The sequence below is a fragment of the Anser anser genome, assembly GCF_964211835.1.
Source record: "Anser anser genome assembly, chromosome: 9".
Classification (NCBI taxonomy): domain Eukaryota; kingdom Metazoa; phylum Chordata; class Aves; order Anseriformes; family Anatidae; genus Anser; species Anser anser.
In genome coordinates this window covers 26,411,206-26,654,998 of record NC_139729.1, presented here as the reverse complement: position 1 = coordinate 26,654,998, position 243,793 = coordinate 26,411,206, and the positions used below count along the sequence as shown (strand labels likewise).

The window sequence follows — 243,793 nt, the reverse complement described above, 5'->3', positions numbered from 1 at the left end:
GAAACACAAGGTAAAGCACGATTTGTTAAAATTGTATGCATTCAAAATAAGGTGTGTTTGTAATCGTTACTGGTTCATGAATTTATAATTGCAAATTTTACCTGCAGCTTGGTATGTGCTTTTTAAGTAGGGTCTCCACCCACAAGAATTTGCATCCCGAATTACAGAGGCTTAAATAATCTATTGTGTGATCTGATGAGATATGTGTCCAGAATCCTTATGCCTGGAATACTTGAGCTAATTATAAGTGCAAGAAGTCTAATTGTAGCAGCACAGAACTCTGCATGGGACATTTACTTTGGCAAGAAAGCCTACTTCAAGCAGTTTAATATGCATACGGGGCTTTTAAATATTGTTTTTCTACACATTAGGCTTAGAACTAATATTTGATATTTGAAAGCCTTTCCCTCAGTTGTTTCAGTTAACTTCTTAGAAATGAGGAGGAGATAGCAACAGAGGTGTTTGGAGTAACTTGACCAGCTCTAGAAGCTTGCATTACCTGACACTGAAAAAGCCTTGTCCTGCGTTCCTTCTACATGACACTTCCCTTTGATTCCGCAGAGTATTCGGTTACTGGGAGAGTGGTCTCTCGGACAAAGGAGGAGGGAGTGTTACTATCCAAATTTGTCGTGGTTTCTTATGCTGTTCCCTGCCTTCCCTTAAAACAGCATTTGATCCTATTGGAATTACGTTCAATCAGCTCCATGACAGCTGGTCCAAAACTCAGAAAGCTCATGGTGGTTTTATACCAGGGTCATCTTATCAGTGAATGGTCAGAAGGGCGATTCCCCATATTCTGGATTTGTTAACTTCGAAATTGTCACACCCAAACGTGGCCCCGTGGATAAACTTCTCGAGAGGGGCAGGATACAACATGCCTCAGGATTCACAGATCCTGCCCGTTGTGTTTTGCAATCCATTTATTTATCCAGGGATGGTTGTTCTGTCAACAGAAACAAACAGTTACAGCCAACTTTGTGTAAGAAATAACAGCTTCAGACATGATATCCCCTTTCCAGTCCTGTTCCATTACAGGGAACGTTATATTTTTCAGCTACACAGTCAAAGGCTCTAAAGCTCTCCTTAGCAGGATGAAGCAGCGAAATGCCTTGATAACTTCCTTGCTATTGATTGCACCACGTAATGTGGGATGGGATCAGATATCAAACAATTTCCAGGCTTCCAGCAGGGACAAAACAGTGCCCTGGCGTGAGTATATGCACAAGGGCAGAAGGCACAGATGCTGTGTTCAGTGGCACGGAGGGGGGTCCTGCTCCCTGCCTCTGACAACCGACCTTCATTCAGCACGAGCCCGTCTGGTTGTGGGCCAGGGCAACGTGCCACGCTGGCTGCCAAGCGCGCACAGCTGTGCTCTGCTCTGTATTCCTGCAGAGCTCAGACAGAAGTTGCACTTCCTCTGCACCTCCCTATCCATGTCATAAAACTTTCCAAGGACCTTTACACAAAAACGTGCTGGATATTCACGGAAATGCTTTGCTCCAGGTGCAGGAAGGAAATTTTAAGCAGTGGAGTTTCTATCCACTAACTCCTCATCCTAAAGAAGCCCCCAGGTACGCTCTTTATTCATACAATATAGGAAAAGACCAGCTAGCTCCAGGAGCAGACGAACTAATTAAGTCTGGGCTCTGTGGATTTATGTGCTCTTGTTGGCTCTCTTGCGGCTAAAATGGAACATTTATCCCACAGAGATTAGTCTCTTGTACCTTATCAGCCCTGCCTTCACCGAGGGCACCGGTGTGGTCACTTTTCTCTATCTCACTGATTTTTTTAATTAAACTTTCAGTCATGTAATCCTTTGAGAATCCTTCTCTCTGTCCTAGCTCATTGATATTTAAGGCTTAAAAACTATTCAAAAAGGTAGGGGGCTCCATGGGCAGATAAAATGGCTATGGTTTCTCATCTTTAGGAAAGCTCACAGAAAAACAATTTTTAAATTCTTGATATTCTGTAAAGTGAATGGAATAGAGTCCATTTCCTTTGGAGTGTAATGTATAAGATTTTCTTCAAATCAATGTGAGCGTTGTTTCACCTATTTCGATAACCTGAAGAAGCAACTGTTTGCCTGAAAGCTTATTCTCTATTCTTGCTATATCAGCTGGTCTATATGTTGTTTCTCCCTTCAGAACTTGCTTCTTGTCTAATTAGAGACCCCGGTGCACTCATTAAATCTCTCAAGGGGTATTTCTCCTTGAGGAAGTCCTGAGGCCAGTGAACTAGACTCAGATTTATAATAGACACATGATTAGATTAAACTAGTGGGAGAACTAAATGTACCACACACATGCAAATGTTCATAAATTTCTTGTTCTGAAACAACACATTTTTTATCGCTGAACTGATGGGTTTAGAAAAAATAACATTACCATCATTGCGGACTTTTTCAAAACCTTTTTTGGGCAAGATGATATTTTATATTGACCATAAATCTTCAGACCAAGCAATGGCGAGTCTAAATACTTGCTCCCCTTTTAGAAACGTAGGCTCAACATGACTCAGGATTTAGCCCACAGTAATTACTGTCAGTATTAATAACAGCTTCTGTTGGGAAAGCTTCCTTTGTTCACTGTTACAGCAAATTCACCCGATGACTTCTTGGCTTTGAATAATGTATGCATGAGACAATAGGGTATGTCTGGTGCTTTTCTTGCTGCTTCACCCTTCCGTAGCTTGAAATTCCTGCCTGTTTGTTAGTAAGGACTAAATGTAAACTTCTCACGTGAATTGCTCGACATGGTCATTTGGTCGCAGGAGAGAGGCACACGAGCTGACCTTTGCCACAACTTTTTCGAAGAGCATAATTGGGAAGTTCATTTTGCCAAGGCACAGGGTGACTGAATGACTTGCTCATGGTCAAGGATGATGACAGATGTAGGGGAAAAGAAATCCAACTATCTAAGCAGACATCCTAACCAGTGGAGCATGCTACCTCTGCAGACGTTGCTCAAGAAGGCGAAAATAAATGGGTTGGATTTTCTGGGACCGTATAACCAATAATTAGATGGCCTTTTTTTCTCTTGCTTTTAGAAGAACAAAGTCTATTAACTTCTCTGCCTTAGCATTTAAACTTCTCATGGTTGATACCATTCAATTAGTCTTCTAGTTAACAATCCATTGTTGCTTTAATGGCATTCAGAATGCTAATTCACTCCGCCATGAATCAGTAAATCTCAATGGAAATTTCATTTGAAATTTTTCTCTCCAAACTGTAGGAGTAGAAATTGTAGTTTTGTGCCACTCCTTGTGTCAGATTTAAACAAAACTAAATTTATCAGTAACAAAATTTAAAGCGGCTTCAGTACAGGCAGGACAGGATGCATCAAGATCTATAAAAACTGACCAAGCAGCCTGTCCCTCCATTCCTCGCCCACCACCAGGATTCCTGCGAGCAGTGGGACATAAATAACCAGCGCCTTGCAGCACTGATGCCGTGCTGTCTTCCATAGCTCCGCTGCTGGCTATGGACAGCAAAGCAGCAGTGCAGGAACAAATCCAACCATGGAAACCGGTAGCGGTGACATCAGACCTACACCTTACGCACAGCAGGGATCTCAGTCTAGTCTGTGGCCTGATGAGGAGCAGATCCTGTTTGTTAAAATCCATTCATAATAATTGGTTCTGGAATGCAATAATATCCAAACAAATACTTAAGATTCTCAGGTTCTTTTATACATAATTAAGAGTTTAAACTCTAAACCGACTATATTTTTACATGAGAAATATGTCCACAGGGCACTTTTTACAAAATGACAATTTACATCATGCTTTTCTTGCTGAATGAACCGCTTGGCTATTTTACTTTTTGACAAAATATTTGAAGTAGACATTTTAAGCGCGGTTCACCTTTTTTGTTTCCAATTGCAAAAATTCAGATGGTCAACTCTGCCTTTTTTATCATTCAACACACACTAAGCTGAATAACCCCGAGTATACTATCACTAACAAAATAATGCAGTCGTCTCTCACAAACATCTGCAGGTAAAACAGTATAATTTAAAATAGTCAAAGAGCTTTATAAATACATAGTTACTTATAAGAGTTCTCCAGAAGCAAATATTTTAGTCTGTCCCACAAAATACTTTGAGTAATGTTCATCAAAATCTGACGCTAGAAATTCTTACAGTTTTTCATTTTCCTTAAAACTTGTAGAAAACTCCTTTGATCTGATGTAGTTTTTTGCGAACGCGGTTAGTCTTTGGAGAGCTTCTGACAAACCTTCTCCTGTGATTGCACAACAGGGTTGTACGTACCAATTTCTGTCACAGCAGTGCTTCTTCACGTTGAACCTCCTGGTTATTTCCTCAGCATTTAAAGCTCCAGGCAAATCCTGCTTGTTTGCTAGCACGACAACTGGTACATTTTTTATAGATTCGTTCTTTAAAATGAGTTCAAATTCTTTCTTTGATTCTTCTAGACGTTGCTTATCAGAGCTGTCCACAACATACATGATTCCTTCTGCGTTTTCCAGGAAGTTGCACCAAAGCTGTCTCATTTTTTGTTGTCCTCCGACATCCCAAATTGTCAACGTAAAATCTTTGCCGGTTTCAATCATATCAACATTAAAGCCAATTGTTGGAATTGTTAGAAAATCTTCATTATACTTGAACTTGTACAACAACGTAGATTTTCCAGCAGAATCAAGTCCTAACATCAGTATATTAGCTTGTTTGACTTTGGAGTGTTTGGTGCTCTGGAGGCCCATCTGTGCCGTGGTGTCCTGTATGAAACCTTTACAGGTGGTATTCGCTGTCTTCTGTGCAGCCAAGTTTTTCAGTAAGACTTTTTTCCTCCTCCACGAGATGAAGCGCAAAGAGTAAGGAAGAAGAAGTGGAAGCAGCAGCTTTGCGCTATGAAAAATATTAAAAGCTCTGAACAAATACACTCTGGCTTTTACCAACTTGATAACATGCAAACAGTGTTTATGATGGTGTAATATTCAGTGCCAAGCCTGTGGGTGGAACACCGAGTAACGCACCGATTGGTCACGGAGCCCAAAGGTCTTTGAACATGTTTGAACACTGACCCACACTTAGATGACCATCCTTCTCTAGAATTCAAGAATGCTTTTTACGTTGTAAAATTGTCTGTGATCTGGTTATACACCCCAGCCCCACGGTCCGGGGAACCACCCCCTGTCTGCCACTGTTTCAGTGTGTGCTCAGAGAAAACTGCATTTTTACTGCATCCATTTTGGAGAAGAAACCTAATATCGACATGGGCAGTGAGGAGGGGAAATCTTATAGGTTTGTCTGGACTTATCGATCTGTGAAATGACGAGGTACCTGATTCATCAGTGTATCTCGTCTCCCAGCAATGTATTAATCTCAAGAGGCTTCTAATGTAAGTCTACGTAGGTACATGGACTCAACCAAATCACAATAGCATAGGAGCTTTAAATGCTAAGCACTTAAAAACATGCTCTGCTCTAAAACTGTCTCCCTTTGACTCAGTAAGTTCCCTTCCTGCTCATTCCTGCGTGAATTTGTCTGCCTTGATTACGCTGTTGTAAACTCGGTGAGTTATGTTTTTATGAACACGTCTAACTGCGCCCTGCATGATGGAGACAGATAAACACGGGTCTTATGATCTGATCATTGGTGAGATTCAGCTACCTGAAATCTTCAGCTTCAGAAAGCTTCATTGTGATCTATTCTGTGGTTTCTCGCTGATCCTACGATGAAGATTTCCTTTGAGAAAGGAATAAGAAAGGTGGAAGTAACTGAGCCTCAATCAAAAGATGTTGTTTTTATTATTATTTTTATACTAACATTCTAAATAGTAGATTAAAAAAGAGAAGAAATAGAAAATTTAGTCTAATATTATTTAATTTATGTTAGGTCTCCACTTTTTGACAGCTCCTAGATCTATATTGAGCTAGTCCAATGCATACCAAGTCCTTCAATACTTATTTGCCCTTATAGCCAGATAACTAGTATTTATTAGTATCATTTGTCTTTGCTTCAGAAAGTACATAATCAGCAAATAGATGTAAAGGTCTTCTGGCCAAATGAGCTGCTGACTGATAGGGTAATCATTTTGGTAATTACGACATCGGTTGCCCCGGATATTACACATTATGTAAAAAAAAAGTCAGTCTTGACAGACAAGTTATAAGCTGGTTTCTCTTGAAGCTAAAAGGGTTATACCAGAACTAATTGGGGGCAACAAAAGATGACAGTGACAGACTCACTCTTGTACATTTTTCATGTTTAATAACATACATAGATTATGTATAGGATTTCTTTCAGGAAAAAAAAAGTATTAAACCATGGAAGAAAGTATTGTTGTTTCTTTATAAATAATGTATATGAATTGAAAGATGGAGAGAGAGGCAACTATGCAAAACGCATTGTTAGCACAGTCAAATGAATCATAATTCCCTGCAAAATAGCATGTCATTTCCATGAAATATGGTTATCTTGATAAAGGGCAAAACCTCCCTCCTGCGTGAGCTGTGACAGCGTGGATGGATGTATCCCTGGGTAGTGCTGTGATTTAAAGATTACTTACAGTTCTCTGCCCTGCACGTTTCCTCCAACTCTATTCGATATTTATGGTCTCAACTGTTATTTTACTAAATCTGACTACCACTTTAAAGTAGCGATTAAATGACGTCTGACTTTTTACAAGCAAACTAAACTTATTTCCAGGACAGAACAGCTACTTTCTGAGTACCGTGTGTTTCCACTGTTGTAAACCGTACCTCAGTCAAGCACTGGTTTGGTTCAGAGAAAGGTTTTGTAACTCAGAGCCACTTCTGATGACTTCTTGTGCTCCTTAGCAGCTCGTGCAGCGGTACGCGATGCCGGCAGAGCCGCGGTCACCTGCATGTGGCGTACCATGGCGAGGCCTCTCCACCCGCTAGCAGGAGGCCTGCCGAGTGGCACTGCAGGTTGCATCCAGCATCCAGCATCCAGCATCCAGCATCCAGCAGTCTGCGGCTGGAAGGTTCTGCGGGCAGGGCCGCAGGCTTGAGCCTAATTCACTTACAGAAAGAGCAGGGCTGCAGAGTGCTGACACGCATCCGAGTGCTGCATCCTGGGAGGGTACAACGCTACCCCATCCACCACACATCTTTCAGAGGGCCACGGGCAGCCTCCAGCTGTGGATGCAGAGTGAAACCCGATGCGCTAATCCGGAGCGAACCGGCATCGTACACACGCCCGGTAAGCAGCGGGCTGCATTTGCCCAGGAAAGCAAGCATTCGGGACACTGCGAAAAGCACCTTTGATTTGTCCAAAGGTGTGTTTGCTTTGCCGGGGCGAGGCTGTCTCGCTTGTGGGGCACCCTCAGTTTAAAACCAAAAACAAAAAGAGGGGGGCGGCCGGCCCGCCGGGGATCCCAGCGGGGGCACCCGGCCGCGGACCCGCTGAGGCCCTGGGGCTGAGGGAGCGGCCGCCGGGCTGAGGGGAGAGCGGCCGTTGGGCTGAGGCGGGAGCGGCCGTTGGGCTGAGGCGGGAACGGCCGTTGGGCTGAGGCGGGAGCGGCCGTTGGGCTGAGGCGGGAACGGCCGTTGGGCTGAGGCGGCCGCCCGGCACCCGTCACGGGCGGCGGGGCGGCTCGGTAACGGCGGTGGGGGCTCGCTGCCGGGCGGCTCGGCTCGGCTCGGCTCCTTTCCCTTCCTTTCCCTTCCCTTCTCCTCCGTTCCGCTCCCCTCCCGCTCCCCGCCCCGCCCCGGGCCGGGGCTCGCCGCGGCGGCCTTGCTGTGAGGCGGCGGCCGCTCGCCCGCGGGGAGCGGGCCGCGATGGTGCCGGTCCTCTTCCCCGCCTCGGCTCCCGCAGCTCCTCTGCCCCGCAGCTGGGCGCTGACCTCAGCAGGTAACGTCTGCGAGCCTCGGGTCTGAATGCAAAATCCTGCATCATTATCTTTATTAGTATGAAAATGAAAGTAACCTAACTCTTCCTGCACAGGACGGTAGATTTAAAGGCTTCTGCCTTTGGGCTGCTACCTCTGCAAGCTCTTCATTTACTGAAAGCTCTCCTAGAACCGAAAATTAAGATTGCTCGGACAACTTGAAGCAATAGCAAGTCATTAAAAAGTTATTTAAAGTATTTTTTACAGTATTGTTGTTTTGGATAGCCTGGTATCTTGCAAAAATACCTCTGGTTGCTATCAGTAGTAAGCCACAGGAAGAACTTGAGAAGCCAAAAACTTAAAATACATTTGCAAATGATTTCTGCAAGTTGATTTAAAAAAATCTTTTGTTATACTTCTGGCATTATAACTATAGCAGGTATTTTTAACCTTTAAATTGGTCTACCCATTGATCACTGTTATTATTAGAATTCAATTATTACAATAATTTGCCACCTTTTTCCTGTCAAAAACGCCCACACTAAATAATAACCCAGCTATGACAGAGTACGAGTATCTAAAATTCCTATAGAGCTTGCTCTATAGCATGCTCTAAAACGTTATTGAGTCTTGCCAGGAAGCTGTGAATTCACAAAGAAATGAAACCATTTCCTTGGAAGGACCAGTCCTGACCGTACTGTCATTTAAGCATCTGAGCTAGGAATAGAAGTGGATTTTTCTGTCCAGTTAGGGATTCCTCTTTAATTTGCCCTTTTTGCTGCATGAGTTTGAAGCAGAGTTCTGTGCCAAACACGCTTGGAGGATGACTGGCCTGCATTATGGATTCTCAGCACCACAGAAATAGCTGCCTGATGCTATCGGGTGCGTGGTTTCTGCCCCTGACCACCACGAGAGCCGTGTGTGGTGCACCTGTGCTAGCTTGCAAAGAGGTCAGCGTGTCACTGCAGGAACGCGACCTTGGATGTCCAGAAGTGCTCTCTGCCATCGGTGGTGCTCCTGGCACCTGCTGGCTGCTGCCCTCTCCTTGCCATGGATCGCTGCCTGCCCGCGGGAGCCAGCAGCTCGCCTCTGGCTGCCCGTCCCCGTTTCTCCCTTGTGCAGCTGCGTGTTCCGCCTGGGTGGTAGGCTGGTGTATAAAGAGAAAAGAAGTCAGCACCTTTCTTTTTTGCTTCCCATAAAGCTGGGCAGGTAATACCAGCTTGGAGCGCATACAGGAAAGGGAAATGGGAGTGCTTTGGGGTTCTGATCAACTTCCCTAAGCTACTGGTAGGTTGAACAGTCCTGATGATACTTTCCTCTGCGCTTGCCAGGCTTCAATTTTGTTTTATTTGCGTGTGTTTAATCCATGTGGAGAAACAGAAGTGAATCAACACAAAACTTCGGAGGTTCTGTGTTTGTGTAAGCTAGGGAAAGACCACCATCATGTTAGGAAGTCCTTAATAAAAGTCATCTCTTCACCTGCAGCTCTGTGAGGTACCCTCCGTGAAGGATCGGCTCCTGTAGCACGTAGCGGTTTGGAGGTAATACGTCCTTGAGAGGCATCAGTCTGAAATTCTCCCATTTAAACAGCTTTTTGTGTAAAATTGCTTTAGTACAGTTTAGGTGGTGCATTATGCATCGTTGATGAAATGGAGTCCGAACGCTTCCTTTAGGGAAGGTTTATTTCAAGTCAAGTCACACAGAAATAGAAGGCAGATGGGCTCTGGCAAATCAAATCGATCCAGATTCTAGCATGTTATGTTGGTTTTTTGGTAAACGTTTTGTATCAAGAAAACTCCAAGCTCTGCAGTGATCTTCACAAAGCTAAGTTAACGTATTTCATTGTGCTGTGAGGTTGAACCTTCCACCATCCGTACGGTGTCCTTGCGGGTACTTCACAGTACAGTGTAGAAATGATTTGGAAGTCCCACAGTATGACATAGTAATTATTTTCACTTAAAGATATCGAATACATGTTCACAGTGTATGTAATCTTAAAGAAATATGGCAAAGGTAAGCACTGCTGGATGGAGGGCACAAGACTGGGATTTTATTTTTAAATGTAGCTGTAGAAAGCTGTAGTGGTCTGAGTACCTAGTCCTGGTACTGTACTTATGCCTTCAGCATGGACTCCACTTCAGGCTCAGCCTGAGGTGATGGATGAATTATTTGCCTGTACTTCTTTCCTCACCTGCTGTCTTGGCTGATTTGCTCCATCTCACGAAAACTAGCAGAGCCTCCCTTCCTTAAAATAAACTACACATTTCTGAAGCCTCTGAACATCCATTTGACAAACGCTTCGTAGCCATTAGATTTTGTGGTCTGTATTCCTTCCTCCAGATTGAAATGAGTCGAAGACATTGTGCTGAGAGCTTTCGGCTTTCTTTGGGATCAAAATGTTTGATGAGTGATCTCTTGCCGAGATGTGGTTTATGTAAGGGAAATTTCCAGGGTGAAAACTTAAGAGGTTTCAGTCCATAGCGTACTCAGCAGCAGCTCAGTATTCTGCTCATGCTCGTTTCTGGGGTGCAGCGTTGATTCATGGTGTATGGGATGCTGCACGTGACAGCTGGACCAATGAATCTTGGATGTGTCTTCATTATATTATAGCACACTTCTAGCTGACAAGCTAAGAAAAAGATACTGTTTGAGCAATAGCCTTCTGAATACAACCTCTTCGTTTCTTTTTCAGTAAGAAATGTGCCTCAGAACTTGTGGTGCAGATTTGGAAGGCCACTGATGTACTTCTACAAATCAGTTACTGCCTAGTTCCAGTAAGTGTCATGCATGTGAGACTGTTACAATGCATTTTCTTGCTTCTTCTCATATTTTCAGTCATAACAATGTGGTACATCATGTTTTCTTCAAACACTGTGATTGAACATACAAACACCATGTATTTCTATGAATATGAACCGGTTTACAAGCAACCGTACCTCTTCACGTCACGGGAACACTTGAAATGCAAAAACATAAATCCATTTCTAGTCATCTTGGTGTCTTCAAGGCCTAATGATGTGGAGTCAAGGCAGGCCATAAGGATAACATGGGGATCTCAGAGCTTCTGGTGGGGACATCGGATTCTAACCCTGTTCTTACTGGGTCAGGCAACTGAAAGAGAAGACAAGTCTGCAGCACTGTCAGTAGAAGATGAAAGCATCCTGTACGGTGACATAATTAGCCAAGATTTTATGGACACTTACAACAATCTTACCTTGAAAACAATTATGGCATTCAGATGGGTGACTGAGTTCTGTCCAAATGCTAGATTTGTCATGAAGACTGATTCTGACGTCTTCATCAACACGGGTAACTTAGTAAAATTTCTTCTGAAGCTCAACTCCTCAGAAACTATTTTCACTGGTTATCCTTTTATAGGTAGCTTCGCCTACAGAGGCTTCTACAAGAAAACATACATCTCTTATGATGAATATCCTTTCAGTTTTTATCCTCCGTACTGCAGTGGCATGGGTTATATATTGGACGGAAACCTGGCTCTGAGGGTTTATGAAATGATGAGTCATATCAAACCTATTAAATTTGAGGATGTTTATGTTGGAATTTGCTTAAATATACTCAAGGTGAATGTCTTCATTCCAGAAGAACAACGGTTCTTTCTTTATAAAATTAATTTTGATATCTGTAAGTATAGGCATTTGATTGCAGTACATGGCATTAAGCCAAGGGAAATGATCCAGTTTTGGCAGGATTTGTCATCCAACACTTCAGTTACTTGCCTTTGATTCTGTATAAATGTACATGAGCTTAAACCTGTACCGTCTTAAACTTTGAATTGTACTGCAGAAGTGTTCAACTAACGCACAGGGCCACACGAAACAAGAGCACGGTTGTTGAGCTGACTTTGGCTGAAGGACAACTGTGCTGCTGGGGGAAAGCTGCGATGGCAGCATTTCCCTGGGACATTCTAATATTCTTAAGTGAAAATATCAGGAATTCGCAAAGCACTTTTCCATGTGTATATCCTATGCATGCAGGATGCTTCGGAATACGCTGTCCTGTCTTGCTCTGATGCTTCTGCATGCTGTCTGCTGTAACCATGGGATTGCTGCCTGAATCTCCTTGAATGTATAAAATGTCACAGGGGTTATGTTTATGCCAAGAAACTAGCTTGGAAGATGCTTCTCAGGGTACTGCCTAACTTGATTTCTTTTGTTGTTTTTGTGAACTGCATCATCCTTGGCTGCCTTCAGGTATTTGTTCTCTGCCCAGCACGAAACTCGGAGCTGCCTTCTTATTGACACATACTGCCTCTGTAATCGTTCTGAGTGTTACAGGGCTCTGGATTTGTGGGGTGTGCAGAAGCCAAGGGGAAGGTCTGAAAATGGGATGCACTCTGTGTGCATGTGTACGTATATTTATATACATGTAAAACAGAATTGATTTGGTGCCTTACAAGTAGCATTAGTAACGTTCACAGACCATTAGAGGGCTGGCCCCAGAATACTCCATGTGCAGTTTGGGCCCGAGACATCCCTAACGCAGTGGTATCATCAGGTACCGCAGACATCCATACACGTGTGTATGTGTGTGTGTGCTGATGCATCCCGAGGGGTACTGGAACGACACTTCACATCCATTCAAAACTTTATATCCATTTCAGAAATAGTCTTCTTGCTTCGAGTTTTAAAATGAGAGCAGTATGAAGTTCTGGGCTTCTAACGTAAAGAAGACAAAGTGTACTGTATCTGTAAAGATGGGTATTCTAATCACTTTATTCATATCGGCAAGACCAAGGTTTCAGTAGTTTACACTTCTAATAGACAACAATACAGAATTTGCAATTACATTAACATAATTATTCTAGACACATCTACTACACAGCGGAGACTATAGTTACATCCTGTACATCTAGAATGACAGAGCACTGCCACTTTATTTGTACTACAGCTAACGGGTTATGACATATTTACATTTGGCTGTCTTTCAGATAGTCTCTTAGAGACAAATTAGAAGAGGTACAGAAGCCTCTGGTACCAAGACTGAGGTTTCACCAATGTTTTTGTTACGCTGTGGTTATGGTCAGTATTGAATTCTGCTGCCTTTTCAATAACTGTACATAGTTTTATGATGGAAGTATAGGACTTTTTTTTTTTTATATATATAAAAATGATGTATTGGGGAAAATACTGCCTAGACAAGTATTTCAGATTTCAGTGTTCTAAGAATGTGTGCTAAGAGGGTCAAAGCTTTTCAAAAATGCATATATATTTTTGTTAAACCAAATAGCTAAAGATACTGCATTGCATAACTGAGGAAAGAATGCTATTGTAGCTCCCGAAACAGAGGTAAAACTACAGCTATTCCTATTGTTTTAGGATCCGTTATTTGATTGTTGTAGAACTGTGGTCAGATCCTGAGAGCTCTGTGAAAAATGGTTAACTTGCTCTTTGATTGTTTATACCCCTAAATAAAAAAAAAAAGCGTTTTTTTTTTAAGCCTGCCAGGTAAAATGTTTAGAAATAAATTGTTTGTCACAAGAACACTGATACTACAGCATAGTTTGTATTGCTTTTTCAAAAAAATGTGGTTATGAAAGACTATGCAATCTTCAGCAGCTGGGTAGATAAAGCAGACAGCGCTCCTGGTGAGAGAATAAAAACCAGTACCCGGGATAAATGGCTGTGCAGTGCTGCAGTAAAACTGTGACCGCCACCGAGCAAGGTAGTTTTATATTTGCACCCCAGGATGATAATGCTGATCATAGATTACAAGGCTTTTGCTTTCACAAACGCAGCTTTATCACACAGTGATCTGTTTATGCCACCTGAAGTTGTCATTTAAAGGGAACGTCAGTTCTGCAAGAAAGTTGCACTGCAAAGTTATTCCCAATTCTGCTTTTTTTTTTTTTCCTGAAACGTATTTCCAAATCTAGTTTGTATTTGAGTCTGACCTTATTATTGCTTAAAAGGCTGGAAAAACACACAACTAAGCTAATGTTTCTGCTTAAAGCAAGCATCAGGAGAGTTTCTAGAGTGAGCAGCCATGCAACAGGTAAAAGAGCTTAACACAGGGAACTAATACAAGCATTTAAATCAGTGGTGGGCCCAAATTTTATAGCATCTGCTTACTGAAAATGATGCATAAACCACAGGCTAAGATTTTTCCAAATCCTAATATTCTTTTTACCGTGCACGCAGGTGGCTCAGAAAGCCATATTAACATAAAATGCCAAGCAGTTACGATGTTGATATGAAGAGTGTCAGACTTTCTGTTTTGAAAAGCCTGATAATCCATTGGTCAGAGATGTTTGGGAACGACTTCAGGGTGAACAGCAAAAGGTTTACAGTCTGACATTTCAAGCCTGTCTTGCCTGTACGTTGTTTCAGAGAGTTCCTAAGTCAGAATGCTTCTGTGTGTTGTGTACGTTTTAGAATAAACAAGTTCAGTACAAGCCACGAAGTGTGTGCTGCAAATTCGGAGGCGTTATTCCCTACAACCAGCTCAGTGTGAGAGCACACAGACAGGGGGGCACATCTTCCTAGGTTTTATGGTACGCTCTCTAGTTAGTACTAAAAGATGTCAGTGCAAGCGGTAAGTAACTCACAAATGGATGTACAGTAAATGATGTAATTTCATCATATTTAAAACAAAAAACAAAAAACTAGAAGCTGCTTGGACGTTAACCGACCAAAGTGACACCGAATTGCTGATGCGCCTACCAGGTATGGGTATGTTAGCGATGGTGAAGGCGGTGGGGAGGCAGAGCTCTCTACTCCCTGTTTTTCATCTATTTTTGTCTGACCAATGTGTACCACTCTGGTCATTCATTAAGTTTGCTGTGATTTGCTTACAGTAGGGGGGTTGGGGAAAGAGATGGAAAGCTTTCTGCAGTCTGACTGTTAAGCTGGTCGAGTTGTAATGCAGTTACTGGGTGTTGCACATTAAGCTGCAAGCCAGAGCCAAATGAAAGGGCTCCATGTAGGAAGGAAAGCAAACAGAGTTAAAATGGAGCACGGCAGATGGTTTATTTGCCTGTTACGTGCAATTGAGTCCTCATTTTAAAGAAACCTCAACCTGGGAAAAACAAACAGAAAAAACATATTGGGTTTCTGAAAATCATAAAGACGCTTTCTTTCACAGGACTTAAAGCACAGTCTGAGACACTGCTGTGCCGTGAGTCTTAGCTAAAGGCCCTGTCCACCTGCAACTCGTATGAGGAAACATTCTATCTTTTGTAGGACAGTTTGTCTCAGCTGCACTTATGGGCCTGAACTTAATTTTCTTGTTATAAAATAAGCGTTTAAGAACACAGCGCTCACCCCAGGAGACCTCTCCTGAGCAGGTCTGTGTCTCAGCACTGTTTACCTCCGGCCTTCCCACAGTTGCTACGCAGCACGTTCATTTTCCAGGCCACATTAATCCAAATGACCCGAATGAGGTTTTTTTATAGTGTGAGTGACGATGCTGCGTAGATGTCATAAGCATCCCAATCTGCTCTCTGACCTGGGGTGACACAGCCCGTGTCCTCGCTGCTCCTCTCGGCAGTGCTGTGTGGTGGTCCTTCAAGTAAGAGGGAAGTGTAGCCTCTCCTGAGCTTGCAGTAAAGATGCAATCTCAAAAACACGTGTCTTTGTGAGAAAAAATGTTAAAACAGAAGCCTGAAGAGGCTTTTATCTAAGAGAATACAGTGACGTTGTGCTAAATGGAAGCTGTCTTTCACCAGGACAAATTGCTTAAGCGTGGTGGTTTTATCTTGTGTGTTGTGTAGGCTGTTCTCCAATAAACATCTGCGCTACCCATACAGAACTCCCACTGTGCAGTTCATTTTCATAATGAGATAATGATTTTTTCTTGGTCATTTTTTTTGAGAGCACTTCCAAATGCCTTGGGTAGAAGTGGTTTTGCAGGCACTCAGTGTAATACTTGTGCGATGCGGCTTTAAAGTTGTTCTTGTGGCCCCTGCCCCTGTTAGCTTTGTCCTTAAGGCTAGCATGATTGTTACAGTTTGACATGTTGAAGGCAGGCAGATTTGAAATGTACAGAAACGGACGTCATTTGTAAATCCAGTACGTGCTAACCACTGCAAGAAACAGTTTCTCAAGGAGCAGTGTAATGGCTCCGTACAGAGTGGCACTAACTCCAAAGAACTTTTTCCAAAAGCAACTCTTTAACATAACTCATTTTTTTCTTACCCGAAGGACAAAGTTTAAAAATCACACGGGGACTTTGGCAGTTCTGGTGTGAAAGTCTGATTTCATCGGCAGATGAAGCCAAGTGAGCGCATGGGCAGAGGCACAGGAGCAAACTCGTGCTGCTTTTGGCCAACTGACTGTCAGGGGGTCCTGGAAGCATGGGGGCACAGGCACAGCCTTGCTTGCTGGGGGCGCTGAGCAGGTATTTGACACACAGCTTGACTTCGTGACTGTTCTCGTAATTACCAAGCTTAAAGCACACGCAGTTAAAGTACAGTTTTGTCTGCATTACCCTCATGCCCCTGAACACAGTGTAGGAATGGGCAGAAAGCAAGGTTTTTCAGTCCCGTATTTTCATTTCTAAGGCGTTATCATTGATTACTTACTTAGCTTTGCTGTATACAGGCTGAAAAAGATTTCTGAGCACCTGTGTCCCAAGAGGTACTAATGGGTCTGCACAGGCTTAAACGAATGCACGGCCGGTCCTTTAAATGCAGGACGAAAGAGCTTTATTTCCCTATTGCTCAACCACCTCAGTTTGTCCTTAATGCCAGATATAGGAACTGACACACTCATAAAAGTGGATTTCAAAACTTCAGTCCAGAATTGCTCTTGATGTCAGCCTCTCTATTTATGGTTTTAGACAAGCTCCAGCTGCTCTGACTGCACACACTTTGCTTAACAGAGCAAAGTACGTCTGCAATGTTACGTGTAACTGGGCACAAACTGAAACCTGGGACCCCTGGCTACCTGGGGGAAACCAAAAACAGCTGCTTACCTGAGCCTGTCAGTACTACATAAATACAAGTAACTCAAAATTCAAATCAATATTAGCTTAACTGTATGTATCTTACTAGATATGAGTCCTCAGAAAGATTACGTTATAAGCACATTGATAACGCTGAGGGGCAGCAGCTCTGGTCCGTACAGCTGTCACACTTGAGCAGCACGTTCTCGTTTTCTTCATCGTGCAGTTCTGTACAGCCAGATCTCAGGATGGAGGCCGAACAAACTACTTTAGAAAATGAAAGGCTGATGAGTTGTGGCTTTTTCCTTTGATATAATCATTTACTAAATGTTTCTCTGCATACTTTTGCAATATATTAATACTATATAAAGCCAGAATGTCATCTATTCTGAGAAGCAGCTGAACAAAACCTTTTTTTCAAGATTCAGCATTAGTGGTGACGTAGCAAACACTGTTAGTTCAAGCTGATGCAGTGTTCTTGTACTAATTTCTGTATCCTAAAATCTTCACAACTTTTTAAATTTTACCACGTGTAAATGGTATAACACCGTAATAACACTAGCAGTAGTTTTTGATGCTGACCTTATGTTTACAAGTCAGTAGACAATTCTTCATTATGTTAGATGGCATTCACTTTATTTGTATTTATCTAAACACTGATCAGTAAAATGGATTCGTTCGTTTCAGATTTAGTACTTGTAGAAATGCTAGGCCTCCAGTGCTGCTGCAGCCCCCAGAACGTTATCTGTGACCATCCGTCCCCCGAGACAGGATGGCCCTGCCCTGCCGCCAGCACCGGGTGCCCACCAAAAGCAGCGGCACAAGTTTCATGCAGGACTAGCGATGAGCTCTGGAGCCCTCTAAGCTTGGGCGCTGTCTGAGCGAGCTGCACTCGGGCAGACGTTTGGAGCCCGCAGACAAACACCGGCAACGCGGCCACCGCTGTCGTGAGGGCACCCACACGGGGTAAGCTGGCCAGGGCTGCAGGGCGCGATGCTGCTCTGCCAAACTGTTTCAGGCACCGTTGTAGCACCGGCCTGTCTGTGCTGCTGAGCCCTGCTCGTGCTGCCCTGGCGGTGCTGGGAGACAGCCTGAGAGAACGGGCCTGCGTTAGCCGCCCGGGGAGCGTGCACAAGGGACAAGGGAGCCTTAAATCACATCGTCCCGTACGTGTGTGTGCCCGTCACTGCCTGGGCCGTGTGCCTGGGCCGACCACGAGGCGGAGCTGTGAGACCACCCCGCACCGCTGCCCCCGGCCCTGGCCCTCCCGCGGTGCACAAGGAGCGGCAAACGGCGAGGGTGCAGCCGGTCTAAAACCGTGCCCGTGTGTAACGGCCCCCCGAACGGCGGCGTCTTTAGGATATACCACAGGATCAAACTGCTAGTTTATAGCAGCACTGGGAAGAGCCTGAATTACTGAAGTACTGGATAGGATGACTGATTACAGGCACCCTTTTCAGATTGGACCGTACAAAAGATGCTCTTTGGCAGCAACTTAATACAGCAGCTGTCTGCCAGTAGATGCTCTTGCCTGGCGAACGGATGTCGCTGATGGAGCTTAACTGACAAAAAACGTCCATGAACACCTAAGGCAAGGAGGGAGCTCTGCGATGTCTGCGGGCAGCTCTAACCAAAGCGCGCCCCAGCCCCTTCTTTGGGCAGCAGCCGGGGTGGCGGGCGGGGGTCCTGCCGCCCCGATGCTGTGCCACGTCCTGCTGCCATGCCACGTCCTGCTGCACAGCTCTGGCACACGCGGGGATGGTTCTGGCTACGTGGCTGGGAGCTCCTTCCAGATACAGGATGTACGATTAAGGCAGGAGAATCAGGCCCTAGATCTTTTAGGCTGTGTAAGCAATACGTACGTTACTTAATCTGGTCACCCAGCAGCTAGCTGCATGTGTCACAGCAGAACTTGGCACAAATTGGCACGACCGGAAAGCTGCAGAGAGCTACAGCTGGGTTAGCAAACTGAGGAGACGTCTGGCAGGGAACGTGGGCAGGCACCGCGCCTGGACGAGGAAGACTGCACGAAGCCTCCATCTCCACTAGTCCTTCATCTAAACCTAAAGCAGCTGTTACCAGTTTTTTAAAAGTAAACCAAACCAAGACAAAACAACAAACGCCAACAGCCTTACCGGAGATCCCTGCCGTAACACCTGTGGACCGGAAGGGAGCTGCTACAAGGGCGGGAGTGTTACGGAGACAGCTGAAGGGGCTGGAGCAACCACTGCTGTAACTGCAAACGCTGAAAGGGTGAGATAGAGCCAATTCAGCAGCTGTCGGGGCAGCCACGTGTGTGAGTGAATCCTGGCATAAATATCCAAGCAAGCCTGCAGGACACTTCTGTTTTGTGCTGCGAGTTTTCTTAAATCCTTCAAGCAAGCCATGTGAGAGCTTGCTTTACTCCCTCCCTCAGCTTCCTATGGCAGCTACGGGACTCTGTGAAGGCACGCGTTTCCTGCCACCTCATTTCCCAGCTATCTCAAGTGCTAGAGCACCCAGAAAGCCAGCCGTGCTCAAGAGGTCTGGAATTCCTCAGCAACGCTTGCTAGCCTCAGGAACGTGCGCTGCAGAGAGGTACGTGCGCTGCAGAGAGGTTTCCTGGCAGCCATAAGCTTCTCACTGAAGTGGTGGTAGTCTACAAATTTCTTTTTGGAGCTGCCCATTGTTCCGCTTCCAACTTCTCAAATGCCCGTGAAGGATTGGTAGCTCTGTCACTGCTGCACAAGCCTCTCTGCTTTAGACTTCCGCGGGCTGCTAGGTCCAATTCTTCTTTTCTCTGGACAGCTGTTCTGACAAACATCCAGTCTCTGTTCTACACAGAAAAGCCAGCACAACAGAACCATCACCTGTGAAGGAGAAAGGAAAGGCAAATGCTCCATGCACCATGAGCTCTGCCTAGAGCCCGGTTTCGATCCTGCTGCTGTAGCATTATGATGTGATTAAGCAGTCCCTTGAAAATATCACCCGAGGTTTTCACTGCGCAGCATTTGACCTCGAGTACTTCTTCAAAATAAAACAACTGAGGTATCCTGCGATTACGAGCATTTCCTGTTACCCATTCAATTTAAATGCAAACTTGCATTTAAAATTCCCTGAAAGCTGTTCTTCCTGTTCGAGTGTTTAAGAACGCCCGAAACCTTCCATCCTCTGGGGCAGGGCTGCTCAGGCTGGTTTCAGAGCACGCTGGACACTTCCGTACTTCTGTGTCTCACTAGCATGCTTTGTCCTCTACTCGGAGCCAAGAGGCTCTACTCGCAGCTTTGACCGAGAAGAGGCTGGTAAGGGCCATGTGTACAATTTGGAGAGCACTGGCAATAGCAACATCTCCAGCTAAAAACTGTGATTATCTCCAAACAAACTCAAGAATGGAAGTTTGGTAGGAAAGAGCTAACCTAGGAATAAAAATGAAAAGACCAAGATGGGAATTCCTTCTTGCACAGAAAGCAGAATTTGTGCTCTCATCTTTGTCTTGAGAGACATCCTACCTGCCAACACAGCCACAACAGATCACAGCGTTTTGGAGACCTGCAAGCCACTTTCCCAGAACATGCTTTAGGGCGATAGCTTTTTGTCTAATTACTTTGTATCCTCACCCAAGAAGCAGACAGTGTTAGTCACTCTGTAACTACAGCCGATGGCCCTGGTTCAGCCCAGGACGCAATTAGGGAGAACTTCCACTACCTCCAAGACAAGAGACGCCGGCGGATCATCCAGGAGCACGTTCCGAAGGGAGGGAGGAGTCCCAGGGGACATGATACAGGTACACAAGCCACCCAAAACGCTAACATCTGACTCGGGCCCCGACTCTGTTCCCCTGACACGCGCTGTCCTGTCATGCTGCCACTGCTGCCACTTGTTCATGAAGCAGCCAACTAAGTTACCAGATGGCACACTTAGAATGCCATTGCTTAAACTTACAACAGTCACAGATTCCAAAATACAGTTAAATATTGAAAGTTAGATCTAAAAATATTTTATCTAGATTTATCACAAGCTTTCATCTCAACAGTGCGACGACACTGTTTGGCATTAATACATTATACCAGAAAAACATTCTAAAGAGGCCTTCCCCCAGATTAAAACCACAAATTAATCTGCGGTGCTACAAAGAAGTCTTTAAGAGGCGCGACTTCCACCTAGGTAGCTCTAAGGAACTTCTGCTTTGATTAGTTCTCCGAACAGTCACTAATGAAATGAATTTTATCTTGCATTGTTTTCTTACATGCTTATGAAAAGTCCATGCGAAAAAAATAACAAAAAGGTGAGTCTCAGCGAATGACAGTCATGCTGCTAGCACAACAGAGCTTTTTTTTTTTTCTTTCTTTTTGATAGAGAAGGTGACAGACCTCAGACCGCCAGTATCCTGCTGGACTTTAACAATGTGGCATAGAAGAAATGCTGGTAAAGCAATGCACGGCCTGAACAAGCACGTGTCTTCGGGTAGCTCAGTACCTACACCTCACCGCGTGCTCGACAGGGGTTTATTTAACGGGGGGTGGGAGGGGGAGCAAAGCGCGAGCCAGCTGTGTGACAGCAGGGTGACAGCTGGCTCCTCGTCCTCCTCCAGTAACAGCCCGACAATCACAGACCTCCTCCAACACAACCTTATCGCTGCAGATTAAAAAGAAAAGAGATGAGAGACATTAGAGCATCGTTCTGAAAAGTCACACCTACAAGTGAAAAGCACCATCACTGCTACCACCTGCTGTTAGCAGCAGCGCTGCCCTGCCCCGCTGTGCATCTCAACAAACCTCTATTAGAAATGAGAGGTAAAAAATCAAGTGAAAAGCATACGCAGGATTTTTAAAGGAAATTCTGAAATGGAAGATTACAGTTAGCTTCTAAGGAGCAGCAAGGTCACAGGAGACGGATACGTGTGAACGAACTTAATTCTTATAATCACTCAAAATGTGTTTGTTGTATTGCTCCTTCTGTTAAGCAAAGAACAAAGACCAGAGGGATCTGTTCTTTTTGTGGAGAATCTTAATGGTATTTACTAGAGCCTTCCACTATGTTTAAAATGTAAGAGTTTGTTTTAAGTTCAGCGTGAGGCAGAGAACCACTGGTAATTATTGTTCTTCTGTTTTGCTGCTATTCCTGAACTTCACCACCATCACTGTTATATTATCAGGGCACCCTCTGTAAAAGGACTGTAGAACTATACTCTTTGCACCAAAGTGCGGTTCATCCAAGCGTTCCTTGATGAATCGGACAGCCTCCTCGTTGCTGAAAGCATCCCACAGACCGTCGGATGCCAGGATCATGAACTCTGGCTGCAGTTTGTCCAGGTCAAAGGTGAGGATGTCGGGGTCAGGAATGACAACATTCAGGTTCTTCAGAGGGTAATCCCCCAACGAGCGGGACATGGCCAGGATCCCCTGAACACGCCACGAGCCATTAAAGCTGATGAATCCACCTGGAGAGAAACACAAACAGTGTTAGAACCTTCCCTGACTCGCTGTCAGATCCACCCAAAAATTCGAGATGTGGTGTCCTGAGGTACATCAGTGTTACATATCTCAAAAAACAGGAGATGTCCTCAGTAAATGCCCCAGTGCTGCAACAAAGAGCGGGACTGTGCCCGCCTGCTCGTGCTGCTGGAACAGCTGGAGCACACGAGTGGCTGCGCTTTTCAGCGAAGCAGCTTTGTAGTCCCCAGTGAGACTGCACCGTACTGAACGCAGACGGGTGTTCCTGTGCTGCACAAGTTTTTGTTTGGCAAGCCTCGTGGTGATGTTAGAATGAAAATACTGAAAGCGAGTCTTTATATTCTTGTGTCAGTAAAGCCCTCCTTTTTCAGTGAAGCTCATGTTTCCCCACCTCAGAAGATCTCTGAAGGAAACATAACAGTGACAACACCTGCAGCAGGACCCAAATCTCACTTAAGGCATTAGGAAAGAAGCAAGTGCAAAAACATTTGTAGGCTCTTCTAGCAAACTGCCCCGAATGAGGTGTGTCAAACCCAGAAAAATGTTGTGAACAAAGCAATCACAAAATTTTAGGCTAGAAGAATGCAGGGTGGGATCTGACTGACTGAGACCATCACCACGATTAAGGCTACTGCCAGTTGAAAATGTGTCACAGTATTTGGAGGTTGCTCATAGTAAGATGGGTTTTGCACTGATACCAAAGACTGATCCAGCCAGCGCCTGGCCGGTACACAGCCCGACCGCCTTAGGAGGGGAACGACACAGCGCCTCGAGGTCACAGCAGAATGGCAGCACCTTCAATTTCACGTGTGTGCGTTTGGGTGTCACTGTCTGCAGCGATGCACAGCAGGATTGCCTCCAGCTTAACACGAATCAAAAGTCAAGAGTCACCTGAGGCCAACTGATTTGCGAAATGCCCAACATGGAGCATTAAAACACAACCAGGTTACATGAACTGGTGTCTGTATCTGTATTTGGTGCTCTCAGAAACGCGGCTGTTCGTCGTAGTTACCAGAGTGTTTTCAGCTCCCATTTTACCCTACTGCGACTCCACTTCAGCCAGGCAGCCCAACGAGCCCTGTCCAGCTGCTGCTGCGTGTTTGGAGGGCACCTGAGCTGTCCGTTGCACAGCCACCTACTCACCGGCACAGGGCTTTTCTTCAGAAGTGGTTAGAGCTGTAGTAACCCGGAGCGTAATCGTGTGTTCGTATTGGAATGACAGGGGAAGCAGAACACACTTAGGCAGAGGCAGTTTAAGCACACATTACACACACAATTAGAGGAGAGCACTGCTGCCACCCGTTACTGGGCTTACAGAGGAGGGAGCTGATGCTGCTGACTCGCTGCAGCACGCTTATGCCAGCCTTTGCAGGCAGCGCTGCTGCGTACGAAGTGACTTTTCAGTAGGTAACAGGTGAGTAAATTCGTTATGTTATTACGCTCACTAGAATATTTCTTGTTCAGCTGCAGGTAATTACAATGTTTACCTGTCTATTAAATTAGCTTATTCCAAAGTTGGAAATTCCTGCAAAAATCCAGGTTCATTTTTCATGTTGCTGTGTTATAAAGACTCATTTCAACATAAACAACGAAAATAAAAAACAAACAAATATTGAATAAGTGAAGGCCTTCTCTAAGTGAACAATTGTACTGAGCACCTGGATGATGTTGTTAAAGGAGGCCTCAGGAACTTGAACTGCTAAATGGAAAACTCTCCAGTTTTTATGAATACATCTCCCAGGTACGCAGCTGAAGCAAAGCGAGACCAAGATTTTCCTATTCCTTTTTCTTAGGATCTGTAAACTTTTTATTTCCCCTTGGGGAGCTTACACGACCTTGAGTCTCTGCGTAGCAGCAGGAAGAGTCGCACTGCTCTGTCAGCGATAAAAGCAAACTGAGCAGGCAGGCATGTGACACGTACAGGCATTTATACTGGGGTGGGCATACTGATAACCTGCAGGTTTTAAAAATGCTTTACGCTCGGGGAAAAATGTGTTATTTCCACTTTATAGATGAAGAATTTGAGGCAGAGAAACAATGCATCTCCAGAGGCAACGCTCATCAGTAGCTTTAACACTTTTTTCTTTATCAAATAATTCCCTGCTGCAGGCTGCTTTGGGAGCCAAAACAGAAATGGGTTCAAAAGAGGCTCTGACAAACTCGTGGAGAATTGGCTATTAAACTCGATGCTCCAAATGTAACTTCCAGCCCAGGGGGTCGCTGAAGTGACAGGGTAAGCAAGCTAGGAAGATTTATTGTGGAAAGGTTACTGACTCTGTACTCCTGCTCCAACATACGTTTGTGCTCATTAACAGTCATTATATGGGAACGAAAAACAGTTGTAATGAATTAGATTCATGGTCTGCTTATTTTAGAAACTAAACCTCGCTGAGCTTCAGACCCAGCCTCTTAGACGAGGGCTGCTGCCAGGATGCGGCCGTGAGGTGCCTGTAAGGGTGCTGCTGCTGGTTGTTCGTGCGCTCCCCGCAGAGATCGCAGGGGAACTGGCCAGGACGGCGCACTGCCTGTTGGAGATGGAGGCTGCTCTTCTTACTTGGACACCGCCTCATTAAGGGAGAGGCCAGTCTGCTTCCATTTGTCTGCACCACGAACCCCTCTGAACAGGGCTGTATTAATAATGGAAGGCTTTATCTGCTGATTCCTCGCTCTGGTGCTCTCAGTGTCTCACAGGGGAAAAGTCTGCGTTATTGACAGAGGAGAGAAAATAAAGATGAACCTTCAATCCGAAGCACAAATGCTGTAACTCACCAGCTCTTTTAATCCTCTTCCTCTCTTTCAGCTGGTAGGGCTTGTGGTCGTGGGACAAGGGGATGGCGTTCCCGTCCTTGTCACACAGCACTCCCCGCGAGTCGCCGACGTTGGCCACCGTGAGTTCTTTATCTGACAGCAGTGCGATCAAACAAGTCGTACCTGGGGAAAAACAGGAGGGAATGGGAAGCAGAAACAATTACAGAGGATACAAATATCTGCAGTTATGCAGCAAATTTTCTGCGGTTGCTGTTGGTGGCTGTAAGGAGCAGCAGCCGTACGCGTACCTGACTGACTATCAGTGCCGTGGAGCAGGCTGTCATCACACCTGACAGCTTTCTTCTAATGATACTTAAGTCCATTAGATTTTCTCTCTTATCAGCTGGTTTTACCGAGTCATTCCCTACTCACGCTATCTCACACTGTTGCTGTTTGGACAGACGTCACCCTGAGTCCTGCTGGGGCGGGCACTTATCTCGGCGTTCACTGCCTTGCTTCCGCAGGTGGGCGACCGGTGGCGAGGCTGAAAATAAACTCAGCGGTCTCATGCTCAGGTAGGAAAAATGATTAGCAGGGAAGCGTTCTTCAGATCTGTGATTCTGGGGAGGGGCTCAGGGGGAAGAGTCGTTTCCAGTCTCTGAGTGCTGCCTTTCCCTAACGGACAAGAAGAGCAGCAGGAGACAGAAGCGTGTCTCGCAGCAGAGCCCCCGCGCAGCTTCCACGAATGGAAGCTGCTGCACGTGGCTGTGTGCTCAACGCGCTGCGTGCACGGCTAGGAGACAGCAAACCTGCTACAACTGCCGCTGGTAGGAAGGCTACGCACCTGAAGGATGTTCTACTGGAAAAAAGAAAATGATTTGGCATTTTTAATTACTTTAACCTTTAAATACACAGAGCGGTTAGTCAGTCGTTGACCACAGGCACAGTACTGTCAGCTGAAGTGGCAGGAAAATATGGAAAAAATGGGCTGTTTTCAAGGTACTGACACCACGGTTTTTATTTTCCTCATTCGGCTGATGCAGAGCAGAGCGGACGCTGGACAGAACAGACCCCGTTAAGAACACGCCTTTTGTACATTTTGCCCTTGTAGCCAGTGTGCTATGAGCAGCATTAATGAAAACTCCAGCTATTAAAAATATTCCTGCGCCAGCTTTGGACCAGGTGTCGCAATTTCATTTGTATTTTAGAACAGAAAGATGGCAAGTGACTAAGATTTTATACATACACTCGCAAACATTAAAAGGGAACATTCCTGACACTTGGTTTTCATCACAAGGCACTCCTACAATCCTTACAAAAGGCACTCCAGCATCCTTCACCAGTAAATAAAATTCATTTTGTGGCTGCTTTCTTTTCCTTTTACATGATCTAGGGAAGCACATGGCTGAGTTTTCACCTCTGTTGTTAATTTACATTTAATTATTCATTAACATGAGGCATCTACCCTTGTTGCGCAACGGAGATTGACAGGGAAAATGGCACCAGCTGGGCAGGAGATGGAGACGGGCGGGATGTGAAAAACGGCTCCGACACGGACTTGTTCGTCATCTGCGTGGCTCTGCCAGGAGGGAGGCCGAAAGGAATTCCTGCGGAGGCACAGAGGGCCCGAGCAGAGCCCTCAGGCAGCAGCGTGCTGTACAGCAGCGCGTCTCTGCGTGTGGTTTAATCCGACCAAGAAGCAGTTTTAACGAGAACGCCAACACCAGGCCGTGCCGGCACAGCCCTCGGCGGCTGCCTGACCTCTGGTTTTGCTCCCAGGGAGCTGCACTGGGGCCCAAGTCCACGCTCTGTTTTCTTCAGTCTGAACTCTCACGGCTGCAGCTTGTTGCGTTGCTGCCCAAAACGAGAATTAAGAACTGTGTTTTGCTGTTCCCATGCCAGTAGTTGAATATCCCACGGCTGGTATAAATATAATAGCCAGTAATAAACAATTTGTTTTTAGATGCGTGGCATTCTGGGGATTTATTTTTAACTTACTGGTCTGTCTCGCACAGCTTTAAACCAAAAACACTGTTTCGCAACACAGGCACATATATAGGTTATTTTGTGCAATCGACTGACGCTTCGCAGACCTCGACGGGTACAGCTTCCCATTTTTTTTTCTCAAAACCCCACCAGCTGCACAACCTAATGGCTCCTGGAACAGCAGGACACAGAGGACCCCGTCCCCCAGGCTCACCCAAGGAGCCCTGCAGGGTTCGGTGCCTGCTCGAGGACCGCCCCAGCTGAGGGCTCCAGGGGAGGGTCCCCAGGCAGCCCGGACAGGGCTCCTGCCGGAGCCTCAGCACAGGGGAGAACAAAACAACAAAATAATACCCTGCAGGTGCAGCCTAATGCCTCGACAGGACAGCAGCCCCCACCACGTGTGCAGAGCAGCAGGAGCCTTGCCTGTGGTCACTGTTACTCCTGCTGCTGCTTCGCAGGGCGAGACTCTGCCCAGCGAAGTGGCTTTTGAGAAGTTTCAAAACAAAATTGTTGTTGAAGCGTTGCCCTCCTCTTTGCTTTTGCAAATTCATCGGCTCTTGCAGGTGCAAGGTCCCCCTGCCGCCCTGCAGAGCGCCTCCCCATGAGGGCAGCATGAGGCGCACCGCTCGTACAGGCAGCAGAGAAACTCCAGAGCCCCCATGTCTGGGCAGCACAACGCTCCGCAAACAGTCGTTATTAAAAACGGTGACTTTGAATTAAAAACGGTGAATTTGATTGGAGAGCCCATGGAGCCACGTCCCCCTGCACTCCCTGTCCGGTCCCACACACCTTGCCCCTTTGGCACTGTGCGGCTCCGCTTCAGCGCAGGAGGGCAGCGGGGTGGACTCACGGCCGTGAGATGAGGCAGGGAGGAGGGCGGGGGGGTCGCTTCCTTCCCACTAGGCAGGAGCGGGTTACAAGGAGGCAGGAGAAGCACGGTTATAGCGCTAGGATCACGTAATGCCGCCTTCGTGTGCCCTCCGGATGAGCCACCAACTGCAACCCAAAGCCATAAAAATGAACCTAATTCTCCGCTGCTTATCTATCAGATAAGGAAAGATAAAGCAGGCGGCAGACACTCGCGTGCCATCCGCGCTGGGGCAGCGAGGAGACCTGCGCAACGCCCGCGGCTGCAGCCTGCCCGTGCTCCACGTGGGAAGCGGGCATGAGGCGGGTGCTGCGATCGGTTCTCCGACGAGGAAAAAGGATCCCAGCCCGCTGCTGTCCGGCAGAGCCTCGTGCCGGGGTGGGCCGCTCCCCACAGCAAGCCGCGCGCCTCCCCAGCTGCCATCTGACCCCCTTGCGCGGTTCTGGCCTCTCCGACAGCACCCAGCCTTCCTCAAGGATTTTGCGGCAGGCCAAGCTAATTGCGCTCATTAGCGCTCCTTCGCCCGCTGCTCCTTTAGAGGTCGTCCAAGTGTTTAAATCGTTTACAATCGCTTTTAGCAAAAGCCACACGGATTAGAGGAAACGTTACTGTAATCTCCAAAACACCGCACAGCTCTGCCCAATTACCGGGAGCGACACAGACTGCCACCACTCACAACGCCTTTCAGAAGCGGATAGATGTGGGTTTTTAAGGTGCCTGACTCCTTTTCTTCAAAGTTCTTGCCAGGTAGACGGGGCCGAGCTGACCGTACATCATGCAGATGTTTGTCCTTGAGTCCCCTTGGCGCTGGTGTTTCCTCCGAGCGAGCGGTGCCTGCCTCTTCGCGCGGGTAAATAAATCGTTCTGCAAAAATCTGCGCTGTAAAGCACAGACCTAAAAATAGCCTTTCTGAAAAATGCGAGGTCTCATAGTTTCTTAATCATCTCAGCATAACATTTTTTTCCTAAGATTAAAAGACCGATGTATTTTAAAACAGATTAAAGGAAACGCCATTCTTACAAATACCCAGAAATCACTTCACCTTCAACCTCTACGATCGCAGCTTAATTCCCACCACGAGACAATCCCTGCCTGCCCGCGCAATTACCACGTCAAGATTTTGTGTTTGAAACAACAGAGAACTGCTCTGCATTCCCGTTCAGCTCCGTCCTGTTCTCTCGGCTAAGCCGTAAGCTGGTGCCCAGCACTCGGCGCTGCTCACCCCGGCCACACCAGGCTCACCTACAGCGCTTTGGGATGTGCACCCAGGTCGAGAGACTCGCGTGGATGTTCAGCTCGGTGTTGTTAAAATCCCTCAAAGCGTTTTGCAGGCAGGAGAACAGCAGTTGGAAGGAAGTTGTGTGCGCCAGGTCGCAGGAGTTAATTGCTGCAAACTGGAACCCCCCGGGGCAGCCTCCGACGCTGCCCCATCGACGCACAGAGGCGGCGGGGAGCACCCCTCCTTCGCAGCACGATGAATCCCCTGTCCTTGTGAAAAATCATCCGAATGCAGGAGGGATTCATTTCTCTATTTCAGTTCTAAAGAAGATTTCCTGGCATTGCTGCGATATTTAGTTTCACCTCTGCACCACGCTCAGCGGTTGAATACATCAGGAGAAAGACGTAAAAAGGAGGATGCAGGGACCCTTCCAACCCCCCAAAACCTGGCGTCATCAGCAGCAAAAATCATTAACGCGAACGGGGAGTGCTCAGGACGAAGCTGTGAGGTTTTCACTGTGAAAGACGAAGGCGTTCCCTGAAGAGAACAGCACCGAACTGTTCCGAGGAAGAGCAGGATCAAACACGTAAAACAAACTAAAGCGAACACGACACTGCTGTAGGATACGGGCACAGCCTGCTCTGCTAAGATTTGTCTCCAGTTCCGTGACATCGTCTGGAGTCACTGCAAGTCTCCCAGGGCGTTACAGAGGTTCGCACGATTCCTGCTGCCACGCAGGAAGGTGACCGAGTTTCGGGTATGACTTTTGTCAATAAAACCAACTTAAAGAAAGGTGTCGGGCTGCCCTGTGGAATTCACGCCACCCATGTCCTTCAGGTACCAGGCTGCCCGCTAAATGTCAGCTCCCAAGTAATTCAGAAGCCGTCCCTCCTGTAGCTGCCACCAAGTATTTAAGGAAGACCCCGTTTAATCTCCCACACGTCGCTGCTTGTCAGGCCACGCTCGTGCAGTGCTGCGGGCGCCGGGTGAAGGTGGTCCCTGGGAGCAGCTCAGAGCTCAGTGGCACCAGCAGAGCCGTGGCACCGGGAGGGGCTGGCAAGCCAAAGAAACCAACCCCTGTCGTGGGTTTGGCTGGGGTCGAGTGCCAAAATGTATCCAAGATCCTCCTTCCTCTGTCTACAAAGCCGTGAGACCGGCCAGGTGGCAGGGGGCACCCATCGACAGGCTGCCCCGGGGCTGGGGGAGGGAACCACTGACCTTACTGGGGCAGAAAATCTCGTGCTGGGTACTCAGCGGGCTTTCACTAGCAACGTTAACGGGTAGCTGGAGCCGTGAGCAAGAGGAAAAAGTAGGAGCAAAATGAAAATCCCGTCTGAAAACAAATTCAAAGTAATTAAAAGCATCCGACAAAACCCTGTGATAGCGCTGGGTTTATGGCTAAAGGATCAAGGCTGCCAAATTTCATTTGAACCAAGGGCACCGACCTGCACTTTTCTGAGGTGCCCGAGCCATAAATACCGGCTTTAAAGCAGCAGCTGTAAATAAAGCACCAGCGGGAAGGCACCGACCTTAATGCCAGACCCGTAATTAGCGAGTTCTGCACAAACGCCGTAAATAGCAGCCCGCTTACAGATGCTCTGTGCATCCCCGCATCGCTCAGCCAGCCCCAGGTGCTCTGAGCTCACCCCCCCAGCACGCAGCCGAGCGCGAGCAGCAGTTTGGGGAAACTTCTGCACGAGGTCGGCAAACGGAGGCGGCAGCGGGCCCCAGAGGGGCAGCCCTGCAGGCGCCCACCGGCAGCGGGCCCCCCGTAATCCCCGTTGGGACACAGACAACAAAAGAACTCAACCCTGCCACGTGCCCTCCTTGCAGGAAAGCCCAGCCCCTGCAATTCCACCGTTGTCAAACTTAACATTTCACCCCGTGACATGTAAGGGAGTTGGGTCCCTGACATATTGCCGTGTAAGTGGTTTCAAAGCCATCGCTGACTCTCCCCCTTCCCCGTTACCCTCCTGAATGCCCACACCATACAGGACCATGCCGGCTTCCTCTCCTTTGCTGGGACGTTTGTGGCAGGAGGAGGTTTGGTGAAGCCCCCAGACGCGAGCACTGCTAGCTTCGTGTTGGAAAGCCCAGCTGCCAGCTGCCTGCCTTAAATAGCTAAATACCTCACAGCCTACTTACAAATCGATCAGGAGGGCAGAACATTTCACACGCAAGTAGGCACTTCGCTGTCAGTGCTGTTTTTGTTCTGAGCTTCTGCTGAAAGCTGATAATCATATGAATAATAAAAAATTATTTTAATTGAGGAAAAGCCTACAACACGCTTGGGCAGACTTCGGTGTAAGCCCGCTGTGTGCAAACACCGCCGCGAGCCTCGAAACCGGGACGACCACAGGCGCTGCGGGAGCCCCCGTGTGGGAAATGAGAGCCACGTGGCTCCTGCTGGAGCCACACCGCAACCGTAACGTAAATGATTTTGTGTGTACACCTACGGAGCCGCCTGGGCTGCTCTCAGCTCCCTGCCCCACCTGGGAGTGGAAGCCAGTCCCTGGTAAGCAGAGGGAAGGGGCACATTTAGGATGGGACTTCACGCACCAAAGTGCACGCTTAAAGTCAGGATCATGCTGGAAATTCCCCGTTTCCCTCTGCTCACTGCTGAAGAGCTCTAGAGACGTGGCCCAGGACGCAAACACAGCTGGTTAGCAGGGAAATCCTGCCCTGGGCCATGCCCCGAGATCTTTTCCTAGAGCTATTGGCCCTTTGCTGAAACACAGAGCGCAGGTTTGTGGTGACCAAGGTGAAAGTGCAGTTTTAATGTGCAAGAGAAACAAATGTGCCAAAGGAGGTGCTGAGCATAAGGCAGAGGCTGGATACATTCAGAGGTAATCATCCGGCTGTGAGGGGTAACAATTCTTACCGTGTTCCTCGGGGAAGGCACAGGGCTGAGTTCTCACGGCAACGACTGGCTGCTGAGAGAAGCGAGTTGTTTCGGATCGTGTTCTCGAGATTAAATACCTGAAAATCATTGAAACTCCAACCCGAGCTGCAGAGAAAGCAAACAACTGTGGTGGCCTGCAGGCCGCGGTGTTTTTCTCCTTGTCAGAAGAACGCCTCCGGCGCAGCAATAAATGTTGTCCCCGACACGTTTGAGCCGTGTTAGGTACGCAGCTGCTGTGTCAGTGGGTTTGCAACAGGTCAGAAAATAAATGTACCAGATTGCTGCAGTGCTGGGAAACGGTGCTCGCGCAGCACGCGGCAATCCCACCGACATCCCTCGAGATAATACAAGTGCCACTTGGACAACCATCCTTTGCCTGGACGTGCCTTTTGTTCCCCAAAAAGCCTTGCTTTTGGCTTTTCCCTTCCTGGCAGCTTCTTTACGGCTCCCCCATTTTTGTTCTTGCACATTCGGTGCAACCCGCTGCCTTCGCAAGTGCTGGGCTCCTGGTCAGGCAGGGATTTAAGCTCCGGGGAGTCACCGCTGCTGAAACTGGGCTCAGGTACGTCCCCGCAGGCCAGCCCCACGTGGCAAGGAGCAGCCAAACACGTATCAAAAGCACGATCCCAGAGTTTTAAGACTTTTTTTTTTTAAAAAAAAGAACGTGGCTGTAGCAAACCCAACAGATTTCTTCCTGCATTTGTGATGTGCACGAGCTATCGTGCGATAAACATCACGGCGAAGATAACCTACTGCAGTTTGGCTGCGATGTGGGACGATGAGGGCTGTACCTGATAAAACCTCTTGCAGTGGAAAAAAATGATGTTTCCCCAGCAAGGTGGTTATTATCCCAAGTTATAGCACATTCCCAGAGCGCCCACACTAGCCTGGACATTTGTGTGAGAGAAATGGATTTGCCAACCCATTGGGCTGAAATTTAACCCTGGATATTTTTGCTTCTCTGTCCACCTGCCAGAAGCAGCCAAAGCTCCCGGGATGGGACCTGGGCAGACCTGCGCCAGGCTGCGTCTTCTTGCAGGGCCTGAAGCCAGAACGAATCCCGAGTCCTGGAGTTACGCTCAGAGCCGCTTGTCCCAGAAACCAGGAGCTGCAGAAACCCAGCCTGGTCTTCTGCAAGGCACAGGAACAGAGGCTGAGCAGGAGAGTCAATTGGCTTCGTTATCCACTCATTTGGTGCTAAGCCCTGCAGGGATGCAGAGCGGCGAACAATACTTTGCGTGCCTGGGAGGGCCGCGCGGCTCCTGGCGAGAGCACCATACACGGGCACGCTGGGTGCAGGCAGAGCCCAGAGCCCACCTCACTCGCAGACAGGCTGCGGCACGTCGTCGCGCTAATGGACGCGTTTTTACCTCAGCAGAAAATAAATTCTGTTGCTAAGATCGGAGCATTCGGGCAATTTGGGACGTGATCTGCTAGCGTAAAACCAATCTTCACGGAAACAAACTGCTGATACGAGCAATTTCACTTCCTCAGTGGCACTGAAAGATGGCTCAGAGGAGGAAAAGGTGAGCAAAGGCCTGAAAATGGAGCTACCCACGACAAGGACTGCGGGGACAGCTCTTTGTGCTCCTGTCTGCTGAGACGGATTCCCTGGCTCCCTTTGGACAGACCGCTCCTGCCCTTTGCTGCGGGCTCCTGTGCGAGCCCCAGGGCAGCACCAGCCCTACGAAGCACCCGTGCCCCCTCGCTGGGGGTTTGGCCGAGCCCCTCGGCTCCACGGGCAGGGGGAGCAGCGCCCGCAGGCTGCTGGAGCTGGCTGGGGGTGCCGTGCCCGGCTCCGGCGTTGGGCTGCAGGAGGGTCTGGCTCCCCCCAGCAGGTGCGGGGCAGCCGCACCCTTCCCTACCTCCGTCCTCTGCTCAACGCCCCCCCAGGCAGCTTCGTTAGGGCCAGGCACAGCCCTGGTGGTAGCCACGAACGAGCTCCTGGTGCCCTCTGGCAGGACGCGTGCAGCAGCAGCCCCCTTGGTGCAGGTGGCCCCAGGGAAGGTGGGACGTGCTGGTAAACACCAGCTAAGGAAACGGTTTGGGGCTGACAACTGGCCCCGGGTACTGTGCCTAAATATCAACATCTCTCACGAGCGCTTCATGGCGAGGAAAAATGAAATTCATCTTTTTTTGTCACGCGGGGAGAGCGGCCGTCCATCACAGCACGCCCTACAACCACGGCATGAGCTATCGGCGGATCTCCTAGCAGGCTGTGGCCAACTGGCATGCCGAAGTGCCTTCAAATATCCCAAAATTTCATTTGTGCAGGAGTCGCTGGCCACCCCAGACAGGAGAGATGCCGTAGATAGGCGGAACAGGATTTACATCCAACAACGCTTCAGCAGGAGAAAACATCCTTGCACAAAATTAACCCAGCCTTAGCGAGCCAAGAACGCCACTTTTTAAACTAAGGGATTTAGAGATTAGGAGAGGATTTGTACCCATCCGTCACGCTGGGCCTGCTTTCATCTTACAAAGCTCTCTTAGTCAAACTTCACTAAAAATCTTGTCAACATTTGACTATTTTTAGATGAACTCACGGTGTTTGGTAGCTCTGGGACGCCGAGCTCCTGACAGGGAAGATTTACAGGACGGCAGTACGACGTGGAGCCCACCGAAGCTGCACATCGTTATTAATATCGCCCGCTGTGCTCTAACGGCCCAATTAACAGGCACAATTGTGCCAAAAGCCCAGGCCGTTTTGGTGCAGCTCGGTTTTCACCTGGCGAACGGATGTAGAGGAATCCTACGCAGAGAAAAGACATTTGTGACCTACGAAATGACGGAGTGAGGACAAGTAACAGGAGAAATTAGTTCAGACCCATTTGAGAAGTGCTTTTCCCTCGAGTGCACCAGTCACTACAGCACCTAAGCCCAACACCCAGCAGCATGCCTTGGAACAATTAGCCAGCTCAAATTCGGGCTTTTTATTTACAGCAAGGTGCACTCACTCTGTTTGGGACGTGTGTGTACATCGAGACCTTTCTAAACTCGGTATTTATGTAGCTCCTAATTTCTACATCATTGTTTTATTGTAAGATATAAATTCCCAATGTGTGTTTGGAGCAGCTTAATCTTTATTTTCTCTGCACAAACATGCAGTTTTCAAGAAAGAAAAATGCCTTCTCCTGACAGGAATTGGTAATTTTCTCCACTGAGAAAATTTCTTCCCTTCCTAACAAACGTCTATCAATCAAAATGACGAGAGAAATAAAGTGACCGAATGTGCGTGACTGAGAAAGATCTATGCCAGCCATTGGACTGATAAATTCTCTGTTTAAAGTATAAAGTATAAACAGAAGCAACGGAAAGCCACAACTTCCAAAGCTTATTTTTTATGCATCATTAAGAACAGGAGGTACCTGATGAAAAAGATAACCCGTGCCCATCTTTTAACCACGTCGTCCTTCAAGAACTCTCACGACTCCGAGCTCCTTAAGCACAGGAGCACACGAGTAGGCTGCAAATGGCACCGCGAGCTGCTCGAGAGCTCCTGAGATCAAAGTAGTTTAAGAGAATCAGGCTTATTTACCGGGGGAGAGCGCGAATGTGGTTGATAAAGGACGAGAGCACTGTAATTACTTCCAGTTCCTAAAGCTCACAGTCCTTTAAGTACCCAGAGCACACACTCTGCAAATGGCATTTTAAGTTGCTTGAGCATTTGAGATCAAAGTAGCTTAGGAGAATGATACTGATGGTGCGCAGGAGTCTGAGTAGGAGTCTGAACAAAGTTGGTAAGTGGTTCAAGCTTTCTACGCAGTTCAGGCCACTACAGCGTAAGTACCAAGTAATAGGAGAAAATAATACAGGCCTGCTGGTGCTTGGCTTTCCAGAGCTGGGCTAGGGAAGATGAGGAGTAGGAAAGATGAACTCAGAGGATGGTGATTTTGGCAGCGCCATCTAGCAAGGGCCAAACAAAACAGTCATCCACCTCGAGGGGTATCTGGCAAACATGAACTAAATAGGATGAAAAACCTGGTTATGAGATTTAGGCTTCTAGCCAAAACAGCTGGAAGAAAAACCTCGAATTATGCTCAGAATGGTTCCCAAAGGGCACCGCGGTGCCAGTTACAGTCAAGTGAAAACAAAAAAGAAAGTACCAGCGACTAAGAAAATCCACTCGCTACCATGAATGTTAATCGAGCAGTAAAACTTTTAACTGTTCTTTTTATAGTAAGAAAAAACATTTTTTTCCTAGTAGAAAGTGTTAGCTGTACCTAAGAAAGCCACCAAATATCTAGACTACCAAGACACAAATATCAAAACCGAAGAACCCCATAACCGCACTACTAAAATGCCTCCGACACTTACCAGTTGTCTATTTTTGGCTGCCCACACCCATCACGTCCCAGTTAAAAATCTGATTCTGTGACTACCCAGTACACTCTTGGCTAGGCAAGTCCAAAAATAAGTTGTGAAGAAGAACCCAGGAACGTGCAGGACGTGCATTTGACAAAAACATTTTAACAGGCTTCAAAATCCTTCCGAACTGTATTTAGTGACTTGGTCACACAACTCGCAGAGACAATACAAAACACATGGCCAGACCATCAACATCTGTACGTTACAAAGAACCAAGTGCTGGTACAAAGACTGTCCTTTCAGCTATTACGTATGCAAATCACCAAAGAGGAAATTTTTTCTCTTAAATCAACCTGATTTTAGGAGAAAAATGTTTCACTGAAACACCTCAAACCTCTAGAACAAAGTTCAGTTTGCGAACACAAGCCCTACTGGTCTGAAGAAAGGCTGGAACCGAGCAACTTGTTCTCAGTAAAACGTAACTTAGGAAGAAATAAAACCATACCTGCTTCGTCATAGGATACAGTCAGTTTTTCCAGCATTTCTCGATCGATTGATAAAATCTGCTGTTCCAGGATGGTTTGGTAAGACAGCACGCTGTTCTCCTTGTCCTTCTCATAGTCTTGAAGATGTTGCTTTAGGACTTCAGGCAGCCGGGACTTCACGTATTCTGCTGCTGACTGTGTAGAAGAAAAGCAAAGGTTTCATCAGGACCTTTTCTTTTTGAAATGCTTCGTGCATATCCATAGCATTTATTTTATTTTAAAGCATTTTCAAATCAATAAAATGCTCTCATTACTACCAGCTCCACAGTGTGAGGTCAACAGGTCGTTTCTCTGCCAAAATCACCCGTGTGCCCAGAACTCCCACGGAATCAGGGATACAACAGCCCCAAACCCTCCAGCGGGGGCACAATCCTGCTCTCCAGCAGCAAGGTTACGGCAGCCCAAAACCAGTTCACCACGCTTGACTGGACACATACTGTGATACTGAACTTTCTTCACCACAAGCATATTTTGAAAACGTAACTACAACACATAATGCCTTTATTTTTAATTTTAAATATCAGATGATCAATAGGAGTCTCTTCTCCTGCTACGGATACATAACCAGGTTAGGACAGAGAGCCCAAAATAAATCTTTAATAGCACTAAAAAACTACCTACAGATATACAGCCAAACACAGAAAATTACTCCTATTTTTTTTTTTTTCTGTGACTGCTCAAAGCCATAAGCAAACAGGAATTAACACAAGGTGGCATGGTTGTACCAATGTTAGGGAGCCTTATGCCGAAATGCACAGGGCAGTGAACACCAAGAGCTCCTGCCCCTGGGCAGTGTCCGCCTTTCTGGCTTTCCACCAGCGATACAAACCCACCTGGACAGGAGGGATGCAGCGAAGGCTGCTGCCCCGTGCTCCGGCTTTCCTGCCAACTCCCAGGCAGGAGAGAAAAAGAAATGGTAAAAAGGTGAGATTATTCCAGGGACTGGCCACAAGTTGCCCCCCCACTCAGCAGCACGCTCTCCTGGGTTTATATTTAGTTTTCCAAAGTCAATTGCTGATTAATTTACAACCTTAAAATATCACCGAAGTTGTGTTCAATTTATCTGCAGGCTAAACCATGTGAGACGAATGAAATTATTGTAGGGAAACCAGAGGAGCTCTCCCCACGGGTACCACACAGTCGACGTTACAGTCTAATCGGTGTTTCCTTCCCAGGGAAGGCCAAAAGAGGCGCCGTAGGCAGGCCTTTATATTTCACGTTCCTTCGAGAAGAGGTTTTACTCTGCATGGGGGCATTTTGGGCTCTCCCACTGCAGCAGTTTGAAAGAGCAGGGAGCAAAGGAAGGTTTGGGGCTTTGCACACACTCACTTTGCGGCACCCATCCCGTGCCCTCGAGTGCAGACGCGCGCACCGCTGGCCGTGCACAGGGCAGACAAAGCTCCGCTCCCGTCCCAGAGGCCCCGCAGCCCAGGCAGAGCCAAGGGGCAGCCGGAGAGGAGCCGATGGGAAACCACTGGGATGGCGAGGGCGGCACGGCAGCGGGACGGACCGACACCACGGGACGGACGGACACCACGGGACACCTGCAGCCCGAGTTCACCGGCGCCGCAGCGGGGACAGAGGCCGCCACACAGCAGCCCCTGCAGAGGGCCTTTCCACAAAGCCACTGTCAGGATTAAATCACAATTTTGAGAAAATGTAACGAAAACGTGGTCCTGCTCTCGTAGGGGGCTCTGCGCTCTGAGCCCACAGCAGCTGGGGCAGCTCATGCTTAATAAAAACCACGAGAAACAAGAGAGCAAAATTTCCCTGGCTCTTTTATAAAGCTGAAAAGCCAGCATCCTCTGTGGGTCTGTTTTCCCTCCGCAGCTCCCTTCTCCAGCTGAACAAAAGGCTGACTTTAATAGCTCCATTGATTTTAAGGTATTTCATTTGGCCACAGAAAGCTACTATTATACGTTATGTACCTGCAAGGTAATATACTTGCAGAGCTTATTCACCAAAAAATCACATTTTTCTCTAGTTACTAAAAAAAAAAAAAAAAAAGCCTGCACAAAACAAAAATCACATCAGGAGACGCTGAAATCCCTCCCTGTGCAGGAACCCCAACCTCACAAGCACCCCCACCCTTCTGTAACTGCCCCAATTGCCCATGTTTCTTACCTGACGAGGACTACGCATTCAAAGGACTTAATTTTTATAACTTATGCTGTCTGCTAATATCTGCTCTGCTTTTCCGAAGTGTATCCTTCTGGGAGCTCCCTCGGATGGGGGAAGGAAAGGTCTAAAACGGTTAATTACAAGCTTCTTCACAAAGCCACCCAGAAGGCAGGTGGCGCTCCCCGAAGACGTCTCCTTACACAGCTACCCCGGGTGGTTTCGAGGTGGCTTTCCACGCTCAGGAATTGAAGAAAACGGCAGCAGAGCCCCTGCATCAACTTCTCCTGGGCTGCAGGTTTCAAAAACCGTACACAGCCATCACCTGCCTTTGCTGGCTTCCATTCCTGTTGCTGCCTACTGTAACTGAGTGGCCTCCCTAAGCGTAGGTATGCCCCTGGCTGCAGACGACCCCGAATTAATCCCGATACCCCCACGTTAATGCCGATACCCCCACATTCAGCAGAACCCTCGTAAAGTAACACCGAGAGGCAGCCAGGACAGGCCTCGCGTAGGAAAGTCGGACGTCCGGTGCGTGAAAGCAGCGCCTCCGTAAAGGCGTTACGTCCTCGGCGGGTGCCGCCCCTCCTGCAGGCTGCAGCTCAGCACGTCTCCCGGCTGGAGTCACCGACCTGCTCGCCCCTTCCCCATCCAGGTGTCAGCACAGCAACGCAGCGACCTCGAGACGAGAGCTCGGAGGGGCAGCAGGAGCAGCACCCAGGGGAGATCCGCTCCCACGGGCACGTCTGCGGGCAGCGACCCAAGCGCTCCGTGGCCAAGCACATGAATTAGGACAGCAAGCGTTCAGCAGGTCCAGGACCCCGTGAAAAACCTGTCTCTTTTTTGGGCTACAGTACTCACTATCTTTACCTTGCTGCATTCAAGTGGCAATTTATACCAAAGGCAAATAACTAAAATCTCAAGACAGAGCAGGGGAAGAACACGTGAGGAAGTGTTTATCAAGACCAGGTATTTTCCAGCTGGCTGGGCCAGACGGAATTAATTCAGCTACAGGTGGCTGGCTGGGACAAGTTCCTTACCAACCTCTATCTTCAAAAATTCAGAGGATGGCAAGACACTATTTGGAAAGGGTAAATGTAGGGGCTCCTTTTAAAATAGAATAAAGAGGGAGAAACAGAATCACAGACCAGTCCCTTCAACTTCAGCGCCTAAATAATGGAACAAAAGATCAATTGATTTCTAAGGATGACGAAGTGGTAAGATTTGGAAGCCACAGAGAGCGAGGTGGTTCTCTTGGGGTGTCTGGAGACGTCAATTTGGTTCGTAGCAACCTTCCTTCGAGCAAACCTTCCTTTGCTCACTGCAGGCAGCATGCCTCTGCTCTAAACTCTCAGCGCCACTGACACATCATCAGCCCAGACACAGCTTTGGGAACCCAGAGAAATAGCTTTCCATGTAAACTGGGATGCCGAATCCCATACAGACTGAACATGTCAGAGAGATTTCCATGGCCAAGATGCATCCCCAGCATCCCTTCTGACCCGCCAGGTGAGCTGGGCGCTCCTGGGGAAGCCCCCGTGGGTGTGCTGCTGCCACCAGCACCGCGTGCCTCCCATTTGCTCCTCTCCAAGCTCAATCGTTTTATGGTCATGGAAAGAATTTCCACCAGAGGAATGTGAAATATGTACTGATCCCTCTTGGGATTTCACATTCCGCATACTCTTATATACATGTTTCTGGGCTTACATCTTCAAACCCGACCCAACCACAGCTCACTTCTCAAAGAAGAGTGCCCTTAACTTACGTCTCACCCCGCTTCCAGGCCGGCTTCACGGGCAGATTCCTGCTGCTTTAAACGCAGCCCAGCACCTTCACTCCCACTTCACCTCCTTTCCACATCGAGCTACCCAGCCATAAGGCTTTAAGAGGTGTTTCGTGACACCTCGGTCCCCTTCTGGGCGCTCACGGCAGGAAGGAAGTGGTCAGCGAATATTTTTTGCACTCCTGTGGACGGGAGCTGCGCTCACCGCAGGCAAACCGCCTCCTCAGCCTGTTCACGTGGCCACGCAGGAGGGGTTGGTGGTGGCTGAAGGAGATCCAAAAATTCTGCCCCCGGACCCACGCGTGCCCCTTACCGGAGCGTAAGGGAACGTAGGGGCACAAGGCCCGAATCCGGCGTCTCGCAGGGCTGATGCTCTCCTTCATCAGCACAAACCACAAATAACTCCTCTGAAGTCAGGGGAATTTTGCTAAGGCAAACCCCTTGGAAAAAGGACGCGAAGCTATTAATAGCGATTCAAAAGGAAAACACGATAGCAAAACATAATCTACTCTCGAGAGGATAATGCAAGATCTACCAATGGTGCTAGGACGAACGTTTTGCCCTCCAAAGCCAGGAGCTATTTAAAGAACAAACAGGTCGAAAGAGGCTCAGGAGTAACGTTTTCCCATAATCTAACTGTTGCTACAATTAGCCTACCAGTTCTATTTCCAAGTGTCTTTTTCTCCAAAGGAACTATTCAAGCAAATAATTTGCTATTGATCAGTCCGGATCCCAGGAAAGCCGAGCTCACAGTTTTAAGCAAGGTTAGTAGCAAAAGCACGCCTCCAGAAATGCCGCAGGACTCAGGAATCTCTCCCGGGAATTTCGACGAGACCGAACCCTACACCCACCGCTATTACTTCGCAATCCACGCACCGTACATTTCCGCAGCAGGAAAAATATTAGCCTCACAAACATCTTTAGTTAATCAGCAGCTCTGTCATCACGAGAAAATTAACCTGATTCCAAGGAGATGCATAAAGTTCAAATTAGCATTCACCCCGGATTGTCAGAGAGAGATGAAATCCATAATTACAGTAATCCACAGCTGCTTGCACTGTAGAAAATAATGAATTGCCCAGTGAGAACCGGTGTCCATGAAACGGAAAGAAAAGGCCATCTGTTGTGGAGCTTCGCTCTGACTTCATGCTTCGAGCACGGAGAGCTCCATCTCCTCTGACACAGGCGGCGTGTGGATTTACGGCTACGAGCAATCCAAACAACCACAGCACCAAACAGAAAGGTTAAAAATAAAAATGAGAAATGACGATGATTTACAGCTTTAAATTATGCATTTGAGCTTCTTCCCTAAGACAGCGCTTGTCACTCACTTCTTAAATAGACTTATTTAGACGTCCTCGAACGAGCAGCAGGTGAGGCAACAAGACGTATAAGGCAGGGACGACACGTTCTGCTCTGCCGCCCACTCCCCCTCCGTTAGGCAAGGAGAGGCATCGGGCTGCGGGGGGCACACTTGGTGTTGGCATGGGGCTCCTCGATCCAGGGCGTGGATCAGAAGAGGCGAGGATAAATGCAAAATGATTATTTTCCATCTTCTGATGGGAGAAGGGACAGCGAAATGGAGAAGGGACAGCGAAATACTTGCTCAGTTCTTGAAGAAAGAATTTTAATTAATTAAAATTACCAAGAAGCACTCCGCGTGCTACAGCCAAGCAGTCACTCACGCTACCGCTAAGGAACACAACTCGGGGCAGGGAGGGATTTGTCAGAGGTTACACCGTCGTTGGCAGAGCCACAAGGAGGGCTTCCGACACAGGACGTCTAATTAAAAGATTAATTTTATCAAAGCAGGGGGAGTGTTACGATTATCTCGTCTGACATCTCAAATCGGGAGGACCACAGGACTGCTCTGTCTGGTTGCTTGAATAAGTCATTTAGAGAAATATTCAACTCTATTTCGGAGCCAGAGGATCTTCCATTGCCCTTGGAAGTTAATTACCCTTCCTGTTAGCGGGCAATTTCACATAGCACAGAAAACGTTCACATCATTTCCAGTCTGAATCTGCTATTATCTATGACTTTCAGCCACTGAATCGAGTGAAACGTCTGCTCACCTGCATTGCTCTTTCTCATGTAAATACATGCAAATTGATCCCATCACCCCATTATCCTCCCATTGATAAACCAAATAGATGGAGCTCCTCGAAGGGCACGTTATTTTATGTCAAGTCAGCGTGCGCGTTTTCTGATCTCGTGGTCCATCCTACGGTGGATGTGCTGCCCCTTAGAGAGGGTGAAAATGTTCCCAGGTAACTCAGCGGGATGATACGCCGCCAGCAGGAATCCAAGCACGGGTGGACCCATTTTATTTGGTTGTCATAAAAACCAGAAGATTTATTCTGGTTCTTTAAACAACTGCATGCATGCACCAAAAAGCAATGTTTAGTAAATATATTAACAGTAATAAGAGGAGCTATTACCCTAATAAAAGGAAATGCATTAGGACCGAAATTGCATATGAGCAGACACAAATTCTGAATCCTAACTGTGCTAGGAAGGCAATTATTATTCATGTCCTTTTTAGGAGAAAAATTAAAATGAGTAGGGAAATTAAACTGAAAATTAGCCCCAGACAAAGCTGTGATTTTCTAACGCTCCTGCTAGTCTTAACAAGAAGCTGAAGCTGACTGTGAAGGGGTTGTGTTTCGCAAACCCTGGAAGATGCACAGGTAGAGACACAAGAGACAAACAATGACAACTTCCACGTCCACTTGGCCATATCTAAAGGACATCGCCATTTGGCGTATGAATAATACCTGCACTTGCCAAAAGGCATGATTGAGCTTGTGGAACACTGCAAAGATGTTTGAATGAATTATTAAAAATGAAGGAGGAATGTCAAGGCTTTGCCTGAATTTTCTGATAATTGGTTGCCACTATGAACATGGAAGCAACCAAATATTAAAGCAAGAAACAATTAAAAAAAAGAGGTTTTAAAATGCATGAAAATGCTCATCTCCTACCAGTTAACGCTGCAGGAAAATCTGGGTCCCAAATTGCAATTTATGGTCAGAAGAGATTACTAAATATAAACGCCCATACAGCTACACCAGCAGGGACTGCGTTTGCTGAAGACCTGCCAGGAAGAATTTCATCCAACCCAGAAGAACTGAAAATTTTCTTGTATTACTATGATCAAATCTAAGCGACGGTGGATCAATTTTTTTTTTTATGTTGGCATAAAACCCAGAAGCAACAGAAGCAGAGATAACGCTGAAAATAGTGGCTGAAATATCATTAAAACAACTAACTTTACGAGGGTATCGAACTGCTCATTTTGCAAGCTAGGCATCAAATGTTTCTTTGATACCAAAAACTACGGCATTTTGTATTTTACTGAGCTCATCAAGTTCGACACAGAAGGCGAAAAAAGAAAAAAGTCGTGCAAAATGAAGGCTGTTTTGTGCAACCCCTGAGAAAATCGTGTTTAAAACTTGGTGACTGTAACCCTGCATCAGTACAGACACTGAAACGAATGCCTTCATCAGCTATTAAAGTGCCTTAAAACTGCTCCAGAGGATTTCTCCAGGTATTTCTGTGCAGATGCTTTTGCAAATAGCAGTAGGATGTAAGATGCTTTATGGAGAATCAGTTTTACCCAAAGCCTTTCATTCTGCTGCTTTAGTTTAGTGAAAAATGTATTTATAGCCTATTAGACAGAACTAAATAGCAAGAGGCTTTCTTCTTTCTATGACATTGTTCTCTTTCTCCCAGCAAAGAGAGAGTGAGCACAGAGGAATATTTCAGTCTAAATGGTCTCTCCTGATTTAAAACTATCACTTTCTGCCAAGCAGGAGTCATCGCAAGAATTAGAAAGATTCAGGCCGGGCTGAAACACTCTACAAATTAGCTCCTTATGCAGGAGACCAAGAAGATTCTTGCTTGTAATTTTACCAAAATTCAACCATCTGGTCAGAAATTTATAATCTATTTTAGATTCTTACTCTGTAAAAAAAAAAAGAAAAAAAAGTAGTCAAAGCAATCCAGTTCACCTAGAGAACATTAAGGAACAAGATGCTGCTTCCCCCGCTGTAGCAGCCACCGTTCTGGCACCCCCTTCTTAAACAGCTGCAGCTGACCCCGAGCAGGGCCCGTGCAGGAGGCAGCACCCACAGGGTGCTCCAGGGTGCCAGGAGCGAGACCACTGGGCCACCGCGGGGTGCTGAGGCCCAGCGGTGCACAACGAGAGCAGCGCCCAGGACGCCTCGCCCCGTGCAGCCCGTACCCAGAGCGTGCCGCTGCTGCTCGGCGCCGCCCGGCTCCCCCACCTGCCTGACCGCGGCTGATGTAACCCCCACAGGGGGCTCACGTGGAGCTGCTCTGCCTTACGGGCTCCCACGCAGCAGGCCAGGTGCACGGACGCCAACCTCCAGGCACTCCTCAGGGCTCGGGCTGCAGCACGGGGTGGATGGAAGTCCGGCCCTTCCGCGTTACGCCGTCCTAACTGCGGGGGAGGACACACGTTGGGCATGCTGAGAAGCAGATTTACAAGGATTGTTTTTTTAGAATGCATTAAAAGCATCGGGGAAACGTTTGGGAAGCGTAGGATGGCACACACTGGTTACCACGCCGCTGCCCTGGCCGCGTTTTCCCCCAGGAAGCAGAGCACCTGCAGGGCTCCCACTACTCCTGCCCACAACACCCAGTCCCGTGCTCCTGAAATATTTCTGCAAACAATTCCGGTACCGTTTCAAAACTGCAAAAAGCTTATCGAGTAGAGAACGGACAGGAATTTTCCAGTAACATCAAGTACCACTATTTTAATTCACGTGGTCACAAAGCACCTTGGAGATCCCATGACCACAAAGAGCTGCAGCAGCAGGCAGCAAGTCAGGGACTCGAGCACTGCAGAAGAGCTCTGGCCAGGCGCTGCCCACGACACCCGACAGCCAAGCCCTGAACCACCAAGGCTCGTACCAACCTGGATTTGCCTAACGGTGGAAGCAATCCTTAAGCTTTCACTCTGTATTAAGAAATCACATTAATAATTAGCCCCAGGATACATCCGATACCGCGATGAGAAAGAGATGCGAATTAAGATAAAGGACTTTGCTGTGAAAAAAAAAAAAAGTATCTGAAGCCGCAGAGCCTAAGGGTTAATCCAAGACCCGTGGATGTGTTCTGCTGTGCCGCTCGCCCAGGGGCTCGGGAGATTAATGAATAGATGACAGCACTGCAATTTGTTCCAGCCGTATTTACGGAGTCCCCACTGCCTCTTCAAAAGCTGTAACAAACGGTGCTCACAAACAGCTAACGAGGAAAACGTGGCCGTGTAGTCCTGTAAACGATTTACCACGGGCCCGCTGACATTTTCCTTTAGCCACGTGTATGGAAATGAAAGTTTGTGAAGATAATGACTTGGAGATTCAATGAGCTCTGTTTAAATGCAATTACGGATCTTTCGCTTCTGTTCTCTCCTCGCCTCAGACCTGAAAAGGCCGCTGTACGGACCCAGGCTGCACAGAATGAGCAAGGAGCGAGCAAGGAAAGTGCCGCATTCACCCTTCATGTAAAACTAATCCGACGCTGTTCGAGAAGAGTGAACTTCTGTCTCCTCCCCGTGTGTCCCAGCGTAACGCCAGTCTGCCAGGAAAAAAAGATTTCTCCTGCCCGTCAGACCTTGCGGTCATGTGGGTGAAGAGGGGCTGAAGCACAAGATCATGGCACAACGCTGTTTAAAGAGGCCACTGTGATCCTACAAGGTATAAGTAGCAGAATGCGGCTGTAATGAGGTGGTTATGGACCCATTAATGGCACACGGCGTCTACTTCTTATCCCTGCTATTCGAGAACCAAGAGATCGTCTAAAGGATTAAGGACAAAACGAACAAGCAAACAAGAAACACCGAAGGCTGCAGAAGCAAGGAGCTGTCTCAGTTTACCGAAGCTAAGGTGAACTCATCTTAACGAGGCAGATCAGTGAGGGGACCCGGCAGGCCAGGCTGGGGGATGGATGGACTTGATGTTCTTGAAGGTCTTCTCCAACCTAGATGATTCTATGACTGCAACGTGCTACAGAGAGAACAGAAATTTGGCAACCTTTTGGTAGATCAGGAACCGAGGAGGAAAAGAATGGCTTCAGCCACTCAGCTCAATCCCCACTGCTACGGAAAGTGTCCTTCACTCGGGATTCCTCGCCTTCGTTTGCTCTTTCATCTCTCAAGTTCGGTACTTACCAGGCACCGTTACATACGCAGAATTCATGAAAACTAAAACATCCTCTTCAGTGAGGACACACGAACCTTCCCGAGTGGAAAGAACTGACAGCGAGCAGTCGTACAGAAGACTTAATTAAATGGCACAGACTCAGAGACGGGACTTCATTAAGCAGAAACGCAGCCAATTGCCATTCGTAAGTAAGGGTCCCAGTGCACGTTCATCCTCTAGTGCCGCTTCTCTACGTGCATGCTGAAAGCAGTGCCCCTGAGAGAAGGGAAGGCAGAAATCAGGCCTCCAGTGAGGGAAAACACAAGTGCCTGGGTGCTGTCATTTCTTCCCTCTAAAAACGTACGTGATTGAAGAATTAGAAAAAGTTCTCCTGATCGTGTGATCAGCTCTTGGCTTACCGAGTCCAGAGAACAGTAATTACCGGGGCATGAGGTTAGGAAAAGGACAGATAAAACCCATGCCAGGGAGCTGTAAGTTAGAGTTTAAATGACAGTTTCTTGAAACGCAATTTAATTAAATATGATACTACAAAGTAATTTTGTTTCTCTAGCTCGTTAGGACAAGGGGCTGTTAATAGCACTTATTACCAAGGCAGAAGGTCAAGTGGATTTCAGGCTATTTTCATCCCTGGATAAAGGGAGGGACGAGGGCCCAGCAAGTGAAATTATTCAGCCAAACGATTTGGTGCTGAAGCGTCGGTGTTTCAAACACCCCTTCCTGTGTGTTAGCCACCTGAATTTAGTGACATTGCTGAGTGAAAACACCCAAAAAACCACAAGCCACAACCGACCAAAAATCAGATACATGCAGGTAAGATCCGAGGGTCTGCTGGAGACGTGCCGAGTCTTCATCAGCTCCGACCACAAACGCGCACTCTCAGCCACGGAACAACACAAAAGCACACGTTGGAGTCATCGCTTCAGTGGTTTTTGTACCCTTACACGTTACCACACCGTGCTACACCCAAACCGAGGCATTTCAGCAGCAGCAGACGCAGAGGTACAGCCGTGACCAGGTTTCCTTCCACACCGCACCACACCAGCTTACGCTGTGAATCGGGACTGATTAAATGTTCAAACAGCCGCTTTTTGTTACTGCTTCACTTTGCAATTTCTCCCTATTTTTAAGAGCAGCCGCAGCACGGATTAAATGCCCATGATATCACACTAAAAAACTTCAAAGACGCAACTGGAAGTTATTCTGCTCTTGCATTAGAGCCTCCTTGAAAAAGCTCCTGGTCTGAAGAGATAACAGAGCGCAACTTTGATTTTAAGCCTTTTGTATTGCTCAGCATGTTTGTGTATTAAAGGGGCCCAGCCTGAAGTTTCCAGATTTCACGGTGAGCCTCGAGACGGCAGAAAGCACGTACCTTGTAGCAGGAGCACGCGTAGCAAAGCGACTTACGCAACGGCGGCTTGTGTTTTGGAAAGTTCCCAGAAATATTCAACCTTTAACTTCCACGAGGTTAACCAGAAATTTAACTAAGCCTAAGCCAACGTTTCTAAAGAAAAACAGTTTTCAGATTTTTTGCAGCTTGGCGAAGCCCAGTAATGGTAAGGGCTGGCTGTGGTTTGGCTTTGCCAGCAGTGAGGCCGTGCTGGCAGCAACCCGGCAGCCCCCCGGCGTCCCCAGCGAAGGCATTCCTTGCTGCCTGGGTGCCGCGGGAGGGCTGGAAGCACTCCCCGGGACTTTCTGCACGCTTCTCACGTCCTGAGCTGAAACCCGTGGTGCGTGCACCCTGACTGAAGACCTGTGAGTTGTCCTGACCTCGATACGAGGCATGGAGCAAGCGAGAGTTTTGGGTGCCGAGCGAAGTGGCAGACCCCCAGCGATCTCCCCTGGCCTCCTCGACGTGTGCAAGGCCAGAGCTGATTGAAAAGCCCCTTCCAGGCCGACTGCAGTGAAGTTTTTTTCTTCTGCCGTCACCTGCTCGGCAGCAGCTGCGCACCCTTTACTCGAGGAAACGTTCCTCATCTTCTGGATCCCCTCCTTTCAGCCCTCCAGCACACGATGCATCTCGTCAGAAGAAGGACATGGCGCAGATTTTTCTCGAAAGCAACAGCAAAGGCCGGTGCGGCGGTTCCCTCTGAAGCACGTTAACAAGGCTAACAGGGAACTTATCTCACAGCTGCTCTTTCAGAACCCCACGCAGAACCTGCCTCTGGTGAACAAACGGCTCGTGTTTCTCTGATTCAGTTAGCTGCCGGCCTCTGAGGCACAGAGCTGGAAGCTGGCAGATCAAGATTATTTTCTCAGCAAAAAGGGCTGGTAGGAAACCTTTCTTCTGCTGTCACTCAGCTTTTGATTTCTATTTTTCTGTATTTTTTTTCTCCCAAACTCTCAGGCACTTGACGGCCGCTCCAGGCCTTCCGGCCAGATGCTGTTTTGAAATCAGATGCTGATTTTAAAACCGGTGCCGTGCCCCAGCTCCAGTATTTCTTTCCTGACAAGGAATTCCCTGAGAGGCCCGTACCGCAGACGGGCTCTGCTAACAGAGCCTGGCGGGGAGCAGGGCACGAGCAGCACCCCGCTGAGCACCACCAGCACTGCCTGCCCTCCCAAGGCTTCCCGAGACTCACCGTTCCCGCGGCGTTCTTCCTTGCAGCTCCTGGAGACACCAACACCTTCCCCGCACAACGCTGGCACCGAACCGACCCGCTCGCCGTCCTCACACCCCACGCCCCCGCCTGCGCGCCCTGTCTGGGACAGCCGGAGGCAGGAGAAACCAGGTGCAGCTTGCAGAGCAGCAGCAGGTTTGCCGAGAGGCGGGAAGGAGCAGATGCATTTCAAGGTACAATTTCCAAACACGCAGGTGCTGGGGGAGAAAACAGAGCCCGAGGAGGCTGAGAAGCAGAGAGACAGGGGGGTGAGCCCCGATAAGGCGGCGGGGCTTGAGCTGTCCACCACCAGTGTGTGCCCAGACACCTCCTGGCTTCTCTGCCAGGAACTTGCCGCCGCTGCCAGCGTTGCTTCCTTGAAACCGTGCCCGCTTCAATGGCGCTCTCTTTTCCTCCTGCTGCTAAGTATTCCACCTGGACCCTTTTCACAGAATTACTCCCATCCCACCTGTTACTGTCGGAGAGTTTCACAGTGGTTGTCCAAGGGAAGGATCGGGGCTGAAGCTCACTTCAGCCAGCTGTAATCTTTATGCCGACGACTTGCCAATCTCCCTCGACTCTGTAGAGCTTTCTGAACTGAAATCCAAGTCTGACAGCTTTAGCGTTTACTTGTGGATGTTCACACAGGATTGCAGGATAAAGTGGTGTCAGCACAGCTCTTAATCCCCTCCCGTAAGTCCCCCTCTCATCCTCTTACCCCAGAGACCAGCAGAACCCCAGTGCTCTTCCCTGCCAAAGACCCATTCGAGGCGCTAACTCGGGCTTGGCCCCGTGTGCTGTACTCGATACCTGAACCATGCCTAAGCCTTCTCGATCCTCCCAGCTCACCTACAAACGCCGTGCTGTGCTCTACAGCTACCCCTACAGTGTTGTACATCTACAGCGCTGCTGGTTGCAGCTCCCACAGCCGTGCCAACCGAAAATCCACAGCGTACCTGATGCTCTGGCCTCCAGGTCTCTCCTTCAGTGACGTCTGCCAAAAAAACCCTCTGCAGCTGTTCAGCAGCAGACACGACAGACAGGACTTGTCAAGTCACGTAGTGCAGGCTTGTTTATTTTTCTTCTGAACACCTCGTTCATCTTAGACTCATTTTTTACTCTGAGATAAGACACAAGGACTGCAAAACGCTGGGCCAGAACTCTCCTGCGCGGTGCTGAAATACTAAGGCAGGGAAGGGTCACCTCCGCGGAGCAGGATGGCAAAATTTTAGGTGAATGGCAGCCCAGCCTCTGCTTTGAGAAGAAATACATAGCAATGGGACGGACTGGGGGAAACCAAAAGAGAAGAACAAAGCGAAAAAATACGCTACTTGAAGTGTCTCAACAGATTAGGACGAAAAATGCGAGCAAATAATTTGGAGCAGGAAGCTGCCGGAGCCGAGGCTCTGTGCACCAGCAAGTGGGCTGCTTCTTGGCGGCTGGCGTTGAGACAGACACAAACAGAGAAGGGGAAAACAAAATCGCAAAGAATCCCAGCACACTGAGGACGGTTGAAGGAGACAGTGCCAACACCGAGCAAAGAAGGATAAAACTGGATTTGGGAATGCTGGGGGTGTGACAGAAACTAACCTAAATAGAGAAAAATAAAATACCAACAGGAAACGGGGGGGAAAAAGCCTGGCAGACGCGCAGTGTGTAGAAGACTGCGAAACCGATTTGGGAGCCAACATGCTGGTATGGTGCTGCAGCCAAAGGAAAATGAGATCGCTTTGGGAAGAAGTACGTACAGGGAGAGAAGGGGAGACAAAAGGGAGCCCAACCTCCAGAAAGCTCGGTACAGAAAGCTCTAAGAGACAACTTCAGGGGCAGTTTGGATGAAGCTGAAAGAAGTTACAGGGGCTCTGTGCTCTCGGTACCCAGAGCCCAGCACCCGCTGCCCAAGCTGCTGCTCAGAGCACCGCTGACCTCGGGGGGGCTTCCTGCAGGCAGACGCCAGCCTGGGCGTTGTTCAGTGCCCCGGCAGGCAGCAGGGCACCGCGTGAACCCAGAGCCTGTGGAGTGCCTGCTTTCTGAGAACGGTTACTTGGTCGGGATGAGCCCGATGAGAGCGCCGAGCTGGACTCTGCTCAGCGAGCGACTTGCGTTACAGGCGGCTCCGGCAGCTGCACAGCAAAACAAGAACCCGGAGCCGATCCAGCCCTCGGTGCGTGTGCCAGCTCGGTAGTTCGAAGTAGTTCAGCCTGCCTTGCTTGGCCTTTTGACTGAATCTTGGCTATTTTTAATCTGGCCCATTGCAGAAAGCAGAAAATCTCCTGCAAAATAAATACTGAGAATGACCCTTACCTTAAAGAGCTACGGAAACTTGGATGTAAAAACAAAGTTAGTCCAGAATGAGCATGCACGAACCTGAGAGCAAATTAGGGTCATGAACTAAACCGAATGCACGTGTTGCTTTTCTAGACAAAAAGGCTGCTTCTCTGGACAAAAGTGCTGCTTTAAGGAAGCGTTTCATTTCATTTCCATCTAAGAGGCTCCCCAAAATGTCAGAACAAGAAACGTAAGCAAAAACCCCACGAGAACTTAATCAGGGCTGCATCTGAACTCAGCCCGTTCCTGATGCCCACAAACTGCCTTCCCCTTGCACGGGGACGCAGTACTTTCAGAAAGAGCGGCTTAGCGAACTGGTAAATCAAAGTTACGGGAGCAAAGACAAGGTAATCATGACAAAACTCTTGATGTTTCCTGACGCTCAAATTGCATTTTAAAGGAATTGTCGTTTTCAAAGTTCTGCAATAAACTCCGTTGCTCGGAAATAAAACAGACTAAAACCTGCTGGGGGTGGCACTGCAGCCCCGTAAGGTCACCTCAGATGGCGCTTCACGGCCGTCCGCGAGATGCGCTCGACAGAGAAGTCGTTGCTGGTAGACGCGTAACAGGGGACAGCCCTTGTGCCAAGCAAGAAAGCCGTTAAAAGACTTCCATAATCAGGCGGTCAATAAATACCCCTGCTGTCACCTAAAAACCAGGTTAGAAGCCCATCCGCTCAAATAACGTCTCTCACTGCTTTAGCATCACATATTTTTTGTAATTAAATCAATTCCAAGAAGAACCTGTGCTCTGTTCTGGTTATTTCGGCAGTACTTAGGCAGCAATTGTTGCGTGCAGATTGTTTCTTTTACCAGGAGTAACACTCACCTCGCCTTTGAAAGGGACCTAACGAAATAATTTCCATGCAGCTCTACCTGAGTGATGAAATATTCATCCAGAAAATGACTCGAGGTAGAAATGTGACAGGGAACTCAGGGCAAATTACTTCTTTAACATTTGGCTCTCCAGCAGTTCTGCGGCTGTTCCTCTTTTCGTTACAGGTGGTTAGCATCAGAACTCGTGTCAGGTTTGGCATTTCCAGTTTTTAATAAAATTCCGAATGTTAAAAAGTCATAAAAAAGGGAACCAAAAGCTTTGCTTGATGATTTCCACAACTTCACTGAACCTACTGACATTTTTGGTGGCTCCTGCAGCCCTTTCAGTGATACCACCGGTGACAAAGGGCCCCCCGCGCCCCGGCGCTGGGCTACGCGGCCATTTCTGGAGGGAGCCGGGGAGGTCTCTGCCGCAGCAGCGCGAGCACCGCTCTCCCCACGGAGCCTGCCAGTGGAAACAAAACAAACGCGACGACAGCCAGAAATCTGGGAAATGGCAGTCTGTATTTACACACAGGAACAACTGTATAGCCTCAGCCAGCCGAAGCTTCGCAGCGTTTACCTATCCCCTTGCAACAGCCAGCCAAGCCAACGAAGGGACTAGAAGGGATTTGCTGAGGAGCAGGTCACTGCAGCTACTCAGAGTCCCACTTTCAGGCCTAAATCCCCACGGAAGTCACGGCAGCTGCGTATCTCAAAGAAAGCCCCAGCTTCCTACACCCGGTATACATAAAATATACCTTGTGCTGATCCCACCGCCTCTTCTGCCTCGCAGGAAGCCTTCAGAGGTTTAGAAGCGGACTGCTGCAGCCCGCCGCAGGCTGTGCGGTTTGGGTTCCTGTCGCGGCGAGTTGCTCTGAGGATCGCTGGCTGCCTCGTCCCGAGGAGCTGCAGAGCCCCGTCGGGCCACGGGATGGTGAACCTGGGCAACCAAGGCAGCGCGGCTGAGCCACAGCCACCGTTTGCACAAAAGTTTCCCGGTAAAAAAACCACGGTGGGTGGGCATAAGGAGAGGCACCGTGCGGCTAAAGGAACACGGAGTGCGCCCGTCTACGGAGAAATGAGCGGAACAGCAAAATATTTGACATATTGCTAACCCTCGGCAAAGAAACCTCCTCATTGTGCTGCAGATAACGCAACAAACCACTGAAAACACATTTTGGGGAGTAATTTACATGCATTTTCTAAAGAAAGCATTTGAAGAATCGCATTCCCGGTGGGACGACGTTCAAGGGAACAGCACAATAATTACGGGTAGCAAAATTTCATTAATTCTTTCTTAACTGCACGCGTGCAGGCGGCAGCAGCTAGGCGGAGAACCGAAGGAAGAGAAAGCAGCAAGGCGCTCTGCCTTAGGGATCCTTCATAAATCAACACAAAACCCTCTGCATTTACATCGGTGAGCATAAACTGCTTTATAAATAGATTTGTAAAAAACAAACCCTAAGGTACCAGGTTCTCTGTCAACAAGGAAGCAACACAAAACCCTCCTCACACCAACACCCTACCCAGGGCTTTGTTCGCAGGTTTATTTTAGATGGGGGGAAAATTTTTTACAAGGTTCCCCTTTGATGTATCCCTTTCAGAGTTATCTTAAGAGGCTTGCCTCGGAAATGGTGCTCATCCCAGAAGCGAACAGGATGTTTGCGTGTTCTGTATTTGGAAATGGAATTGTTGTGTCCTGGAACAGCCAGCAGCGCCTGATCTTCAAAACACGCTTTTCAGGGGAGCTGCCAGAAGAGAAACTGGATGAGCACTCAGCTGACGACCAGGGGAAAAAACCATTCCTGGCCCCAAACCCACCCTCTGGTGGATTTTCAGTCTCGCCGACAGCCGCGCTCCACAGGCACGCAGAGGCACGGCCGGGGCCCTGGGAAGTGTTCATGGAATAGGCACAACGTACGCTAAAAAAAAGTTCTGTTGATATAAGAGTGGAAAAGAACGAACCCCAAGTGACCGCGCAGCCAGGGATGTCTCAAACCGCAGGTAGTTCGGGAGAAGGGAGGTGGGACGGAAGACAGGGGCCGATCACCCCACGCGCTGCTAACGGCCGCCAACCGACCGAAGCCCAGCACCAAGGACGCTGAGCTGTTTCCCCCGAAGTCTGAAATGCTGAATCCTAAAGCTGCACGACTATCAGCAAGTCGCCTCACGTGCTACACGTTAAGCAGTTTCATAAACCTCATCCCCCTTCCCGTCCTCCCCCTTGCCCTTCTCCCACTCTGCTCGGCCCTTCCTGCTGCTTTCAGACGCCTCCCGAAGAGCGCCTCGGGCTGCCGGTCAGGGTGGGGAGCAAGCTGGTCAGTTTTGTTTGTTCTTCAAAACTCTCCCGTCTCATTTATTTCTCTCTGGAAGAATTTTAAGTGTTCCACATTTTCTTTCTTTCAGACAGCCGTCACAAACATCGGTTCTGTGCTAATTCTGTTCTGCATTAATAAGTTCTTCATCATCTTTCCTTCTGACGGAGGTGCTGAGAGCTGCGTTAATAAAGCCCCCGTTATCACTACTGCTCCCCGTAGCACAACGGCTCTGCGAGCACCAAGCATTCTTTTCAGCTTCATTTCCCTCGACACCGAACCCGAATAACCCTTAATGAAGGCTTCTCTCTAATAACACCACCACGCACCAGGAAGGGCCCTGCCGGCTCTCAAGGAGTCTTCATGCTTCTGTATTTAGCCGCCAGCACATTTACAGCACTTCAGACTTTCCATCACTGCTGCTTGTGCTCGTCTTGACCAAGGAGGCCTCCAGACGAGCGCTAGCTGGGCTGAAACACCGCACTGCTGCTTGGTGCTTCTTCAAGGTGCTAGTCTGTTGAATACGTGCAGAATTCAGGGTTTTGTTTTATTTTAATAAACTGTGTTATTTCTTAATTGCATTATACGGCACACCCTGACAGCGTCCAACACGTGGCATGAGATGAAAGTAACTCAAAGGGAAGGCAGGCCAGCAGCTGAGGAGAACAGAACAGCAGCACACACAAGTCACCTCGATTTCCTTTCAGTGCAGCCTCCGGGATTTGGGAGGTAAGGCGAAGAAACACAGAAGAGCAAAATTGCCCAACAGCCCTGAAAGTGAGGAATGCGGCTCAGTCACGTGAGTCACGGGAAACTGGAAAAATAGTCCTTACCCAGCGGGCAGGAGGAGAAGTCACGGGCTTCTTCTGCACGATCTCAGTGGGAAGGGACTGGGAGAGCGGAGGGAGAGCAGCCAGCCCTGCCCAGAGCTCACAGCCCTGCCCGGAGCGTTCGTACCCACACGGTGCCTTCACAGAGCTGGCATCCACCAAGCGCTGCCTCTCTTCTTGCAAGCAGGACAGGAACAGCAAAGGATATTATAAAGCAGGTGCTCAGCAGGCCTGTGCTAACGCAAGAGTTGTTGCGTTTCTCCTAAATACAGGACCAGAGACTTGAGGTCTGAAATAGGGTCTACATACATACATATGTATACGAAGAGATCAAGAGGTGTTGAGAAACAGTTACCTGACTAGCAGGAAGGATTTAAGGGGAAGTGACATCGGTATACTTCAAACAGCTGCTGACACCTGAAAAATAAGGTTCTGCACCAAGAAAAAAAGAGCAAAGAAAAAAAACCTGATAAAAGAATAGGAAATGATTCACGAGTGAGTGAAGAAGTCATCTGATAGAGTTCCGAAGGTCGCTAAGTAGAAGAGCAGACAACGGCCCAGCCGGTCACCTCGCTGGGTTTCAGGAACCAGCAAAGACAAGCGGAAGGAGAGGCGAGAACACGCGCCTCAGCAGCAGCCAGGCTCCGCAGAGCTGGACCGCAGTCCTCCCGGCAGCCCTCTGCACGGCAGGGGCTGAAAACCAGCAAAAATTTGAAATTGGAGAAGAGAGAACTCGCTGGCGAGCACAAAGCCTCGTGCTTCTGCAGCTGCCTTTACTGCTGGGTACAAGCCATCCAGTCTGCAACCAGCAGGACAGACCAGCCAGTGAGCTAAAGACAATTATAAGAATGGCTTCTATATAGGCTGCGTCCTAAGTTTTATAGCAAAAAGCTTCAGGGAATTCAGAAATACAGAAATGTAACCTGTCTAGAAATGGCACACTGAGATTATCAAACAGGGGACGCATCAGAAACCCCCCCCGGGTGGGTCCATACCTAAGACTAAAGTCTTACTGGTGTTTGCTACCAAGCAGGCTCTTAATTTAGGTACAGTTCCGTGCGCTGGGAAGGCGGCTGTTCTTCTTTCAGCTGCAATGCATACGATGAGGAGGAATCTGGCTTGGAGCTCAGGTTAGCAGCTTCAATTACTTCCTTGTTACTTTAACGCATTTTAGCTAATTCAGGCTAATTGGAAGCAATTGCTCTCCAAGTGCTGCTGTCTGCAGAGCTCACACACGCGAAGGGGATGTTTGGGGAAGAGCTGCGACGTTACCGATAATAAAGGACCAAAATAAAAAGGATAAGGAAAGTCCTATTTAAAAATAAATGAATGCGAGTAACTATCTCCGCATGTCTGAATTGTCATTCCCCTCATGAGCAGCTCTCCCAGCTTATTGAAATGCATGTATTGTCTCCGGGGTAGATGGGGCCTTGGAAAAATAATTACAGAAGATGACAAATGAAGTAAATTATACCCAAACTGTAGCTATAAAGCAACAGCAAAAAAACCACAACTGTCTGCTTCGTGTCTGATGCTTTGAGGTATTTTTAAGACTAGAAAGTTTAGAGGTTAATCCAATAAATATAAAACTGCTTGCCAGTTTTAGAACCCATGCAACATTGCTCTTAAACGCACCACAACCCACAGCGGTTGCAGAGAAACGTGACTTCTCCTGCTAAAGGGAAAATCCCGCTTAGAGCCTTTCTAGAAAAAGGCCGCAGAAGTTAAAATTTAATGATCTGACTGCATAGAAAGGATTTTGAATTTATTAGAAGTCCGGACTTGCTTACGTGAAATAGCCGTTTAATTCTGAACTCTCGGACGGCGTGCTCCGGGGCAGGAGGTGACGGGCTGGAGAGGGACGTGCGGCCTGGTCGGGACCAGCAGTGCCCATTCCGGGCACGTCGCGCGCGGCTCAGAGCAGGCTCCTGGCTAACGCCAGCGACGAGAGCACTGATGGACTGAAAAGCAATTATACCTTCTTCTGCTTCCAGGAGACAGACCTACGAACAGTTGGTATTTATTACTTGCTCCGCACTTCATTAAATATGGGTCGTTATAGAAGGGAAACAACGGCGGCGTAACTGTTGTTTACATCCAACCAAGGACTGCTTTCATGTCCCAGAGGGTACAGCAGTTGCGTTTTAATTTCCACAGTTTGAGTGATTCAAACAGCTTGGCACAAGACGTTCCTTACTCCAGGCAAAGGTTAGGATTACTGAGTGCTTACTCTATGTACAAACTTAAGGGCTGACCCACAATCAACACAGGGAAATAAATTTTGACTCGTGCAGTGGCAGCATCTCCACTTTGTGATTTGCTGACCGCTGGCTCTCGTCCTCCGCGCTGTGAAACAGCAGCCGGGCGAGGGACCTGCCTGGTCCCTGAGCTGCCCTCGGGCACCCTCCCAGGAGCTCAGGGAGTAGCAGGACAGCAGCCCCGGGACGCTGCACCGAAAGATGCAGCTCCCAGACCCGCAAAACGCCTGGGGGGGACGCGGTGCAGAACGGAATAAGCACAGCAGGTCGGGGAGCTCAGCCCCACGCCCCGCAGCTGGACCAAAGGGGCTGCCGGGATCCCTTCCGCTGGGTACAGAGCTCCAACACACACTGCTCCAGTGCCACGAGGCAACTATCGTATTTTATGAGTGTTTAAATACAAGGGGCGCAGTAAATTGAATTGAATGTAACGTTTAGAATGACGTTGGCATGAACAGCGTGCATTCAGGCTGCAGTTTTTAACCGTGGAGGGACCACAGCCGGGGAGAGGCTGGCGTCAGGGCAAAGCAGCAGCTCAGAGGAGCTCGCTGGAAGCAGCCGAGGGACTGGTTTTTCCCTCAACAGCTCAGAAACTTTTAGTGCTGCCTTCAGGAGCGCAGGGCTGAAGATGAAATCACAGCTATGCATTTTAATTTAATCAGATGAAATGATTTTTTTTTTCTGCTGTTAACTCCAAATTAGCATCACCTTGTCCATTAAAGCACCACTAGAAAAAAAAAAAAAAGATGCAAATTAAACCTAAAGCTGCAGCTGATGCAGGGAACAGCACAGAAACTAAACACACAGAAACTGAACATGGGGGGGAACGTGGTACAAACGACAGGGATTAGGAACTTAACTCCAGGGTGTTGAACTTTTAAGGTTAAAACCTGAAGAACGTTCTTTTAGTGCTGCTGGAGCGTGCGCTTCATGAACGTTAGGACACAACGATCCCCGTGGGGCCCTGCCTGCCCGGCACTCTGTGCAAACCCCACAGCAGAGGAACGGGTGCTCCTCCGTGCCCACTACCTCTGTGGGTGCACGTACTTCTTCCCTGCTGTATGGCTCACAGAACATGTGCTGCACAGTACCTGAAGTCACTGATCACCAGGTTCTTTCTTTCCAGGAGTTGAAGTGGCCAAATTGCTGCTGGCGCACGGCTCACGTGTCAGGTTTTGCTGCCTAAATTCACCACGGCGTAAACATTTAACGAATACAGTTCAGAAACCAAAGAAAAACCTCAGCTCGGAATGAAAGGATGCCATAATAGAGTTAAGATTTGAATTTCAGATGTAATTTTTGCTTCTCATGTTAATGGAAATCGCTCGTGAATACAGAATCAAGCATTTTGTTGTCAGGTACCCTGCGAGATGGTTGAAGGCGAAGCTCAGAAGTACAGCGCCACCTCCTTCCACTGCTTCGAAGAAAAGGTTTAAAAACCCCAGTTCATAAGGTAATTTAGAAAAAACCTGTTTTTATCAAAAGCCCACTGGATTCGGAATCCACTCCTTGCCTGCATCTCGGCCACGCTCTGGCAGCAGAGATGCTTCCCGGCTGCCCCGGGGTTCGGCAGCACGGAGCTGGGGAGCAGGGGCTGCGCAGGGCCGCCCCCGCTGCAGAAGAGCCCCCAGGTTTCGGCAGATGTGCCGTGCGCGAGCGACGATTTGCGGCTTCTGTGGGTGAAAGTCAGAGCTCGGTTTATGCTGCTGAATTTGAACGCTAATGACTGAGTGTCTAGGCAGTATTTTTAAATGTTAATAAGCAGAGAGCACGCAAAGCGAAGAATCAGCAGCACGACTGTTGTTTCAGCTGCTGCCAGCCTACAGAAGTATTTAAGGAAACCTAACAGATTCCTTTCCGCTTTAGAAATCCTTCGTGCTACCGAAATTCCAGTTGCCTCCCAGTCACACCGCCACCCGTGGTTACTCACGGGGAAACCCATCTCCACATCAGAGTATGGGTGAGAGGCGGCGTGGCCATCTCGAGGCTGGTTCAGAAACGTTTCAGCAGCCGTGGTGGGGCTGCTCCAACAGTTCAAAAGCAACGGTGGGGAGGGAGAAGCCGGGATGGCTTGCGAGGGGTGACAGCAGAGCAAGAGGGCAGCTGTTACCACGCTCACTCCTGCCCACGGGCACAGAAGAGGCGTTTGCTCGGCAGGTAGGACACGCTGCTCCATGGCCGGGCGAGTTAACAGATGTAGGCACTAGTGAGGCCCCCCCCCCGTGGGCTGAAACCCCCAGGGCAAGACAGAGGAACGAGGGATGAGAAGGGCAGGAAAGCTGAGGGAGCTCCGGCCAGCTGGAAGAGCCACCCCGCAGAAAGCTACGCACCCAGGAGCAGGCGCGACAAGCGAACAAAAGGAGCACGAGGTAAAATTTCAGTTCCAGAATCAAAGACAAGACGTCTGGAAGTGCACTACCAGGAACAGTGACGTTTTGAAAGGGGAAGGGAAAACCCAAGAGATTCACACTCGGTGGTTTATACCAAGCCATCAAGATCTCCCCAAAGCAAGGAGACCTGTGCCAAGGACCCTAAACCAGAATATAAAGCACAATGGGCTGAAATGAAGCAATAATTCTACCCGGCAAGTCCCAAAATGAAAGCTGAAAATTACACCGCAGCAGGACTGAGGCAGACTGTGCAATCAGCCCGCTGGTTAGGCTGCGTCTCAAGCCTAACCCCTCATCTTCCTGTAGATGCTAACTTAATAAATTGTTATCTCCATTCAGTATGTGGATGTACCGCACAGCGACACAAGCTCCCCAGAGGACATCAACAACAAGCAAGTTAAGTAGAAAATGGGTTTTGGTACTTCTGGTAGAGAGATCGTTCAACATAACCACAGGTCGTGCTGTTTGGCAATCCGCAGTGACCAGGAATTCATTCAGGGCTGCCAATCTAAGGCAATACGGGAGTATTTTAGACAGCAACACATCCGTAGATATAATACACACACACTTTTTATATATTATACATGTCGCTGCAAGCATAAAAACTGCTAGCTAAGTACTACACAAGTTCTTGCTTTATACACAATGCAACAAAATCATCTTTTCAAAGGCTGTCTCTTAAAAAAAAATCAAATCAGAGAAAAAATTGTTTAAAGATAAATAATGCAGAGCTGTTCCCAGAAAAGCTGGAGAAGGAAGTCCAAGAACGCGCTCCTCCTGCTTTTTTCTTACAAGAAACCTGAAGGGTTTTCTTTGTTGCTCCTGACACCACAGGAGCACTGAGAAGGAGAAGATTTGTTTGGGGAAGCGAGGGGTGGGAGCTGCTGTGCTTTTAGGAGACTTGATGTTCCGCCGTCATCGCGGGCTGATGCAAATCTGAGGCCGGGGAATAGCACAGAGCTGGTTTGTTATCCCAGGAACAACACTCACCCTTAAACGCTGCCAGGATCGCTTGGAGAAGGACAGTTTTCTTTGCTGCATTTGCCCAGCTTTTTGTGACGACGTACGTACTACCAAGGTTTCTCTGCTCCGTGCACGTCTCTGAAGTGGCCAAGAGAAACGTTACGCACTGGTAGGCTTCAATCTGCACCAGTGTCCTGCGCAGGTACACGTGCAGCCTTGTTAGTGCAAAAACAAATAAGGGGCCTGAGTAGTTTCTGAAGTCAGTACACCAAATATAAAAGTGACAAACCTCGTGTACAACGAGTCCACATTAACATGATGTGTTTTAATAAGTTCTTTATCAGTGCACGTCTGGCATTGGGCTTGATTACCTCGGCATTAAAGATACGCACGTAAATGAAATCAGTTCCATCATCTTAGTCCTTACCTTTCCACTAAGCATTGAGACGAGTCCACCACCTCAAGCTTCAGGATGGGAAACCTTACCGATTACTTAGGCAAAACGCAGTCTTCTCCCCAGATGGACACAGGTACTCTGCGCAGAGACATGCTTTCTTTCACCCCCATCAGCTTTTACAAGCAAATTCCTAACAAGAGCTGAAGGATATTGCACAACTGACTCTGTCCCAAGGTGTGCTACTTGGATTTACACCCTCTTATTCCGATGTTAGAGAAAGCAACATATTTTTTTTTAAGTGTCCATCTAACAATGAAAGCCTACCAAAGTAAGCAGCACGCTGCACAAACAAGTTCCCACCTGGAAAGACGATACAAAGAAAAATGAGCTATGTTATGTACCTTAACACAATGCAGCTGCAGTTCAGCTAGGACAAGTAGTTCAGGAACTTGTACGGCATGAAATGTGTGCACACAAGCTGAGCAACTTCAAAAGCACACTTTGAGAAGTCTGAGCACCAACAGAGTGCCAAGAAAATGACAAGTTTCTGAGCCGTGGTTCTGGGATGAAAGTTGCTCCAAAGCAGAAGGCGCGTGCTCCTGCACAACTCCAGGCTTCAGCCAGCCTCCGAGCACCCTGCCGAACCTCGCAGCCCGGACACTTGCAGCTGCTTCTGGGTCCCAAAAAGCGTCCCAGCAGCAGAGACCTCTTTCAAACGGGTATCGCCTAGTCACTACCGTGCCGACAAGCAGCAGGCATTTTTGGGGACAACTACCGCTGTAATTGCTGACAGCGCCCAGCTGACAATTTGCCAACAGCGAAAAAAAAAAAAGTCCCTTCTTTAAGCCACTTTTTATAAACTTTAAATCTTGATAATTTACTCCTATCACTGTATATGAAGCGTGATGATCTGCAGCAGCTCCCATTCCAGGGGGAAGCTGTCCTTCTAAGAGGAAGCTGTCAGGCTGATTAATACCAACATAAAATTACATTATTAACATTACTGAAGGGCAGATTTTTGCTGAGCGTGAGCTGTCATAGCTGCTCCAATGAATTTTAGACTGCAAACTGCCACAGACCTTACCAATAAAGGAAGGTTGCCCCTTTCATTCCCAGGAGCAATGCTGAGGCAGGCAGGGGATGAGAGGACAACGAGAAAAGGAAAGGAGGGCACCAGGAGAGAGAACGGCTCGGAGCAGCTTCCCTTGCTGGGGAAACGGGCAGAATAAGCTCTGGCCTCTCTTGCTGTGCCAGTAGGACTGAAGAGGGGTGTAGGAAGTAGAGATGCCTTGAGCTGGGGAGCATAAGAAACAGCCAAAAAGCCTCTTCCTTGCAAAGAGAACAGACAGAGATGAGAGCAAGTGGTAAAAGGAGATGCGAGACTGGGAGAACACGCAGGCGTCGGGAAGAACTCACAGTTCCTGCTGGATAGGGGACAGGACGGATCAAGGCAAAGGCAGTAGGTCCCACGCTAACATCACGTTCGTGCACTGTGTCGGTTCCACCTGCCCAGACAGCACGCGATACAAACCCGCGTGGTTCTACCGCAGGACGTCCCAACTCAGCTCCGCTGACCTGTAAGACTTGCAAACCATGGCGGTCCCTCGCCAGCCACTCATAAAGGAGGAATGAGGAAACCAAAATCATAATTAAAAGGCCAAAATTAAAGGATGTAATAGTTTCAGTGAAACCTGGGGATTTTTAAGCCACTCTTGTGGATTTTAAGTTTGGGCAATGCTCTGCTGCCTGTGGTTCTCCAGCTGCCCCCCTTAGAAACTTGCTTATAGAGATCCTCATATATTAGTGCATTCAGCACAATAAAAGCCCATCCATCAGAGTCAACTTGACAAGACACCTTTTCCTGCAAAACATGCAGGAAAGATAAAGGGTGGTTATTCATAAACTTGTTTTATGGGTACACCTCTGGAAAGCACCTTAATAACGTACTATATTTGGATCGCCACCAAAGCCTCACGCCTCAGTTGTGAACACGAGACATTTTGTATTTATGACAGGCAAGAAACTTCGTGACAGACCTCCACTGGAAACAGCAACTGGAAATAATTCTCCTGCAAAACAGAAAGGAGGGCACCCACTTATTTACAGATAACCACGGGATGCTGCTCAATGTTGTTACCAGGATGGGGGAGCTGAAAAAGAGAAGAATTTCTGCTCTAATCCGGCAGTCAGCTCTGGTCAGCACACACCAGAGAAGTTTACTCTCTGTATATCCACACCAGCAGCCTTCAAGGAAACAGCTCTGGCTGCAGAATGAACCGTGACATTCATCACTGGCAGCCACCACCACCAGCAGCCAACCACAGGCTATTTCAGGAGCCAACTTCTTCTCCACACTGAGCGCAGGGTGAGCCTTCCGACAGAAATCTGGCCTTGCACGCGGTGCTTCAATGCAAGTTGCCAGACATTTTCTTTCTCCCAGATCCCAAACGTGAATGGACCCAACAGAAGCCACGCCATGGCTTTTACTGCAGTGAAGGCCATTAACACAAATGCTTCCCTGAAGAGCACAAGGAGAGTTATATTTCTATTATTGAAAATGGCATTTTGTGTTGTCAGCAAATGCTCTGCCTCTGCTTCTTCTGCCTCACCCCCGTGCTAATGGCCCAACACCAAAAGGCCTTGCTGCCTTGTCAGCTGCTCCAAGATAAATATTAACGAAAAGGTATGGGGTGAACACTCAAGCAATTCCTCTGAAGCTACTTTAAATAAGTACTTGAAAATATTTTTTACAGCAAACCCTTTCTTCTATTTGCTGGTTTTTGCTTGGGTTTCTCCTCAGTCACGTTTAAAGCTCACATAAAAATAGGTCTGATGCGTGTGAAAAGCTGGCAGGCAGAGGACAGGAGCTCTGCATCTCACGGCAAGGGCACTCTGAGGAAGCGAAGAGCAATTTGTCACAAACCTCTCGGGGCAAAACCTTGCCCTCCGAGGGGCGGCCTTGCAGGGTGGGCTGCACCTCCCAGTGCTCGACCTCTGGGCACCGGTGGCCACTGCCCCGCATCTCCTACAGGCCACACTGTTCTGTCCTCAGGCACATTCCTGCTTCCAGGACGGATCGCGGCCGGATCCTCTGTCCGATTCTGAATGAAAGTTTAATGAACCTCCACTCATAAAATAAACATGACTGAAATGAACGTTACGCTCTGAGTAAAGGATCCTCCTCGTGCCTCTGAAAAGCATTTACAGCGTTCGTGTGTCCTGAGTGCTCGTGCAGGGGAAATCACCGGTAATTTGTTCAAGGCACGGTTCTGCTACGTACCTGCTTGCAAGGATGATGTTTATGCTCGTAACAGGCAACGTGTGGTCTGAAAACAGCAGCCAGGCACAGCACTTTCTGCTTTCCTCCTCCTCCGAGCAGACATTTTCAGAGAAGGCACGCCACACGTTATAAAACAGCCTAAATCCCCAAGTAAATGTAAAATGAATAGTCTCTCGTTCGCACTTTCTAAAAATAGCCCAGATGTACATTGTGCTATGAATAATTCCTCAGTTTAGGAATACTGAAGTGCCTTTTAAATTTTAGACTGCGCAGTCTGCAATTTGGACAAATGACATTGCTCAGGGCTCTTCTGTTCAGGAGGGTAAGCCGCTGCCGTTTGCTCTTAATAGCGCTGTTGCCAGCGCTCCATTCTTCAGTTCTGCAGGCTGATTTGCTTTCCCGATGCCGTACTTCACACATCCATATTCATAAAGGCTACCAAGGGGGTGTTTTCCATTCATAACTCACAGATATCTTTACACCTGCCAATTACTACACCCAAAGTCAACAGAGACAGGGATAATCCCAGCTCGTCAGGCTTGTCCTTAAGGGACAGGCGATGGAGCTGCCAAGGCCAGCTGAGACCGGCATAATAGAGGAGGAGCAGCTGCGAGAGAAGGAGACAGCAGCAGCAGCTGCTTCCACCAGCCAGGGTCACCCTTCACTGTCCCTGCTGTCCCCTCAGCCATCTCCCCCAGCTCAGAAATCCCGCTGGGACCCCTGGAGCTGCCCCCTGCCCTGCCAGCCCAAGGCTCTCTCTGCCCAGCAGCACCCCTCTGCCTCCCGGCCATGCCCAAGGCTCGTGGTACAGCCAGGAGGCACGACCCCGTCTCGCTTCCAGGCCTCACCAGCCCCCGTGGCTTGTCTAGCGTGACCTGAGCCTCAAGGTTTTGAGCTGAGCCGCGATAGTTTCTTGGTATCTGCATTTTGCAGATTATCAGCTTGAGACAGTGCAGCTTGGTCCGTGAAGACAGAAAGCATTCACAACTGCGCTGAAATCGTAACGAAAAGTGGCTGGGAAATCTGTGGCCACTAAGCTCCTGGACTCCAGATGCCTCATCCAAAACTTTTTTGTATTTCAGTCTGCTCATGAAGTAGCATGGGCAAAATAAAAATAGAGGCTTCTCAACAAAGAGGAGCTAGGTAAACACATACGCCAAATCCAGAGTGGGTCGTTTTGCAGAAGCATAAACACAACATAACTGTTTCAGTACATCATAGAAAAGAAGTCTTGGAAAAACCTCATCCGACTTAAAAGGGACAGAAATAAGCCTGGACACGCATTTCATTCACCAAGTTAATTAGGAACTCGATTTACTTGCATTAACCACATATTGATCATAGCAATTACTGCTGATGAAGCTGGAGAGCTGCTTTAAGCATGTGCCAGGCACAGCTAATGACACGGCTCTCCTCTCGCTGACCACTGCGGGAACAAGAGCCCTCTGAAGATGTACCTCTGGTGTCACTTGCTGATTTTCTCATCTCGATGAACTTAACTCACAGTTACTTAGAGGCAATTTAGGAAGAGCCATGCTTTAATTGACAGTTAATTGCCCAAGGGCTTAATTGCTTCCTTACATGTGAAGTTGGACAGGAAAAAACTATCATTAGAGCCTGTAATTTAGAACAGAACTTTCTGGCTCCGAGCATCCCGGCCTCAGAAGGGCCTATAAATAGCAGGGATGGGAGCCGTGCGGCGCCGCGTCGCACGCAGGAGCTCGGGGCCAAGGCCCCGGACCCAGTGGCAGCAGCAGGACGGCCGCTGGTGTCATACCTGGAGCTTGGTACTCACCGTGGCTCTGCCAGCAGGAGCATCGCGTCGGGTGCCGCTCACCAAACCCCGCCTGGGTGCCCGCTTTCGGTTAGGACAGGAACATCGGGGTCGCAAGCGGTGACCTCTCTCCTGGCCCACACACCACGACGTGTTCGAGCTCGCGGTGAGCGTCAGCGTGTCGGGTTATTCCGCTCACAGCAAACTGAAGAATACCGAGCGGTTACGTAACGGAGGCACCAAGGACTATCACAGCAATGTTGCTTCCCCCAGTCTTTGCATAACAGCCGTCTTAAAGAGCTATTCTCTTCTTGTTTATTCCCTTCTCCTGAAAGCCCCAGTTATTCCAACAGCTCACCACGCTGTGCCCCAGCAACTTGTAAAGCAGAAGCTGAAATCCCGCTCATCGGGACAGGCAAATTAATGCAGCCTGTATTCACCGCGCTGTTTGTACAACGTGAAGGCAAACTACATCCTTACCTCAACAAACAAAGCGAAAGCCGGCACCGCGCTGTAACGCCAGCTGCCTCTAGAAGTGTTCCACAGCAGTTTCTGTCAAACAACTTCTTAAAGCTTTTACCCCTTTTTTAAAATTTTAATCTCAATAGAAGAAAAAACAGACTTTAAATTGCCAATCTTCCTACAAAACATTATGTTTACATCACTAAACTTTCTCTAAGCGTGACCATAACTAACTCACTCCCCCCCTCGCCATTTCGGGCCACAGAGGAGCTAACGCGGCCAGCTCCGTGCCGCTAACTGGGCTGCGGCACAGCCCAACCAAAGAGGTGAGAGAGACCGCGCGGTGCTGGGGAGGAGAACAGCGGGGATCTGGGGCTCTTCAGGGAAACAGCTCTAAAAACGGAACCTGCAATCCTTTGACTACGCAGCTCTGCTAATTAATTCCTGGTGGCGATGGTCGAGGAGAAGTAACTTTATTCCATTCTGCTGCTGATTTTCCTTTCTCTTGCCCTATAATCGTACACTTTGATATCACTTTGGAGTGCCTAATAAAAATATGCATAAATTCAAAGGGACAGATTACAGACGGATCAAATACTATTAAATCACAGTCTCTTCTCTTGCTCCATAACCAGGAGCAGAAGAACTCACCTTGCACGCCTGTGGTTTTGCTGTAACAGAAAAGCGTGTAAAGGTTTAAATCTGAAACAGCAAGAGAAGCAAGCAAGACTTACGGGGTGTTCAGTTACTCGTGGAAATCAATTCTGTAGTGAACAATTAGCTATCCAAAAGATAGACTCCAGAAACTTGAAGCGCCTGGGTGCCTCCATCTCATTTAACTTGAGATGTTACGTAATTATTTAAAGTTACGTATACAGTCACTTGGTAAAAATCTTAGAAAAAAATAACTAGAAGCACCTGTGGCTGTGTAAATGCCGAAAATATTTTGTCATTAAGTTCCCTGTTCGACTGTCTAGCATTGTGTCTACCACACCTCCTACAGAACGGATTTCCATTGCGTTACTCCATAAATTTAAGGGTATTTTAGCACAGACCCCCATGCAGCACGCAGTACGAGCCACCTGGCCACACGGCTATCGACGTGTGAAGACACCAAGCCCAGGAGCCAGATCCACAGCTACAGCTCCCTCCAGCACCAAGCACTTGACAGGCGTTAAGAGGAGTATCTCCAACAGCTCTCATGGAAAAATTAATCCAGTTTCAGTTCAGCAGCCCCAAACCAAGCATCCCCAAAGGGAACCAATTTCAAGTTGATACCAAAATGTACTTCACTAGGCCTAAAGAGATCAGTTTATAAATTAGCCACAGAAAAACAATCCTTATTTTGGAGCATACATTGCAAGCCCCCGCTGCCCTCAGTTGAAGGCTTTATCCCAACCGGGCAACCGGACCAGCTGGAAAGGGATTTTCAATTTGAAGGGAAAGATTTTTCCCTAAACAGTTAATTCCTTTACTTAGAAAGCTTGGAGGGAAATGAGTTGATAAGTAAACATAAAAACAACAAAACATTTCAGCAGGAACGAGCATTTCAGGAGGGAATGTAGGTTTTTATTAATCAATACGAACGGCAAAGGCAGAGGCTACCCTGCTAATCCATGCTGATGTCTCTCTGAAGCCATCCAACTATGGCTACATCTGTTTTTTTTTGCCTCAAGAGCCAAGAAATTAAAAACGAAGTGCGTTGTGCTCACAGCACAGTACTTGTTAAGAAGGGAAAGCCTAAATTGATACAACTGGGGAATCATGTGAAAGAGAAAGACATGGTCCTGTGATCATTTATTTCAGATTCCTAGCAGCTCCTGGGGAACCATTCGCATGCCTGCATCACAGGCAGATGATTTTATCTTTTGTGAGTAAAAAGGACCCGCACCCTAGTGGAGAGCTATGAAAGGATTCATTCCCACACTGGAAATAAAGCCCTGCACTCGTTATGGAGCTTTATTACACCACATAAACCCCACAGTGTTTGCTCTTCGCATCCCAAAGCCACTCATGCTACAATTAAACGTCACTAGGTAGCTTTCTGATCCTCGTTTTTTACTGCCTATGGGAAAGCTAGTTTTTAATATTTGGTATCATTAAACGTTTAGCTGGATGCTTACACGATCCTCAGCCCTGCGATATCTAATTTGGGCCCATCTGTTATGAAATGACTAGGGCCCAATTCACCGGGCTCACATCAGACTTTCTGAATTATAGAGACCAAACCCCCACAGCAGTAGGGGAAGGTTCCAGAAGTAGTTGCGAGGGGTGCTGATCCCCGTGACACGGATCCGACCAGAGGAGCAGCAGGGCTGGCCCAGGCGCGAGACGCTCACTGAAGTTACCTGGCACTGCCGGAATATTTAAAGGTTGTTTTTCTGAGACGCTGCAAATCCATCGCTGCACGGTCACCTCTCCTCAGAGCTCACCAGATGGCATCGGGCTATTTGGGGACGCAACTGAAAGACACCACCGGGCTGAGCTTTTAAACAAGGTTTTATCTAACACCCGAAGCCCCTTTCTGAACACCGACGACTGAACAGAAAGCTCTTTTGTCACAGCAGCCAAGCCTGCTTCAGAGTGGGCTGACATTCCTGCGAAAGAATGAGGCGCCTGAGAGAGCAAAAGCCTTGCAAGGAACAATTGCCTTCTATCGAGGCACGATGCGAAGCAGGCGGATTGGGGTTTTCACCAGTTTTTGTTTCCCACACACGACGCACTGTTCTTCTTTGCTTTCTCGCCCTTTCCTTACGGCGCCCAAGCACAAGCGCTGCCTGCTGGGGAAGCACCTGTGGTTTCTGCAGAGAGATGTATTTGCTGGGCCACGTGTGGGCCCAGAACTTCAGCAAATTAGCAGAACTCTACCTGGAGTGGATGACTTCTACAGGAGATTAATTAGGACTCCACAAAGTGCCAGAGCACTGTCAGGCAACTCCTCGCTCTTCCCACATGAGCTGTTGGCCATCAAACAGCTGGATGTGCGGCACTGGCAGATCCCTGATTATCCAGCGGACTTCAGAAATAGCTTCAAAACAAGGAATTGATTCATTTGGCATTACAAACAGCAAATTTAACTATGGTTCCCCCAACCCCTGCTGCGTTCCACGTCTGTATCGCTTAAGTGATAAACTGGTAGGGGAAATCTAGGCAGGCGATGAGTAACAGCTTTTCTGGCAAGGGGATAAATCAGAACTCAATAAGAAGTCGGATGCTGCCACACAGTTAATGGTGAACAGTTAACATGCAAAGCTAACCAAGAAGTAAAATACTTGAACCTGTTTTGCAGTGGCTTTTTATTTCACTATTGTTAGTACCTATTGCTGTGCCTGGCCTTGTTCTGTGAATTGCATTCGACACCTCCGAAAGGCTACGTGCTCCTGCTGTATAATCACAGACTGCTATTCACTTGAAAAAAAAAAAATAGAAGATTTCCTCCCAAACCCACATGATTTGTGTAAAAACACTGCTGCTCCTTCAGCAGGGGAGACAGGGCAGGGGGAATCTGTGACTCGTTCCCAGCAGGGAAAGCAGGACAGGGCATGAGCTAGGAGCTGAGCGTAGGCCCAAGGCTGGCAGCCCCACAAGCAGTCTGACCAGAGCGTGGAGTAACTCCGTATTAACAACAATCTGGAGAACAGTGGAAAGGGGTATTGGTGACTGGGAACGGGATGGAGAAGGTGCCTCTCTGTTTTGTTTGGGGCAGTGCTACTTATTAACTGGCTTGGAAACAGCATCCCAGAAAGACGAGAGACGCCTGGCACGAGGAGATTGATGAGCGTGTCGTGGTGCTGCAAAATTCAGCCCTCGGGTGTACAGACCGTCAGTCAAGGAAATTATAATAGCAAGGGTGATAGATGATGGGGAGCTGGCCACTGACAGCTTAGCTCGGAGAGAACAAAGGGCAAAAACTGTACGTTTAAACCTTAGGCTTAGAGGGAGAAACAGAAGGGCGGAGAGGACAGCTTTCAAGGACTCCCCCAGAACGTGGAGAGAGAGAAAGATGGGACAAAAAGGTGCTGACAAAGGAGTATGAAGGAGAGGAAGAAGATAAACTAGTGCCCAGGAAAGGCTGAGATAAAAAACACTGGAAGTCTGAGTCGATCGCGATCATAGGATGAGAGAGAGCTACAAAGAACACCAGAGAGCCCCAAGTTTTAGGAAGAAAGATGCTGTCAAGGATGTGATAAACTGCAAATCTCGCATAAAAACACAAATGAGAACAGTGAAATTGAATATAAAATTTTGCCATAAAAACGACTGTATCAAGACCAGGCTACAGAAAGGATCATAACGGCAAAGAAAAGCTAAAGGCAAAGAAGTCTGATTTGTTTTTCCTCTCATGTTGGGGACTGCAGCTATGTCAGTATCAACCCATTTAACGGGCAAAGAGTTTGTGGGTACAGCTCAAACGAATACGAGAGCCTGGGGGGACTGCTAGGCAGGAGGTGCAGAGTGTCCTCTGAAACCTTAGGAACAGCACCCCTCGGTCTGCTGAAGCACAGAGGAATACGGAGCATCAGTGACTCAAGTGTGACAGACTGGTGCCAAAATACAGGCGGAGAAAGGCACTCAGCAAGAAGGAACCAAGCAGCGCCGGTGGCACTGGACAGCTCTTGGGGTGCACCAAAGACATTGGCATTTACCTACCTGGCATCGCATCCTGCTTAAGTGAGAGACAGGTCCCAGAATTGTTCTAGGCAATGCTGGGATGGGACAAGATAACTTGCAAGGGGTGCAACCGGGTTTGGCTGGCTGAGCTACGCCAGAACCAGCTCCTATTTATCGGGCCGGGGGCTGTTTTATGCCATTTCCCAGCACAGCAATGCTACAGCTCCAAGGAGACCTGAAAAAAGCAAACGGGCTTCTGAAAGGAAATCAGCGTTTCAGTTCTACACATTAGGATTTCCACTCCTTCCAAAGGACAGCACGCTCCACCCAAACTAACAAGTAACTGGATGACAAATACGTGAATCTAAATGCAGCGCTGGGAACAGTTTCTTCTCTGCTGAAATTTTCAGATCCATTTATAGCATTCATGATTTTTTCAGAACTAATTTAAAACAGTTCTCGCAAGGTTAATTCAGTTCCTCTGTCCACTGTCTCTATTTCATTTCTGGTTCTCCAGCAACGCAGCTTAATCCCTCGCTCTCCAAATTCTTTATAAAATTATATGCTTACCACATGGGTAATCCTTATTGACAAGCAACCCATTAAAAGCAGGACTAGATTCCTAGAAGGCTTATATGAAAAACATAAAATAAAATAGCTTCTTTAGGCTCTGGAAACAAAACTTATAAAGCAACAATAACAAAACCATGCTATTATTTCTAGAATAGCGTACTTTGAAGTATAATTCATTTTGCATGGAATCAATTTTAAAATTACAGGCTCACTGTTTCTTGTCTTAACCCCTTGAAAACGTTGCCTTCAGAGCAGGTTGAATGAATCCTAAGAAAATTGCTACTCTAAAATCTCTCGGAGCCTTTATAACTGCAACATCTTCAGAGTTTTCAGCCCTCAAGTTTGTCACGTGAGGCTGTTTTCAGTGCGTGCAAGAAATTCTCATCAATTTGTTTATCTATTTCTCTCTAACAGCTTGAATGCCTTCTGCCATACAACGCGGATTTAACACCAGACACCTCTTTTGTGGCTAACTCAACAGATGGAAGCACAAAGTCACTTCTACCGCGTTACCTGCTACTTCCACAAGCTCTCCTACAAATCAACCGGCGACGAAGTGCTACTCCCAGGTACGTTCATCACAGAAGGTCTGTCTTCACGTTTTTTAAAACAAAGCCAGAGGAGACACTCACCTTTATTTTTATGAACGTGACAAGCAACCTTTTTTCCTTTCAAAGTTGCATTAATACTTATTTGTGGACCGACAGGTGGTCCGAACCAGACTACCAGGCTCCCTCAGCTAAATATTTATCATGTAGGCAGACAATGTAATCTGTATGGAAAAAAATCCACCACCAGCCTCCAAAATTTGCTCGATCATCGTCACCACGGGTTTAAAACAAAGTGCCAGCAGTGGTCTAAAGAAACTTTCTGGAGTTACTCCTGGACCTGCGTTACGCTCAGACCGATTCCAGCGAAGAGCCAGATGGCGCTAACCACACCTGGACAGGCAAGGCCGCCCTGTACCAGACCCAGCCCAGACAATTATTTGCTTTAAAACTCACCAACCCCCAAACCAATCCTTCGAAAGGCCCGGTCCCCTGAGCCAGGCGGGCAGCAGAGCAGAGCTGGCTGCCACCCACCGCCCCGCTCCCTTGGCGCGGAGGAGCAGACCAATTAACCCACCTCCCGTGGTGCAAGGCAATGCGGTGTTTGTGGCCTTATTCCTAAAACTCGCAGCTATTATTAGATAATCCCTGACTTCTCTCGCTAAGTTCTGCTAAGCCGAAGAGGCGACACAAAGCAAACATCAAACGGCACGTCTACTTCTACGTTAAAGGAATTAGAAATTCATAACTGCAGCTGAGAGGATGCCAGGCGGGTCAAGCTGCACGAAAGCCAATTTGGAATCGCACACATTTCCAACTGCAAAGTGAAAATAAATCACAACACCGAGAATCTGTGAAATGCGGTCAGCGAGGCCAAGACAACAGGAGCCACCTTACCAAGCAAACCTAACAACACGTAATCTCGCTAAGATTGAAGTTTGCTGCAGTGGGAAGTGCTGGCTCACAGGAAGGCAGCACCTGGTCTCTAGCTTCAGCTCCTAACTCAGTTTATCTGTGTCACATCCAGGAAAGCAAACCAAACAACGACATCAAACCAACACCACCAAGTTCTGCCAAGTAACTCCTATTCCGGTCCCAGGTGGGCAGTCAGTCCCTTCCCTATTCTAACCTCACAGTTTTTCTAGGAGCACGTAGCTCCATTTTTGCCGCCTCCTGTCTGTAGAACGCGCCTGCTTTCTCTGCAAGAGCACTGCTAAGAATAAGCTGCTTGTTAACATGAAGAATGCTGCACGAACTCCACGTCGCACAAACAGAGGACACAGCCTTCTCCTTAGCAGAGCGACGGCTGCGCTACACGAGGTTTAGCTCGCTACAGGAGAGGCGCACGCACCAAGGGAGGCGTTTCACCGAGAAGCCGTTCTGCACGCCAGCTCGGGGACACCCCAGAGGTGCCAGGCTGCGGCACGTCACCGGAGTTTCTGTAGCTTCCCTGACAGAGCCTAGAGCTGGTGCCAAGAGAGCCGCGTATCTCTTCCAATTGGATTTAGGGAGCTCCAAATATAAAGGCTTTGCAAAGCTATATTTTACTTGCCTTTTAATGGCTGGAAGGAGAGGAGCGGTGCTGTTGCTCCTGCTGCCAACGCGCGTTAGCTCCAGAAGTGCAGCAGCTACTTTTAGCTCCGAGCCCTCAGATCCAGCCCCCACAAAGTTTCTCCTCTCTGTTATTCTGTCTGTTTTGGAGCGCTGCGATGCTGTTAACTCCGCAATGAATATTAATAGCGCCTCGGAGGAGATTTGTTCTGTCTCTACTACCCCCAGCATATTCTGAAGCACTTGTAAACCTGCAGTAAGAGCTTACCATATCAGTGACAAGGAATTCATTGTACCCCTGTACAATGGGTGCACACAAACCGTGCATGCCAGCACCACGTTAATTACCGATCCTACCTTCTTCCCAAGAAACACGTTCTTTCACGAGGCACAGACTACGGCTGGCTTACGCTGCTGCAGCTGGAAATCGTGCAGGAAAGCACCACTGCTTGTCTCCTCTACCTCTGCAACGTTTCTAAAGGAACAATTACTTCTCCCATAGTTTCACAGACCGACTCAAAACCACAAGCAGGTTAACACCCAAAACCAGGCACAGGAAGGAGAACAGGGGGCAGCAGCAAAGAGTTAGGACACCAAGGCCAGAGGAGCTAAGCTCACCCTTGGAGTCAGTGAAGGGGTAGGAAAGGAAGCTTTTGAATAAGAAAAACACTACCAACAAGTCACAGGTGTAAAAAATACAATGGAAGACTGGGTGGGGTAGAAAGCAGGTGCTGAAACGCAGAGAATGAGTCACAGAAATACTTTTAAGTTTATCACAAGGATCTTAACTTAATGTACTGCCTTCAGAAGGCAAAGCAGGTTCTTTCTGCCAGGGTTGCACAGAAAAACAAGTGTCTGAAAGTACAATCTTTGTACAGAGAAACCCAGAGGTCCCTGCCCCACGTTCCCTCTCCTCCCTTCACGCTGGCTCTAGCGTTAGTTCAAGCCTGCAGCCACCGGCTGGGGGGAAAAAAAAGAAAGCTTCTGCCAATTCAGCTTCCTGAAGCCCCTCTTGCCAGTCAGTCAAGCATCAGGGCAGGAGGAAAGCAAGGTCTGGGCCAGCAGCAAAGGGAAAGGGCCTCCTTCAGATCAGCCTGACACCCCGCCACCACATCCTGGTTCCTACCGCTGAGCACCTTGGCGTTCAGCGGGTGAGCTGCGAGACACGTGCCTGGGTGAGAACTAAACGCCGCCTTCCCAGGCTCCATCTTCCTCCGGAATAACTGAACGTCTCTGCACCTTACGGCACGGCAGCTGAGAGCACAGGCACAGCTGGGCACGACGGCAGAGAAGAGAAGCTGCAGCCGGTTGGGCCCAGCACCACGCTGCCTTGGTCTGCCTGGCTCTTCCCCCGGGGCCGGATCCTGACGAACACAGGCGGGTGGCTTTGAACTCGCCGGCTGGCGTTGGCTACTTCGCTGGAAAGAACAGAGCTGGTTAGAAGAGGCACGCTTATCTCGGTGGAGAAGCTCCGCAGGGTATTTGTTTACCGTGACGGAGCAGGCTATTAGCGATTAAAGCAGACCCCACAAAACCCCACGTCGCTTTGCCTGAGGAGGTACCACCGGCCCAGCTGCAGGGAGCAGCCTCGTTCCAGTCTGCGTGGCTGAGAAGCTGCTACGTCCTTACTAAGCCAGCACCTCCGGGGAGCTGCGCAATTAGGAATGTCCTTTTTTTTTTTCGGTTATTTTAGCAGTGAAGCTGTGGAGGAAACAAAGTCCACGGAGAGCTCATCTAACAGCGAGGCAGAAAACTTCTACCTGCGGTGTTTTGAGTGTCCAGAAAAAGAAAACAAGCGGGGTAGGCAGAAGGTAGTGATGCTTGTTAGGTAGGTATGTGCAATAACTGAGGATCTGCTAAAACCACAGCAGCTGGGACAGAACAAAAGGGGTTGATCCTTTGGGAGCTGGGCATCTCTGGCGTCAGGCAGAAGAGCAGGGCCACGGGACGTTTAGGAGCCCGTGGCTGTGTGGCCCCAGGACCACGGAGAACACCTGGGGAAGAGGGAGGAGAAGCACAGGTAACGGGAGCTCCCCTCCTGCTGGCAGCTTGCCCTTGCACGGGGTTGGGTGAAACAGGAAACCCGACAGGATTTTAGGACCTGTATGTTGGCGTAAAGTCATTTAGTGCAAACAAAGTAAATGTCAATCTGCCGGCACCTCTGGATACAGCTGAACACTAAGAAAATACAGACTACAGCCTGGGGAAGTCTGGTTCGAGCTGGTTTTGATGAATTTGAAAAGAAAGAGCAGGAAAGAGATGGCAAATCTCCTGATAACACCCGCTCTGACTTCACACTGCATCACTCACCGGAGATCAGTGCTTTTTAACCGCGTCCAGAAACTGAAATGTTCTGCCAGAATTGTTTTCTGCCTTTTTTTTTTTTTTTTAGAAAAAAAAAAGACACACAATAGTCAAAAAAAAAAACAACGTATTGATCACATTGAAGGTTTTCTAAGAGGTTTTCAACAAATGTTTAGACAACATTTCAGACCCATTAGGGCATTTTTCTTTTTCCTAGTATAAAAGTATTCCTGCTGCAGGTGTTTCTCCTTCTCGGAGGCAGAGAATACCAGGACGAGCACCTGAAAAGCAAAGGACTCCCGAGCTCTCTCTGCTCTTTGATGCCGGCGGGTACCACATCTGCCTTTCTTCCACAGACGCATCTCTGACAGGCTAACGGTCTAGCGCAGAGTTTTTGATCAGCTGGAAATACGTAACTCAGGAACCACTTGCTCAATTATTTTTTTAAATCCCCCAGTCCCTAGGACTAATCAGAACCTATTAAAATTTTAACACCTGTTTCACAAAGTTTTAATCCGCAGAGTTTGATTCTGCTTCCCAGTCGCTTAATGGGGCCAAGAACTGCTACATGAGAAGAATTCCCACTGTGCCTCTAGGACATTTCTGGTGTGTTCCAGGCCTCCGTGCAGTCACAGCTTGCTCTATTTCCTTCTTGCCAAAATGGCCTCGGAATTCAGCATGAAATCTCCACGAACTGTTGCCACTTTCTGATGCGTTAAGATGAAGTCTCATGCAAACATTTAGCGTCCAATATCACACCGAGGGTTTTTATTTCTGCATTTAAACACCAGGGCTTGACAATACTGAGACCGTGTGTACGTGCGCAAATACAAACACCTAACATACACTGCTCCTGTTACAGCTGGCAGACTAAATCAAAAGGCGCGTGTCCCAGGAAAGCTGCCTGGTAAATGAATTTCTTCCAGTGCCATAGACGTTTAACCAGGGCCTCAATTTTGGATGCTCCTTCTCTCCCGACACACCTCTAACTTAGCGGCAGGAAAGGCTGGTTGCAGGCGTACAGGGCTTGTCACAGAGGAAGAATTAGCTGGCATTTGCTTGTACCATTTGTGTATAATAGCTGGGGCCTTTCCGATAAGGCAAAGGAGGACCATTTCTTGGAAAACATGTACAAACACTTATAAAATCCTGCCTCGGAAGAAATGTATATTTAATTTCATGTATAATTAAGAATACCAACTGGAGCTCCATGCGTCGCAAAGAAAGAAAATCCATCCTCCTCGCAGGGTAGTCCACAGGCACGGTTGCTCAGGCCAATCACTCGAGCGCGTAGTCCCCCGGTCCTGCCCCTCTGTGCAGTCGTGTTCCCAGAAAACAGTAAGACGTTTTTGCCTGATTATAAGCAGAAGTCGAGTGCAAAGTAGGTTTTTGTTTGTTTGTTTGATGTAGGAGAAAAAGCAGACAGAGTGACACCACGTTACATCAGGCAGCAAGAGAGGCTAGCAGCTCACCGCCCTGCGAGCTGTCCTGCCGCGGTCATCTCACGCGACTAGAGGCAGGCTTGGAGGGGAAGACGTTCAAACAAAAAAGCATGCATGAAAAAAATCTGCACAGTTTCTGGCTATGTGGAATTCAGTGTTGTACGATTATTATGCTGTGCTTATTGGTTCTTCACTGTTGTAGCTATGGAAAATATTTTGAGATCTCCTGGAACACGACTACTATTTTTTCTTCTTTATTTAACCGTAGAGCACTGAAGAAAACTGCCTGTGACCAGTCAAAACATCATCAAATTACAGATGAGTTCCGTTTCAACTGCTTTTTTCGCTTCTAGAGCAACAAGATGAATTCAAACTACTTTAATTTCTTCTCCCAGACACGCTTGCTCTGCCAGCAAGTATCCTGCAGCTTGCAGCGCAGCTGTAGCGGGCATTCCCCAGATGTGCTTTTCTTGCCTCTCACAACCTTAGGAGACAGCCATGCTTTCTTGCAATAAAGCTGCTCAGGTGGTAAAATAAAGAAATGGTCTCACCTTCAGCATCCAAAGGCTCCCAACCAGAATGACCCTGGTGCCTGATTTCTGCCAAGTGGTTCCGAAATTAAAAACGTACGCATTTTGGTGCACTGAACAATAAGCAGACTCAGACTGAAAAGTTGTAATTGTTCGGGGTAAACAGCCCTTAGCCTGGGGCAAAATTTTCTCTTCTACCTTCTGTAAGACGTAAGCCAGATTTTCAAACTGAACTGTTGAAAACAAAACCGTTCGCTGAACTCGGGAGGCCACTAATGCAATCAGTGGTTGCCACGGGATGGTCGTTACCTCAGAACCAGACTGAAGCATCACGGTGGAAAACAATCATCTGTTGGGACTGGGAAAAATGAAATAACCACAGAGCACAAATATAACTGGATCCAGATTTTAAAACAGCATTATTTTCTCTAAAGAGAAGTAATTTTCTTAAGACGGGATTAACTTTAAATGGGACTAATAAATCCAGTAATAACACAAACATCCTTTTAAAAGGCACATTTACAATAGACACTCAAAATGTTTTGTAAGCAAAATGCAGTTTCCACAATGCAAGAATTATCAAAACAAGTTTTCGTATATCACCGCTCCATTTATGTGGCTCAATTTACACAACAGATGCTCAGGCTCTGACATACTTTCTAACACAGGACAGAGATATGTTAAAAGTTTCCTATTTTTTCACACAGAATAATCTAAACTAACAAATCTTCAGGAGCCTCTTGTCTAATAAAGACCCAAAGGCCAGTAATGCTTTCAGATTCATCTTCATCCTCTAGACATCTTTTCTTGACCACTCCATTCTTGACACTTAGCTCGGACAAATCCTGTAGAGGAGCAGCTGTAGCCCTCAAGCTGCAGATTTCCAGTGAGATGTTGTTCTTTTTCAGATTGTGAAATGTCACGATGTTTCCTTCAAGTATTCTCACCTTTCTGCTAAAGAAATCTCCATCTTTTCTTTGAGTCGGGATAAAACTTTTAAAATCGGGTTATATCTCCTACTTTACGTGGGTTTCACGGGCTGTTTTCCTGTGGTAGTGCACATTAGTTCAACAGTCTTTGAACCAGCTCCCGCGGAGCGAGACTGCTGTCCACCGAGGCGTTCCCTGCCCCAACAAATAGCTGTCATTCCAGTCGTCTTCTGGCAGCCGAGCAAGGGCTGAAAACACCAGCTGGGAGAGTCAGGAAAGGACAGCCCACTAGTTCTGGACAACCTAATGAAAAGCCAAAAGGAGTTTGATACAGCTGCACAACGCCACAATTCCTACCCTCTTTTTGTTCTTCCTCATCTCGGTCTTTACAGGCTCGTACACCGCAAGTCTTCTCTCTCTTTGGTCTCAAAGTTCAGTTTCCATTTCAGCTAGATGAAGGCAACTGAAGAACTGTTGAGAACTTTAATCTGCAGCTGGAAAGGCAGCAGTCATACCAGGATTACAACCAGGGAGCGACGAATTATTCAGCCAACATAAATCTGCAATTTTTACTGGATGGGCAATTTAAAAAATTGATGAACTTCTCTTTAAGGGCAGTTTGAAGCACCCTTTCTAAAGCAGGAGTAAATAGTTACTCCAACAAACTCTCCAACCTCCTCCTTCGTTAAATCCCGTTTGCACTGACGCTGAGGCTTACAGCTCACCAGCTGCCAGAGTCAAATCACCAAGCTGCAAGTTGCATACCCATAAGCAATGACAGCAGAACGTCACTGGTCTTAAACATACACACACGTAACGAGAGCTGTTGTTTTAAAGACGACCTCTTTTAGCTATTAATAAAACCTCCACTAAATATACTTTCGGTGTATAAAACATTTATGGTTATTATCTGCTTTCAACTTAAAAAGAGCAGCAGCATTTTGGAGTCTGACCTCACGCTGTTTACGTGTGCACTATGGCCAACCACGCCGTGCATTCCTGCCCACGCCTGATTTATTGAACGAGTACATATGCAGATTTCTTGTCCAGAAAAACGGGAGGAATTACTAGCACTGATGAAATCCAGATATAGGGCTAGCTACTGCTTTGCAAGCCTCTCTGGCTTCCAAAAGCGCCTAAATCCAGATCTTCAAATTCAGACTGAAACCGAGTTTCAAGGCAGGACGTCAGGATTTAAAGTCTGTACTTTAAAAGCTGTATGTAAAATAACAAACCTAATGCCCACAGAATAAATAATTAGCACTAAATTCTCTCATACAGCAGAACATAAAACAGCACTTTTATCGTCTCTTATTAGCTAGAAATCTCCATTTCACCCTAATGAGCTGGGATCTGGTTTCATGCGTAAACATCAAGTATTAAGCCCTGTAATAGCTCTCAAATATTTTATTTAAGCAGTTAAACATTTCAACTTTGGGGCTGAGTAAAATGACAAGGAAATTAAGTAGGTCTGGAGGAGACAGAAGAAGTATTTATACCGCAGATAACCTATACTCCCGCACCGAAGTGCCGATTTTAAATGGCTTCTTTGCACATTGCTAGCGTGTGGCTGTTGTAGCACAGAGAGCCGCCGAGGCTAACTGGGCACAGCGTTATCAGGCTCAGAGCACCGCGGCAGCTGCACAAGTCACGGTGCCCAGGCTCCGTCACAGCCACAGCAGTGCCTGTGGTCTCCAAACCACCGTAACCTGATACGACCGCGTATTCCATCGCAGTATTCCTCCTCTTCTCAAGAACGATTTAAGATGAGTGGTGTATCTGCTACTGCCTCAGGCTTCCGTGCAAGATGCTCTTTTTCCCGATTAAGAACTCGCACAGCAAAGCAGGAGCCGGCTCTGTGCAGCCCCTTCAGTACATTACGGCAGCACACTGCGATTAGATGAGCGATTCCGAAACCTCTGCAACTGCATTTTTACATCTCATTCCTGTATCACCTCTCTCAGCGCAACCCGCAAATACCCAGTAACGCACAGGACGATATTAAAAGTCAACGCATCTCGCTCACAGAGCAGTCGTCCTTCCTTCTTCACTTCTGTCCCAAACAGCAAACGGCTCAACACCGAGAGCTTTGGAAACAACGCAAGGGAAACAAGCAGGACTGACGAACGCCTACGAAAACTCAGAAACTTCCCTTTGTGGTGCCTGGCCTCGGGAGGTGCGGGGGCAGGAGCAGCAGTCGGTGTCCACGATGATTCCGCACACAAACGAGCGCACAGCAAAGCCAGCCTCCGTAACTTGGCTCGGCACCAGGGTCCTCTCCTGACCCTTGTTCCAACCTTTGTTTGCAAGCTGGAACAGATGTTCTCAGCCTCCCTGGAATGAACCAAGAAAGCAGCTAATGGACTGTTTTTCTCTGTGACGGAAGGGAAAAAAAAACTTGCCTCGTTTCACTTACTTTTTAAACCTTCCCTCAACTCTCACTTTGGACTGCTGAGATCTTCAGTTCCCGTTCTTCAATATATTGAGATTTTAAGCTATGAATAGTGTCCCACAACGCTGTAAATTCTCCTAATGAAAGAGGAAGACGGCCATAAGAAAGGCTGCACTTATGTCTCCCCTTTCAGGTCCATCAGCTGTGACTCCCCACGTACCTGACAGCTGCGTGAGCCACGCACCACGCAGTTAAGCCCATCATCACTTTGGTCCCTTTGTAACTCAGCTGCCATTTAATTAGTTCCCCTTTTTTTTTTTTTTTCCAAGTTCATGCAAATAAGAGATCATTAACATGTTTACTAATTGCGACTGGTTCAAATTGTCTCAAACATTGGAAATTATTGCAGGTGCAATAAGAACGTCCCAGAACAGGGACCAGCAAAGGACGGTTGGACATCAAGGAGGCGAGCTGCCCTTGCGGATCCCGGGGCTCTGAGCGCCCTCCTGAAGCACAGGGAGCTCCAACAGCTCCCAGGGCAGCCCGTGCGCTTCCCTAGTTTGTCAACCTACGGCACCACAGCTAGAGGACAAAAATGCAAAGCACTTACGGAGCACTGCCAGTGCCACCAGACTTCTACAGCTCCCTGTCTGGGCACCTGTGCACGCCGGTGTGAATCAGAGGCCAGAGCGTTCGAAATCCGGATGCGAGGAGGTGCTCGGACCCCTAAAGCACGTCACTGGGAGCCGCGCTCTGCAGGACCCTGCTTCTGCAGAGACGCATCAGTGAGAACAGCTTCCCCGGAGCGTCGTGCCTCATGTTCAGCCTACAAAGACAGCTTCATGGCGAGCTCCTGAACTCCAACGTTTAAGTAAGTTCTTGGGTATTATGGCGTGATGCTTAATGATGGAAGCAGACACGGCAGCAGTGGGACAATCTGAAGCTGTGTAGTGGAGCATCTGTGCTGCCTGGCAGCCCACAGCCCAGGCCGCTAACAACTTCTCTCTACAAAATATTTATATATTTGCGCCTTTCAGGCCCTCATTATCTCTTTCAACCTCCCTCCCGCCCAGTACCTCACTCATCTCCGGCTGCACACAACCAACACCTGCAGGTTTTTCCCACTGGCACGGAGCTGTTCAAGCTAGGGGCCCCAGGCGACAGTAAGAACCCCGATGGGCTGGGATACACGCATGCTTTTGTCATTTGCTTCATTTGATTTCCCTCCTCATGTGGCTATATGGAGTAGGGAATGCTATATGCATGCTCTTATCTGCATGATAAGAGCAGAGACCCTCATCCCCAACTGTAATTTAATTCCCTTTTATTGTTCTCAACCCATCCTTCTTCCTTGAAACCCTCCTCACTGCTTAGAGCGATCTTCTTGCGATAAAGAACTTTAATTCAGTAAACATCAGGTCAGTCTTGAGTGTTTTATCAACATAACTAAAAGCCAAAACCAAATAGACCACATTAACCATACTCCTTCCAGGCTCCACGTTGCTGCTGTGGTCACAACCCAGGCTCTTTGAAGCTGGTCTCCTGGATCAAAAGCAGCAGCTTCCAGAAGACGTTAGTCCTGCAGGGCATTTATTTAACTCTCCTTTCAGCACCAGAAAATCGGAGTGAAGAAGGAGTGCTGCCTCAGGAGCCCAAGCCGCAACACCTGCAGTCGTTAAATTGCAAGCAGTGCAGTTGCTTGCAGTGACTCTCCTTTATGTTGCTCAAGAGAGAGCACGTTATGCCAAGTTTTCAAGCCCTGCCATTAGCTCCCCACACTGAAAGACTCGGGTTGGCAAGGACAGAGAACAGCGCGTCTCCCTTCCAGAGAAGCAGGTGAGCACCACGATGCAGTTCAGCTTCTCCCCCTAGGCAGCACCGCAGAGAAGGCCTGGGAGCTCTGCGAGCTACCCCATTAGGTAGCAGGGATTACAGGCAGCTACATCCCAGCCCCTGACACTGCCAGGCAGACCCCCTCTTGCTCCAGACGTGACCGATACGGTGCCAGCCTCACAGCTCCCACACGAGATGAGTTCGTGGGACCCACTGTGAGCTACGACGTCAGGCAGCGGGCTGGGAGCTCACTTACAGAGGAACGGCTGCGCTCCTCACCCTCGTCCTGTCTAATAGAGCCGGTCGGCTTCACACATCCGTGCCTTGTTACTTCCAGTAGTTTTTACGCCAAAAAATCTGTTTCAAAACAAAATGCTGAAAGAATTCATTTAAAATACGACAAAATTAAATGTTCTGGCATTTCACAAACATTTCTTTTTTATTTAAAGTATTTTCTTCTTGTTTGTCTAGGCAGAGCAATTCAGGAAATTTCATCCGACGTCATTCGTGTTAGCATACAGGCAGAGGAGGGGATCTCCTACTTATTCGCACTGTTCCGTACTGCTCATTTTGTGTTGTAAAATCAACCCGTGGCGACGAGAGTTCAGTGCTAAGGCACTGAGCGGTGCCGGGCGAGAAGCCCCAGCCCGCTCAGGTTTACATCAGAGCTGCTCGCAGGGCAGGGACACAGCAACACCGTGCTCTGGTATGAAGGGTGACCCCCACGATCCGTGGTGCTGATGTGGAGAAAGCATTGATGCTCCCAGGTCTTAGGCGCCATTATTTTCTTGATAACCACATAAAGAGAAAAGAAGCTGAAGATTGCAAAAAGCAGCAGGCAGGTTACTTTAAAAAGAAAATCAACCTGGAAGCTACACAGTTAATGATATTGGTGCCTGACAGAGCAAAAAGGCTCAGTTGCACCTGGGAGAGAAAAACAGGGGGACTACAAAGTTCTATTTTCAGTTGTATTGCTGACTTGTAGCAGATCAGCCAAGGGACATAAACAGAAATTTAAGCCTGTAAAGTGATCCGAAAACACCTGTTCACAGAGGTATAATGTTTTCTCCCGATATACTTTTGAAATACTTTGGATGAGAAGCTCAGCCAGGTAAACTTAAAGCCCCCGGGACAGACAAACTACTGAGTTTGCAACTTGTATATAAAAATAATCTCAATTAACGTTAAACGGTGTTTGTCACTCAAATTGTATTCTGCTCTCCCAATCAATTGGGAGTGCTGGGAAGCTCAGTAACAAAACATTCCAGTAAAAATCTCTCTGCACCGTAATAGGTTTGAGGTTGTGTCCTTTCCTATTATTCATCAACATGATTCTCATCTTCCTTCACCGTCAGGTTTTCCCTTAATAAGGGATGCATAACCCATGTGCCAAAAAAGCTTTTAAAACTTAGGTTTGAAACAACTAATTCCAATATGCAGCTGGATACGTTCTCTTTTGGCTCTTCTGCCTTGGCATTACAGCCTTGTTTAGTTTATTAGAAGCAGCTATGTCAATTGCCAGTCTTGAAAGTTTACATGAACACTTTAGAATATACAAACTCCAGCTCGGGGAACTTAAAGCGAGGAGAGCAAAACCGACACATCCCAAGAGCGACGCTGAGCTACTCAGAACATCCTTCCAGTGAAGCAAGATGCAGACTTGGGCCAGGACGCAGCTGCCATCCTGCCCGGCTGGGCACTGCTAGCAGGCAGACGAGCGCTGCTCTTTCTGGTTTGAGAACATGCTTGAGAAGAGAAACTATCGCCTTAGTAAGACAGCTGATTGGAATAACAGGTTATGAACTGTACATGTTTGCCTCTGAAGGTTAGAGGGAAGAACGGTTACTGAGGTCGTAGTGTCAAGGTGCCACCTTCTACCAGAGCCACCAGGACAGAGCCTTCGAGCAGATTTACACCAACGCTCCAGCAAATGCCTTGCGGGACGGCAGGTTCTCCAAACCAGGAAAATGTTTGGGGCTTTTGAAATTACTGCCTGTCTTACGATCGTTCTCTCTGAAGAGCTGGTAGGTTAGCTTGACTGCAGAGCAGTACTTCCAATTCTTACCTGTCCTGTTGTAATTCAACTTAGAAATGGAGCCTGAGGAGACAGTGCCTGACCTCGTAACCAATGGTCTGGCCACAAAGCCCAGGTTTCAGGAAGAGATGCTTGGTAAGAACACCTCCAACACAAAATCAACCTTTAAAGTCCCAAAAGTATGTCTCAAATCAATTCACACTCCACGGCATTAAAACATTTAACACAATTAGTTCTAGTAGCAATCATTCTGTAACTCCTAACAAATGTAGATACATTATTTGGTCTCTTATTTTTCTCCTGCTTCTATTTACAGTTATGATATCCACACAAAAACAGGGGAAAAAAAATCTCAAGGAAGAATTTGATAGCATGTACCATTCCCCTTTCCCCAAACAATACAAGATACAGATAATGTGAAGAAGTATATCAGGAGATGTAATTGCTAAAATAAATACTAAAGCAAAAAAAGAATTCAAGTTGATGATTTAAATGCTTGTCAATTAAAACCATCACAGAAAGTGCTCATTTAAAGCACTGATTGAAATAATTCCATCCTGGAGGCAGGAGATTGCTCCTGCCCTCAATGTTAAAAATAATATCGTCATTAACCTCGGCAACAATTTTCTAATTGCCAAAGATTGCAAATCTTTTATGTAACATTCATCCACTGAGAATTCAATCACCCTACTTTGCCTTTCAAAACCACTGCTGGAATAGTAGTTGTGAGACAAGCCCCCTTTAAAAAAAAAAAAAGAGTCCAACTTGGGTGATGCATTTTGTATGAAAGCATACAACATTTATCTTGTGCAAAATGGAAAAGTTTGTCACATCCATCTCGCTGCGAATTAATGCAGCACCTCACATTATATTTATGCATGAAACATAAGCAAAAGGAGGGGCAGCTTGGAGCTCTTCTCCGGCGTTTCCGTGCCAATTGGCACTCCGAAACAGGCAGCTGGTCCCACATTTTGTTCTCGAAGTCCTGAGCAATAAGGACTCTCAATACATGCCAGCAAACCAATGACCATCAGTAGAAACAAAGAGGGCAAAGTTTAGTTTTCAGAGCAGCCAGAGTTATAAAACTGTTAGTGCTCTTGCAAGAGCCATAAAGAAACGCAGCCAAAACGCACACTCATGTTCTCTGTTCCTCTCAAACATGCACAGAAAGAGAGAGAGATAAAACAGCATTCATCCTAACACCCCGAAATAACTCTCACACGTACATCTCCCAGGTTTTGGAACTTGGGCAGCACATAAACAGTGGCACACTGAAACTGAGAGTCGTTTTCCTACGGCTGCCTGACAGCCGTGCTAGGAGCGTGTTATTAAACGTACCCAGCCCTACAGCAACCTGCAGCTAGGGCAAGCTGATGCAAACACACACACACTGCTCTCCCTTCCTCAATACCTCCGCTTCAGTAGCAGTTTGGGGAAAATGCACATTTCAGGGAAAGTTTAGGCAACCCTGCAGTCCACATGTACGCTACCTGCAAATAAATCACGTTGCCGTTTAAAATGCAAGTTTAAAGAAGTGCAAGTGAGCCGTGGCACACCAGAGAAGTGTATTACGGACCGTGCACTTTCATTTGGCGGAAGAAATGTTTCGTGCCCTCCAGCAGTTTTCTGTCTGGTAGAGAATGAAAAAGTAAAGAGATTTATTACATTAAAAAGTGTATTGATTGAAAGCAGTACTGTATGACAGTTTCAGCTATTATAGCAGAACTTAACAAAATCAAGTGTTTACCCCTGAAGGAGATTTTTGGGGAAAAAAAAAAAAAGAAAAAAAAAAGGAAAGCTTTTTTAACATTTATGACAATGAGAAAATTTGCAAGGGATAACATTTTAACACCGAAAGTAAATGCAAATAAATGTTCATTTCTCCAGGGGAGCTTTGAGGTTTGCCGACATGACGTGCTGCGGATAATTGCGCCGTGGTTTAGCAGTTAAGACACGTCCTTTGATTGTCTGGCTGGCGATGTCAGCTGCTCACACAGCTGTGAATCAGACAAGGTCGGAGATGATGAGAGCCAGCAATGTTTCAGCATCGTAATCAATTTGTATCAGCAGCAGGAGCAGCGGGACTGGAACTTGGTGCTGCCACGCTGCGCCCTCAGGTTCGCTACGGCACCCAACGGGCACAGCGGTGCCTCCTCCTCCCCCGTCCTCTGCTGCAGCGCTCAGCTGCCCGGAGCCTGCCCTGCACCCGGCTCAGCACCAGCTGCAACCACACGTCAGCTGCTACCTTCCCGGAATGACACTTCTACGAGAGCAGAAAATAGTCTGATTTTCCACGCAGATTATTTCATAGCCTGCACGTGACTCTAAACTTGAAAGCCTGGTCTCAAGAAGTATGTTCTGTTCTTTTTATTTCTTGGATGTGATCACGATAGCTCACCTGGACCAGGTCAGGAACAGCTCTGCCACCTAAGTGTCAGGCAACGCTGGCACAGAAGGGCAGCTATTTCAGCTACCCTTTACACTCTCACCAGTGTCACCTACTCACCCTGGCTCAAGCATTTATTACTATTCTGGCACCTTCAAACCTTTCTTTCCTCCAAATTGTAACAAAAATGACATGCTTTTTAAGCTAAATAGCCTTCAAATAAATCTCTCCATTTAGCAGTAAGTTTCAAGCTGCTTGAATAAAAGCACTAGCTGAAGTGTTTCGCACCAGCTAAGTGACTGGAGTGAAAGCGCACCAACTGCCCAACCCAAAAACTCTCCGGCTTGCAGCAGCTGCTGACTCTGCCTACAACTCCTAGCAGCCTGAGACCACGAGCTGTCTGTAGGCACGTCTTTGTCAGCATGGAAACCTCCTTCTGGACTTGTCTTACGTCTTCTTTGTTGTCACGATTACGTTCAGGGTGAGCTGAAGCTCCGCAGGGCTAATAAAAACCGAGGGCCATTAAATCTTCCTGATGATCTTTTACAGCGAAGATCCCTTGGGCAGGGAGCTGGCCACCAGCCAGGGAAACTGGTCTGTCCTGCCGGGCTGCTAGCGAAGCAGCGGGGCTGGCGAGGGAACATCGATCACGCCGCGAACGCGAGCAGGGGTCAGCAGCCGAAGGGACGGCAGCCACCGAAGCCGGCGTTGAGCAAGAAGAGCCTCGCTGTCACCTGCTGCCTGGCTGCGAAGGCACACAGGGCACGCGTTCCCGAGCTCGTCACGGAGGTTTGCGCGTCGAGGCGCTTCTAGGAACACACAGATCGGGTTAAGCAGCACGGATGTGCCACGTGGCACGAGCGGCAGCAGCTCGCCTTACCCTGGCACGCTGCCCCAGAGGCGGGTGAGCACCCCGGCAGAGGCAGCGACTGCTGAGGGCCCCTGCGCAGCTGCTCCCGCGTCCGCCCGGTCCTGCCGCAGGGCACGCACGGGGTCTGCCCCTGCACGGCCCCACGTTGCTGCTGCGGGCAGAGTACAGGTACAGCATCCCCTAAACGGGTCAAGGTGTAAGCTTCACGGGATGCTAGGGATGCGTGGGACGAAGGTACGGCCACAAGGTTATCTGGAGAGCGGGGAGCGGGAGCCAGGATGCTGCCCTCGAGCAGGGGGTGGCAGCAGGGTCCGAAAGGCAGAATTTGGGTTGGCGAGTTCACTGCAACCTTAAGGCTTTAATGAATTTTAGAGAGAAGTGGAGCCAGAGGCGTATGACTTTGAGTGCATAATTATAGCAGCTGCTGCCCTTAAACTAGTTCTGGGAGCTCTCATTTGAAGGCCGCGGATTCAAACCAGAGCTCACAGAATATAAGCGCTTTGTTCCTTTTTCTGGATCCACTGGTGTCTATGATGTGCTTAAAATGAAGAGCGAGCCCTGAACATTGAGGTTCAAGGACCAAAACTGTTAGTGCCAGACACCTTTTTAATGCCTTTTGGGTCACAAAACACGACTGATCTCGTCCAGCACCATTCCCAAGATCTGATTCAGAGGCTGCTGGTGCCAGGGCAAGGCACTTCAAGACACGAGGGTGACAAGCTACTGCCTGCAGCTTCCCTGCTCCGAAGGCACGATGCATGTGCTGAGGAAGCATGCGGAGCAGGGCAGATGAAGACGAGCGGCTCTGGAGGGTCTCAAGAGCAAGGGAAAAAGCAGAGGTGCCCGAGTGCATGGGAACAGAGCCACCAGCACGGGGCCTTACTGCAGGGCCAGGGCAGCTGCAGGGAGCTGCAGGACTGGGAAGAACTGGGCGGCAGCAAAGCAAAGCATCCACGCACCCGGATTGTTTACAGAGCTCAACTCCACCTTTAAGATACAATTTACACCATAAATATTTGGATCTCCCTAACATCAGGGAGGAAGGAGAAACACTATTCCGGTCTAACAACGCTACTGAAAACAGGCAAGTGCGGACCAAGCGATCTGCTGGAACTAACCCCACGACCAGCGTCAGTGTTCTTCCTCTTGCACTCAAACACAGAAGCATCCAGAACTGCTTCCACCAAACTCCCACTGCTCCGGAGCCACTTGTTTATAATCCATCCAGGCTGGACTCTGGGATAAGCAGGACGAGCCAGCAAGTCTTCGCCATCACCTGTGGTGCACAGCAAGCACTATCTGTAGTACCAATTAGCACATTTTTAAACTATTTAAGACACCGCTCATTACTGAGCCTTGCTCTGCCCTTAGACATTGCCTGTACGTGTACGGATGCGGGCCCAGGAGCGTTACTGCAGGATCTCAAGTTAAAAAGCATCAGGCCCACTAAAAACTGTTTGAACATCCCCGTCCCGCAGCTGTGGCGATGGACGAGCTGCGGAGCACTCAGCCCGGAGCAGGAGCACGCACGCGAACACTTCCCACGGACCGGTCCCCCTTATTCCAGCTCACCGAGAAACTTAAACAGCTGCTCATAATCTAAAAGCATCTATGGATCAACACTGATGTAATTAAATCAGCGGCAATCAGCTGGCGGCCTCTGTGCCCAGACGTGGAAGCACCGGCTCAAGCTAAGCTGGCAGACCACATTTAAGATTAATTGACTCTTTGATTTTTATAAAAATTGAAAAAGATTCAATTCCATGCCCAGTAATACAGCTGTGAATGACAGCGGTAAGACTCCCTGTTTCCAGTTACACGTTTTTACACCATTTTCACCAATTTTAAGTCACATTTTTGCAAAGTAAACAAGAATATAGAGCAGATCTAAAAATTACGTAACTGTGGTCTTGCTGGGTGAGAATCGTAACCCTGTAAGGTGACATCCAAGAACCAAAATTTGGATAAAGTAAGCAAAATGACAGAAGCGTTCCCATGTATCATTTTGGCTTACATTGTAGGCCACTTGTGTGGAATTTACATGCAGATCTGAAACTTGTGTATCAACATGGCCTCACCTCTGTAAATATCCATTCAAACGCTTAGGCACTTTGCAGAGCGTTCTTCTGAAATTGAAAGAAATGACTATAAAAGGAAAACCAGCAGTAACCCCAGCAGTGTCTTTTTTAAAACTGCAAAGCTTCAAAGACTTCACCTTTACAACGAGGCTACAACATCCGCAGAACCTCAAAGCTGTTGTTTCATTTATTCTTACGTTTCTTTTTTTTAAATATCAAGCCATTAATCCTCATTGGCCTCTGCTCAGACACATTTTCATTGCCAGGTTTGCTTAAGTAGTTCAGTATCAGAGGAACGGGTTTTGAGTTAGTTAACAGATCCTGAATTAAAAAAAAAAGGGAAAGAAAAGAAAAATAGCAGAATTTTCAGCTCTCTCTTCCCAGCATAAATACCTTTTGCTATTAGGATCAGAAACAAACCAAAACAAAGAAAACAAAGAAAAAAACAAAGATAAAGTCATTCACTTGTTATTAATTCATATTCGGTAGAAGGTGAGCGTTTCCTTCCAACCGGCAACTACCATCTCCAGTTAAGCAGAATAAATTTCCCCCCATCAGCGCCTGAAAAGACGACGTTCATCGTAGCATGGCCTCTGCACGTGAGAGCTCAGGTCGTCAGTCTGGGGAAGGGTGAAAAACCCCCGTGCCCTGGCAGGAACACAAGCAGCGACTCGCAGGCGTGCGGAGCCAAGAGGAGTGGCCGCCGCGCTCTGCGAGGACAACCTGGGGCTCCTCAGCTCTGCCATAACCTCACCCACCCGGCAGGCACGCAGCGCGCGGCGGGCTCGCTGCAACGCGGCTGGAGCGGTGCCGTCTGCTCCGGGCTTTACCTCAGCGTCCTCGTTTCCATAGTCCCAGACAACATTAGGAAGGGCTCTCACCATTATCTTCTGAACCTCTTTTTTTTTTTTTTCCTCTTTTGGTAGGTTAATCAGTAACCAGAGCCTTCTGCCAACGGTTCGCGCTACCGATTTCAAGGCCCCGCGGCACAAAAGGCTTTGCAAGGTTCTGTACAGTTAGAAACCTGAGCCATTGATACAGCACAATTCTCTCCTTTCACATTTAGGCTTCCCTACACCGTGAGTAAAAAGGTGCATTTCCCATACTGCAACACCATACCCGCAGCTCTGAAACCAGCTGTACCAGGCAAAATGCCCTAATCCACACGCGCGGGCTCCTAAGGAGCAGGCCTTGCCACGTCCCTGCCTAAGGAGGCTATGAGAAAGAGCAAGACACTTTTTATGAGCCAATTACTCATCTTTAATTTCTCACCGTGATGATCCACGTCAGTTTACAGCTGCAACAAGCACAGGCAGCACAGAAGGCACCGTCAGTAGCGTTACTTTAGAAGTCTTCACCTCGTGGGACTGATAAAACGATCTGCAGTGTAGCCACAGCCATAAAACTGCAGATGGCAGCTGAGCTACTTCGTCCGATACCGAAATCTCAGTTCAACCCGGTGCTTGAGCCTTGAATATCTCCAAAGAGGACCCTGCGGTAAATGCTCGTTAACGTGGTTAAATCATTCTGATTAAGCATCCCTTCCCTTTGGCTGCTCAGCCTTCAAGCTCATTGGGTTTTATTTTGTCGTTTATCTAGTTCGCTACTTCTCCAAGTCTAGACAGCCCCGGGACTTCTAGATAGAGAAAGAAAAAAAGCGTGCAGGACATTTTAAGCTTTACAAAGAGGCTGATGAGATAACAGCCCGATGCTTTATTCCTTTCTGATTTGATTCCGAGTCACATCACCTTAGAGATTCCTTTGACCAGAATCATCCAGGGAGACAACAGGCAGAAACTTTTCTTCGTTCCTCCCAAGCCTGCTTCTTTGCCCTCTACCTGTCCCACGTCAGTACTGCTCAACCTCCAAGGAAAAGACAAACCGACTTTGTAAGAAAGGAAGCCTGCACTACGCACCGTGCATCAAATTTCACCTCTAAAACACGATTCCCTGTAACAAGTAATTGCAGCAGCTCGTCAGGTTCTTAGCTGAACACGGAGCATTTGTAATTCCTTTTGTCTATCACTTTACCAAGGCAGCCGCAAACTGAAGTAAATGGCTGCCAGCCTATTCAAGACGGAATTGTAAGATGGGAGAGCAAATGACATAAGAGAAGGGTAGAATTTATGCAAAAAGTTGGCAGGACTTAAGCAAAACCCAGAAATCTTCACAAATTAGCACGACGCCGTAATTCGTATTATTTGAATCACGCTTCTCTCCCCTTCACCCCGATACGGCAGGGACTCATTAATGAGGACACGTTCCCCTGCACGTAGCGGGGAAGTATTCATTTAGCATCTCATCTGCGGCACTGTCCGTTTGGAAAACAGTTTTTCCACACATAGAACAATTTGTTTCACATGCTACTCCGCAGATTAGCCGGGCTTTGTTCTTTATCTACACACAGAGACATTTAATGGGAGCGCGCAGTGAAAATTTAATCTTTACAAAGGCTTTGCTACACATGAACGTAAAGCCTTCCACAGAGTCATTTATCTCTTTCACAAAGATAAAAATAAAATAAGACATCCAGAAAACCAGTTCAAATGGAGGCCTGAAGTTTACTATTATGTACTGCGGATTAAATAAGACTCTTCAGTTCTGGTCTTTCTTTTCTCCCCCCTCGTTTCTACTGGAAACTATAAAACCTGCTTAGATAAAACCCTATTTTCCATCATTTGTTTCCGCCGTATGGAAAGCACACGGTTCACGCTTTCCTGGTCAGTTTTGCATAAAATCTAAAAGTAGAAACTAGTTATGTCCCCGGTGATTAGACGCCTATCTCTCAGTGACTGTAAAGGCCACTAAGAACATCCGGATTTTTTCTGAGAAACATAAACGAGAGATATGACAACTTACATCTTAAAAACATTAACTTGAGTAAGATTTGGAGAAAGATCTGCAAAGCCCTTCAAATGACAGGCCTCTTCTAAAAGCCTCACACTTTGCCACTGAATCCATCAGAACAAGTTCTCTGAGGATTCGGAATGCAGAAGATAACTGAGCTTTCCACGGGTCTAGCATTAACACTGTAACAGCTTTTATGGATGTGATTCCAAGCTCCATAACAAAATATTTCTGTGTATATACAGACACATATACATACACACAGAGGGAGCACATTCTTGTCATCTAGCTATTCTGTGTTAATTTGGGGTAATCTAATATACTGAGTACGAAGTACGGGGCAGATACACATACGACACAAAATAAAATAAAGAAGATCGCTCCTCCACAACGCCAAAGTCTAAGTGCTTATATTGTACTGCTATCTGTAACCATCTCAGAATATCATTTAAAAACATGACACGGATACTCTTGCAAACTTGTTTTGGCTGATCAGTTCAGACAAGGGAAGCTGACAATTTAAACAACGGGGAAGGCGGCACAAGACAGAACACGAGCACCTTCCCCCCCAAAGCCTCCGAAAACAAAAAAGCCAGATGTACCAAACACAGGCAGCAGAGGGTATATTCCTTGAAGAGCAGATATGTCTCAGTTTGAGATATGTATACACACATTTCTACCGCTATTCCTCGAAGGCCAAGGAACAGTGATCCGGCATGAGTGTGCCCCTAAGAGCTGGCACAACCGTGTCCCAACCAAAAAGGAAACCGGGGTTCAAACACAACCAGACTGTTTAGGAAGTTGACTATTTCCAGCGTCCAGCATGTTTGCTTTATTTTAAAGGGGACGAAATGCTAGCCACTGCAGGACAGCAGTATCACAGATGATTCCCTTTACAACTGTGCAGGCAACAGAAGAGAAGCTTTTTTTATTACGTGCCTAAGGCCTGGATCCTTCAGGCAGCACTCAGAGGTTCAGAGGGACAGCAGCTGCCATCCTTGTGCTCCATTAGCGTCTGGTCACTGCCAGGGCTGTTTCGGGAAGGACTTTATCTGCTTGATCTGTGAAAGCAGCTGGAGGAACACCCAAGCTCTCGTGCTGTACAGCACACGCAGCCTCACCCCTCTCCTCGGCAGGAGCACTTACGTGTAAAACTTCCCCATTCCTCTCCGTCTCCCGTCATCCCAGCAAAACCCCGAAGGTAATTTCCTACCTTGCGTAAGGGTTGCTGGAGCTAACATGTCAGCCAGGGAGCCGCCTCCCCGGCATTTCTTTGCCACAGTTATGAAGGATGTGCTTTGTGCTACACAACAAGCTAAGTGGCACGCTCCTAAACGAAGAGGAAACTAGAGTTTCCACATTTGTCATCTGAAATGAGCGAGGTACCCCCTCATGCTCTAACCCTCGTTACATAGCACAACCTCAAGGAAACCACTGCCGGAGAAGTTGGAGGTTACACACCCGAAGTTTCCCAATGACAGCGTTCCTGGCTTCCCCCTCGGAAGGGGAGCAGCATGCCAGCACAGTTATAATTACGTTAAAACCACATGCAATTCATAAACACAATGCTCATTCTCAGTGACTTGCTGGTCTTCAAGGGAGGGTGAATTGCGGAGAAGACACGCACGCACGCCAGCTTTAAGGAAGGCTGCACACATGCCCTGCTTTGAGAGGACGCTCCTTCCTAACGCGGCGGATGAGCACAGCTCCTGACAGGAGGGGGAGACTAGCCCTTTGCCAAAATCAGATCACACCACACTTCGCTGTAACAAAAGATGCCTCCAGGGAGTTCGTGCTCATCATCGTTATTCCATGCACGTAAGAGCCACCTTCAACGGCTTTTACTTCAATTAAACCTTTACTACTGCAATGGGCAGAGGGGGTGCAAACATATTTACACCAAGCTGATCGTGGAAGTGGTAATGAAAGAGAAAGCAAATGGAGTATCTCTCTCTGTATTCAGAGAATCTTCCCCCACACACTACCATTGAAGGAGAAAGGAACAAACCCCCCAGTGTCTTGAGATAAACGCCGAAACCTCACAGGCAAGGACATGTCCGTGTCCCTTGCCCTGTAACCCTCCTCCCCCCCCCCCTTTTTTTTTCCAGCTGAGCACTTGCCTCTCCTCCGTGCCCATCAAATATCCCGAAGATGGAGGGGTGAGTCTTGTTCACCAGGTCGGTGATTACTTCGAACCTGTCCTCCATGTGATCCCTCCGGCCTTGGATGGAGTAGACAGCCACGTTGTGGCTCTTGAACTCCCAGGTCTTGGAGAACTCTGCATCCAGCACGTCTAGCCCCCCGAGCCTGTCATTCTGCATGATCTCGGCCACCTTGCCCTTCACCATCTTCACCGCATCCCTGCTGGACTTCACGATGGTTTTCACCTCATCCGTGTGGAAGAAATAACTCCACAGGGCCAGGCTGATGCACAGCAAGAACAGGGTCTCCGGTCTGAGCAAGAAGTAACGCATGATCCGACCCAGCAGAGACAGCAAAGTCATTGTATCCTCTATCATTTATTATCGGCACCGGGTATCCCCGCACCATGCGACGAGCGCCCGGGCGGCCGGGCTGGGGCTGGGGGCGGCGGGCTGGGGCCGGGGGCTGCGGGCTGGGGGCTGCGGCTGGCCGGGGGCTGGGGGCTGGGGGCTCACCGCACGCTCGGCCGGGGCGCAGCCGGCGGGAGCCAGCCCGAGCCCCGCTCCCCGCCGCTGCCTCCTCCCGCAGCCGGCCTCGTCCCGGCCCCGTCCCGGTCCCGGTGCGGCTCGGCCCGGCTCGCTTCGTTTCGGCGCAGCGCGGCCCGGCTCGGCGCGGTGCGGGCGGTCGCCGTCCGCCGGCCCCGCTCTCCCCTCAGCGCCCGATCCCGCCCCTAGGCCGCTGCTCCGCCCCGGGCCCGGCGGGAGGCCGGCGCTCCGGCAGCTCGCCGCGGGCAGGCAGCGGCCGCACCTGGCCCCGCGCCCCCCGGCCCCCCGCAGCCTGCCGGCCCTCCCCCGGGGCGGGGCGCCTCCGCCTCCGCCGCGCCCGGCCCCGCCGCCCGCCTACAAGTCCCGGCGGCCCCCGCGCGGGGACGCAGCGGGCGCGGGTTGGCTGCGGGAGGCGCGGGGGGTTGTGGGGGTCGTAGTTCGACGGGAGGGGCGGCGGGGCCGGGCCCGGGCGGCCGCTGAGGGGATCCCGGGGCGGGGAGGGGACGGGGAGGGGACGGGGAAACGGCTCCGCGCCCCCAGGGACTCAACCGCCGTCCTGTGGGGGTGGTGAGGCACGGGCACGGGGACTTCACACCCGCGTCAAGGAGCTGAAGCAGAAAGCCCTGAATATTCAACTAGAGGTTGTCCAGACGACATTTAAAGGAAAAACATAAATAAACGACTCCAAGCGGGGCTCTTCTCTCCCTGCCCCACCTCTGGAGGCTGTTTTCCGATAACCAATAATCGATGGGAATGGCAAGCTGTGACAGCACGAGCTGAAGTTGCCAGGACTAAACCCGCCGAGCACGCTGCCCGAGCTGCGGGTGGTGCGGAGCGGTGCTCAGCCAGCGGGCAGCCCCGGCTCTGAGAGCTGACGGAACTCATCACCAGCCTCGGAGCGGTGGAATGGTCAAGCACGTAGGAGTGGGGTTGAGCACAAATTAGGAAACCACAAAAACTGCCTGAAATTTTGAGAGAAAAACGTGCCTTTCAGCCCATGCTGGGTGCGCCAGCACCTTCCTTCCAACCGCTCTGCCTCCTTAGGCAATGCAGAACCATGTAAACGTACATAAACTAGATTTTGCTAGTTTGTCAAAGAGCAACTTAAATAAATGGCACAGACCCAAACCTGGTTAACCCAAAGGCAATGGTTTTGTCTCTTTGTGTCCGATTCTTACGAACAACTCTGAAAAGCAGGAAAGTTAGCGACATGTTGTAAATATCAATGACACTGCTTTAAATCTTAGCGGTATGTGGCACTTCAGTAAGAGTTTAAAGGACTGTATAAAGTTGAACGTTTCAGGCCTGAGGAAACTCTCTTACCTTTATCGTCCCACGTGCCGCTGTCCCCTTGAGCCGAGCCGTGAGCCCGTTACCTGAAAGGCCAAGACACACACACATGAGTTGGGTAATACGGTAACAGCAAAGGCTTGGAAGCGCTTGATGCTAACTGGATGGATAACTTACTGAGTATTTCATGAAACATGGGACTAGTTGGGACAAACAGGGGCTGGAATATGTTGTACCAATGAATTATTTTTGCTCTTTCAGCAAACTTTGTAACAGCACCTACACGGGAGCTTTTCGGTCAGGCTGGGTCCCCATTTTGTAATCAGAGCTTTTCTTGCAAAATTTCTCAGTTTAAACAAAGCCTCTGCTATTTTTTTTTTCTATCTAAATGATGTCTTAGTGTGGCTGGGGCACTTGCGGTACAACACAGATCCCTCGGCACAGTCAATTTGTATATGTGGCCTTAGAGCTAATTCCTTCTCCCTGGCTTTTTGCTGCATCCGCTAGAGCAGCTCCCCTCGGAGGTATTTATTGCACTGGCTGGAAGCCGTATGTGGCCACTAAGCAAAATTTGCTCTGGAATGACTGTGTTTGTTTTTAATGACAATTGTATTATCGCTTTTTTAAAATTCTATTTAACTTTATGTTTAATGAAAGATAAAGTACAACAATAGGGAACAATAGGGTATGGGCGAGATCTTGTCCTGCTGAACAGATTTGAGAGGTAGCAGCCGTCATTCTGACAGGGCCATCTCCAAGTAACCCGTATAAATGCTGCAGGGAATTTCCTTTCCGTCAACCCTTGAAATGGAACCGACTGCTGATGAAATGCCACTAATGCAGATACTATGAACAAGTCCTGCGCAAAGGTACCAGAAATGCACAATGAGGAGGTTCTGAGCACCAGTGAGACAACCCGAAGGTCAGATCCTGAGCGAGCAAAGGAGCTCGCTGGAGGGTTTCGTGATGCACTGCATGGCCAAATCCTACATGGCTGGCGCCAGCAAATCTCCCAGTGGAAGAGCAGAACTTCAAGATCCAAACAAAAGCTTCAGAAGCATTTGGCATATCAGTTGTTACTGAAAGGTGTCGTTTTTGTTGGGGGGAGAGCTCTGGCATTTGTTCACTTGTGAAAGAAATGAAACCAACCACAGAGTCAGCTTCACAAACGAACTTAGGTTACACACTACACAATGAGTCGAGCATGTAGAAAAAAACATATCTTGCTCAACAGCTCCTCCTACTGCTGCCGTGTATCATGAAGCTGTGAAGGCATAATTCGATCTCAAGCATGGGCTACAGAAACAAATCATCAGCTAATATAAACACGTATTGATCGTATGTTTAGTGGTATAATACGCTGGTAATGGTTTTGTGTTGCCAGACAGGGAATAAAATGGGAAATTCTTTTGGGCCCAGGACAAACCAGCAACATACAACTTTTACTCACAGGTAATTTTCATGGTACCCAGAATTAAAATGCAGAGTAAGCTATTGGAAAAAGCACTCGCTCTTTGTTAGTTTATACAACACCAACACTCTTAGCATTGTAACTTCTTGCTCGTGATAGAAAAACAACGGTTTTGATTGCAAGAAGCCTCATAGAAAGATACTTGCAAGGACAACTTAAAAAAAAGAAATTATTTCATTTACTCTTTGTGCAAACTGATTTTACTGATACTATTGGCGTAGCTCAGAAGAGCACACTGGTGTAACTGGTGGCAGGTCAGTCCTTTCGTTGCAGGTGGGAACAAGGACACGTACCAGAATATTCCACGAAGCCTACAGAGTCAGCTCCCTTTTCTTCTGCTAATATATACAATCGTGATAGAAAAACTAGGAGGAATGATAACTACAAAACTGTCTTTTTTCGCATGTGAGGAACAAAATGGCAATGCAGCAAAGTATCTCTTGCTTTTCGTCTCAGATGTTTTAAAGAAAGGAATTTTAGAATACTCAGGATGTTCTTTGGCCGTGACAAACACAGCTCTCCAGAGAATGAGCAGTATAAAAATATCATAAACTGTTTTCTGCAGTAGTTTTGATAAGAGGTAAATAAAGATCCAGTTTGTCAGGAGAAGTTTTTTATCCTTTCTTTTAGTTGACGTAAACAACACTTTATAATATTGTTTCCAGAGCTTTATGTTGCAGCAAATGCCAAGCACTGCAGGTAAATTCTCCCTTCCCTCTGGTAAACCCAGGAGAAATCTTATTATAGAAATTTTGCTCATCTCGCGTCTCCCTTGAAGAGGAACATTTGCAGATGTGGAATGAAAATAGCAATTTTCCACATAAGTTGTTCTCCTCTATTTTCCATGATTCTCAGTTCCCACTCCCCACTACACAGTACCTCTTCCCGTGCACAGTCTGGTCTTTGTTTATTTCCCGGCCACGTCGTGTCAGTGAGAATGGGGGCCACAGGATGTGGGGAGATTCCTGGAAAACAGACTCGTGTTTTAGCAACATCTTTTATTTAAACATAAGACTGGGATGGAATAGAGCGCACCGGAGCAGAGCAGTGAAGCAGAGTACTGCCGTGCAGCTGAAGCCCATCTCAGGTGTGTTGGGAAGGTCAAATGTATGCAGCTATACAGAGAGAGAACCTGGGAACTGAAATCCCCGATTTTAACTGATACTGAAATCCGGTTTCAGTAATTTCACAGATACCGGATGATCCAGGTATGTATGAAGTACCCACAAAGAAACCATAATACTGACGGCAGTGATGAAATACGGGCCAAAAGATGAAACTGTTCCCACTGAAGTCAGCGAGCGTTTGCCTTGGACCTCGGTGGGAGCACGGTCCCAGAATTTTGATTCTGAGTCCAGCTCCCAAGGACGTGACATGCTCTTGGAAATTCTCATTGATTTACTCCGAGGTTTCCCTGGTTAGCTCCTCTGTATCATAATTATTCAAACCACATTTTTTTCCCTGTCAGTTTCCAGAGATTAATTCACTGAGAATTGGAGCATGACTGAAATATCGCCAAAAAAGCCCAGCAGATAAAGCTGAAGATGATCCTGGCTGCCAAAACTGCTATCTGAAGTGTTCTTTCATTTAAATAGCAGCCTAACTTTGCATCGCTGCTTGCTGAAGATATATCTGGAAATATTTGTAAAGTGTTCGCTGGTAGATTAATGCCTCAAAAACTTACCGCTTTCATGAAGAACTCCAAAATATGCAAGCAAAATATAAATAGAAACTAAGCAATTTAGAATCACTTTGAATTAGCGATGACCTGGCAGCCTTCTTATGAAATCTTTCCGAGATTTGAACACAAATTGATAAAAATCAATAACAAAGGAATCTTAATTTTCTTCTTCATTAATTTTTACTCAGTTTAGCAGATGTTTCTTGTCTTATGTTGTAGACCATTTAATTTGCATTAAGCAAGAGACTACAAATTTGATTTATACATTTCCATTCCAAGTTTGCATTTTCACTTCTTTCGGATATATTTGTATGCAAAACATTACGGGCTGCAGTCTGGAGGGGATCCTTAGGTCAGCCAAGCTAGGCTTGTACCACAACTGAGATGAGAGGTGAACTGAGGTTACAGGTGCCTTTTGTGTCTATTCTGAAGCGAAGATTAACTGTGGACTCAGCTGAATTTTTTTTTTATTGGGGTACAGAGAATGTAAGACTTTCACGATTTTTAAAATTACATTTTTTTTTAAATTTGTGCACAGTGTTTGGAATTTGCTTGAGGTGGGTTCGATAAATCAGGCTGAAGCACTCGTACCCCTGGGGCTCAAATGGGACATGTGTTCTGTAAGTGCTGGGGGAAGGAAGAGACTCAGACTTCCTCTAAAGAGCCACCACAGAAAACTGAAGGAGCCTTGCTGATGTCCATGGGACGCAGCCATAATCCTCCTCCAAGAGAGATACAAAAGCTCAAGAAATACAGAAGTAATAGGGGAAAACACTACTGCCACCACCACCACCAAAAAACAAACAACAACAACAAAATTAATTGTGAGTGATACTCACAAAAGAAGACTTTAAAATCCTGTTAGGTGCTAGTGATAAGATCCTTTGAGATATTTAGATCTCCACACTCCACTGAATCCTACAGGAAAGTCTGGGTTCATAAGAACTGGGTGCAGTCAGAAAAGTAACAATCTTAAACATGACTCCTACTCCAGGATGTTTTAAGTGTTCTCTATTCTACGTGTGTGTCTGCAGTGAAAACCATTTCTTTTTGTTTGTTCTCCATCTTCTCCTGGGCAATATGTCTGGTAAGATCCGAACTGCACGGCTTGTGCTAAAATTGCTGCATGGCTTGGTACCTTCAGCTGTCAGAACTGTCTCTCCTCTTTCCCACTTGGTGAAATACACACACCACAGCACCATCTGCTTCACCCTGATGCAGATTTGCCGCACAGGAGCTGTATTTTAATGGGGAAAATCATTTGACTACAAGAGAATTTTATGACTGTTTTAATTTTCTTTTATAGCTACTTTTTTTTTTCCCCGCTAATTCCCACATCAATCCTAAGTCTCCTGAGGCACCAGACTGTGAAGCTGACACCAGATGGGAAAATGAGTTTCAGACAGCTGCGGGCTTCCCTACTGCTGCTTCCAGCCATCAAGGATTCATTTCTGCACGTGCGGATGGGAAAAGCTGGGGATAGCAAGGCAGTACTAAATGCAAGCTCCGTGGTTTCAGCATCCTCACAGCTCACAAAATTTGCCACGATCACGGTGTCTGTTTAGAGAGTGCACAATGGCTGGCAGCTGCCTTCGGTCGAGGAGAAAGAAGTGAACAAAGGATGAGGGAGCACGCAGGAGGACTGGAATGCATTTTCACGGATCCCTTTGCAGGAGGCTGTTTATCAGATGTTACGAACTGCTTTATTTATAGTTAATGACCTCTCCAAAAACATTGTTCTCTGCTGACCTTTACTTTTAAGTCGACAGTCAGGAAACCTTCTCTGCCAAGTAACTGAAATAATTTTTAACCAGAATTAAAAAAAAAAAAAAAGAAAAAGGACAAAAAAAAAAAAACAACACAGCGGAATCCATTGTCAAATCATGAATCCATTATAAAATATTGTATCTCCTGCTTCTTTTAACCTCATTGTCATTACGGGTTGCTGTTGCTAGCTAGTGTTATCCAGAATAACCAGTAAATCTCGTGCATGAAAAGAAAATAAACACAACTTTATTTTATATGGGAGTTGAAGACACTTAGCTGGTAATCTGATCAGTTGCTTGTACTGTCAGCTCCTCATTCAGGGGCTCTGTCTCTCAGTTGCCTGTGCAATGTCTTATCCATGAGTAATGTTACCCAAATAAAGAACGGGGATTTGTATCTTTCCAGGCTGAAATAATTAGTCACTGCTTCCTACAGAACCCCAGAATGCAATAACCAGGCGATTTCAGCCCGGCAGATCCCACCTCTTCCAGCTGGCAGACCCACTCACACCAGCAGGTCTGAGCTCAGCTCGCAGAGAGGATCGTGCCCTTGCTTCGATCAGCATCTCTGCTCTCCCAAACGGCTTCCAGCTGCAAAGCACAGGGGCAGCAGGACGGAAAATGCCAGCACGCTGGGGTCGTCTGTGCACCAGAGACAGCTAAGTCACCTCACGCTGCCATCGAGCCCAGCGCTGTGGGGCTGCAGGCGTGTGTTTTACAATTGCCTCGTCACGGTCAGCAATGCCTGTCATCGCTTCCAAAGCAGGATGCTTCAGGAGTCAGTGTGCCCTGTCACTTCTTCTTGCAACACCAACTGGACTCCTCACTCTGCAATGCCTGACAGAGGCACAAAGGATGTTTGTTGTTGCTCATGGGAGTTAGGAAGGAGACCCGCGAAGTAAAGGGAAGGTGCCTCCGATGTCCTGGAGTGGTGCTGGGGTGGCGGGAGGAGGGCAGGGCTGTTGCGTTTTGTCTTGACCTGCTGCAGAAGAAGGGCACGGACCACACTCAGCTCTGGCACCACAAAGGAAACGCAGCCCCTCGTCTGCAGACTCGTAGCATTTCTCGTTTAACTTTTAAGCATTAGCAATGTACCTCAGGATAAGCGGATCAACTGAGCAGAAACATCTTAATGTTAGAATTAATCCTCTGCTTTAGAACTAAAACCAGATAGCTGTGCAGATAAAACTTTCTCCTTTCTGCTCCTCGCCGTAATGGAAAAAGTAAAGTATTCAAGAAATAATTTCAGAGCTTGGCTAATCATTAGCAGCACTTTCTGTGTACCAAATACGTGATGCTATGGTTTTGGAAATGGAACTGGAGACGGCTGATGCACTTATATGAGAGGAACTGGGCTACCAGCCAAAATCTGAGTTCTGCTAGTTATGTTCCCAACCAGGAATTAATTCCTGAGTTGATGCATCTGAGGATAGAAACGCAAACTATAGCATAATGTGCAGAATCTGTGGGCTGTGTGCACATTTATCTCCTTCTTATATTGCTTTTTTTTATCTGGCCTCTCTAGATCTGAAAATTCACAGGAGTCTTGAATCACAACGCTCTTTGGAAGTGAAGCAATCTGTATTTACAACCTAAGTCCTGCGTAAAAGATGGAAGCCCTCACTCTCCCTGTGCCTTTGAGCCTGGTGCCCTTTAAAGAGTTTCCTTTCGCAAGGGCTGGTTCAATCAGTACGCATGAAACGGTAGAACCACGGTGAAAAATCCTAAACCCTCTCATACTTCTTTCCCCTAATGATTAAGACATGAAACATATTACTTGTAAGTCTTTGAGATTATTATTTTTTAAATCTTCATACGTTTTCTACCTGAAACTACCGGTAACAAGCACTCTCAAGAAAATCAGCACTACTGAGATGTAAGGAGAAGTCTGGCAAATTCCAGAGAAGAAGCTGAAGCAGGGGCAGTAAATGTTGACTTGTGTAAAATACCGTTCTGAGACAGCACACAGTTCTCTTATGGTAAGTTTTAATTCAGAAGTTGAGAAGATGTAAGAAAGTTAAAGTACTTTGGGGGCAGACTCAACTGTAGGTAATAAAAAACTATAAGCCCAATAAAATGGGTTCTTAAGGGCTTGAGATGCCTCATGCTGGCAAATATCAAGACAGGAATGACAGTACAAGCCAGCACGTCAGTCAGAACCTCTCTGCAGAAGTGAAAAAGTCTCATTTTAAATGAATATATATGCTTTAAACTTTGGCTAAGCTATGCTGGAGTGAAGTAATATGTATCTGAAACCGCAGCTGCCATTTTCTAAACTTGCTCCATTACTTCCTTAAGTTTATTAAGTTCACTTAGTCTTTATGCCTCTCTAATGCCAAGAGACATTTAATTAAGTCTTGTCTTGAAATCTGTTTCTCCAAATAGCTGAGTTCTGCTGAAGAATCTGAAATTAAAGTTTTTTTTAACTGTGACCTTGCTCTGGAAAGGCAGTTAAGCACATAAATAGTCTCGCTGTCCTTCAGCATGTGCTTTGCTATATATGGCTGTCCTGCATCTATCTCAGGAACATACACACTACTGAAATCCACGGGACTCGTTCTGAGGGTAATGATATACCTGTAGCTGTTTGTGGTATTTGTTTCAAAGCTGAGGACCTCCTGGTTTTCTGCCGTTGTAGCACAATAAATAAATAAGAAAATGTCAAAATCTCACAGGGAGAATAAGTACAATGTGCTGCACTGTTAAGGCAAACATTGATAAACTAGTGAAAGACTTGAGGAAGGGTTCATAATAATTCTCTCCATACCTCCTGTATTGCTGCTAAGTACTAGTTCTTTTTACAGAACTTAGTTTCACAGCGATTTTCTTGAGTATTTAATAATGTGAATAGCTGGTTATTTAAAAGTAAAAATAGCATAACTTCACTGTTGTGCTGTTAAACTGTATTTTTTTTTTTGCATGTAACTCTGCACACATATGAAAGGCTGTAGAAAGAACAGTGGGCAAAGGTATAGCTACGTTGTACTTTTCGTCAATGTCAAAAGCAGTTCAAGAGGCTGCCACTGCCATGCTGAAATTCTCTGCTTTCTCACTGTGCCCACACAGTTCCTTAATACCGTTCTGTTTCCCAACAGCCTGAGGATCTAGTTTTAAAAACTGTCTGAGATTCTTCTTTGTATTGGCTGTCCAGAAACATTTAAAAGGGTATTTTACATATCAGAGTTGCTATAAATATCCATTTAAGGAATCCGTTAAGGAATACAAAAAATATATATTTTTTAATCAAAACATTTGAAAATTCTAACACTGTTTTGTGGAAAACTGCTTCCTTGGCCATCCTTTAGAAACGAATCATGTGGAAGAACACCAAGTAGTCCTGCATTACATGTACTTAGCTGAAATGTCACATACGGACATGTCTGACAACCAGAAGCCGAACACGATCCCTTCCATGAGATGCAAATTTCTGAATGACTCACAGAGACACCCTGGTATCGTTTAACCACATCTAAATCTTTCGCCTGATACATTGCTCTTCTATTAGAATAAGTGACAGGATTACAGTTAAAATGACAGCTTTGTGTCCTCAGAGCTCTCCCTTTCTCCAGCTACTTCAAGCTACAAGCATATCGATAAACATCCCCTGCTTACATCCCCCCTACTTACTGACTCAACTCCGCGTGTGTAGAGGCAGGAAGGCAACAACTACTACATTGATATTAGCAACACTGAGGAGGATTCCAATAACTAACAATAAGACAAACTGGATAATTTTGCCCTTTGTTTTCAAAATGGGCTTTGTTTTCTCTCCCTGTCAAACGATATTTTACAGATTCTCTAGGGCTACATCTGGAATGAGGAAAATATGGCTGCAAGGATTTAATTTATCTTCAGAATACGATCCAGTATGTCATCCAGATAGGAAAGCAAGCCAGGGATGAACGTTTGATATAAAAATTTATGAAACATGAAATGGGCTTTAATAGTAAGTCTGTGAAGTCTGGAAACAAAAAGTCTCTCTGGAGTGGCAGAGTCCTATTTTTATGGTGCTTTCATAGGTGGGAAGGTGATAAAGCACTGTGTATGAGGAAAGAATTAAAAACATAATTGAACATGGTTCATAAATCCATGAAGATCCAAAAGCTACTCTCTGAGTACTAATTCCTGCTGAGAAATGTTTCTATTTAGTTACACTGTAAAGGTTAATAGTAAATACCATCTTGCATCTGTAAATCCTTTGGTTTATTTTTCTTCTAAGATATGACTTAGCATTGACCTTATCTATTATTTGATGATCATGTCTGCATTTTTCAAGGAAGAGCCGTTCTTCCCTTTTTGGATTAAATTAGACTGTGAGCTCAGATTGTCGTTTATGTGGAGTAGCAATGCCTCATTCTTTCAGAATGGAAAATGTCCTCATTTAACACCAGATCAGAAGGCGGAATGAAATCCTTTTATAAGTTTGAAAGGAATCAGTCTTTTTAGGCCTGTCACTACATTTTTGTTATTAATCATGAAGATGGATACATATAAAGGAAGATATTTTTACATCTATACTAAAAAATCTGAAAATTCTACATTGACAAATGGCTATTAATAAGAGAAGGATACAAAGAGAAACGCAAAGAGAAATGTTCAAAATGAGAGCTTCTGGCTCAAAGACCCACTGCTTTGGCAGATCACTCTTAGGTGAAAAGTTGCTGAACATAACTGAAAGGAGGATTAAATTACAGAGAACCAGATCTGAATGAAAATGTTCCAGAGGGCATTCAACTGGTTCTAATTCGTGTTCATTGCTCTCACATATTTATTTCTCTTCCCATGTAAGCGAGGCCATTTACTGTCGTGTTCAATGACACCAGTATGCCGTTGCTTGTGAAGCCACCTTTCTGGTACGTGTACACAAGATAGTATCCCACTGGTAGTGCTTAATTGCACTGAAAATAAGGCCATCCTGGCTGATCCATAAATTAGTTCCTTGCAATAGTATGAAACAGTTTTCAGAAGACAACAATAAAACCCAAGAAATTTTGCACAGAAAAAAGAGCGTTTTATAGGAATACTGTTAAAGTTGACAAAATAACATGGTATTATTGTACGCTAGAATAATACATACTGTTCTGCCACACGTGTATATGTATGAACACAGTGTGTAATCGTAGGAAACCATATCGTTTTGATATTGCTGTAAATGACAAGCTATGGGTATATTTATGTTTCTTTTATTTTTCCTGCAGTTTTCTAGAACAGTTCTAATAATCCTTCAAATTTTTGTCAGTGGTGATTTGGGAATTATGTTGAAAATACATCCCTGTTTCTTATGCCATGGTCCTAGAGAAACTGGGACACGTAAAAATATCTAAATAAAGAGAATTCAGATGCAGGAAAAAGTCTGAACCTCTGTCAAAAAAATATGAATAAAGAAGCAGCATCACTGATTATCTTGACAGTGCAGAAATGCAGAAGACTTCTTTTCTGATAGAAAATTCGTAAAGATTAAGAAAAAAATGGCTCAAATTCTCATTCACCATTAATCAACTTCATTATTTGGAACTTAAAGGAATAAAATATGAGATGGATCCACTTCTCTGTTAGGTGCTACTACAAAGTATAGATGGATCTAAGATAAAAAAGCTATATGAGAGTTTCAAATCCATGGATCCTGGAGAACAGTGAACTGTAGCATTGTTAAGCAAAATATGAGGATGCACTTCTGTGTATTTTAGTCTTTGTATTTTATAAAGCATCTTATGTAGAAAGACAGGATGAAAAGTAAATGAAGTCAGAGAAATGAACATAGAGGCAACACTTTATATATTTAGGAACTTTCCAGACAATTTAAATATTGTTCATAGATCTTTTAAAATAATAAACTTTTAGTCCTCCAGCTCGGTAAATGAATTCTGAACATAAATTGAAGCATTCTGTGCAGATTCAACTGTCTGACACTCTCAGACTTACAAGTGTCTTCCATATCGGACATTATCCTTCGATGCCAAAATTTCTCCATCCTGATTAGACCTGAAAACAAGCCTTTTCCCCTGTATGTGCCACACTAAAAAGTTTCAGAAAAAAATCTTGGCAAAAGAGAAGTGTATCTTCTTGGGGCCCATATGTAGTTTTAATGAGCTAGTATGAATGTCTTAATGCAGAAACCGCTTTATCTGCTGATTTAGCTAATTAATTCTAACATTTCTGCTCAATCTGCCTGTCCTGAGATACATTTTTTTATGGCCACAGGGCAACAATAAGATTCATAAACATCCTTTGTGCCTCTGTTACAGAATGTGGAGTCTGATTAATTAGTGTTGCAAGAGGAAAAGGTGACAGTGACTCCTGAAGCATCCTGCTTTGGAAGCGATGACAGGCATTGCTGACCGTGACGAGGCAATTGTAAAACACACGCCTGCAGCTCCACAGCGCTGGGCTCGACGGCAGCGTGAGGTGACTTAGCTGTCTCTGGTGCACAGACGACCCCAGCGTGCTGGCATTTTCTGTCCTGCTGCCCCTGTGCTTTGCAGCTGGAAGCCGTTTGGGAGAGCAGAGATGCTGATCGAAGCAAGGGCACGATCCTCTCTGCGAGCTGAGCTCAGACCTGCTGGTGTGAGTGGGTCTGCCAGCTGGAAGAGGTGGGATCTGCTGGGCTGAAATCGCCTGGTTATTGCATTCTGGGGTTCTGTAGGAAGCAGTGACTAATTATTTCTGCCTGGAAAAATACATATCCCTATTCTTTATTTGGGTAGCATTACTGATGCACTTTTCTTTTTGTCAACTAGACAACATTCCAGGATACTGAAGTTGCAGGGTTTGGTGTTTTCTCCCAGTCTTTCTTTGATTGCAGTGTATTTACTAGACTCTTAATTTCCTTATCTCTGTTCCCACTTTCATACTAGTGTTAGGAGTCAGCAATTTACAAAACAATTGATTTCCTTAGTCTTCAATTGTCTTCTCTGCTCCTCCTATTGGAGATTAAATTTCACTGAGATCTATCTTCTGTCCTATAAAAGGCACCCAAGAGGCAGCGGCCTGGTATAGTCTCTTAGCAGAAGATAAACTTATAGCAATCGTTCTATTGTTATATGTAATCTATACAACATTTTTCCTTTCGGCAGTACATAGATTATCCTTTCTCCTCATACAGCAGCATAGATTAAAAACAAATTTTTATAATGTAGGGGCAAAAGAAAATTTAGTGAGTATAAAGTTACAAATACTTTTAATTTGATGACATTGGTGAAGGTTAAAACTTGAAATAGGTTTTAGATAAAGCTCATATATGCTGACCGACGTGTCCTATTTGAAAGAATATGTATGATTTAGATTAATTAGACTGTTTCCTAGTGCATTTCCCTTGCACTATTTTCACTTTTTACACTATTTATTCAAACCCACATAGGATTCAATCCATTCAGGATTTCATTGAAAGAGAATAAGTAACCAAGTGAACATGCCATTTCTACTCTAATATTTATAGCTCAAAGCTATTTAAGACTAAAACCTCTTAAAGACAAATGTGAGTAATGCATTAAATATCTTCGTAAATCTTATTTAGGTTCCTCAAACTGACATACTATTCATGTCCACAGTTGTGGTCATATGCCTGGTGCCTCTGGAGGGACCATTCAGCTGGGCATAGCTCTACACGCCGAGGAGAACCTACACCCAGTGTTCGAAGAGGCAAGGAAGGATCCATGCTAGAATGGAAACAATCTCCTTCAAAATTAAAGGAAAAAATGCTGAAAAAAAAATCAGAAAGGCACCAACAAATTTTATTCCAGTGAAAAAGCCTGTGTCTAGACAGAAAAAAAAAAAAAAAGAGCAACTGTTTGCTAACACATTTGAACATAACTTCTTAAAGCAATTACAGAAAAGTATGTAATACTTTGTGGTAGCGGAATTCCTCGCGGGACCTCCCTGCCATGCTGACTGTTTGCACATTTGCCTTTCCGATGGATCGCTTAGGGAAGGCAGGAGTGATTTTGTTCCTCATAAAACTCTAAATGAATTATCTTATAGTTGTAAAACACATATGCCTGATTAGATTTTACCCAGGATTTTCTCTTCTTATAGCTAATTTGGATTCTATTCAGCAAGTACATGGCTATGGTGAAAAGCAACGTACCAAAGCTATGGGCACGGTCTACCTGCAGTGCTCTGCGTGACAGCAGCAGCTGGCCTTCTGGGTTTGTCACTCCACCTGAGGTGAAAAACACAGGCTCATGTAAGTAAAACACATTTCTCATTTGGAAAGTGTTGCTGCCTGAGTTGGAGGAAAATGTAAGCTTGAAAAAAGTGAAATTAACCACTCACATGGAACCTCGCTGCCGGAGAGGCTCTGGGCTGGAAGGCTTTTGAGGTGAGAGGATGCAGTGAGAACAGTAAAAACCCTACAACAAGGAATTTCTGGGCTCTGTGCAATTGTTCCTACTCTGTCACCTACGCAGACACAATTTTTTCTCTCTCACTATGCCCACGCTGGATTTTTCCTCTCACACTGTGCCCTCAGCCCGCGCTGCACCATGCTGTGGGAGCCCATTCTCCCGCCCTTTTCCCGAACTACCATTCCCAGCAGCCTTTGCGGTGCCCCTCCGACGCCGTGAGCGGCTCCCTGGCGAGGGGGCTGCTGGGGGTGGTAGGCAGCTGCCGCAGGCGGGCTTATGAGGCGGCCAGGGGCAGGCGGGCCTGTGAGGCTTGGCAGTGTAGAGCGGGGAGTGTTGAGGAGATTTTTTTCACGTCGGCTCCTCTCCCTGCTTTGTAGCAGAGAGCTGAGACCTGAACGAGGTTTTTATGTGATTATTTTTCCCCTTGAGTTTGATTTATGACTCACTGTCCCCTTGCAAGGTGAGGACCACGGGCTCCCGCCTCACAGGGACACCGTGCCTGCTCCTCAGAGCGAGACCACGTCTGGCTGCGGCTAGACGTGGGGCTGGGCTGGGCTGAAACACCCAGCTTGGCCCTGAGAACTTTCCTTACCGTAGTAAAACCTTCAGGCAGGCTTTATATGTCCCAACCGAGGTGTGAATGAGAATCATTACTCTTCCCTGTGAAGGGACGTGCTTTTGGGGATTTTAAGGCACACCTTAGTTATAGCGAGACAGAACCACTGAGCTCATCCTTCCATCCTGCATATTCTCTTAAAAAAACAGATCTCGAGTCACTTGTCTTTCCTCCCAAAAGCACGCTCCTCAGACCTCCGGCTGATGGCCAGCTGGTTCTTGCTGCAGGGATGTTGGTGCTCCTGGGAGCGAGCGCCACGCAAACAGCACCCGGGGTCCTTTGAATGCTCCTGATGCAATGTTCTTTTGTATACTCCAAACTCCTGTGGTTCCAGCATTAAATGGGGGAGCTATGACAATTTTACATGCTGTGATGATTTAAAATTAATCCTTGCCCACTGTTTTCTTCGTTTTGTTTTGCTTCTGGGCTAGGTCATGAAGGCTTTGGGCTTTCCTCGCTGCCTCTGACAGAACAAGGCAGCTGAGCGTCTTCCTGGAAAAGTGATGAAACACTAACGGGGCACATTGGGACTGCAGCTGTTGCCACCCGGAGCCTATGTATAGAAGTGCTCTGCTCCACACACGTGGCAGACAACTGTATTTGCCGGCAGCACAACTGAAGTTTGCGTTACCTTTCTGTCATTGCTCTAGACTCAGTTGCTGCAGGAGGACACCTGAGTCAGCTTCAGAGTTCTTAATTAAAGGTGGAATTTCGCTGAAGTATGTAGCTGAAATGTGTACTCAGGCTGTTGTTCACCAGAGGGGTATACACTGCTGATGTGAGTGAGGAGGGGAGAAGCAACAAGAGAAGAAGGCAGTGCAGGAGGATACGATGTCCCTGACCAGTGCTAATGCAAAGCCTCTGATTCCCATCCTGTGCCACTCAACTGTGGTATTACTTTTCTTAGGGCACACTATTTCTCACAAGTATGACTGTTACTGTGCATATTGTTTGCTGTATGCACACCCATTTTTCTAGTAAAAGCTGAATGAAATTTCTTCTCCTCAGCGGGAACAGTGAGAGCTCTCCTTAGTACTTCAGCCTGTTTTCACACATCCTGTGCTCAAGGTATGCAAGATAGCTAGTGTTGTATCAGCCCTATTTTAAATTAAAACTCCAAAATGATTCTAGAATTACAGAACAGGAAAATTATGGTCTTAGGAGAGCTCCCCATTTAATCAGCTCCTAGCCCCACATTGTGCACTCAGCTCTGCAACTCAGCTGTGTCTTTGTATGTGTATGGTTCAACATTTTAAACTCTTTTTAGTCAGCTTTTACTTTTCTGTTATAATTGCTTTGCACCTGAAACAACATCGGTTACATGTTGAGTGATATCACAGCATAGGCAACACCAGAGAAAAGAACTGTAACTGGTGATCGTTGCCCAGAGAAGCATCAAGAGAGAAAGCACAGAGCTTAGCTTCTCAATCCAGGATCACGTAGGCTTCCTTATCTTTTCTCTCCCTAAATGCACCATGCTCAGTTGAGAAAGGGGCAGGAGAGCCTGCCAGGTGAAGGCACAGCAGTAATACAGACTGGAGCTGGGAGATGTGGTGACTTTGAACCACGCTGACCTCCAGTGAGAGACCAGCGATGCAGGGACCATGACAGCAGACTGTCCTACAGGAGAGTGACTGATATACTGGTGAGACACTCCGGTGGGCTGAAGAAACTGCTGCATTGCTGGTGGCCCATGGATCAGTGGCAGCTAAATAAAATACTGTGTGAGCTGCTTCTTACTTCACTAAGATCTGAATTGCAGCTAGGAAGATCTGGGCGTGCTGCTCTTCCCAACTGGCACATTTCGCTGCCTAAATTTTATAAAATGCTCAATTCCTGAAATTTTAAATGGTATGATATCATCTTACATCACACCAAAATGGTGTGTACCTGATCCTTCTGGGCCTGCTACGCATATTCCTTATGCTTTTGGAGATCATTAGTGTCTGTAGTTTCACTAACTTAAACATGTGTCTTGATGTAGACTTAAAACAGTTCTTGAACTGGTCTAACCAGGCATGAAGCACCATGCTGGGAAATTGGATGATTCAGGCAGACAACAATGTAATAATTAAAACACGTTATTTGCATTACAAATGGCAGTAAGTCAAGCCAGTATAAGCTGGAGCCAAAACACATTCCTTATCAAGATACAGTCCTCGTCAAGATACAGCCCTCATCAAGATACAGCCCTCATCAAGATACAGCCCTCATCAAGATACAGCCCTCATGAGTGTTGTTCTCCTGTAGGTGTCTGACAGCCTGATTCCAGGGGTGATACCACGGCAGCTAAACCTGTCTGGTGCCAGCGTTTGTGGATCCCCATGCCAGATATTTTACATCATGCAGAGCGGAGCCTTTCGAAGAATTGGCTTGTTCTTCACGACAGGGCATTTTTGCTCCTTTCCAAGAACAGCGGCGTGTGTCCTGCCGGTTCTTCGGTGCAGCTGGGCTGTGTTGGCAGGTCAGGCTAGCATTTCACTCTATGAGCCACTCCTTATCGCTGGCTTTCTTCGTGCTGTGAAGCTGGTGCTCAGGTGTCCTGAGGACGCGGGATAACTATCAGAAGCTGCAGATGTTCATGGGAGGAGGCTGGCGCCACCGTTTGGGAGCAGATTATCCGGTGGTGTGACTCCACAGCAGGGTAAGCTCATCTTTGCCTGGGCTGCCTTGGCCTGCCCAGCCTCCCGCCATCTCCTGCCCCCTGGGATGTGTTTCCATCTCCTCCTTCTTCCAGCACCTGCGGTTGTGTGATCTGGTGGTGAGAAGAGCGACACGTCTGTGTCCTGCCAGGCCTGGACAGGTTCCTGATTTCAAGGGAGAGGGCAGGAGGAGTTTGCTGTGGAGCAGAACCGTGCTACGGACTCAAAGCTGCAGCTGCAAGAGCTCAAACTGAGGCACAGGCAGGCGCTGCCTGTCTCAGGGAGGTGCAGAAGGCTGCCTGCCTCCCCGGTGTGTTAATAACTCGTCAGCAACCTTGTTTCTGGAGCCTGTGATACGAGCGACATGAGGAAGAAGCCCAGAGCTGGCCTTCCAAATGGTGCTGGAGCCAAAAGGGATCAAAGGAACTCAGGGGTACTTTTATGACAAACCCAACTTGTCTGTGTCCTGCTTTGTGTGGGACGGACGCGGGGCAGATCAGAGAGAAAACTGCCCTGATCGCCTTAAGTTTCTGCTTCAATTATTTTCCACTGTCTTGGTTTTAAATGGACAGATGAATCATTTACTGCAGTGTTCAGGTGTGAGGCAGAGCCATGTCAGGCATTTTCAGCTTGGTCTTCTACGGAAATTAGGCTTATTTTCTTCCCCCACCTCTAGCTCTACACTCCCCCGTACCACACCTTTTAACCCAGGACCGATTTCAGTTAGGCATGGAAAAGAAGCACTCAGTGTGGGCTTACTCCTTAGACCTCAGAGAATCCCATTGTGAGGCACAAAATAAGAGGAAACAAAATGAAGTTCTGCTTATGGATCTATCTGCTAAATCGTGCATAAACCAAAAGTCTCTGCTTTATCGTACGGGGAACCTCACAGAACTGCAGAAGAGGGGGCTGGTCATTTCTTTTGAATGTTTCTGGTCGGATCTTTTAATTCACGTTTCCCATGCTAAAAAGAAGGAGCGATGTGTCACTGCGTGACCTTTTATGTGGCTGGGTTCAACTTTGTCTGACTGGAAACCAGAGTGAGCAGCAGTAAAAAAGGCATTTTGGTATTTAATTACCTGCCTGCCTCGGTACAGACCTGGGCAACAGCATTAGAAGGCCTGAAAACCACCAGAATCTGTTGTTTCTGGTGGCTGCAGGATCAGCTTGTGCAGAAGCTGCCCGGATGTTCTGGCAGCCAATCTGTCTAATGTCCCCAAATCCCTGCCTTTCAGGTGCTCACACAATTGGAGCGAGGAGTGGGACTGAGAAGGGGACACCGCGGTCAGCTCAGCGGTGCGCTGCAGGATCGAGGTGCAGGGCTCAGGGAGGCAGAGCCCAGCAACCTGCTTTTTGCATTCATGTCGCCAGTTTCTGTTCTACCAGCAACTGCGGCGACCGGTTTGTTAATTAAATAATCTCAGAGCTGCACACTGCTAGTTAAGGAGAAGGAAGGCTAGCTGCTGATGGCTCTCAGGAATTTGCAATAAAGCTTTCATGGCATTACCCTGCACTTCTCACGTTCCCCTTTACCAGATTTATGTAAATTCGTGTTGATGCAACGCTGTGAGTCAGTGGCAGTTTTCTTGGAGCACAGATAAAGTTGACTCCAGATTTGCATCTCTGTCGGAGAGCTGCAGCCAAGGCTCCGCACGGCTCAGAAAAGGTCCAAAAGGGGAAGGGGGCGGCCCCTCCGGGCAGGGGGCTCTTTGGGAAGGTCTCTGGTGCTCCTCGGAGCTGCAGCAAATCCACTCTGCAAAAAAAAAGGCTTTATCCTTGCATCTCCAGTCACCCACCTGTGTATCACCAAGTACAGTGTGGTTGTTTGTTTGTTTGTTTTTAGTCTTGAAGGCTATTTCTATTCATTCTCTGTGAGATAAAAGGACCTTAAAGCATGTAGGCTAAAACTGGCATAAAAGGTAGGCATTCCAGGCACATTTTGTACTCCGAGTGAAGCCATACACGTGATTACGAATTGTGGAAGGTATTCACGAGTTCCTATTTCCCCTTGGGGTAGAAGCTGGGAGAAGCAGCAGGAGTGGCTGCACAGAAAGCACGGAGGAGAGCATGCCCGGGGGTTTGCACCGGAGCTGCTTACAGCCTCACGTCACGAATGGATTCTGCTGACCCGAACATTTCATTCCTGTGAGCAAGCCTCTGCTTCTGCGCTACCACCGATCCCTTCCATGGCTCCCGGCTTCAGGGAAAAACTTAGATGTTTTGAAGCTGTTAGAGGCAAAGCAAACCCAGACAAGTCTTCGCTCTCTGCATTGTTTAAACTCGGGGAATTTGCTGTTGAAAAAAACAGTGGAGAAATATTGAAAGCAACGAACACATCTGTACAGTTCTGCGCTTGAGCGTGGCAGGAGTACCTCCCAGGGCTCCCCTGGCCCTCATGCAAACACCTTTCTGAGAGGACTTGGAGTGAGGAGACACCTGCCTCGGGCCGCCCTGCCGCTGCCCTGCCAGGGCCTCCTGCTAAGGAAACGAGAAGAGGCCGATTCCCCCCGCTGGGAGGGTGAGTGAGATGAAGCAGGACGCCGGCCTGCCGAAATGTGGGCGCTGTGGGAGCCGGACGTCGCTTCTCCTGTGCATAAAACCAGCAGCGCTGCTTCAATGTCATGTTCCACTAACAGACGTTTGGAAAAACCCTAAAAACGCCTGCTCCCACCCCCAGTGCTCTGTTGCAATCCCCAGCTGAGAAGGTCCAGTGGAAAACAGTTGATGGGATGGGGCATCGGAACTGCTGCCAGAGGCACTGGTTTACCACTTCTGAAATTTCTGTGTGAACCGGGCAGGTTTTGAATACAAAGCCTTATTTTGTTGGAAAGCACGGAAAAAAAAAAGGTTGTGGGAGTAGGTCGGCATTTCCTAACAGATCAGCTCAGGCTGTTTGGTAAGGAAGGGAAGAAAGAAGGTGAGGCAAAGATGCCTGCGACCTTGCTTGTGGCATATTCTTCCCAAATGAGGCTGATTCATATTTGGAAATGATTTGACTGCAGGCAGATAGTTTAGAACATAATGTATTATGCAGATCTCTACCTAATTTACTTGTCAAATTAGATCATTAAAATGCTTCGAGCACTCATGGCTTGGTTTAATTCTGCAGCGTTTTTAAGGCAAACTTATCGCCTTTCCTCACACAAACCTTGGCCACATCTTCTGTCTGCCCCGGTGCTCCTGGAGCAGGACTGATGGAGAGACACCGGCACGGCGAGGACTGGGGGCTCTTTGAAAGGGATTTCAAGCCGAGGCTGCAGGAGGTGGTGGCTTCACCCGAGGCTTTCCTGTGACATGATAATTGAGCTGCATTTTTGTGGCTCCGTGACTCTGACACCATGGTTTTGCACAGACGTTAAATTACGCCTTGTAGAAACCTGGACAGCTGCGTTGGGAAGTCCCACGAGAAGCAGAGGTCGATTTTTTGCAATTCGCAATGAGGGAAGGCGCTAATTGTAAACATTTTTGGCTGGTTCTCCTAAGGAGCATTCCAGCCTCGCGTGTTCCTACCTCCCTGCAGATCTTCAACTTTGACTCCGTACAAATTATCAAATGAACGCTGTCATGAGCGCGGTGCCGAGCCAGACGATGGGTGTCCTTGTTGCATAATGCAGAGCTGTGGCCAGGGGAGTTTTTAGCAATAGTGGGGAAGGGCGGGGTGTGGAGGCCACACTCTGTAATTGAGGATCAAAGGTAATTGTCTCTGCTGCTCGATGTGTGGGGCAGCCGCTCAGCTGCTAAAGGCAGGAGAGTCGGGAAGCATCTCACATCCAAACCTTTTGTCACCGGGGAGAAGTGAAGAGGTAAGTTCCGATTTTCCAGAATCTGCACCCTTTTTTTGTAAGAAAAGCCTTTCCTTAAGGTAGTTTGGTAATACGTTTGTTTGGTAAGAGGCTTAAGTATAATTTGATTTAATAAAAACTGCCTGTAACGTACAGAAATGTGACTGACAGAGTAAGGATATTACTAAAAGTAGTTAATAATAATTCTTAACTACTGAAGTTGTATTTAAATTCTGTGGGATGAGATTTTCTCCACAATCATGACACCACCAGAAGTTCTGACTTCCCAATTAAAAAGTGGGGAGTTGCAGTTTTTGTTTTGCCTCCCCTTATTTACCCAGTGACGGGAAGCACCAGTAACCGAACTAGTTCTGTTTTCCTTTCACTTCCCCGGTTCTGTGTTCTTCTCACAGCTACTCGATGTATCACGAAATAATGACTAGCATCAGTTTGAACGCAAAGCTTTAAAATAAATGCGTATGTTTTTATTCTTGCAACAGATCAATACAGCCTCTGCTGCAGCAGGAGCTGTACGATCCGTGTATAGATTCGCATTGTCGTAGTTCTGTACGTGCAGCATTCTGCATGCTTCCAGTTTGTCTTCCACCAACAGCTGCAGAGTAAGACCTCAAATTCCACCCGCAGTGGCAGAAACCAGACTTCCACCAAGTTCTCCCTCAGAATCCATGACCGGTGAAATGAGAGGGATGAGCGCTTTTTGAATTAAGCTGCTTCAACAGAGTCTGAAATAATCCAGCTCACGGCAAAGTTACGAAAGTAGTTTGGTTTGGAGAATGAACCTGGAACAATTATTGGGTAACCAGTTTCTGGGAAGCCATCTGTGGAGGCTCCTTGGTGCAGCTCCCATTGTACGGTGGTCTGGAGGGGACTTATTCAGAAGTGAAGGCAGAAAGGGCAAAAGAAGTGCAAAGGAAGCTTTTAGGGGACAGGGTAGAAGAATGATTTCCTGTAGGCCGTTTCTATCTGGTCATCTTTTATGCTTTAAAGTGTATCTGTGGTCTTGGGATTTCAGCTCCCTTGGGTTTTAAATTATCATTTACCAAACCTGGTCAGTCTGAACAAACTGAATAGAATGGAGTTGCTGCCTATATGACAGACTTCTTTCTTCTTCGTTTTAATGATATATTGATATATATTATATATATTATATACATACATATTTTGTGATATATTTTATTCATATATAAATATTACGATATGTACGAAGGTTTTTTTTTTTTTTAACCTTTTTAAAGAAGGTTTCTATTCTACTAACTCTATATTGTAATAGGGAAGGCTTTCGGCAGCTGCTCAAAGGCGAAGATGGATTTTAAGAGCATGAAGAACTATCTCTACTGGCTGTACTGCCAGTTTGAACTCATCACCTGCAGCTACCTCATGGAGCCCTGGGAGAAACTGCTCTTCTACACTTTTAACATCAGCATGTTAGTGATGATATCGTACACCGCCTACATCTTTATCCCCGTCCACATTAGCACGGCTTTTCAATTCTTCTTGCACTTGCTTGGAAACCAACACGAGAACGCCGTTTCTATCGTGAAGTAACATTGGCAACCTGATGCTGACTTTTGGATCAAGGAAGTGTTTTTCTTAACGCTCCGTTTCTGTTTAGAAAGACAGGTTCAGGGTGTGTGCAAACACTGTTTTATTCCGCAGTATCTCTTAAGTTTTCTTCTGTGTTCCGGGACTCTGTGACAGCAAATTATTTTGCCAAAACAATTTCAATCAGTCCTTGTTTTTATCATTTGACTGACTGCTTTTTAAAGAGCTTTCAGTTTTAAAGACTGGCTGCAGTTACGGAGCTGGGTTTGGTGCAGAAACGACTGTGCTGCATATATTGTTATTCCGGGGAGAGCTGCTTGGATATAGAGCTTTCATCTTCAGAAATTACATGGCGTGTATTTGTTCCGGTCTGCCACAGCTTTGCTGACGGGAAAGATGTATACATGAAAGATTTTGTATGATATTATACAACCATAAGCTGCTTCTATGTAACTAGTCTTGGTATGTATGTATACATGTGATGATTTTAGTTTTTATTCCGTTTGCCTCAATTATTTAGCAGTGAATTATTTGACTGGTTCAGTACCACTATGTAAACAACGCAGTTGATTTATTGAAAATATGGGGGGTTAATTCCATACAAATTTAAAATAAAATTTTGATTTTCTTGGACTTAAAAAAAAAAAGTTTTACTTTTAGAAGACCGGTAAAGCACGCGTTGCATATGCAAAACACTAAACTACATGTTCAGTTGTGGTGGGGATGTTTTACACGCTTCCTGTTGAGTAGCGCCTGGAACACAAACTCCTGAGAGCTCAGATTTTGCAAGTAAAACGCCGGGCATCCTGCAGTCGGCTCCTTTGAAGTCCGTGCCTTCTTAGTCTTTGAAGCACGATGTGCCTACGCTGCCAGCTTGTTAGGGGGGACGTGGGAGCTGGCTGGGGTGGTACCACCACAATGACATCGAGAACTAGATCTGTGCTCTACATCAGCCCGACAGAGCAGGAGCAGAGCGCACACAGGGTGACGTAAGTCCAGCTCTACTCTCACCCACACCGAAGTGAGTTCCCCTACAACTTCTGAGCTTAGCGCTGCTCCTAGAATATCCTCTCCTTCAAGAGAATGGGATGCTCCCAGGAAGTGGCAATCAAATTACTCAGGAACCGAGATTTGGTCACAGACTGTGACAAAACAAACTAAAACACTCATCATGTTACTTGTCATTTCAACACGAGATACAGTTACTTTCCCAATTTATAATTAGGGGAAAATGAGGGAGGATATGAAAACAGCTTATTTGTGAAAGCGAAGGCAGATGAGTTTAAACTTACAACACTTTTGACAGTACGTAGGTAGTCCCAGCTAAGTTTGTTTAAACAACAAGCCTATTTAATGCTTCCTGATGATAATCCCATCTTAAGTTTTGTTAAAGTAACAGAATGGCTGAAGTGACAGATTTCTTGCATTTTCTCCGAAGAGCTTTCACGTACAGGACATGTACTGCCTTTAGTGAGGTTTAGGAACAGGAGGGATCGCAGGATTTTAGTCGCATCAATTACCAAACTATTTGTCAAGACGACCATTTCGTTTCAAAACTGTCAGCCCCTAATGTAAGCAAGGAAATGCTTAAATTACAGCACGACTACACACACATCCGTAGTATTTGTTGACACGAAGGAACCTGGCATCAGGCTGAAGAACTCTTGTGCTGGGCGTGTTTGTGAGTTTTGTTTATTGCCACCCCTTCCCTGTCCTCCCAGCGCAAACCCACTGGATGTTTGTTGTGGGTGCCGGAACTGCCTGCTGCCTCTTTTGCAACAGCTGGCACAGGACGGGCTGCGGAGCTGCCCTGTTTGCAGACTGCAGCCCTTCCTCGGGGCTGGCTCCTGGCTGTCTGCGAGCGACAGCAGAGCCAGCTCAGCTGTTGGCTCCGTCCAGCGACAGCAGCGACCCTGAGGGCTCAGATGTGTGAGCTGGAGAGGGCAGAAGGCCCCGAAAACCGAAGAAGGAAACTTAGGGCCAAAAGGCAGCCGAGAGAAAAATACTCGATTAATTTCACTCATTGGGATCGTTTCCTGGCCTGTCGCTACAGCTCCTAACTACAGGATAGGATTTAAAATATTACTTTCAAACTCTACTTTGCAATCTGTTTTGAAACAGCATGAACACAAACGCTAACCTGCTGGGGCACGCTCCCCCTGGAAGCTGTGCTCTGAGCGGCAGCCCGAGGTGCCGAACTGATAGCGTAAGGCCACGGCTCCACATCTGCTAACGCCAGAGCTGGGCACGCTCACCTGGCCGTGCAAATTTGATCCGGATCAGGCACTGGCACCACTGGGTGTCTTACCAGAACAGCCACAGCACTCCATACGTCATTTATGCCGGCTGTGTCAGAAATCTGATGTGGAACAAAACTCCTGTACCAGCGCACTTCAACATTTTCCAGGCTTTTCAAGACCTCCCCGTGAGCGGTGCCGCACCAGGTAACCCGGCCGTGCCTTGCCCAGCTGCCCTGGTACCCACCATGGCCACAGCAGGTGTAAGTGGCGCACCTTCCCTCCAGCTAGCACCAGAAACACTTGACAAGTGATACTTTATATTAAAAAAAACAAGGACAAACTAAACAACTTGCCCATGAAGACAAGCCAGCTATCTGCAGATACTTCTCGCACACAGACGCAGCTGGTGCTTCTCGCACTGGATACTTCTCGCACACTGGTGCACACGCACAAGCTACACGAGTAGGAGGTTGTTGTTTCGACGCGGGGCTGGCTGGTTAATCTCCTACACATCAATGTCACAGGAGTTGCGTGCTTAACGAGAGGATATCCAATCCTTAACGTCACTGCGTGCCACACGAGAGAGACTCATTTCACACACCTTTATCCCAGTGTCACTGGGGGCTGAGCTTTTGGGTGTGTGCGCACGGGGGAAGATAGGGGTGTTTGCAGATGCTGTTTGCAGGTTTTTATTAACGAGCAGATGCAAGAATAAGAGGCGCTTGCTGCTTTCTCCCAGGGCTGCTAACCACAGCGTGCACTCATACATGCTAGGTTTACTTGCTTAGTGACTTTCTGTCAAAAAAAGAAGAATTAAATTTTTATATTTGCAAATGTGGGCTTAAAACAAACAAGTGGTATTAATTTAAGTTAGTTTACCCGATATGGTGTTCTGATGTCCTTTCCATTCCCATCTTTGTGAACAGTTCGGACCTAGAAAGCAACGTGGGCATGACACGAAGCACTGTTCGTATCGCTGTTTAACCAACATTTTGAAAGGGCTCTCACGTTTAAAATGTACAACTTAACAACAGTGGTTCAGCAAGAGTTGAAACTAAAGAACTAAATAATAAATAACTGCTAAAGTAAAACAGCTCAGGCTGTTCACTGTGAACTGTTTGATCTTTACAACTATGATGTTACAGTAGATGCACAGCTTCCTCATTATGAAGGTTTATTATTGTAGGACTTTTACAACTCATCTCATAAAGCTGTAATCCGTATTTTATAGATCCAAATAGTTTAAAATTCCTACAGGCAATGAAGATAATGATTTTGTTTTGCACAGAACATTATCTCCTCTGCTACCGATTGCTTCTAGCAATTTTTGAGGCCTAAGATAAGTTGGTGATCCTTGTTAACTTTTATTGGTTTTGCTACTATGACATCCACGTTTTGTCTATGCTAGTACTTACATCTGGCTGCAATTTGAGTTATCTTAGCTGCCTGCTATCTGACTTGAAAATCCTGTTTCTAAGATGAACTTGTCAGCGCTCCCTAGCCTCTGCATCCCACAGAACGTATTCCATCTTGCACGTGTGTGTTTAGAACAACGTTGGGTTTACAGACAACCTGTTTCCTTTTACAAAGCCGACCTGAAATCAGTCAGTCCTGCCTGGCTGAAGCTTTCTGCCTGATTTTTCTGCTCAGCTCAAACTACTCTGTGCAACAGCCTAGTAGTAGTCATCCCGGATGAGATCTCCAATATACAAGTATCTACACAGAGACTTTTCCAGGTATTTTCCCGAGTGACACACATAACAACTTGAAATCGAGAAAGTTGTCCTGATACTGCTTCTCCAAGAAGGCCAGAGCTTTGCCTCTGCTCCTCTCTGTGTCTAGTGCTGTCTAAACCAAAGTGTTTGAACATCTCTGCTCCTTGGTGGATTCAAGGCTCCTAAATGATCTAATTCTGGATTGTTTTGAATATGATAGTCATCTTTTAAGAAAAAAAAAAAATCTAAAACAAACCTAGAGCTTCAAACAATGTCTTTGAGGGCTTTCTCTTCTGCTGCTTTCATACTGGTTTAAATATGACAAGCTTCCTTACATTAGCACAAATTAATTTGAGGAGAGGTATGGGTTAAAAGTTGCAGCCCTTTATATCTCAGATCCACCCAATAAAAACTATGAATTAACATTAATAACAAAGGTGTTAACCACAATCATTACAGCCCATGTAGCACGAAGGCACATCATGCTAAGCAGTATACAAACAACCTGCCCAAATAATTTACAGGTTAACTAGTTTCTCTCTCTTACAAAATTTCTCACCGAACACTGGTTATTTTTAGTCTTTCAAGTCCTTTCAGTGCTTAGCACAGCTAAAGCATCCTAATCAACGTGAGAAGTTGTCACACGTAATTGTTTCATCTTACAAAGCTGAATATTCAAATTATACAAAGACACCTTTCTTGATTATGCTGTGTTTTTCATCACGGAACTGAGATCCTGACAAGTTTTAAACCTCACCTCCTCTTCTTGCTTTAACCAGGTCCCCATCCTAAGCTTATCATGAGGGTGAAATACAGAACACTTAAAATATAGGTAAATTCTGAAGTAATAATATTCTTCGCTACATAAGTATGGTTTGGAATGAGCTATAGCAAACACTGCCAAAAAAGCTCTGAAACCAACACGAATCTCACCCATGTATCGAGCTGTTCTGGCAGCATGCAGCTCAAGTTCAGTGGCCTTGGTGAAGTGCAGAGAGGTGAATCTGCCAGCAGGAGAGGTTTCCAGCAGTAAGTCCTGAACATCAAGACCAACGCCTTTGTCTTATTTTCACTGGAGGTATACTACTTGCATTTAAAACAACCTATCAGAAACGACATCAGCATCAACAAGAACGGAACCAAGTTTTTCTGACTTTATAGCCCCCTTTTCCTTCCAGCAGCCGAACCCACTGCTCTTCAGGCCATTAACGTGAAGGAACAGTGACATCAGGTGGACTGTCACATTAATCACAAGAACATCGCAGCTTTTCTACAACACCTTCTACAGAAATGTGTGAAGTTTCTGTGACACGCTGACAGGGGTGAGCTCAGTAACTTGCAAGATACCTTAGCTTTTCTGTAGACTGTCCACACAGCACTTGAGCTCTCTCAGGGCTGGATTAGTGCCAGACCTCATGGAAAAAGGTAAATTTCACCCTAAAGCCAGAAATACAGACAGTTTTCGCTCCAACAGGCTGCTGCTTCTATAGCATAACTGTGACCATTCAGTGCAAGCATGTAGGAAACAGCCCTTTAAGCAGGCGTACCGTCATCGCGTGCATGCTTGTAGGATCTGCATGCCTGGAACGACAGCCTCTGGTAGCTCCTCATCACAAAATTCTGAACAACAGCTCTCATGACAATGGACTTATTTTTTGGTAGAACTTTATATTTCATTTAAATGATCTAGAATCATAAACAAAATTAAAATTCAGCTCTAAAACCCCCAGAAGGTTTAGATGTAGTTTTTCATTTTCCCTGTCTCCCTCCCTCCCAACATTAATTCAGTGGGGGGGAAAACGTGAAACTCCCTTGGCGTAAGGAACTATTTCTTCCCACCATTTCTAATCAGGGAAGTTAGGGCAACAGGGCTAACGGCCTGTACGGAGCCTTATTTGGTTTCTCACTGAGAAAGACTTAATTCTGAAACAACAACACATTCGCTGTTTTGAAGGACAAAACTCTTCTGTGCTGAAACAGAATCTATTCAGCTGGCTAGGCTTTTTTTTTTTTTTTAAATACAACTTTAGAAAGTACTCTCTCTTCGGTTTACTACTAGCTTACTACAAGTAACAAGTGTTTTGAAGTGTGACATGCATACTTCAGACTTCACCATCATATAATTATTTCAGCTATAAGCAACCCTTTTATACCTGCGTTGCTACCCATAAATCTGTACTGTATTAAACAAGGTGCTTTCCCTTTAAACCCTGGCTTAATCCACAGGTAGGGATTTTTAGGAGATGCAAGGTAACTTGACAACAGAGAAAAGGCTGTCGTTAAGTACCTTTTGTCAAATTACTTATCCGGTGTCATTGAGAAGATCTTGGCAAACACTTCACTTGCTGGTACACCATCTGAGCCTCTTCTGGCTCCCAACTGTTGAAATGTTAAAGGGACACTGTAAACTTGAGAACCTAAAATTAGAATTAACTTGGGTTTCAAGCACACACGCAGCTTACCCACTCACTGGCGAGCTGTTACTATGCGTTACTAGCTAGCAAACAAATGCACAAAAGCCAAGCAATAGACTTAGATTTATGACTTGTTTGTCTTGCATCCCCTGTATGACATTTTTCCATACAAGTCTCTTGCTGAAAGATACTTGAAACCTAAGACTGGTAACAGATCGCAGGGGTAAAAAGAGGAGGGATATCTCCAGTAACAAACATGCTGACAGACACGACAGCAATGCATTGGAAATTACTGAGGGCTACTACGAAGGAAAACACTAGAGAGGAAGGAAAAGGGTTGATCAAAACAGCACAGTTTAAAACAAACTTTTATTACAACTCCCTCTCCATCTGCCAAGAACAGGAAGCTCATTACCAAAGCATGTGAGAGAAAGGATTGATCTTTTTTATCCGTCAAAAAAATCACAACCTCTCATCCAGACACTGGGCACACTGACTACAAGCTACAAATTGAAGTTCTTCCATTTCCACATATTCAGCCCAAGGGTCACGAGAACTGAGATTATCTACATTTCCCCAGCAACACTACTGGCAGGTGTAGCTATGAGTAAGATCTGTATAATAAAACATTTTTATTGCAGCGATAATTCAGGTTAGCTATGCAGCTGCATTCTCATTTTTTTTAAGGAAAAAAACAACATGCCATGCCTTTCCTTATACTGAACTAAATTACTGTCATGAGATAAGTTGTACCTTCGCTTTTCAGCAACTTAATGGATTTTTCTCAACTGCTCCTCTACATAGTAGAAAACAAAACAAAACAAGACAGTTCCTGGGAGAGAAAGCAGGAGAGCTTAGTGCTACACAAACGCACAGTAAAAGATGGCAATTCTAAGGAATGCCTGAGCTGCACACAATGCCTACATCAAAACCGTCTTTCCAAATTTCCATTTTCTCCTTTACAAATGGATGGATACAAGACTGTGAAACATAATCAGAAAAAGTACGAAGAACTGATGACTAAACAAACCTCCACCTTTTACAACCAAAAATACCTTTGCCTTCTCTGGCACACTGCCACTGCAGTAAACTAAAACCAGAACAATCAGCATGTAATGTCCTAGTACTCTGCTTGTGTTCTCTTCTGGTTTACAGTAGAGATAAATTTAACAGTTAAATAAATAATGATAGAACAAAAATGTCCGTATAGTCTTTTAATAGTTGTTAATGGCTGTTAGTAATTAAAAAGAAAACTGCTTTTAATCCACTGATACAGGCATGGAATACAGTACAATAAAATATTCATTACCATTTAAAAAACTCATTTTTTTCTGATTATGGGCTGCATCTTCAAACAATTTAAAAGGAAGTGTTTTTGTGTACACAACATGTATATTTGGAGCCTCCTTATCAAAGGATCCGAAGATACATTCTTGTACTTTCCCCAAATATTATATGGAATAATCTAGCATCGTCTTAAAAGGCTTCAAACCATTGTGCCAAAAAGATTAAGACACGAAAAAATCCTTTTCAGGTGAAGAAAAGGAAGCCATTTGCAGTGGATAAAAGTCTAGCAAACTAGAATAAAATCTCTCCCTCTGGACATTCTTCCTTAATTGTCTTCCACTTCAGACAACTGATGGATAAACCTGCAGTTAATCAAGTGGTCTTTACCCTGCAGAAGCTGCAGGAGAAAGTGCTCAAGAGGTGCAAAGAACGTGTGGAGCTGATGCTGCAACGCTTGCACAGGAACTTATCTGCAATTGCTGATCTTCAAGAGAATTTATATAAAAGTGTTCGTTCAGCAACACAATTTAGGGGTACACTGATAGAGATCATGTTACTTTTCATCTCCATGTGATCCCAGTTCATAACGTTTGCTTATGTACGGGGTACTTTCTCCTCTCCAAGGGAGTATTAATTGCATTGATTAAAGCATTGTTCTTATTCTGTCATCATATTCGCTCCCTCCCCACCAGTGGCATCCTGGGAAATATGGAGATCCTCTAGCATTTCAGCCAGACTGATCCGTGGAGCACCATCATCATCCGTGTCGCTCTCCACTGGAATGTCTGCATCTAAAAGAGCAATTAAAAAGACAACAACAAAAGAACAGCTAAGCAAAAAAAAAAAACCACCACCACCACCAGAAAAATCCAAACAAAACAAAAGAAACTAAACAAGCAAACAACTCCCTCCTAAAACCCAACAGCTCCAAAGACTAACGCTTGCCTTCCCAGAAGATGCCAAGTTACTTATCAAATCTTTCATCCAGCACAGGTTTTGGGTGTGGAAGAAAATAGGCTTTTACCTCCATATTAAGGGCAAGAAAACACCGTATGCATCACTCAATGCAAGTGAAAGACCACATGCTATCACATTACAGCATTTCTCTAAGAATGAGCAGTTCAAAGATCTAAACGCAGAACTTCAACAAAAATATTTTCACTCAACTAGTAATGATGAAGTTACATGCAATTAAACAGTTAAAAAAGCCTTACTTCTGTAAATGTTGACGTTTTTCCTTATGGCTTCATCTTCTTCAAGATCTTCAAGGAAGTCTTGGTATTGTCTGTAAAAGATGCTTCATATATTTACTAAACTTTTCCTTTGCGTTTACACAAGTTTATAAAACAATCAAAGAAACAAAGCCTCAAGAAACAACTGCAGTCTGCAGTTCTTTAGACATGCCTTCTGAGTGCATTCCAACATTTCCAACTTGTTATTTCTGCTTTTTCTCCAAATCTTTAATTCTTATTAGCACCTATTCATTTCCAAAGGATGTTTAAATTGCCTGTCCTCGTTCAACTCTAAGTGCCTCATTTTTTCTACTCATTTGGACATTATCTAGTATCTCCTGTTGCTCTTTCAGCTTTGCCATAGAACAAACCAGCTACAAACATGTTTTCATAAAAGCATCCCTTTAGCCAAAAAGACAGAAGCCGTAAGCTACAGACACAATGCTTCTGATATTAATCGTTTGTCTCATGGTTTAAGTTTTTCTTGAAATGACATAAAGATAGTTTTCTTAATATTTTGCAACAGTAAACCTGAAAGACTTGCAGGGTTATCTTTAAGATTCAGGATTTAGTTCGTGCCTTGCCCCCTACCGTTGGCCTCAGTATCCGTCTTCTCTGAAAACTCAGTAATCACAATAGAATACTTTAAAAGCATAAATAAGGTGCATACGCTTGAAGCACTTCCTGCGCTAGGGAAAGGGGAAAAATGCAGAGATACTCCTCGTCAGAGAACACCGAGATCAACCTATCCTGTGAGCCCCCATCATGCTCACATAGAACCAGCAGCATTTGCTTGTGCCCCTCTAGCAGTCAGTAAGGCATTACATGGCAGGGGTTTATCTTCAGCAGAAAGTGGTAACTGTTACTTCTAGACTTGGCACAGTATCCTAGGTAGGAAGGACTGAAAAGCTTCATGGCAGACAACAAACCTTTCATCATCTGTATCCATGCCTTCTCTGTCCCTTTCCAGCTCTTTCAGTTTCCAGTTTCTGCGATGCTGGCGTTTGGTACGGTCATAGCTCTTCTTTATTAACACCTGCAGTGAAAACCAGCAAATATTTACACACACGCACCTTAAATGGAACTGATGGCACACTTTAAACAACCAAACCACCACCCAAGTGTACATTTCAGCAACTATAAAATCATCTGAATGAATGTTAGAATCGTTCTTGCCAACAAACACAAGGCAGCATAAGAGATCTGTACTTTTGCCCTGAACACCCCACGATGGCCAGTCTGGCAGTATACAATTTTGTATAGAATTCATCCAGTATTTTTCAATTCAACCCAAGGTATTTGGAAACCTTTCTGTCCTGAAGAGGCACACCCTGGAGATGTAACACAGTTTTCACCACACAGTGCAGGGTAATTCGAACAGCAACGGGTAAGTTCAAGTAACTACATTATTTAAACACCACTCAAAAATGCAAGTACTCAAAATTAGATTCTATTCCTTCAACACCAGGGAACGTGTGTGTTCATTATAAAACTATTATATGTGCCTTAATACCCCTGAGTAACGTAGAGAACTTTATACAGAGAAAGATGTTCTTACCACGTCAGGAATACTGTGTGGGTTCATCTTATTCACAAACTCATCATTCAAGTTACAGTTGGCCAAGTCAAACCTAAAATTAGAACAGGCAGTTCATCATTTTATGTAAATGTACAAGTTTGTACTCAAGGTATTATATGCTTGTATTAAAGAGCAAATTTAATGCTTGTGTTAAAGAGCATAGCTCCTAAGTTATACAAGTTACAGCTCCTAAGAAAGATAAATGTTTCCAAATGAATTAGAGAGCAAGGAAAAAATCCACATCAATATGCAGCTGACAAAACTGAGTAACTCTTACAAGCTGCTGTTCCCAAATTCAGTAGCACATGGCACTCAGCAGCCTCCTGAACCAGCGTAACAATATCCCTGAGGTTCTGCTGGCTTCAGTAACGATCATGTTTAAGCCCATCAGTTTAAGCATCCCTGTCCAAACCTAATCTTACAAACGTTTCACATTTGTCACTGCTGTACACAATACTCACTATCAAGCAAAAAGGCCACATGCCTTCACTTCCCCGGGTCTTGCCCAGCATTTTAAATATCCCTCTCATCTGTGTCTGAACAGTTTTTCTTATCTGCACTTTAGAAGTCAACACTTTAGCTCTCGTACTACTAACAGCCCTTTTCCTGGCGTTATTTCTGCTAGAAGAGTTTTATTGTATTAGAACCATCTCTTCATGGCCAAGATGAAAGATTCTATCCCTTTTGCAGATTTCATCTAGAAAGCTGACAACTTTCTTGATAATATATAAGCAAGAATCCAGGCCAGCAGTATGAACTGCAACAACCCAGTCTGAACTGAAACAACCATTCCAGCTTCCTAGCAACCAACTAACAGTTAAGTCATCAGGCGCCAGTATTTTTTCCTGTGTTTGCTCTTGAGAGATTCAAAACTTTCCTTCCACAACAGCATATAAAAGTCTTTCATACTTCCTACGTAAATCCATCATCAGAATTCCTACTGCAAGGCTCAAATGCTAACTCCTATGGCATAGCTCATTCAAATAAAACCGAGAAACAGAACAGACCCCAAGACAAGGTCTCCAGGATTTAGAATGTGTCCCAAGTGAGTAGAGCAGAAATATTGATGATCTGTATTCAACTCCGAGGTTTTCTGTACCCAGGCTTCAGCCAGCGTGTGCTTGAGGAATGAAAAATAAACTCTTGTAATAAATACAGCTTAGCTTTCTGTACTGTTGAAATATTTGTACTGCTACATTGCGGGTTTAAATTACATTTGTAATTAAGCTTGTACTTCTACAACAGGCATCCAACATATTGCTCCCCACTCCTAATTTCTCATCTTTACAAAACTAAGGAAATGGACATGGCGATCACTTCACGCAAGAATTCAATGATTTCTTTTTTTTTTTTTTTTTAAACACACTTCATAACTTTCTATTATATATAGCTTTTGCCTGAGGAAAAAAACACAAACATTTGGCACCAGTCCATTAATTCTGATTAAAAAGCAATGCTTCTGTACTTTAACAACCAAAAAAATCAGCAATTGAAGAGTTGAAAAGCTGACATAAAATAATAATTTCAATAATGATAATAGAATGTAGAGTTTAAACTCTGATACAAAATTCTAAAACTGGAACTCAAGTAACATCTTCACAATTTCCAAAACAAAACACTGTCCCCATCTGTCTGAGAGGAGCTTTTGCAAGTGACAAGACAGAAGTGCATCCATCTGGCTTTTAACATAGAATGATTCAAAACTGAAGTTCAGCGGAGGAGGGGACGAAGAGGAGAGGAAGGCCTAAAACATGAGATTAAACACAGAGGAATGAACTCTTACTTTGTTTGATCTTGCCCCTGCACCTGCACCTTTCTTCCTTTCTTGAACTCTACTGATATCCATAACAATAAATTCCTCTAGCTGTTTTGGGTGGAACAAGCTATTGAAAGGGTGGCGCCAGTAGGTATTTCCATCAATTTCAGCAACTGGAAAAAAATGAGAACCAGCACAGACAATCACAAGGGAGAGTTTCCATTGGAGAAATTAAAAGAAAGCATTAGCCAAAATGTAGGCAACTGCAACGCATTCTGTTCAACTTTTCTTTATGGTAACAAACTATTTGGGACAAGACACACATTGCAAACTCTCGCTACGACAGTAGTTGATGATCTGTGACAGCCAAATCACATACCACCTGCCTGAAGCACAGACTTTTATTCACAAAAATAATTTCTCTAATAAGGGACATAGCCTTATTAGAGGTATTTTTCCGTATATAGTATATATGGCATAGCATATACACACACACTACTATAGTGGGTATACACACGCTCATGCACCCCTACTATATAAAGCATCCGAATACACATGCACACAGTGCAGTCTGTATAACTAGCTAGACAGTACAGCTTAGCAGCAAAATCTAATCAAAGCATCTGCTTCTGTGGTACCCAGATAGCTAGAATTGAAATTAGAGGAAAAAAAATAAATAAAAAGAGGTCTTCTAATTTTAGAAGCACACCTCTGACAAATCTAAGTGCTTCGAGGGGCACTAGAGCACCCATGAACCTAGTACTGACCCTCCACATTTTGCCTAGAATACTTGGGAAATGAGAAGAGCTACGTATCAGTTTGCTGTTACATTTCTGTGAGTGCACAGATGAATTTACAACATGAAGGTGTAAAAACACAAGATTTCATGAAACCAAAAATAGATCGTGCCAACAACAGAAAAAATCACATGCTGCATAGTGCAGAAAAGAATTGATAACTTACTCTGCAGAGTGCTAGGATCAATGAGGTGGACAGTACTCGTTACCCTAATGCACACGCAGATCTGGCTCATGTTACCCAGACTCTGTGCCAGTTTTGGTGACAGACATACAACGTTATCCTGCACACAAACAGAAAATAGCTTACACTCACATTTCCTTAATTTTTAACCAAGTCTTTAGAGAAATCCGAAACAGAAGTTTTTAAACTTTAGATTTTCAATTCTCCACCCAACATCCCCCAATAACTTCAAGATACTGGCTACCAGCGCTTCATGCTCAGTGTGGGTAGACCCTCCCCATTCCCCTACACACACACTAAATCTTGCCTCCACTAGCAAAACCAAACTCTACCCACTTCATACAGTACCCTCCGGAGATGAAACAGAAAGAAGCTACCTTGCATATTGGAACAATTTCCACAGAGAAAGTGCTTTTGTAATTGTAGACATTACTATGAACATCATGTGAGGTCAAACGCTGGGATGACTTAGATCTACAAAACACAAAAATAGAGCTTTCATGCGGCAAGAAGGACACTACCTGAGACAGAAAATAATCACCACAACGTACAGCAACAAAAGCATACAGCTATGAACAACCAATACATTAAGACATTGGAAAGACGCACAAAGGTTAGTTTCACAATGGCTCAATGGAAAACACAGGACTTCTGTAGAAAGGGTTTTGTCTATTTTAGCCAGAATACAGGTTCATTACACTTTCACGGTTCTCTAAAAATGAAGGAAACAGACATTTCTCGGAAGCTCTTGGATACTCAATGCAATAAATAAATAAAGTGATGTACCTAGATGGAACTGTACACTGAAGAAAGTCTACCATCTTCTGGGCCTGTTGCTTTGAAGAATAATAAAAATCCAGGCCATCTGAAAGGAAAAGAAAACCTTGATGAGCACACCTACTTCATGTACTACATTTACCCTGAAGATTAACAAGCCACCCCACTTACCATGGATTTCTTTGATGCGAAGTGTATTTTGATGAAGCTTGTGTTTTAAAATCAGCTGCTCCAAATAGAAGAAAGTCTTTTTGTGCAGAGTCTAAAACAAGGACAAGATAAATCTATCAAAGCTGTTTAAGAACCACCTAGTGCAAATGCAGTATCTCTGGAGAATAAACATTTATGTGAAAAGAACATCTAGAAAAGGAAGAGTCCAAAGGCTACCCTAAATAATCTAAATGACTTCAGAGATGTGCTCTATTTATAACAAATTATTTAAAGCTTCTATTTCTTATTTTTGTATAACTGATTGCTAAAGATAACATTTTCTTTAAGGAAGATTTAAATATTTATAAATAATCTGTCCCACTGTTTCTAACACTGCCTTAAAATACAGAACGATATTTAAAAATTCACATAGGATCCGCCTGCAAGCCATCACATAAAAACGAATATGCTAATACTACTTAAAAAAACAGAAAAAGCTTTTTTAAACTAAGACCAGTAGGAAAAAAAACACCAATCACTATATTTATTACTGTGGTAACGGGCAAGTGTAAGCACATCTTCTCCTGAGAAAATCATCCAAAGATTTCTCTGTGTTACTGTTTTGCCATCAACAAATGAAAAATAGTTTGCCTCTACCTTTTGCCTCACTTGAACTACAGCTTTCCAGAAATCCTTAGCTTCAATTCTATGACAGTCTTCACACATTTGAGGCTGAACTATATATTCCACCACAAATACTTGTTGAAGAACCGCTCCATTTATCACCTGCAAAACAAAAGTGTAGAAGATTCTCTCTTGTCAGTCCTGTCAAGACAGAATACTAGTTTACCACAGCATTCTAAGCAACTTCCCTATTATACTAGAACTGTATGACCGACAGCTATACTTATGTCAGAAATGTCAGCAATGTTTTCCCAACTTTACAGGGACAGCAAATAATCTTCTTCAAATTGTGATGAACAGCACTTTAATGACAAACTTTAGGCATAACGAAGTCAACCTTTTTTCAAGAGAAGGCATTAAACGCGTCAGATTTTATCAGAGAACCGATAATCTAAAAAGCAATACCAACAATAAAAACCATCCTGTTTGCCATGACAGCTTTAAAAAAGCTACATGCAGATTGCTCTACTTTTGTTACCTCTTTCTGAACAGTCAGTTTCAGCTTCAGTCTCTTAGAATGTGGTTCAGTCCAAATAAAGCCTGCATCAATCAGCCGGACCTGCCAGTGGGAATGAACGAGGACTCAGCGTTAAAAACAAGCAGCTCTAGCTACCAAAAGACACAGGCTTATGGTATAATTTGTTGTTCCTCAGCTAACCGAGAAAATGAATAACCTTACTATAAAAAGCATATGCTGGAATACTAAACCCAATTAATAATGCTTGTTAGAACACAGAGCCTGATCTACCTAAAATAACAGACACACAACCTCACAGAGTGTCAAGCCGGAGCAAGCGAATTCAACAATACCTCTGGATGCAATGTGATGACCAAGCTGAATCGTACAATGGTTTGTTCAGGACTTAAAAGCCAATTTAATCTCTAAAACTAAGAATGCACAAATGTACTGCAAATATTTTACGAATATGCCTATATTTTACATACGTACTGGTCAACAGCAAGAAGCTCAGTAAGCCAATCAAATTCAAATTTTGATGAATGCAGTAACAAAACAACTTTTTGCCTAATACACTCAGATTTTCTCATCTAATAATAAAGTGTCTCATACATTCAGAATGTTAAGTTAAAACGTGACTTTCAGTTTAGCCTATTTACAGTTTTTTTTCATATCACAGTAAACAAGTACTGCGAAAACATTTCAAAAATACTTAAAAAGAAAACTGTAAAATTAAGGTGCGCTAAAATACATTAGTTTCCTTCAGTTGATTGAGCTCATCTCTCATCTACATGACAACAACCGTGCAGGACACTGCATGCTGTTAGGTCACAGAACTGTACTGCAGTAGCCTCCTCAATTTGCTTCAAAATTCTTTTCTTGCAACCTGTCCCTAACAAATGTTCCAGAATCCCAGTACTGAGCTTTGAGATCAGATTGTCATTACTTGTGCTCCCTATAAAGTGGTTAATAAACTCTACACAAATACTAATGACTGCTCTGGAAAAACTGAACCCTGCATCAGTTAGCTACACTTCACTTTACGTAGTGCTAACAGACACGTTGTGAAATACTAATACAATTCACTGCCTACCTTGTTAAGTGAAGCTTTGATTTTTTTAAGACACAGTGCAAGAAGCTCTCTTGATTCTAAGGCACACTGAATCCAAGTTCCTGGAGGCTGAAGATACCTATAATAAAGAAAATATACTACAGTATATAATGCGACTTCAACCAATTAAATCATTCAAAAGATGTGCAATTATTTACCAAGCTCTCAATTGCAATATCAGCTATGCAACTACAGCTTTTGCCTCCCTAAGAGAATAAGATTTACGCATTCCAAAAGCATTCAAACTTTACTGCCATCATTATTAATTTGTTCACTTTTTGCTTTCAGAGCCTATAAGCTCGTACGATTACTCTTAAATCACGTATTGAAGACTTCCATGAAGACGATTTAACTAACCTACAGAAAAAAAAAAGCTAACCCTGCAGCTGCAATACCATCTCCAGATCACTGCAAGAGACCAGAAGACCACCTCCAAGCTGTACCAGGCTTGAGGAAAACACACCACAGAGAGCGACAGAAGCAGGAGCGGAGAGGCCACCGTTCCCCCGCTGGCCCGATTCACCCCACGAGGCAGGTCCCCCGGGGGGTGCCGTCTCTCGGAGGTCGGGGTGCAGGCGCCCACCTTTCGCACTGCTTGCAGAAGCTGACGGAGAGCTGCTTGGGGATGCCCTCGGTGATGTCCACGCGCGCTCGCAGGCAGCCCACGCACATGTTGGCCGGGTTGGGCGGGATGGGCACGCCGCACTGGCAACACAGGCTTCGACACAGGGAGGAAAGAAGTCAGTCACAAACCGAACCCCGATGCACACCGAAGGTACGTGCGGGTATTTTTTTCTTTCTTTTCCCTTCAAATAAAAGCGGTGGCCCAGGAGCCCAAAGGACTTAGCTCTGCCCAGCCACCTCCTGCCCGCCGCGCTGAGGCCTCCCCCGGCCGCCCGCTTACATGTTGCCCTGGCTGGGGGCCGCCGGCCCCGCCATGTACTCCATCGCGCCGCCTTCAGCGCCCAGCACACGCGGCCCGGAGCCGGCCGGGAGCGGAGGCAGCGGGGACGGCTTCCGGGCGGCGGAGGAAGGGGAGGAGAGCGGCGGTCCCGCGAGAGAGCGGGCGGCGGGGCCGCCGCCACGAGATGGCGGCAGCGTGCTCCTGCCCGCCCCGGGGCCGCCACCACAAGATGGCGGCAGCGCCCTCCTGCCCCCCGCCCGTCCCGCGGCCCCCACCACAAGATGGCGGCAGCGCCCTCCTGCCCCCCCCCCCCGTCCCGCGGCCCCCACCACAAGATGGCGGCAGCGCCCTCCCGCTCCGTGTCGCTCCCCTCAGGGAAGCCGGGGCACCGAGCCTGGTGCGCGGTCTGGCCCCCTAATGCATCGTGCTTTGTAAATAAATAAAGACGTCAGAGAAATAGCAAGTGCTGTGTTTTGGAGAGGGAAGCTTAAGAAGAATATTGCGTTTGCGCTATATTTTATTGCAGGCGATCAGCCTGATGGTCCAGAAAATAAAAGATTCTGACGTTTCCCACTGATTTTTTTTTTTTTTTCTGCATCAAGTTTGGAAATTTGATGAGGTGTGAGCAAGAGCAGCGGTAGTTGCTGCCAGGGCCAGAGTGCCGTGAGGGCCGGAGGGCACTGAAGCCTCTTCAGGGGCCTGGGGTTCTTTCAGGCATCCGATGTCTCGGTTTAGTACTAGTGCAGGCATGTAAAATGCAGCCATAGGTTTTGTTCTGAAAACAAAACAAAACAAAACACCAACTTGAGTTATCAAAATCAGTAAATGTTGGAATACAGAGAAGGGCGATACGTTGGCACAGCTTCACTGGAAAGCCGTTAGCTGAGGGTGACGGGCAGCTGCCTTCCCTGATGGGGATTTCCACACACGTCTCCATTGCTCCCTCATGTGGGATGCTGGGGAGCTCTCTGGAGGCCTTTCTACTTCACTCAGATCAGAAAAATGAAAATAGAGAGCTTCTACTCTCTAGTTTTCAGATAAATGTATTTTATACTTGCTGGCGTATGTATGCCACTTGCAAATAGCAATTTAATTAAGTGAACTTTTTCAAGCGGACAAATTGTTTTTGTCTAGTCAGAACAGAAAATTCCACCTTCAGGAGTGGCACAAAAATAACATTGTGGTTTCTCCTGACTAAACTACTGAATCAACATTTTGTTTCCTACTTTTTGTCTTTTGCTGTTTTGTGTCAGTGGTACATTTTTATGATTTCTAGAGGAAAAAGTTAATAAATAAATAAATCTGACAGATATTGTGCAGCAACTCTTCATTTTGCCTTTATTTTTGGGTAGTAGTACTTCAGCTTGCCTTTCGCATATATTTAAGCTTCATTTTTCTGTATCTTTTCTGCCTTCAACACAGGCAACTGTTGTAAATGCTAGACATTCTGACATTTCTATTTTATTCTTTAAAATTCAAAGTAAAAAACTTCTGGATACTACCAGTTAGGTTTTGGAAAGTAAACCAAACTCCGTAAAAAACACGATCATATCATGGAGTTTGGTCTGTCCTTCTTCATTACCACTGCCTGTGGCATGAATCTGTGCTGCCTGGTGCTTGAATCAACCTGCATGGTTAATGTTCCTTTCCCATGGTTAATGTTATTTCTGTAGAAATGAAAAGAATAAAATCCAAGTGCATTAACTTTTATTTATTTATTTATTTTTGGTATTCTTGCATCCGAGTGATAATTTCAGATTTATTATTATTTTTTTTAGAGAATGTGAATTAAAATATTTGTGAGTCTTCCTGAAAGTGGGGTAATAGATGTTCTGATGGCGCAGATACTTGTAAGTGAAGAATCAGACAACTATTTCAGCTAGGGATTCAGGGTTGCTCAGAGAGTTTTGCAGTCTTCATTCTGGAAGGGTTTCAGGCCTAAACTGGCTAAAGCCCTGAGCAACCCGCTCTGGTCTCGTATTTGACCCTGCTTTGAGTGGAAGATTGGACTAGCAATTTATGTAATACATTATATATATATGAAGTAGAATTTAAAGCTAAAGTCCCAAATATCCGAGCCTGGCAGGTTCAACAGCACCAAGTTTCTCTTCTCTGTCCCACCCATCACCTCCTGTTAGGAATTGTTCCTTCCCCTTGAGAAAGAGGCTTTGTACTTCCCCAGGGGTGGAAAATCAGAACAATGAGCACCTTGCTTCCTGGATCCACTCATCCACTCCTAATACAATTTACTGGCTAAACTAAAAAAAACCAACAACACACCAACCAACCAACCAAAAAACCTTACAGTGGGATTGCTGTCAACAATGTTGTTTTAATTCATTAATTAAATTACTTAATACTTTGGTATAGAAGGAGGAGTTTGTACAGACTGTTTGGATGAGATTCCATTCATGGTTTGCACTAAACAACTATTCCTGTTGGACAGGAGTTCCTTATTGAATTATCAAGATATTAAGGCATGTTTGCAGGTCGGCATTTATTTTCTGTATATTTTCACTCACAATGGAGAAAAGTAGAGCAGAATTGCATGAACACATTGTGTGAAGTCTATTTAATACAGCAATGTCCTGATGGAAAGGAAGAGCTGCATTGGTTGCTTTAAAGTTGCTTTGGGGACTAAAAATCACAGGCTGTCAAGCTGTCTGACTTTTTTTTTTCCCCCTACTTTGGCACATTTTCCTTTGATGGGCTTGTTGTGTTCTACAGACTGTTACTTTTGCTTCTCTGAAGCTAAGTTTCTTTGCAGGCCTCTCTGGAGACTTACTACAGACCATTTTATTTAAAAAAAAAAAAATACCAAAAAAAGTGTTTCACTGAACTGAAGTTTTATTTCTATACCCTTCAGAACCCCTGCGGTACAGGGGTTGTTGTATAGTTTTTCCTTTCAACCCCCGATGGATCTCTTGATCTTTGATTTCTTTGATTTATAAAATAACACATCTGTAGTAAATTACATGCTTTCTCTTCGCGAGTCTCATGTTGCAAGAGGGGTAAGACAAAGCCTGTCATTTATGGGAACTACATCTTCTGTGAAGTCACCAGGAGGAGAATTTGATCCAAATAATGCTCCAAGTACTTCCATTGCAGATTTATTTTCAGCTGTGGTTTTCTCCACTTTATTTCAGTCCTAATATATTAAACTCTGCCTAAGCTTAATGCACAGCCACCACCTACTGTCAGCTGAAATCAGAACTGTGCTCTTTGTAGTCACTAAGGTATTGCCTCTGTAATCTCACGCTGCTCTATGGCTACCACGCATTCAAGTAAAATTCATATGTTTTAAACTGTCGAAGTATTGTTGTAGTCTTCTGAAAGATTGTACGTCTTTGTATGCAATAAACAAGATAAAAAGCAGATTTTAAAATTCCCTGAGAACTTTGACTATGTAGGGCTGGGGTTTAGATCTTATTATATGTGCAGAAAGCTGACTAAATCAGTGGCAATGCAATGTAGACTGAAAGATTTCAGCATTTCTTTGTAATGAGGATTCAGTATTCAAAGAAATGCCAGTATTATTGTAGTTGGGAAGATGAATGATGTTTCATCTGTATCAGTGCGTTTTTAGGAATGGGTCTATGTAGGCTGCCAATAGCCGGAGGTCTGACATCTCAGGAAAATCCTTTGTAGTACAAATCCTTCAGAAGAGGGGCAGATTTGCGTAGGTGTGTGTTAATTCTGTAGTCTCTGGTGTGCTGATGACCAGCAGAGGTCATCAGTTTCTGAGCATATGATCACCAGCCATCTGTGGTGATGTCTGTGGCAAAAATAATGGATATGGGTTTGTTTTTTCAGCCTTGTTGAGCCACACCGGCTTGGTTCTTGGTGGTTGGCTTTTCAGTCAAGATCAGTCATTTACATTCATTTGCTATGCTTAGGAAGACTGCAGTGTATTTTTGCCATTGTATGTTGGTTGCTGAGATCCGGACTCTCAGGAGCAGTGCAGGAAACCTGCTTTAAAACCAGGCGCCCATCTTCTTGCCGCCATACCTGCTGTAACGGGACTATGTGTGGGACAAAAAAGGGAGATCCTGTGTTGGGAGAACACACTGTATGAGTACAGGTCTGATACTTCACTGTTCTGTACATGCGTTGGGCAGTCACACTCGCAGCAGCGTATAAAACTCCAGCATGGAAACAGAACAATTGGACTCAGGGGTGTTCAACTGTGGCCTGGATGTGCTGCAGCCTGTGTGCTCTTGGCTTCTTTCTTGTTCTTTCTCAGTGAAACATAGCCATGCACTGCTTAATGACATATATAAGCCAGAACTAAGAAACTGGAAGTAACTGCTTACCTTCCTAAGGAAAGAAAAAAAGAGAAAGAAAGAAAAAACAACACAAGAATTATACTTCTAACATCGGCTGAGGCTTGGCGTGGCTTTTTCTTTCCCTGCAAATGTCTCTGGAGCTGTTGTCTGAAGTGCAAGATGGTAACTCATCAGGACATTTCAGCTTTCACAGCTCCATTTAATTTCCCTTTTCACCCAGGAGCTGCAGGAGTTATAAGACTCTGTACAGGCCCTGCCGTGAATTTAAAGAAGGCTTTGTAAATTCTGGCAGCTTGGGTGATAAAGCTGTCAGGTCTCCACTACCAGCTACTCCAGTAGTAATGATTGAGAGTGGTAAGGGTGAGGGTGAGAAATGTTGTTCCTCCTTCCGTGACTGCTGCTGTCCAAACCTGACGTGGCATTTCAATGTATGACCGGTTGCACGGAGTTGTTAATTACTCCTTAGGATTCCCTAAGGTCTGAAGCATGGCAAGTGGTGGGCATAAGTTTTTATCGTGCACTTTTAGTTTACAGTGTTTGGGGATGATGTAGAGTGATTTAAAATGTTTTGTCACGTTTTTCCAATATGGATTTACAGGCTAGCATGTGAGTGACTTGGAAATGAATATTCAGCATAGCACAGTGTGTACCTGCCGAACCTTCACATCTGCGTCTGTGTGGAGCTCTACTTGTTCAAACGGGGAAGGCAGCACTGCATGCTCCTGTGGTCCCAGTTAGGTGTAGGGACCTTTTGGGGGATATTATTTAGTCACTAATATGTCTTGAAAAGTGATGTCTTCATCATGGCACAGAAAGAACACAATGAAATTCTTATCCTTCTTTTCTTCGATGAGTACTAAATATTTATGCCATATATTAGTTTTCTGCTCTTACTGTCATACTCGTTAGGAGCTATATGATCTGTTACCATAAGCACACTACTTCATCTCATGCTGTATTGTGCTTCATTTCTAATCATTAGGCTATCCAAATATTTAACCAGTGTGCACATTGGCAGCTGAATTATATGAATGACATTGAACTCATATGCAACTCAAGATGAGTTTATCCTAGGATTTGCAATAGATTTTGTATCTGATCTTTAAAAGTACTGCTCAGTCTCTGAGCTACCAAGCAATACCGAAGTCATGGCATTAGAAAGGATCAGTGCAATATGTAGGGAAAGCAAGCACAGCATTTAAAAGCACTTTTAACACAGGTTTGCTCTCATTCTTATATGCAGAAGACTGGGTCATTGAGTAAATAGCTGTACATAGTTTGCTCGAAAGCTCAAGTGCCAAAAGCCCAAAGCCAGAACAGTGCTGGTGGAGATGTGCCAGCCACAACAGCTGGCTCACAGCGGCTTAATTTTCAGTAGATGCTTCAATAAATAGAAGGAGCAGAGAATGGAAATTCATGGGGAAGATATTCCTGTGGTTAATTTAACAGACCACCTGAGGTCACTATTCCCTCACATAAACAGGATCCAGGAAAGGAGCCCATGAAGCTACCTGAGAAGCTCTTGGACTCCTTGCCCAGGGGGAGCTGCTCCAACCTGCCTACAGGGAGGAATCTGTCCCAGGGGTGTTGTCCTGCTCTGGCCTGCTCTCTTCATTAGTGCATTAACATACACGTAAAACTCCAGAGAATCTAAGAACAAAAGAGAACACAGTGGGTTATACATGAGGTTTTGTTTTAATATTTACTGCGAAGTAAATTTTGGATACAGAGCAACATGCACAGCTTCTAGGACATTTGACACTGCCAAGAGACAAATTAATAAAAATTCCATGATGTAACTCTAGAAGTATATTAAAAACCTTAAGCTGGGTACATGGGAAGCATTGGGCAATAGGAATTATAGGCCTCTGTGGTCCCTACCAGTGTCCAATTTAGTTTTTGTTAGGACCATGGCTATAATTACTCTGTGTTTTTTACTATCAAGGTCCTAAACAAGCATATGTTCCTAGCAATTTCACACATCTTACTATTGCATCAAGTAATAATTTGGAGGAATGAAATAGTTTCCATTCAGAGGAACGTAACATAACATAACATAACATAACAAAGCATGCTCAGTACTCGGAGTGAGGAAATCAAGGTGGGGCTGTGCTCAAGTGAGCTGCTTAAAGGTTCAAGGCAGAGGCAGCAGCTGGTTGTGCCTGCAGTGCTCGAAGCTGTAGGAGGTCTTCTTCTACAGGAACAGTTTGCGCCTTGCCTGCGTGCAGGGCGATAACTCAGCTTCCACATTTAGTATTCCCCCCTGGCCCAAAATGCAGCACTAGCTCCTGTCTGCCTCTGCAGGTACGGCTGCGGCTGCTGGGTCGCGGGCCCCAGGAGGGACATCCTCACGTCCCCTCCATGGATTGCTGCTCCTCTCTGCTGCTTTTTCATTTTTTTTTTTTTTCTCAGGCAGTTTCTCCCGTACAGCACCATTTCTGCATTTGCAGTCTGGGATTCATTTACCCCCCCCAGTTATGGCCTGTTCCTTCAGCAGAGGAGGGCTCTCGTTGCCTTTTATTGGTTGCAGCTGTGAAAGTGCACACTGATAATTTCAACAATGCAGCAATACGGAGCTGTGCTTGGGAAGAGGTAGCGCTGCTTCAGCTTGTCTTCCGTGGCCTCAAGGAGCGCTGCGAACGGGAGGAATAACATCACCTAATTCCTCTGGGACATGACACTTCCAGGCACTGCGAGATAATCTGCACTAAATTTATGGGGATAGTGCTCCAATTATTTCCCAGTTTTTGCCTATTTCTTCAGTTCCTTGTAAGGAATCCAATTAGCAATCCAATTTATAGTATGAGCCGCAAACATTATTACTGCTGAACTTCAGGGGCAAGAACAAAGAGATGAGAAGAAATTTCTTTAAAATAGCTTTCAACAGAAATCTGCGTATTGTGACACTCCGGCTTTAGCTGATCCGTAGATAAAACCTGTGCATTACATCATCGAGCTTTAACGAGCTTTATTGCAGCAGAGATATCTGTGGTTTAGTTTCCTTTAACCAGGTAATGTGTTGCATAAAACCTTCATATAACACGTATTTGGTCCAGTGCCGTTCAGAGTCGCAGGGTGTACTTCCTGAATAATTTTTAAGAGAGCAGCAGGTTGAATTCAGGCTGCGCAGAGGGTACCGCAGAAAAATGGGTCAGTGCTGCTGCTTGTCAGCAGAGGGGGATAATCCGCAGTCTTGCTCTGTGTCGAAGCGGTGTGGAGCTGCTGGATGCTCCAAAGGTGTTGGTTTTCTGCAAGCCCTGTCCTGCTGCTGCAGCCAGAGGCCCACTGGATGCCTATGGCAATTTCGTGTTGAAAGGGGACCTATTTTTTCTAAATTCCTGGGCCTTTTATGAGTCGCTGCTACCCCTGTCACGGGGTTAGCACCAGATGCTATTTCCCAGTAGCCTTTAAAATACAAAATAACCCAAACCGTGATGTCCCTTGAATCAGGCTGAACGAGGAGACATCCTCAATTCATGAAATAGGATCCTCTTCTGGGTATTATGAGGGAACATGCTCCTCGTGCTAACTTATGTTCGTTAACAGCTCCTGGCTCCCGTTTCATGTTTATCAAACATCACAGGTTATTGTTGCTTGATAACCACAGAAACCAAAGCTTTTTCCTTATCATCAGGACAACTTCGGTAGCTCAGCCTCTACATTGCCTTATGAACGTGCTGTACTGTCAGAGAAACCCTCTTTGCTGATTAATTCTCCGTTGCTCTATAATGCTTGGCTTTTCTGCACCGATTGCAAAGAAGGTTGCTCTCCTCTTTTAAAGAGGGTTGGCAGTCTTCGTGGGGTACTGGTACCTGCCTGTCTATCCCTGAGAGCCTTTGCGGGACGCACAGCCAAGTCCCACAGGTCCATCCAACTTACAGTCTCTTGTACTACGAATTTTCAAATTTCCTTTTATTTTTATTTCTTTATTTTTGCGTGTGTGTGTAAAAGTTCATGTCTGGTCATGCTGCTCAGTTCAGCCTTGTTTACCAGGGCTGGGGAACAGCCGTGCCCAAGATTTCCCTTGAAGCCAAAGCATGGCCAGGAACCAGGAAGCCTTGCTTTACTTCTGGTATGTTTGTTACCTCTACCAGGATGCACCGAAGCTCAGACTCAGAAATAATTGTTTTAAAAAGGTAAATATTTGTTCGTCGGGTCATGATAGGAATCTTAGAGACTATTGTACAGTAGCTGTTTGTTTTCGACTAGTTTTGTAATCTGTCCTGTCTCATCTAAAAACCTCTGGTTCCATTAGTCGGCTAAAGGAGACCTGGTGAAAGGTGTGCTGCCCTCACAGGCACGGAGCTGCCAGCAGAGGAGCCACGGCGGTGTGAACTCTGGGCACTGGCATCAGTAAAATAAATATATTGTTGTAGAGTTTATATTTTCACATATTAGCACTTTGAGTTCTCCTCTGAGAGAATATGAGGATAGCAATATGCAGGTAAAAATGGTTTGCACATTGAGTCTGTTAAAAACCCGTACATAAAAATTGGTGTTGACATTTCCTAGGCTTTCCTCACTCTAGCTGGCTGGAGACAAAACCAGTCAGAGAAAAAGCCAGAAACGGTTCAGTGACCTTGCTCCAGAAGCAAACTTGTATTCCTTGTCCTTTGGTTGGGATGTGCACTGCTCCCCCTCCCTCCATCACTGCTTTTGTGGCTGGAAGCAGAGAGCAGGAGTGCGTTGGAGGCATGTTAGGTATTTCAAAGTGGATGGAGGAGACAAAGATTAATAGCTTATAGAGAGAAGGAAATTCAGGAACGGAAGAGATGGAGGGAGGAGGGCAGGAATGCTCTGCCCTCCCAGGGCTCTGCCAGACCACTTAAGCATTTTACCAATAGGTCTCACACCAGTGGTAACCTAGGACATTACTGAAGTAGCAGGTTTGGCAAATGCGATGGCAGTTAGCCATTTATTATTTCTTCTTCTTTCTTTTTGCTTTTTTTCTTTTTTCTTTTTGCTTTTTGCTTGTGCCAGTCCTCTCTGATAGTATATGCATTTTATAATTATTCATCAAGATAAATTCTCAGGAAGAGGTGTTGCAATTTCAGTGGGTTGAATTTTTCTTCCCACCGCTCCCATCACGCTGGCACAAGCATGACAGGGAGATCTGACACATCCCTATTAAAAGATGTCTGTACAGGTATTGCTCTGCTATAAAATTGCAAAACTGGAGCTTATCATACGTACGATAGACTTTTGATGTAAAGGCAGAGACTGTAGACTGCTCTTCGTGCGTGGAAACTTCCACAGCTGCTATGAATGCTTGCAGCTCATGATTTATTTAAGAATGCATGCATTTATATAAAAGACAACCTCAAAGATGCTAGTTTTGTTATTGAAGATTTCTTGGGAAAAACAGGTCAAATAATCAGGGTTGTTGCAAAAAGATGCTTACGCCAATGCTCGAGTCCTGTTTTCTTGTATTGATGTTTGGATTGAGTGCCTTTTAGAAGGTACAATAATTCCGGATAGAAAGCTGATGTAGAACTGAACTCTGAAGTATTTCGGTGCCACCAGAATATGTTAAGCTTTTGGATACTAAGATATCTGGACTAATGGAGTGTGAATTAGCCACATCTATCCAGGTGTGAACGCTTTAATGCAAGGAGGACTTGGTGTTTCTCGATGTGTCCCCATGGTACGTGCGCCGCAACACTACAGTTGACCACAGTGCTGACTGTAGGCACGCTCACCATGATAGTGAACTAATTATGCTTGATTTCATCATGTTGTGCCTTTTGTTATATGAGGAGAGATACAGGAAGAGGAAGCAAGAAGTATTCATGTGTGATTTGGAGAGGTTTTCTTGGGATCTGAGTGTTATCTAACTGCAGTGAAATATCTGCCCTATATGCCATGTACTGCCTCTGGCAAGCCACCAGGATGCATGGAGTTGGATGCGTTTCCTTGCTTTGCACCATCATTTTTCCAGCTGTTACTTCATAAATCAGTCAATTGTTGCGCAGGTGGCAGATAATTAATGTATATGGGCTAGCAGGCTTCTGTTGTGCAGGCTTCTGTTGTGCAATTCGTGGCTGTGGGGAATGCAAAGAACTGATACAAGCTCTTTCCTCTGCCAGCCAGAAGATGGGTGAGGCCATGTGCTGTGCCTTGTCACCCTGTCCTTTAATTACATTGCTGCAATCCCATTACAGCCCTCTTCAGTGTTAGGAGGCTTTATTCTGAGCTTGGCCTCAGTTGTTTTGTGTCAAATACTCCTTGATGTACATTTTACTGGCAATTTATCTTCCTGTTCATTTTTTTTTCCTTTAACATCTAAACCTCATCAAGATTCATGGCATGTAACTCATCCTTGAATATGACCTTGAAATAATGAGATATATCTGATCTACTCCCTGATTATGAAGCAAAGATAGGAGCTGTCTGAAAAAATAACTGAACCATCACCCTGGCTGACAATGTCTATTCCCGACACTGCCACTGTTTGACATCCTTTCCTCCCCTCCTCCCTCTTTGCTCAGTCCTTGTAAAAAAGCAGACTCTGATTTTTCTTACAGATTTCCCAGATTTACCTTATTCTCCATCTTGTAGGTATTTCTGCTCTCCTCTCAGTCCTGCTGCTTAGTTTTTCTCTCCTGCCCGCCTGTTTATCAGCAGTAGGCTGGGCATGCTTCCGATGCAAAGGGTACACATGCATCCTTTTCATTTCACTTTTAAACCAAGACTAATGGCTCTTGGTAACTGAGGAAGTAGAGCTTATATTAGGCCACATGAAGCGATTTCTACAGCCTATTTCTATCTCAGAACTTCTTTTTCCAATCTAAGGCGGCCTTGGTTATCCTGGGAACAGTTCCGGGGCAGCTTCGCTTTGGGCTCACTCTGGTGGAACACCAGACTCAGCACAGTTTATCAGCTATAAACTCCAGTGACGTAGCAACTACTGCGAGCAGCTTCTGAAATAAGGGTGGAGCAGACACCAACGATGACAGGAGTCTTGGAATTAATTCTTACCTCTGCCTGTGAATCATAGCCTGAGAGCCAGGGAGTTCCCATAAAATTGCCAAGAGGTATTTTCATAACCCGGGCTCTACGAATTCAGTGGCAAAGTATTGCTTTCTCTGAGGAATAAATGACAAAATTGGTCATGCCTTGAACTGAGCTATCTTCATTTAGCCCAGGCCAAGATTTCCTCAGTGTGTGTTGGGAACGGGGGTGAAGAGGAGCCTGCTTTGTTTTGGTTCTTGCTGCTGGCTGGAGCCACGGGATAAGGCCTGTGCCTCTGCCGTGTGCTCACACAGAGCCGTTCCTTCCTTTGGGGACCCTGCAGGTGTCCCACCTTCCTTGTCAGCTGAAAAACACTGCCATTACACTGAATTTTCAGCCTCCTGAGATATCGACCTAACAGGTTGGTAACTTCTACTCCCGATTCCTCAGCTGCCACAGGCCTGAGGCAGGCCGCACGCTGCCTGAGGCTCTGTGTGGGTGGAGCAGCTGAGGTGGCGTACTTCAAAATAAGTCTGGCTTTCCTACTGAATCCCCAGTTTTTCACTTTCTGATCACGTTTTGGTCAGAGGGAAAGGTTGATACAATCTCAATGAGGCACTTCAGGGCTTGTGCATGAAAATACTCCAGGCAGCTGGGGCCTGGGAGAGTATGAATTGAGAGTATGAGCAAGCTAAGAGACACCAAGTAATTCAGGTGGCAGCAGAGACGAAAGTCGAGATTTTATATCCCCTTTTTCTGATGAACCATCCCATGACCTTTCAGGAAGTAATGAGGAGCCCACCTGGTTTGGGGGGTGTTTTAGAAGAGGATGTGGGAGTTGTGCAAGGAGGCAGGGCAAGGTGGTGCACTGGGGAGGGATGAGGCTCCAAATCCCTCCTCCAGGGATTAATGCCTGCAGCAGAAACCCCCTCAGAGCTGAAGGGAAGCGAGACCCTGATCACTCCCTGCTCAGCCAACCCTCTGTCCCAGCAGCAAACGTCAAACATCACCTCCCCAGGCGGGTGAGCCAGGAGCAGCCTTGGCCCTGCAGGGAGGCTGGTGACCATGCTGCCAGCGGGGCCATGGGCACTGGGTGTGCTGCGTCCTGCAGCCCTGCTGCTGCATGCTCTCATCCCCAAAGAAGCATTACAGGTGGCCTGTACTCCAGAACAGAGAGGAGTGGCTCTGCTTGTCACGTTTTATCTCTGAATTCTGCTGCTGTCAATACCTAGATGCACACAGAGAGTCGAGATTAATAAATTACCTTATCTTGGCTAGGAAGATATCTGGAGTTGCCAAACAGAGGGAAGTAGATTCCATGCAGAAAGCAGTTTGTGGTAGGATAAGAACGGTGACTTGCTGATATAGCGGGGGCTTGGTATTTTAGGAGTAAATAATGAAGATAGCTTGGGTAAGGGCTGACACACACGAGGGGCAGCACTGCTTTCAGTACAGCATTGGGTGTTGATCCTTTTGTGTGAACATGAGGAGGTTCTCACAAGGTCAGTAGTGTTTAATTTGAAAATTAGCCTTTTCTGTTTCAATTTTCGAATGCTCAGCCTGGCACGCTGCCGCTTGTCCATGTCTCTGCCCTGGGGAGCAGTAATCCATTGGCGAGAATCGGCCCGATTTTGGCAACTGCATGCTGATGCTGTGCGAGTGTAATTTGGTTCTTACGGCTCTATTGCCTGCCAGCACACCCGGCTGCTCTTCTTGTGCTTAGAGAGCCACTTTCACAATGGCTTAAATATTTCTTTTCCTAGCTTCCAAGTAGGTAGGGAAATTGAACTCTAGAAGTGGGGCATTGCCTTGGTAAGAAGTGAAGGGAGACGAACACAAAATGTCATGTTCAGGGTCCTCCTCAGCAGACGCTGTGTGATTAGACTATTTCCCTTTTTGTGACAGTTTTGCATGACAAAACTTTAGGGAAAAAATTTTACTTCAATATCCTTAGAATTTCAAAACTTCAGAAACATGGGGTCTCATTTTTCAGGGAATTCCGTGTAGATAGAATCAGATGCCCAGATGATGATCTGTCTCCACAGGTGACTGCTCCGAGCCCAGATGCCCTGAGGATGTGTAGGACAGTAAGCACTTCCTCACCTGCTCCTTTGGGCTATTTTGCATCTTTTGTAGAAAAATCAAGAGGAAGGAGGGGAACATAGCATTCACCACTGAGTTCAGGCATTTCTCTTTCATTTGTTAGGTTATTAACGAGACAGGAGCCACTGAAGGCTCTCTAGGGGTGTGAAAAGAACTGGGAATATCACACTTAATATACATTAATGCTACATATTGCTGCTGCTCATGTTAACTGAGTTTGCTGGCAGCTGATCATCAGTGACATCTACATCCCATGACCACCTTCTGAGCCAGAAGCTGCTGCTACCCTATTTCAGGCCCTGCATTTTAATTCACATGATAGAAGATATACAACAAAATAATGTAGAAGAAAACCCGGCAAGATACGCGCTGGTAATGATGCTGATCCCTACATGTCTTGTGTAAGGCCACAGCTGAGCAAGAGGTCCAGGGAAGCTTTCCTTACTAGTCTTAATAGCAAAGGCTGCCTGGAAGGGCTTCAGGAAGATGCTTCTTGGGGTTCGTTGTCTGGACACGTGCACGTGTAGTCACCCTCTGCAATGGATTTGGGAGGTGAGCCATGAAATTGGCCGGGAAACTTTTACAGCAGGATAAATGCTAGCTTTGATTAAATGAAATTAAGAAAATGCTGGCCAGCTGAGCTCAAAAATTTCTCGGCGCTTAATTTAATGATGCATTTGTACTTTCAGGGTGAATGCAGCTGGAACGAGTTCATTTTCCTTTCTGCTTTTGTTTCATTTATTGCTGTTGGTTCTGTCTGCTGTCAACGTATTGCCTTTTTTGCATAAAAACTTCCAGCTGCTGTGATCAGCCTGAACTACAACTAGCATAAGGTAATAATGGAGCAATTAACTACAATTAGCGTGGAGAAATAATGAAGCAGGAGAAACGAGTGTCCTGCCAAGGTGTTTTCTATGGAGCCCATCACTACACTTCACAGCACAGTAGTTGCCCATGTGCCGCACGTACCGAGCTGTGTGCTGGTGTTACTGGCAGATCTCCGCTATGTGCACCCTCCTGCCATGGCTTATTGCTCTTACAGCAATAGGTTCTTCCATGTTAATGCTCAGATGCAATCTGATGAAAACCACTTTTCATCGTGTATGAACGGCTTCACCTGTGGGAAAAAGGATTTCAAAACTGGAGCAGCATGTCCTAAGCTGTGGTGTGGTCTCAAGCTGTGGACAGCGGCGTCCCACCTTCTTCTCTCTTTCAGTTGGGGAAAAAATGGTTCTGTTCTCTGCCGTGTGCCAGAAATTCTTTGGGAAACTCCTTCTGGAACCCACTAATTTTGGATAATAAGTAGGTAGAGAAATTTCAGCTTTTTTCTAGTAGAAAGGAGTGAAAAGGGTTGGAAAAATCTCAACAGGCTTTTCAGGAAGGAGAGGTTATTTTCAGCCATCTCTCTACATCCTTGACTACCTCCTGCCCAAAATCTCCTTTGCAATTTAGTAAACAAGCTGAAAAACACACACAAAAGAAGTGTTTTCAGTTAAGTCATCCCAAAGAGAAGCAGCTGCTGCTTTCCTCCTTCTCCCCAGCACCTCCTGCAAAGCTAAACACAGATAACAGGAATAATAAGGAAGAGAAGTGCTTTACAGGACTCCCACCATGAGAGGTCAGTGGAAATTCCCCCTTCTTGCCTGTTTGCTTGTTCTGTTTGCTTTAAATGTTTAAATTGCAACATTACATCGGGGTGTGTGCTCCTTAAGATACGAGGCCCAACCTTTGCATACCTATAAGAAAGTGTTTTTCCTTGTACTGCCAAAAGCAGGCCAGTTGGGATTGATGCCGGTGGGAACAAATAACCTTTCTGGGAAATGAGAAAAGAAGAAAAAGGAGGCAGTGGAGGCCGTCTGGGCTGCAGTTACCACACCCAGGATGAGTTTGTGATCTCGAGGAATATGGGCCTGGTGAAGAGCAAAATCAGGACCTTGAACTTCTGAAGAGCAAACTTCACGCTATTTAAAGGCCTAGTGGTTGAGATCCCCTGGAACTGAGCTTGGCAAGGGATGCAAAATACAACAAGAAAGGATTCTAGAGGTACATCACTCAGAAAAGAAAGGCCAAGGAGAGTGTACCCCCTCTGATGGATGAGAAGGGGGAACTGGTAACAACAGACACGGAGAAGGCTGAGGTACTCAGCAACTTCTTTGCCTCAGGCTGGAGCACGAATGAGGGTGACCATTGCAGTCCACGCACAGATATATTTAAGGAGCTCTGAAACCTCACCCCAAAACACCTGCAACAAAATGGCCTGCTTGCCATAATACCAACCTGGATATGCATCACGGTGCCTATGAGTGAAGAGAAAACACAGGGAGATACAAGTCATGCACTGAAGTATTGTTTCCAAAGAATAAAATTTTATTGTTTTCGGAAAAACTGCATACACATGTTCAGATCTGTTCAACCTTCAAAACATGTCTTCGTTTCCAAACAAATTTAGGAAGGCATCATTCTTTTAAGCACTGCAGCTTGAAAAAGAATTTTTTTTTAATCCTATAAGTGTGCAAACATCATTTGAAAGCTATTTACATTTTACACCTCTCATTTTAATAACAGCAGCATCAGCTGTTAGATACATGCACTGTATAACTCACGTGATTTGATTTGGCGTTGATATTTGATTTGGATGTAGAGTGAAAAAGCAACAAACCTTCCATTGTTTGAGAAACTTCCTACAGGCAATTAAAATAAATCTCATTTCTTCTTTATAAAGGAGACATCTTTAAGCACTCAGACTTCCCTGCAGTTGTTAAAATGTTACTTCCACTCTATTTACTGGATCATCTTCCCCTGGTGCAGCATGCACTTTGCTTGCCTTAGTGAATGGGAGCAGAAAGAAAAGATGTCTGGGATTTTCTCAAAGGTGGCAGGAGTGCAGTGACAGACACAATTCTGTTTCTTTCTGTCCTTTTCAGTAAACTGCAAGATTACCTATAACCTGTTTTTTTTTTTAACTATCTTCGTTAGACCACCTAAACAGATGCAGCAACCTGCACGTGAAAAGTTGGATTCAATCAGTACTCCTATTACTCTCTCTTCTGATTTCCTCTCCCACCCATTACAAACCAGAAGTCAAAAACCAGATACTAGTTAGCACTCAGGTCATGCTCTGTTACTCATCTCCTTACATCCTCTAAGCACAACGTATTTTGTGCCAGCATTCTGTTGGCAGAACTTCTTTCGGTAAAACCAGCGCAATGCTTTCCTCACAGCCATCACAAGCAGCCTTTGCTGTTCCCTGTATGCCAGCACGATTCAGTTGGGGTGCTGGAGGTGTATAAAGCCCTACGCTTGAAAACCATGCCATTCTGACTACCTGCCTTCTGTTACAACAGAGAAAGTCCTGGAGATGTTAGAGACTAGAAGATGGTCTTGAAAGCAGGGGACTCATCGTACATGAATATTTTGCTTAGAGTGAGCTGGTTGAATACTAGGTAAGCGTTGCATTCCAGATGACGTGTTCCAGTATCACGCAACAAAAGCAGGCCTGTGTTTAATTCAGCTGGGACCGTGCAGCCAGCAGTCAGTGCATTATTCTGGTTTTCAGCTATGGTAATTAAGCAAGCCGTATTTTGTAAGATAGAGTGGGGTCTTCATAACTGCAAAACTCCTTCAGAATAAATACACAGAATTGTAGAAGCCATTGCATTTCACACGCTGCAAGAGCTGCTAATCACTACTCAGGCGAGTTCAGTTCACGATGGAAACCGTGCTGTCGGGCTGGCCTCCGAATATCTGGGAGAAGAACTCAAAAGCCAGGCGGACGTGGATGGGGACGAAGACGTAAGCAGTGTACACCACCATCGCGAAAACAGTCACGGTGATGGTGTGGAACATGGACTGCTCCCAGGGCTCCAGCACGTAGCTGCAGGTGATCAGCAGGTACTGGTAGTACAGCCAGTAGATATAGTCCTTCACGTGCTTAATATCCATCTTCAGCTTCCAGTGACTCTGAGAAGATGACCTGTAACGACAGAGGAGTCTAGATTGCATCTGCAGCGGAAAGAAGGACCTGGAAATAAAAACTGGTGGGGTGGCCGTATTTCATGTCCAATTCCATGTGTAATTGTTACATAAAATAAAGTTTGAAAGGCAACAACGCATCAGTACCACCAACGGCCTCTACTGCTCTGGAGGCAACCAACCTTTCGCTCTGGAACTGCTGCCTGCAGTTATTAAAGTTGTATCAGCTGGGCACTCGATTCCGGCATTCCACTTACGAGTATGTTTGGCTATTCATTCTGCCTAAGAATTAAAACCCCATTAGCTTGTAAAGGCGCAGGGTTCACGTGGAAGTCAGGGTAATATGCATTTAAAAAGGGAAGGCTTTGGGCCAGCTTCCATACGTGTGGACGGCGGACTCTCACGCTCTGGACTAAGGATGAAACGAAAAGGGCAGCTCTGTAAAATCTGCTTACTTCTGATAATCATTTGTTAGTGCTCTGCAATTGTTGAGGATGAAGGCAAGCTATGAAGGAGGGGAAAAAATAATCTCAAATAGCATAAGAAGTTTTTTCAGCTCATTCAAAAGCAGCAAGATACATTACAGATTAGAAGAGTATTTAGTGGAATCTACATGTCTAGGAAGGAATTTCCTCTCAGGTAACAGCTTTATGCATTCGTTGTTCCCATCTCCACACACAAAGGAGAATGGCTGAGCAAGTATTAACCTGGAAATAGGTTTTGCCTTCCACTCTTTGGTTAAAGTTGTTTTTCACTATTTTAAATAATCTTTAAATTTGGGATAATAACATCTACTTAGAGAAAATAGAACGATAAGCAACTGTACGAGGCTTCACAGAGAGACTCCTGCATGGGGATTTTGCGGGGGCTGAGTTTAAGGACACACAGACACGAGGCCAGCTCACGGTAAAAGGGAGCAGCAGACTTAGTCCTCCTGGAAAACCTTCCAGACTATCATTTTGGTGTACAACCTGTTGCCTAAAGTGCCAGGCACAGAGATGCTTGGACACGTCAGGTCTCTCCGGTCTTGAGCTCCACAGAGAGCTTTAGGCAATGGAAGGTTTCTGTCCCTCAAGGCAATAAATACTAAGGTAACACCGGAAAATTTGCTGCCTGTGATTGCAATAGCAATGGATCACTGGCATACGCCAAATAAATTATGGTATTCAGCCATTTGCTGCCTCTGGGGGCTGTCTGGTATATTCTCTCCGCAGTATGTGGGTGTTTGCCAAAGGGAAGACAAACTACAAAAACCCCCAAACCAAACCCCGGTTTGTTTTGCAGCAGCTTCACTCTGGTTACCGCCGTGTACCACTTGTCCCAGCGGATGCACTGCTACGTGCAGCACCTCGACGGCTCAACTTTGCCCACCCTTCCCGGCGCACAGCTCGCCTCGCGGAGAGGCTGCAGACAGATTGTTGCCCCCTTTCTCTGGGAGGGCAGCAAGCACAGGCTCACCTGAGCACGGCAGCCTTTCGGGTTGATCTGGCTCTCCACTTGCCTGCCCAAGGCTGCCGATTAGGGAGCCTTGGCTCCCTCCTTCATCCATCCGCTGGCTCCTCTCCCAGCATTTCTCTCCCCCCTCGGCTTCCTATCCAGCCCTCCTCCATCTGCTCCCCTCTTGCTCCTCAGCTCTCGACACCCCCACGAACACGACCTCTCTGCTGCCAACAAGTGCAGGAACGCGGTAAACACGGAAAGGGGGGAGGCTGGTTTGCCTGAGCCGATTTCCGTGCGGAGAAGTTTCTGCGCTTGCCCCGTCCAGCCTTTACTTTCCACCCGCCCCTCTTCTTCGGTGTCCTCCAGCCCCAACCCATCTTTTTCCCCTCCTTCTCCCAAAACAGTCCCCTTCCTTCCCTTCCATCTTCCCCTTTTCTCCTAGACTACATCTCCCAGACTGAGGTCCTACAATGCTTCCTTTTTAACTCTCACAACAGGTATCTGTGCTGTGAAAAGCCTCAGCTGCGAGGACACAGGCAGGGGAGAAAGGTCTGCCGTGGGCTTCTGGCCTGGCCCGAATGGGAGGTGATTCCCTGCAGATAAATGGGTTTAAGGCAGAACTCAGGAGAGGCCTTAAAGCCTTGTAAATATTGCAAAGCCTGTAATAAAAATGACACAGCTGGCAAACTGTGAGTCACTGGGAGCCAAAAGTGTCTCTATTTATACCGTCTGCGAGAAGAGCAGCATTTTTCAATGAAGAGGTTAAGCCTATAGAACCGAGAGCAGAACGGTAAGAGCCCTCTTATGCTATCTAGGATCGCAGTGTTTACGCTGGGGTTATGCCCGTGCTGGTTAAACTCATTCCTGGCTTGGGTAAATATCTGACAAGCCTGACCGAGGAGGAGCCGCGGGGCCGGAGCGCCTGCCGTGCCCGCTTCACCCCGCCAGGTTAGCGGGGGGGCTGCAGGGGCTTGGGGGCAGAAATGAGGGGGCTCGAGCAGCTTTCTGCCCGCAGCAGCACACACGTGTGTGCGTGGCACTACGGAGCTGGCGTGCCTTCACCGGCAGAAGGAAAAGCCCAAGATAACAACAAATTTCCCCGGCTGATCTCACCGACCCCAGAGCAGCCTGCCTGGCTGCAGGCGCGGCGCTGTCGCTTGCTCGACGTTGTCCTTTGGGAGGGCTACGTGAAGAAGTACGAAGTCAATAAGGAGCAGGCTTCCTGAGTTATTCTGGAGGCACTTTCATGGTTCCTCCAGCCCAGGGACTGCGTTTCGGCCTGCCTCTGTCACCGATCCCCAGCGACACGGGGCCGGCAACCAGCCTGAGCTCGGGCTCTTCCAGCAGCCCGTAAGGCGAGCTGTGCTCGTGGGCTGCGCGGTCTCCGGCTGGATGATAGAGGCTGAGATAAGTAAAAGGCGAACAGTCAAATTACAGCCTCTGGCCTCACCGCTAATGCTTCCACTGCGGGTAACCACCCAGAGGCTTCTCCGTTAGCAGGGCTCTGGGAACGCAGCAAGCACTAGGGGTGTCTCGGGACGATGCAGTTCTGCATGCATAATTTATTGAAGGAAAACATAGATGGGAAGGGAAAAAAAAGCCCTCCTCAAGCAGCTGCCTAGGCAATGAGATACAGGAACCCCGTGTTACAGCTGCCTTTCCTGACCCTATTCCCTCCGCATCAGCTCGGGGCCAGCTCGCAGCACGAGCAGCACCCCGTGGCTCCGCGCCTCCAGGCTCACCAGCCGGGCCAGCTGCCCTGTAGCACTCCCGAAAGGAGTGGCAGGTTGCTAGACAAACTTCCGAGGCTAAAAATTCTGCATTTTAAACAGGATTTGTCCTAAAGAAGCTTCTGCTTACATTTTTAAGCATTACTGGGTTTTCTTACATTAATGCCGCGGTCAGTTCCAAGCAGAAGGGGTCCTGTGCTACTTGTTTGTCAGTTTACTCTACGCCATAATGGGGAGGAGATAACTCCCTGTTAGGCAATTATAAATTAGCAATCATTTGTCTACAAATTTAAATTTAAGTATTCAGTTGTGCTGTGGAAATGCCTTCCTGTTTGGAGGGCACAGGACTGTTACAGCCAGCTCTGAATGAAATGAACAGAATCCAGCTGCTGAGCCATCAAGCAATAATCAAGTTATTTTCAGCAATTTCACCTCCAAGGAAAAAAAGCAAGAAGAGAAACCTGTAAAGCAGCTTTTATTGTCTTAAGTGGCAACCTGATTTTCTTGCTTGTTGACACACGTCTCTGATTAGAGCGCTTGGAAAGATAAATCATCACCCCCAAAAATTCCAGGTTTCCTTTAAAAGCATGCCTAGTCTCAAAAAAAAAGAAAAAACCCAACTCCAGCTGTAGTTCACAGTGCTACAGCTGCTGTTTGGAGGTATGACTTGCAGATGCCAGCAACAAGCACTTTGCTGTAGCATTTCTGCTTTGAGCGACAATGTTTTGGGCCCTCCGTTCACACCAGTCCACAACCGGTGGCTGAGGGGCACCTGCCCAGGTGCACACACGGGGAAATTCCTGTGGAAGGAAACAAACATTCTTGCAGGGGAACTGGGACAGGCTGGTTTCCAAAGAATGCTTGAAAAATGCCTTCACCCTCGCCGGGAGAGTCTGGCTGGCTACACGTACAGAGAAAAAGGGTTTCCAACATTCATTCAGCCCTAGACAACTCTGGAGCGGGGGAAAACAAAGGCTGGAGCTGCGGATAGCCCCACCATCACGGAGCAGGTGCTCTGATGCTTTGGCTGCAAAACACAGCCAAGTGTTATGAACAAAGTAGGAAGGAAAACCAAGCAAACAAAAAATCAATCCCAAATATTGCAGATATTTAGCTGGCTGAACATTGATTTTTGCTAAATGATTGCTGTGACAGCACAGGAACAAGACGTGGTCGGTTTTGCAGGCTCCTGAGGGACTGCATTTGTGATGAAGCTTCAGAAAAATCCTGCCATGGGACCCCGAGGCTTGTATTTGGCCTTGCACGCGGGACACCCACAGCATGCAGGCTCCAAGGGGCAGATCCGACAAGGCAAACTGCAATAATTAGGTACATTGTCTCACTTCTGCTATTAGAAGTACGGGTAGCCATGCCCCATGGAAACTGAAATCTATATCCAGTCTGCAAATTATTTATCTGCAACTGGTGCCATCTGTAATCCCCCCTATGGCAGTTCCTTCTTGCCCTGCTGTTACTCAGACAGTCCATCCTGGCTTTTCCAAGGCACCAGTCTTGTCCCCCTTAATGCTGACACAGCTCTGGGACGACCCCATTGATTTTACGTTGGGCTGACGTTTCTGAAAAGGCAAACAGAACGAGAAAGGGATTCGCATTCCCAGTCCAACACGCATCTGCTTTGACGTGTTTTATCCGGCGAGCACCACGCAGTGCGTAATGAATGAAACACGGGTCCTGCGGACCAGCAATCAGGAAGAAGTCGGGAAGAAATTTAGATGAGGCAGCAGTTACAACGGTGTGGAAAATCCAAAATGCCAGCATGGCCTGGGGACACCGTCTCGTCTGTGCGGCCCCATCGCATCTGTGCTGCTCCGGTTCCCCGTACGCAGCCCGGCCTGGAAGGCTGCCTGCTCCCTGTGGGCAAGCTGAACCCCCGAGTACTTACACGTGGGTGTTTAGATGCACCCTACAGCTTGTTTTTCACAGGGAGGTAATGCCAGGTAAAGAATGTCAGTGGAAAGCACAGCAATAGCCCTTGCACAGCTCCCGTTATGCACAGCTATGCGCCATTAACAGCATCCTTACATACAGACCTTAATCGATCACCTCCCCTCCTCAAGTTCTGGAGAGAAAACACACGGCAGCTTTGAGGCTATTTCTGGTTTCTCTTCCTCAGCACTCGTCCTCCCGCACCAGCACCTCGTCGCGCGCTCGGCCACGCATCGCTGCCGGCTGCTGTGCTGCAGGAGCCGCGCCGGCGCGCCCCACGCGGGTGCCCTTTCTGGCCACCATTCACGCAGCAACGCCTGAATGAGGCCGAGGCCGGGTGACGTTTTACTACTGCCCGTGACTCAGCCGTGTGCACGCTGGTGGACGCGCTCCAGCGGCACCTAGGGCCTTTCTCGGAAAAAAAATTATCTTCCAGGAATGGGAAAGTTCTTCGGGAGGGGAAACAGCGGCAATGGCGCTTTCAGCCACGTTTCCGCTTTAGCATGTGCAATGTGAACACAACCTAGGGACCTAAGCAGCATCCATCACTTGGCACAGAAGGCTTCTTTTTGCCCTTGGCAGCTTCCAACAAGGCAGAGAAGCGGCAATCACTTGGCACCCAGCCGTGGCCGTGCCTACCAGTGCACAGGCGCACCTGCAGTCGGGACCGGTGGCTTCCCACCAGCATCTCTCTGTACCCGGTGGCAGTACACGTAGATAATTTCCAAAATGCAGCTTTGAAGGCCAATTTATTGGAGCCCTCCCCTTTCTCTGCAGTCGGGCAGGGAGGAGGGAGAAGGTGCAGCCCCTCTCTGCGACAAAACCATACTCGGGGCAGCTCCGTCCCGGCTTCTGCCAATACCTAACTCCAGGCCAGGTTAAGTTTTTAAAGAATTTTCTGTTCTTCCCCCCTCTGAAGTTCCCGCAGACACCCTCCTACACAACTAGCTTGTACTTACGATTTACAAGCCCCTTCCTTTCCAGCCTTCTCTGGGCCGAGCATGCTCCGGGCTCTCGTCCTCCCGCGGTGCCAGGACCTGCACCTCGGGGCTGAGCCGGCCTCTGGCGATGGGCACTGCTGGGAGGGAAACACATCGGCAAGCTGAAACCTCCGCACAACTCCTCCCTGCGTTTTATGTGTAAGTTTACTAACATTAGCAGAGTTTATTAACATGGTTTTGAACAGGGCTGATTCCCAACTAGCCCCCAAATCTGTGACAAGAGGCCAGCACCGGGTCTAAACCGCAAATACTTCAAAATTTAGAGCTCCTGAAGAACTAACTTTTCTATGAAGTATCTTCTAGGGTTTTGGCCTTGCTCTAGAGGGCAGACCTAAGCTCCCACAAGGTTTTTAAGATTTGGGCCATTGGCTAGATCCTTCAAGGGAGCTCAGAAGGCAGTGAACACACATCACTCGCTTCACAGAACAGTCAAGATGGTTTGTGTTCTGCAAAGTTTTACTTTCGAATGTATTTCTTATTTTATTCAGACTCCCTTGGTTCTCTGAGTCATTCCAGAAGCAGCTGTACATAATAGCTGCTCTTGTGTTATAGGTAATACGAGCAGGTGAATACTGTCATGGTCATGGCAGGGACTAGGGGAAAAGAGGCACCGAACTCTTGTGCAAGCGCATGTCCCTTCAGCACTAAGGAAAGGAAGCGGTGTTGCACCACGCTGGTTATCAGTCTGGAAGGTGAAAAGAAAAACGAAGTGAGACGCTTGCAACAGATATGAAATAAAAAGGGAGATCTGTGTTTTTCAGAAACCTATTTAATCCCACAGATGTGATAAGGAACAGCTCCCTTGGCAGGCCACTTCATCCCAAGGAGGAAAGAGGTTTGAAGGCAGGAACTCTTGATACAGCAGAACACCCCTTAAATGTGGGACACTGCAAGACCCCCGTGGATTTTTGGAGCGGAGGGAGGGGACAAGCAGTGCTCCTGCTCGGTCAGGCAGCAGGGCACAACAAGGCACAACGTTGCAACACGCCGCTGTGCTGACTGCCCCAAAAAGCGGGGTTGAATCATATTTAACCAGACGGCCCAGGTGAGCAGAGAGAAGGAGGTCTCCGCGAGATCTTACTCGAAGGCATGCGCCGTGCACCCACGCCAGGGGCAGGCTGAGCAGAGAAGCGAGCGGGGCTTCTGCCGGGTGCCTGGTTTGGGGAATGCTCCCGCACTCAGCTCCACGCCCGGAGCGTGGCAGGGCCCAGGGAGCACAACAGCTACCCACACACGTGGGAAAGCTCGGTACAAGCGGGCCTGGCAGAACGCACCACGGGGCCACGGATGGCTTTTCCTACCGCACGGCTAGGGCACCCGAGTCTCGGTGCCATTCAGCAGGTCGTGTGTCCTGGCCACGCTCTTGGCACCGTGTGACTGCGCACGTATTCTGCAGGCACCCTTTCACCCCGTCGCTGCCCACCAGGCAGCACCTGAGCTCTGTGCAGAGCTGCCCCGCATTCCTCTGCCAGGACCACGTCACCCAGGACTCACTCCAGGGACTCGCAGAATGGCTCTCGTGGTAGGGTTCCCTGTGCCACGCTCACGATACCCAAGTGCAAAAGAACGAAAACATCCGAATCCCTCGAGCGCCTGTAAATACACGGCCCAAAGAGCGGCGGGTGTGCAGATGAAGCAAAGTAGCGGCTCTTACGCCAGGCACCCTCCTGCCCTCTGGCACTGCTGCACCTGCGTCCCACCGGGGGGGCTGGCAGCGAGCAGCAGCTCCGGGAGAGCCCCGGGGCGGAAAGCGGCGCGCAACGAGCGGTGGGTGCGCCGCAGCTCGGCACCACCTCCCCCTCCAAACCCCTCCAGCCTTCTCCTCTGGGACCCCCCGGCTTGTTTTCCCCCCGCCGGCTGCAGCAGCAGCAGCAGCACCTGCAAAATCGCTCCCTGCAACAAGTCAGGGGGCCGGCAGCCGTCCTTCAGCTGCCCGCTGCCCTGCGCGCCCCGCTCCCGGCTCTCCGCGGGCTCTCCGCGGGGCTCCGCTCCGCCAAGGTCACCGGCCCCGGTGCGGGGACACCCCCAGCCTTGCGGGGGGTCCCTTCCCTTTTCCCCTTCCCCTTCTTCTTCCCTCCTCATTCCCCTTTTCCTTCTCCCCCCCCCCAGCCCGGGGACCCCGTGCGCGCCGCCCTCACCTCCGCTCCTCTCCGCTCCGCGCCCCGGCGCCCTCCGCTCTTAAATCCCCGCCGCCCCGCTCCGCACCGCACCTCTCCGCCCCTGCTCCGCACCTCGCCGCCCCTGCTCCGCACCGCCCCGCCCCGCCTCGCCGGGCCCGGAGCGGGGCGGGGGCCGCGGGTCAACGCGCCCCCCCCGGCGGCCCGGCTCCGGGCGGCATCGGCTGCCCAACCCCGAGGGAGCCCCCCCGCGGCCAGCCGCGGGGCCGGAGCGCTGCTGCGGGGGCCGTGCGGGGCCGGGGGATGCGGGGGGATGCGGTGCGGTGCGGTGGGATGGGGTGCGGTGGGATGCGGTGCGGCGGGATGCAGGGGGATGGGATGCGGTGGGATGCGGTGGGATGCGGTGGGATGCGGTGGGATGCGGGGCGGCCGGGCGGGAGCGCAGCTCGCACTGCGGCTGGGGGGGAGCCGCGCTGCGGGGAGCCCGCCGCAAGGAGGGGACTGGTGGCGGTGGAGCAGAGGAGGTGCTGCCGGCACGGGGAGGGAGGTGCGGGTGGCGCCGCGCAGGGCCGCTCGGCGAGCAGCTTGGGTTTCCTGCGCTCATTCCCCGCCCGGCACCAAGGGCACCGAGAGCTCCGGGAGCTAACCCGCCGTGTTCGCCCTCTGCCAGCTCCCCCGGCAGCTTGATGCAGGTGCAGCCTCTCCCGCCGAGCAGAGCGATGGCAGCGCTCCTCTCGCCGGGCTGACGCTGGCATTTCGGGTTAGGGGTGTTCCTGCGGGGATGTGGCATCTCCGGGTGGCTCCTGGTGTCCCCCCGCTGCCGTGCACGCTGTGCTGCCTTTCCAAGGCAAAAATCCTTCACTTGCTTTGGCAAGAGGGTGCTGAGGACACCCCCCGAGCACCAGTGGAGGGCTGTCTGTGGTGCTGGGTCCTTGCCTGTGGTCCTGGTCCCTGGCCGGCAGCAGGCAGCTCCCGCAGCCGGAGGTGGGCTGAAGTCACCGCAGTGCCATCAGAGGCACCGTCGCCTCCGGGTGCTGCACCCAGCCCAAAGGAGCGTGGGCACCCATGGGTGCATCCTCAGCCCCAGCACTGAGCCACCCGCTTCCCTGCCCCACGTCCCAGCAGGACAAGCTCGGCTGGGGCAGCCATCTGCCAAAAAATAAGTTTCTTTTGCCAGCGACTGCGGCACATGGCGAGCACAACTGCCCGGGGGCAGTGCAGGGATGTGGCTGCCCGAGCAGCACCCTGAGGGTTTGGCCATGGCCCGTTGGCCGTGCCCCGAGGTGTGGCTGGCGCTGCCACTGTCACCCCGGCACTGCCACCGTGGGGCCGCCCCATCGCGGCTCTGGCACAGAGTGGTGCTTGCTGAAGGCCATAAAAGAACTCAGGCTGTTTCAAAGGCCAGAAGTAACGACAGTTACTGAAGCGGCTTTTGTATAGGAGCACGTTTTAATGATGCTTTAAAAACGCTCTTTCCTCGTTTGGTGTCTTTAAAGGCGCTTACACAAACAAAGTAGCACCAGCAGCAAAGGGACGACCAGGATATGGCGCTTTCGCTCCCAGCTCACACCGTAAGAACAGTGCCTCTTTCTTCTGCTGCTACTTTTATGAATGTTGACTGTATTGTTGGCTGTTTTTATGGATGTTGACTGTAGTCTTTGATCCTAAAAATACTTGCACAGAGGCTTTGTTTTAAACTAACAAGTAGTCGTACCCCTCTCTAGCTCCATGGATGTTGGGTGGATGGAGCTTGATATGAGATTTTTGCCAGGGATGTAGTAGCAGGTGCATATCCCTTACACTGATCCCTTAAAAATACTTGCAAAAGCACTCTTGGTTATCAAAAATGAGGCTGTGGTTTGATTTATCATGCACAGGTGCTGGGAAAGGGAAGGTTTGTTCCCTCCACCTGCTCTTTCTCCTTGAGCTGCCCGCTCCTGTTGGTCTCCTCCGTGCACTGAGCAAGGAGAAGCCTGTACCAAGCTGGGCTGCCCCTTGTCCCTGGGCAACAGAGCCCCAAACCCACCCAAGGCCTTAAAAATGGGCCTAGAAAACAAAAGCTAAGTAATACGGGTAACCTTGATGTAGCCGTCACCTTCCTTGGGGTTGCCATCCCTTGCTCCAAACCTATTCGAACCCCAGACTTCCCAAAGAGTCATGCACTTGGCATGGCAAGAGGCATAGCAAAGTCATAATTTTTATGAAGTATATAAAAAAAAGTCAGTTTGTTTCCTTGTCTAGCTGGGGGTTGGTGCTCTGGAAGATCTGCTCCCTTCCTTGTTTCACCACTGGGGATTTGTGTTAATTATTACTGGGGATTCGAGCACTCGCTTTCGCTCCTGCAGGACACATCCAGATTACCCCCTTGAGTCAGGAATAACGCAGCCTACCTGCCATGACGGCTAGCACAACATTTATAAAGTCAAAACTACACTCTTTGAATATTCCATGAGTCTGGAGGCTCTGTCACACCCTGCTGGGACATGCCACTGGGCAAGGTCGCTTTTTGGCTCCGCTCAGCGAGCGGCTGCATTGCACACCATGGCAGGCTTTGCTGTCCAGGTGCACGTTGATCCCGCTTCCTTCTGCCAGCTCCTGCAGTTTGGCTCCTGCCAGAGGAATCAGGGATTTATGCAGTGCCCGGACCCATTGCTTTCTGCCACTTGCTTCGCCCATATATATCAGGCTTCATCCATCCCGGAAGGTAAAGCACCGGGCTGTGAGGCTGCTCGCTAGGGATTAAGGCAACCCTTTGAGAACACAAAACCACGGAGGTTCTAAAAATAAAGATCTGCATTTGTTAGCTGTCTGCCTTCGTGTCATAATCTACGAGCGTGTTCGGTATTTGCAAACTTTGAATGGCAAATATTTACCAAGTCACACTGAAGTACCGTGGTGATGATTTTATTAACTCCACGACAGGCTCTGCACCTGCCCTCTGCAGGCGGTAACTTCTGCTGACACGGGGCAGGGCCTGAGATTCCCCTTACTCCAGTCTGGATCGGTATGGTTTACCTGAAGTGCAGGAGCAAAATACCTGCGGGGTCCTCTGCGCGCCTGAGCAGATGTAAGGATGTTCCTTTGAAACTAAGAAAACAACAGGCCTAAGCTCTTTTTTTCTCTTTTCCTTTTTTTTTTTTTTTTTCCCCTTCCTTATTTTTCTTTAATTATTACTATTTTTTTTCTTTTTCCAATAAGAAAACTTGTGGATATATTTTCCTAGTTAGTCAGGTTTCCTTGATTAACGGAAGGGAAACATCGAAAGTAAGGGTCCCGCCTCGTGCTGTGAGTCCTCCGGGGTTTGTGCAAGCTGGGATCCACGGTCTGGTGGCACAGAACCACGGAACCACAGCGGGGCTGTGGCTGGAGGCACCTCTGGGTCCCTTTGCCCCAGAGCAGGGCTCAGGGCCACGTCCCGGTGGCTCCTGGAGGTCCCCAGGGAGACCCCAGCACCCTGTGGTACCTGGGCCAGGCTCCGGCACCCACACAGTAAATCAGAAATGAAGTTGCCCAGCAAACTGTAGCATCCTATCACTTGTCACCATAAATATCGGCACTATCGGGTGCTGTGGGCAGATTCCAGCTGGGCGATGCTGCCTGGACCCGGGCCGGGGCAGAGGGGCTGGGTGGCACGCGAGATCTGGTGCCACGCGTAATTAGAGGATGAACGATTAATCAACTTGAGTACCAGGGCTGGGCGGGATCTAAACTCCTGCATGATTCACATTGTCTCATCACTCTGCTCCCAATGAGTCCTTCTGAAAATATTAAATTGCTACAGCCAGTTTAATAGTCTGTAAAAGCGAGTGCGTGATCTCCTGTCACAATTTGAATCTCATAAATGACCTACGGAAGATCTGAACACGTCCATACCCAACCCTCACTCAGATATCAGGTGTGAATATTTGTCTTTGCGGATTAAAAATACCTTAAGGGACCTTAAATATCAGACCCTAAAGCTGCCGCAAACTGGGACCCGGCGGCCGAGGGCACCAGAAGTTGGGGCAGCGGGCGGGCGGCAGCCTATGGCACCTGCTCCTGGCACTGCGTCCTCAGTGCTCTGGAGGAAACCTCTTCTTTGGGGGCTGAATGCTTCCCCTGAGGGCACTGGGTGGTGTTCGGTGGGGCTGGAAGCCCTCGCCTGCTGGTCGGTGGCGCCAGGCAGCGGTGCGGCTCCTCTGGGTCGCAGCCAGTGGCTGGAGAAGGCTTTCACCTCCGTGTACACACACGCAGTTCCCTCCTCTATCTGCTTCATCTCCTCGTGCTTTCACAACGCTATACGGGTAGAACCAGCCTTGTGAGTAATCCTGCTTATTCTGATACCAGTTTTCCACGGGAAATTTCTGAAACCTCTGGTGTTTTCCTCCCCCCCTCCCGCCTCCTGCCCATCATCCCGCTTCCTTCACAGCCGCCCCTGCCAACTGGCAAACCCCGCTTTGTCTTTCAGCTCTGCTCAGAGAAATGTGCTGCGTTTCACATGAGGTCTGGCACATGGCAAAGCTCAGCACTACACAGGGAGTCCAAACCGGGCTCCGGCACCTCCTCGCAGACAGCAGCTACTGCTGTGGAAATCCGTCCTACCAAGGCACGTTTTTATTCTCTTTGTCTATTTTTAAAGCCTGCTAGGAGAGGTGGAAAGGAAGTCCCTCTGCTCCTACACCATTAAAAGATCTAATAAATACAATATATTTTATAATTTATTTATAATATTAATTTAGTACTATTGGACATTCACCTCCATTATCCTGTCGGAGATTCTTTCGCTGCCTCTGCTGCTGCTGGGAGAGGTGCAGGGAAGGAGGGGAGAGCTGCGGGCAGGGGCTCTTCTCGGGGCATCTCCAGGGCAAATTAGGAAAAATGTGCCTGGGAGGAGGGTTGGTGGTTTGGTGGGTGGGGGATAACCCTTCTGGGCACGGGGTGCTGACTCTTAAGGAAGTCCCCTGGCAGCACAGGCGACAGCGGCTGCTCGAGCTTTTGGGATGCAGACACCGTGTGCAGTGCACCTCACTGCCTCGCAGAGCACGCTGAGGTGTGAGATGGGCCTGAGCCCATGACGCTGTGCTCCTGCCACCTCTCACCCGTTAAATGTGGAGTTGTGTTTTTAGGATGGTTAATTTTCACCTTGCGTGGGCACGAGGAGCCTGTTCCAAAGAAACCAGCGGCAATCTTTCCTCTGAATTTAGTTTTGATCCAGAGTCCCTCACATCTAGTTTGCATGTCAGAAGAAACAATGCTCTCCCTCCCCTGTGGCTCTTTAATACTGTAAATACCCCAAACTCCCAGCAAGTTCTGAGCCCTCCACACACGGCAGGCAGCTTTGTTCCCACCTGCTCTCAGGATTACAAGCGTGCAGCACGCGCCTCTTCTAAAACACCGCCACTCCAAGTGGTGCAACCTGGCTTTGTTACAAAACATGCACTTGCCAGGACAAAGCGTTTGGGCTAAAGCAAAGTAGGGGTTTCCATTTCTTTATTCCAGGGGTGTTGCGACACCACAGCCCATCAGTGTTGTGCCACGGGAGCTCTGCGGGATGGAGCTGGCTGCTGCGGAGATCTGCAGGCACATCGCCCCGTCGGGGTAATTCACCGGGCAGGTTTCAGGCTGACTCGTTTCACGGAGCCATCCACCTCGGGAATCAGAAACACGGCTCGTTGCTTCTTCATGTGCCACTGGCTGTCCTTTCCAGGTGATATCCCTGAAAAATCCCAACCTGTGCCTCATTTCCTCTCAAACGATGAGACTGGAAAAGGTTAAATGCAATTGCATTTGGGATTATTGTTATTTCCCTCTAGCCTGAGTCTTAGCACGAGGCTCAGAGCTGACTTTTTAAAATGAAATCTGCAATTTTCTGCAATCACAGGGTTTTAAGAGATTAAGCTTTAAGAATACTAAATATCATAAGTCTCACAACAAAGCTGTGTGGGTTGGCAGTAGTGGTACCTGCCCTGCTTCTTGATACCACTTCTCCCCTTTTAAAAAGAAGGTGCATAGGCATAAACCCCTGTTTTTAATTAAATTCTGCCTTTCATAAGGGAACATGGAGGTGTATGGAGATAGACCTTCTGTGATTGGTGAAGTAATTAGATGAAAACTGAAGATATTGGGCTTACTCAACAGGGCCGGCATAAAGTGTCTTAAAAACCAGCACCTGCCCTCTGCTGATTAATAGGCAGCCCCTGTGCTGGTGATCCCTGCATCCACCTCTGGTAAATGTTGCCTGTTGTAATTGGGAAAAGCCTTCTTAAAGCTTAGCCGCCAGCCAAGTCGGATTTATTTGTCAGTGCAAACTTCTGGGAACTTTTTGTCTTGAGCAGAAGTACGCCTGGTCCAGGCTCAACTGCTGTGAGCAGTTTTCAGGCTATATTCCTGTTCTAATAGGTCCGATTAAAACACATTGCCTTAACACGAAGCGACACAAGGTGCTCTTTGCTAGAGAGCTGCGCTGGTGTTTCTGGACGGGGCAAGCGTGAGGTGAATGGGGTGCTGTAGGGGCACACGGGGCCTGCTGGCAGAGCAGAAGGCCGAGGTGAGCCCTTTTCCCGGCTGGACAGAGATTTCTTTCGGCCACGAAGGGAAAAGACAGGCTGATGTTGCTCTCTAGTGGAACAGCCCGTGTCTGCACCGCGAAGCCGGCGGTGCCAAGGGACGGTGCCGAAGGCACTTGTAGGCCCCCCCCACTGCTGCAGGCCTTCTGCTGGGCCCCCCCCTGCCCTCCTGCAGGGGGAGAGGGCTGTTTTCCCCCAGGGATGCTCCACCTGCAGCATGGCTCTGCTGGGACAAAGCCATCACCTTGCAGCTGGGAGCCAGGGCCCAGCCTGGCCATGCGGGCCCTTGGGCCGTGCTGCTTTGCAGACGGTGTGGTGATGCCATACCTTCGTCCTTAGCCTGCCTCCAGCTCCGTTTCCCCTCTGCCATCCCAAATTTCTCGCTCCCAAAGCCGTGTGCCAGCGGCAGCGGCTCGGAGCAGGGGATGGCACCCTCAGATGCCGGCAGGGCCCTCGCCTCTCGATGCTCAGAAAGTGCAATTAACGTTGTCTCTTCATATAAAATCGCTCTGACAGTTCCTCTCCTTGCCGTGATATTATCCAAAATCCAATTTTATAGTCCACAGTGTGAGCAGTTTTAAAAAGTAAATTACAGGTCATGACTGTTTATAGAAGTCCATGTGATTTTTATCAGGCTATTCACAGGCAAGTGTTTAGCCTGAGAGAAATAAATATTTCGGATCAGTTGGGTGTCTGTTTAAACACAATCAGTTCTAAATTTGGGTAAATAACCCTGCTAGTCTGCAGCATGCTGAATGCAGGACACACTTCCTTTGGGGTTATTTTGGCCTCCCCAGCCAGCCTGGCTCTTCCCCCCCCCGCCAGCAAACATCGTCTTCCCTGAAGATGGCACTGGAGAAACGGAGGGAAGCAATCCCACCACTCGCTGTTAGCAAAGGCCCGGCGATTGAGGACGGTTTTGTCTCTTTCTGCTGAGGCACACTGAAGGAGAGCAGCAGTACACCGGAGGAGCAGGGTTTCTGTGACACCCCCACCCTGAAGCACAAAGGGAGACCGGGGGGAGAGCAGGGAGCAAGGTAACTTTATCACTTTTTTTTTACCTCTGGCCATCTCCAGTTCCCAAACGAGCACAATGGGCGAGTTTCTTAGGCAGAAGCAACTGCGTGGTGGTGACAAAGGGATCGCAGCGGGGCCATGCTCTGCCCCTGCTCGGTGGCTCGAGGTGTCCCTTTGCGGGGCGGGCTGGCACCCCAAAGGGGCCTCGGGATCTGCGACAGCTCCGTGCTCCACTTCCCAGCTCCCACCTAAATAAGCACGCGCTGCCGATGGCTTAAATCTGCATTTAGGGACTCCTGAGTGATTGACTCAATAGGATGTAATAGGTATCATAAAGTTCTTACAGTTCTTAAATAACTCCCTAAATGCTTATTTATGTGAAATGGCCGCTTTTGGGTCTTTCTAGTCATTACGCTTTAAAGAGCCATAAATCTCTATTTAGGTGTGACCGCACTGCCAACCAGCGGGTGCAGGAAATGTAAAGCAACGCATGGTGTAGGGCTAGTGGGTTACCTTGTCATGGACTGATATATATATATATATATATATATATATATATTACCCATGTTATTTCCCCTTGATATCTGAATCTTAGTAACACTAAATGCAATTATACTTTTAGGGGGAGATTATTTTATCCCCTTCTAGCCAGTGAAAATCCCTGCAGCAGTATTTTCATTTTGAGGTCAAGCATTGGGTAAATATTTGGGTAAATCTGAGGTAAATTTGAGGTCAAACCCTACAAACCTGCATTCAGGGCTCAGTCTGGAGGCTGCATGTAGGGTGTTAGAGTGCTACGACACACGGAGGGCATGAGAGGAGAACGAAAGCTGTGTCTTGACTTGATTAAATTATCTACTGCACTGTGTCATGTAGAAATACTCCCTCCGCTAATTAACAACCTAGCAGGAAAAATCAATTTCAGTCTGTTTTCTGTTTAGCTCCACTGCTTTGTGAAAATGAATACAGGAGAGCAGAACACATCCCTGTTTTACAGAAAATAAAATTAAAGGGGGGCGGGGGATAGGAAGGAGGGCCTCTTCTAAGAGATGTATGAAATTGTTGCAGGAAATGTGAGAAATGTTAATTGTTTTTTCACGCAGAATTTCCTTTTGACATTTTTTACCCAGCTCCAATACAATTCAGTTCCATTTTTACCCACTTCCCATTCTGTGTGCATATCCTCTTTTCCATTTTGCCTTCTTGATACCTAAGCATGAAAGTTTAAAAACACGTATTACTACAAACCTGCCTTATTTTCTGTGCTCCTCAGTTTTTCACTGTTTTCTCTATTACTGTATTTCCGAAAGCGTTACCTTAGTTTATCAGTCCCCTTGTGTCTGCAGGCCTACATTTTCTACTTCCATTTGCAGACAAATGGCAGTGAGGCCTACTGGGAAGTGCTTTTCGAATCACCTTTGCCAATCTCATTTAAAAAATTCTCAATTAATTCAGTACAGAAAGTGTTGGTGCAGTTTGCTGCGTCCCCCCGAGCTGTGGCACCCAGCATCCAGGGCCTCAGAGCGCTGGGGAGCGGGGAGCCGAGGGGCTCTGGGGACGTGGTGCCGTGGCCGTGAGCAGGCCTTACGGCTGCAGGTGCAGGTTGTCTGCTGATTTGAACAGAGGTTTGTCCAAGTCCCAACTAGTTTGGGAGCAACGAATGCAGAAATGGGCTGCCGGTGGGGAGCTGCTTGTGTGGGGAGCTGCTTTCAGGCCTCCTCCGGGGAGCTTCACTGCCTTCCCTGAGCTTGCTTTCGGCAGGCCCCAGGGGGTGCTTCTGGTGGCCCAGCAGTTATCAGAGGAGCACAGCTCTCCCTACCCGCTGCTGGTGTCGTGCCGGTAGCAATCAGCAGCGCCGCCACAGCCTTTTGTCACTTGTCAGCTTTGCAGATCTCACTCCAAACCAGTTATCTGCAAATATGCAAAGCTGGGAATCTGCTTGAATTGTACTTTGAAGGAATGTTAACAGACCACATGCATCATTTATATCAGTGAAGTGTGGACTCAGAATCCCCCGAATAAACAAAGTGATTAATCTAGTGTTAAATCTTAATTTACGCTCTCAGCCTATGAGTTTCCCAAACTGCTTCAGTAACTCAATAAGTGCTGTATAATTTAAAAACCAGCAGTTGTCACATAACCTAATAATACCATTCCAGCCTGCTGCTGTTTAAGCTATTCAAGAAAATATACTAACCCAGGATTAAAGCTGTATTTCTTGCTTAAGCTTTAACGTGTGGCAAATATTGCATTAAATTGAAGTCCATGAAAGAGTAGCTCTGGTGAATATGGAGGCAACACTGGAAAATGCATCAGTCTTGATTAAAAATGGTTAATTTTACCCCATTGAGTAACTTCTGCTGCTAATGACAGGATATAGTTATAAGTGATTTGACTATTTTTTTTAGGTAAGTAGCTCAGGTTTTGGTAAGGCCTGATCCTGCAATGCGTTATTTGTGCAAATCATTCAGTGGTTAATAGCTTTGGGTGAGTAAAGTTTCAGTATATTCCTATAATAATTCACTGTGAGAGTTACACTGAAGGAAAAAATTAAATAAAAGTTAACTGTGGCCACTAAGATTTTATATATTATATATTTATATTTATATATATATAATGCTCTACGTTCATCCCCAAGAGCAGCCTGGAAACCACTTGGAGCTTTTCCTTTGTTACTGGAAAACACACAGTAAACTTAGTTATAAAATGCTGGAAATGATTATAACTTTTGTCCTTCTTAACTTCTTCCATTGTTTAAGAAAGAGAGCAACAAGTAAATGCAACCTTTTCCTAAGCTATTTAAAGTAAACGGTGACTGGTAACACTCAAAAAAATAATTAAACCCTTTGATTCAAGTACACACTATCATTACAATGCAGATGATTAAATGAGTGCATGCAACGTCAGCTCAAATTGAGAATGCAAATTACCATTTTGGTAACAATTTCCAGTTAAAGAAATCCAGTGTTTTATTCGTCTTACCACTGCAGAATGAGAATGTATTAGTTCAAGTATTTTTTTTCTCCTTAATCCAATAATTTCACTGTTGCAAAAGTATGGTAAAACAGCCTTCTTTTACTAGCTTTAGCATTTTTATGGATTCCTCCACACAGAATAACACAGTCATCAGGGCGGGCTGGCGTATATCGTACATCCCAGCGGGCCAGGCAGCCTCCCCTGTCCTGGAAGACCTCTCCTCTTCACACATCACCTTGCCGGGCTGTTGGGACTGACTTTTCCTGGAGATCCAAATCTCCCATTTGGTAGGGAAGGGGTATTTATGTAGACGCCATCCAGTTTGGCTTCTTAAAGAGAATTAGCCCAAGACTTTAATTCCACCACTGTTGGTGTCCACCCCTCTCTGAATGGAAACTCTTACAGGGAACGACCAGTTCTCGCACCGTAAGATGCTCGTGATTTTATTTCTGATGGCTGCAGGGTGCCACCGGCGGGGCTGTGATTTAGGAGGTCGCCAGCTGCTTCCTTCCTCCTCGGCCGTGCTGGTGCAAACCAACTGCTTATGTAGCAAGTGCATGGAGATGCTTTAGATTTACACCGCGTGCCTGAGACGTTGTGTTGTCCTTGATTTAGGTCTAACCCATGAGAGTGTTGCTGCCTTTTATCTGCAATTTATGGGTACGTGTCCAGTCTTGTCAGCAATTCAGCTGCTGAAGACACAGGTATCTTTAACTTCAGTTTAGTCCAATTATGGAATTGAAAATGATGCTGATTATTTTTTTTTTAAGGCCTGCTTGAATTCCAGACCTGTGCTCAGTTTTCGGCAGCACCGACGGGCAGCAGGGAGTGCTGGTGCAGGTCCCGTTGCAGGAGCTAGGACGAGCGCCTGCCCTGTGCAGAGTGGCTCTGCAAAACTCCTGACTGGCTTCTTTGGAGCAGCCCGAAAAGCTGGTGAATCGAACCAGCCCGGTATGCTTAGTAATAGACTTTCCTTAATCAACTTTTTATTGCTGAAAGCTGTAGACGATTGTGCAGGAAAAGGTAGCTTTGCGATTCCAAATAAATCATGGAGGCTCACAATTCCCTCAGCTTACATTAAAGAAGAATTGATTGTTTTCTCCAGCCTGCCCGAAACAAGCAGCCTTTCTTGTCTGGCAGCTGAGCTCCGAGTGTGCTGGTATGTAGTAAATCCAGACTGATTGAACGAGACGGTTTCTTGCTCGTGTTTCACCAAGACAGGGCGATGAAGGGCAGCCTCACATTCCCGCGTCTCACACCGCACTGCACCGGGCTGGGAGATCTGGGGATAAACGATGGCCCGTGCTAGTGTCCCTGGGGAAGGAGGTGGGTGCTGTGACGGCGGGGGGAGAGACAAGGAAAATCAATTAAATCCAGAGGGTTGATCAGATCTGATAAGATCTAGAACAACATTACAGTAACCCTCCTATTTTTGGGTACCTGCAGAAGAGCTGGGGATTGAGTGCTGGTGGGGCCACGCAATGTCGTGGCACGAACAGAGTCCCTAATGCTCCAAAAAACATTTTTTGGCTGAAGAACCAAAGAAGTCCCATGTGAAGAGCAGCGTCGCAGGCTGGGGAAAGCGCTTGAATTTCCTTGGATATCAATGTCACCCTGGTCCTTTCAGGGGACATCGCCAACCGCCCCCTCTCCCCACACCATGTGTGCTCTCATTGGCCACAGCAGCAGCACTTACTCAAATAAAACAGATTTTCTCCAAATAAAAGGTTGTGTCTTTCAAAGTGCCATTGAGGGCAGGTCATCCTGGGAGTGGTACCAACTACAAGGTAGGGGACAATATACGTGGTTCGTTTGGTCTTCAGTCGGGATATTTGCAATGAACTCGTAGACTTTAAGACACAGGGGCAATATAATTCGTCTCCGGGAAAGTTACTGCCATAGCTGCATGAGAAACTGGTTTCTTAAAGTTAGTGTTTAAAAAGTTTAATTCTTCATATTTTGTGTCCACTGTGCATAATAATCTTTCCTCGTGGGGGGATTCAGATGAATGGCTTCAGAATCACTGGTAGTGAGCTGATACAATGAAAACATCCTAAATACCAGTTTTATTGAAATGTATTTCTATATGTAAGAATAATTAGTTTAGAAACAGGCTGGCCCATTGTAATTAAAACCTGTGTAATGGTTCCTTGCTCTGACCAATTTATTTTCTGAACAGACTGGTAAGGTATATTTTTTTGTTAGTTATGTTTTTCTCTTTTTTTGGTGGCAACCCATCCACGTGGCTACGCAACAGGAGGGTAGTTGTTTTCAGACCTGTTGCAGGAGTGGTTTGCTTTTTGTCTCTCCCCAGCAGCTGGCCGACCCTCCCGGTCCGTGGTGGTGGTGGTTCTGTACCGGCGGTGGGGTTTGGCTGCGCCCTGCCTGCGCTGAGCTCTGCCCTCCCGTGCCTGGAAGCTTCATGGTGAGGTTGGCAGGGGCCGGTTGGGATCAAATGTGAGGCTGTGACAAAAACTAGAGCCCCGTGTCCCATCCTAACGCACCTTGTACAGCGAGAAGGGATGCAATGATTACACATGATAACTTATCTTCCTGGAGCCGGTGGGGTGAAGAATGGGACAAACATCAGCAACAGGCAACAGTGGTCACTGGGTGTTTTTTTGTGGATAACGTTTGCTGTTAAATTATTTAGTTTTGTAGGGGAATTGCCTTTTCATGTAAGAACGTCATGAGCTGTTCCTCTGAAACTGAATTCTTGAAGATGGAAAGGTTTCAGTGCAGCCCGCAGACACCCAGCTCTGGGTGGGCCCGTCCTTTTGCCCTCTGGATGGCAAGAACAGTCAGCGTTTCTCCCGGTGGCTTTCTCATGTAATGAAGCACCTCTGCTGCTATAGGAAGGTTAGGTTACAGGTTCAGCAAGAAAGGGAGTCTGTTCTGTTTGTATTTACAGGCCGGCACATGGGATTAAGGAAGAAACAAAGCTGCTTTATACGACAAGTCATCTGAGAGGCGTCATCTGTCCTATAGGAAAAAACAGGCAGTTCTTACTTTGCTTTTTCTTTCTGGTTCAGCCAAACCACCTCTTTAAAAACAAAAAGAATGGACCTCAAAATTTGCACTAAAAGAACGTGCAAGTCTAGGGACTCAGTCAGTAGCAAAGAAAAAAAAAATTACTTTGAAATTTTGGAATACTTAATTTATATATATATATATATTGTTTCATTTATTCTTTTATAGCATAGGTTTTTATGGTGTGTGGCTGTGTTTGGCTCTGAAATCATTACTGAGTTTTTCCTAATCGTATGAATGGAAGAGACATCACGATGGCAGTGATCGTGCCACTCTCAGGGGTCCCCTGGGAGCACTTCCCAGAGCTAACGGGAGCAGCCAGATGGCAAGTGCTCTGCAGGGTGGCAGTCAGCAGGGGTGGGCAGGCAGGGGATTTTCCTGGTTTTTGCTTTACTTTCCCCATAAAAAGAGGGGCTGTGTGAGGCCACCTGCCAGGCAGATGGGCCCAGCACTGCCACAGGTCGCATGGCTCGTGCGTAGGTCAGCTGCGATGCACGTGGCTGATGGTTCTTACATTAGTGGGAAACCAGGTGATGATCTGGATTAAAAAAAAATATGGAAGTATAATGAAAGGGGTGCAGGGAAGAGTGCGGGAATGGAGAGGGTGTGTGCAGAACACACGGGCTCTATGGGGGTAAGTGGGTGCAGAGGGTGCTGCGCGCACTTCGTTATGGCCTTCCCCTTCTCCTACAGCTGCCAGCATGTGGAGCTCTCCGTCGGCCGTCCCCGCGGCCGTGATGCTGCTGGTGGCAACCACGCAGGCAGCAGCGAAGGTCACCCCGGCGCTGAGATTCACCAAGCCGAAGCCATCCCCACCGCCGGGCGCTGCCAACCCTTCCCTCGCCCCCATGCCGGGAGCCCCGGGCAGAGCCCAGCTGCCCTCCATGAGCCCCGCGGTGCGGGCGGCCACCACGCTCTTCCCCTTCGAGAACGACACCCTGGACACGGCCGACTTCTTCTTCAACTGCTGTGACTGCTGTCCCCCCACCGGCGGGCCCCGGGGGCCGCCGGGGGAGCCAGGGCCTCCAGGTGCAAACCACGATGGATCGGTTCGCTCACACCAGGCAGCTCAGCACGTTGCCAGATGTCTGCAGTGCCAAAATCTAATGGTTATAACGAGCAGTGCGCTAGTCTGCAAATGCTCGCTTTGCGAGCACTAATACTGGAGCTAGGAACTACTCAGCTGAGGAAGGCTGGCGAAAATTGTGGAATAATATTTTTTTAATACAGTGTACTCAAGCGATTTGCACTTCCCTTAGCTTCCACAGCGAATGGAAGTTATATTGGCTGTGGAAGGAGTTTGCACTCGTAGGGCTGATGGAGAAGCTCTCGAGTCAGATGGGTGGTGCTGGGACGGCTCCAGCTGCCTGAGCCTGCCCTCAGATGGGCACCGGGAGCCTCTTGCTCCCACATGGATGAAAAAGTAAACTAAAAGAAAGCTGGCTTGCTCGCCGTTCCTTGTGCAGGATGGAGCCACCTGCCAGGTTCCTCTTCTATATTTGCAGATTTAATTCTTTTTAAGGAGAGGGGCAATTACTAAGCTATGGGAGCTCCTTGGATGTGCTCAAATATTAAAGACAGATTACTTCTGATGTTTTATGAATGCCTGAGCCCCTGCAGCTTTGAGGCAGCTGAAAGCTGGTTTTAAAAAATCTTTAACTGTAGCCAAGAGCGAAAAGGAAAGCTGTACGATTTGGGGATTGCAGCAGCAAAAGGCGAAGGCTGGGGAGCTGTGTGCCAGATCAGGGCATCCTCAGCAACACCAGTGGGAGCCGTGCTGTGTTGTTGTCTCTCCTTTATGTCCCCCAAGGGCTTCGGCTGCAATGCACAGAGGGCAGGGTCAAGCCAAACCTGTCTGTCTCACGTTTGGTTTGCATCAGCCATATGACAGGAAATAAAATAGCCAGCTCTTACCAGGGTGATGGAAACAGGGTTGCCCTTGTTGCATCCCCTGATGGCATGTTGCTTAGCTGTTATCACACGTTTTCTCTGTAAAGTTAAACCTCTGAGTTACTAAGATAACTTTGTTGATGTGATTACATTACAGGTCCTAAGGGGGAGAAGGGAGATGCTGGTGTGCAAGGTCTGCCGGGAACCCCGGGACCTCAAGGTCCCAAAGGCTTTAAAGGAGAAAGAGGTAAAGTAGACGAACTGCTCCTTTGGAAAACAAATGCTGTTGTCCTCAGCAGATAACACAAAACTGTAGGAAAAAATATTTTTGCAAAGGAAGCAGAGTACGCTGATACGGATTGACACCTTGCGAGATTTAGCATGGCATGAACAGAGGGACAATAACTTGGGTGGTGGTGGCATATGTGCAGGTGGTACAGGAACGGCTGCTCATAAAGATCCCACTCAGAACTCCTCGTTTTTGAGGAGTTTTTCCCTTGTTTCGGGGCAGAAATCCGACATGAGTGTGAGATGGAGTTGTCTGCATGATGGTGCTTGGTGCTGGGAGATGCAGCTGGGGGTTGTGAGCTCTGTTCTTGAAAACAAACATTGCTCATCGTGCTGAGGGACGCGTGCAAGATGGTACCAGTCACTTTCTGTGTAATGATTTCTGCGCTGCAGACAGTGTCACAAATGACATATTAATGGTGCGATGTCCTAGGAGGCAAAGGGGAGCAAGGCGAGCGAGGAATAAGTGGAAACCCTGGTTATCCAGGCAAGCCTGGGCTGCAAGGTACGTAACATGGGCCAGGAAAGCCGTGAACAGTGCATCGGCCTGTCCCTTTGCTGCTGGTGATGGATACCCTATCCTACGGTAATGGTTGTAACCTTTTCTCTGCCCCTGCTCTGTCCTAGGTGAAGCTGGAGTGAAAGGCAATAAGGGCAGCTACGGCTTCCCCGGGCTGAAGGGACAAAAGGGCTCCAAGGGGGACACTTGTGAGAACGGCACCAAAGGAGACAAGGGGGACAGGGGGGACGCCGGGGACCCGGGGGTGGATGGAGAACAGGGTGACAAAGGGGAGAAGGGGGACACGGGGGACAAGGGGTATTGTGGGGAGCCGGGGGGGAGAGGCCAAAAGGGGGAAAGAGGGGAAGGAGGGACGAAGGGAGAAAAAGGCAGCAAAGGCGAGGTGGGGGCTGAGGGCATTCAGGGGACGGAGGGAAAGCAGGGAGAAAAGGGCGAGCAGGGAAATAAGGGTGACAAAGGGGACCTGGGACCCGCCGGCGTGACGGGACCCTCGGGGCCCAAGGGGGTGGCTGGCAGCAAGGGGGGCCGCGGGGCGCCGGGCAGGAAAGGCTCCCGCGGGGCGAAGGGGGCCCGAGGGGACACCGCGAAGCTCCTGCGATCGGCCTTCAGCGCCGGCTTGTCCAAACCCTTCCCTCCGCCCAACGTCCCCATCCGGTTTGACAAGATTTTGTACAACGACCAGGAAGATTACAACCCTTCCACCGGGAAATTCAACTGCAGCGTGCCCGGGGCGTACGTCTTCGCCTACCACCTGACGGTGAGGGGCCGCCCGGCCCGCGTCAGCCTGGTGGCCCGCAGCAGGAAGGTGGCCAAGGCCCGCGAGACGCTCTACGGGCAGGAGATCGACCAGGCCTCCTTCCTGACCGTCCTGAAGCTGAGCGCGGGCGACCAGGTGTGGCTGGAGGTTGCGCGGGACTGGAACGGGGTCTACGTCAGCGCCGAGGACGACAGCGTCTTCACGGGGTTCCTCCTGTACCCCGATGTTTTTGAGATCCTGCTGTAGGTTTAAAGGGTAGAGCTGTTGCTGAGGAGCATGCCTTCCCCTCCGCCCTCCGGAGGAGAAACAAGTATCGGCTTAGTGACTTGGCAGTGTATTGGTTTAGTTTCTAGGTTTTGTGATTTTTTTTACAAAATGTTTGCGAAAGAGTGATTAGTTTTAACTAGCAGCCCCAAGAAGCGGCACGCCCTTCATGCAGGTGCTGATAACTAAGAGAATCCACTGCCCAAAGGCCGTCAGGACCAGCATGGGGAGGGGGAACCCGAGGGGGTTTCACATCATGGGCTTCAGATTTATAGTCAGCATCATCAAATTACGTGATGAAGCTCCTTATCCAACTGAAATTTTTATCGAGCCAGCTCCGGCAATCCTTATGTGGTCAAAACTCCTCTGGACATCAGTACTGGTAACCATTGGAAAGTCACAGTTTTGACAAAGGTTGTAGTGTTTGATTCAGAGAGCTTAATCCAACACGAGCACGAGCAGTAGGTTTCTTCAAATCACGTGAAAAAATATAAAAGTATTTTATTGAATCAGTATTATGTAATACTTTAGACTGGTCTTTTTTTTTTTTTTCGTAAAAAAAAAATAAAGCTGACATCCCATGATTAGCATTCAGTAGCATAGGGATTTGCTCCTCTTCTCAGGCAGTCGCAAGCCTGGGACATTTTCCCAGTGATGCGATGAATGCTGGGTCTGACCCCAACAAGGACACAGAAAATTGGGCTACTATTCCCCTTTCTCCCACCTTCCTTGCTTAAATTGCCATCATGCTTGCCATGTGCTATTTGAATACCATCATAAATCGTGTCCCTCATTTCTTCTTTTTCCATGGCACCAAGGTCAAGTGTTCCTGAGACTTTTTATATATGCTGAGAAAATTAACACGGGAGAACCGCTGTTAAATTTTAAGATAAAAACAAAGCAATTTAAAAAGGTTGATCCTATCTGTTTGGTAAATGCAAAGGGTGCTTCAACTCATCAGCTTCTCAGCCCCACTTCAACATCAGCAATTCAAATATGAGATGATCCAGCTTTGTCAAAGAGTTGGTACTTAATTCGGTGCTTAATCTGAGTTAGCTCCTATGTGATTCAAATTCAGAGTACCAAGTATATAAAAGATGCAGATTTCAGTTTATGAACTCCCTGGCAGCTGTTGAATATTGAGGAAAAACAACAAGTTATAATAATAATTTCAGATTCCTGCTGTCACAACACCCTTAATTCTTTTGTTGTGCCTTCATGCTGCTTCTCCTACAGTCCCTGTAACAGATGGTGGTATACGGACATCTGACTAGCAATTTTCTCCTCTCCTGCTGAAGTTTCTTACACTTTCTATATAAATAACCTCTACAAATGCTCCTGAGAAAGCAATGCAAAAATGTGGGGTCTCACAAGAACCTGCTCAGATCTAATCCTCTCCATAAATTAATTGCTTGGCTGTCTGGGGAAAAGAAGAGCTGGCAGCACTACACAAGCTGGAAGGGCTCCTGCTTCCTTACAGACATCCCTGCGCAAAATATACCCAGCCAGATTAGGGGTCTCTGGGCTGCTAAAATCCTGTGGAGGTGCCCTGAGAGCAGGTTAACAGGAACAGCTGGAGACAATTCAGGCTACGCAAAGGTCCTCACAGACACTAAGGAAGGATATGGGTTGCTCACAGCACAACCCAAGTCATTTCTGAACCCCCATAATGGATATGGGAGAGCTGTAATGGCACTCTGAGCTGGCTTCTATGCTACATATATATTTTTGTCATTAACTTAATACCAGTGGAAGGTATTTCTGCTTGAAACCCTGACTGGGAAGGCAGAGAAGCATGCAGGACAAGTTACAGAAATATCACACAGCTCCTTCATATGTATAAGTGTCTTAGGGTCTATAGCTTTGCCAGTAGTACTTTGAATTTAAAGCGTGCTCACATCTATTCTGTGTTTATTTTGAAATAATTTCAGATTTAATTAAGACACATTAAACAAGTATCTTTTGAAGTTGGGCCTGTGTAAAGCACAGTGAACAGTGGTTTAGATAAATATAGATCTTTGTAGAGAGGGAGTTATCTTCATCAAATATTAAATAGAATTAACAGTAATGCCTGGAAAATATTGTTTCTCTACACTGTTATCCTTTCTACTTCAGTGTCTTGGCAAAACCACGCGTTGTTTGTTAGTCCTAGTACAGCTAATCAGATCAGTCCACAGCTGGGCTCATGAATTGCCCCAAATGAGTCAAAAATTTCAATGCAAACACATGCACATGCCTCCCCCTTTTACAGGCAGAGACTCCCGGGGCTGTCTTTTAAATGTCACGTGAAACCTTCTTGCTGAAAGGGCTTGGGGCTGTGGGATGGGCACGGAGCTGCCCGTGGGGCCAGATGCTGCAGCATCCTGACACCTCTGCCTGCTCAGGTCTCCTCCCTGAGCAGCTCTGGCTGCAAAACTTAACCCAAGCCTTTAATTCTCTCTCTCCCTATTTTTTTTTAACCACGTCGTTTGCAGTCTCCCTGCTGTGGGGTGCTCTGGTGAAGCGTTCTGCTCCGACAGCTCTTAACCGAAGCAAACTGTTCCGGGGGAAAGTTTTGGAGAATTAAAAATTCCCTCATTTTCATATGGTTTTCTTCATTTTTCATGCCATGTCAGAACAACAGCGAATGAATTGATTGAGGAGGCACTTTGTCTCATTGCATGCCGTTGCTACAAATGCCAAAATATTTGTTCCGTTTCGCTTGTGCTTCTACTTAGTATAGATTTATTTTGTAAAACTAAGTGTCTCCTGTCTGTGTTGCAATGAAGCAGTTTGACACTGGTATAAGAGAAAATAAATGCTCATTGTGCTAATCAAAGAGCAGCTGTTTTCAATAACTAAGAAAAATTATTCCAAACTGACAGAAGGACATAAAAAGCAGCTGCTTCTTTAATTAGGATCTTGAGGGCTAAATCTACAGGGGAATTTGGGTACCTTGATAGAAAAAATGTCCCTGAGCCCCACGTTAGAGAAGCAAGGCCTCCATATAAAGCCTGGGAAGAGCGAGGGATACCAGATGGAGGACGGGAGGTGCCCTGAACGGTCATGACTTGCTGCAAAATTCTTCTTAACCTCCAAAAGCAGCGTGTGCTGTTGGGAAGGAAAATCACTCCTGATACTTTGATGAAGCCCCTATCTGTTGCACCTTTGCTTTATGCCATCAATTTAATCCCCAGGCCCATGAATTGTCCGGCATGGTGTCAGGCCAGCGCTGAACTTGCCCTTGCCCGGTGCAGGTCGTGCCGCAATCAGCTGCACCCACAGTACAAAGCTGGGCCGATGCCCACCTCCCCACTGGATCTTTTCTTGCCTTTTCATCCCCATCTCTGAAGTTACACAGATGCCGTAACACTAACTCAATTTTTGTAATCGTGTTGGCAGGGCTGTGGGTTTTGCCCAGAGGAATGCCGGAGGCAGTGTCCTACAGGGAGTAGCTTGGCTCTCCTGGTGCCTCTTGCTCATGGTTTTTGGATTTCCAGGTGCCAGTGCTTGTGAGCAGCTGGGCTTGCTTTCAAGCCTCTTATTTTGCTCACCTGCTGAGCTGGGCTTGCCCCAGAATGAGGGCCACCTGCAGAGCCTTAGGGTTGCTGTGTTGGTTGAGAAAAGGGATAATGGGGGTGGGGTGGAGGGTTTTGCGTTGGTGTTTTTGGGTGGCAGAAGGCAGCCTTCCTTGGTTGGGTCTTTGCCCCCAAAAGATTGGTGTGCTGGATCCCCGGCAGCAGCTAGGTAAGTACAGTGCTTGCTCTAACTGGCTGGTTTGGGTAAAAATAGATGAGTTTTAGTGACTTCACGACAGGAATTCGTAATAGGTTTGAAAGCACAATATAATAATCCCACTTCAGGTATTTCAGTTGAAATATATCTCACCTTTTCTTTGGAGACATGTAACTTTGCTGGTATCTGCTTGGTTGTGGAAAGAATCCCTTTTGGAAGGAGAAAAAATGCCTTTCAATGTGAATTAAAATGGATTATAGTGTGATCACTGCCAGTTATCTAGCATGCTTGTAAAATGCTGGAGCTTCTTAATAGAGGATATCTATCAAGCTGCGTGTAGGCTGATATTGTTTTCTAGATATAGCCACCATTATTTATTCACAGTAAGAGCTCTATCACAGTTTTATGTTCCCTATCTGCAAAGCTGTACCTCTGAGACTAGAGTTTCAGAATTATTATGTGAAATTGTTTCAGAACGGCACGATGCAATGATTTAATTTCAGGACGGAATGTGTTTACTTGTGCGTGGTGTTACAGGGTCTGGTTTAACGTGAGCTATGGTCTTCCACAGAGGTGTCTGGACTTAGGTACATGTATTAAATGTTGCAAAGTCAATTTTGAGGGTAAACTTGAATTGTTATGTCTGTTTTAATGACTCTTTTGAATTGTTCTTCCGTAAGTCAATCCTTTTTGAGTGGAGGCTTTCTGTCTTAATAAAGAAGACTTCTGGGTAAAACTCTACTTGCTGTAACCAGACCTTTCATGCTTTATTTATTTATTGAGTTCATAAAATTTGGGGGTGAAACCTCAAACCTCTATCTTATCTTGAAACCTCAAAACCCTATCTTATTTCCATAAGATAAAGTTGAGGACGGACAGAAAGTGAACTGGTTTTATTCTGTCCGATTCTTCTCAGTTTAAGCTTTGTTTCACAGCCACTATTCCCTCAAACCCTCTGTTTGAGGCTCTTTGGACTTTGAATTGAATTAAAAAAAAAAAAAGTAATCCTAGAATTGAGGCCTTTGAAATGTCTTTATGAATCAAGTATCTTTTTTGAAATTAATGAACCAGCAACGATGAGCACTATCACTAGCCATGGTGCGTTGTGTTTAAGGGAGCATGCCTGACTGAACTGGGCTTTGTACACCTTTAGGTGGTGGTCATGTCCTAGCAAAGTAAAGTGGGAAAGTTTCTTAGGGGAAAGAAATCAAAGAGAGGGCTAGCAATAAGTAGGACTCTAGGTTCTGCTTGGTAAATGAAAATTCAGAGCTGAATCCCCGTATGAAATCCCAGCCGTGCCTCCAGGGGGATAGAGGCCAGGTGTGACTTGGTTGGGCTAATGTGCTTGGTGTTGTTAGAAATATTATACAGGAACAAAATTGGCTTGGGATTATTTACAGCAAAGAATGTGGTGTCGTTTGAAGAGTTTACAGAATAGGTTTTTGGGTAGCTATCATGTTTCTGCTTTTTTTTTTTATAGTAGGGACTACAAAACGTGTTTGCTCTTGGCTCCTAGCTGGTCCTTGGCTGCTTTCCATGTCCTCCCCAGCCTGAACTGCATATGTAACACTTATGTGCATCTAATTCAGTGTTACACTTTTAACCAAAATATTTCAGTAAACTGTTGTAATTCTATTTCTCTGCCTCTCCTGGTCTTGCTTTCCAGGTAGTTTTTTTTTTTTTTCTTCTGAGAAGGCTCTTACCCAAAAGTGTCACGTTATGGTAATGGATCACTTTCCAAAGAGATATTTTAGTGAAATATTTTACATGTCAATGCAATTTCAGAAGGAAAAAAAAATAATCTTGCTCTACGTAGTCTGGAACGGGGTTTTGGCCTGTTTCTTCACATGCTGTGTGTGTGAGAGCCACCCAGCAAGTCCTTAATTGCTTCTGCTAGGAGAAGCAACTTTTCCTTCCTCTCCACTAGTGATGCTGAAAAACCTGGGTTGACTTGGATGAAAATCAGAGTGTTTTTCCTAAAGATCAGTGCTCCTTACTCCAGATTGCAGCATAGCAGCCAGGCGCAGAAGGGGTAGGATGCAGCCTGAAAACTTATTTTCAGTTTCCCTTCCATGTTGCTGGTGGAGGCTGTGTGGAACAGATATGTTTAACTTTTTGGCAGCCCCTCTGAGATTCTGTCGTGCCAAGCCCTATATAAATGCGGAAGGCTCCCATTCCTGCTGCAAGCTTTCACTTTAGGTCTTTGATGGGAGACAGATCATCTGAAACAAGAACCTTTTGCAAAGGGGCTGGCGTACATGGACTGTCTTATCCCAGCTCTGCTTCTTGCAGGGAGCCAGGCAGACCTCTGGGAGAGGAGGTGACCAGAGACAGCTTTGTTTTTCTTTCTCTTATGCTGCTCTGGTAGGAAATCAATGCAAATGTCTCCTTTAGCAAGGACTTAATTGCTCCTCTCATAGGAGGAGCTATGAGGCAGTGGGGAAACTGCTGGTGTGTGCCTGGCAGAGGAAACATCCACCCTTGCTTTATTGCTAAACCTTCCCTATAGTTGCATCTTGCTTGCCTTTTATTCTTTCTATACCTTAAGCCTACTACTCCCAAGTGGAAAAAAAAAGTTATTGATAAGTCAAAGCTACTTCTGTAGAGTTTATTGCTGCCCAGAGAAGGAGCTGTGCTGAGTCACCAAGTGGAGAGAAAGGGCTGGAAAACTGGAGTTTGCTGTGAGGGCAAGGTCATAAAAACAAGCTTAGGGGCTGATTTTAGTTGGATTGTGATTCAAATGAGTGATACTCTACTTTATGGTGCCTGTGTAATGCTATTCTGACATTTCTAGTCAGCTACGTAAACTTTCATTGCCCCGTAACAGTTTATTAAGCTAGAGGGTCTTAGCAGGTATGTGGCCAGCTTAATGCAATTGTCTGCCATAATTATTCATTGGTTTGGTATTGAAAGGGTACCAGCCTAGTTAATAAAGATATCTGCCTATGATCCTCGTAGTCTTGGCGTTTGTTCCATTTTAAAGAGTCAATAAAATGTTAGAATAAAACAATCACTTTCACGAGCTAAATTGTTGTTTTTCCATTTTGATTCTTGCCCTTTTTCTGTTGGTATTCAGCTGCATAATACAGAGCAGTAAATTGGCTTTAGAGGTTTAAGATTGGGGTTACAGAGACTAACTTCATAAACACAAACTGTAAGGATTTACATTCAGAACAGCTGTGGCCCTAGAGAATGCCATTGCTGGAGGAAAAAACAGTTTGCAGCTCGTTCCAGAACATTTTTCTCTGTAGCAAGTGAAGAAACTCAATTGTGAGAGGTAAGGTTGAGAGCACACGAGATGTTCGTTTCTTCCCATTCACGACAGATCTTAAAATTTTGAGTATTTAAGTTTATGGTATCAAAACCCAATTAAAAAAATGTTGTTAAACCTGACAAATCCTCTTAGAGCTTTCGGTACCTCTGTGGCATGTGGATTGCAGCTCCTGATGGCACTCCTAAAATGTGCTTAGCAGGGATGGTTTGGGGGGCTTTGCTCTGGGATCGGTTATGGTGGTCGGTTGCAATAGCCCAGGTGTGTGTGATGGTTTTCTGTTTTCCTACCAAGTCCTCAAAAAATAATGAATTTGATCCGCTTCCCATGCAATGCGTTCGGTATTTAAGCATCCACATATTCTAGGGTGACTGCCTGCTTAAATAGGGCCAATTGAGAAATCTCCCATCCTGGTTACTGCCTTGCCCTACAGATCGGAGAGCCTGCACTTTCTGCTCCCATGGGGATGAAGGGGCAGGTGCCTGTGCAGTGCTGGGGGCTCTCGTGGGCAGGGTTTATACAGTCCTGACTTGGGTCAGGAAAACTCTGAAGTCCTTAAACTCGGACTGTTTTCCTAAACTTTCCATTTTCAGTGGGTAAACTAAAGAATATATTTCCTCTAGATCAAAGGAGAGGCCATTTACTCTTTTCTGTTCCTCTGCTGAGGGTGGAGGCATTAAGCAGGGGGGTTGAGGAGCTGGGCTCAGCTTCTTGTGTGAGCTCAGCAAGGATTTTATTCATCCCTAAAACGGAGCAATGTTTCCCTGCCTCAGAGGACAGCTGTGGCGTTATCTCTATAACCATCTGGGAGGCGTTGATGTTTTAGGGAAGAGGTTTGTGTATTTGTGCTGAGACGGACCTTGAGAATACGGGATGTTGAGCGATAACCAGCGAAGTGTTTTGATGTCTCCTCGGAGTGGAAACTGGGAAGGCCAAGGTGGGAAGGCAAACCTGGGCTTGTGCAGCTGTGGTAGCCTGAGACCAGGCAGCCTGTGGTTAGGGCTCCTCTCGTGGGTTCGTGCCAGGAGCTCTGGAAGGTTTCTGCAGGGCTGGGAGAGCTCTGGCAGAGCCCGTGTGCTCCACAGATGAGAGGACAAACCTCACCCTCCATCAGCTGGCTTGTCCCTTTTAATTTAAGCAGTTCTGCTCTCAGCTCTGTAGCTCGCTTTCCTGCCTGTTTTGTATGTATCAACGTCATCTGCCTTGCTCCTCTGCTGCAGGAGATGGATCGAGGGGCTCTGATGTATGTAATGAGAGCTGATGTCTCTTAAATTGCAGAGCTGCCCTGCTTTTGATAGCTGGTGAGCAGGAGGGCAGCGGGGGCTCCCTTGGGCCCTGCCCGTTTCCCCATTGTGACAAGAGGAGCAGAAACACCTGCCTGAGAGCCATGGCCAGAGCCAGATCAGAGGAAACAAATGCCACAGATGAGAACTTTTATGAACTCCTCTGTAGTTTGTAATGGGTACTTGGGAGGTCCTAATTACACAAGAAAGCTTGGTACAGATGCAGCATTTCCACCCTTCAAGTAAAGCTCTGCTGCTTTTATGGCTTCTGCAAGTGGCCAGGCTGAATGGCCTGGGAGCGTTAGGGCCTGACCATGACCACCACGGCCCATAGTCCAGCTGTCAGAGGACTTAGGGCCCTTCCAGCATGCCATTACCTGCTCTACACAGTAGATTAAACTGCCCCACAAATGCAGCTGCAGGTAGCTCTTTGTGGTGTGTTCCTCTGCTTGCCCACAGGAAGTGTAATTAACATGGCTGCAAATGAGCTCTTTCAGCAGTTTTCCCCACCGTCCCATAAAATGTGAAAAATATGGGTCAGTGCATTTATTAGGTAGACCCTCTGAATGTGCGCAGCTCTGTCGGCTCCTGGCACTTAGCAATAAGTCCTCTGCTCTCCCATTAAAATGCAAATTGGAGGAGAAAATGTCTTCAGGCTGGTGGGTTTCTAACTTCGCTCTTCTGGTGCTGCATGGGAAGCTAATGGGAGAATGTGATTTTTCACAATCCCCCTCATGCTGAAAGAATTGGCTGTTTGAGGCTGATATTTAATTAGTTCTGCTTCTACTGGATAATAAATGGGGAGAAGGGAGTTGATGCATGTGTTACTTAACTTCTGCCTGCGATGATGACTTGAGGGAAAGAGTGAGAAACTATTAACTCGCCAACAGCTTGGCCAGGGCTGACACAGATGTAAGTGGAGGTTTCCACCTCTGCAGTGTGCTAAATATAACTGAAAGGTGGACGGGTATGCCTCCGATCATAAGCAAGCGGCACCTTTAGACTGCTCTGCTCCTTTCATTCAGCTCTGTTTCTTAACTGATGTTGGCAGAAGGATGCCAACGAGTGCTGGGGCCTCTCACCACATGAAATAAGTGGTGCTTTGTAGGGTCCTGGTGATGAGCATTCAAATGCTTCAGCTCAAACTATTCACGTATTTATGAAGAACTAGATTTCAAGTTTAATTAACTAGAATGATGCATTTTCTTAGACCAAACAATGTCTGCTATCATGCTTGGACCGAAAATAGTTTTAGAGCGAGTATTTATAATGCTTTGACACTCTTGTTCTCTGATCGCTTCCTGTGCCACCCACTCAGCACAGCTCCGTGGCAGCAGGAGGGAACAAAATACTAGAGCAGGCAGGCTGAAAGGTTGGAATATTTCTGCCTGTGCTCAGGACAAAAGCTTGGGTTTCCTTGTCTGTTCCGCCTGCCTCTCCTACTCTGATTTCCAGTGTTCAAGCTCCTAAAGTCCTTAGGCAGCCAACTGTATGTGATTTAAGAGAAAATTGCAAGAATTCCTCTGAATAGAGGAAGGTTAGTTTTCTGGTCAAAATGGGCTGTATTTAAAAAAAAAATAGATGTATTCTTTCTGATCCATATTTTCTTTGAGACACTGAATGTTGATGACACTTACCAAAATGATAAATTGGTTTTAACAATCATCTCAACTTCCATCTGGAGGTACCCGAAGAGAAAAGCTTTCTCTATTCAAACTATGCCAATGTAGATTTTGGTTTGGGCCTTTCCTTGGCTTTGTTTCCCAGGTAAATCCTGCTTGCAGTTCTGATGCTATCGCTGCCTGGACGGGTGGGAAATAGCTGCCAGACTAATAAGTAGCTCAACCCTGTTAATTTACCAGGTAGATGGAAACAGAGCAGGGACTGGTGTAACTGTCTTTCACTGCCAAGTGTAATCCAGGTGTCTGACGGCCTCCTGGAAGGAATACTTAATGCTCCTGCAGCTCTTTCTTTTTCTTCCCCTTCTGTGAAGGGCAAATGCCAACAATATCTCAGTTCTTTATCTCAGTGTCCTCTGTCTGAACAAGACAGTAGCCTCTGACTTACTGGAATTTGCATCTGTGGATCTGGCAAACAGTTTCTGGACAGGTGCAAAGCAACGGGGTCCAGGAGGAGGACCTGCAGTGCATATGCTATTTCTAGACACCGTGCGTTACATGTAATCTGTAATGTGAACTGAAGGTAATGACACAGCCCTGACATGAGAGATGATGAAATCATCTAGACCATCCTCTGCCTTGGCCAGGTTGCTTGATCTGAAATGTTTCAGGGAGAAATGACTCCAGAAAAGCTATTAATCGTGTAAGGGATCGTGCTGTGTGACTTTAATGCCCTACTAATTTAAATATTAAACTCTGGGCATTAATGTATCCTGAATATCTCACCCCATCAAGCTGCTGATGCACAAGGCTAGGTAGCTTGCTTTCTGGGCATGAGGCCTGCCAGATGCTTTTTGGGCTTACCGTGGTGAGCGTACAGTGCGGGGAGGTTGGAGAGAGCCCTGGGAACATCCTGCACAGACCAGGGCAAGGGGCTGGGGGTGTGATGGCCTTGCTCCTCTTCTGCAGCATGAAAGGCCAGGAAACACAAACATAGGGACCTCTGTGCTACAACGACTAATGTTCAATGCTTAAGATCTCAATCTGTCTCCTTCATTTTGTTAAAAATGCAGCCATGCAGGAAATGAATGTTTACTAGTCACTTGTACATAACTGCTTTTTGTCTTTTTCTTCATACTCAGTTTATAGCTGTTTGTATTCTGCATGCCCATGCTCTTTATTTTTCTGTTTTTTCTTTTTTCCCTGTGTTCTCTTGCTATCCAGATTTTTCTTCTCCCCAGGGTATATCTATTTGTTTGGATGACTAACTTGCTTCTTCTCTACAGATCTGAATTTCTAAGTTGCTGATCCAAATCTCTCCAATGATAAGTCATTGTCCATCTGTTTGCTTCCTCCTGAGCTTGCAGTGAGCTGCAAAAAGGATCAATGTATATATAGTAAGCACGCAAGTTAGGCTAGACAGAATTAGTAACAAACAGTTTTGTGTTTTGTTCTTTCCATGTTCCTGTTGGTGTTTGATTTTTATTTTTTTTTCTCTATTGGTTTCTGTCTCTGTAACCTGGTCCCCTGGTTCTGTGCTTCTCCGTGGCAGTTAATGAGCGATGCTCGCTCCCCCGTGCATACAGCTCTGTCTGCTCAGGCTGCAGGGATGGTTAATGCCATTTCCCAGCTACTCACGAGGTTTTTCATTTTTGGAGTGCTGAAGGAGTGACTGACTGATCCCCTCCCTAATAAGGGGCTTTGTTTTCCATCCCTCAGACAAAGGAAGTCAAGACATGGTGAAATTAAAAAAACGTTTGTGAAGAGGGGTGTTTCCCATGTTCTAGTGATGGCTGGGCAATGCTGAAGGTGGTGTCTCGGAGGTGAGATTCATTTCTGGGAGCCGCTTTTTCTCCTATATCTGTGAAACAGGGCCAACAAGAGTTCCTGCCTTCAGGAGCCTGCTTGCGAAGGAGCTGAAGTGGTGTCTGGAAGGTGAGCAGTCTCCAGGAGGTCCTTGCTTCTCTGGCCTTTCCTGCCTGGCTGCTGTGACAGGGATTGTGACGCATGAGATTAAGGAAAATGCATTGAATGTGCTGTATTTTCTCAGATGTTTTGTAAAGCAGGGAGGACAAAAGAAAAGGAACAGTACATCTGGTAGACAACCCTGTTACCGTTAGGCAAATAGGGTAATCGTGCTCATCTTCAACGGAGAGCTGTGACCAGCGGAGTGCCCTGGGCTGGATACCAGCTCTTGAGGAGGCAGTCCCCTTTGCGGGGCTTATTTTCTCAGTATTTGTGCCTAGATGACCTTCTGAAGAAGGTTCTCCGATTTCCCACTGTGATCAAGACCCAGGTTCCATCCCTGGTTCTGGGCAACTTTGTCCCAAAGCTGCTGCTTAAGCCTGTACCTAACAAAGCCCTTCCTGGAGGTTGTATAGGAAATAAAACCAGCAGGACGGAGGGCAAGCCAGGAAGGCTGCCTGCAAAACAAGGTAGCTGATGTGTTCTTGTCTGCTGCGCGTTGGGTTTAAGCAGGAGATTACATCTGCAAATTGTTTGTTGGTTTGTTTTAGGAACCAGTTAATTTTTTAATTATCTGAACATGTGTTACCGACAGAAAAAGCATAATTTATTTCTGGATGATGGAATTTCTAGCTATAAGCAGCTATTCAAGTGATACATCCATGCATACTATCACCCTGAAGTACCAAGATTTAATAGTTGCGTTGCCGTTGTACACAGCCTCTTGTTTGTAGCATTTCATCCGACTGCATCCTTGCAGGTTCATGCCTTGTATTTCTTAAATAGTTAATTAAAATGTTAAAATCCATTTAAATAAGCGATGGATCATGGCCCTATTTGCATTTTGAACAGCTTTGTTTGGGCTGAGCTAGCTGTGCTGCTGTATTTCACCTGGCTATTGCCGAGGCTGCCAGGGAAGGGGAGGACAGCAGATGGCAATGTGGTGCCACAAAAGGACCAGCACACCGAGGAAATCCTCGTCTAGGTACTCAATGCCCTGAAAAATCGAGACAAAAGATGCCATGTAGGGCCTTCCTTCTTCATCTTGGGGCCGTGGAGAGGCAGCTGGGACTGTAGGGATGGAGGCCAGGTAGGCCTCTCTGCTCGCACCAGGCTGTGGTGAAGGTTGGCTTGAATTTATGCTCCAGAAACAGCACAAAAGGCAAAGCTTGGGTCCATGGGCAGCTCCCTGTGGAGGCTGAGTAAGTTTCGGGGCTGTTACACCCAGCTGAAGAAATGGGTGCTGAGGGCACACGAGTATGGTGGCCGTGCACTGGGGCCAGAAATGGCTCCTCCGAGCAATCCGCCTGGCCCAGGCATTAGCAGAAGTTATTGAAATAAGGATGGAAAACAATACCCGAATGGCAGTCTCGACCCATCTGGTGGCAGAGAGAGAGACTACAAGCAAAGCAATAAATGCTTTGTTTGTAATGCAGTTTGGTGATCTTTTTTTCCCTCCCGGAAAGATGCTCTATGAAATTATTGTGCTCCACATTTTTCAGGAAGAAACTTCAAACACTGTTTGAAGTTTGAAGCCACACCAGTAGCTGCTTCCCAAACCCCAGGGCTGGGCTTGAAGTCAGGCTTTTGTATTTTGGACAAAACGAATATTGATATGGGAACTGGGGGAGCAGGGAGGGACTGTGCTGGGGGGTGGAAAAGGGTCTGTAAGGAAGAGCTGAACCAGCCTGGTGAAATCCAAGAAGGAAAGAAAGTAGGATGTGGGCTCAAGTAACCTTTATCACTTTCAAATTGTGTATCCAAGTATGGGTTTTTCCTCTTGCTGGGCCAGAACTTGGTGGTACTAGTACCCTACGTGTTACCTTTGGGTCTGAATCCTCACCGTGTCCTGGGGGTGTGCGTATCCTGTGTGCCATGAGTGGGCCTGGGGCTTCCAGCAAAATACTTTCTGCTGAAAGCTGGGTCTGGGCTGCTAGTTCCTGTTGTTTGCTCAGCTTCGAGCAAGCATAAGTGATATTCCTGTCTAAAACACCTCTTATACTACAGACTTCTTTTCTCATTAGGCTGTAATGCGAGGATTTCTTAAACGCTGTCAGCAACACTCACACCAGTCTAAGCTATTTTAGAATAGCAATAATTATTTTTCACTAGAAATATCTCTTACAGTAATATTCTCTGAAATGTACTGGAGCAGATGGGAGTAAGAAGAGATGAACATCTTGTTTTTTATTCAGTATAGCTTAATGGAAGTAGCCTTTAAAGTCAAATGGCTTAAAACTGATTTTCACACAGTTTATATGTATGAAGGAACAACTTCTGTCTCGTCAGGACACCCAAATGACTAACACCAGCAAAATGTCTCATTGTGAGAGATTAAATAAATAGTATGGGCATAGAAGAGGAGACAAATGTTATTAACATCAGTGAGGAAATAAATTAAATCGTGGTGAATAGGCTGAAGCCAGATGTGAGGATCAGTTACAATGAACAAGGCGTTAAAGTACGCGTAGCATAATGCAGCTTGACCTTTACTGGGAGACCACCTCGACAAGGTAGCTGAGCTTTCTTCATCCCTGAGGTGGTTGTTTTACAGTATTTAATCACTGGCTTTCAAATGTCAAACAATTTTAGGGGGGAGAGGCAGTGCGTGCCACTCAAGTTCTTAAAAACAGAGACAAGACCATGAGTGGTAGCTCGGCTCTGTGCTTCTGAGCCAGACCTCTGTGCAGGTGAGAGGTGGACAGAGGGCCTGGCGTGTCCCCCTGCATCCTTTTATTGGATGCTCTGACAAGGGCGTGTTGCTGATTGCTGCTGGGGTGGGCACACAGCTTGTCTGGGGGCTGTTGAGTGTTTAAGGTTGGAAGATGCCCCTGGAGGTCTTCAGCCCTCCACCCAGCTGGGGCAGGGTTAGCTTCGAAGCCATGGCAGCTTCATCTGGCTCCTGTGGTAGCACCTGAAAGAAGCTAATTAAGATGATGGGGGGGGGCGGGGCAACTTTTTCTCCTTGCTTTCCTGTATGCAATTTGAGAGAAATCTAACTGTGATATGAGGAGGTATATCTTCATTGACTTTCATAGACAAATGCCTCTTTCAATTTAGGCTTTGACACTTGTTAAATATCCCAATGCAGCATCTTATCAACATTCTTGTTGTTTCCATAATATAACTAATAGCTGGCTGTTTGTACAGTATAACTACTCAATTCATACCTGCACTTCACATCACTGCGCTAGGTTTTGGGGATAATAAATCTATCAAACAGGTGCAGTAACTGCTTGCCTTTAAGCTTAATAAGATTTATTCATGTGGATTTACTCTGTGCAAGTAGTAGTCACAGGCTCTATTGGCTGTAGCTTTGCTCTGTTATTGTATAAAGATACCAAGGCACAACAAATACCACTTGAAAGCAGAGGGCTCCGGAATATCAGACTCTCATGAAGATAGAACAGTATTTGCCGTCTTTGGTGCATTGAATATTCAGTGCTGAATACAGCTCTGCTGTGAGGGTTACCCACTGGTGAATCCAGATGAGAGGAATTTGGGTGATGAAAATACTGAGGATAAAGAGATTGGAAGCGAAAATGCTTGATAGATTTGCAGTTCTGGTTTTATGAAGAATTTATTTAAAAGCACTCTTCCAGAAACTACAGTTTAGGAAGACTTTTTCATTGTGTAACTGGGGAAGTCTGCTGTGAATCTTGATAATACTAGGTGTACTGATCTTTGTGTGAGTGCACTGTTCTCCGCAGGTTGTATTTGTTCCACTTCTGATGCTGACATGGGAATTAAGGGTAACTGCTCCTAGGCAGGAGGACAAAGCTTTGTGGATGGGAGAGGAAAGGAGTGCCCTGTTCTGCTGTGTGCACCTCTGAGCAGGCACATCCCAGCCTGCGGTGCTGGTACGGGCACGTCCCAGCTTGTGGTACTGCTGCTGTGATCCAAGGTACCTGGCCAACAGCTTCCCAGGAAGTTTTACAGTCCTGTAGGGTGTGTGACCCTGGCACTAATGTGAAAACTGTAGCCTGTCTTTTTGCACTGGAGACAATATAAAGAAGAACATATATTTATTTGCATTCCCCCCCCGGTCTTCATGCTCTCTGCTAGAAGGCACTCTGCTCTCCATGCCATTAGCTTCTGCGTGTAGCTTTTGAACCCATCTCTTGCAGTCTGCATTGCCCACTCCTACATCTGGGAGAAAGGGCCGTGCTGAGCTCTTAATTCCAAGGCCTGGCCCTCTGGACTGGCTCCCATGCCATTTAAAAGCAGCAGAACTTTTCTGGATCCAGTTATGCAAGGGGTTGACTGCAGCCCAAATCCTGGCTCTTATTCCTGAATTAGGCTGTATAAAGAGAAATGGGGTTTCAACACTTGTAACATAAACAACAGTAATGAAATAGTACCCAGAGCTATTAAAGCAGTAATCACAGTTACAAACAGCCATGCCACGGTCTCTCTTGCTATTTCAAAGTAAAACCATCCATTTGTTATCCACTGTTGTTATCTGTGTTTAACTCCAATTGAGTGGAAATAATTGTTATTTCTAGTTGACTCAGTCACTTTAAGGAAAATAACCCAAAAAAAAAAAAAGCATCTAAATATATTCTTTCACAGGCTCATAAAACCTTCCTTAAAACTTTAAAATAAACACGTATGAGCTGCTTTTCCCTGTGGAGACTAAGTTCATCTGCAACACAATTAGAGTTACAGCATTTCCTGGCAGCCAAAAAGAGCAATCAAGAAGTAAAACTAGAAAGATCTAAGGCATAGAAAACATAATTTAAAACAAAAATAAAGCACTTGAGTTAAAAACAAACTTTACAATGAAAACAGTTTTTGGTAACAAACTGTCAGATCGGTCAAACAAGGTATCTAGTTACCATAGCCTTGTCTTTATTTTACTTTGAGCTGAAACTACAGGAATCTCAACAGTTTCGGCATCTGAAGCAAACCCATGGATAACAGAAAACTATCCAAATTCAGTGCGGAAAGCAGCACCTGGGTTTTTTTGGCTTTTGGGAGAGGTGTGCAGCCTGACACGGGGAATCCCCAGCCCGCGGTGCCTGTGCCAGCTGCTGACCTGCGGCGTTCCAGATGTGCGCTGCCCTGCGGACGGGCTCCCGGAGGCTTCATTTCACAGAGCTGAAATCAGAGGAGTTGCTTAATGCCACTAGCTTTGCTTTAATGGAGATGGAAAATATTTTCTACTGTCACTTATATTTCAGCATTTTGTTCATGCATGTTTTTAGCAATATTGTATGATATGGGCCTAGTTTTACTGGATAAAGTGACTTGGTTTTATAGAAAAGCTAAATCTGATATTTTTCTCAAGTTGATGTAAAAGATATAGGCGTTCCTACATCAGATGAATATACAGAATAACCTGCTAAATGAGCCCCATGCTGCTCTATTATAATCCCAATGTTGCATGAAGGGTATAGGACTTCATTTGGGCAAAACAAGAGGGTGCGAAGGCACCGTGCTAATAGTGGCGCTTGTGCACTGGAGGTAGAAGCTGTGGGAGAAGCTGGTCTAACAGAAAGCCAACAGGTGAGCTTCTGATGAGCAGCTGAAGGGCATGCAGATGGATCAGCAAATGCAGGGAGAACAATACAGCCATGTTGCCCCGTGTAGAACTGTCTTCTGAAACCAGCCATGTGTCCATCCAGCACTTTGCCCTTGGTGGCAGCCTGGTAGCACTTGCCAGCTCCTAACAGCCCCGGCGTTGCTCTCTGAGGGGTTACCATTCCACGATACGCTGAAAATCCCTGAACAGCTTCATCCTAATGAAAAAATCTTTCACAGTGGGCAGCTTGAAAGATGTGGAAGTTATTATCAGTCATTGAGGTATTACTGCGAAAGTTGCTTCTGAGTGCTGTGTCACTAAGTGATACTAATAAGTCAGCCCTGGTGAGAACACCAAAGTTTAGTGGGGCAGAAATTATGCTTTTGGTAAATGATGGGGTTTTCCTGTAATGCTTCAGGAGCACCTGGCAATCTCCAGCCCCTCCTCTGAGGAGGATGTGACTGGGATGGGCTGTGCCCTGGCTCGGTGCTCTTATCAGCCCAAATGTCTCTAAGGCGTCCTGGCTGCGCGTGGATTTATGGTGAATTGCTTTCCGTGAGATTTAAAGTGACTTCAAATCTGCCTAAGATTTAAAAGACTTAGAGCAGGGAAGCTTTGGGGATTTACAGTGTTTTCGAATTTGCAAATGCTAGAAATGCCATTATCTGAGCAAAGACTTTATTAATCAAAGTAAATAAAACCATTTTTCTTTCCAGCAGAAAGCTGTAGAGCAGCTTCCGAACTTCTGGGGAGCGTGTGGTAAAACATGCGATGAACAGAAATCTGTAATTCCATGCCCTGGATAACAAGGAGCTATTTAGAGCCAAATTGAGCCGTATCACTCAGGTGTAGCTGAAATCGTTCGCTGGATCCTCTCCATGTGCGTAGCCTGTTATGAGAGGCCTCTGAAGCCCGAGGGAGTCTTTACTATCAACAGGAATGAACTTTGGAGGCAGAAGGATAACATTTATCTCTGCGTGGCATACCTGCCCTTTGAGGAGGACTTCTCCAGAGGGCTTGGTGCCGGCTTGTTTTGTGAGGCCTTCCCAGTAAATCTCCCTCCCTGTGAGCAGCTCCAGGCTGTTGCTGTGCCACAGGACCCGGTGGGACCCTGAGCTGGCCCTGTAGGCTCTCTGTGGGATGATTGCCCCTGTGATGCTGGCTGCTGTTACTGGGTTGTGCAGGGGAAGAGCTGGTGACGTGCGATGCTGGATGGAGCGCCGAGCAGCATATGGCTGGTCCGCAGGGAGCCTCGCGAGTGATTTGCTGTGTGCGCTATGCAAAAATGTTTTGTTTCGACATGCTGGCTTCCTGGATGGGGCTGGTGGTGGGCTGCTAACTGCAATATATCAGTGAGCTCAGTAAAGTTGGTAATTCTGGTCTGTACCGAGCTCTGAGGACACTTTGATGTGTGTGGCTCTGTGCAGTGCCAACCCCTGTGCTGCAGCTCCACAGCCCTGTGTGTGCTGGTGGGTGCTTGGTGCTCCTGGTGCACGTGGCCAATGTGAACACAAGTGACCCCAGAAGAGTCAGAGAGATTAATGGGGCTAGCCAGGGTATGGGATCAAACCTTAAATAGCTTGTTGAGAAGTGCTTCTGGGCCTGGGCGGGCTCACTGCAACACAGGCATTGCGGCCTGCTTTGGGGTGGCGCAGAGAGGAGCAGGCTGACTCTGCTTCTGCTGACTTTTGCTAGGTTGTGTGTTATAATCCAGCAGCTCTTTTGAAACGTTGTCTGGCCCACTTCATGCTTTGAGCATTTACTGGAGTTTATGTATAAATTGTTTTCTTTTTCCACTGCTGACTCTCCCCATATATTCTACCTTTTATTTGTGCATTATCTTTGTCAAAGCATTTCTCGACTTGATACCTTCTGAGGTTTGTCTCCTATTACAGGGGCTTTTTATTGCTTTGCACTGGGAGCTCGCCGTGTGCTGGTTTTGCTGCTCTTGCTGATTATTTTGCTTCTTACCCCTGACAGCCCTTCAAGCTCCCCTGAATGGAGGTGTCTTCATGCCGTTTGCTTCCTCGCAAGCAGAGTCAGCTTTTTAATACCAGGGAAGTCTGAAGGGAGACAAAATGCAAAGGATGACATTTCTGAAGAAGAAAAGATTTGCATTTTGTCAGTTCTTCCATTCAGTGTAATGTCAGTGTTCAGATGCAGCAATGATTGATTCTCTCTGCCATTGAAGTCTTCCTTATGCTTCTGAGTAGGACCACCAGAAATCCAGCTAGAGCCATTTGCAAATATTTTTTTTCCTTATCCCTTTCAAAAAAGTGATTAAAAAGTAAAGTAGTTAAATAAAAGTAGTTAAATAACCCATTCTGCCAGCTCTCACAGTGTATCATGTTCCTGTGTCCCTTTGTACATCAGCCTTTACTGAGCTCTGTTAAATTGTACCGTGCTCTAATGGTGAGCTCTCCTTTTTCCTTCTGAGCCATGGACAGGATATTCTTGCAGCTTAACATGATTGAAGTGTGCTGTAGTCTCTATATCACTATTGCAAAGTACTTAAAAGTGACACTTAAATCTTGCATATCTTAAATTATCCTATATGTAAGGATAAACAAAGTCAGTTTAAATAAATTTCCCCAAATCATGTGATGCATGACAAAGCAGGCAAGAGCAGAAGGTCTGCTTTTAGCAGGTAATGTGCCAGCAACCAAATGGGAGTGGAGTAATGGCTCCCAAAGGGCTTTGCTCTTAGGCAACAGACTGATTGATCAGACCAGCTTTACAAGTCCAAGGTAAATTCAGTTGTTTGTAAACTTAAACTAAAACAGAATAGCAGAATATATTCTGTCTTTATGAAGTTAAGAGACCTCGAAGATCATCTAGTCCAGCCTTTAACCTAGGACTGCCAAGTCCATCATTAAATTATTGTCACTAAGAAAATAGTGTGTTGGATTTGTTGGTGAACTCCAGGCTGATCCATAGTGGAATTTTTACTGCTGAGATCATACAGATGTACTCAGTGTCAGCTCACCTGCTTTATCCTATAGCCTGTGTGCATCGGTATCTAAAATGACCCTTGAGGTGAATGTATAATGATTGTGAGGAAGTTATAACGGTGTCTCTTTCCAAATTGTCTGAGAACACAGTAAGACTTTTTGAGTTCACTTTTAAGGCGGTGTTAGCTTTTAATACATTCTGCAAATACTTTCTAGCCAGTGGATTTCTTATGGACAATTTGTTGCAAGTATTTGAAATCCATATAATGCCTTTTTCTTTAATCAATAGTATAGATTTATCCTTGGGCTCTGCCTGGGGCATGACCTAAAGCCAGCAGTAGCTGTTGCATTCTTCCAATGCCATTAATCACTAGAAAAACAGAGTATAGTAAAGGTCTGATTTTGATTTTACTCAATCCTGTTGGTTTGAACAGAGTTACAAAGACTTGAAGGATGTTGCATCATCTCCAGCAACTTTTAAAGAGAATGTTCCTCGCTTTGGACACATCATTTGTAGCTTATGAAAGGCAAACCGTAGGCTTTTATTACCTAATCAATGGTTCTAATCAAGTTTTATAGGAAGGGTGGATTTATTTTATGTTTTCATAAATTCTTCTCATTTTGTCTATCAATATTTACAAGATATTTGAAAAGTAGTTTGAAAAAGAAACCCAATTCTCTCTCATGTCTAGTTTGTCAACAGAAGTCTTAAATCTTTGTCCATGTTACATTAAAAGCAGAATCAAGGAAGTGTTTGATAACTGCCTATTAAATCTGCTCTCCTAAATCAAATCAAGACTAGAGATATCCCAGATGGAAACTCATCTCATTCTCATAAACACACTTCATGCACACAGGCACAAGGCATGGATACTAATGAATCACTGAAATAAAACTCTGGAAATCAGAAAACCCACGGTGCTAAGTCTGTTCCCTGTGCCCTTTTTAGCACGCTGCAGTTCTTGTCTGTACCTGTTCTGTCACCGAAACAAATAACACTAGGTATGAAACCTTTGAGCTGCAACTAGAAAGGATGCAAATTGGATTTTCAACCTCAGACTCCATCCTTAAACCCTTAAAACAAATGGGCATACTTTCCTTGTTGCTGAGTACTAATTGAATGAAAATGGAGTTATCTAGGGGATTCAGAAGCCCTTTGGTGACCCTGGGGAGCCAGAACACTAGTTTTACCTGTTCCTGTTCTGAGCAGGATACTATCTACTTCCTTTATTTTTATTGGAAAATGATTGCAAAACTGAAACAGAGGGTGCAATAGCGAATACCATGTCTGAAGTACAGTAGCTAGACTGCAGGGTGTTCGAAGTCTCTAGCAGTTCATTGGAAAACAAAATGGAGCTCCTGCTCAGGAAAACTTTGGGGTAGATCAGTGCTGTTTCCAGTGTTTCAGAGGTAGCACCAGGGACCAGCTTCCGTCCACGTTAAAGCTCATTGCTTGCTCTGTCCTTTGGAAGGTGCCAGGGAACAGGAGTTATTTCAGCAAGGGAGCCTAAACTGCTGATAATGAAGCTCTGATTTTGCATTAGCTGGTTTCCAAAATTGTTTCTCTGACCTCTCTAGCTTAGTTTCTAGAGATGTCTCCTTAGGCATCGCAGATACTTGGTTCCAAATTTCATAATATTGTACATATGCTGTATGGGTTTCTGTAAACACCTGTGGATAAGATTTCTGGCTTTAAGATGCTAGGAGAACATCTTGTTTTTTTGGGAAATAGCAGCTTTAATGAGGCTCTGCACAAAGGAGGAGTTACCTGCCCTAACAGAGCTGGGTTTGGAGCATGGGGGCATTTGGGGATTTTTTTTTTTTTTGGTGAGGCTTGAAAAAGTTGAGTTGAGCATGTAGAAGAAAGCTTATTAAACTTCTAATCTTACGAAATCTGAGCATCAGTGCTGCTTCTGAGGAAAGTAAATCTATTTAAAAAGAGTTGATAAAAATGACTCCAGTGGGATAGTTACGATTTAATCTGAGGCGTAACTGCTGTTTTCATCTGTTGCTCTTCTTGGTTTCTTACCAAATGTTGGGTTGGAGCTTGAAATGAGCAATTACATCCAGGCAGAGTTGGGGTAGGCAGACAGAGGATGTGAGAACTCAGGAATTAAGCTCCAAGTGACTCCCTTGCATGTGCAGAAAACTTAGTCTGCCACCCAGCAGCAAGTGCAGGGTAAACCACCACGGAAAGCTATCGCTCCTGTCCTCCAGGCTCAGTCTGAGCATGGGAATGGGGTGGTCAGACCCTGAAGGATGAGATGTACCTACCTGGGTGAAGTTTTGTTCCCCTTAAGGTGCCACTGTGGGTGCAGTGATGGAGGTGTGAGCCACCCCCGATGTGAGCTGGCACCACAAAAGCTGGGTGAGAGCCTGCACCTTGGAGGGCACCTGGGCTTTCCCAGCCCAGCGTGATGGGGCGGGAGCGCGTGTTTAGCCGAACAGGCAGGTATTGGCAGCTCTTGTCATTTGCAGAAAATAACTATTTTTTGTCTCCTGTCACTTGAAAATAAATACTGCTTACATTTTTTTGTGTTGAAAGTAGCTTTTCTCCCTCAATTATGGTGTTTGTGCTCTACTTTCTGATGCAGTAGTTACGCTATTTTTTCCAAAGAAAGATTTGGAGGTCGTGTTGGTACAAAACCTGGCCCTGAATCTCTGCTCGTTTGATGCTTTTTGTTTCATACAGGGGATGTTGTATTCATGGGGAAATGTTTCATGGGACTTCTTGCAGAAGGACAGCAAATGTCAGCCTTTGAATTGCCAGGTCACTGCCCACATATGAGCGGAGGTGTCCTGACCCCGAACTTTTTACAGCAGCAGAAATAATTTGTTTGCTTTCTGTAAAGGTTCGCTTCCCTTTTGTTTTGGTGGAGAATATCTGTTTATATGGACACGCATAATGTCGCCCAACTACCCAGACTGCTGATTTAGTTCAAGGACGGGATCAGGAGATGTTGCCAAGGGATTTGAGGTGCCCTTCTGTTGTGCAATATTGTGTCCTATTTCCACCGGAGCTTGATAGTTTGCAGACATCTTGTATTCAACAGTTACTGCGTGTTTTAATTCATGCTTAAGTTCTAATTTATTCATGGCCAAGATGACGTGGCTGGATTATTAAGCCTCCTAATGAGGATGTTTTCCAGTGGAGGCTTTATTTTTTGGCTGAGCAGGAGCTGCCGGTGGAAGCCGGGTGGTGACCTGGGAGGATGTGGCTGCTGGGAGCCTCACCTCTGGACGGGGCCAGGTCACCTTTCTTCACACCGCCTCCTGCTGAAGTCGCTGTCACTTCAGAAGAAACTGCCCTCATGGGTAAGAGGCAAAGTGTTGCATTTTCATTATATATAACGTCATGCAGACGTGGGGAGGTCTCAGCCGAGCCCCTGTACCTGGTCCATTACAGCTGGCAGGTCCTGCGGTGGGCTGCCTCCAGCAGCATCAGGATAGTGGCTTTTTTTTAAACCTTTCCGTGGCATAGACCATAGAAAACCCTTACCGGCTACCCCTCACTTTAAAAGTAAAAACAAGTCAATAGTAAAAGAGAACAACAGCAATTCTTGCAATTTGGTAAATCCAGGTAATCGCTCTGGCTGGGGAAGCTCTCTTCCCTCTACCGCCTGTTAGGGATTGCTGTTTTTGGGGTGGCTGTTGTTTATCAAACAAACAACTTCATTCTTTTTACCCCCCAAGGATTCACTCAAGTGCATTCCCGTAAGTGGGGAACAAAAAGCAGTCAAAAAGTGGAGGTCTTGAACCAAATAACGCTCCAAAGGAGCTGTGAAAGCAGCGGCACAATGCAGAATACAGCCTGTGCTTGCTTTCGTGCTGCCTTACACTCTCTGCTCACGGCTGCCAAGGACGGTACGTATGCTGCGCGTAAAGCAGGGCAGGGAAGATGCTCTTATCTTCTGACTAGTAATTAACCCTGAAGCTGAGCTCCTTCCTGAGTAGGAGGCTGGAAGAATAGTGTTGGAAGCAGGTACTTATCTGATTATTTCTCTTTGGTTCTTCTTGACACGCTGCATATTTATTTCCAGACTATTTCTGGCTGGCAGGAGTTACTGATATTAATGATGGGTGAGACTTTCAAAAGATCCTGAATTTTAAAGCAACTTTGAAGCCAGTTTCCTTTAAACTCCCTTGAAAACTTCAGCCAGTACAAATTTTTTTTAAACTTAAATAATTAAAATCTCGCATCTGTGTGATCTTGTAGTTATTACTCTTCATTCCTAACTTTTTTTTTGTGATCTAGACTAGTAAGTGCATTTCTGGGACAGAGGAGGGTATTCCTATACTGCTCTAAAAATTCTTAGGTAGGTCTGACAGCCGTACGTAATTAAACCAAGACCTTGGGAGGAGGCTTTAACTTGTATCATGGAGCTGGTGAGGACATTCAAAGGACACTACATCTAAGGGGTGGAACGGGCTGTCTGAACCACCTCTTGCTCCGACTGACTCAAATCTTGTAGAGTATTTAAAATCCAGGGTGTGGTTTGGATTCTAGTTTTCCACAAACCTTCATTTCTGCTTTTTGCTATCATAAAAGGGTAAATCTCTTTCATTGAAATCTTAAAGAAAGCATTAATGGAGTGTTTTGGTGCTCTTTTGCCGTGACTGTACCTTCCCCTTGACATTTGATAGCAAAACGTCGTTGTTATCTCTTATTCAAAGATGAATTAATCTGAGCTTTGCTGTTTGCTCCTCCTTGGCTGCTTGTCTGATCAAGCTCTGGTGATGGGGAGCTGCTGATTTTTTCCTTTATGAACAAAAAATACTTCTCCTGAAATCCAAAAGATCCAGCTTGTTTCAAAGAATTGCTCTGCTACAATTAAGGAGGTGCTCAATGGCCATTTCATCCCTCAGCTAATTAGCAGGTTAGGGAACGGAGCTGCTTCTGTTGAACTCATCTACAACTTACCAGGGAATGACAATTACTGTATTTTGTGTCTGCTGGGGATGTGCTGATGGATGCAGAGCGTGGTGATGGACCAGATCCATGATCAAACTGCTGACCTCTGCCGGATCTCCTGTGCCGCTGGGGTTTGGGTTATGTATTGCAGACTTGCTTCTGCACCTGAGTGAATACAAATATCAGCAAGTTGGCTTTTGTTTGTTTTAGCTCTTCTGCTAGAGGCCTGATCCAAAGCTGTCAGCTTTTGGTTAGTAAGTTCATTTCTGTTCTGCTGAAGTCCCTCCTTGCCGGGTATCTAGTGGATCCGGCCTTGTGGATGCTGTGGTTTATGGCTGAAACGCCACAGGCATGGGGAACTCGGGGCCTGCTGGGTCCTTTGGACTGTTTGGGCTTTATCCAGGGACAGCACAGGGATTAGAGAATCCCCATTTGACTCGATCATCTCTGGCAGGTGGTCCCCAGCAAGCCTCATCTTTTGGTGTGTTCCTCAGTTTCCCTCCTGGTGTGGAGGCCGGGCTGGAGAAGCTGCTTTGCTGTGGCAGATCCCATCTCTTGCTCAAGCAAGGCACTGTCTTAAAGAAGACCTCAATTTCCCCCTCCTATTCTTTATCAGCTCTCTGTCTAAGAGCTGCTACTGGTCCCTTCATAAGTATGAGGTTAAAAAAAATATCTTTACATCAAAGAAGTCCTGCAGTCAGGACAGGCTCTGCTCATCCTCTGCCCCGGGGCAGGACGTGCTTGTGTGCCTGGGCTTCACGGTATATAAAGTTGTTCTGCAGCTGACATTAGAAGTCCCACGAAAATGGCACAGCACTTGGCAGCAATGCATATTCATCTTCTGTCTTGTTTTATAATGTGCGAAATGTTGTGGCTTAGGTGCCTGCCTCGGAGCAAGTATAATAACTGCGGTCCTTTCAAAGAAATAATTGGTATTTGCTTGGGGATGTCTGCGAGACTATTGTCTGTTGCTTTATTTATATGGGCTCAGATCCAATCGGCTCAGTCTGAAAAAGTGATGATGTTGTCCTTACAAAGTCAATATTTCAGAACAGTTTTAAGGGGGGGGGGGAGAGGGAAGAATTAGAGGATACCAATATCCAGAGTGATGGCTTTTTAATCCTTTATCTCTAATTTAGCTCAACTATTGAGAAATAATCTTGTTATCCATAGCTACCTGACTGGGTAGGATGACATTTCTTCATTGTTCGTGTCTCCAGCTCACCGCTCTCCTTGTCTGTAATAGCAACGTGTTCCTGGATACCTAATGGTAGCATGCATGCAAAGTGTCTGATATTTTCAGATACTCTTTAGCAGAAGCTATGAATTCACATGTAATGAAGCCCAAGCGTCTGGGAGAGTCACTTCAATTATGCTTCTGACAATTATAATATTTCTGAAAGTGTAGAGAGCTGTGAGAAATAATTGTGTTCCTTATTTATATGGCAACTTCTAATGGAATATGTATATATTTTTTCCCATAGCATGATTTAGTCTCATGAAACAGATTTTTTTCTTTTTCCTCTGGATTGTGGCTTCAGCTGCCGCTTTCTTCTGAGGTGAGAATTTGCTAATGAGAGATTTTTCTTCTGTAGGTCGGTTGCTTTTAGTGGCCATCTGAGTTCAGTGGCATGACTTTAATTTTAGCCGAATTTGCTAACGTTCCTTTCTGTGTGTGAGGCAGAAAGGCTTGTATGACAGATAATGGATTGTAAGCAAGAAAAATTGCTGAAATGTAAAATAAATGCTGCTTTAAAGACATGCCTTTATTAAGGGTTTGGGGTGCCTGGTGTGCCTGGCACCGTGGCAGTGTGTGGTGGACGGGTCATGCTGGAGCCCAGCCCTGGTCCCATTTGGTGTTTTCTACTCCCCAGCAGAGTGTATTCTCTAAACAAAAAAAAAAAAGCAAAGTGTGTTCTCTAAAACTTTTTTTGATGGACAGACAAGAATGAAAATGCATTCTGATCGGCAGAAAACTTTTCTGGCCTATTGAGAATATTTTTGCAGTTGCAGGAAGCACACGTTTTATTGAGGAAGAGCTGATATTTGGTGCTAGATTAGTCTATGGAAAACACTGTCGTGCTGTCTGACATTTAAACACAGTCATTTCAAAATCTTTACAGAGGAGAATATTGGATTTATCTTTTAATATTGGTACTGAAAATTTTAACGCTCTGTAGCAGAGACTTGTTCACTTTATTTTAGATATCAAAAAGCCTTCTTTAAATCTCAACAATTTCTCTGCGGATGTATCCTACTGGAGGAACTTGCCTGATGTGGAATAGTTGTAAACAAAAAGATGAAATTCTCTTGTGGACTGGTTTAATTAAAACCAGGACACCCGACTGTGATTCACCTTATATATGTTGCCAAGGTTATACCTGTGCAGGATCTCTACAAATGCAGTGCTTACCCTGCCCCATGCCTGCCGGTAGGGACCAGCAGTTCTGAGCCTTCTAAGCCAGAGTCAGGCTACGAGGAAACTTCTGTGGGAAGGACGAGGATGGTGCTGGAAACTTTTTTCCCAGTATTTAGGGAGAAATACACTTTTTTTTTCCCCTTTTGCTTCCTCTGAACTACTATGCTAATCCTCTGCTCTAACACAGAGCCAGGAAGAAAAATATCCTTGTGATCCTGTTGATTTTCTTTTTTCATGTAGGGTTGTTTTCATTAAATATATATCATATATTTAAACACATTCAATAGAGCTTAAAGGCATCAGAGATGTCAAACAGCATAGGGTGGACCTTGTCAAACTTGTGAACTCTTTGTAGGTATTGAGACAAGTTCACTGTTTGGCTAAAGCACATTCAGCTCTGCAGACTTTGGAAGTTTATACCAGTGGTGATTTGGCTTCTGGTGAGTTGAACATGATGCTTCTGCTTCAGATGTAAATTTGGACCTAGTCTAAGAACTGTAGAGGATGTGCATTTTGGGAGGATGCTCATTTAATTGAGTATATTAAATAGAGTATAACGTAATAACATAATAACATATTTTGGAGGATGATTTGTTTCAGGAGAGTAGAATATACTTTATGGCTGTTCAGGATGTTTGCAACAGAAGTCTTTAAGCAAAGACTAAGAGCTTTATAAATGAAACATTTTTCCTGATTTCAAGTTGTTAATCCTTGAATGGACTCTTGCTGATCTTGCAACAAGCCCTGGTGGCAGAGCTTGTGTTGGCTGGGAACCCTTGCAACAATCTGCATATGATTGAGTGCTTTTCTTATTTGGGGTTTGTGTGTAGAAATTTGGAATTGTTTTCCATTAGGGAATATGTAAGTCTTTATTTTGTCATCAAGCCTGAAGTGCTTTTGGATTCCAGAAATAGCACTGACAGTCCGAACTGCTGCCATCGGCGTGCTAATTGGTCCTGACTATGCAGAAATCAGTCACCTGCCTAAAGTAAGGGCAAGCAGAGGAATCCCATGAATGGTCGCAAAGTAACTGGGACGTCAATCAAAGGCTCAAAGATTCGGAGATTATTCTAAATTTACGCGGAGTTCAGATCCCACTGGGGACCTGTACCCTGCCTGGGAGGCTTGATTAGACTAGCTGCCTGCCAGCAGCATGAAGCAGGTGGGTGCCTTCCTGCTGGAAGTCAGTTAATGCACCTTTTGGTAGCTCCAAAAGCACGTGCACAAACTTCTAGGCATCTTCAGCGAAGCCTTTTCTTTTATTTCCTTAAGGAGAGTTTTAATAATGGGAATAACTACAGCAATGAGCGTTGTATTTGAGCGCTGTGAGCTAGTAACATCTGCCGGGCATGGGAATTCATCTGCGGTCTGAACCTGATGGGTGCCTGAGTAATTTTAACAGCACAACGTCTCAGATAAACATAACTTACGGTTTGGGAAACTTGGGGGATACGTTCTTAATGAATTGAGGTATAGAATGTATTAAATAATTTTACATGAAAGTTTATACTTCCCTGATATTTTTCTGAAATAATCAATAGCCTCTTTTCCTAACCAGTATATTTTTGTGAAGCAAAACAGCCCCATTCTTGCACAAAGTTACATGGGTGCTCTTACAGGAACTGCTGCAACTAAACCATAAGCCAAAGACAAATGCACTTCTCTGCAGCCAAGATCTTGCCTGGGGCTGAGCTCTCCTCACCTGCCCCAGCCCCAGGTTTTGCAGCTGCTCCTCGTGTCCCACTCCTGTCGCTTACCCCACTGGGACAAATGTTCTCCTCTTTGACATCTCTCACAAATCAGGGCTGATGCGAGTCCTTGTCCCTAGCTCGGGGACAGCTGAGGTGAGGGCGTGCTGTAATCTTATGTGGTGATGAGGCAGACTGAAGGAATTATTTTTCTTTGTAGAGAGGAAGGTAAAAAGTTTTCAGTGACTTCTAGTTAATTTAGCTCTTTGTACAGTATGTTTTCTTGTCTGAGCTTCTATCTAGCTGTGTGTGATGCTCTGCTGGCATATTTGTTCCACATACAAACTTGTTCCCCCCAAAAAAGAAGTGGAAACACAAGGGATTCTGTCCAGTTAAAATTTACATACACATAAATAAAATCTTAGTACTGTTTGGTGTCTGACAGTCTGGGGATAAGCCTTATATTTGCATTCAGGCATTTTGGAGGATTTCCGTGCTTCTCTGAAGCCAGCCCAGGATCTGCAGGAGCTCTCGGGGTCACTTAGCGATCTTCATCTTGTTCCTTGCTCGCGAGAGCAGATGGAGGCTGCCTTCGTGCTTGGGCTAAGTTCAAGCAACATCAGGAAATCAGTACAAAGGTAGATGAAGAGAAAAACACTGACATGTTCATTCCTGGTTTACAGAACTCTTCTATATCCCAGCGAGTGTTTTCCTTTGTGCTGTCTCTTGCCAGAAAGGCAGCCTTACCAGCTTTGTGTGGGATTTGGGTCGTCAGGCACAAAGGATTGAATCTTCTGTCCTTGAGTAGCTTTGTATGGACTTTGCAGATTTTTGGTTGGAGTTCTGAACAGGCTTTAATTTAGCCAAGCTGGCAGTTACATTTCATTTCTGAAAAATAAGAGGATCCTCTTAGAATGGCTTGTTACGTTCCTCTGCCAGAAACCTGTCCCTGAAGTTACTGTTTTCATAGTCCCACGGCTCTTGCTGCAATATTATTTTCCTGGCTTTTGATGATTAAAAGAGTAGTAGCTTCTTAGCTTTACATCATGCTGGACGCTTCAAAAGTGATTTGTATTAATGTGTGCCTAGGTGAATCTGTTTTCATGAAAACACTGGTGTTTTCATGGATGAATAGGACCTAATTCTGCTTGCAGGAAACATCACTATAAAGCAGGGCTGATGCGATTGCATTGAGAAGAAACAATTGTAAATAATGGGAAGAAAATGCTGCTCATGGGAATATTTCTTGTCCAGAAGGTCATACGCATTGCTATTGGCTTTTAACTTGACAAATATCTGTACTTGGAGTGACCACAGATGGTGTTGCATTTTTGTGATCTTTTTAAAGGCAGCGGCTGAATGCTCTGGGCTGAAGTTGGCCAAGTTTAGGGAAACTTAATTGCTGAGAACACCCTTCTTACAGAGTCTTCCTGTTGATAAGCTCTGCGTGGCACAACCATCCTCTCACTTTTTTTTCAAGCAGAGGAGTTTTTCTCCTGCTGTTCTGATGCTTTGCATTTCATCACATAGATGTTGAAATTTTCTGAGATGAAAAGGAGTTGCAAGAAGTTATTCTTGAGGCTTCCCTTCAACAATTTTCTCTGACAATTCTTCTTTAATGCTATATTATGCTTGCTTTATCCTTAGTTTTCCTAGGTCTCCTTCCTCTTTCTTTCTTCTTTCTGACACTATAGCATGTTTCTTTCAATGTTTTTTATAGATCAAAGCGCTCTCCTCTACCTTCCTGTCGCTGTCTTTAAAACAGGTATTTCAATTAACGTAGACTGCAGCTGGAAAGAAAAGATGATTCAAGACTGCTCTCGTACCATGGCAACTTCATCTGGACACCTCTGGGTACCTCGCTGAATTCCCTCTTGTTAATGTGCTGAAACTTTTTGTCACACTCAATTTTTATGGAAATCTTACGGGACGCTTCCAGACAGCAAGAGAAGAGCGAAGTGCCCCAAAGAAAGCAGAAGAAAGGGAAGAGTTTAGTGAGGTCTTGTGTTTTTTTTTTTCTTTTGGATGATGAAATGAATCTTTAATTGGCAGCGAGCTCTCTGGGACCACTGTTCTCCAGTCTCACGTGTCCCTTGGGATGCAGCCACCTCCGAAGGCATTGCTTGCATGTTTTTAGTTGTCTGTGCTGCTGGCAGCCAGCCTGCTGCGAACTCCCCCGGGGAAATCCTGGTGCACCCCTTGGCAGTGGGAGCAAAAAACTATTCTTACTTCAGAAGAAGCTGCTGAACTGAGTTCACTTTATTTCATCCAAACAGCTAAGTAAAGTTTTGTATGTTCTCTCTATTAATTGATGCATCTTATCAAGCAAATCCCTCGGAAGAGGATGGAGGTGAAATCTTTCACAGCTTTCTCCACGGTGGTGTGCTGCTCTTGGAAGTGGAGGCTGCTGAGACGTCAGAAGTTGAAAGGGAGATGGATGCAGATGGTCCTTCCTGTAGCATCAGAGGAATCAAAAAGAATTTATAAGGATGTTCATCCCTTTTAATAAGCTGCTGCTTCTGAGAAAGCATCAGTTCTCCGTGAAAGACTTCTTTGATATATAAGAAAAGACTCCATAACTCAACTATGTGGACGTGGATGTTTTTTTCCTTGACGTGCTCAGCCCCTCCAACTCATCTCCAGGCTCTCCTGTCCCTGTGTCCTGGCTGGGCAGAAGGCTGTGGGGCTGTACAGGCATATTTTGGGGGTCTGTGCCTAGCAATCACCCATCCCGGGCTGTGACCTGTGGTTGGGCCTGCTTCCCTTGGCATGTGCCATGTGTGTTTTCACTTCCCTTGTTGTAGGGCCTACCCCAGTCCTTTCCCCTGTCTGCAGTACAAAATTCAGGTAGGAGAAAAATACAATGGCCTGGAGCTTCCCGAGCCAGGTTTAGCTCCTGAGTTGCATTTTTGGCCACCAGTGCTTTGTTCTGAAGTATGAAGGTGTGGATGTAAATGTGTGTGCGCATCCAGTCCCTTATGAAGAATTTTAATTTCTTGCAAGAGTGGGTGCTTCAAGGTACTGAGCTGAGAAGGCAGGGGCTCTATTTATAGCTGGTGTTCGAGCCTTTGTGGGTTTTGTGAGTATGCGAGAGATGTACAGCTGTGCCACGCGGGCTCTGCTGAGCTGAAAACTCTTCACGGCAGTAAGAATAGGGGATGGCTTTGGTTATTTAACTGCTCAGTTGGAATAAAGCAGCTGACGTCTACTGAGGTGCTGCAGGCTCCGGTCTGCTCTGTGCACGTCTGTCCCTGCGAGGTGTCTCAGGTGAACCTACTGAGAGCAGCACTTCAAGAAACCTGAAGAGGAGAAACATCGAGGTGGACAGGTCTCCAACACCATCTGTGCTCACACCTCCCTCGTGCCACAGTCACGCAGAGGTGAGGTTGCACCCTGACAGGAGAGGAGCTGCATCTGCTCGGTTTTACAAGCCTTCGCCTAATCTGTTCTTGAATCCTGATTTTAAAAAAAATGTTACTCTTTTATTTTGGTAGATCTTGGTGTCAAAATTTCGCAGAACCATTATAAACTCGTGGGCAGTGTAAATGTGTATTGCAATTCCTTAAAATTGTTTTGCAGTTCGATTAGCTGCTACTTTGATCTGATGCGGTGTAAACAGGAGAGCGAGACAGTGCCTTTTCCCTCAAAGGCCCTGATAATGTTTAAGCTGATAAAGACACAATTTGTTTCTGCAGCTGCTTTTGGTTCAGTTTGTCATCAAATATATTTATTTGTTAGAAAGCTGCCAGCAGGATTATGTAGTCTTTTTTCCTTTTTTTTAAGCTTTCAAATTTCTCTTCGTTTCACAAATACTGCAGGAGCATCACACTTATGGTGTGTTAATCTTATGTTCAACGGAAATTGCGTTGGTTGTAAGTAATCATAAAACAACAGACTTGAGAAGCTAACATTTTCTGGCTTCAAAGGAATGAAAACTGGTGATAAGTGAGGTTGTAAAAAGTCAAATTAAATGTTAATTGATGCAAGGGCACAAAGCAGGGAGGTACTTAGTTCAGATGCAGGCACTATGTTTGTCTTGACAAATTGACCACTATGGTTTCATGGATGCTCTTGTTTCTATTTTCTTTGTCTTCATTTACATGAAGAATATGTTGTTGGGAAATACAATGTTGGTGGTTAGACTACAGCTAAGCCAGCTGCTTATTTAGACTGGTGCAGAACTGCAGGTATAAGTTGAATGTCACTGTACACACTTGAAGTGTTTTATTTTAGGAAAAGTGATCTAAGAGGAGAAAAATACTGACTAGTCTGATAATTTGCATAAGAAGAAAGGACTTGCGCATACTTGGGGAATTAAATTGAAAATCCTGTCTTAATCATATTACCTTTTTAAGTTATGTGAATTTGCATAAATCCAGATAAATACTAAAAATTGAATGAGTCTTTTTAGGATTGTCACAGAATCATAATAACTATTTTGTTATTACATGTCTAAAACAAAATTAAAGTTATCAAAATCAAATCAGATGTTAGGGACCATTCTTCTTTTCTTTTTTTCCCTTTCTCTCTCTCCTTAATAACCTGAGATGAATCAGACTGTTTAGAATTGCTTAATGCTTAAAATAGGTTGCAGAAGTAGGGCAGATACATGAGCATACATTTAGGATATTTGCATTGGCCTTCAAAGTAAGCTGATTTGGAGGGAAAAAAAAAGGGGGGGGACAAAAGTCATCTTTCTCCTGAAAATTAAATTCTTGTGAATTCTAAATCAATGTGTCTGTCTCTGAATGCTGTCTGCTCAGCTGGGGAAAGCTTTGCAGAAATAGCAAGGCTCCCACCCTGGTCTTCAGGTTTCTCCTAGCTCAAAGCTGAGTCCTGCCAAATCGGTCTAAATTTTGTGTTCTCAGAAAATAAATAAACAGCAGGCACTTTCTCACCCGCTCATCTGACTTGTGTTAGGAAACCTTTGGGACTACTTGGGTGAGCAGCATGAGTGGGGTTCTGCACTGAAGCTACTCATATAAAGCCTTCAAAAATTAATGCGTATGTGGAGTCTGAGAGCAGCTCCTTTATAGTGATAATTTTTGTGCAAGTAAAGCTGTACAGCAGAATAATAAGCACTTAAATAATGAAACAGCGAGGCAGTAAGTGATACCTCTGGGAGGTGGTAGTAATATTAGATCACGGATTCAGGTTTGCGTTGCCAGGACTCTGTAGGTGTGAGGGGAACAAGAAACCTCGCCCTGGTTTTGTACCTCTTCAGCAATGTCAAACCCCGCAGCCTCACTGTGTCTTCAAAGACTCCCACTGCCGCTATCTTGGGCGAGAGGAGCGTGTTGTGGCACAGCGGAGACAGGTGCAGATGCTCTCCAGAGGAGCCTCTTGCTGCTTGCTTAAGTTTATGAATATTTTTTCTTAAAGAATAAAACCAAAACAAAACACAACCGCCCCTCTGACACCTGCATGCTGTCACAGATGCAGGTATCTGCATCTTTCTGACCTTCTGGAGAACGCAGTCTTTTGGGAAACTGGACTCAAATCTCTGACCTTATCTCGTTGGTGCTTTGGTCGCATAGCACTAATCCTATGAGGAGGGAACAGGCTTGCGTCCATTGGACTTTGTGTATTGGTTGATGCCTGCTTTGCCATACAGTGAACTGAGTCCATGTCGACTCTGATTCAGAAGCCAAGCATTACATTTTCAGTATAAATGATGAGAGGATTACAGGAGAGCTTTGCAGATTGCCGCAAGCCAGTCACAAAGGAGCATCCTGTTCATTCAGCGCCACCTTAGCATCCGGGTGCTGATTGTAGGGATAAATGTGGAAACCACACAGATTTCCTTATGTGAATTTCACATATACCGTGCTCAAAGGGGGGGTGTAGGGGGGAGCTGAGTGATCAGCTCAAAATACTTTTCGTATTGAGTAGGCCAGGCCAAACGAAGCCCTGTTAGAAGTCAGGATGGTCCTGGTGAGCTGTTGGTGCTCAAAGCAGAGAGGGCCCAGCCAGCAGCATAGGTCCCTGATCCCTGTTTCACAGAGGCATCTAGCTGAATCTGGAAATGATAATCTTTTAATCTCGAATAATCTTTTGACTGCAGTCAGAAGGCAGTTCTTGGCTTGTGATGACCATCTTATATAAGCCTCCTTTCTAACTGTTTTTCTCAACTTTGGCCCAGGTTTCTGGTTGTGAACCCACTTAAATTGAAAGCACAGGGAATGTATATCCCCCCAGGGCATGCCCAAATCAGTCACTTCCTTCTAGTTTTCTTAATTCCGTGTTCCATTGTGGCAAAATGGAAAACATTTTGGCTTGGTGCTGCAGATCTCTGCTTTGCTTCCTGCCCAGCTGCTTTGCAGGGATCTCCTAAGCAGTGGCAGGCCTGGTGGTGGTCAGAGCAGGCATTCGTCCTTGAGAACTGGAACGGTTCTCTAAGTGTGGACTCCTTTTGTACTAAAAAATAAGCCCTGAGAGGGAAAAATCAATACTTCCTAGCAATACATCCCAGAGCATTTTGCAATATTAAACTTCTGGTATTTTACTTTTTTTAAAAAAAAAAAAGGTAGCTAGGTTTCAATATTTTCCTTGTTTTTTGTTCAAAGTGATTATCCTTGAAGGGTTAGGAGATACTCAGAGAATGCCAGAGCAAGTTAAACATCAGGCTGTTTGTGTGTACTGAGAATGACTCCTGAATTTTGCAATGTGCAATAACATTATGGAAAATCGTTCATGTTTTTACAGATACTTGGAGATAGCTGTTTGAATGTGTGGTTTCCAGTCCTTCTGAAAGGACTTTGCCTTTTCTACTGCTTTGCTGTCTGTCTTGCCTTGACTTTCAGTAGTGTTTACCTTTTTTGTGAGTGGTGGTCATCCCAAACTATGGTTTGTAAGCCCCTCCCAATGACTAATGTACAGCATCTCCACGTACCATGCTGCTTTCGGTGCATGTTAGCATTGCCTTGCTATTTGAGACAGTTTGAGCCAACTGGCTGATGGAAAATGTGTCAAGTTATGGCTGAGATGTGTATAATCAACTTTTAAACTTATGAAAAATTTCTCACGCTGGAAGTTCTGGCATGTGGAGTTAACACAGCTACATCTGCAGAAGCATGGATGGTACAGCTCTAATAACATCTCCTGTGAATACTGTCTATCAGTATATTTAAATGTATTTAATTATATTGGGAAAGAATTTGAAAAATACCAAAAGATTTTCCTGGTATGTATGTCTGTCTTTATGAATTAGCACTTCAGAAACTTTAAGAATATGTTGTACAGAGCTATTAAAGAGCACTTCCTTATTCAAAATCTCTTAGCTTTCTGGTAGGATTAAGTAGGCTTGAAACCAGCCAGACAGATGTCTAGAAGACCCATGGAAATAAATGTGAGAAACAGAACTATAACATATTCTGTGCTAGCAACAAAGGCTCCAAATAGATCGTACTCAAAGTATACAAGTGATCTTATTATCTCAACAACTATTTGCATAGTAACACTTAGACGGATTTAGATTAACTACATAATTAACTGATACAGAAATGCCACTGAATATGGAATAGCTGGGAACACATCTGCTTGTTTAAAAAGTATGTTTTAAGAAGATAAATTGTTGGGGGAACAAAATACATTAAAGTATTGGCAAGAAGCAAAAAAACCTGAAAGTTTTTCTTCCAAGGTCTTTGCTATCTGTGAGCTTTTTCTCCAAAACACCCAACTGTTTTTAAAAGCAGACCAATGCTACATTTTCTGCTTGCATGAATTTCCTTACATTTCGGTTACTGAAGATGACAGTTCTGGCAAGCCCTGCTTATTACACGCCTGGCCTTGTAGCCTGCTCCATGTACCTTGGGCTAATGCTGCTGGAGCTGGACCAATGTTCCAGGGCAGAGCAAGGAAATCTTCCCTCCTCTTCCACTGAGTGCTGCTAGGGTCCTTCACATCCAGGTTTTCCTGTGCTACTTTCTCTTGCAGACAAATTATTGAAGTGGAAAAAAAAAAAATTGCAGTTAACTTTTACTTAAACTTGGATGGTAATTATGTGCTCTATACCCAGCCAATTTTGTAGGGTCAGTTAATTTTCTTGTAAACAGCAGGGCTTTTTGTAGAATATAGTAACAGCTTCAAAAAGCTCTGAAACATTTTGTAAAAGATTTTGTGACTCTTTGATGTGAGTTAACAGCTCTTATATATCCTTCTCCTCTTTGACTTTGTCAGCGTGGGTAAATTCCCTCAAAATATTTCATTCTTTGTCTCCACGTTTTGACTTTTATGGGTTGTTTGTCTCTAGTTCACCTCCTCCATATGAGTTAATCACGCAAATCTTCATTTTGTATCCCATAAGGCTCTTCATTTCACACTTCCATGGAGCTGGTTAATATCCCTTAATATCCTATAGAGGTGTCTGTCTGGTGTGTGTGTGTATTGATCTCCTGACATGAGTTAATAATGTCTCTTAAGACCCAGGGTTTAAATATATTTAAAGTATGTTGGATATTTTTACTTTGTGTCAGTGCAAGTTGTATTTAAGATGTATTTTTAAATATGTGCTCACAAGGGACTAAAAAGTTGCATAATAATATTGCAAGCTTTTATGCAGAGACTTGATGATGTTGCTAAAGGTAAAGAAAAAAGTATTTGTTATAAAAATGTTTAATGCTGTGATGCAGCCACTTGATCCTAAACTGGCGGTCAAAGCTAACTTCTACCTAGTTATGACCAAAAACTCTTTATGCTATGCCAAAAGAAATAGTCTCACGTTACAGAACAGTTGTGTTGCTTTAAGGCACTCAGTAGAATTTACAGGGCATGTTATCATGCCATCATTTCAAGACCCAAGCTATAAAATCAGGAAGCAAGACAGTGGAGTTCGAAAAACTGGAACAACCTGGTAAACAAGGTAATTTGTACTTTTCCTCTGTAAGAATACGCATGAGTTTAGTCAGAGAAAACAGTTGAGTTGGACCCTACCTTTAACAAAGGGGGAACTTCCTTCTGCTTCCCCTTTTCTGCATGAAAACTTCTCACCTTTAGGGAAATGCTTTCCAATAGCTCATTCTACTAAGCTTGAAGTCATCAGCCATTTTGTATGCTTCTTCGGGCTATCAGAAAAACAATAGCTTTGGACCAGTGGATGCGCTTTTTGGGGGGAGAATATTTGGTTGGAGGCTGACTTTGGGTATGCTCAGTAGGCTAGTGACTGCCTTGGTTGCTTGACTACAAGAGCTGGGTGAAATGCTTGCTTTGAGTTTTCCTAGAACTCTAAAGAAATAACTGCAGAATCAAAGTCAATATTTACAAAGTATGAGTGGTGGCTGATGTACAGCAGCCTTATCTTTCTGAAATATGAAATAGCTAAATATGTGTACATGTATGCATTTATAAAATTACATTACATGGTCCTTATTTTTCTCCAATATTCTGTTTTTCTATTTTCCTTAAAATCAGCTTTTTGTTGTTGGATGTTTATCATGGGTGTGTACAACACTACATATCCCTTGCTGGGTTGAGTGTGACTCATGTGTAGACCTCCTCATTCTCCTTGCCTGTTTTCTTTTTCATCAAGATAAAAAGTGAAGAACTGTTCCATGTGGCATTTCCTTCCTTGAACGTGTTCCTGAAATCCTTGCCTTTATTTTTGTTTTAAACCCCAGGTGAGGGGAAATCCCATTTCTGTGAATTTCTGTGAGTTTCTCATGAACTATATACTCTACTGGGGAGGACCTTCATAAAGGGAGGGAAGGAGAAGGAATGATGAAGAGGTTTCCAGGAGTCCAAGCAGGACTGATATTAGAAATGGTACTTGTAGGCTGGATGCATTGATGTTTGTTGCTCCCATCTAGTGAGATTTACGTGACTGTTAACAGCATAAACAGCATATCAATGTTTCTATACCACAGAGAAAATAGGGACTTGTATTGTGCTGTGACCCAAGTCAAAAATCTCTAGAACTCATTCGGAAGGGATGGCTTTGATAGCACTTGATTTGTAAAGGTCCTTTTGAATTTCCTTGAGTATTGGACATGGCGAGAGGCATGCCATAATGCTGTAATTCAGTAGTATTTGTAGCACAGCGATTACTGGAGAGGTCTGGTATGAAATTTTAGTAGAACTCATAAGAGTTCAACAGAAATTGCTTGAGTTGACGTAATCTCTGCTTAACATTGCTTAATTTAAAAATTAGTATTTCCTAGTTTTTTTCCCTATTGAGGGGAGGAGAATGAAAACAATTCTCTCTGCAGCAACAAAAGATTACTTTTCTAATGCCATAAAAGTCTATTTTAACTTTTTTCCCAAAATGCAATTCTGTTTGTCTTGCTGTCATATTTGGGATAGTTTCTCAGTCTGTGTGCAGCAGATTGTGTGGATGAGCAAAGGAGAAGACAGTGAGTGAAAACAGTTTGCTCTATTGTAGTCAGCAGGGAAAGGCATGATATATAAAAAGATTTAAGGGATTTAACAATAGGTGCTCCAGCAGCTGAGCTAATATGGTAAATGAAAGCTGTGATAGTACTGAATGGTGTCCTTACCTGGATTATGGTTGAAGCTGCATTTGAAATGAAAAACCTGGCTTTTTAACATATGTATGGCATATGTGATTATTAGAAGGTTGTATTACACTTTTTGATTGCAGTAATAAAATCTTAAAAATAAAAAGATGCAAGTCAATGGGAAAAAACCACAGATACAGTCCTGACCTAATATCCAGCAAATACATAATTTTTTTTCGCAGCTCACCCCACTGTTTGTGCTCTTTTGTGATGGACAAAGTAATACTCTTGTGTGTGTATCTGTACACCCCATAGTTATCTGCAGCTGTGCCAGCTGTCAGGTTCCTTCCTGTTTGCAGAGGTCAATGATGGAAGAAAACGTCACTCTAAGCTGCCGGTTGTCTGAAATGACAGGAGTAGTTCTTGCAATATATAATATAGTTATTTATCTACGTAATATTTAAATGACTCTCTTGCTTTCATCCTTTCCTATGGGACACTATTACTTAATCTGTTAGTACCTGTGCTTATTCATTTTTCCCTAATGTGGAATTAAGCAAAGAAAAAATCCACACTTAAGTTTATCCTGGTTTTATAGCTATTTTCCTCTTCTGCTATGTGAGGCCAAGGGGTATTGTGTTGGCAGGCTGTTGCACAGTGTACATCTCTCTCAGGATGTGAAAGAGGAGGTGAATGGTGAGATGGTAAGACTCCTTTAACCTTATACCTATGTGGGCAAAAACATGACCAGAACATTTGAACTATTTTCAAAACTTTATATAAGAGGAGTTGAAATAACATAGAGCATTTATTGTGGATGCTATTGAATATGAGAAAGTCTAACATTTTTTTCAGTGTAAAATTGTAACATAAACACCAAGTGCCACAAAAATGAATCCATTTTCTTTATACTCTTGAGATTTCAATGTCGTGGTCTTTCTTGCATGTCACGCTTTGTTTTCAGCGGGTCTTTTCATTTTGAAAACTTCAGGTGATTTTGTGGGTACTGAAGGATTTTGTGCTGTAATTTTCTTAAGGACATTACCAATCATATCCCATGTCCTGACTAACATTTCATTCTCCTGTGAAAGTTAAAAAGGGCTTTTCTACAACAGAATCAGGACAATTACTTCAGCAAAATTACAGTACATTATCAGTGAAGTGTCAGAAGATGGCAGCCAATTTCTGCTGTTTGATCAGGATATTCAAGATCTTCCTCATTCAGTAAGAACAAAAACTCTCAGAAGAGGAAATGAGATGTAATGGTAATTTTCAGATTGCCTGTCAGCCCTAAACATATTTCTATCCATCAAGATGGTGACATAACGTTGACTTCTCTAGTATTTTATAGTTAATTTGCATAACTCATGGCACCAGTACTTCCTGAGATTTCAGAGCAATTTTTCCACGTACTGTAATTCATAAAAAAAAAAAGCCTTTCACATATTGTAAACAAAGGTTAAAGGAACTTTACTGTCACTGCATGACTTGCAGTCTCATTATCTGAGCATATTATGGTACTGCTGCACAATTCGTGTAGAACTTTCAATAAAAATGACTGCTATAAAATCAAAGCTCTCCTCAAATAAACCATACTGATATTATTTTATGCTGCTTATTTCTGTGATTAGGATAATAAATACTTGGCAATAGGTTTCCTACAGTTTTTGATGGATTGGTGTTAGATGCCTAGTTAAATGAATGCCTTTGGTCAGATAAAAGATACCGAATTTATCACCTCTTTGGATCAGCAAAGATGCATGTCCCTCTGGATGTCCAGGCTGCAAAAAGAAAATTCACCCCATAAGAAAAATGAAAATAACTCAGATTTTTCAAACCTTTGACCTTGGCTCATCTGGTGGCAATGGATAGAACTTGCAGGTTCAGTTAACAAGGACTTCCCAAAAGGATCTTGTAGAATGAAGACCAGTGGGGAGTGGGGGGGAGAAGTATTTACTTTTTTATTGCTAATTCTGATTCTGTCAGTACAACAACAAAGAGGGAAAAGTGTTTAAAGTGCTTTAATATTGGGTGTTGTTGGGGGAAAATGAATTAACACTTCTAAATGTTTTAAGGATTTGCCTAGGATGTAGCCTAAACCTGACAAAAGTGCAAGCACCAGTGTAGCTCTGCCAAGGTCTCCGATCTATGTGCTAGCAGCAGATGGTCAGCCTACAAGGAAAAGACTTAAGAAAAAAAGTAACAAAAATGAGCATGGATTTTTTTATAGAAACAGAGGAGGAGAATATGAAATATAAATGAAAAGGACAATGTTCTTGTCCTCAGTTGATACTGAAAGAGGGGTCACTATCTTGCTTCCCTGCTCCATTTTAGAGGGAAAGGGAAGGAGGAAGGTGGCATCCTCCCCAGAGGGATGCTAGAAGGGCAAGTAGCTCATCTGGGAATGATTTATGCCAATAGGACCGAGAGAAATCTGCTTTTGGGTGGTTTCTTTTTGTGTTACCTGAATGTCTAAGCGGGAACTGAAAATAAGAGCGTAATTTGACTGTACTTGTAGTCTGAGATAGACCGAGACAGCTGACCCCAGGGGGACAGTCAGGGGATAACTGTGAGGAAGTTACCTTACGTAGCAGTGTTGTCTTGCATTCATCCTTCTGTAACACAAATGCCGGAAAAGGTTCACCCCAGTTTTGTGAGATCTGAGAAACTTACCCCTTGCAGTCAGGTATGTGCAGCATCCCTGCTCAGGGTGTGTGCCTGTGTTGATCCTCCCCATAACTCATTTATTTGCTGCCTTGAGAAAAATGTGGTGACAGTCTCTGCTGCATTAAGGGATTTTAAATTGTACGTAATGCTCCAAAATAAATGAAGCAACAATTTGATCCAAATGATAATCCTGCTTTAGCTGAAGACATATGGCTATTTTGCCCATGTGTTTTAAGTCTTTATCCTTTACATATTCATAACGCATAATATAATCAATTATTATAATTCCATTGGACTCCAGTGGATTTATAAATCCATTTTTATAAATAGGTTTTTATAATTCTATGTGCATCTAGCTGTAAGTTGGAAGACAATAGACACTATTGGGAAAACCCATTCTTAAAATTTCCATCCCAACTCCCCAAACTTTGTTTGATTTACCATACTGCTTCTAGCACAGATGTTGTCTCAATGGCTTCCATAGGAACTGCAGAAGTTTTACTTAGACCGGCCTGGGTTGATTGAGGAACATCAGATTTCAGCATTGTGGGTGCGAAGATCAGTCAACACTTGGAAGGTGGTCAATCCTGTCAGGATCCAGTTAAACCTCTGCTTATCTCCCAGCTTAATGAACTTATAAGGCACATTTCATAAGAGGTGATCTTCATAATCTGCACCCCACCAAAGTGGAAGAGCGGAGCTGCTGCTTTGCTATGGCCAACAGGTGTGGTAGGGCATGTGGCTCAACTGAACCTTCTGTGTAAATGCTTCTGTTTTCTTCATTTTCTTCCATAAACGCTTCATATTAACCACTGTTTGCATGGTGACTCTTCAAAAACATCTGGTACTAAAAACTTAAACAGAGGAAAAACACCCACGAGTATGACCTGCAAAACTTTGCAGGTACAGATGCATTTGGTCACTGCGGATGGAACATTTTTGGGTGAGGACTTTTTCTTTTGTCTGTGCTTTCAGCGTCTCTGGAAACTTCATTCCTTATAAATAGTCTGAAATTTCTCCTGACTTTTTTTGGCAATATCTCTCCTAGACTATGAACATCAGACTGAAGGTGAACAGACTTCACCTGATAGTGTGGTCTACTGAAGCTATCAGATACAGAGCAGCAACATAGCCGCCTTTCTGAACCCTTTTTGGAAAGGGGTTTATTTTTAGTGTATTTATAGTGTCTCCTGAGGTGTTTTATGAACAGTCTAGAGTATAGAAAGAGACAGTTCTTGCCTGAAAAACTGATGATCTGGCAAGAGGTGAGCTCTCAGGTGGATGGTGTGGTCTGTGATACTGTACTACAGAAGGTGTAAGTTTATTTGGGAACCAGGTTGCCTGCCTGGGTGTACGACGTTAGTTGTGCTAGCTTCTGAGTGTATACAGATGATGTCGAGGTTAAAAGCAGGCAAGGCTGATGGCAGTAGGGAGGGACGGCTGTTATCAGGGAGGGGATGGGGGGACTAGATAGCAGAGCAGCCTACTCTAGACAAGTGTAAATGTCTATCAATGGAGAAATATTAGAGAAAGAGGAAAAATAAATTTTGAGATTAAGTCTGGGAGAGGTAATTCCAGTCCTTGGGTGGAAGACTGAAGTGTGCATTCAGGGTGAGTGTGGATGTGGACAGACTGCTCAGCACATTCAGAGGTGCAGGGGAGGAGTGAGAAAGGATGGCAGTCACAGAAAATTATATCTCCTGAAATAGCTTGCTTCCAAGAGTGTGTGTTCCTGGGACTACAGGGAAGGTATCATTTTTGATGAGTATTATGTCTATAATTAGGCTTCTAAGCTGCTGCAAAGGAGAGTATGATTTTTCAAAGGAATGTGTGCCAAATATATTGAATTAGTTAAAAACAAATGGGCTTTGTTTATGTTTTTGAGGCAATTTCCTAATTATGTTAAGTTCAAGTGCTCAGAGTGCCAGCAAGCAAAGAAAATAAACATGTAATTTAAGAAAAACCATTAGATACCTTTCCTTGAGTGGAAGGATTGATTGCATATCCCCAAATAGCAAGAATATTACAGCCAAAGGGTTCAAGTAGAGTTGTTACCTAAAGGCTGATTACAGAATAACAGGTATTTCATTTATTGCGTACAAAAATGCAGTTATTACATCCTGTCTGTAAACTTCAATTCACCTGTTTAAAAGAAAAGCTTTTCTTTTTATCCTTTTAAAGATGTAATGTATAATGTAATGTGAATGAAAACAGAATATGTACTTTTATACTCTTTTGTACAAATTTAGTTTTGTTCAGGGCTGAGGTTCCGTTCACACCGTTTAATTTTACACTATCAATGGCAATAGTTTCTACAGAAAAGAATATTCACCCTAGAAACAAAAAGCCCTTCAGATAAACTTTGCACATCTGTGTCTCCTATGGCACCTCTATTTCATTTCTTCCAATGTAAACAATTCTGTGTCTTGCGACTCATTGGGCTGCAGAGCGGGACACAATTGTAGGATCCCAGACAAGAGATCCCTTTGCATCTCCAGATCTACCTATCTTATCCCATGCAGATGCACATCTAAACTCTGCTAATGGTTTTCACACACTTCCCAGTATTTTCTGCTTTTCTCTTTTTAATTAGCCTCTCATCAATAGTTGTGTTTTCTAGACCAGTTATAATTTTCATTACATGTCCTATTTGCCTTGAATGTTGTCAACAGTGAAACTAGCTTTCACTTCATGCAAAGCAAATCCAAAATTACTAAAAAATCACAAAACAATGATTCCTATTTGATAATATGTACATTGTGTTAGTCTACTGTTATCTTTTTGAATTCTTTAAAAATAGGCAGTCCACAAACATTGAGATGTTATATTTCATGTTATATTCACTGTATGCCTTCATAAATTTTGAAGTTATATATTGAATATATTTTGGTGTTCTGATGAGAAATCTTAGAAGTCAAGAGGCTGTGAAGAAGGGAGCTTATTTTTTTCCTTAGTCCTCCATGCAGTTTTGAGCTTAGCTGCAATGATATTCATTTCCAAAAAGTAATGTACTGCCCTTAATTTCAATAACGAATGATCACATCTGCTCTTATGAGTCAAACAGGGTTATGGAGCAACATGGAACATCTTTTGGTGTTGATGGTTCAACTATATTAATGTTGATTCAGCCTGCCTGAGTTCACTAATTCCTCTTGCGTCTCGTTCAGTTTCTCCTTTGAGCTGAGGATGAGTACGGAATAGTCTTGAAACTCTCAATGACCAGAAGTCTTCAGTGGGACTGGAGTTTCTCTGAAAGCATGTCAAAGCAAGCAGCAGAGTCTGCAAATGTGGGTGCTGTGGGAGGAGGGTTCTGGGAAGTACCAAAGCTAGTTTCCTACCTGAAGTTCTTGCATGGCAATAGAGAGAAATGAAGAGGAAGAAAGAAGAAATAGCTCTCATCCATCATCAAGGGAGGAAAAATTTACCCTTCTCAGATGAACTGATGGTTTTTCCGCTCCATCATCCATCTTACAAGTAGTAGATTCCTGTTCTAGCAGTAAGCATGGCAAGATTGGTAGATGATTAGCAAAAGCTGTGACCCTGCAAGTTTCAGAAATTTGTTAAAGGTCAAGTGAGAAGAGGTTTGGATCTCTGGCAATGAAATACACTCTGCGAAGGGAACATTCAGTTTTTGCAAGCACCTCAGACAGCACTCTCTCTTTCTCTGTCTCTGCTCATTAATCTTGACCTAGCAGCATTTCTCCCATCATATATCTTTTCTCCTGTTAAGGATGAAGATTTTTTTTGTAATTATGAGGGCACAGTTACAGACAACAACATATGTGCATTGGACAGAAGTGTTATCTTAGTACTGAATATCTTCAGAGAAGCGGGGTAGAACCCATGAAGTGTATCTAAGAGGATTAGTAAATGAATTAGTAAATTTTAGGGGGGGGAAGGCATTTTGTTTTGGAAGCAAATTTTTTAAAGGGAAAAGCTGAAAATAATTTGGTGTGGAAAATGTGCAGTTTTGTTTTTTTTTTACAGAGAAGAATGAAGCTTTACTGCCTGTATGTTGGGTCCTAAGACCCCCTGAAGAGTAGCTCTATGTGTTGGCTAACAACTTTAAAACAGTCAGTACTGAACTTCAGTGTCTGGTTTTTGCTATACCTGCAATGGTCTCCTGAATTATTCTGATTAATTGCTGCTTTTTTTTTAATACTACCTTACTGATATATTCTTTAAAGACCAGTGGTCTTTGAATTCTTTCTTCCTATTAGATTCAATAACTCACTTTTATGGTTTCCACGGGAAGAGCTCATGTCCTGTTATTGCAAAAGGTGGATGTCTGAGGTAGTAAAGACTAGCTATTTGACAGCACTTTTCCTTCTTTTATAGGCGAACACCACAGAGGAATATTTATTTCCTAGAGGGGAAACAGTCTGAGCAGAAAACCCAGACTACTCTGACTATTCCTTCCTGGTAAGAGGTAAGATTTCTTAAGTGTAAAGGTAAATACTAACCCTAAGTCTCGCTCTCACCTCTCACTTTCTAATGTGGAGGTGCTCAAAATCTATTGGAGATCCCCACATAACTGGAGTTTTCCTTTAAGGAAAAACCTTTTCCTTTCCACTGATGCTTTTCCTTTGCATCAGTGCAAAGACCTTTTCCGTTATAGTAGGGAATTGCTCAGAATAATCTGTAGAGAAGAAAAAATTTTGCTGAAATAAGTTGGGATGTTGCTTATTTTCAGGGAATTAGTGTGAAATGAGGACTGTCTCTTAAATTTCTGCTGGATCATGTCTTCCTTCAATTTTGTTTAATAAAAATTAATATGGTATTTTAAATTTCACCTTGCTGTTGCATGTAAGCCACTGCTCTGCCAGCGAGTCAAATAAGGAAAAGTCTTAAAAGTAATTCACTTTCAGAAATATGCACTTGTTACTTTTTAGATATTGATATTTTCAACTCCCAGTTTCATGCTTATCTGAAGAAATGAAGAATATAATGATAAATTATATTAATTCAGATGGATCAGTTTATTTGGTCAAGCTAGGTAATTTTTAGCTGTCTCAGTTCTGAAGAATCATAATTAGTGATTGTGACATAGATTATGAATACTACTAGTGAACTGAGCTTTATTTCCTTGGACTGCTTTTGAGTGCCTAAAGAACACCATCCTAGGGTGGTGAGTTCAGCCCCATTAGGGTCCAGAGCTTGCTCTTGTTCCACCTGAATTCACTGAAACCTTTTCCTGTTCTTGAATTAGTCTATTAGATATCTATCTCATCCTTTGCTTGCTAGGAAACTCTCAGGGAAAGAGGGCAAGAAAGAGAGGGGCACTTTCTGTGTTGCACGGTGTACGTATTCGCTGTGTGAAGATGATCTTCCTTTGGTTTGAAAATTGGATGCCACCACAAAAGCTTTGCAGAAAAAAGGCTTAAATTAGTACCATATAATCCTCTATCTGCACCTAGGGATACTTAACTTAAGCATGTTGCAACATAAAACCAGTTTTTATTCATAAAGATTCAGTAATCTAAAAGTAAAATGCTTTTATTTACTGTCCACCGGGGGACCACCAGTGCAATATATTGCATTAATTTTACATGACAAATGAGTTTGAGGTGCATGTGCCATTTCTTTCCAACTATTTGTGTAAATAAGTAGCATTTTTAATGCTGGTATAAGATACATTGGGTAATCCATTGTTTTCTGTTAATTTGTCTCAAATTTTATGGGTATGAGATATAATTGAATTCATCTTTGTTAAAAGTTGACCTTTTGAATAAGTTCCCTGCTGAGTGTTTTAATTATTTGAGCAGGTATTCACAGCTTGAGACCCATGACAGATTGATTTGCTTTGAGTGTATCAAAGAGACTGGGTCACATTAATCCACGGTGTAACCTTGCTGAAATCAGTGCCATTTCTGAAAAAGGGACAATTTGAAAAATTCCTTATAGGAATGCCTATTTTGCCCAGGGGAGTCTTCTAAAAAGTGTCTCATGCTTATGATATTTTAATAGTGCAAACTTAGTGTTAAAAAAAAGTGTTAGCTATTTGAAGTTTTTTTTTTAATTACCATGTAAGGAGCGTGTTTCTTTATCAAAGAGCAGGGAGATGGTAGACCATCCTTGGTGCGAAGCCAGCTGGGAAATCTAGGTGTAGGTAGCCCCGCAGCCATTTTAGCCATCCAGATGTTGTAAAGAAGGATGCTGGGCTCAGCCTGCGGTCCTTGCACACACAAAAGGCATTAGGGCAGCTTTGGCTGCTGCCCTTTGCACCTTCTGATGGCACAGTGACTGTGACCGTTCCCACAAATCTGGGCAGCACGCTGTTCCTGCCCACATAAACAGGCAAACTTATTTTAGTCTCCAAAGACTAAATGATGGAGCAGGGTTTCCAGGAAGCCAATTAGTAGTTAAACAGGAGATAATTAGATTTAATAGAAAAGCTGTAAAGAGCCTAAGATATGAACCAAAGAGGTGAGAACAATAGGTTGTGTTGAAAGAGTAGTGGGCAAGGGGATAACTGTCAGTGGAGTTCCTTGAAAGGCTGGCTTAAGAGAAATATTATTTTTTGGCTGACTTTGGCACTAAAGTGAAAAATGTGCTAATGAAATTTTCTGATGACATAAAACCAGAAGACGCTGTCAATGCTGAGAAAAATTGGATTAATTAGGCAGAGCTGGATGGTGTTGAAGATGAGAATAATAGAATTATGATGAAATTGAGTAGTGCAAGTTCAGGGTTATGTCCCGAGGACTAACAACATGAATATCATTCAGCACCAGCAGGAAGAGAGAGACCTCTGGGGCATTTAGTCGATGCTTCTGACCTGTTCACACAATGCAGCGTGTTGTGAAAGGTGCTGTCGAGTCCTCAGCTGAAATCTGTCTGGGGCTGCGGCTACCTGTGCTCGGGGAAAGCAGAATTTGGGCCAGAGCAGATGCCCAGAAAGGCTGTTGGACTGACGGGGGGGGACAGAAGAGCCAGTCCCAGCGGAGGCTGAAGCAGCTCTGCTCATTTAGCTGAGCAAAATGAGGGGAAATGGTTGCTGTGCATGAATACATCTGGGTGTGAGGGAAAGGAGCGGGGTAAACTCCAGAGGATGTTTTTTGTCAGCAGGACAAGTGATTTAAAAACTGGTTTTGAATAAATTTAGGCTGAAAACTAATGGAAGGCTTCTGACTGCGGGAGGAGTGGGAGTGCTGTGTAAGAAACCTGTCTGGGTTTGTGATGGCAGTGCTGACGTGCAGTAAAGGTTTGGGGTGTCAGCAGGGAGAGGCCCAGGAGCCCTTCCAGCTCCCTGGTCTCACAGCACTTACAGCTCAGAGCTTCCTGCTACCCAGCAGTGCTTCATGTACCCCTCAGAGGTAATCTACAGGCCCGTCTAGACAATCATCGCAGCATTTCACTAGCTTGTGGGCATCCGTAGAGGTCTTAACACCAAAATATAGAGGGGGTATTGCTACATTTTTAAGCCTGTCATGTAGGCATTCAGATCCACGCCTCTTGCAGAGCCCAAGTGAGTTTGCTTGGAACAATCCCTGGAGGTCTGGATTTTGAAGGGGTGCTGCGTGCTTAGTTGACATCCGCAGTGCGGATACATTTTGCGTAACTTTTTTTCAGCAGATGATTTTTTGTAAGCTCTTTATACAAGAGGGCACACAAAGGGGAGTTGGAAGAGGTAAGGTTCATCTTGAGTGCAACGTCTATTTTAGTGAGGAATACTATTTATCTTGTGGTTATACCTCAAAAAAAGACGACAACTGGCAGATGGTTTTTCCAAAACATCATCAGGCTAGTCAGTCACGCTGCAGGATTATGACATATTACAAAGAAATAATAAACATTTTTTGGACGCATCTGGAGACAAGTGCTTCCCTCTACTCACTTGACAGTAAGATGCCCAGGTGTGTTAAGAACATGCAAAATAACCTGTATGCAATACATTTTTCAGATCCTGCTTTAAACTTGATACTTGTTTTTTAGAACGTGAGGTTTTTGAATGCCTTCTTCACTGAGGTATCCTTTCCAGAAGGCCAATGAGAAGTGCCTGTTACCTCTGAACCTGGCATCTGGTTACAGATATCCTTCTTCATTATTTCCCACACTTCAGAGCTGTTTATACAAATGCAGTCCCATGTGGGCTCCTGCAGGTGTGGAGCTGCAGGCTCAGAAAGGCGGTAAGCCCCCAGGTCTGTGCACCGGTGCTGCGCAGCACCCTTCAGCGGGCACTCTGCTCACTGACATCCAGCGTTGGTGCTGTTCGTTCTTTTTCTTACTGCTTTCCACGGCTGCCTCGGATCTTTGTACCTGGGACAAATGGGATATTTTTGAAACAATCAGAAATTCTTCATGTTTTGTCTCCTGCTTTCTGTGCCGCTTTGGAGATCGTGCTGCCACCAGGACCTTGAGAAGTTCACTTGGTATTCACCATTGTTTTATTCCCGTACGTCTTTGGTAGCTAAACACATCTCTTGTAAAACTTTGGGTACCAAGACATGATTCATTTGCATACAAAAATGATTTTTGACTGCTGTAGGGAGTACATATAAACCTCTTGTAACTTGGCAAATACAGATTTCATTGTTTGTCTCTCAGAAGCCATTTCCTGAGTATAACCTGGGAGTATTTGACTTTCCTGAATGCAACCAGATATAACCCTGATGAGCTAATGTAGTTTTAAAATTATTAGTTTGTTATTTGAGTGTAATTATATTCCAAGACCAAATCTTTTCTAGAATTAGTTTTGGTTCTGCTCCTACAAGTGGGTATTATTTGCTTTGTGTAATTGTAGATCTTCAGTTGCCTTGGCAACGTAACACAGTGTTAAATTTAGAAACTAATTTGTTTTCTGTCACTTTGCTCTTTCTTGTTAAGAAGACAAGCTGTTTGCTATTAAATAAAACTTGAAAAGGAGGAGAGAGAAAGTGTGCATAAAAATGTAACGTATAAAATATCATGTAGCATTCTCTCGTGGATGAAGGATAAAGCACTGGCGAGGCCAGGAGGGAAGCTCCTCTGTTCCCGAAGAGTTAAGTGGAAGCTGCTTTATGCTTCTGCGGGGGATTTGCATGGAAGCATCCCTGCCCTGCTGAGGCATTGGTACGTCCTTCAGAGTGCCTCCTGCCTACAGGCCATGTAACTGAAAACTTGTCTGTGTGCATACATACAGTTCTGTGCACACGCACATACACATGATAGACACATATGCAATGGGAGAGCTGCAAAGGGGTATGCAGGTGTTCCACATCTGTGTTTATAATCCTGGTTCTTGCACTGGCTTTGTTCTCTCCCACCACAGGGAAGGTCACTTGGCCTCTGTAACTTTTAGCTAAAATACTGACAGCGAGCAAGTTACTGAATTAAGCACAGACAAAGTCTAGTGAACTTTTGCCCCTAGGAAGGTCCCCCTCTGCCTTCTTTCTTACAACTGAGAGATTTTCTAGCCTCTTTGCCTGCCTGGCAGATGCTTGTCTAACCTCTTAAAAACTTATCCTGATGGAGGTCCCTAAATAACCTTTCACTGATTAGCGCTCTTCAGTAGTAGGAAAAAATCCTAGTATTCTAGTTAAATCTCTGCTTCTGTTTAAGCCTATTACTCTTGTACCGTTCCCAATAGGCATGAAGGAAAGCATCCTCTCTCCTCTTTTACATGTTTAAAGGCTGCTATTGGGTGTCTCCTGAGGGTGTGTGTGGTGTAGGAAACACCCAAATTGTCTGTATGTGAAAAGCAGAGGAAAAAATCACCTTGCTGTTAGCAAGACCACCAGCCGTGTGTGTTATTGCCATTGCCCCAAAACACCGCTAGCCCTCAGTTCAGCTAAGGCTGTGGGTGATATCCTCTAGAGTATTTAATATATAGTATGAGCGAGGCTGAATGGGATGAAGTCAGGCAGTCTGTGGGTGGTGGGATCACTTATTCATTTTGCTGACGGAAAAGTTCTGGAGTACCGAAAATCACAGGGGTACCCTAGACTGAAGGTGGATGATTTTGATGGTTCTTGGTCCAAAATGTCAGAAGACAATGGAGATAAGTGAAGCAGGTCCCTGAGTTTTTTTTTTCCCAAGTAGTGTGATTTAGGAAGCCATGATTTACCTCTACAGAACCTTACTTGCTACTGTTTTCCACTTAAAGCCAGCAAGTTCAGCCCTATTTCAGAAAGAACTTAAGTGTGTGCTTGACCTTGGAGGGATTCAGGTACTTTGTCAAGTCAGTACCTATATACGTGTGCCACTGCCTCAGCTTTGATTTGTTTAGATTAGTTGAAATGGTGGCAGGGCAACTATTTTGTTGGATTACTTTAGATTACTGGTTTAAAAGGAGAAGGGAGGAAAAAAATGAAGAAAGAAGCAAGCACTCAAAGATTTCTGGTCAGTGTTACTGTGCAACATCTAGTAGAGGCTGTTCCAAGTGTTTTATTCTGTATATTTTCTGGATGTTTCTGCATTACAGCACTACATCTTGTTAGTATATTTTATAAAATCTATCAAAACAGACACAATTGCAAAATTGTCTTTGGGATGGAACTGAGATATGTATCATGTCACAGCAAAAAGCTTAAACCAGTGCTCAGAACTTTCCAGTGATGTTAGCAGAGGATTCCTGAGGAAAACCCATGGCAGTAGTCATCTCTCCATCCATGATTAAGTCTGCACTTTCACAGCTTCCTTAAAAGTGCGTGAATCCTGTACACTAGAGATTTGTCAGTACATGGCCAAGTGGCTTTTGTCTAACTGGTTGCGTGCCATTTCTTAATCATGAAATCATCTACTCTACAAATATTTTCGTATGTTAAAAAAAAAAAAAATTAAGTGCACACTTTCATGACAATTTTATTTGGCTTTGCTTCCTAAAATAAAAAGCAGTAGTAATAACAATCATAAAAAAAAAATCCTGACATTATTACCAATAAGTGGGTCAGTCTACAAATGGATAATAAAGGAATGAAAAAAAGGTAGAATAAAAATTCCTGCTGGCAGAGATGGATTGCTGGGCTGAGAGTTGCTGATGATCAGCATTGCTGTGCAGCCACGTTTTTAATGGCTTTTTATTCAGCCACTTAAAATAGATCATTTGTGACAATTTAGGACACTACTGAACGTGCATTGTCACTCTGATGTGCCAATTATGTCAGAAATAAAATAATAATTTTCTAAAGTCCTTCTGGGATTGCTGTGTGGCAAAGCAAGCTCGTTTTTAAAGAATATGAGAGTTTCCTTTATCTTAACACTTCGTCCACTGTGAGTTTTGTTGGAGATTTAATTCTCAGACTATTTCTGTAGCTTTGGATTAACATGTGATGTTCCCTTGGAGACAAAGGTGGTATTTTATATTACATAATATGATGGGTTCAGTACTTTTTTTTAAACAATGTGTAAATCAGCCTGGTATCTTTACAGCAAAAGGGAGAATATAAAATATTGATGTTACTGCTGTAAAAGTAGGTCTTTCACATTATTTTTTTTAAAATAAGGAAGTAAAGTAGAAACTCAGGAATGTTTAAGTGAGTAGAAAAGTAGGCTGGCAAATCCATCCAAAAAGTTGCACTTTTGTGTTGTAGGAGATGGTTTTTATCCTGCTTACACTGGTGGCCTTAACTTGGGCTGGTGAAAGCTGAAAGTTGGTCATCAAAACTGTGCAGATTGGACCCACTGCTTTGGGTGGCGACTACCTGCATTTTGTCTCAAAAGCACCAAAGGAACCTGTGTACTTGACAAAAAGTAGGATGATGCGTGTAGCTTTTCTTCAATATGTAAAATTCTCCATAGTCCTGATCCTGGTGCCATCGAAGATGGTGGGGAGAAGTCCTAGTGCTTTCGGAGATCTCTGCTCCTACCACTTCTGAAGACGTACGCCTGGAGCACCGTCCAAAGGCTGACTGGGTGCAGGGTGGCCGTGCTGCGTGACCTCACCGGCACGCGCTGCAGATGGCACGTGGCGCTTGCTCTGGGGCCTGCTGGCCTCCAGGGGCTTTCTGGACATCACAGCAAGCCCCAGAGCTGCCTCTACTTCTTCAGATTATGCTAGTACCTCATTAAATAAGGTTCTATTTTACCTTGTAGGCTTATAACAGATTTTGCAACAGTGTCTTAAATTGTGACCATGTCCTACAGTGCTTGAGTACTGTTTGTGTTAGGGGTCTTACTTGAATTTTATGCGACCTTTAGATCTGTTAAGTATTGAAAATAATATACACCTTAAAAGGCATTCTTTTCTACCCAGTAAGTTTAGTTTGTGCATTTTTTTGTTTCTATTTTTAATAACTGCTGAACCGATAATGTAAGTACAGTTTCTGTTTTTGTACACTTGGCGATATACTCACGTAGATAAAAACCTAATTCTGTAGACCAATATGAATCAATTACCAGTGTGTCGAAAGTGTTGCTAAAGTGCAACCAGCATCTAGCTTCATGCATTTTATCAGGAGCATCAGAACAAGGATTGACAATGCAATGCCATATGCTGATGTTTATGATCTATAGTTCTAATCAATATGTTAAGCAATATCAAATTTTATCCTTCTGGCTTTTATTTTTATAGAAAGAAGTAATAATCTGTGTAGAGGAAATGAAGTTGAAAGCTGGCAGTTTGAAAATGTGATCTCAACTTGAACTAGTGCTGCCCTGTCCACAATGTCTCTTTCAGGAAATAAAAAATTGGATTTGAAGTAGACAGTGCTGCATGTTTCTGCAACAGCATGTGCAGGGTAGACACTGAATCTTCTAGATTTTTTTTGGCTATGTTCCATTTTAGTAAATGGACTGGTCTTTTACCACCTTTGGTTTAAGGGCTAATAGATAAAGTTATGGAGTCTCACCACAAAAAGAGTATGTCTTAGGTACTGCTTGTGCTTTTGGCTTGTACTTCTTGCTTTTGGCTTTGGAAATACCCTACCAAGTGTGTTTGTTTTTTTGTGAGTGACTTTACGGAGGATACATACCAGGCAAGTTCAACCTACTGGTGCCCGGTTTTCTCATCATCATAGGTTCTTTAGAATCAGCATAGCTACAGTCAACAGTCATATTCAGGAGTGTGGCAAGCTAAGAACTTGACTGGGCATCATAGCATGTAAAGTAAAGCATATAAAGTAGACTTAATTCATAAAAATACTCTAGATTTTTCGTCAATATTCTAGGAAGAATAAAGAGGAATACCCTCCAAAATAACTTCTATGCCCAGAACAGATTAGTTCGGTTTAAATAGTTTTAAACTGATTAAAAATTCTGTACTGCTGTAAAGCACGCTTATATAAATTTTGCGCTCAAATAATAATAAAAAAGACAAAAAATACATAAAAAATAAACTCTACACATAATCTTAAACAGGAAAGAGGTGGGTGTCAGTTTTGTAATCCCAGTGTCTGGCTTTGAAAGGCAAATCTGAAAAGCACGCAGCATGTCTGCTTGTATTTAGAATAGACTTGTTGAATTCTGTTCAGCCAAAGGAAAGTAAGCCAATTATAAGGAAGTCTTCTTTTATTTTTAGTTCAAGTAGAATAATAAGATGAATCAGCCAGTATGGCACTTAGGCTACTTCAAATACTGTCTTTCACCCAAGCAAATACTGCATAGCATTTATGATTAACTGACTGCTATTTCCTTTAACTGCAGCTGAAGTGTAATGAAGTTGATGGAGCTATGTTGATCTCAGTGCTTGAGGAGCTCTCCTCTCTGTAGGTTGAGAGCTGTACCCCAAATCCTTCTACAATGTGTGTATGGGGAAAAAAGTAAAACCATAACTTTTAGCTCTTTACTTTCACTTCTGTTGCTATTCCTGGATTAATCGATAACTGAAAAGTAAGAGGTACTGCAATAGAATTTTCTTGATTTCACTGTTTGAGTTTGCTATGACACAAATTTGATAGTATGCGTTATACAAGGGAGCAGTGCTACCAAAAAGCATGCAAAAGCTATACAAAGGAGACACGGTTACAGTCTAAATACAGCTTGTGTAAGCAGTTCCCCAGGTTGAAAGGTGGCATACTGATGCCTGCCTAAAACACTGAAGTGTCTGGGAACATTAATAATACATTTTAATCATAAATTTAATACATTTGCTTCATAAGGCCTTCCTTATGTTTCTTTAATATCTAATGGTGCCGTCAGTGTAGTTGTGGATGCTAAAAGGCTGCATCAACTGCACGGTGCTTCTGAGGAACTTCTTGTATCTGTCCAACTTATGAAACTGCAGACGGAAAAGATTCTCCCTTTTAATTTGTTCAATAAATATGCCAGTACTTCTCACTTGATGGTGTAGAAACAGGAATTCACGTTGAATAACAGATGTGTACCTATGTGATGGAACAGAAATGTGCATTTCCCGGTGTCTGACCTGCTGTGCATAGAGGCATTGGGACAACATCTACTTGCCACAGCCTGTTGCAGGTGGCGTATACCTTTTGGGTTAATCATTGGATATGCTGCCCCTCTGTAATTGTCAGCATTTTGTTATAAGAGCTTCAAGGACGTGGATGTTTTCTGGAAGGAACCGGCAAAAGATAGTGATAACTTTACTGCATACTGAGGTGAACTTGGATCCATCTTTGGAATGGGTTTGCAAGAAGTAATGAAATGGCAACAACTTGTGTCCCTTAGAGTGAACTAAAATTCAGTCAGTCTTTGCTAGATATTGGATGAAAACTTCTTTTAAAATTTTAGCCAAACCTACCTAATGTTTCTTTTAATTTGGACCCTTCAGATGATCCATTCTGTTGTGGAGGGATTCCGGAGGTGACAAGTCTGAAAAGAAAACATTGGAAGTACATTAAATATCATTTGCACAGCTAATTTATGTATATACTTCATAAAATGATAGGATTTCTACAGTGTTAGGCTTAAACTTTATGCCCACTCAGTTTTCTTATCAGCTGTATGCCAGCGGGCTATACACATAATTCTCTCTTTCACTGCTTACTGGACCCAAGCCTACTCAATTTAGTTTAGCTGGCAATGGCACTTCTCGCTTTCTTAAAACATAGGGCCTTCCAATTTCCAAGAATGTTTATAGTATCATAATAATTTGGAACAGGTGTTCGAACCTCTCTCCTCCACTGTGCAACAGAAGGTTTATATATTTTTCATTATATATGGAGACAACTCATAGCACTTAGGATGACCATCTGTCATTGAATTTCTTCTTTTTGACTACAAGCAAAATGGATTTTTTTTATTGCGGACACTGGTGCAGCTGATGGGACATCCCACTTCCCACATAGAGTTTTATGGTTAGTCATTTCCAGAGGATTAGCCTGCTTGATTACTTGACGTGACTTTCTTTCATATTTGGATAATTCCAGTGAAAATAAGGCTGTGTGCACTTCAGTTGAAACTTCTTGGTGCGTGATGTCCCTGTTTGAAACTGATGAACCTTCCTGTGATAAGGGATCACTTCTATGAGGAGTACCCCCAGAACTTCTGGTGCTACTGGATAGCCTCTTATTCCACTCTACATCTCACCTAGACGGGTCTCATTCACTTTTTTGTAGGGAATAATTTTTTTCTTTCACAAGTTGTTTTCATTGGTGCCCCAGAGGGCCCACCGAGCCCTCTTCTTTCTCCTTTCCTTCCCTTCCTTTTGTTCCCTGTTTTCCCCAAGCTCATCTCCTGTCCTGTTCAACCTGTGCCTGTTGGCGGCATCTCTTCTCCCATTTGGCTACTTCTTGTTCTGCCTAGCAGCTCTATAAGCCCTTTCATGACAGTTTTTTAGGGCTGAATCTGTGGTGTGTTTTCGTTTTTCCCCAGGTAGTGCTGAAGTGCATAGGCTACCCTGGGCGAGATTTCAGATCCCACGCAATTTAGCTGTGAAACTGCAGTGGTAGCAGTGCCTGCACGATGGGCTACCACAAAAAAGAATTTCTGGTGGAAAACACAAATAATGCTGCTGCGTTCTGGGCTACGGTTCAAGCTTTGTATGTACCAGTCTGTACTGTGGAACTGGATGTTTTCTTTTAATATTAATAAGATCACTAAGGTGAGCTGTGATGAGAGTAGTTACCACAGTTCATTGTGAAATTATATCAAGTCTAGCAATAACTTTTTCATGATAAAGGCACCAATTGCATGGAAACAGTGACTTTAGGCAACTCTTTGTGGCATACCTAATCTCTCAACTGGGAAGGGAAAGCGAAGTGGAAGATGCACCCCTCAGAGGTCCATGACTACCAGTGTCTCCGGCGTGCCTGCTGGGAGCTTCCAGCCGTGCCTGAGAGCCTGGACCTCCCCTTAATGCCTCTTCAAAGTGCTGTGCCTTCAGCCTGGTGTGTCACTCAATGCCTGCTTTGACATCTTGCAAAGGGCTTTTATTAAATTTGCAGAAGGAAGGGATTAGTGAAGAGTTGTAGGGAGAGAAACCCAAACGGTCTGCTGTGTGGCTGGGGGGCTGCGGGGTAGGGTAGGGAGATTCAGGGAGACCTCGAACTCCGTGAGTCAGTAGACTGAAGAGCTCCTGTTAGGGGGCTAAAAATCCTGTTGGGCCTAGGAAGGATTTTGCAATGGTTTGCTCTTTCTTTGAACTCGCTTAATAATATAGTGTCATTAATGTGCTACTAAGCATGCTAACACAGCTGCAAGCTATTGTGTTTTATGGATATAGCAGATCTTGTATCCCTGCCCGAAGAAATCTTATGGGAAATTTTCCAAGAACTCATTAATAGCAGACACTAAATATACATTCCCACTACAAGAACAAGTACTCTCAGGTCTAGTAAATTGTTATGTCAATTAATTTTATACAAGAACACTCCCAGACACACAGGTGGGTGAGGGCTGTAGCTAGGTGAGAGCTTACTTTGTTCCATCCCATCCTAAATTATCAAAGCAAATCCCTGCTCAAAGCTGGAGAAATACACGGCTCCCGGATGAACGGCTCACACTGAATTAAAGTAAAAGCTTTCCCATAGTCACCCATTCAAGGGGACATTTGATCTGAGTACAAGGCCAGTCATTTCACTTCGCTGCTTTTTGCATCTTTGAGATAGTTAGGGCTCTTGCCCCAAAAATTCCACCATGAAGGCTCTTCTGCCCTTTCATAGTTTGTCCCCTTTTCATAGGGGATGATTTCTCCCCTTCCCTAGGAAAAAATAGTATTGAGAAAGGGTAGAGACGGTCATGTTTGGGATGTCTCCTAGCCTCTCCCTCCCAGCATGGTGCTTCAGCCAGAGCAAGGTGGCTGGCCACATCGACTTGTGTCTTTGCCATCCGTCTTTTTCTCAGGAACATAAGAGAGGACTCTTCAAACAGAATTTAAGAGGATGGTCTAGTCTTTGCATGGCCGGCGATTTTCAGAGCTTCCTACAGTTCAGCCCAAAATGGGGTTTGGAAACCATTGTATGCTGAAATGAATGGGAACTGGGCACCCAGAGCTTTTTGGCAGACTCGTGCACCTCAGCTGCATAAGAGAAGATAATTCAACTCAGCCAAGTCCTCGGTGTTATTGACAGTGGAAATAAGTCCTCAAGTTCTGTGCTGGCTACAAAGGGACTGGAATTTGGCTATGTATTCTCAGGCGCATCTAATTCTGATACTAAGGAACTAAAATTATTATTAGTACACATCTTGTATTACAATAACATGGGAAGCAACAACTTTTTTTACTAACTTGATTGATAGGTGAATAGAAAAATACTAAAACTTATGAAAGAATGAATAAAAGCAAATAACAGAACAGTCTCTAATAGCTTCTAAGGGAAGATCAGAATAAATAATTTAGGGTAGTTTTGCATAGATAATTTGATTAGTAGGTGAGAGCAGATTTCCCTAAATCTCAAGAATAGCAGTTAAAACAAAATGGTAATAGCTGAAGAGAGAGCAACAATTAGCCCAGTTCTACTAGTCCCTTTCAATTATAACTAACAGGAATGGCAAATCAGTTCAGCCCTTGGAGATCTGCCTCTGCCTCTATCTCCCTTGTAGGCTTCAATCTACATCTGAAAGTAACTATTACTGCATTTTTGTGAAGTCGATGGCTGCTATAACCATCAGCAGCTGCAGACAACCCAGGTAAACTCGCGCTCAGGCCTGTTTCTGTTTAAGAGCCGTAATCTGGATTGCAAAGTTTTTTATTGATATAATTTACAACTTTGAACAGAAGTAGCCATTTTTGTAGTAGATTATATTCTCATTCAGCCTTTGAAAAATAACTTATTCCGTATACATATTTAGTTTATATACATATAGACTTATAGGTTACACAGAGACACAGTCTACCTAGTGCTTAAATGTCTAAACAAATACAGGGAAAAAGACTGGAAAATCAATTTCTAAATTGAATACATTTCAGCCATGCGGGTGAATAAGTTGCAGGACTGTGCTCCCTAGGAAGCAGTTTTTCTTTCCTTGTATTTCCAGAGTAGCTGTTGATATAAAAATGCTTTGTCAAGCTGAGCTCTTGGCTGACAGTATGGCAGGTTACTTCTGGGGAAAAAAAATAAAATTGGTTATTAAATAAATTTGGAGTCACATCAGGAAAGATCTTTGTCATTTTTTTTCACGTGGCTTTATTGTAGTCTAATAAATTAATTTAGCAATTAATAGTTACCAAAAAATGTAAACTGTTTATTAGTTTAGAAATGCACACGGGCACCATATAGCTTTTGTTGCAATGACTCCTATAGGTGGTTATACAGTGATATACGTAGCTAGGAGAAATTCAGACTAAAATATTTTCTTGTGTATTCTTATATGTATTTGACTATTTTGATCCATTCTCTTGAAATGGAATATTTTTTTCCCTCTTTCAGGATATAGAACCTGCTTTGAGAACTAGGAGCTTGAATTTCTTTGCCGTAGTCAGCCCTTTCCTTCCTGTCTGATGATACTAATATTGCGTGCAAAGAAGCATATGTCATTAGACACTTATAGCAGTGTGAAGTAGAGCTACAGTTTCTACAAAACAAAACAAGTATGCCCTCATATCTGTGTACTCCTTGATGTGCTCAGAATTTGTATATTTTGCAATAAATGATAGTTATCATCAGTCTTCAGCTGAGAGCATCTTGCTAATTTTAAGCTCTAACTTGGGGGTTATTCAAAAAAATTATAGACTTTTCAAAAAAGAGGGATAATAGATTGAATTGAGTTCTAGCAGAGAGAGGCTCTAGTAAGAATTCATTTAACTCCACACAAATGTAGCTCTTTATTTCACCTCTTCCATCATGACTTCTGTTTTTGAAGCCTGTAATTGTTATGAATTAATGTTCCTGAGTGGATTTTGAGCTCCTTTCTTCAGATTTATTCAATATCTAGACAAATATAAATTACCGAATACATAGGAAATTACCTAACCGGTCTTCAGTAACCAAAGGGGCAGCTGAAGATAAATGATATTTATATTCAGAAATTTAAATAGAATGTTTTTTTCCCTGTTAACATTAGTGGAAACTGGATCAGATGGCAGAGCTTATGAATGCATGCCTACGTTCTTGCTTGTCTTAAGTACAAAGCTTTTGAGAAGAGGACTGTCTTGGTGGCACTGGCCGGGCAGCTGGTGCAATGTGTTCCTGCTCAGTGCTGGAAAGCAGCGAGGGCCGCGTGGAGAGCGAGCCTGCTGCCAGCAAGGAAAGAGTGAAGGGCTGCAGAGCAGTTAATGGAGGTAGGATATGAGGGTCATGGATCGTGGATCTAGCACTCCTGGATCTTTGCTATATGTTACTTTAAACAGGTTGGTCATCTCTGCATCGACCCCTTTACTCACAGGAGTGTTCCCGGCCCACCGTTGCCTTGTCCTTTCCCCCCATCCTAGTGCTGTGGCAACATCTTATTGTAAGAGCAGACGGAACATTTGCTTACACAAAGAGTTAATGGGAAACAGTAGCACAGCGAAAACCTCCCACTTAGGACAGAACCGTGATCATTAGAGAAGGTGGATGGAGGTCAGGATGCTCCCTCTGATGTAAATTCACAGGCAGCGTTTTGCTGCTGCAGATGTAGCAGGGCTCTGTAATATGCAGAGCTCCAGTGATTTGGAACCTCCCACTTTACCTAAGCCCTCATATCTTGTTTTCCTTAGCATTTTCTTAACCTTCAAAGAGGAATGGATTAACTTTTTAAGTAGGCATAGTGCTGGCAACTATGAGAACTTGCATTTACCACCCGGAAGAAACTTGTCAGTAGAATACGTTTAGGAGAGTGGAGGATGATTCCTTCCTTAATTATACATTAAAAAATGGTAAATTTATTCCTGCAGATTATTCAAAACAAATTATTCAGCCACCCTTAGGGGAGTACTGTGAAGTCTGCAAAATGGGTAATGCTTGGGCACTTTTGCTATGGATATCTACCACTGCTATAGGTGAGAGAGTTTGAACAGACAATTAGCCCAGGAGGTGGTTGCATGGAGGCAGAATTTGTGTGAGGAGCAAAGGGATCACACCAGCTCCTAATAATCACGCTTCTGTTAAGAGATATCTACTACAACTGCAGCAAGTTCCTTGCCCTTTTTTTCTTGCATAGATTAATACTACTTTTCTCTTGACTTTAGATGTGTGGTAATAAAAGCTCCCAAGCTGACAACATAAGCTGTGGGGAAGAAAAGACTGGAGAAAAAACACTTGCAGGGCAAAGCTTGCCATCTGAACTCTCGTTATATTATCCTGACCTAACAGTGAGCCACTGTTATCTGTTGAACATCTTGATGTACGTGCTGTGCTGACATCATCTCAGCCTTGAAAACGTGAGAACCAGGGATACAGGTGATGTAGTCCCCTCCAGGACAACCGTGTTATGACCAACGACCCAATTTGTATCATTAAATTCCTGAAATAAGTTACGGAATTATCAACCTAAGCGTTGCTGAGACAATGCAGACCAACCATTCTTGGCTTCTCGTCAACAGCCCCACAATCTAATGCTTTTTCTAGAGGAAAATATGTTGTGGCTAAATTCCACGGAAACAAAGTACTCTGGATCTGGATAGTGAGTGTGGGTTTTTGGACCTGTGGTGAAGAGAGGAGTGGACCTGGACCTGTGGTGTGGATGTGAGAGAGGAATTTGGCAGGGGAGTTGCAATTCTTGTCTGGTGGTGTGTCAGAGTGGTGTGAAGAGGTACCTCCTCTTTGCCCTACCTGTTTGCCTGTGAGTTTTCACGTGGGTTGAAAAATCTCTTCGTAATTTGCTGCTTGGTTAATCACTTTAGAAGATCTCAGTTGTGGGTCGTGTTTTCCATATAGTGCTGTCTGTCTGGATTCTCCTTTGTCCTTGGCTGGTAGTTCTCATCAGTAGACGCAGAGATTGCAGTCAAGCTGTGAGAGAAAAAACAGTTAAACTTTGTGC

General features: G+C 45.6%; 6 protein-coding genes and 1 long non-coding RNA gene across 16 annotated transcripts; 3 read left to right on the top strand and 4 right to left on the bottom strand.

The window, feature by feature from the left end:
• Positions 1 to 3,532: 3,532 nt before the first annotated feature.
• On the bottom strand, positions 3,533 to 6,838 carry ARL14 (ARF like GTPase 14). The gene is made up of 3 exons (XM_083848743.1): positions 6,722 to 6,838; positions 5,631 to 5,705; positions 3,533 to 4,865 (listed from the first exon to the last, which is right to left on the bottom strand). Exons 2-3 carry the CDS (start codon positions 5,657 to 5,659, stop codon positions 4,136 to 4,138), a joined length of 759 nt encoding a protein of 252 aa, XP_083704869.1. The 5' UTR covers positions 5,660 to 5,705; positions 6,722 to 6,838; the 3' UTR covers positions 3,533 to 4,135.
• A 198-nt stretch (positions 6,839 to 7,036) lies between these two features.
• Positions 7,037 to 13,319, top strand: B3GALNT1 (beta-1,3-N-acetylgalactosaminyltransferase 1 (Globoside blood group)). 5 transcript variants are annotated; one of them, XM_083848741.1, is made up of 3 exons: positions 7,081 to 7,184; positions 9,298 to 9,353; positions 10,505 to 13,319. In XM_083848741.1, the coding sequence occupies exon 3, from the start codon at positions 10,596 to 10,598 to the stop codon at positions 11,553 to 11,555; it is 960 nt and encodes a 319-aa protein (XP_083704867.1). In that variant the 5' UTR covers positions 7,081 to 7,184; positions 9,298 to 9,353; positions 10,505 to 10,595; the 3' UTR covers positions 11,556 to 13,319. The 5 variants fall into 5 exon arrangements, with proteins under 5 accessions (XP_083704864.1, XP_083704867.1, XP_083704868.1 ...); XM_083848740.1 differs by lacking the exon at positions 7,081 to 7,184 and adding an exon at positions 7,817 to 7,835; XM_083848738.1 differs by lacking the exon at positions 9,298 to 9,353 and having other exon boundaries at positions 7,037 to 7,184.
• PPM1L (protein phosphatase, Mg2+/Mn2+ dependent 1L) lies at positions 12,522 to 98,182 on the bottom strand. Of its 3 annotated transcripts, none has more exons than XM_083848736.1 (4): positions 98,163 to 98,182; positions 36,682 to 36,856; positions 24,915 to 25,076; positions 12,522 to 22,132 (listed from the first exon to the last, which is right to left on the bottom strand). In XM_083848736.1, the coding sequence occupies exons 2-4, from the start codon at positions 36,716 to 36,718 to the stop codon at positions 21,786 to 21,788; spliced, it is 546 nt and encodes a 181-aa protein (XP_083704862.1). In that variant the 5' UTR covers positions 36,719 to 36,856; positions 98,163 to 98,182; the 3' UTR covers positions 12,522 to 21,785. The 3 variants fall into 3 exon arrangements, with proteins under 3 accessions (XP_083704862.1, XP_083704861.1, XP_083704863.1); XM_083848735.1 differs by lacking the exon at positions 98,163 to 98,182 and adding an exon at positions 96,269 to 97,119 and having other exon boundaries at positions 36,682 to 36,852; XM_083848737.1 differs by lacking the exon at positions 98,163 to 98,182 and adding an exon at positions 74,863 to 75,117.
• Positions 98,183 to 101,279: 3,097 nt separating this feature from the next.
• Positions 101,280 to 127,425, top strand: LOC310904273. The gene is made up of 4 exons (XR_014588173.1): positions 101,280 to 105,026; positions 111,079 to 111,229; positions 112,437 to 118,450; positions 119,721 to 127,425. It is a non-coding gene; the product is annotated as an uncharacterized lncRNA (long non-coding RNA).
• A 136-nt stretch (positions 127,426 to 127,561) lies between these two features.
• On the bottom strand, positions 127,562 to 137,470 carry NMD3 (NMD3 ribosome export adaptor). The gene is made up of 15 exons (XM_083848734.1): positions 137,280 to 137,470; positions 136,959 to 137,093; positions 136,358 to 136,454; positions 135,286 to 135,366; positions 134,781 to 134,909; positions 134,145 to 134,235; positions 133,983 to 134,061; positions 133,574 to 133,670; positions 133,179 to 133,296; positions 132,243 to 132,388; positions 131,467 to 131,579; positions 130,439 to 130,511; positions 129,810 to 129,916; positions 128,863 to 128,933; positions 127,562 to 128,439 (listed from the first exon to the last, which is right to left on the bottom strand). The coding sequence occupies exons 1-15, from the start codon at positions 137,321 to 137,323 to the stop codon at positions 128,306 to 128,308; spliced, it is 1,515 nt and encodes a 504-aa protein (XP_083704860.1). The 5' UTR covers positions 137,324 to 137,470; the 3' UTR covers positions 127,562 to 128,305.
• Positions 137,471 to 152,963: 15,493 nt separating this feature from the next.
• On the bottom strand, positions 152,964 to 163,324 carry SPTSSB (serine palmitoyltransferase small subunit B). 4 transcript variants are annotated; one of them, XM_083848647.1, is made up of 4 exons: positions 162,848 to 163,324; positions 162,204 to 162,302; positions 160,668 to 160,786; positions 152,964 to 154,592 (listed from the first exon to the last, which is right to left on the bottom strand). In XM_083848647.1, exons 3-4 carry the CDS (start codon positions 160,709 to 160,711, stop codon positions 154,319 to 154,321), a joined length of 318 nt encoding a protein of 105 aa, XP_083704773.1. In that variant the 5' UTR covers positions 160,712 to 160,786; positions 162,204 to 162,302; positions 162,848 to 163,324; the 3' UTR covers positions 152,964 to 154,318. The 4 variants fall into 4 exon arrangements, with proteins under 4 accessions (XP_083704773.1, XP_083704774.1, XP_083704775.1 ...); XM_083848648.1 differs by having other exon boundaries at positions 160,668 to 160,783; XM_083848649.1 differs by lacking the exon at positions 162,204 to 162,302 and having other exon boundaries at positions 162,848 to 163,033.
• OTOL1 (otolin 1) lies at positions 163,307 to 211,939 on the top strand. Its single transcript, XM_083848646.1, has 8 exons — positions 163,307 to 164,397; positions 167,274 to 167,411; positions 168,305 to 168,512; positions 177,088 to 177,423; positions 178,442 to 178,531; positions 179,006 to 179,077; positions 179,200 to 183,839; positions 211,225 to 211,939. The coding sequence occupies exons 1-7, from the start codon at positions 164,371 to 164,373 to the stop codon at positions 180,093 to 180,095; spliced, it is 1,767 nt and encodes a 588-aa protein (XP_083704772.1). The 5' UTR covers positions 163,307 to 164,370; the 3' UTR covers positions 180,096 to 183,839; positions 211,225 to 211,939.
• Positions 211,940 to 243,793: the final 31,854 nt, after the last annotated feature.

What these genes read in the sequence shown, in the direction of transcription:
- ARL14 (XM_083848743.1), bottom strand. Translation starts at nt 5,659, where the DNA reads ATGAAGCTTTCTGAAGCTGAAGATTTCAG. An exon ending in TCTGAAGCTGAAGATTTCAG is followed by an intron (nt 4,866 to 5,630) that starts GTAGCTGAATCT and finishes TATTTTTCATAG; the next exon opens with CGCAAAGCTGCTGCTTCCAC.
- B3GALNT1 (XM_083848738.1), top strand. Translation starts at nt 10,596, where the DNA reads ATGCATGTGAGACTGTTACAATGCATTTTCTTGCTTCTTCTCATATTT.
- PPM1L (XM_083848735.1), bottom strand. Translation starts at nt 96,671, where the DNA reads ATGATAGAGGATACAATGACTTTGCTGTCTCTGCTGGGTCGGATCATG. An exon ending in TGGGCACGGAGGAGAGGCAA is followed by an intron (nt 36,853 to 96,268) that starts GTGCTCAGCTGG and finishes CTACACAGTCAG; the next exon opens with CAGCAGAATACGTGAAGTCC. An exon ending in TGTATCCTATGACGAAGCAG is followed by an intron (nt 25,077 to 36,681) that starts GTATGGTTTTAT and finishes GTTTTTCCCCAG; the next exon opens with GTACGACTTGTTTGATCGCA.
- NMD3 (XM_083848734.1), bottom strand. Translation starts at nt 137,323, where the DNA reads ATGGAGTACATGGCGGGGCCGGCGGCCCCCAGCCAGGGCAACAT. An exon ending in CAGTGTACAGTTCCATCTAG is followed by an intron (nt 133,671 to 133,982) that starts GTACATCACTTT and finishes TGTGTTTTGTAG; the next exon opens with ATCTAAGTCATCCCAGCGTT. An exon ending in CACACAGTATTCCTGACGTG is followed by an intron (nt 129,917 to 130,438) that starts GTAAGAACATCT and finishes TTTTCACTGCAG; the next exon opens with GTGTTAATAAAGAAGAGCTA.
- SPTSSB (XM_083848647.1), bottom strand. Translation starts at nt 160,711, where the DNA reads ATGCTCGGCCCAGAGAAGGCTGGAAAGGAAGGGGCTTGTAAATC. An exon ending in AAGGAAGGGGCTTGTAAATC is followed by an intron (nt 154,593 to 160,667) that starts GTAAGTACAAGC and finishes CTGTCGTTACAG; the next exon opens with GTCATCTTCTCAGAGTCACT.
- OTOL1 (XM_083848646.1), top strand. Translation starts at nt 164,371, where the DNA reads ATGGCGCTTTCGCTCCCAGCTCACACC. An exon ending in AGGCTTTAAAGGAGAAAGAG is followed by an intron (nt 178,532 to 179,005) that starts GTAAAGTAGACG and finishes GCGATGTCCTAG; the next exon opens with GAGGCAAAGGGGAGCAAGGC. An exon ending in AGGCAAGCCTGGGCTGCAAG is followed by an intron (nt 179,078 to 179,199) that starts GTACGTAACATG and finishes GCTCTGTCCTAG; the next exon opens with GTGAAGCTGGAGTGAAAGGC.